A 286032-nucleotide genomic window follows, 5' to 3' on the forward strand; every position below is an offset into this window, starting at 1 on the left:
TCAGCAACCAGAGTCCTGAAGCTCTACTGATCACGGGTCCCCTAGTTGGGTGCCGGGGTGATTTAGACTAAGTCTCCCCCCACCCCACCCTGGAAGAGGTTGTTTCCAGAGAAGAGCTACCCATCTACCCAGAAAGGTGGTGCATTAGGTGCAGAAGTGATGCCAGTGACTTTCATGAGATAATAAAGTACAGCTAAGTCTGTGGCCTCATCAGGATACAGGGATCTCATCAATCTCTTCTCCTTGGCCTTTCCTCTCATCAGGCCCTGGCAGTCCCACCCAGGGGTGTTCTCCTCAGTCCCCCTCCACTCCATCCCCACTGCCACCCCTGCCCTCCTGCAGGACTGACCATCTGATGCCCAGACAACCCAGTCCTTTCTCCACACAGTCCTCTCCTTCACTCACAGCTCTGACCAGGGCCCATCCAGGCCCTAAAACCTCCTGGCTCTCTCTTGCATTCATCTCTCACCACTGTCTTTTTCAGCCATATTTCCTGTCACTCCTTCCAGCCCCAAAGTCCTGGAGTGCCAGCCAAGTAGGGCTCCTGGCCAGCCCCCAAATGCTTCCCATATTTTACCCACCCTATGCTCATGCCATTCCCTCTGCCAGAATGCCCTTTTGCACCATTTCCACCTGTTGAAATTCCAGCCACTTGTCAAGGCTCAGCTCAGATGTTGGTTCCTTTGGGAAGCCCCCCAGACTTACCCACGTGTTCCTTCTCCCTACTCAGAGCCCCCTAGCACTTGGTTCCAACCTCTCCCAGGAACCTTATCACATTCTACCCTGCTGTGTACCACTGAGATCCTCCCCAAGCCCAGAGACCATCTGTTATGTCTTTGTGTCTGAAATATAGACTCTGAGAGTACTTGCTTCTCAGTGATTACAAAACAAATGCGAAATGACTTTCTCCAAGAGGTCCATTTAATTCACAACAGCTCCATGGGGAAACTGAGGTACAGCTAGTAAGTGATGAAGCCGACATTGTACTAGGATGCCTCCTAATTACTATGGCAGTTCTTCTAACTGCTAAGCTTCCCCTGGGGAGGGGGGTCATTCAACTCAACAAAGGCTTCCTAAGCGGAGTCCCTCTCAGGTGCACAGTGAGGACAAGGAAATGAATAAGCCCCAGCCCTGCCCTCAGAGTCTAGTGACGGAGAAACACAGAAGAAATTCAGCCAGTGACAGGTGCTCTAACAGTTTGGGGGTGGGGGGTGGTGCTGGGCAGGAGAGGGTTGTTGATTAGGGAAGATTCCACTATGGAGATGGCACTTGAATCAGTCCTTGAAGAAGTCAAAGAGGTCAGCAGCCTAAGATGGGGCGATGAGGAGGGACCGAGGCCAGCAAAGACTTTGAGGCAGAAAAGTGTCAAACCTCAGAAGCTCGGGTTCTCAGGACTGAAAGGACCTCAGAGGTTTCCCAATCTAACTCCCATAACAAGGTGCTTCCTGACTCTGGAGCAGCTGGAGGGACGCCAGGAAGACAGAAGCTACCTCCCCCTAAGCTGGGACCCGTTCCCTGAGTCCAGAACTGCCAGCCGCTACTCCTCATACATGTTCCAGAGTTCCTCCAACATGCAGGTCACTCTTCTCTGGACAAGCCCCTTTGTCCTGTCCCTTGCACTTTGTAGTGCCAGAGATCCCATCAGTGAGGTATGTTTGAACTAGACGGTGGGAAAACTTTGCCACTTGGGAGAAGGATCTAGAAGGTGTGCCCTTATTTGTGACTACAGCACTAGGCAATCCAGGTGTGCTTCACTCTAAGAAATTTTTTGTAATCAACATGGCAATTTTCAAATCAATCAGTCAGCAAAATAGGAATATAATTATTTACATACCAAAGGCTTTTAAAAAATTTTTACCAAAGGAACACAAATTTATTTCCACAGAATTTCCCTAGTTTATTTTCCTAACTATTAAGACTTTAGTACATAAATGGGCAAAGGACCTGAATAATCAGTTCACAGTCAAAGAAACACAAATAAACTTTTTAAATGTCCAACCTTAACCATAATCAAGTACATGCAAAAATATTTTAAATTTGAAGCTTTTACCCCTTTTATTAGAAAGTGTAAATAAAATGCTAATGTCCTCTACTATCTAATTTATGGTGAAACTGCCACACTCTAAGTTTTGGCTGGCCTTATAAACTGCCACATTCTTTGTGGAAAACAGTTTAGCAATGTGTCTCAAGAGCTATTAAGTGTTTTTACTCTTTCACTTAGTAAATCCATTCCTGAGAATCAATCCCTTGAGAAATCTAAGAAAAATCCACAAAGACAAAGCCATCAGCACAAAGATATTCATTATAGGATTATCTATAATTTTTAAAATTAAAACAGAAACAGTCTAGATAATTACAAGGAAATGGTTATGTAATTTAGGGTAAATGAATTGAATGGAACACCACACAGCCCTCAAAAGTGATCATTGTGAACACTCTTTAGGGTCTCGGTGTCTATGGTTTAGTGTTCAGGAAAAAAATATCAAATTTAAAATGTTTTCTCTGCTATAACTTCTTGCTATACGTGAGCAGAGACTAGCAGGGAAACTACTTCCTCCCACAGTCTTCCCTCGCTCGATAAAATCCAGCTGCAATCTCCCAGTTGCTCAGACCACAAGACTTGAAGGTGAGCTCTATTTTCCAGATAGATCCAGAATTGGACACTTCTTCCCACCTCCACGGCTCCCATTCTGGTCCAAGCCAAAGTCATCTCTTGCCTGAATCAATGCAGTAGCCTCCAAACCCATCTCCCTGCTTCCACCCTTGCCTTCTTACAGTCCATCTCCTGCCTTAGGGATTCTGTTAAAACATAAGACAAATACATCCTCCACTGGCTCAAAATAGCCAGTGTTATCTCGTCTCCCTCCAAGTAAAAGCCGACACTCTGACAGTGGCCCACAAGGCCCTACACAGTCTGGTCTTACTACTGATGCCAACAACTCAGCCTCTGTTCACTGGTGCCCAATCGAATCTCAGAGACAGAGTTTTGGGTGAAGTAGAAAAGAATATCTTTATTGGTTTGCCAGGCAAAGGGCAACACAGCAGGTTCCTGCCCTTGAAAACTGTGTGTCGCCACCTGGGAAGATTTGGTGAGGAGTTTTATAGCAATGGTTCAAGGGTGGGGTTGCTGATAAGATTAGGGTGTGTGCAGGGCCTGCATTCCTTTAATCTGGTCTCAGGTAATTTTTTTTTTTTTTTTTTTTTTGGCCATGCAGCATGCGGGATCTTCGTTCCCCAACCAGGGATCAAACCCATGCCCCCTGCAGTGGAAGCCTGGAGTCTTAACCACTGGTCCACCAGAGAAGTCCCTCAGGTAATCTTTTGATGAGTTTCTCTGGCTCCTTTACTCTGGACTCAGGTGGTCTTCTCTGGTATGAAGAATGCTGACATCTTCCATTTGTTGTGTTTTAGTTCTATAAAGAGCTCAAAGCTGTTGTTATGTGTATCCTTTGAGGCAGAACCAGGACCCTGACCCAAGGCTGCACTATTGTTTCTTGGCTCCTCCTCCCTTGTCACTGCATCCCCTTCCTTCCCTGATTAGCAACTGTCTGAATCTGCCCTTTGGAACTCAGGGAAGGTCATAGAGGCTGGAGTTTGTTCCCTACAAACAAGCAACAGGGGACGCAGAAAGTCTCCCGTGCCCAGGAGTCCCACAGGGTCCTGCTCAGTTTCACTACCCCCTCTCTTTTCTCATCTCCCACCACTTTCCCCTTCATCACTCTCTTTTAGATATATGTGCCTCCTTGCTGTTCTTTGATCAGACCACACTTTGTCGCACCTCAGGGCCTTTGCACTTGCTGTTCCCAGTGCCTGGAATGCTCTTCCTCATGGCTTGCTCCCTTGGCTACTCCTGATCCCCCTACCACCCCAGACCCTGGTAACCACCAATCTACTTTATGTCTCTATGTCTTTGCCTACACTGGGCATTTCATATAAATGGAATCATATAATTTGTGCTCTCTTGTGATTGGCTTCTTTCACTTAGAAATTAAATAATGTTTTCAAGATTTATCCATGTGTATTGGAAAAACCTTGGTTCTTTTCCTCCTGTGTCTTTCCTAACTCTTACACTACTGCCACACTCACAACACTTCTGACACTTCCAGTCACCAAATGTGTGTGGGGGGGTGTTCCCCACCAAGCAATTCTCTGTGACACCAGCTGGGTGTCCTACAATTTAACTCAATTTTGACACTATATACCTCGAGACAGTGTCAGATCCCACAAGTTAAGGGCTCAGTCCTACAAGATTGCTCCCACCCCACTTCAGATGACAGTCACAAGTCCAGGTTGTCACCTGTGCTTCTGACCCATGGGCTTTAAATGTGAAGTTACTATGACCTTCTCCTCAGTTTTGATTAATTTGCTGGAGTGGCTTCACAGAACTCTGGAATATATTTACATTCATCTACTAGTTTATTAAAGGATATGATAAAGAATACAGATGAACAGCCAGATGAAGAGACACATAGGGTAAGGTCTGGGAGGGTCCCGAGCACAGGAGCTTCTGTCCCTGTGGATTTGGGGTGCATCATCCTCCCAGTACACAGATGTGTTCACCAACCTGGAAACTCTGTGAACACCACACTTTCAGGATTTGTATGGAGGCGTCATCACATAGGCATGATGGATCATTAATTCCATTTCCAGCCCTTCTCTCTTCCCAAGAGAATGGGGAGCAGGGCTGAAAATTCCAAGCTCTAATCATGGTGCCAAAATACAAAATTCAACTGAGGAAATTTGAAAATCTAATTGACTCTATTCAATGATTCATGAATCAGGCAGCATCCCATCTAGGAAATCCCATCTAGGAAATAGAAAGTATAGGTGTGTGTCTCCTCCACAAGAGGAGACACACACCTGTACTGTGAGCCTCTCAGCCCCTGCTGATCTGTCCATCCCACACAGAGCCACTCACAATGTTTACTGACCAAACAGATGAACTGACTGACACTCTGACTGTACTTCCCACTCTTCAGTGGCATTTGGAGAGCAGTTCTGCACAACCACTGCCCCTCAAAGTTCCAGGGCTCGCCAGGCTTCTACACTGAAAACTGAACTCATCACTCTCCCCACTAAACTGCCCTCCCTCCTCTGTTCCCCATCTCAGCCAAGGGGTCACCCTCAACCCCTTCATCATTCAGAAAAGATTCTCTGTGCAGGTACCGTATTCCTGGCCTGTGCTAGGCACAAGGGAGGAAGCGGTGGCACAGGGGAGGTGATGTCCCTGCCCTCTAAGGCTTTAGCGTGGTTCTCAACACTGCCAGCTAGGATCCCCCCACGCCCTTTAATAAATATTTTGAATATCCTCCGCTTTAAATTCATGGATATTATAACCTACTTATACATGTAATGAAAAGACAAAATCAATATAATATAACGAATATAAAAGGGAAATAAAAGGAGCATTAGAATAAAATGTGTTTCAATCTGTAAATGCTTAGGCCTAATACACCAGAGATGTAATAAAGCAGTCACGTACTTGCACCTACTTAGGACAAAGAAATCTGGATTTAAGGGAGGTAAGACGATATTCAGGCAGTACTTTATTTTTGGCATTTGAAAGTAAGAGCTTAAAAAGTAGAGTTTTATATACCATGAAACACGGCGACCATGACATCAACAAATGCAGACGGATCCAGGCTTGTCGTATGGGGACTCATCCCATGGTCAAGCAAAATCCTCAAACAATTAGATTTGCCAGCAGGTATCTGGGTGAATTTCTTCTTTCTCTATCATGAGTCATGTTGCCATCACAGGTGTAATTTTCCAAAATGGTGATAAGTCCTTGCTAAAGCTCTTGAGCAAAGCAAAACTTGGTCTTCCCTTGATTTACACAGTAGTTGCATTCCTGGAAAAGTCAGCATATGTTAAAACCATGCCAAACAAAATTGAGTTTATTTGTAAAATTACTAGTTTCCAAGCTCGCTTAATTACAGGGTGTGTTACCTATAGGAGCGTCTGGTTGGACTTCTGTTTTTTGTGTGTGTGTGGTACGCGGGCCTCTCACTGTTGTGGCCTCTCCCATTGCGGAGCACAGGCTCCGGACGCGCAGGGTCAGCGGCCATGGCTCATGGGCCCAGCTGCTCTGCGGCATGTGGGATCTTCCCGTTCCGGGGCACGAACCCGTGTCCCCTGCATTGGCAGGCGGACTCCCAACCACTGCGCCACCAGGGAAGCCCTGGTTGGACTTCTTAAAGTCCTGTGAGACAAGAAACATTCTCCGCTGGGCAGGACTGTCGCTACATTGCAGGACAGCCAGCGTCCCCAGCCCCCTGTCCACCACATGGAAATAGCACCCTCCTGTCACTGCGTCCACTGAAATATCCCATGCAGTTCAAAGCATTCCTTGGGAAGCGTTATCCCTTCCATGAAGAACATTGGTCTAGAGGGTCAATATTCAAACAGTTGATCCCAACCCAGTGTAACGTGCGGCAATACAGATTCCAGGGTCTGTGGGTGCTCCAAACCTGGGGTATCTCAGGAACTGGGGGTTCAAAGTGGACAGATTACTATAAGCAGACAAGACCTAAGGGAGGCCAATTTTGCAGACAGGAAGAAGGGAAGGCAAAGGGGTGCCAGGCAGAAGGGACAGCATAAGCCAAGGCCTGGAGATGAATGACAATCCATGAGGGAAATGCAAGGGTTAGAGCCCAAAGGGCCAGGTGGTGAGAGGCTGGAGGAAGAGGCAGGGTCCAGACCCTCTCACGCCTATTACAGGAAGCAGCATGGACTCTGTCCTGGGAGGTAATGGGGAGCCATCTCACATACGATGCATTTACTCGTAAGTGCATTATTTTTTTAAGGGACTCTGCTCAAAAGATTTGTCCCCCTGAGGACTGTTTTGGGAGTAGTATCTTACTTCTCCAGAAGTAAAGCCTGGAAAGCAAACCAGGGATGTTGATCGAATCAAATTGACCTGATCTATTCCTATTTGCTTAGACTGTGGGGCCTGGCTGTGCTCGATCTGCCTGAGTCTATAGGTTAAGTTCAGAGAAGCTACATAAACAGTGACAAGCCTTCCCTGAAAGCAGATCATGACTCCCAGCACAGCCCTTCCCCTAGAGAAATCCAGCCTGTGGGCTGCGCAGTTAATGGCATGGGCTTTTGAAAGCCAATTCCCACAGTCCCCACAGTGGACAGAGGGGCTGAAAGGAACAATCCCCAGGCAAACCTGGTCCCCAGTCTCACCCCACAGAGGGTTCTGAAGATTTTATGATTAATATGACACCTTATAACATCTTTAAAAATGCTTGAGCAAGCAGAAGCTAACATATTGGCAAAACACCTGTTGAATCCCCCATTCTTCTGGATTAATCAAAAAGATGCAGGGAAATGAACGAAATCAGAATCTTCCCTACACAGACTTCCAAATAATCCTCCAAACACAGAAATGAATATTCAATAATTCAGGGCCTGCCTTTGAGGAATGCACACGCAGCTGGGGAGCTATACAGATAGTTCTAGGAGACAGTTTGTGTTAGGGTGATGGGGCTTGTCGGGGGGTGAGGTGTTCCCAAACAGATTCCTTTGTTCTTTTTGTGTAAATCATGATCCCAGGGCCTCTTTACGGTCACAAAAACCCCCAGCTCACCAGGGCTCTCCAAGAGGTCTTCCAGAACCATCTTTCTGTGTGATTTAACCCTCCTCCCAGTGACGGTGAAAGCCACCTGACTTTAAAAAGTATGGAATCTAAGGCATTTGAGCATCATTTTTACCCCACAGGCAACACCCTCGCCTCCCTCTCTGATGCTGAAAACTTGGAGGGACCATAAAGTTTATTTCACTGCTGAAAAAATTGATGCTCGGAGAGGGACAATGACTTGCCCAAGGTCACAGTGAGCAAGCAGGGATTGGAAACCCAAGCCCAGGCTTACCACTTACATGCAAGACCTCATGTAAATATGTTTATGAAAGTCCTCCTCCCCAGGGCAGTGACTAATCAAACCGTCTCTAAGAGGGAGTTGTTCATACACTCACAAAATGAATGTTCTAGGCCCACGTTCAGTGCTGAAGCCACTGACCATGTGTGGCTATTAAGCACTTGAAATGTGGCAAGTTCAAACTGAGAAGGGTGTTAAGTGTGAAATGCACACCTGATTCCAAAGGCTTAGACTGAACAAAAGAATGTAAAATATCTCCTTAGTAATTTGTTATATTGATTACTTGTCGAAATAACAATGTTTTAGATATATCTGGTTAAATAAAAATATTATTAAAATGAACTTCATCTGTTTCCTCCTTCTTTTTTCACTTTTTTTGGCTACTAGAAAGTTTAACATTACTTGGATCGCACTCTGTTTCCATTGGACAGAGCTTTTACAGGCATTGAGGATATGGCAGAGCACAGAACAGACAAAAATCGTGCCCTCCTGGAGTTTATCCCCTGAGGGAGGAGAGAGACAAGAAATAAACAAATAAGTGAAATAAGTGCTATAGAAAAATAAAGCAGGGAAGTGGGGGAGGGGGGTAGAGAAGGGAGGACGGGTTGACATTTAAAATAGGATGGGGCTTCCCTGGTGGCACAGTGGTTGAGAGTCCGCCTGCTGATGTAGGGGACACGGGTTCGTGCCCCGGTCCGGGAAGATCCCACATGCCGCGGAGCGGCTGGGCCCGTGAGCCATGGCCGCTGAGCCTGCGCGTCCGGAGCCTGTGCTCCGCAACGGGAGAGGCCACAACAGTGAGAGGCCCACGTACGGCAAAAAACAAAACAAAACAAAAAACTATTATAAAAAAAAGAAAACAAAGACTTCACTGAGAAGTGATATTTGAGCAGACATTTGAGTGAATTAATTGGCTATTTGGGGGAAGGACATTCCAGGCAGAGGAAACAGCAAGTGCAAAGGCCCTGAGGAAAGAGCAGGCTTTTTCAAGGAACAGGCTAGAGCAGAATGAGAGGGAGAGAAGAAGGAGTTGAGTCAGAGGGATGGGGCAGCAGATCATGTAGGGCCTTCCAAGCCATGGGAAGGACTTTGGCTTCTCTGCTGAATAAGATAAGTCACTGGTGGCTTTAGAGCAAAGAGGCATCAGTGTGGCTGCTGTGTTGAGAATAGCCTTCAGGGGTCATGTGCAGAAACAATGAGAAAGCTGTTATATTGTCTGAACGTTTCAGTTGAACTAACATGATGTATATGCGTGTGTTATTGGTTTGAACCCCCTAGAACAGGGAGGGATTGGCAAATTGCAACCCGGGGGTCAAATCTGGCCCACCATCTATTTTTGGACAGCCTGTGAACTAAGAATTGCTTTTACATTTTTTTAAAATCAGAAGAATAATACTTTGTGAGACATGAAAATCATATGAAATTCAAATTTCAGTGTCCATAAGTAAAGTTTTACTGGAACACTTCCAGGCCCATTTGTGTGTATGGATGCTCTCACAGCAGAGGTGAGTAGATGCAACAGGGACAAGAGACTGCATGGCTCACAAAGCCTAAAATACTTCCCATTTGGCTTTCAACAGAATAAGTTTGCTGAACCATGGAACAATTCCCAAACATTTTGGTCTCAGGACTATTTTTCACCTTAAAAACTGAGGATCTCAGGCTTCCCTGGTGGCACAGTGGTTGAGAGTCTGCCTGCCAATGCAGGGGACACGGGGTCGTGCCTGGGTCTGGGAAGATCCCATATGCCATGGAGCGGCTGGGCCCGTGAGCCATGGCCGCTGAGCCTGCACGTCCAGAGCCTGTGCTCTGCAACGGGAGAGGCCACAACAGTGAGAGGCCCGCGTACTGCAAAGAAAAAAAAACAAAAAATACTGAGGATCCCAGATTTTGTTAATAGAGATTATTAATATTCACCATTTAGGAATTAGAAGTGCATGTGACCCTGTGAAAGTATTTTTAAAATATGTGTTAAATAATTAAAAAAAATAATAAATCCACTACGTATGTTAGCTTGGTCAACAGTTTTATGAAAAATGATATATATTTTAAAAATAAATTTATTTATTTATTTATTATTTATTTTTGGCTGCATTGGGTCTTTGTTGCTGCACAGGGGCTTTCTGTAGTTGCAGTGAGCAGGGGATACTCTTCGTTGCGGTGCACGGGTTTCTCATTGCGGTGGCTTCTCTTGTTGCAGAGCACGGGCTCTAGACATGCAGGCTTCAGTAGTTGAAGCATGCGGACTCAGGACTTGTGGCTCACGGGCTCTAGAGTGCAGGCTCAGTAGTTGTGGCACATAGGCTTAGTTGCTCCAGGGCATGTGGGATCTTCCCGGACCAGGGATCAAACCCGTGTCCCTGCATTGGCAGGCGGATTCTTAACCACTTCGCCACCAGGGAAGTCCTGAAAAATGATATATTTGAAAACAAAAAATATTTAGTGAGAAGAGTGGCATTCTTTTACAGTCAGCCCTCCTCTGCAGAACCCGTGGATATGGAGGGCCGACTATGGGACTCAGATTTTGGTATGAGGGCAGGTCCTGGAAGCAATCTTCTGCAGATCCTGAGAAGCCACTGTACATGTTTGTAAGTATCTTTAAAGTCTAGCTTGGACTTCCCTGGTGGTGCAGTGGTTAAGAATCCGCCTGCCAATGCAGGGGACATGGGTTCGAGCCCTGCTCTGGGAAGATCCCACATGCCACAGAGCAACTAAGCCTGTGCGCCACAACTACTGAGCCTGTGCTCTAGAGCCCGTGAGCTACAACTACTGAGCCCATGTGCCACAACTACTGAAGCCCGCGCGCCTAGAGCCTGTGCTCCGCAACAAGAGAAGCCGTCTCAAAGAGAAGCCTGCGCACCGCAATGAAGAGTAGCCCCCGCTCCCTGCAACTGGAGAGAACCCGTGCGCAGCAACCAGGACCCAATGCAGCCAAAAAATTAATTAATTAATTAATTAAAAAAGAAAAGTTACTTATAAGTATTTTTTTAAAAAGTCTGGCTTAATAGAAGACAGCTGCATTCTCATATCTGATTCTTCCTTCAACCTGTGGCAATACTACACATGTAACTTCTGGAAAACTCTCCTCTGTGCTTGGGAGAAAATGAGAGTGAAAAATGAAAATAATGTCCTAGTATTATTATGAAAACAATAATAGTGCTGACCTCACAGACCCTCTGAAAAGGTCCCAGGGACCACATTTTGAGAGCCGCTCCCGTGGAGGCATCAGGGACTTTACCCAGAAGCCACACTCCAGAGGCACTTCCACAAGTGCTTCAATTGTCTTAATGCCATTTCAGCAGAGGGTCTGTTCATTAGCAAACTGATGGCCAAAATAATTGTCCATTAGTCAAACAGGCAGTGTTCCAGATGTGCGATGTGCTGTCCATGTGCCTCTGCTCTTGCACCACAAGGCATAAGAATCTAGTGAGCTCCAATGGGCTCTAGGTCTTAGGAATCCGTCTGGTCTGGGGTTCAAGCTACTGAGTAAGGATGCCATCGCCTGACCCTGAATTGAAGCTTGTTCCTCAAATATTGTTGCTTCTGCCTTGGACTTAATCTTTTCAAGAAGGAAGTTTTTTGGAACACCCAGGACGTATATCTGGGCCTTCACTGAGCTCACAGAGGAGGTCATATAACTCGAGGACATGCTTGCTAATCAGTGATGGTCCATGGCACAGAATTCAGGCTAAAACTGGCTTGCATTGCCTCAGCGCCCCCTGCTAGTAGCAAGGTACGCTCATCTACCACTCATTACTGGAGATTACTGAGATCTACAGCAACACTGAACCCAGTTGCAATGAACTGGCTTAGTCGTGTCATGATGTAGTCTACCACAGTAATCCAGGAGAGAGGTAAGGGGGACTTGGACCACAAGATAGTGATAGAGTGCTACAGAGTGGTTGGATTCTAGACATAACAGGCTGTGCTAATGAACCAAGTGTGGAGTGTGAGGAAAAGAGGGCAATCGGGGATGCCTCCAAGGATTTTAAAGGCACTTGAAAGGATGGATGGGGCAGCCTGCAGGACAAACAGGTTTGTGGGGGAGACTGACCCCTCCCTCCCTCAACAGGACAGTCACCATCAGGTTGGGGTCTCATTCTAGGCCGTCCGGGAACTTCCCACATCCAGAGTAGCTTCTGGGGAAGGGTCTAGAACAGGTCAAAAGAGGTGGTTCATGAAGGGAGAAGGTGGGTTCATTCTGTTTGCTCTGTATGAAAGGGCTTGGTCAGAAATTCCCTGGTGGTCCAGTGGTTAGGACTCTGTGCTTCCACTGCAGGGGGGAACAGGTTCAATCCCTGGTCCAGGAACTAAGAGCCTGCATGCCGTGCAATGCGGCCACAAAAAAAAAGAAGAAAGGGCTTGGTCACTCAGTCCTCCAGGAGGAAAATCTATTCCAAGTCAGAACATTTGGAGAGCTACTTGAATCAATGTGTAAACAGGTCCAGAAAATGTATTCTTTTAAAGAATGTTGATTCAATATTTACTAAGACCTTGTCATAGAGCCTGGGGATAGAACCAAATAAAACGTGGTGCCAGCCCTCCTGAATCTTAGTATTCAAGAGGAAATAATTTCCCTCCTTCACAAAAGATAGCCCCAGGCTATGTATTCGGGCTTCCCTGGTGGCACAGTGGTTGATAGTCTGCCTGCCAATGCAGGGGACGCGGGTTCGTGCCCCGGTCTGGGAAGATCCCACATGCCGTGGAGTGGCTGGGCCCGTGAGCCATGGCCGCTGAGCCTGTGCTCCACAGGGGAGAGGCCACAACAGTGAGAGGCCTGAGTAACGCAAAAAAAAAAAAAAAAAAAAAAGATAGCCCCAGGCTATGTATTCATTCATCCACCAAATATTCATGAAGAATCTACTATAGTAAAGTGCTGGAGATACAGAAAAGTTACAAGACAAGCTGTTCAGTGCTAGAATATAGGCCAGATTTAAAAAGGGGTTGTGAGGTGTCTTGTGTGTATGAGATGAGGTTGACCAAGGTACAGCTCACAGAATATAAACAGCAGCTATGTCAGGGGAGCGGCCTATATAAGTGCTCTCTAAGCAAAGATAAGACTTCAGGAGGAATGAGGTTTAAATTGCCCCTAAGATAGAGAAGACTCAGATGAGCCAAGATAGCTAGCAGGTCCTACTAGGAGGTGGTGTGAAGCTGATATAAAGTTAGAGGTAGGTTAGCAAAAGATTTGAGTGTAGGACAAGAGAGTGACTCACTGGGCACATGGGGCTGCTAGAAGGAAGATTTACTATAGATGTTCCCGCCCAGGCCTTGGGCCCAGAGCACCTTATCTCTGCCATCAAGATCCATTTAGATTCTAAGTCCTAGACTAACAACTTGCACATCAGTGACATTTCAACACAAGGAATAGCTAGTCAATGAGGAAGGACCTTGAAAAGAAGGAAAGAAATCAATGTTTTATTATATTTACTGACCCTTTATCTCCTATCAAGTTTACTCCTTGGGCATTTTGTAGTATTTATCCCCCCTGTTTTTCTTCCAAATTTTGCAAAGTGCCAGGAATCCCCAAACTACCCCTTGTTGCTACCTTCTGATGTTACATCATTTACAAAGACTGCAACTGCCTAGGAGTTGGCCCCCTTTAAACAGCAGTAACCGTATGTTCCCCTGCCCCTAGACAGTGTGATCAAGACAGCCAGGACCCAGATTTAAGTCACCAGCTGCATGCCCTTGGGCAAGTCACCTTTTCTGAGATTATTTCTTCATCTGTGAAATGGGATAATAACGCCAAACTCTACAGACTTAAGAGGTGTTCATGGAATAATCATATTCAGTAAATGTAAAGCAACCAACAATCCTGGGCGCAGAGTAGGTAATCAATGCTTCTTTCTTCTCCCTCGGTCCACTCTCCCCTCAACAAACACATACTCTTGTCTTTTTCACACCCAACAGCTGGAAGCAGCAGAAGCACGATTTGGAATCAGAGAAGGAGGTGAGAGTCACGCTTTGCCCCTTCCCAGCTGGATGGCATTGGACAGGTCACTTTGCATCTCTGAGCTGGGAATTTCTTATCTGTAACTTGTAAATTGTATGCCATGCCCCTCCTCACAGCATTGTTGTAATAGCTCAAGAGAGAGAGGGCCTCACTTAAGGCAATGGCAATAGCTATCACAAAGGATTTGTTAAGGGAATACTCTAGCCAGGTTGGTTGCTTCTATTTATCACCTGTGAGAGGAGGGACTCCCAGAACTGAAAATACGGTGCTCTTTGTAGAAGTTCTGGCTTTTCTGCCAGGAATACCTGGCATGCAAATGAGTAGCATGTTAGCAACCGTAAAGGAATGTAACAGAGCAAGATATGAGTACACAGAATTCTGGCCAATTCATGGGCAATGGGGAATCTAAGATGTTTGTTAATAGTGATTGTGTGGTTTGGAGAAGGTTTCAGTTTCCCCAACTCTAATAATGGGAGAAAGACGAATTGCAGATGGAAAGAATCTTATAAAGGCCTGTCTCTGCTCTAAAATTCCACATTCTCTGAATCTGCTTCCTTTCCCACAGCTGTCCGCTATAAATGTCCAATATAAATGAAGGATGGTGAGGCGGTCTCTGAAGGCTTGTCAGCAATCCCCTGGGCTTCTGAATTGTTTCCTGCCCGTCTGATAGCAATTGATTATGCCTCTGATGACTCTTGCAATATCATCAGGGAGACTTGTCTGTTTAGCTGATGGCTGCTATTCTCACCAGAGGGTGGCAAAATAATGTTGGAAAACCCCAACCAGGAACCTCAGGTATAAAAGGAAAATGTAAAAACACCAGGGATCATCTGCCAAACTTGGACCCCTGCTCCTCTTGGAACCCCTAACCTTCAGCCGAAGCAACGATTCTCAAAGCATGGTCCTGGGGCCAGCAGCATCAGCATCACCTGGGAACCTGTTGGCCCCCCACATTCTTGGCCACCCAGACTTAAACCGGAAGCTCTGGAGGTGGAGGCTACCAAGTGATTCTGATGCACTGCTCTCAGTGGTTAAAGAAACAAATCACCTATTTTAAAGCATAAAGTCTTGGTCTCCTCATCAGAGTCCAGGTGTGAGCTGAGCCAGTGCTGGAGTCCAGCTCAGGTTCTGCTACCTCCCAGCTATGGAACCCCGGGCAAGTTACTAAACCACTCTCAGTCTCAGTTTCTTTACCTGTAAAATGGAGATAATACCTATAGCATCAGCGGTCCTGGGGTGAGAAATAACAAAGGTGTGAGCTGGACCCTTCAAAGGTAGTTAGCAGTGGCTCCATTTGCTGCAATGGATGGCATCTGTTTAAAAGCCCCGCGAAACCTCCTGGCATTTGTCACAGTAAGTCTCTGGACACAGTAAGTCTTTTAAATCCTCTCAAGCCTCACGTATCCAAGGGCTCAAAGAAAGGCAAGCAAGTCCCGTCCTCCTCCCCGAGGGACCCAGAGGGTCTGAGATACTCTGACCAGACCGTGGTTAAAGGCCAGATCAGCCTCGCCGGGCCTGGCCCGGGAGGGGCCTTAGAGGGCATCTCGATTGACCCCCTGCTTTTCCGCGGAGGAACGGGGCCCAAGGTCGCGCGGTGAGACGCTGGCGGAGCTGGGCCCCAGGCTGGATCCCCGCACTCACAGTTCAGGGCTCTCCCCCTGCTCCTCACTGACGCCCAGCGCCCCAGCTCAAGGGGAGCCAAGATCACCCAGTCGCCCCCACTGCACCCCTCGAATGGATCTGCCCAGGCCCCGCACCCTCAGCCCCGCGCCATCTGGGCTCCCGGCGACCGGAAGTTCCTGGGTCCGCCCAGCCGACGCGGTCGCGGGCGCCAGACGGGCCAGACAGCGCCTCCCGCGGCCAGGCCGCCCCCTGGCGGGCCCGGGGCGCTCGGCAGCTGGGAGCCGGGTGCCCGCCCTCTCCCCGCCGCGGGGCGGAGTCGCCACGCTTGGGGTCCGCTCCCCTCCTCCCAGGCTCCCGCCCCGCCCCCGCCGGGTGGGCTGCGGGGCGCGTCGCCTTGAGGCCGGGCGGCGGGTCCGGCGGCCGTCGGAAGCTGCCCGCCGAGGGGCTGAAGAGGGCCGCGGGCGTGGGGCTCCGGCGCCCGCTGATGGGAGGCGGCCTCCGGGAGAGCAAGCGACGGCGCCGCAGCCACCATGGGGAACAAGCAGACCATCTTCACCGAAGAGCAGCTGGACAACTACCAGGTGAGCCCGCCGCCCGGCCCCCGAAGCGTCGCCCCTCAGCTCCTCCCTTCTTTTTCCCGTCGCTTGCCGCGGCCTCCCGACAGCCGTTTCACCGGGTTCAAACCTTGCCTCTGCTTTCAGCTCGACGCTTGACCTTGGGCTGGTGACTTCTCCGAGCCTCAGTTTACCTACCCGAGGAATGAGAGCGCTTTCCACTTAAAAGATTCTCGCAGGCGTCCCTCGTTCCAGCTTCCCCCCTCCTCTCTCTCTCATTCAGACTTCTTGCTCTTGGCCCCAGGCTGGACCCGAACCCTTCCCCGACTACTCCTCCCATCGCCCACCTTGGCTCAGAGATGGAGTCCTTAAACGTAGGCTGGAGGGAGGACCCTCCCCCCCCCAAAACCTGGGAAGCAGCCCAGGAGAGTGAGTCTTTGTAAAGTAGAAATTAGCTGTTAGCTGGGTAGGGAGTGAAGTGCATCAGCACCCAAATGCCATTCTAGGTTGGGGTCTCTCCGTATGGCCCCAGTATGGAAATAATTGGAGCAAAAAGGCAAGTCAGGTACCAGTCTTACGTGGTCACCTCTCCAAGCTCCTTCAGGCCCCCAGCAGCCGCCCCCTTAGACCCTCCTGAGTCCCTCTGCCTCCAGAGTCAGGGAGCTGTCCAGATCAGATCCCAATACCCTCCCACTCATGTACAAACTTTTCTGTGGTTGCAGGATGGAGGAGCCCAGCCTCCTGGCTTGCCCAGAGCCCTGGCCAGCCTGCCCAGGCCCCTTCCCTGCCTTGCGCACTGCAGCTGCGCCAGAACTATCCGCGTTCCCTTGACACGCCGAGCTCTTTCCTCCCTCTCTTTGCCCGTGCTCAGGGATGCCGCTCCCTGGTCTCCAAATGATTTCACTTACCCTCCCAGGCCCAGCTCTGATGCTTCTTTCCTGACTCTGCCAGGCAGAGGGGGCTGGACTGTGTTGTGGCCTGTGTGGAGTGTGCTTGGGGGAGATGAACACCAGCAGGGTCTCCACAGCTGCCTGTTGCCTTCGTGAATATTTATTTTGGAATCGAGCTTGAAGTGTGGGTCCTCTGATGTGGGCGCAAGTAAAATAAAGGCCCTTTTCCCCCTGGAAGTGCTGGTTGTCAATAACACTGCTTTCTCAGGGCCTCACGTGGAGGCGCCTTCTGTGTACCCAGCGCTATAATGGAGGCTCTCTATGCATCAACTCATCTGATCATCACAGGGAGGTGGGTTATTTAGCCCCATTTTACAGTAGAGTAAACAAAGGCTGAAGAGGCATTCGGTACTCTGCACAGTGAAGGTCCACACAAGAATTTGAACTGTGAATCCAAGGCTCACTCCTTTTGTTGGGGCTGGGGGCTGTGTGTGCTCTATGTCCTCAAGGCCCTCACTGTCTGCAGAGACAGCCCCTCGCCTCCAGTGAGAGGCAGGCAGTGAGTGTGCTCTAGGGGAGGGCACTAGGGGGCAGTGGGAGACCTGGAGGGAAGGGGGTCTTTGCTTCGACTGGTAGGTTCAGAAATAATGCAGCGCTTGCAGACCCTTGAAAGATCAGTAGGATTTTGCCCATCAGGGCCCTGAAGGAGGCATTCCAGGCAGAGGGGACAGCTTGGGTAAAGACTTGGAGGTGGGTCCAGGCAAGCAGGTAGACCACGCTGAGAAGAGTAGCCTCGTGGGCATGGGGAGCCTGGGTTCCCACTCAGTCCGGCCTGGCATTGAGTTACCGTTCGGAGTCAGGCCCAGTGCTGGGTTCTGATCCTTTGCCAGAGGCTGGGCCTGGTGGGAGAAACGAGAGCTGTGAAACCTGAGAGCCCCACGTCTCCCTCCCTGAGACTCTCCAGCTGGCCAGGGCCAGCGAAGGCCAGCTGGGGGTGACCCCGAGTAACAGCCACCCCCTCCCCCAACTGATCTCCAGGGTTGCCTGCCCTCTTCCCCAGTCCCCAGGTGCCAGTGATTCCCAAAGTTCAGATTTCTTCCCAGACCACTTCTCTGCCTTCCAGATCCAGCCCCTAGACCCCTCAAACAACCGAGAGCTCACCGCCTTCCCCAGGACCCTCCACTGCTCTTTGCTCTACTGTGGCCTATGTTTTCAGTCAAGAACAAGTCCTGTAACTCTCATCCTCTTTGGGGGCTCACCTGGGGATCCCATCCTCGATGTCCATAGCCAGGGCCCTGGGCGAGGCCTCTCAGTGTCATGTAACGGAAAATGTAAGTGCTGCCTCCCCACGCCACCCCGTTCTGCACCCTCCAGCCCCCCGCGTGCTGCAACCACAACCTCTCAGTTTCTCACTCCATCCCCTTCTCACTCCTTCCCGTTTTCTTTCAACAGACACAATGTGCGTCACCAATGTAAAACAATTTTTTCTTTAAAAAGAATCTCTGGACCAAGAGTTGCATCGTATGCATATTAACTAATCCCCCACTGTGGTGGGAGACCCTAGGGAGTTGTCCATATATAGGTCACGAATGCCTGGAGCAGAAGTACAGAGTCAAAGATGTGAAGGATCTTTCTAAAACATGGGTGTGACCCTCTCCTCTCCCAGGAATTCCACAGTGTCTTGGGATAATAGCCTGAGCGGAGTGCAGAGCAGACCTCACCCTGGCCTGGTCTGAGCTCAGCCAGCCTCCAGCCTCATTTTTAGCCCCTCCCCTGGCACCCCAAGTTCCAGGCACACTGAAGGGCTTCTAGCCAAGCATGGCCTCACCTCTGGCCTTGTTCTCCTGGCGCCCTCCCCTCACTTCTTCATCAGCGCCGTCTGGCCTATCTTTCTGTCTGTGCCAGGCCTCACCTCTTTTGGACAGGCCCCCTGATGCCCTCCCCCAATCCTTCTTGTGGCCACAGAATGGTTTATACCCAGTCATCACTGTCTGTTTCCCCTCCATCCCACTTCCTGTGTGTCCCCTGCTCAGGCACAGAAGAGGCAGTGGAGAATGTTGTCTGAATGAATGAATACCTGTTAAAGCACGGCTCTAAGGAGGGGAAAGGACTCCAGGGATTCTGAAGTCCTGGGTTCAAGTCATGCCTGGGCCATAGATGCTGTAGGCCTTAGTAAGCCATTGTCCTCTTCTGGGTCTCAGTGTCCCCACCTCTAAAATGGGAATGATCACTAGCCCTGCTGTGCTCATGTCACAGGGCTCTTGCAGGGATCAGCTGAGCTGTGTGATGGTCAGCTGGACGGTGCTGAGGCTTGAGCTGGCAGAGCTGGATGGAGAGTCCACTCCAGCTGGGACTGGCTATGGCTCGGCTCAGGACCACTGGCACAGGCAGACCAGGCATGTGGGAGATGGGAGGCAGGGAGGCTACCTGGACAAAGTACCCTTGAGTTGAGGTTTGGAGCATGGAAAGGATTGGACAAGCTGGACAAGGTGGGGAAGGCACTCCAGGTGGGAGAACAGGATGAATATAAGCTTAGAGGAGGAACTGTAGCCTTAACTGGCATAACATCTGAGCTTCTGCTATAAAAGCCCAGCCTGCCCTGTCTTCTGCTGCCAGAGTCCTGAGGGCCCATCTCTCCTGGGCTAGGCCCCCTCCCTCCCTCCCACCCCTCATGACCCTAACTTGAGCTGGGACTCTTTCCTGAAGACCTATCCCTGTGAACTCTCAGGGACCAAGCAGTGACCGGACATTTGTTCTCAGTGGAGTATAGGGAAGAGTTCTTGCAGGCCTATGGCTGTAGCTCCCTGGGCAGCTGAGTAGATGGAGGGGGGCAGGGTTTTTGTTTGGTGTCTTCAGGGTGGGAACAGACACAGAGCTGCGGGCTCTGAAGGGATGCCTTTGGGACATGGGGTACTGGGTGGAGCTGTTGCACAGAACAGGGTAAGCTGTGGCCTATAGGCTTCCTGCATCTTATCTCATTTGCTCCTCTCACTGCCCCTTTCCAAGAGGCAGTATCCCCATCTTACGGATGTGGAAACTGAGGTTCCAACAGGAGACTGAACTTGCCTAAGGGTGCAAAGCAAGACCAGAATTTGCATCTGACTACTAAACCTTTTCCTCTGCCACGCTGCCAGGCTACTCAGAGCCCTGAGAAGCTTTTAAGGCACCTGCCATGTTCCTCCCCTATGAGCTGCCTCCCTGGGTTGAGTTGCAGGGAAGTAAGTCAGCAGAAGGAAAAGCAAAACATCAGTCGACGAGCAGGTTCATGGTAGCTTTATTGGTAATGTTGAAAACCTAGAAATGGCTGTGGCTAAATGTTCAGAAAGATGAGAAAGTTTAGGTTAAGCAGGGCCAATGCCTTCAGTGAGATATTCCCCAGCCAGTGAAATGATAATGTTAACTGCTGTGGAAGGTTTATATGGAAAAGTCTGACCATTCATTCCACCAGTCTCTATTGAGCATGCACCATGTACCAGATATGGGAATACACAGTGGAAGCAGGACGTGGGGTAGTCGGTGTACGATGGTGCTGGGTGGACTGTGGCTCTGTTTCCACTCAGTGGGCAGTGGTCAAGAAGCACATAGGGGGCTTCCCTGGTGGCGCAGTGGTTAAGAATCTGCCTGCCAATGCAGCGGACACGGGTTCAAGCCCTGACCCAGGAAGATCCCACATGCTGCGGAGCAACGAAGCCCATGCGCCACAACTACTGAGCCTGCGCTCTAGAGCTCATGTGCCACAACTACTGAGCCCACGTGCCACAACTACTGAAGCCCACGCACCTAGAGCCCGTGCTTCGCAACAAGAGAAGCCACTGCAGTGAGAAGCCCGCGCACCGCAACAAAGAGTAGCCCCCACATGCCGCAACCAGAGAAAGCCCCTGCACAGCAACGAAGACCCAATGCAGCCAAAAATAAAATTAATTAATTAATTAATTTTTTTAAAAAAAGCACATAGGCCTTAGTTCCAGCCGAGCCCAGATCTGCGTGTGCAGTTTAGGGCAAGCTGTTCAACTTTGTTGAACCTTGGTTTCCCCATCTATAAAATGGGGAGGTAATGCCTGCCCCCCACCCCCGCCCCCGCCCATAGGCTAGTGATGAGGATTAAACAAAATTGGATATTCAGAGCCCCCACGGACCAGCCCATGGTAATTATGGACTGGTTGTGGTGTGGTTCTCAGGCTGGGCTGCACATTGCAATCACCTGATGGCTCTGAAAACTGCTGATGCCTGGATCCACCCTCAGGGATTCTGATGTAATTGATCTGGGGTCCATTGGTGGTGATGGGAGGGGACACAGGGAGTTTAAACAGCTCCCCAGGTGATTCTGCTCTAGAGCAGAGGCCCTCACACTTTAGCAAGCATCAGCATCTCTAGAAGGACTTTTTAAAATGCAGATTCTGGGCCTCATCCCCAGGGTTTCTGATTGTAGTTCTGGAGAGAAGCCTGAGAATCTAAAGTTCCACTAAGTCCCCAGGTGATGGCGATGCTGCTGGTCCAGGAACCACACCTTGAGGACCATTGATGTGGACAGATGTAAGTAGTTGTGATAAGGGACTGGAGTCATGTGAGAAGCTTTCACATTTAATGCCAATAAAACCCTCAGGTCAGGACCCATATACTTCCTTTCCAACCCAGGGGATAGGAGAGAGGAGAGAAGAGAGGGGAGGGGGAAGAGGATAGGCCAGGGGGAAAGAGAGCAGAAGCCAGGACCTCTCCCCATCCCGTTATGCCGACACCCCCACCATGCTGGTTGGAAGCGCTCTCGCCCTCTCGCTGGCAGCTTCAGGCTGTGGAACCAGCTGTGGGACTGAGAGAGGTCTGTGCCTGGAAGGCCCGCTGGGCGGCCTTTGCTGCCTGCTCCAGGTTTCTGGGGTTTGCTGAGAAATCAGCCCACACGGTCTTCAGCCCGTCTGAGTCTTAGGCCTGTGGGGCATGGAGTTCTTTGCCCATTCTGGGTGGGGAGGGGGCACTGCTTCCCCAGCCTGAGCCTCTCCGGCCCCCTACAGAGGAGCTATCACCGAAAGCAAAGTCTAGCCCCCCAGGAGAAGCCCCTCTGTTTCCAAGAAGGGCCAGACTATGCGGGTCCTTAGTCTAACTCCCACCGAGCAGCAGGTAGCTCAGGACAGACTTGTGGGGCTAACTGGGGCCTGGAAATTGCCACCAACTCTCCCCTCTTCGGCTCTCCTTTAGGTGCCCACTGGAAACCCTAGATATGCATCCTGTGGGCCTGCTTTCTTGGGTCCTCCTCAATGTGCAGTGCAATTGCCCCGGGGCCAGGGGCTCCAGGTCTCATCCAGTGCGAGCCGGGCTGTCTGCAAGCCTGTACCGTGGCCATTAGTCCCTCGTCGGAGCCAGCTCTGGTCAGCATACCTCCCCAGGAGGCCCCACCAGCTCTGGGCTCTGGGCTCCCTCGTGCTTCAACAGTAGGCCAAGGTGGAGGGGCCAAACGGCAGGGGAGGAGCACAAAAGCCCTTTACGGTTGGACATTTTATGAAGTGCTGGGTCCTTTTCACCCCCATACTTCCCACAAGGCCTGGCATAGTAGCATCATCACCAGGCAGGCAGAGCTGTGGACAGAGGCGTGACTGTAGGAGGTGGGTTATCCAGACAAAGTCAGGATCCCCAAGATGAGTTTATAATCTGGGTGAACTCAGGATCCGAGTGCTGCCCCAACCCTGAGTCATGCCTACCTGGGGGTCCCCAGCAGCCTCCACCCTGGCTTCTGTCCAGATGCTGCCAGTTCCTCCCTGCCCACCTTCCTCCCCCCCTCTCCTCCTCGGCCCCTTCATTCCCCGCACCCCAGCCTCTTCACTGCCTTCTCCAACCTCATCTATTCCTGTGGCTTCAGATACCAGTTAGATGCTGGTGCTTCCCCAGTCTGTGTGCCTGGAACTCTCAGCCTCTGACCATGGGGCTGCTGCCTGCGACCACTCAGGACACACACCACCCATGACTCCATGAGGCGCCATTCTTAGGGGCTGCAGCATGGACCGTGCCCCCTGCCGCTGGGCAATGTGGTGACCCTGTCAGTCCTCACTCTTGTTTTGTCTCCCGAGTTGTCTCCCACCCACTTCCCCCCGGGTGTCCCACAGGGTATCTCCTAGCCCCTCAAATCAATGGCATCCATCTCTGAACTCTCCATCTGCCTCCCAAATGCCCTCCCCTACGCATGCCTCCCAGCCCCCCACACCACGCACTCACTTCCCTGGCTCAGGTCAAAAGCTTCAGAAGGCAGCTTCTGGACCCACTAGACTGCTCCCCACAATGGGCTGGGGCAGGGAGGGGTGGTAGTGACTCTGCTGCCCCCAGTCCAGGGCTGGCTGTTCCTGTGTGGCTCCGAGGGAGGAAGGACAACCAACTAAATGTGCGTTTTCCTTCCACAGGACTGCACCTTCTTCAATAAGAAGGACATCCTCAAGTAAGTGTGGCTCTTGTTCACCCCTCTGGAGCTGGGGCAGGGGCAGGGGTGGGGCCGGGGACCCCGGGGGGAGGCAGGGTGTTGGGGGGTGCTGCACCAGCTGAGGACTAGCTTTTCCACCCCCATCAGCCTCCGAGCGCAGGCTGCTGTGGGAACTCGAGACGTCCCACCCCCGGCTCACATCCTTCTGCCAAGAATCGAACGTCTGCTTACTGCATGCCAGGCTCCGTGGTGGGCGGTTTCAGAAACATTCTCATTTAATCCTCACTGTGCCCTTGTAACAGGAGAATCCTTTTATCCTCACTTTACAGGTGGGGCTTAGCAGCTTGGCCAAAGTCGCCCAGCCAGAGACTGAAGACTTGGCCTCTGACTCCAGGGTCCTCGTTATTTCATTGCACCCTGGGACCTGTCAGACTAAGGGGGGACCCTGTCTGTTAGACTAGGGATCCCTAAGAGCCTTCTGGCTCTGATGTCCTGCCACTCCTGGGAGGTCCTAAAGGCAGGGGCATGGCAGGCAGTGCCACCACCGCCCCTGAGCTGTCCACCAGGGGTCTCTTCCCTTTCTTTGGGGGTGGGGTGGGCCTAGACCGGAGAAATGAAGGGGGTTGGCAGACTCAGAGCCCCAGGACCAGATGGTGGGCAGGACTCACAGAATGCCAGGAAACCTGGCCCCACAGGCCTTGCCAGGCCCCCCTCTCTGGGCTATCAGGTGGCACTAAAAGCCAGCAAGGTCTCAGGATCACTTTCACTGGAGGTCGATGGGCAGGCTGGGGCTAGAGCCTGTTACACTTCCCAAGGGAGCTATGGTCTGTCACTGCCATGACCACTCTGCTCAGGTGGTGTCCCTCAGTCCTTCCTTTCTGCCCAGGCTGCTCTTCCAGCCTGTCTCCTGGGTGGGCAGGGATGCCCACTCCTACCACCTAGGAGAAGCAGGGTGAGGGGCAAAGCCCCCAGGCCTTGGCATCAGCAGACCTGGTCTCTACTTCCCGGCTCTGACCTTGGACAAGCTTTGAGCCTCGCTGAGCCTCTGTTTCTTTTATAAAACGGGGATAATGATACCTCCCCCGTTGCTGAGGCAGGAACGCCAGGGTGTGGTGTTTGATAAATTGAATTTGGTCTGTAGCTTGAGTGAGGTGTGGGGTGCGCTTCGCATTTGGACAGATGGTCCTCAGAACTGTAATAACACAGCGGTCACCCCGGCATGCCCGAGGCACCTCTTACCTTTCAGAGTTCTTGGCCCAAATCCTCGTTGAAGCCTCACCACATTTGGCCTCTGTAACAGGGAGCTCCCGCCACCCTGACTTCCCACCTTTGTAGACGCCGGGCCCAGACTGCTTGTCCTGGGAGGCCCACCACCATTTCTGTTCTGGCAGCAAAAGCTTGTCCCCAGGCCTTGGCACTGGATGCCCCGCTGCCTTTCTCATCTTCCCGCTGCATTCCTGCATGTCCTTCAAGACCCACTCCAGGGTCATCTACTCTGTGAGCCCCCAACTCCCTGTCCTCCAGCTCTCACACAGCCTCTTTTGCAGCCTTTTAGGGGGCTCTGTGGGCTCATGGCTCAGGTGCCCAGCTCCCTCCGGACTTGCAGTCAGGCAGGACACAGGCTCCCCATGCCTGGCACTGGGCACGGCACCAGTAAGCGCTTGAAGAGTGTGTGGGTGAAGGGTGGGTAGGGTTGGCCAAGGGGAGAACATTGCAGGCTAGGAGCAGTGGGGTCAAGGGCACAGACCTGCTTCACCCTGCCCCATCCCCAGTTGCTCATGGGGGAGGAGAGTGGTTCAAAGGCCAGGCCAGAAATTGGATTCAACCTGAGGGGCCTTTGAGGGTGACCCTAGTCTCTTGGCAAATGATCAGCCCCGGGCAGGTGGGTGGTCTGAGCAGGGGTAGGGGGTCTCCTGGCTCCCCACAGCCCTGGCCTGCCCAGCTCTGGATCCTTCAGTGCCGGCCTCTGTAGTTCATCCCAGGCCTGGAGTCCACAAAGGGGGGAAAGGACCCCTTCTGGCAGCTGGACACGCTTTCTGAGTCCCCCGCTGCCTGCTCTGTCACTGGTTCCTTCAGGCTCCACCTCTGTGTTAACACTCAGTGGGCACCAGAGCCGGTGCTTTTTCTGCAGAGTGGTCATGTGGGGAGGGGGAGGGGGTAAAGCCCCACTGGGAGCAGGAGCCCTGGGATCTGGTCCCCACTGTGTAGCACCTGCCATGTCTCAGTTGCCACCTCTGCAGCATGAGGATGACAGTGCCCCCTGGGGCTGTTTTTCCACAGACTTCAGTGGCTGGGAGGGCAGGGGTGACAGTGTTGTTCAGCACAACACAGGCTGCTTGGAGTTTTGTTGCCCACCCGCCCACCCTCAGGAAGGGTCGTGAGGCCAGGCCGCCTGTGGGATTACATGTCCCTGGGGGACCAGGCATGGCCTCGATGGCTCGACTCCAGTTTCAGCCCCCTCGATTTTCTCCAACCTTCTCTCTGGGCCCCAGCAAGAGCCAGTGTGACTGATCACCCCTGCCAGGGGAGCCCTCTCCACACTGTTCACATCTCAGGTCCAGGCGGGACGACCGAGGCCCTGAGCCCAGAGAGGTCCAGGAGCGAGGACCCAGCCGGCAACACAGAGCAGGTCAATGGCAGAGCTAGGCCCGAGGCCCAGGGCCCTCCTCCCAGGGGCCTTCCAGCACTGTTACCCCACCCCCACCCGGATGGTTTTCTGGGTGGGCTGCACCCTGAGAACTGACGAGATGGCGAGGAGGAAATGTGAGCAGCAGGTTCTTCTTTACAGCTTGGGGCCCAGCTCTCTGGTAGCCTTGGGTCAGTGATACTGAGTCACAGATACCCGTCTGGGCAGTTTTCCCCTCCCCTCCCCTGTTCCCCTCCTTCCTCTGTACTCACATACACACACACAAACCCGCGTGGATCCAGTTGCTCCCCAGGGCACAGCTCTTCCAGCCCGACGCTGAGCCTGAGTGGGCAGCCCCCCATTCAGCCACCTTCTTTGCTATAGGTAACTCCCCTGCCCCCAGTTAGCCTATGCTCCTAAGCACAGAGAGGCCCAGCTAGCACCCCGGGGTGTTTGCCTATTTGTTACTTTATCATCTATTTTATTTTCTCAACCATTTAAAAACTCTGTGTAATCTATTTTAATTACTTTTAATTTTTTATTTCACCTGTGATACATGATGACTGTAGAAAAATTAGAAAATAAAGCCAGTCAAAAGAGAAAAAAATTATCTGTAATCCTGCCACCCAGAAATAATGGCTATTAATCTTTCGGTATTTTTAACCTCTGGGTAAATAATGTTTAAATATTTTCCCTTTGTGTGTGTTTATCGGAAATTTGGATCAGGTTCTGTAATTTGCTTTAAATTGCTTTTCCTTAGGCAACTTGTAAAAATAGATAAGATAAAAAAATGATCTCACCACCTCTTCATTTGGTTGGACATTTAGATTTTCAGCTTTTCACCATTATAATTAGCACTGTAGTGCACATCCTTGGGACACCATGACGTATAGCCCACACGTCTGGGATTATTTCCTTAGAATACATTTCTAACAGAGATTTCTGGCCCAAAAGCCCTGGAAGTTTTTAAGGCTTTTGATTTTTATTGCTAAATTGCCCTCCAGCAGCCATGCATGAGTCTCCATTTCCCTACTTCCTCAATCACACTGGCTGTTACATCTCTTTTGTCTTCTGTCCCCAAATCGTTTATTGACTATCCCAAGGGTCTCAAACTCAGCTGTCTGTGGGGGCCAACATGCACTGCAAATAAATGAAGCCATGTAACCCTACGGGAATGTTTTAGGACAAGGATCTGCAGAAATTGCTGTTCCTGAGCCCCAACTGGTTGTGGCCTTGGGGAAATCCAGGTTTTTCATGTAAAATTGTTTAATTTGTAAATGTTGGCAGCTAAGTTTTAAATCATTATTTTACATGAAAGCTAGACATGAATGTGGACCACCAACCAGTCTGTGACTTCCAGAAGAATCCATCTTCTCCCCACTGATTTCAAATGCTGTTTGTCTTGGACTAATTCTCATTTATATTTGGGTCTGCCTCTTCTACACCAATGTCTATTCCATATGGTTTTACTTAAATAGCTTTAAACTACGTTTTAACATCTGACGGGACAAACGTCTCCCCGGTGACTCTTTTTTCAGGGTTTTTCCCCCACTCTCCAATGTTTATTCTTCCAAACAAACTTTTCAATCAGGTTGGCAAGATCTCAAATAAATCTTTTGCAGATTTCAATAAAGAGTGTATTCATTTTACAGGAAAATGAAGAGAAGATTGCCATCATTACAGTAGTAAGCCTTTCCAATCAGGAAGGTTATCTAACTCCCTAAATATTTTACATCCTTTGGTAAAACTTCATGGTTTTCTTTGTGCACATTTCATATTTATTTTATACTTAGTTGTTTGGGTGTTTTTGGAGGGGGATTTTGTGTTGTGAATTAGATCTTCTGTTACATAATATTTTTGAATAGGTGAATGCTGGTAGAAAAACTATTGTGTAGAAGAGCTACTGAGCTCTTTCTCATTCAAATAGTTTTGTTTTTTTTTTTACTAACTTTTTTTTTTGGCTGCGCTGCGTAGCATGTGGTATCCTAGTTCCCCAACCAGGGATCGAACCTGTGCCCCCTGCAGTGGAAGCACAGAGTCCAAACCACTGGACTGCCAGGGAAGTCCTCATTCAAATAGTTTTTAAACTGATTATTTTTGGTTGTCCAGCAAATAATAATTTGCATCCTCCTTTCCGATATTTAGATATACTATTTTATTTTTCTGACTAATTACATTGACTAGCACTCACGGGGGAAATGTTATACAATGATGGTGATGGTAGGAATCCCACTTTTATGGGAATGTCTGTAGTACTTTTATCATTTAAGTATAATGTTAGGTGTTGATTTCAGGTAGAGAGTATCCTTTTGTTTATGTTTGAATAAGGATTTTAAGTTTTTTTTTGAAAAAATTAATATATACCTTAAAAATACTTTTTATTTTTATTAATAAATACTCTAAAAACTCAGTTCAGAAGTAGGTAAAGTAATAAGTGAAAGTTGGCCTTCTCTTATCACTCCTCTCCACTCCTGCCTCACAGAGACCATCAGTGTAAACACGTGGTGTACACTTTTCAGATATTTTTCTGTGTACATACAACCATCTAGTCATAAGTGCAGCTATCAAGTTGATCAAAATATTTTTTGCTGCCTATTAATGTGATTTATAGTCACAGATTTCCAAACATTGATCCATCCATGCATTCCTGGAATAAATCCTACTTGGTCCCAATGATTTACTCTTTCAAATGCTGTTGGACCTGATTTACTAATATGTTATTTTATAAGATATTTGCATCTGTATGTGTAAGTGCCATTGGTCCATTTTGGATGCTACCTACTAGGTTCTGGTAGCAGGGTTCTTATTAACTTCCTAGAATAAACTGGGAGGCTTTCACTTTTTTGCCCCATGCTCTGGAACAGTTCAAGTAGCATAGGTGTTGTTTCTGCCCCTGGAACTTATGATAGGACTAATATGTACATCTTTGTGAATTCAGTAGTGCCCTTTATTGGGAGGAGGGGTACAGGAATGCAGTTCTGTGACAGTTTTTGGAGTTTTTCCCAAAGGAATTCATCTTTCCAAATTCTCCTTGAGTTTTCCTTAAAAAACAAATTACAGTATCACTATAGGCATAGAGTCAGAACACATCTCTGTCCCAGGGCAGAAGCTGGCCTTTGTACCCCAGAAGACACCTCCTCAATTCCACTAATATGCACAGGCCTTCTCCCAAATCCTCGCCCCTTGCAGGGAGCCCCTGACATGGCAGGCAAAACGCTAATAGCTACCAGTTGAGGCCAGGTGGTTTTAAATACTAACGCCATCCTTTTTAATCCTCACAAGTGTGAGGAGGGTAGGACAATCCTCATTTAACTGATAGGGAAATCTGTTCTCCAATGGGTTAACCCACTTGCCCAAGGCCAAGCAGCTAGTGAGAGGTGTAGGCGGGGCTCCAACCTCAGTCTGACTCACGTCCCTGCTGCAGCCACCCCACAAATCTTTGAAGGTGTAAACAAACACCTCAAACACCCCAACATCACATCCCAAATGTCAAGGTCAAGTGGGAAATGTAACCATTGCAAATACTATGGTCCTGTCAAAAGCGCATGAAACCAGATGCATAAAGTGTGATATATAGTCCAGGTTCCATGTTTGGGGACAATATAAAAAAAGGGCAAATTTTTCCTCAACGCTGAAAGTAAGAGCAAAGAAAGTCCTTGAATGCCCCCTCGTGGAGGGTCCCAGCTTGATCCTGTCACTCTGTTATCCACTGCCCCCCTTTGACCCAAAGGACAGGGTTTGGGTTTTCCCCTCCAGGTCTGTGTTTCCAAGCCTTGGAACTTCCTTGTGATTTCAGGCCGTTTTATAGGAGCATGTGACTGGCCAAGTGGGCTCATGGCATGTGCTTTGCGTTTACTGTACAGGTGCTCTGAACCAGGTGCTGATATGCTGGCCTGGGTGGCCTGACTTACAGGGAGGGCCTGGACCCACCGCTGTTGGCTCTGGAAGCTGGGGCAGACACTTAACCCCTTAGCCTCAGCTTCCTCACCAGAAAAACAGGGGTGGGGGGTACTAATAGCTACCTCTTGGGGTGATTAGGGATTAAATTGAGTAAAGCAGTGCACACGGAGTTAACCCAAAGCCCAGCACAGAGTGAGCATTTGCTAAACAGTGGCTGACATTTTGTGTGTGAGCTGGGCAAGCAGTGACCTGCTCCACTGGAGAGGGCTGGGCGGCAGGGCGACAAGAGTTGGGTGGACCCTGATGGATTGGGTGGCTATGCTGAAGGGCCTGCTAAGGATGGGCCTCGGAGCATGTCACTGGGCCAGGCCACTTAGCAGAAGACCAGGGTTGATCCGGCCTTGGGGGTAGCAGGGAAGGTGGGCCCCGGAGATGTGGGGTCACCCCTCCATCCAGGCCCCAGCAGCCCTGGGCCTCACCACAGCCCCCCGTCAATACCCCTGACACCTGTCCCCCTGTCTGGCAGCACTTCCTGGACACAATTTCATCTGAACCTAATTTGTACCTGCCTGGGGTTAGGAGGGGAGGGCTGTTCTTCGGGATATCAGAGACCTGGACAACAGGACACAGGGCCGCAGAGGAATAATGGAGGAGGGGCTTGCAACTGAGACAGGGTCAGGATGTCTCACATCCTTGAGGGTCCATGCAGCATGTAGGTGGGCTTGTGTCCCAGGGCGCACCCGAGCAAGGTGGGAGGGTGAGAGGGAGCTGGGGACCTGGCGTGTCAGCGAGGAGTGCCAGGCCCAGGGCTGTGGGCTCCATCCCGACCGCCCCCAGCTGGAGAGAGGTTGTGGATGGCAGTTCTCAGGGGCTTCACAGGATGTGAGGGCTTCTGGAAGCTCTTCCAGAGACCCAACCCTCAGGGCCTAGCCTGGGGGCAGGGGTAGCAAACTGGGCCAGGACTTCAGCGAGGTCAGGAGTGGGGAGCGGCAGGGGCAGCATGGGGAAGAGGGCTTAAGAGCCTCTGCTCTGGATTTCCAGTCCCGGGTTCCAGCCATGGTCCCTGAGACTTCCTAGTTGTGTGGTGTTAGACAAATCACTCTTTTAACCTCTTCAGGCCTCAGTTTGCTGAGCTGTAAGAGGTGACATGCCTGGCACATAGAAGATTCTTAAGAGAGTCCAAAGAGGAAAAAAATAAGATCAGATGGCAAGCCCTTTTGGGTGGGGGGATGGGCAGTGGCAGCAGTGGCCGTGGTGTTGGTGGTCATGGGAATGGCCAGGACGCAATCTAGTCATCAGCATAGGGGTCTGGGCAGAACTTGCCTCCCTTACAAATCCCCCATCCTGTGGGCAGAGCAGATGGTCTCCCCAGGGCCCTGGCCGAAGTGGGTCTCCAGCGTGAGGGGCCAGGGCGCAGGCAGGGTGGCGCTGGGCCTCTGAGGGCCCAGGGACTGCATCCCCTCCAGCACTTTTTCTCTGCTTCCCTCGCAGGCTCCATGCGCGCTTCTATGAGCTGGCCCCCAACCTCGTCCCGATGGACTACAGGAAGAGCCCCATCGTCCACGTGCCCATGAGCCTCATCATCCAGATGCCGGAGCTCCGGGTACGTGAGAGGCTGCTGCTTGGCAGAGCCGGGGGGATCAGCTAGAGGAGGCCGGGCAGGGGGGCCGGGAGTTTGGGGAATATGCCCCTCTGGATGGGCAGGGCAGGAGGGGCACCCAGACCTGAGTTGAACCCCAGCTGTGCCTCAGTTTCCTCATCTGCACCCTGTGAATAAATGAGCTACGTGTGTAAGTAAATGAGCTTACTCGGTAAGGGTGCCGTGATTGGTGCTGCCCTGTGGTCTGCAGGGCTGTCGACCTGTGCTCACCTGCTTGCCCCTGTGTTAAGTGGCCTGTCTGCTGTCCTTGGCAGATCTTGTTTGTGTCTTCTTTTTTTTTTTTTTTGCGGTACGTGGGCCTCTCACTGTTGTGGCCTCTCCCGTTGTGGAGCACAGGCTCCGGACACGCAGGCTCAGCGGCCATGGCTCAAAGGCCCAGCCGCTCCGCGGCATGTGGGATCTTCCCGGACCAGGGCACAAACCCGTGTCCCCTGCATTGGTTTCTTTTACCTCTCACCACTGCGCCACCAGGGAAGCCCCTTGGCAGATCTTGTTTGTGTCTTCTTTTTAAGGTAATTTTTTTAGCCTCGTCCTCGCATGGCTGTTTTCTCACAGCAGGGCCATCCATAGCATCTCCTCTCAGATTTTAACGTGCGCAGGAATCACCTAGGGATCTTGTCAAAATGCCGATTCAGGTTCAGCAGGTCTGGGGGTGGGTCCAAGATTCTAACAGGCTCCCAGGTGAGGCTGATGCTGCTAGGCCTCAAACCATATATATCCTCGACATAAGAGTTTCATTTCCCGAGTTCCTCACACATAAAATACTCCAGCGGTAAGAAAGCATTTGGGTTTTTAGGGCACATTGCTGTGGGTCTTTGCAAAGAGCCCCTTGCCAGACCTCAGGTGTGTGACTCTGGCGTCAGGGTGTCCACTTGGGGTCCACATGGCATCCACTTGGGGCCTGTATCCTGGTTATGACCTCAGTCCTGGGGGACAGTGAGCCAGAGGCTCAGCCCTGACAAGCGTCCAGCCTGGCCTAGAGAGGGGCTTGATTCCAGGCTCAGAGGATCACTAGAGGGTATGAAGCCCTTCGGCAGGAACCATGGGATTGTCTCTCAGCCCCCCGTGCTGGCCTGGGCTGGGCACAGAGTGGAGTGGCCCAGTGCTGGCCCAGCTGGGGCGGAGGACTCCAGGAGAGGTGGGCCCTGAGTGAGTTGGGGTCAGAGGAAGGAGTCATTGGTATAATTCCCCACCTACCTGTGGGCTGGTCCCGGCCCAGTTCTCCCACTTCTGGGGCCCCACTTCTGCCCCCTGTGATCTTGGTCTGAGCTGAGAGCTGCCCAGGCCCTGGGCTCTTGTTGTAATAGGGAAGAACCTTTTGTATTCTATTCCAAGTTAATCACTAAAGGGATGTTTCCTCTAAGCTTAAATTATACATAATGGCCCATCTCTGGGAACCCTGCCTCCCAGGTAATGAGCGTTAAGCTAAAATACCTCTGTTTAGCTCACAGGAAACATCCTGACCAGGCCCACCTGTGAATGACTACAGGGAGGAAGAAATTAACACCTCCCCTCCGGAGGCTGATGGGAAACAGGAAGTGTTTGACTTTACTCCCTCCCCTTTTAGTACAGAAGAAACCTGAATTCTAACTCAGGCAAGATGGTTCTTTGGGGCAGGAGCCCACCATCTTCTCGGTTAGCTGGCTTTCCAAATAACATCACTATTCCTTGCCCAAACAACTCGTTTCTCTATGTTTTGGCCTCTCGTGTGGTGAGCAGTACGAACGTGGACTCAGTAACATTGTCTTCCCTTGCATGTCAAGGCAGGAGCCTCCATGTACTCCCTGGGCAATGGGACTAATCCCTGCTCCTGCCTCAGAAGAGGTGACGCCTCCGGTGGGCACACCTTGGTTCTGCTGGGCCCTCCGTGCTGATCTGGACAATATAACAAGACATGATGCTGGCAGAGCTCTCACTGGTGCCAGGCTTTGTACCAACACCTTACATACTTTAACTTATTCAACCATCTCACAACCCAAGTAAGTAGGTGCAATTATTATCCCCATTTTACAGATGGGGAAACTGGGGCCCAGGGGGATTAGGTCACTCGTTCAAGGTCACATAGGCCATAGCTGTCGGGCTCTGGGTTCCTCCCAGTGAACCTTCACCCATGGTGACTGCTGTGGTTGTTTTCTTCAGGAGAATCCCTTCAAGGAAAGGATTGTGGAGGCTTTTTCTGAGGATGGCGAGGGGAACCTCACCTTCAACGACTTTGTCGACATGTTTTCTGTGCTTTGTGAGTCGGCTCCTCGTGACCTCAAGGCAAACTACGCCTTCAAGATCTACGGTAACAAGGGCCTGGAGGAGGGGCTGTGATGCTGGGTGTGGGTGGTGGCATTCCATAGGCCATCTATTTACTGCTGGTTCCCACCGTGGGGATGCTGGGGACACCAAGAACACTCTGAAGAGTGCATGTCCAGCAGAGTGGCCAGTGGGGACAACTAGTGCATAAGAGACATCTGCAGGGTCCTGAGAGCAGAGGAGGGAGGGACCCACTCCACCTAGGGCGGGTGGTTAGCGTGAGGAGAATTCACATGTGGTGACATTTCAGCATGGCCTTGGAGGACAAGAGGAGATTTGTCAACAGGAGAATGGGGGTGGGCATACCTGGTAGAGGGAGCACCACAAAGCACAGGGCGTGGTGAGAAGATGGGGAGACGAATGTGGTGGGATGAGGGCGGTGTGATTCTGGAGAGCTCACTGGGGCTGGGCTGTGAGGAGCCAGCCAAGGAGTTTGGGGGCCACTGCAGGGTTTCAGGTGAGGCCAGGAAGCCCTGTGTTCTAGAAAGATCACTCGGCATCCTGGAGGAGCTAGACTGGCAGACGCCAGGGTTCTGGAGAGGAGGCCTCTGCTAGGTGGTGAGGCTGGGCTGAGAAGTAGGCTCCTAGGTACCCCCTCCCACCTCTGCAATTGCTGCCAGGGGTAGGGTGGCCTCATTTCACCCCAGCCCAGCCCAGGACCCACTGTCCCACTGGCCACCAGAGGGCGCCAAGTACCTGCGAAGCTTTTGGTTTCTCCTGTGGCGATAGGAGAGAACTTCACGCTGCAGAGCTCATAGGCTCTGAGCCTGACAGCAGCTGGGGCTGGTGTCAAACCCTCAGACAGTGCTCAGATGGGAACTTTGAGGCCCAGGGAAGGTCCGTCCTGGACCAGAGGAGCCACAGACAAACCTCCTGTGCCCAGCATCTTTCATCAGCCAGGGGATCCCAAGGCAATGGGGCCCATTGGGCTGTTTTGTCATTTTGTAGTTGTCACGTTTATTTCAGGGGACTTTGGTCTACATATATCTCTGCACCCACATTGTGTTTGCACGTCAGAGGCATGGTACCAGCCTTGTCTACCCTTAACAAACTGTGCCCACAAGGTTCAAGTAAAAAGCCTCTCGAATTCCAACCATGATCCCCCTAATGTTGGACCCCATGGCATGGCTTCTGGGAAGGCTGTAGTCTGCCAGAGAGGGGAAGTGCAGGGCACACAGCCAAGCAGGTGTGGGGACAAGTGAAGGGAGAACCAGGGCTCCCCTACCACCCTGGACTGGCGGGTGGAATGGAGAAAGGCAACTGGGACCTGGGGTTTGGTGCTGGGGGTAACTGGGGCCTGACCTCTAGCAAGGATCACCCACTTCCTTGACCTTAGTTTCCCTGAAGAATGAATGGAGTCTGCTGGACAGATAAATGGGAAGGGCGCTCCAGACAGAAGAAATAGCACTTGCAAAGATCTGATAGGTTGCAAGGCAGTCAGAAGGGTGTTCGAGTTCCCTGTGATGAGCCTGTGTGTGTCTCGGCCCTCTGAGCATCTTGCTGAGCTGTGGACAGTGGTAGTGCCTTTTGCCGAGTAGACTCAAACCATGTTCCCTGCTCTTTCTTCACAAAAGCCAACCACAGGGCCTCTCTCTGGGGGGGCTTCTGAGTCTTCTGACCTCCATGTCTGGCTTGGGACCAGAGGCAACATGGTGCAATTTAGAAAACATGGGTCTTAGCGTCGAACAGGCCCCGGTCAGCATCCCAGCTTCCCCTCCAACAGCCATCTGACCTTGATTCAGTCACTCAGCCTTGCCAGGTCTTGGTTTCCTTAGCTTTAGAGGGAACACAGGGTCCACCATGGGGCAAGGCCAGGAGAGCCGTTTAGCCTGGGCCCAAAGTTCCCAGGAGGCCTCAGATTTGGACGTTCGAAGTGTCTCAGACCAAGGCTGGGCTTGCCGTCATGGTGGGGTTTTGTGCAGATTGTGAATGCGGATTTGTTGAATGTGGTGTTAAGAGGTGCCTCGTGAGTGAGACCCCCTGGTCCCTGTCGGCTGAGGACAAGGATCCAGTGTCCCCAGAGTGTGCCCAGAGGGGCCAGGGAGGTATCTGGTGTGACCAGCTCAGAGGAGAGTGGCCTGAGCGTCCCTGACACCACCCCACAGACTTCAACACCGACAACTTCATCTGCAAGGAGGACCTGGAGATGACGCTGGCCCGGCTCACCAAGTCAGAGCTGGACGAGGATGAGGTGGTGCTCGTGTGTGACAAGGTCATTGAGGAGGCCGATCTGGACGGCGATGGCAAGCTGGGCTTCTCCGACTTTGAGGACATGATCGCCAAGGCCCCCGACTTCCTCAGGTGCCTTCCCGAGGGGCTGGCATGGGCAGGGCGGGCCTGAATGGGGGCCGCAGCCAGGAGACCCCGCGGGGCTGAGGCACTGTCACTGCCCCTGAGAGCAGTGGTCCCGGCAGGCCCTGTGTGGGCCGGGAGGCAGGTCACGTTCCAGGCCCAGCTGCCCTCAGGGTGTGACTGGGGAGTCCTCTGTCCCCAGCAGGGCCAGTCTCTGGTGAAGGATAGAGACTGGGGGCCCTTTGGTTATGTCGGGGGTTGGATGCCCTGGGCACAGCTGGTCCTCCAGGCCTTCCTTCCCTCATGCAGATTGTTTGCATCCTCCGCACCCTTCTGGAGGAACTGTCCAGGGTTAGGTGCGGGGCCTGGTTGGCTTTCTGCTGAGGACCTTTACCCACCCAGTCCAGAGCCTCTCAGCCCCTCTTGCTCTTTCTCTTTCCAGCACTTTCCACATCCGGATCTGAGGACAGTGCCGAGGTTGCAGGGGCAAGAAGCCGACCATCCAGCTCTGCTGCCTACACGAGTGTGACCTCCAGGCTCCTCAGGAGAGGAGCTGTGGCCTCTGGGGTTTACACCCATGCACATTTCCTTGGCCCTTTCAGCAAAAAATCCTTAACCAGGGAAGGGGGTATGTGAGGGGCAGGGCCTTTCCCAGCCCCCCTGTGGCCCCTCCACGGGCCTTCCCTCTCTCCCCCCAACCTTCCCCACACCCTGGTCCTCTCCCCATCAGAAATGGCCCTACTGGGAGGGGAAGACAGAACCCCTGACAGGGCAGGGGTGCTGACTTGTCCAAGTGCTGGGCAGGCACCCTGGTTGCCCAGGGCAAAGTGAAAAAAAAAGGACAAGGTTTAACGAGCTATGCAATCTTTCTCCAAAACCCACAGCTGGGCTACACCCGACCCCGCCTGTTCCTTCTCCCCTGACCCTTCCCAATGTGAAGCTGTGTGAACAGTGGGTCCAAGGGCTCTGTCCCTGTCTCTGTCCAGGACCTGAGCACCACCCCATCTTCTCTCCCCAATGACGTGGAATCCTCACTGGTGTGTGCTGTCCACAGATCTGTGAACTCCTGGTACAGTAAAACACTTTCATGTCCCCGTGTTCTCTGTGTCTGCCAAGGTTAAGAAATGTTCACTGGTCCCTTTTCTCCTTGAAATTCCACCATTAGCAATTCACGTCTCTAAGCATTGCCTTCCCACTTTAGGCACCAACTTTTATTTCAGTGCTTTAAGTCCTTGAGGGGAAGACACATCTGTGCCCCAAAGCTTCGAGTGACCACCATGAAGAGATGTTGGGTGAAAACCGTTTCCATTTCCCTCATAGTGATAGTCATTCCGGTGAAGATTTATGGAGTACGAACCATGTATCAGGTACAGGGTGACCAGATCACATAGGGATGGCCAGCAAGCGCCCACTGGCTGGCTCCAAAAACTGCCCAGCAGCGCCCAGGCTGACCCAGGCGGCCAGCCAGACTTGGGCCTGCCTTAGGAGGGGTGACCAACTGTACAGTCTTGAGCAGGCTGCTGATTTACTGTCAATCCCTACAACCCCCCTGGGAGGTAGGGACTCTTAGAGCCCCATTTCTCAGAGGGAGACGCTGCATAGCCAAGAGGCCGCTGTGGGTAGGTTTTCCCCACAAATGTGAACTGAGCCAACTCTGCCCAGGGAGGGGGCCCGAGGGGGGCTGCGGTGTTCTCTCTGTTGAGGGTTAGTTGCCTGGGGGCAGTGGGCAGGGGGCAGCAGCCCACTTGCTCACCCTTATGGAGGTGGGGACGCATGGGTATGAGGGGGAGTGGGATCCCAAGGGAAGGGGACAGAGGAGCCAGGCTGACCTGAGAGAATGGCTGTAGTGAGAGGCCTGAGGGCCCCGTGTGGAGAGCTGATGCCTGGGCAAGGCCTAAGGGCCACCAGGTGGGGTCTGGGTCTCATGGGAGGAGTCTGAGAGCCACCCCTAAAGGCCAAGGCTCTCTGGAGGCAGAGGGCAGATGAGGGTGACCTGGTCAGATAGGGACGCCAGCAAGTACCCACTGGCTGGCTCCAGAAACGGACCAGCAATGCCCAGGCTGACTGACTGGCAGGTGGCTGCTCCTCTCCAGATCTCCATCTCCCCGATCTGCAGCAAAAAGGGTCAGACTAGGGTCTGCCCATCTTGCATTATGAGGCTGGGATGAAGGTGGGGGCAGAGAGGGGCTGAGGGGATGGTCCCTGGGAGCCCAGGTGCCCCAGGGTCAGAACCATCACCTCCGAGAATGGGGCTTTGCTGCTACTTCCTTGGTTTCTTGCCCCAACCCCCCTGGGGCAGGAGCAGGGATGTGGCCCTGGGCCCTCCCTCCTTTCTGCTGATGGAGCCACGAGGAGGGGGACTGGTTTTGGTCTCAAGAGCAACTGAATGACATCACTCAGCCAGTTAGGAAAATGCCAGCGCTGCCACAGGGCCTGCCCTACGCTCAGTAAGTGTTCAGTGGTGGGAGGTCAGCACGGTCAATCCGTCCAGGCCCAGCCTGCTCATCTTGGAAATGCGGGTGGCCTTTGGCCAGTCCCCACTCCTCTCGGGCCTTGATTTCCTCTGGATGGGTGGGAGGCACTGGGGAAGCAGGGCACAGCCCTGAGCTGCAGGCAGCTGGAAGGTCCCCTCCCATCCTGTCCCCTAGGCTGTCTCGGAGCCTTGTTCCAGAGCAGGCTGGTTCGATCTGAGGGTGCAAGGGGTGCCTTCAAGCAAGCTGAGAGCTTTCCAGTAAGCCCTGGCATAGCCCAGATACCGGGAAACCCGCTGGTGAGCTTCAGAAAGCCAGGCCTCCTCAGGATTTGTGCTCCTTGTCTGTGAAGAAGAGCCTCCGGAGCTTGTCAGGCTGCAAGGAGGGAGAAGATGCTAGAGCCTGGGTCCCTGGACGGGGAGGGGAGAGCCAGGCTCAGAGCATCCCTTGGCAGCAACTGGGGGCTGGGGCTCAAGGCCGGAGAAAGGCCAGGGTGGAATACTGATAGTTGCTCCACCACCCCTTGCAGTGCCAGAAATTCCACTCCAGCCCTCTGGTTTGGATGAAGGATTCGCCCTCTCTGGCTAAGAAGGCTAGGGGAAAGGAGAGAAGAAACGCCAAGTCCCCCCTTCCCTCACTGGGTCCCCTGGGGTCCCCAACCCCAGCGCTGTCTGCCCCAGCCATGCCCTAGGTAGAATGGGGGTGGGGATGTGTACATGGTGCCACCAGGGACCGGAAGGACTTTGCAGCTAGAGGAAGAGCAGACATGGGTGTGGCTTCTGTGGTTCTTAGAAGGGCTGTCTGTAGGTAGGATCTGTGGTCCCGGGCATCAGGACCTCAGAGGCAGCCTTGCACCAGGCGAGCTCCCTGTCCTGGGGTGTGTGGGCACAGCCCTGCCCTGCGGGAGGAGCTGGCAGAGATTCTGGTGAAGGCCTTTCAGCTGGGAGCTCGGGGTTTTGCTGTTAAGCGGAAGAGGAGGTCTGCACGTGCCCGAGGCCTGAGGCTGTGCCCTCGGGGAGTGGGCTCTCCCAGCTCATCGGCTCCAGGCGTAGACAAATACACTGAGGCTGAGGGCCCAGGAGGGTTCCTCTGCCTCCCTGGGAATCCTGACCACCTCCCTCTGCCCTCCTGATCCCTGCTTCCCCTTTTCTCCTTATCAGAAATCCCCAGGAATAACAGCTGCTCACTGACAGCCATCTCTGGGCTGTGTCCTGAGCACATAAGGATGTCTAGCTTCACCTCCTGGGCAGCTGCCCCTGGACACAGCCACAGGACCAGCCCATTTTACAGATGAGGAAATGGAAATCCTGGGTAGATGCTAAATAAGAATACAGGATGCCCGCTTAAATTTGAACTTCAGATAAATGAGGAATAATTGCACTATTGGGGACATAGTTATGCTTAAAAAAATTACTCATTGTTTATCTGAAATTCAAATTAACTGGGCATCTTGTATTTTATCTTGCTAAACCTGGCAATCTTAGTTGCCGGGGAAACTATCTTGCCCAAAGCCATGTGGCTAGGGAGTGGCTGAGCCATGAAAAGGGCCAAGGCAAGTCAGACCTGGAGCCAGGGCACTTTTCCACCTCTCTGAGGCTCTGAGACGCTTGCAGTGGCCAAGAGGGAGGGACAGGAGTCCTAGTCTGCCACGGAGAAAGACATCAGAAGGGCCTGGAAGCCTCCATCTTACATCCAAACCTAACATCTGCCTCTCCCACCATCTCTAAGCAGAAGTTAGGGCTGGAAAGTTCTGGGCAGTGGCAGTGACCTGCCCTGCCCATGCCTGAGGGCCACAGGTCCCTCCTACCACCCCACCCATGGAGCCCACCTTATGTGTCCATCCAGTCTCCTTGCTCCTGGCTGCCGGGATTTGTTCATAGGTGTTCCTGGGCTCTGGGAGCTCCGGGGCCCCCAGTATCCTCTCATAGCCACAGTCTGTGGACCCTGAAAGCTTGCTATATGTGGGACTTGCTCCAGGATAGGGGGGCCTGGCTGGGCCACCCCAGCAGACTGTGATCTGCTCGGAGGTACTGCTGCCTTCTTGGTCTGGCACATCCCTGGCCTCCTCTAGGAGGTCTTCTGCCCGGATGAGCTCATAGATGTCTGCAGAACGGCTCAGTTTTGGAGACCCCTGATCCCAGGTAGCAGCTGAGGATCCTAGAGCCTCAGAACTGGGGGGCAGGAGAAGGCCCCAAGAAGTGGGAGACACTCTAGGGCCCTGGTCTGGGCTCACCCCAGAGAGGGCAGGTCCCGGGCCATCAGGCTTGTTCTGGCTTCCATCTGAGAGTCTCCTCAGGGCCTCCTTGCCTGGGGAGAAGGCCTGGCTGCTGGCTGGAACTGGCTCCTGCCTGCCAGACACATCTGTGCCCGTCTAGCCGTGCCTGGTTCATCTTTCTCAGGTCTGCATAGATGATGTTGTTGGGGCCTTCAAAAGACTTGTCCAGAAGGGAAGCACTCCTCTCCGGGAGGGGAGGCACCTTGACAGGGGCCTGGGGAGAGAACGACAGAACCTCTTAGAGGTTACCCTGTCACTAAGTTGCCTTCTGGTAAACTGCAGGTCTCTCAGAGAAGCTGAGGCCCCTTGTCTTGGGCTCAGTTTACCTGACTGTTACGTGCAGGGGTTGGTTGACATTCGGGGTCCCTGCCAGCTTCATGCTCTAGGACTCTGAGTATGGTCCTTATGTTGGCATTCAAGGCCAGGGGTCACGAAATCTACCTCCCACCCAAGATCATCCTGCCCTGCTTCTCTGCCCTCCAGAGTGGTGGTCCCTCAGAGCCCCCTGAGCCCACCCACTCACTGCTCCCTTCCCCTTCAGAAGGGTCCACCCCCAAGTCCATCAACTGTGTATTGATTCAACAAATATTTAGTAAGCACTGTGTAGACACCGTCCTGGGTGCCAAGGGCTCAATGATGAGCAAGACCACCTCTTGGGAGTTTACATTCTAACCTGGAGATGGGCAACATACTGCTCTGTTGTACAGTTCAATGTGGTTGACGTAATATATGATACAATGATGTATCACAAGATAATTACTGTCACAGCTCATGATCAGTACTATGAAGAAGAACAAAGCAGAGTCATGGGATAGGGGGAATGGCTGGTAGGAGAGGGGGTGTTTTCTATAGTTTAGGGGGTCCTCTCTGAGGAAATGACATTTAAGCAGAGCATGGAATGCAGTGAGAGTAGAAGCCATGCAGATGTCTGGTGGGGAGAGCATTCCAGGCAGTGGGTACAGCAAGAGCAAGGGCCCTGAGGTGGGAACGAGGTTGATGTGTTCAAGGGAGACCCAAAGGCCAATGAGGTTAGAGAAAAGTGAAGAAGGGGGACAGGTGGCAGGGCACCTGGTGAGGCTCTCGTGGACCCTGGCGAAGATTTCAGATTTTATTTTAAACGTGAGAGGAAGCCCTCGCTGTGATCTGATACATATTAAGAAAAATCTCCATGAGTCCCTCTTGTGAGTTGCTGTGGAGGAAAATAAAGTATTGATTCACAGGCATCCCACTCTACAGTTTACAAAGGGATTTTTCTGACATTTCATATCCATTCCCTCATTCAAGCGTCACAGGAACCTCAAGATTGGTCAACTGAGGCTCAGAGAGGTTATGTGACTTGTCCAAAGTCACTCAGCTAGAAAGGCCAAGCCAAGGTTTGAACCAAATCCACCGGTCAGAGGCAGGCCACAGCATGGGCGAACCACTGGGTAATTCCAAGCTGGGCCGCTCCTCTCTGGGCCTGGCACTCACCCTCCGCAGCCTGAGGGGATGGCCAGTGTGGCCTCTCCAGGCCTGATGGTGGACGTGGCACCCACATTCCTGGTCTAGCGACCCTGACTCTGGGTAGCCCAGAATCCTCCTCACCTCCATGCTTTCTTCCTTGGGGAGGTTCCAGGGTCTTGCATCCGGGCTCTTCTTTTTGTAGAGGAAGGAGACCTGGGGCTTTGGAGAGGGGCAGGGGCTGGCATCCTTGTCTGGGACCACCGTGGGGGACACTGCAGCAGGCGGGTTTTCCAGGCCCAGATTGGTCTGATGGAGGCCCAGGGTGATGGCGTCATATAGATCACTGTTCTCTAGCTGGAGGTGGTGGGGACACAGCAGGTGTGTGGTCATACACCCCTGGCCAGCCTCTAGCCTGCTGCCCGAGACTGCTGGCCAGAGATTGAAACATTCCCACCAGGTCCCTGACCTCAGGTAGAATGCTTCCTCCATCTCCCCTTCTCAAATAAGGACCATGACCCTGCACTGAGTGCCCCTGGGTGGCAGGAAATAGGGAAGGCAAGGAAAGGCATGTGGTCGAGTGGTGGACACCCCTGGCCTGGGCACCCTGCCCCACACCCCAGGGAAGAGAGGTACCTACCCGGGGGCAGGCAGCAGCCAGGGTCTCCCCGAAGGGCTCAAACTGCACCTCCTGGTAATGGCGCACGAGCTCGGCCAGGGTGCCGTGGCTCTGGGTGTCCCCTGAGATGAGGTAGCGCCGGTTTTGGAGCTGGTTGATGACAAAATGCCGGCAGCGGTCGCTGCCCCTGCAACACAAGCACTTGTGGCCTGGGGCTGCTGACAACCGGCAGCCCTGCCTTGGCCCAGGGCTGGAGCTGACCCGGGGCCATGCTACCCACTTGGGCCTTGACGTGTTCCTCTATAAACTGGAACTTGACATCCAGCAAACACAGCCTTGCAGGTGATAGGGAGCGGTTTTTCAACGCGCACCCGCCCCTGCCCCCCCACGTCAGTCAGGGAGGAAAGGGCCAGGGCCGGGGTTAAGGGGGAGTGAGGCACTCAGCTTGGAGCATGGATGCAAATTTAAAGGGAAGCCACAAAACTCAGTAATCAAGATAACTCATAATGCAATATTTTAGAAAATCAAAATTAGTACCAAAATATCCATGATGAGCAAAATATCTAAGGCTTAAAAGATGAGTTCCGAGCCCACACTTGCACAACTCAGCCTTACTCATCTCACCCAAACCCCGGCCAGGCCGAAAAGATGGAGTTCCAGCTCCCATCTCCACTCCAGCCTGTAAAGTCCCACCCTCTTCATTTTCCTTTTTTATGGAAGAGTAATGTAAACACAGTGAAGTGCACACGTCCTAAGTGTGCAGGTCGATGAACTTCCACATATGAACGTTCCCAGGTAACCACCGCTTAGAGCAGAACAAAACATTTTCCTGCTCCCCAGAAGACTCCCTCGTGGCCCCTTCCAGTCAAATGTAGCCACCACTCTGACCCCCATCACCATAGATCAGTTTTGCTTGTTATGGAATTTCACCTAAATGGAATCATACAGTATTTCTTTTTTGTGTCTGGCTTCTTTCACGCAACATATCTTTGAGATTGATTCATGTCCGTGTAGAATTAGCTTCTTTTTTCCCCCCCATTGATAGGTAGTATTCCATTTAATTAAATCCACAATTTATCCATTCTGCTGATGGACATTTAGATTATTTCCACATCTGGGCAATTATAAATAAAGCTGCTCTGAACATTCTTGTACATGGCTTTTGCTGAATATATGTATTCATTGCTATTGAGAATATCCCAGGAAGGAGAATTGGGTGAGGGATACACACGTATGTTTAGCTTTAGTAGATTATGCCGAATTGTTTTCTAAAATCATTGCCAAGTATGAGAGTTACAGTTGCTCTGAATCTTCATCAACTATTAGGTAGCCTCTGTCTTTCCACTGTAGCCATTCATTGTGGTTTTAGTTTCTATTTCCCTGATTGCTAAAGCTGCTGAACACCAGTATGCTCACTGTCCTTTTGGACCCCCTTTTAGGATGTGCCTTTATTTTGCCTGTGTCATCTTTGTCTTATTGATTTGCAGGAGTTCTTCATATAGTCTGGATATGAGTCTTTTTATTAGGTGTATGTATTACAATACAAAACCTCTCCAGCACTGCAGCTTGTCCTTTTATTCACTGAATGGCATCTTCTGATTAACAAAAGTTCTTAATTTTAAAGAAATCCAATTTGTTAACCTTCTCTTTTATGGTCAGTACTCTTGTGTCTCGTTTAAGAAATCTTTGCCTGTCTCAAAGTCATGAAGAATATTTCCTATGTTTTCTTTTCCTATGTTTTCTTTTGCTTTTCTCACTTGGGTCTGTGAACCATCTAGAATTAATTTTTGTGTATGGTGTGAGGTGGGGGTCATTTTTTTCCATTTGGATATCCAATTGCTCCTGTACCACTTATTGAAAACACCAGCCTCCCCATACTCCTCCCCGTCCCGCGACCCCCCCCCTCCCCCCCCCGCTGAATTGCACTGGCGCCTCTGTTGCAAATCAGGTAACCAAATGTGGGGGACTGTTTCTGGATTCCACTGGGCTATTTGTATATCTTTGTGAAGCCCCACTTTGATCTCTTTAATAAGCTGGCACTCCACCTAAGATCATGTTTGAAAAAAAAAAGCCCTGATGCTGAAAATACATTTGAAAACTGCTGAGTTTGTATATTTCAAAGTGCTGAGGACCATACCTGGCACATAGAATAACAATAACTATTTTAATAATGACTAACATTTATTTATTTACTATGTTCTGGACACTGTACCAAGCCGTTTTAAAGGTATAAACTCATCAAACCCATTCAACAATCCTATGCAATATTCCCATTTTACAGATGAGGAAATGTAGGTGCGGAGAGGCAAAGTGACTTGCTCAAGATCAGAATTTGGACTGGGACAATCTGAACAGATGATAATTTTGAATCTGAATCTGAGGACTTTGAGATTTGCCATGGAGCCCCAGCCTCCCTCCCTCCCTAACTAGGGGTGGGGGAGGGAACTTCTTCCTTTTTCTGCCTTCCCCCACCCAACCTACCCTTGGGACAGGCTCTGACGTCACCACCTCTGACTTCATCCTGGCCATCTTGTCTCCTCTTCTCCATGCCCACTGCCTTACCCTAGCCCAAGCTTCCTCATCTAGCCCAGACCTCACCCCTCAGTGGTCCCCACTGCCCCCACACCTCCAGCACCTGTCTTGAGTCCTCCTTCCATAGGCTGCCTGAAGTAGCCTTGCAAAACTTAAGTCTGACCAGATGACCCTTCATTGTCTACAGACATAGCCAGGCATCCAAGGCCATCCTGAGCTTCCCTCGGCCTTCCTCTCCAGGCATTGTTCCACTGGTACCATGTGTCCTTCTGCACCCAGCAACTTGTGGCTCCCAACACCTTAGTCTGCCCTGTCTCTGTTCTTTTGCATATGCAGTTCAATCTATTGGAAATGCCTTCCTAAACCCCAATCACACCTCCTTTTCTGCCCAGCAAGTTGCTATTCTTCCTTCTATCCTGTGCTCAAAATCCACCTCTGTGAAGCCTTCCCCAGCCTCCCATCAGGAGGAGGTTCTCCGCTGCCCCCCACCAACTCACCCCCTTGAAGGTGGGTGCTTCATCCTAGTATATGGCTGGTGCTGTTCAGAAAATGTCTGATGGACATGGACGGATGACTGAGGGAGTGAGGGAGTCAGGGCCCAGGGAAAGCCCAGCAGTGTGGGCTGGTGGAGATTCCAAGCTTATCTGCAAGTCTGGCTTGTGGAGCCAGAGCCTGCCTGCCCTTTGCAGAGGGCTTCCTTTCTTACCTGTAGGACAGGATGTAGCCGGTGGCCCGGTCGCTGAGGCGGATGAGGAAGGAGCCAAGAGCTTTGTCCCTGAGCAGCTGCTCTGTCTGCCTGGGCAGAGGACATGCCATTAGCTGAGGTTGCGTCCCCACAACAGCAGGAGCAGCCTGACTTAGACCTGCCAGCCATGCCCCAGACCCAGTGCACAGATCTCCAACCCTTTATAGAGAACTCCCTCAGACTTTCGTCTGGTTCTGTGGTCAGTCTGGGTTCAGACAAGCAAATTCAAGACTCAGTCTGGGGCTGGCTGGGTTGGAATCCTGAGGTCACACACACACACACACACACACACACACACACACACACACACACACCCCACCACACTACTGCCTCACCAGCAGGCACAATAGCCACTGACCCTCTCCACCTGAATGTCCCTGCAGCAAGAAGGAATCCATATAGCTGGAGATTTTTAAGTTTGTGGGATCCTTGCCACAGGACTGCTGTGTACAGTTGTGCAGGATGTGTACTACACAGTAGTTTCCGCAGGGAGAAGGTGTTGGTATGTCTGGAGCCTGACCACAATGGCAACTCATAGGTTCTCATCCCCTTCCCTTGCATGTCCCCTTCAGCCTCAGGCAGCTACGGATAATTCTAAATGATGCCAAGGAGTTTGGAGGCATGGTGGAAATTCCAGCTGTCTTCTGGTTTGGCAGTACATAGACCAGATATTTCCTCACCCACTTATTCACCAAATACTTTCTGAGTGCCTGCTCTATGCGGGACCAGCTACAAATTTTGCAGGGGTCAGTACTAAATAAAAACCTGGAGCCCCTTACTCAAAAAGTAAGAATTTCAACAGAGCAGAGGGCCCTGTGTTACAGCACACGTCAATGCCTGTGAAGCTGTGCCTGCTTCAATGCCAGGTGCTGGGCCAGGAGGACCTAATGAGTGGCTGCATTTGTCATTCCTTCAGCTAGTGCTTTGGCAGCTTGGAGATCCAGCCCAATCAGAAAGCCAGCCTCCACATCTTGGCCCTTATTCCTAGAGTAACAGTATATCCAGGTTCACCTGGGAGAGTCCCCACTTAGAACAGTTCTCCTAGTTAAGTCCTCTTACTAACAGTGCTCTGGTTTGGATGATGAATGAAACAGTCCCCCTAGTAATTCATCAGGTTATCCGGAGCTGTTCTGAACACATACTGCTCCGGCCTGCCCCTCTCTGTTTCTCTGGCAGCCTGACAGCCCCAGCCATCCCAGCCCTACACTCAGAGCCGGGGCCAGTGCCTTCGCCCACCTTGCCCACAGAAGCGGCTGTCAGAGAACTCGGCATTCCTCAGTCTGTTCCCCCACCCACTGCTTGCTGGGGTCCCCGCCTAGCCCAGGGAAAGGGGCTAGCCCCTCGGCCCTAGGGGGCTAGGGGCCACGCTGGGCACGTGGACAGGGGCAGCCTTACTTGCGGGTGATGAATCCGTGAAACCAGGGGGGCAGGGCTCCATTCTTCAGAATGAGGGGGGCCTGCGTCTCTGTGAACCACATCAGGGACAGCTCCTGCAGCTTAGCCAGGGCCTGGCTGTCCCCGGCCCCCTCGGGCCCCCTGACCAGGTTAAGCTGCCTCAGGTGGCCCTCCATTCTGGCGAGCACTGATGTGGAAGCAGAGCCCAGACCACCCGTACGCCTCTATATCTGTGGGCACCCCGGCTCATTTGCCTGAGCCCATGCCCTCTCCAACCACCCGCCGCACACAGGAGCTCTATTGTCAGCTCTGACAACATGCGGCTGGTTCTCTTCTCTGATGCTCTGAGGCGGGGCACCTTGGCTGTCTGGGGACATTGGGGGAGGGTCACATTAGCAGTCAGAGAGGGGCAGGAGAGGGATCCCTGACTTCCTGGCTAGCAGATGAGCTGCCCCACTGGGTTTGGCCCCTTCACCCAACCTCCGGTCTTTGTCTCAGCTAAAGACCAGACTCTGGCTAAAGTCCAGGCACTGCCACTGTTAGCAAAGTGGTGAATTTAAATTCTACTTATCCTTCCTTCATGGCGGCCACTTGTATCTTGGTGAAGTTCCGTGCTGATGAATTCCTCTTTCCACTCAAGATTTATTGTCTACTGTGTGCCACGTACATCTGGGCCTTGGGAAAAAAGCAGCAACCAAAACAGCATTTTGCCTCATGGCACGTATATTCTAGTGGAAGGAAACAGATAATAAACAAATACGTATATAGAATATGGGGTCAAGTGTAATAAGCACTCCAAGAAAAAGGGAGAGGAAGAAGAGGGCATGGATTGTGTTATTTAGATAGGGGGTCAGATAGGGTGTCAGGGTTGGGGGAAGCCTTGCCCAGGAGGTGCCACTGGAACAGTGAAAGAGAATGCCAGGCAGGTACCTGGGGGAAGAGATGCTGCTCCCAGTAGAGGGAAGAGCAAGTACAAAGACTGTGAGGTGGGACTCTGCTGGAGATCCTGAAAAACAACCTAGAAGCTCATGGGGCTGGAGGAAGAGCCCTTTGGAGTAGACGGGTCCCCTAGAAGGGCTGCCGTAAGGCTTTTGAGAGGAAGCACTGCACCAGTTAGGGCCCAGGATATTTGTTCACGCAAACATCCCTGAATCTCTAATGTGTTTCTGAGCTTCACAGCAGAAATCCAGGCTCGGGTGACAGTGAGGCAGGGGATGTTGCAAACAGTCAACCCCAAGGATCTGGGTTAGAACTGTGCTTCCATCACGCTGACACAGGCCTCAAGGCAGTTTCTAAGTGGTTGCAGATAGCTCAATTTCTTCATCTGTAGAATGGGAATAATTTTTAAAAAGCTACTTTCTAGACTCTAGGGTCATTATGACAAATAAACGAGATAGCATAATGGTTAAGAATGAGGGAACATATATATAAATTCCAAAACAGGCAGAACTGACCAATACCAATAAAAGTTAGGATAGTGTTTACCTTGGGGAGTGTATGACCAGGAAAGGGTGAGGAGCGGCTAGGTGCTGACCATGTTCTATTTCCTGATCTGGGTGGTGTGTTAGATGAGTGTGTTCACTTTGTGAAAATTCATTGAACTCTGTGCTCATGATCTATGCATTTTTCTATGTATATGTTCTACTTCAACAAAACAGCTCATTTGTAAAAAATGAGGGTGCTACAGCCATAGTTCTTTGGTTCCAGTTCCAGCTCACCAGCTGTGGGACCTTGAGCAAATGACTTCATTTTTCTGGTCTTCAGTGTCATCATCTTTGAAACAAGGAGGAAGAACATGACCTGTTTTTTGAAAGGTAAAATGCGTTAAGTCTTCAGAACAGAGTTTGGAATGTAAGCTATCAGCATTAGCTATCACTCATGGTAATGATGATGATGATGATGATGATGATGATGATGATGATGATGTAATGACTGAAATACAGTGGGTCCTCCCCTATTGGTAACTATTTTTGTTATTACTATTATTATTATAATTTCATCATGGTCATTCTCAAATCAAAATAAAAATACCAGTGGCAAGTGTGTGATACATATGATTTAGAGGAAAGGTCAGGGCATGACCTCAACCTGGACAGCTCATTCCCTGTTTTTGAGATTCATTTTCCACCTCTGTAAAAAGGGTTGCAGGGCAACCTTGCCTCACTTGTCGATGGAGTGAAATACTGCAGGTCATGCTCTTCACACAGGGACAGGCCCACGGGCACATGGCAAGTGTTCCCGAGGGTCAGCTACTGGGAACATCACTTTTATAAACAATTTCCGGCCTTGACAGAGAGGAATCAACTCCAGCCAGGGGACACTGAGAGGGATTCACATACTTGCGAAATGGTGTTCCTGTCACAGACGTAAGCCAGGGATACACTGGGGTCATAATGGAAATCCCAGGGCCAAACTAGAAAGGACTGGAATTTCCCAATATGGGATGGGGGAGGCGTAGGAGTGGATTACATCTTTATCTTCCCCAATCTCTAACTGAAATTCAGCATTTCCTTCCATGGGGAGTGCAGAGAACAAATCCTTTTTTTTTTTTTTTTACATCTTTATTGGAGTATAATTGCTTAACAATGGTGTGTTAGTTTCTGCTTTATAACAAAGTGAATCAGTTATACATATACATATGTTCCCATATCCCCTCCCTCTTGCATCTCCCTCCCACCCTCCCTATCCCACCCCTCCAGGCGGTCACAAAGCACCGAGGTGATCTCCCTGTGCTATGCGGCTGCTTCCCACTAGCTATCTACCTTACGTTTGGTAGTGTATATATGTCCATGCCTCTCTTTCGCTTTGTCACAGCTTACCCTTCCCCCTCCTCATATCCTCAAGTCCATTCTCTAGTAGGTCTGTGTCTTTATTCCTGTCTTACCCCTAGGAGAACAAATCTTATTAGTGTTCGTAACACCTGTGACTTTGTCACCAAAGGAAATCACAGATATTTTCATATCACATTACAGCTGCTGCAGACATCCTGAGATATTGATTTTGCTCATTACCCCAAAATTATAATAATTAGACCCAAAGCTGGATCTTGATATTTAACATGCTAATAAAGAAGCACATGGTATTACTACATCACAGATATTTAGATAACCTTATTTCAATATGATTGATTTCCACTGTAATTCTGTGTGTTTTATTTCGTGCATTTAAAAATATTATTCTGAGAAAAAGTTCATGAGCTTTACCAGATACCAAAGAGGTCCATGGCCCAAAAAAGGCCAAGGAAGCTGGGGTCTGACCCAGAGTTGGTTTGCTGCCAACATGAGGTCTTGGAGGTATTCAAATACAAAGAAATGTGTTTCTATAATTTTCCATGAGGTGTTCTCTCTCCACCTCCTGTTTAGGTGGGGCACTTTTATGAGCAGAACCTGGCCATTTGCATAAGAAGACAAAGGCTTTGTATACTGGAAGGGGGAGCCAAGGATGGTTGCAGGACAGATGTGAAGATTCCAAGGTCAGGCAAATAAAGGAGAGTCTATTTTTATACTCAGAGGAAATGGGCTTGAGGAGGGGTTGAAGCCAGGTTTGCAGGCATCAAGAGAGCTCTGTGAAAGACTGGGGATGGGTTTTCTCTGACAGTGTTCCACATCCCACTGTTCAGTTCATCACCTGTGCTCACCTACTAAGGGCTGGGTCCTGGGACAGGGAGAGGACCCTGGAGCAGCCCCGTCCTCCTTCTCCAGCCCTGGGTGCCCAGAGGTGTCCAGAGAGGACCTAAGAGGTTTCAGGCTCTGCAGTCAGACTAAGCGACTTAAGTAAGAATCCTGGTTCCCCCTTTGCCGGCTTTGTGAGTTTGGAGGAGGTACTTCATTTTGCTGTGTCTCAGTTTCTCATCTGTATAAATGAAAGGGAGAAAAAGTACACACCTGGTAGGGTTTGGGGATTCAGTGAGCTGACCTGATGCAAGGGAGTGGTGGGGAAGCACATGCAATAAACATCAGACCCAGCTCCAAGTCAATCCCCTTGCTGGTAAGTCCCCAGAATTCGAAGTCTCTGTCTGTCTCATCGAAACTTCCTTGTCCTAGGTTCTCCATCAAGGTCATGCTTCTCCTGTAGGACCAAGAGATGGTAATGGATTATCCATTAAATTACTCTCTCCCGAGGATGCTCAGTCTGGCATGCCTTCTCAGGAGGAGAGTGCTCAGATTTCTCCAGAAAGATGCTCAGGGTCAATGTCTTTCCAGCTGTTTTGATGGAAACCCACTGAGTATGGCCAGAACCCCAGCACTAACGCTGCCACTCCTTCTTTCTTGAGCCTGTGCAGTGGGAACATAGTACGTGGCCAAGTGCTGATGGCAGCCAGCCTCCTGGGTAGAATGACAAAGTGGGCTTTTCAGTAAATTCTAGTCATATGTTCATTTTAGTTTATGAACACTGCATTTTCGTGCCCCTTAGTTAGTTATTCCATTAGAATTTGTTCCACAATAGTAGTGAGTGGAGAATGAATGATCCTATTTCTTTTTTCTCAGGTTGTCTGCCTTATTCTCCACTGTATTCTGTCCCTAGAATAGTGCTTGGCACAGTTAAATGCTCAATAGGTATATTTTATTTTATTTTATTTTTTGATGTGGACCATTTTTGTTAGTCTTTATTGAATTTGTTGCAATATTGCTTCTGTTTTATGTTTTGATTTTTTGGTCGTGAGGCATGTGGGATCTTAGCTCCCCGACCAGGGATCGAACCGGTACCCCCCTGCACTGGAAGGTGGAGTTCTAACCACTGGACCACCAGGGAAGTCCTGGTATATTTTAAATTATTCAAATTCGTGATACATCCACATGGTTTTTAAAAATAAAAAGTGTAAAAAAGGTATCAGTAAAAATGTTCTCCTTCTAGGCATTAACCCCCATCTACCAAGTTCCATCTCATTCCCACAAGGAACTGCTGTTATTCATTTCTTGAATGTTCTTCCTGGGTTTCTTTATGCATATTCAAGTAAATATGTATATTCTTATTTTCCTCCCTTTGTTATATAAGGGTAGAATCTTATGCAGTGTTCTGTACCTTGCTTTGTAAAACTATTTAGTAATATATCTTAGAGTTCCTTTCATAAGAGTACATAGAGGGATGTCATTCTTTTTGTTACAGCTGCATGGCTGCACCATAATTTTTGTAACCGGTCCCCTACTGACGATCATTTGGGTTGTTTCCAGTGTTTTTATATTTCCAACAATGCAGCAGTGGATGACCTTATACAGATTTGATTAAACATAAGAGTGAGTACATCCATGGAACACATTCCCAGAAGAGAGACTGCTCAGTCAAAAGGGTATTTGCATTTGTCATTTTGATAGATGTTACCAAATTGCGTTCTTTAGGGGTTGTAGTCATTTACGCTCAGAAAATATTGAATGAACAGATAGACGAATAAATAATATATCCAAGCTCAGACATTTGGGGCCCCCCAGCTTGCAAGAGGGGGCTGATGCTGACTCAGAGAGGTCACCTATTTTATCGTGACTCTTTCGGCCCCTTGCTGTCACTGAGCAAGCTCATCTTTTCACCTATAGATCATGGCTGTTGGGGTAGGAGGGCAGTACCCAGAGATGCTCCCTACAGACATCTTCCCACCAAACAGGCAGCTCTGTTTCATTCACAGGACAATGGCCAGGTACTGAGAACTTTATAAGGGCTGATTAAAATGCCTGAGACCTAGGGCTTCCCTGGTGGCACAGTGGTTGAGAGTCCGCCTGCCGATGCAGGGGACGCGGGTTCATGCCCCGGTCTGGGAAGATCCCACATGCTGCGGAGCGGCTGGGCCCGTGAGCCATGGCCACTGAGCCTGAGCGTCCGGAGCCTGTGCTCCACAACAGGAGAGGCCACAATGGTGAGAGGCCCACGTGCCACAAAAATAAATAAATAAAATGCCTGAGACCTGAAAAACAACAACAAAACAACTCTACCACTATTGGCTCCAAAGTCCAAATGGAGAAAACTGCAAAATCACAACAAATGCATAATAAATGTCTATACAATATATTGTTGCATCAGCTTCATTTAGTATTCATAAAAGTTTCATCATATCTGAAAATGGTTTGGAGGTCAGATTGTCTGACCTCACAAGAATCCCCAAGTGTTCAGGAAAACTACCAACAGATTGTTACCAACTGTCAATTAAATGAATTCTCAGAGCCAAATCATTCCAAAGGAAAATCATAGAAGTTATCATTTCTAAAAAGTTCAAAGTAAAGAAAAATTATATATAGTATTATACATAAGACATCTAGAATGTTATGTCATATATAATATACATATGTAATGTTAATTAATACTATAATTATATATAATATTAATTAATATTATATTGTATATAATTTTAAAGTTTCAAATGTGGATGTGTCATTAAATTTATTCATTTATTTATTTGCTACATAGTGAGATGCAGACTCCAAAAGCAAGAGTGCCTTGGACCTACCAAGGTCTTAAGAACACTGCCAGTCCCACCTACTCCACAGAATACCCCTGCTCTGGGACTGTGGGGTCCTGACAACCCCAGAGGAAAGGGAACCCACCCCTCAGATCAGAGGCGCTCCCTCGTCTGGTGTACCTCTCAGTTTTAGCAGCAAGAACAAGACGTAAATTTATTTCTCTATAGATTATCTGGCCTCACCAGTGAGGAGTTCTGAGTCCCATGCAAAAATGAAAATCTACAGAATTGCATGCTGTCTGAACTAAAGGAGGGACGGGTATGTAGGGATCAGTTTAGGGCCCATTGGGAAGATCAGGGGCCAAGGACCATATGTTGGAACTCTTGTTCTATAGTTTCTTGGAGGCCAGATGGCCGCCATGGGTCCTGGCACACCTGACAGCTTGGACAGCTGCGGCTGCCCCTCCCTTAGTCCTGTCCCCGTCTCCCCTCCCCTCACTTCACAGCTGTGAAATGGAGGCCCACAGTAGATCTGTTACGATGTTGAGTCCCTATCATGTGCCAAACACTTCAAATACATACATATGATTACCTTTCCTCTTTATAACAGGTAGACGAGGTAGCATTACTGTCTCCATTTGTCCCCATTGTAAAGATGGGAAACTGAGACTCAGGACTGGAAATGGCCTGCTTGAGACAAAGAGTAAGTCAGTGGCAGGGCTGGGACCAGAACCTGGGTGTCCCACCCCGGTTCCTAGTAAATATGCTGCATCTGCCTTCCATGCCTTTGCTCTTGACATCTCCCTAGCCTGGGGCTCCTTTCCTTGCTACTCAAATTCTATAAGTACCTAAAAAATGCTCTGAATCAAAATTAATAAATATTTTGTCAATATATTCAAACTTCAAAATACAAAACAAATCTTAAAACATTCTCCTCTTCACTCCAAAATCGGCTCTTTCTTGATTTCCTCACTGTCCCTTATCACATCCTGACTGCCTTCTGGGACCTTCCCTCCAAGGTCTTGTCTCCTTATTGCTTTGCTTGCATGAGCACCTTTTAAACTCCTTTGGAAACCCCTTTACCCAACCAGGATGATGTCTAAACTTCTATCATTAGAACAGCATCTCTTTAAGACTTCAATGAAAATGCTCCCACCTCCCAGGCTGGGCCTCACAGTGGAGGCTGCAGTCCTAGCGCTTGTGTGAGCAGAGGAAGGATCTGAGCTCAAGTTTGGCTGAGGGATGGGGATCCTGGGAAGGGGACGGCAAGAGGGCCCCTGGGAAAGGTGAGTGGGGAAGGCAGAAGGGCTTACAGTGTCCTGGGCACAGTGCCAGGCCCAGAAACAGGACAGTGACCAGAAAGGACAGGGCCTCTGCAGCTACAGCCCCATTGCCTCCCCTGGGGTCCAGTTCTCACCTGCTTCCTGGGCAATGTGGCTTTCCCTAACTCTTATGTGGGCCTCACACGCAGCCCCTGCAAGCCTTCCACCCCCAATCAGCTCCCAGGGGCACCTAAGCCTCTACCTATCTGAGCCCTGGCTACCTGGTCCTGGGGCTGGGAGCTTGCCCAGCACCCCAGATGCCTTCCCTCCAGGAAAGAGAACCACAGGTGTGTAGATTTGTCTGCCAATTTGGTAGGGAAATGAGGCCTCCTGGAAGCTGGAGACGAGAGGGTTCCCTTGGGGGGCTCCCCTGTCTGAAGCTCCCCCACCTGCCTAGACCAGGAGCTTCCTGCAGCAGGGGCCAGGCCCACTCCTTTTCGGAGTTTCAGCGTCACTCAACACCGGGTGGAGGCAAAGAGGAGGGGCTGGGGATGTTTGCTAAATGAATCAGCTACCATTCTGAGGCCTTACCACCCATCAGGGGCTGTGTCAAATGCTTGGCATTTGTTATCTCGTTTAAGCCTCGCAACAGCTCTAGGAGGTAAATGCTATTATTATGCCCCATTCTATAGATGAGGAAACTGAGGCGACGGGAGGCTGGGTGATCCACCTAATGTCACACAGCCCCTCCTTTATTTGGGAAACCGTCCCCCCCAGCTGCCAGAGGGCAGGCAGCGTGGTGCAGGGCTGTGTGGAAGCACATGGACAGCCCTCTCCCTGGTGGTGGTGGGGTCTCCCTGTGGGAGCTGTTCACCCTGGTCAGTGCAGCCTCTGCTCTGAAGATGGTCTGGCTCTCCCTGTTCCCTCTGCCACCCTCCAGTGCTCCGCCCATTCACAGCTCCAGTACACCAGCCTTGCCCCATGAACTCTAGTTCCCTCCCCATCCAGGCCAACTTCCTCCAGATGTGCTCTGGGTTAAGCAAGGCCCCACCAAGGTTGCACTGTGTCCCCCCCATCCCCCCAAAACGGAGCCAGCTCTGCCAGTACTCTCTGCCTCAGGCACAGAAGGCCTCCATTGGTGCCATCTGTGTGTGGCAGGATGGTTAAGGCAGCTTCTCCAGCAGGGCCGGGGATGATGCAAAGTGGTAATGCTTGCACTGACCAGAGTGGGCTGCCAGGCCTGCAGGATGACTTAGCACTCTGAAGGGAAGGGTTAGGTCGGTTGTAATGGCTGGAAGAATCAAGAGACCTTTGAGCATGGAGGCTCAAAAAAACAGAGCCTCTGCTGGCCTGGGGAGCTATAGGGAGAATGACCACAGACCCTCACAGCTGTGCCTCATGCCACTGATCCATTTCAGAGCAGGTGGGGCAGGGCTCTTGGAGATCACCTTGCCATGCATTCCCTTGTGGAATAGGTGGGAAACTGCAGCCCAGAGAGGGCACAGACACATGGAAGGACACACAGCATACCAGGTGGTAAGGTCTACGTTCCTCTCTGGGCTCCCCATGGGACTGTGGGCTCCTCCTGTGGCAGGTTGGTGTCTTAGCTAGTTCTGTCCCATGGGGTCTGAGAGATGCAAAGGCAATGTGGCTGGGTGCTTCCTCAGAGGCCTCTTACCCTGTCCGTCTCTGGGGAAACTGGAATAGGATGAGTCACTGGCTCTGTGTTCCCTGGGGTTCGCCCAGAGGCTGGCCATGTGGGACCAAGTTCACTGCTCAAATTTCCTCTTTTTAGTAAACAGCAGCCACTTCCTCCTGGGTTGGCCATTTCCTTCTGGTCGCTGGTTCCTGAGAGGCTCAAGGGGGCAGGGGCTCACATGGGCAGGCAAGGCAGACCCTCTGGCACCAAGCTCACCCATACTGGACACGGGGGAAGCATGCAGGCTGTGTAAAGCTGGTGTCTGACCACAGGACATTGACCTTTAATCTAAGAGACTTTAGAAACTGCAAAATGTCAATAAGCCATCAAAGAAGGGTGCCAAGGAATTAGGAACCACCAGGGGCAGGCCCAGAAGGTCCATGTAGGAGGGCCTGAATGGGGGTGATCTGGTTAGAAAAGGGTGGAAACTGAAGCTGCATTTGTTTAGCATTTTACACAAAATATAAAAATTTATCAAAAATAAAGTTGGAGAGAGGTGTTAAGAGAGATGAGATGAAGGTTCACTGTCCAGCCCCCTTCAGCTTGTAGCTTTAGGAATGGGGGGTGACACAATGCAGGATTTGCTCATGAAACAACCAGCATCCCAGAGTGGCTAGGAGAGAACTGGCAGGGCAGGGGGGCCTGGGAGAAGTCTGGAGGATCCAGAGGGTGCTGGGGTCTGTCCTGGAGCCTTGGGCCTCTTCTGCTTGGCTCTGCAGAGATGTGGGGCCCTCCAGAGGCCTCTGCTGAGATGTTGCCACCGGCTTTGAGGCCTCCACACTTTGCCTTTCTCATTGGGGTCTCTGGGCTTTTGGCTGAGCAGCCTCCTCAGAATGCCACATTCTGGGCCTGGCCAGAGCCTGGCAAAGGGCCAGGAGAGTTTAGATATAGAGTTTTTATCAACAGATAGTGTAGGTCCAGGACCCGGGTCTGCCAGCTTTCAAGGGGCCTAGGAAATGTTTGTAGCCTAAGAAAAGGATATTGGCTGCAAAACCCAAGAAAAAGAGGAAAATCAAAATTAATAAATATTTCATTAAATGTCTACAAAGTGTAACATTATGTCAACTTCATAGTTATCATAAAAATGTCACTCCCTTTGAAAACAATTTATAGGTTGGGTCTTTTCTTACTCAGCCAGGATTCCCAATAGACATGATGACTGCCAAGATATGGTAGCCAAATGTAAATTAAAATGAATTCCTCGTAGTCAGATACTATCCAGAGCATAATTCTAGAAATTCCTTCAAATATTTTTAGAGCAAAAATTATGTTTATTAGGGGATGTGGAGCATTTTAATATGTTTGATATGATATGGGGTGTGGCCTCCATAAGGAAGAGGGCAGGGCCTGCAAGCATGTTAAAATGACAGGGAGAGAGTGGAAGTTCAAGTGCAGGAGGGTCAGGCTTGAGGCCAGCTTGCCCACTGAGAAGCACACACACCAGCTCTGGGAGGGACGGCAAAGGTCTCTTGTCTAGTACCATCTGCCCAGACCCGGCCAGCCAGGCCAAACTCTTGCCCAGGGTGGGGGGCTCACTCTTGCCACCCGTGAAGGATGCCTTCCTCCTGCCTAGCAGGTATCTGCCTCTACCAGATACTCTACAGGGCTTAGTTCTGTCCTCTCAGTCGACAGTCTCCAGTCACCCCTACTTTTGCACAACTCACTGACAGAGCTGAGGGCGGAGGTGGGCTGTACCCGACTCCCACCCTGCGGCCTCCCGTATACCTCCTGTGTGTAGCTGTGTACGGCAGTCTCAGTTCTCCCGGCTCTTCCCCTTTCCATAGGATTTCCCGGTCACATCCCACCCTGGCTGCCTTCCCCACAAGCCAACTAATCACAGCCCCTCTTGCCCATGGCAAGGCCCAAATTAAACATGGTTCCCTCACTCCTGAGGGTGGCCCATCCCATCCCTGCAGTGCATTCTCTGGCCTCCCATGTGTTGGGGCTGCTAGAGCCCCCTCTCCGAACCTGCTGATTTCAAAGGACATCAATGCTAACTGTGTAATAATAATAATTGATATACTGAGTGCTTACTATGTAAGCACTTTTACATGATCTCGTAATCCTTACAAGAACAATGGTATGAAGTAGCTACTTATACTGTCCCCATTTTATAGATGAAGAGACTGAGGCTCAGAGAGGTAAAATAACTTGCCCAGAGTCACACCTCTGGTTAGTGGCAGAGCTAAGAGACAAATTCCATCAGTCTGCACTCAAAGAGAACCAAAGGACACTAAGGTAGAGGTGTCCTTGCTGTGGCCAGCCAGCCAGATTCTTGACGGACCCTGGGGAAAGGGGTGGTCATGTGGCAGCTAACATAGAGCCCGTAGCTGGTTGGCTGGTGGGGTAAGCTCACTCTTGCTACCTTACTCCAAGTAAGCAGTCTAATTTGGTATCCCTGTCCATTTCAGAAAGCTCGATTTTTCACCTGCGTCTCTTAGTGCGTCTGTGTAAAAACATGCAAAACGAAGATGAGATATTGTTTTGATTTGGCCCTTTCACAAACATAGCTATGACCTTCCTTTTTTCTTCAAGTAAAGTGAACTTTTGTATTTGCTTCTCCCCCACATCTTTCCATGGCTCATTCCCTCACATCATCCAGGTCTCTGCTCCATGTCACCTCCTCAGAGGGGCCTCCCTGACCCTCTGGAACGTAGCCTGCCACTCCTGCCCTACATCCCCCCATCCTCTTACTTTGCTTTTTTGTGAAACAATGGCACTTGCCTCTTGAAGTTATTGTGAGAATTCAAATAAGTTAATATATAAAGCACTGGTAAGTAATACATGCTATTTAAGTGGTAGTCCTTTTTAAAATTTCATCACAGCGTGTATACAACACAGTATATATTTATCTGTCTTCTTTATGTAGTTTGTATTATCTCTCTCCCTTACTAGACTATTATCTCCATGAGGGCAGAAAAACGATTGGCTTGTTCACTGCTGTGTCCTCCATTGTCTGGAACTGTACCTGGCACACAGAAGGCGTTCAGTAAATATTTGTTGAAATCGGTGAACGAACTGAGGTCTGGAGAGGTGGGAAGTGCTTTGGCTTTCATTCACGCATTCTATAAACATTTACTGAGCACCCACTCAGCGCCAAGCAATAGGCTCTCTCATTTTTGTAATACTAGCCTGTGAACCTGGCAGGGCAAAGATTTAAAAATAAAGTTTTGTAGTGAGGTATAATTTACATAGAGTGAAATGTACAGTTTTAAGGGGACCCCTGATGAATTTTGAGAAATGCGTGTTCAAAGTAACCCACACTCCCATAAAGAAATAGAACAATGTTTCAGCCCGGCAGCACGAGGTTTTGAGCCCCAGGTTACACAAAGGAACAGAGGGCAGGGGTGATTCTTCCGGACCAGCCTCTGGGGCCCCTGCGGGACCGCCCCGGGTGCGGGCCGGCGCTCCCGGGGGCGGGCGGGGGCGGGACTACAAGTCCCAGGCTGCTTTGCGCGCCCGCCAGCCGTGCGGAGCGGCGGGGTTGAAGGGAGGGGGCTCAGCGGCGGCGCCGAGGCGCTGGGGGCCGCGGCGCTGGCGGTTGGAGCGCGGGCTGGCGATGTTGGGGCCCGGGGCCCGGGCGGAGGAGGGTAGCACTGGCGAGGGCGCGGCCCCGGGGGCCGCGGCGGAGCCTGGGGCAGGGCCGGGGCGGGAGCCAGCGCGGCTGTGCGGCTACCTGCAGAAGCTGTCGGGCAAGGGCCCGCTGCGCGGCTACCGCAGCCGCTGGTTCGTGTTCGACGCGCGCCGCTGCTACCTCTACTATTTCAAGAACCCGCAGGACGCGCAGCCCCTCGGCCACCTGGACATCGCGGACGCCTGCTTCAGCTACACGGGCCCCGACGAGGCGGCCGAGCCCGGCGCGGAGCCGCCCGCTCACTTCCAGGTGCACAGCGCGGGATCCGTCACGGTGCTCAAGGTGGGACAGCGCGCCCCGCAGCCCCGCACCTGCCTCCCGGGAACCCGCCCACACGCCCTTCCCCTGCTCCCCCTGCCTAGCCTCTGGGGCTGCCCCCGATGCCCAGCTCAGCCTAGCTTCTCTGACCATCGAACTTTTTGCATACCCTCCTTTCTCTAAAGCCCTTCTGCCTTTCTTTCCCCACTTCTTCCTCAGACTCTGTCCCCGTCCCCATCTCAAGCCCTTTACCTGGGTTTAGGCCAGAGTGGCTGGGGGCTACTCAGTCCCTTGACCCGTTATCTCCCTCTGTGCCTTGCCTTGGGCCCTTCTCTGTCCATCTCCCTTCCCCTCCCCACCCCTCTCCTGTGGATGTCCTGTGTAACCCTCCCAGGCATTCATTACTGTAGACTTCCTCCCCTTGGGTAAGTTATTACCCTCTTCAGCTGCCTCTTCTGTAAAATGAGGATAGCAGTAGTATCTACTTCGTGGGGGTGTTGGAATTACATGAAATATACTCTAACCTCTCCTAAGTGTTACTGCATTCAGGGCTATAGACCGAGAGAGTCACAGTTGGCAGGGCCCTTAAAGATAATCCACTGCAGTCTCCTCCAGAGTGGACAGAGACACTCCAGCTAAGGTCACACAGACAGTAAGTAGCAGAGACTGTTTGCTTGCTCCGTATTTTGGCTGGGAGAGGAGGGGAACATTTGCTTCAACCAGTTCTGCCTTGCCCATTTGAGGCTTCCGTAATCTTTTTTCTACACAGTGTGTAGAAGCATGGGACTAGAGTCAGAAGTCCTGATTCTGGTGCTGAGAAACCTTCCCTGTCCTTGGGGGGTCCCATCATCTCCTAGGGGCCCTCCTGCTTCCAGCACCTGGGCGTCTGGGCCCTGGCCTGGAGTTGGGTCTCTCTCCCAGCCTCCTTCCCTGCCTGGTTCCTGTGAGCCTCCACCCTCACTCCTCTCTCTTTTGCTTCTCTTCCGTATTACAAGCTGGGCTTTCTCCAGAGCAGCAGGGCTGGGCTGGGATGTATGAAAACTCTCTGCAAAGCTGGCCAAGTGGAGAGCAGAGTGGGCTGAGCCTGACGCCCTTGGCCTTGTGAGTACAGGGCTGTTCCCAGGATCTCCGAAACCAGCAACAGTTGGAGCTGCTCCCCAGGTCGTTTTTAGAGCTTTGTCAGCTCAGTTCTTGCTGCTTCAGGCAGAGTCTGATTACTGTGTTCTTTTAGGCTCTTCCATCCCTTCTTTAAGTGGGTGCAGACAGCCTTTTTCTGCAAAGGAAGCCAAGCAGAGTTGCAGTTCAACTCGGGCTTACTTAGAAAGCATTTGTATAAACCTGGGAGTGATCTGAGCGAGTACACAGGGACTTTTGCCAAAGAAAGGCTTGTCCTCACTGTATATATGGACTGTCCCTGTGTACAGCTGAATTTCTGGTGGAATTGTTTGTTAAAACAGAAAATAGAGCATCCTGTTTCAGATTTTCACAAATGACTTTGGAGCCCTCCATCAGGTTTTTCATTAAAATCTTTTGAATGATGGAGGTATCTACCTAAGTGGGGCTGCAAGATGCAGTGTCAGGAGTGTGACTCTAGACTTGGATTGACTTGAACTTGTGGCCTGAATCTGCCACTCACAGGTGTTGAGCAAACTATACCACCTCTCTGTCCCAGTTTCCTCTTCACTCTAGTGGGAATCTTACCTTCCTCATTGGTTAGTTTTGAGAATTCTGGAAAATAGCTGGCACAGAGTAGGCACTACATGGCAGCCATATGAAACAATAAGTAGTGTCTTTGGCCAATTATGTAGTACATTCATATAATGGAATATTATGCAGCCGTGAACATAAAGGAATGGGAGCTATAGGTGTCAACATGGATGACTCATAAACATAAAATTGAGAAAGAAAAACAAAGTTACAGATTGATTGCATACAGAGGTACCATTTATGTAAAGACTAAGAAGATCATGCAAAGACATATGCTGCATGGGGATTGGGACAGCTGTGTGGGCGTGATGAGCCCTGGATTCAGGATGGTGGTTCCCACTTGGGAAGAGAGGGGAACGTGAGTGGGAATGGGTGTTCAGGGGGGTTCTAGTGTCTTTGCAGTGTTTTATTTCTAGTACTGGGTGGTGTTTGTTATATTATTCTATCTATCTTTTTGTATGTTCAGAATATTTCTTTAAAAAAAAGGAAATTGATTTTCATGTAGGTTACTGACTGTGGAATATTTTGGTATGTAAAGTTGAATTAGTCACAGAATAAGACAGCATGCCCGAGACAAAGTGTTTGCTTTATAAAAACAATGGAAATGGAAACACAGGCAAGCCTTTTCAAAGGAAGGGAGCAGTCAAAATGTAAGGTTTCAGAGTAGGGGTGTGTTTTAAGAAGGATTTTTTAAATTTTAATTTAAATTTTTTAATTTCTAAAAAATTAATTTTATTTATTTTATTTTTGGCTGCGTTGTGTCTTCACTGTTGCATGGGGGCTTTCTCTAGTTGCGGCGAGCGGGGGATACTCTTTGTTGCGGTGCGTGGGCTTCTCATTGTGGTGGCTTCTCTTGTCGCGGAGCATGGGCTCTAGGTGCGCGGGCTTCAGTAGTTGTGGTGTGTGGGCTCAGTAGTAGTGGCTTGCGGCCTCTAGAGCGCAGGCTCAGTAGTTGTGGCACACAGGCTTAGTTGCTCCGTGGCATGTGGAATCTTCCCAGACCAGGGCTCGAACCCGTGTCCCCTGCATTGGCAGGCAGATTCTTAACCACTGCTCCACCAGGGAAGCCCGAAGAAGGATGAATTTTATTGTACAGTAATTCCTTCTGAATTGTGGGAGTAAAAATTTTATGGTGGTAAAAGTGGAAATTAGCAATTTATCTTCCTTTTCACCTTTCAGATCTAAGAACTGACTCCCGTAAGCTTTAATGCTTCCCTTTAGGGCTGCTCAGCGGTAGGGCAGACCCTGATTTCTAAGGGGGATTGTAGGTTAGTGAGGATTAAACCCTGCTCAAGCTTCAGCTAGTTGTATATAATTTTATAGATACCATTTCTTTTGACGGGTTAAAAAGAAAAAAAAATCAGCAGTTTGCTTATTGTATTATCATATGGTTCTTATTTTAAAGTGACTTTCTGCCTTCTCTGGAGGAGCTGTGGTTTTGTTGAAGTTTTCCAAAATGTTTTACCGCTTGAGTCTTAATGAAAGCTGATACTGGAATTTCTTGGTAGACTTTTCTATTCATAAACTCAGGGATGTGGGCCTTATTTTACAGATGAGGGAATGGAGACCTGAGAGGGAATGTGATTTGTCTGAGATCTTGAAGATAGACTCAGATGTTCTTGGCTAGTAGAGACTCTGAGAACAGTGAGTGTCCAAAATGCCAAGTATCTAATTCTATTATCAGTTTTGACAAGTCTCCCTTTTTTTTTGTTTGCTTTGGATTTCAGTGGTTTGGGATTAGATAAGCTGTAGTGGTTTTTCCCTTACTGCATTTGATTTCTGTCCTTTTCATGCAGAATGAAAGCACCAGGAACATTTTACCTACCGATTCTTTACCAGGATGTATGGTACCTGTTACTAGACATTTGGAAACTGCTACAACAGACAGAAACTGATGCTTCCTCTGTGTGTGTGTGTGTGTAGAGGTGCTGGAGGCTTCTCACTGAGCTTTCCTGGATTCTGAGGCACAGGAGACCGTTCTGGAGTGAGCTGGCACTTAGGGAAGAGAGAGCATGTGACTGACTGGGGGTAAAGCTTGAATGACCCTGCTCTGCCAGATCTCCACAGTCCCTGGAGCAAGGAGCATCATCAGACTGTCAGCAGATGCACTCCGCTCCCTCTCCTCCCTTTTCTTGAAGGCATATGGTGCACAAATGGACATGTGTGTTGGTTTCTGAGTCGCACGTAATGGAACAATCATGCATCCCTCTTCTTAACGCACTTTTGTGGGAAGGATGCACATTCTCTGGTGTTGAAACTGCTCTCAGCTTAATGACAAACATTTGCTAGCTTGGGTAATCATAGTGTGTGCAGTACAAAATAGATGTGGTGAACCAGCCTTCTTGGCTAAATGGTTCTGCTAAGCTATTCTTCCCTGGGGTGTCCGCTCAGGGGTCTTGAAATGTTATTTAAATCTTTTATCGAGACCTGACTTCCCATGGATTTTTCATGGCTTCCCAATGAGTAAGTTCCTTAAAGGCAGGTATAGTCTCACAGGTGTGATGTCGCAGTGGCTTTCTGTCTCCCACTGTCTGTCACACAGGCCTCATGGTAGTGTGGCCTCCACACTGTTTCCTGCTCAGGAGGCCCCAAGCACTGCTGTTTGCATCCTTGCCCTCCCAGAACAGCACCTGCACAAAGTAGGTGCCCAGGCAGACGTTTGTTGAACGAATGAGTAGAAGGTCGTCACCCAGTAAGCGCTGATTTTGGTGTGAGCTCCAACCCTTTAGAAGTGATCAGCCAGAATTCACAAATGTATTAAATGACATTCTCACCACATGTCATGGAGGTGCCTGCCATTCAAGGAATGCCCAGTAAATATGACAGGCATCAGGGGTTCAAAAGACGGATTACCCTCGGTCCTTAATTTTCAGGTCTCTTGTATTTCATGCCCACAGTCTTGACTCTGAGGACACTGTTGTAGCAGTGGGTGAATGTTTTACGTAAAAGGCCATGTAGTAAATATTTTAGGTCTTGCATCAGTGCCATCTCTGTGACTACTCTGCTCTGCTGTTATAGCACAGAAACAACTGTAGAATGAGTGTAGCTGTGTTCCCATAATTTTTGTTTATGGATTCTGGAATTTGAATTTCATGTAATTTTCACACGTCACAAAATACTGTTCTTTTGGGTTTTTTTTTTTTCCATCATCTGAAAATATAGAGACCATTCTTGGCTTGTAGCTGTGTAAAAATAGGCAGTAGGCTGGATCTGGCCCTCAGCCTGTAGTTCACTGGCTCTGGTGTTTTAGAAAGGCCTGGACACTTCTCATTCATTCTGTCACTTACCCATTCTGTGTGCTTAGGCACTGGGTGTATAGACTGAACAAGGTGAACACAGTTCCTGTCCTTGGGGAGCTTTCTGTGTAGCCCAGAGACAGACGTTAATAAAAACAAAAGTAACACCAACCAGTGCTGTGAAGTTTAAAAGGAAAGAGATGGGATGCATGTATAATAGGGGGTCCTAATTTAGTTTGGAAGGAGGAGGGCTAGGGAAGACTTCCTGAGGAAGTGACATTTGAGCTGAGGCTGAAGGGCACATTGGTGTTGACTGGAGAAATGGAGAGGGGAGTAGAATGTTCTAGGGAGAGGAAATGGCAGGAGCAGAGCCCCTTAGGTGTGTAGGGGACTCAAGGAATGCCCGATGGCAGCTGGGGTGGAGGGGAGGGCCTTGGGGCCCGAGTTGTAGGAATCAGCAAAGAATTTTCAGCAGGGCTTAACAAATAATTGGCGTTTTATGTTTCCTCCCCAACTGATGATTGGGTTATATCCAGTATTTTCATCTAATTATGTTGGAGGATTGTCTTGTGTTTTAAGAGTTGAAATATTAATATGTTACCCACTGGAAAACAGGTTTTAAAGTTGATAAATGCAGAGTTGAAGATCTCGTGGTCCATTGCCTCTTAAGCACCATTGTTTCTGAGCAGGGGTTGCTGGCTCGGGGGCTGTGTGGCTACAGCCTGCCCCACCCCTCTCGGTGGACTGCCTTTCCCAAAGCATTCCTCATGGCCACCTTCCCTGACTTCTCTCATGTCCCACTTGCTTTGCTCATATGCGTGTTACCAGTTTCCTTCCCCTTTGGAGGAAACCGTTGCTTGAGAAATGGAGGGAGGGGTCACATGCATTCAGGGTTGAGATGTGAACACAGCTCTCGCATCTCACTGAGGCTTCTGAGGGGTGGACGGCTCTCCTTGTTCAGGTGCCTGCATCCATCATCAGCCTTCCCATCCCTGGGCAGAACAAAATATAGATAATAACCCTCCTTCCAAAGAAAGAAAAGAACCCCGTTATTGTAGAAATGACTCTCCGGTTGGTGGAGTGGAAGGGGTTTTGATTAGGAATTTTCAGTTCTTTAAGAGATTTATGTAGTAGGGTCTTAATGACATTTGAGTGGGTGTTTAGCTACATCCTGGCAGGCCCAGTCCTAAGTGGATTTTGTTCACTTTCACAGAGTGAATGCAATGTGGAATGTGAATTAGGAAGTAGTGATGCTTCTAACCAGCGTCCTGCTAAATACTCTTCTTGGTGAAGTGAATGTGCCGGGTGCGTGGATGTGTGAGGCCTTCAGGGGTGGGAGGCCGAGGTGGTCCCCGGAGAGGCTGCAGGTGTCATGATCACGCAATGAACAGTAGCTCACCAAGCTGCACAGGAAACCCCGAATGGACAGATTCAGGGTGGTGGTGCTCCCTGAAATGGGTCTAGTCCTGTCCTGGTTTTTGAGCATCTGATGCCGTGTCCTACTAGAGCCCAACTCCCTGAGGGCAGAGTTTTGTCCCTGGTTCACCGCTTCAGCCTTAATGCTGAGCAGAGTGTCAGGCACGGATTATATGCTCTGTATATACTATGTAGCCGAATGAATACTTCATACCCTCATGTCATCTTGGGGTGGGTGTGTGGTATGCTCTTGTTGCACGGTCAGAAGGAGATCTGCAGTGTCCATTTCTTCCTTTAGCAAATAGTTTTGAGCATCCACCATGTTGTAAGCATTATGCTTTTTCTGCATATACAGCAGTGAAATTTTTCCATTCATTTCAGAAACTACAGTGTCAAGACTTTAAAAATAGATTAGCACCTGATAGCTTTGAAAAAAACTTTGGAGAGAAACCATTTTTGTCTGTAGTATTCAGAGTTGGGAGTAAATATCAAATGTCTGCAAGTTTTTTGATCCTGAGGGAGGTTTGGCATCTTTCCATAGTAAATAAAGAGGGGGGCAGGGAATCCTGAATGTAAAGTACTGATTTGGATATCACCCAGAGCCAGAAATCTGTGGTTTGTACGATAATTTCTATGGGCATTGTGGAATTGGGGAGATCTGTGTGATTGATCACCAAGAAGAGCTCCCTGGAGAAGTGGGCTGGGGAGTTGGTTAGGTTTTGGTATAATTGTATAGCTGTTCAAAGGTTTAGTTCCTTTTGGATCAACAAGAAGTGTTCCCAGTCTGATGGGAATCAGCATCTTTTCATGAGTTTGCATGCTTGGCCAGTGCTTAACTTCTTCTGACTGATTGTGTGGGAAAACTGGAATCTGGGGGAGAAGGGGGCACTCAGGAGCTAAGATCCTTTGGCCTCCTCTCTGGCCCTTTCCGGGGCCAGCCGTCCTGTAAAGAGCAGACTTCCTCTGAGCAGTCTGCCCTCAGGTGAGAACTTGTCTGGGCGTCGGATGGCAGGCCTGGCGGTGGACTGGAGGCGGACAGGCCAGTGTTATCAGAGATGTTGATCTTGGATTATAGGAATTATTTCTAGGCAGCGAGCCCAGTTTTCATTTCCCTTTCCAGCTCTGTGATGTCCAGGGGAGACTGTGCTTGCAGAGAAGGAGCCTGTGTTTGGAAATCTGATGCAGCCAGCCAGCCATTCACCTAACAGTCTTGGTGGGGCAGGGCCGTGATGGACATCTAGCGGGAGTCAGGTGTTGCCTCTGGCCTCTCGGAGCTGTCCTGTTCTGGGGTTTCATTAGGGCATTGTCATCAAGTGGCTCTGTGAGGTGGAGGAAGTCATTTGGTGTTTTTGTTCCAAGGGTCATTATCCCTGAGTCAGAACTGACGAGACCCTCAGATGAGCCCGCCCTGCCCCTCGTGTGATAGAGTGAGAAACAGAGTCCCACAGCTAGTTAGCAGCAGCTCTGGCACTAAAACCTCCCCCAGACGCCTGAGTGATGTTTAGCCATTTTAAACCCAGCAGTTTGATGCTATTTGCCGTCTTACTCCCTTAGTAGGAAATTAGGCTTATTCTGTTTTTAGTTGTTGTACACAGATTCTGAAATTGGACATTTACCTCTTTGGTGCTGCAGCATAGATGTAAGATGTTCAAGTCACATGAAGATTGGAAATTAACAGTATAGATGATAAGCTTCCAGTGGGGGTTGATTGATTATAGACATTAGTGATGTTTCCCTGGCAGGGACTAGACCTGCACATCCCTGTTCAGGAGCCTTCTCTTTGGAGGTGTGCAGAGGAAAACTGACCCTTGGTGTGATTTCTCTTGCTGCTCTGTAAGCCATGCCCTCTAGCTTCAGAAGTGAACCAGTTTTGGGGCTTCCCTGGTGGCGCAGTGGTTAAGAATCCGCCTGCCAATGCAGGGGACACGGGTTTGAGCCCTGGTCCTGGAAGATCCCGTGTGCCGCGGAGCAGCTAAGCCCATGCGCCACAACTACTGAGCCTGTGCTCTAGAGCCTGCGAGCCACAACTGCTGAAGCCCGTGTGCCTAGAGCCTGTGCTGTGCAACAAGAGAAGCCACCGCAATGAGAAGCCCGTGTACCACAACGAAGAATAGCCCCCGCTTGCCACAACTAGAGAAAAGCCCGCACGCAGCAACGAAGACCCAACGCAGCCAAAAATAAATAAATAAAATAAATAAATTAAAAAAAAAAAGAAGTGAACCAGTTTTTTAAGCTTCACAGTTTACACAGCTCTCTCACATATACTATCCCAGAGGTAACATAATGATAAGGCTATCTTTCATTTCTGTCCTTTAAAGGGAAGCATCTCCTTGAGAATTGTGGTTCTCAGATTGGTGTGGGGAAGGAGCCTCCTGGGATCCTGTTAACATGCAGGTTGTGGGGTTCCCCCCTAGAGATTCTGGTTCGGTTGGTAGGCCAGGTTGGACCTCAGGAATCTGCATCTTTATCCATTGTGCCGACCCTTCTGCTGCAGACCTTTGTGGTCCTCTCTTTGAGAAACATCACTCTCCGCCAGATCATGAATTACTGCTCTCTTTGACTGTGAAGTAAAGACTGGCCCTATTTGAGGATGGTTTTGTAAGCAGACTAGAAATAACTAAACTGCGTGGGTGGAGACCAGTGAAGTGTGAGCCATTTATCCTTAGGTTGACACTCTGTGGTTTATATCTGCTACCTTCTTTGCATTCTGAGTTTCTGTGCTCCAGAGCAATGGTTTGGGCCTGTGACTCCCTCCTCCCAATGGCCCTGAAGTTTCTGTCTCCTGAGCTGATCACTCAGTCACTGGCACAGCACCACATGCCAGTGTTCCTCCAGGGCCATTCAGAGGGAAGCTCCTGGAGGGCGACAGTGTTCGCTTGCCATCCTTAGGGTGATTCTGGGAGAGTGAGTTTTGATGATTACCACCACCAAAGAGCTGATAAGGACTTTCAGAGCCCCCAGCTTTTCACCCAGAGGGGTGAATAACCGATTGATATAGGAGAACCATCTGGTACTTTCTGGAGGTACCAGCTCTATCTTAAAAGACTGTTAGAAATCAACATGCTTCCCAAACACTCTTGTAAATTCACTGAAAGCTTAGGCAGATTTCTGGTCCAGGCTCCCATGTTCCTCCTCATCTCTGATGGGCGGTGCCTGGGAATCTGCCCCTCCCAAACCCCAGTTCATAAAACTTCCTATTAAGTCAGTCATTCCTGTGTCCTACTTTTAAGTTAAAAACCATCAAGCCAAAACACTGTAGTGTTGCATGGTGTGTGGAAACCATCACAGACAGAGGTGACGTGGGGCTCTCCACCAGTCTGCTGGCTGTTGCTGCAGGAGTTTTTATTTATCCTGAGCTCATAAAACCCCGGCGCTCTCTTATTGTGCAATGGCAGAGCTGATAGGCAGCCATAGGAATGTAGCCCTGTGGTCACTCGGAGGCCGCGTGCTCCCCTTCCCTCTGAAACAGAAAGCGTTTTGACAGGCTTCCACACTTCCTGCAGGGAAGAGCAGGCCCAGAGACTGGCCTTGTCCTTGCCCTTGCCTTGGTGAAATCTGTCATCTAGGCCAGGCCCCTCGCAAGCCCAGTTATCTTTATTGTCCTCTTTTCTAGAACACGCATTTGCTTGTCTTTGTTCTGTTTGTAGTCTTCTCCTAGTTTGTATATCTTCATTAAATTGTTAGAGGTGGGTTTAAGGAGTGGCTGGTCTCTCAAGGTGTTTGCTTTTTAAAAGAAGATGCTTGAATATCAGAGATGGCAAAACTCCTCAGATTGCTGCCTCCCAGAATGTGGGTGAGAATTGGGGCGCCTTCCCGAGGAGAGGCTGCCCCCCACTGCCACATGTCCAGGGAAAGTGATGGCGGGGGAGGTCTAGGTTCTTGCTCAGCCTTTGAAAAGTATTTAGATTAGAATTCATGTAATTATTTTGCCAAATAAGTTATATGAAAATGCTGACTTCAGGATAGCCATTTAAAAAGACAAAAAAATAAGAACTTATCGTGTTAGAGGAACGGAGGTCTGTACAATTGCACTCCATTTTCCGAGGCGCCAGGAGATCCAGCATTATTTCCCTTCTCAGCATCTGTCACTGGGCTGAAACAGAAGATTTCAAAACTTTCCCAAGGAAAAACTACTTTTTTTTTTTCATTGGTACTGGGCCAGATCCCTTGAGATTGTTTCCAGGCCCATGGTTTTGAAATGTTCAGAAGAATATTTGGAACCTAAAGTTATTTATCAGATATGGGGCTGTAGTCTGTTTTTCATCTGAGTTTTGTTTTGTATTATCAGGCTGTTTACAATGTTCTTGTGCTATTTATTGCTTATGGAAGAATTACCTTGGAAATCCAGATATGCTTCTTTCTTTCTTTGTTTGGCCACGCCTTGGGGCTTGTGGTGTCTTACTTCCCTGACCAGGAATTGAACCCAGGCTACAGCAGTGAAAGCACCGAGTCGTAACCACTGAACTGCCAGGGGATCCCCCAGATATCCTTCTTTAGATTTAAGAAATGAAAATTCCTTCATTATGAACAGGCATTGCATCCTTTTAAGATATGACTGAGTCAAACTATGCATGCAGTTTAAATTGCTTTCTGTGACGTGTGCAAACTTAGCCCATCTGTATTCTCTTCTCGTGGCTCTCCCGTGACCGTTGGTTATTCTGTTCTTCTGGCTTATAAACATGGTAGGCACCGACACTTTGGGGAGGAGCCCAGAGTTCACACCCTAAGTGGGTGACTGAAGTGCTCTCTCCTCACCATATAGCACGATTGGTTCTGTAAGGGATGTCGGATGGCCTCATAGATGGGGTGTTTGAACTGGGTCTTGAGGGGTGAGTAGGCGTTTGCAAATGGGTTTAATTAGTGCAGTAGGAGGAGGGGTCGTTGAAGCTGAGCTGGCTTCTGTGTGCCTGTTGTGTGAGCAAAAGGCTATGGTCCTGTGGAGTGTGGGGCAGTGTAGGCCAGGTGACCATGCCAAATTGCCCAGCACTTAGAAGCCACCAGAGAGTTTTAAGCATGGGATAAATATGGCTTAGGTGGCTATGTGTAAGAAGGGGGTTTGGGGAGGGGCGAGAGGACAGCAAGACCAGTTAGGACGCTCTTGCAAAGGCCTGAGGTTGATGAACCAGGACAGTGTCAGGGAGCGGGAATCTGAGAGACTGATAAAGGGATTCTTTGGACTTGGAGACCTGGTGGTCCTATTATGCTGGAGAACGGTTCCTCTCTTCTCTACATCTGTTTATGTGTGGTCTTATTATTGCTCACTGCAGTCTATTTTTAAAGAAATGTCTTTAGAGAAGAATTGTGGCTCAGAGCAGCCGGTGGGAGCACCTTATAGCCGATTGATGGTCATGCTCTCTCCAGCCCGGTGAAGCTGTGCTGAGCCCCCTTCGATGTCCTGAGGACCTTCTGTACTGTCAAAAAGACCAGCCTCTGATGTGGGAGTTGTCCTTGCCCATGAAGCCAACACACTTTAAATTGAACTTGGCTGTTGGTTGGGGTCATCAACATTTCAGTATCTGAGAAAGACCATAGAGGAACTTCTGATTCCTGCTGACATGCTGAGGGGATGGATTTTGTCTTGGACGTGCACTTCTCCGTCTTCCCATTAATAGCAAGGAACACAGACCCAGGTTTGAATTTTGATGTGCCAGCTGGCTGTGAGATCATGATAGTATGGATGGTTGACGCCTAATGAGTGTGCCAGGCACTGTTTTGAGCTTAACACGCATTAACTCATTTAATCCTCATAACCACGTCACATGAAGTAGGTTCCTGTTATTCACATTTTGCCAATGAGAAGTCCGAGACACATTAAGTAACTTGCCTAATACAGCTAGCAAATGGCAGAGCTGGGATTTGAACTCAGTTAGGCTCCTGAGTCCAAGTAGGTAATACTTTGGGAAAGTGGATGATACTATCTTGTGAGATTGTTATGAGCTTTAAATGATAGCGTGTATAAAGTGTTTAGCACAATGTTTGGCACATAGTAATTGTTTACATAATGGTATTTAATATTATTACTAATATGCACGTATACATTATGAAATAGTCTATATAATTTTATTCCATTTTTGTAAAGAAAATTGCTACATGTATTTATGGATAGAAAAGTATCTGAAAGGATGTACTCCAAAGTGCTGATTGAAGTTATTACTGGGGATGTGGTTATGTTCATTTTATTTTCTTCTTTGTTTTTCTGCATTTTTCAGATTTTCCACAGCAAACATGGGTTATTATTATTATTGAAATAGAAGTCTAAAATATGTTGTTGGGTTTTGTTTTTGTTTATTTTTTTAAAGCTGAATAGGAGCTCCCAGGCAAACAGGAGCTCCCTAAGTGCTGGCAGAGTGAGGTGCCTCTGCAAAGCTATGGAACTCCACACTATGTTTAGTGACTTAGAATTTGTTTGGTCTTTTTCTCAGTTTGTCTTTTAATTTTGTATGGTGGTTTTGGACACACATCCAGATATTTTTCTCTGCTGTCTTTCTTTTTGGGTTTAGACAGGCTTTTACATTCCAAGAGAATAGAAGTGTTACAGCAGAGACTTTTTTCCGTGTTGCTGGGGTAAATAATCAACGCAGTGAAAAATCAATGCCTCCCTGCCCCTCCTCAGCGTGGAGTCAGCCCCCTAGGGTTGCCCGTGCGAGAAGCAGCTCTGTGGATTACAGTCTGAAGATCTGCCCTTCGAGCCTTCAATCTGGAGCTCAGTCCTGAAAGAGCGTTGGTTTTCCTTGTCCACAGTGTCAGGACGCACAGGGCATTTGTTGTCACAGGGCATTCGTCGTGGCCGTTGATTGCACTTCAGCGTGAACTGTTCAGGAGATCTCTGCACAGACCTTCCGTGTGAAGTGCTGCTATGCTGATGGTTGGATGTAAAGTCAGATCATCCCCTGTGTACGTTTAAAATTTGGCAGAAATCTACGCAACTGTTGTTACAAGATGCAGAGACAGAAACTTAATTTTAATTTACATAGGCATCTTCTACTAATTTAAATGGTTTTTATCTTACATTCAAATCTTGAATCAATTTTGAATTTATTTTCTTTTATATTGTGACCTAGATTTCACACCTAGGTCGTAATTCATAATACTTTTATTTCTTTCCAAATTTTTAGCCAGTTGTCCTAATGTCATTGTTTAATAATTAATGATTTTCCCACTGATTTGATTTGAAATGCCACATAAGTATTTTGTATCTATTTAGCCCTGTATTTTTTTTTTTTTTTTTTTTGGCGGTACGCGGGCCTCTCACTGTTGCGGCCTCTCCCGTTGCGGAGCACAGGCTCCGGACGCGCAGGTTCAGCGGCCATGGCTCACGGGCCCAGCCGCTCCGCGGCATGTGGGCTCTTCCTGGACCGGGGCACGAACCCGTGTCCCCTGCATCGGCAGGCGGACCCTCAACCACTGCGCCACCAGGGAAGCCCGTTTAGCCCTGTATTTTGATCCTCTGGTAGTAGAGTGCTGGTTTAATTATTGTGGCTTCATAATATGCTTACTTATTTGGTAGGGCAAAGCCTCATGCCTCATTTACTTTTTCAGAATTCTCAAAGGTTAAACTTCAGATGAATTTTATAATTTCTTTGCCATGCTTTGAAGAACTTTTTAGAATTTTGGCTGGATTTTTTTGTTTCTATAATGCATACAGATTTCTTAAATGTATAACTATGCATTTTGTGTTTTATTTGTAATTGTGAACATGTTTCTAACTGTCTGTTGCTGGTATAAAGGAAACGTTTGCTCACTGGGAGGGTCTGAGAGCTGAAAATTGACCAGGTCTCACCCAGTTCTGTACCCCTAGTGTTGACTGCTGCATTGGCCTAAGTCAGGCTCTTAATAAATATTTGCCAAGTGAATGAACAAACATTTCTATGTATATGGTGTTCCTCCTTTTTCTTCTTTTGGATTACTTTAGATAGATTCCCAGGAATGGAGTTTTTGGTTAAAGGAAATGAGCATTATTATAGCTTCTAAAATGTGCTGAGTCTTTTTAGATGGAGATTCTTTACCAAAGGGCTGGAGACCCAGGGAATAAGAGTGCTTGGGTCAGTTGGTGGTATAGTGAGAATGTAGTTAGGAGATGAGGCCTGACTCCCTGTGTGTGCTGCAAGATTGTGGCTCCAGCCCCCATCCCCAGTAATGCACTTGCCTGCAAGAGTGGGCCCTTAATAAATGTGTGTTGAGATGAATTAACTTTACTGTGGGACTTTTCTGAGCACCAAGGAAAGAGCTGGTGTTGGAGAGAGGGAAGTCCCTGGGACCCAAGAGGAGGGACAGGTGTCTGGGGCCCATTTCCCCAAGAGTGGACTTGTTTTGGGCTACTAGAGGTCTGGGTGCAAAGGCTTGTGGGAACAGCTGGAGTATCGCATGGTTCTTCTCAGCCAGCTTTCAGGGACTGAATTCCACCTCAAGCTGGATGAGGCACGGCCTGGTTTCCATTCTTTGAACTGGCACCCCACGTCATGGTGCCTAAATGCAGCAGACGTCTGTCATATCAGGACTGTGCCCACCCAGTCCTTGTCTGCCCCCAGCTCCCCAGGGCATTCATGCAGCTGTGTAGGGGACAACCAGAATGGCTTTCCAAGATGTTTGGCATGGTCTCTCATGTTGGGATTTGGTGCCGTATTTGAACTACAATTTTAGCAGTTTTGAGGCAGCAGCAGTAGCTGAACATAGGAAAGAATGAGTCAGATATATGAATGCTTAACTGCATTCCAGTCACTGTGCTGTGCATCTTGGGCCATATTGAGGCCAGCAGGTTTTGCCTTTGTCTTGAAAGAACACACCTGCTGTGGGAAGCTGTCCTGGGCTACATGGTGTTATGAGTTCCCCATTCCGAGGATGGAAAGAGCATGCAGGTCAGGAAAACCTTATTTGGGTTTTGAAGGATGAGTAGGAGTTGGAGAGAATGGTGTCATGGGAGACTCAGGATATGGTCCCATTGAGACTTCAGACAGTAGATGCTGACACTGACCTGTTGGATGCCTGCCTGGCATCGGCTCTTACTGTCTGCTGAGCTGTGAAGCTTTGCCTTGTCTTTGCTCCTTCCAGCATGATTGGAATGTCTGTCTGGCTTTCCGGAATGTGGGACTAAAGCATTTAAAATGGTGATTTGGGGTAGGGTGGGGCAGATATTGATTCTCTCCAGGTTATGCTGGTGGTGGTGATAAGCTTCAGCCCTGACTGGCTCATTTGTCACCAGCTGGGCTGCAGCTCAGTGGAGCGAGCTCCGGTGATAGACTCCTTGAGGTGCTGTCTGTGAAGCCAGGTCACTCGAGGGTCCTTGCCTTCCTTTGGGAGGGGGCAGTGAAGACACTGAAACTGTGAGCCATCAGCCAGACCAGCCAGACCCATTCTTTGGGGTCCCCAAATAATGTTGGCATCTCCATGGACATTAACAGAGCATGGGGTGGTTGGAGATATGGAGGTACCTAGTTAAAGAAGAAAGTTATTTGAGTCATAAAGTCCTTTGGGAGGTGAATAATGTTGGCTGCCCCACACTCTCAAGAACCCCATGCCCTTGGTCATCCCCAAGGCCATTTCCCACCCGCTGGGCTTCCCACCTAGCCAGATCTCCCACCAACCTTGGCTCTCAAAATGGAATTTGTTTGCCATCATGATCTAGACCAGCACTGTGCAATAAAGACAGTGTGAATCAGTTATATACTTTAAAAAAAAATTATTTATTTATTTTTGGCTGCGTTGGGTCTTCGTTGCTGCACGCGGACTTTCTCTAGTTGCGGTGAGCGGGGGCTACTCTTCATTGCGGTGCGTGGGCTTCGCATTGCGGTGGCTTCTGTTGTTGCAGAGCACAGGCTCTAGGGTGCACGGGCTTCAGTAGTTGTGGCACGCAGCCTCAGTAGTTGTGGCATGTGGGCTCGGTAGTTGTGGCTCGTGGGCTTAGTTGCTCCGCGGCATGTGGGATCTTCCCGGACCAGGGCTCAAACCTGTGTCCCCTGCACTGGCAGACGGATTCTTAACCACTGCGCCACCAGGGAAGTCCTGCCAGTTATATACTTTTAAGTTTTCAGATACCCACATTAAACAGGTGAAATTAGTTTTAATAAATATATTTTATTTAACCCAATGTGTCTATAATATTTCATCATGTGGTAGTAGCCGTACTTCACGTGCTCACGAGCCATGTGTGGCTAGCGGCTACTGTGTTTGGATGGGGCAGATCTAGACTAACTTTACCTGACTAACCAGGACTGGGGCAATGAAGACACTAGTTTGTGATTCTACAGCTAATTAGGACTGAACAAGACCAAATCTCAGTTCAGTCTCTGTTTAAAAGATATCAAATGGGAAACACAGAGGCTTTGTGGATCGATGCTGATTGTGCTGTTCTACTTTTTTTTTTTTTTTTTTTTTTTTGCGTTACGCGGGCCTCTCACTGTTGTGGCCTCTCCCGTTGGGGAGCACAGGCTCCAGACGCGCAGGCTCAGTGGCCATGGCTCACGGGCCCAGCCTCTCCGCGGCGTGTGGGATCCTCCCGGACCGGGGCACGAACCCGTGTCCCCTGCATCGGCAGGCGGACTCTCAACCACTGCGCCACCAGGGAAGCCCCCTGTGCTGTTCTACTTTTAATCCTGCCCTGTCTCATGGGTCTCAGCTCCCTGAGGGAAGGGCCTCTGGGGGCTTTTCCGCCTCCTTGATCATAGCACATGCCCTGGAGCCATGTGCCCCCAACAGCCTTTCACAGCTGCTTGGGGATTGAATTCGAGATGCTTTTAGTGGTTGCTAGATTTTTTTTTTTTTTAAGGAAATGAACCCCAGTTAATCATTGTCTCGAGGTAGTTTTGCCTGCCTTATTGACCAGATTTCTGTAACATGAATAATATGTCAGACATTGAGAGCATGTGATCTAAAAGTTTTTTTGCCCGAGGAATTTAGTGAGAGATGATTAAGAAGTTACTAACTGTTCCTCAGTCAGAATTTAACACTCAGAGATTTAAAGGGAAAAGGTTTTCTTGTAACAAACAGCTTTCTCATGGTGTTTGCATTTCAGGAAACAGCTAGAGAGGTTAGTGATGGATCTGACACAGTATGGTCTTCTCCCTGGGATGGGGACGGGGGCCAGGCAGGGGAGCTGGTGGGAGGACCAGAACACACGCACACATGTGCACACACATGCACCCACTGTCAAAACACACACTTTCCCCTAAGCTGGGGGTCGGGAGACTAGGGGCTCAGTATGGATCCTGTGAAAGGAGGAAGGAGGAGGGATTCGGTGGGCTTTGGGTTCTTATTTGGCTGTCTCCCAGCCCCTTACTCTTCCAGCCACTCTCTCCCCTCCTCTGGGAATGCTGGGGTCTCTTGTCCTGCCTCGGAGCCAGACTGAGCCCCCAGTGTCCACCCTGCAACCAAACTGCCACTCAGACGCCAGCTGTGCTTTAGGGCTCCTGGGCCTGAGCAAATCTCCTCTTCTACCTGAATCCTGCTTCCCCCCACCCTCCCACTTTCCAAGAGCAATGACTTTGTCTCATCTCATCATTGCCCTGCCAAGAATCCAGGAGGGCACTCGAGTCCCTTTGGGCATGGTCCCTGCTTATCCCAGCTCCATCCCTCCTCCACCCCGCTGCCAGCCTCCCCTTGCCTGTGCTCTCTTGCCTCTGGGCCTTTGCATATACTCTTGTCTCTGCCTGGAGCTTCTTTTTTGTCTTGTCCTTCTGGCCACCACCTGCTTCCCCTTTAAGACCAAGCTCCTGCATCATTTTATGATTACTTGTTCATTCATTTCTTCACTTATTTATTCAGCCAATATGTATCTGGCACTGAGCTGGATGTTAGAAAAATGGACACATCTCAGAGTTTATGTTTATTGGAGAAGAGAGACATTAAGCCAATACTGTGAACGTTTTGAATCCACAGGTAGCAGTTTTCCTAAACTTTCAGTACCTGACCCTTGCCCCATCTCCTCTGCACCCTCCAGTCACACCAGCCCCACTTCACCCACTCTGACCTCTGTCATAGCACTTAACACACTCTTGAAACTACTGATTTATTTTTCCTATCTTTCTCACAAGCCCTGATTCCAGGTTCCTGATAGATAAATATTAATAGTAAATGTTGGTTGAATGTATGGATGAAATGATGGCTTGGCTGATAGCTGGAGGGCTTTTCTGTAAGATACCCAGAGATCATGTAGTGAATGGTTTTCCTTACCAGGGCTGTGCCTGCAAGTGTCACTAAAAAGACTCCAGGTTGTAGCAAGAGCACTTTGCTTGTGGACAGTAGAGGTTTGGTCTCTGGCTTGTCACTTGCTGTCGGGCCTACAAAGCAGTTTTCCAGATTGCCTCTGACTCTGGGGTAGAATTTATAGGTGCTGAAACCACTGTGTCTGATGTCTGTACACCTTACTGGATGCCACTGGTTCCCATAATCATGCCATGGCATCCTTCTCCTTGGGACTCCTTTTTGGGGGCAGGCTGGAGACCTGTGACCCACACCTGCCATCTAGTTTGTTTGTTTATAGCTAGGTTCATTGTTTTGGGCTCCCTCTGTATCTTGGTTGATTTTTTTTTTTTTAATGTTTATAGTGAAATTCACTCTTTGTGGTATATAGTTCTTTGAGTTTGGACAGATGCGTAGAATCATGTATCTACCCCCACAGTCATGGTGCAGAATAGGTTGATTACCCAAAAATCCGCTTGTGCTGCCCCTTTGTAGTCAGTCACTCCCTTCACCCAAGCCCTGGAAACCACAGATTTGTCTTCTGTCCCTGTAATTTTGCCTTTTTAAGAATGTCACATAAATGGTATTGTACAGTATGTAGCCTTTTGGGACTGGCTTCCTTCACATATGCATGTAATATTCATCCATGTTGTGTGAATCAATCGTTGGCTCCTTTTTATTGCTGAATAGTATTTCATGGTACGGATGTGCCACAGTTTATCTGTTCACCAGATGAAGGACATTTGGCTTGTTTTCACTTTTTGGCGATTATGAATAAAGCCTCTGAACACTTGCATGCAGGTTTTTGTGTGAATGTATATTTTTATTCCTCTTCATTAAATACCTAGGAGTGGGGTTGCTGGGTCACTTGGTAAGTGTATGTTTATAAGGAACTGCCAAACTGTTTTCCAAAGAGCTGCACCATTTTACATTCCCACCAGCAATGAATGAACGTTCCAGTTGCTCTGTATCCTTTCCAGCCTTTGGTATTATCAATTTAAAAAAATTTTAGCCATTGTAATAGATGTCCTCTCTAGTTTTTATTTTATTTTTTTAATTTATTTTATTTTATTTTATTTTATTTTATTTTTGCAGTACGTGGGCCTCTCACTGTTGTGGCCTCTCCCGTTGCGGAGCACAGGCTTCGGACGCGCAGGCTCAGCGGCCATGGCTCACGGGCCCAGCCGCTCCGCGGCATGTGGGATCCTCCCGGACCAGGGCATGAGCCCGCGTCGCCTGCATCGGCAGGCGGACCCTCAACCACTGCGCCACCAGGGAAGCCTCCTCTCTAGTTTTTAATCTGCAGTTTTCTTTGCTCACTCTCCCAGTTGCTGACAGGATCTATATACCATTATTTGATTTGATTTGGCAGGGATGTTATCCATACCCATGTGAGATTTGACTTCTTAAGAGAATTTATAGGTGCTCAGAGTGAAAGGGCACTGGGGATATCAAGCCTTCCTAAAACCTTTTGAGGAAAATGTTATATTGTATCGTTCTGTAATTTTAGAATTTAAAAAGATTTCTTATTATTAGGGTTAAATTCTTTATGTAAAAATTGCTATTTTCATGACCAATTGTAGTGAACAAAAGTTACTAATCTTGAAATTGAAATTTCTTTGACCTGTTCTTCTTACCTCTCCCTTTCATGTGGCAAGGTGTTCAGTCTGTCCTCACAAAACATAATTATTTTTTTAAGCTCTCTATGTTATTGGTGGCCATAACACTTTTTCCCCTTCCTTCTTTTTAGGCCCCTAATCGTCAACTCATGACTTACTGGTTACAAGAGCTTCAGCAGAAGAGATGGGAATATTGCAACAGTCTCGACATGGTAAAGTGGGACAGCAGGACCTCCCCGACTCCAGGGGATTTTTCTAAGGGTCTTGTGGCCAGAGATAACACAGGTAGGTCAGAAAGGGAGGGCACCTGTGTCAGTGCTTTGTGTATCACCGTTTGACGTAGCAAGTCAGCTTAGCAGAGGAATTGAGAATGAAAATAATGGTGATGATCCCTTATAAATGGGCTGCATCCTATAGTTATTGAGGGCTTCTGTCTCCATGTACAGAATTGTATTCAAGCCCAATGACAACCTCAGGAGTAAGGCAAGGCTGGTGCTAAGCATCCTAAAGAGATGGTACGGCTGAGAGCAGTGGGTAGTGAGTTGTGGTGCTGAAGTCCAGTCTGACTCCAGGGCCAGCCTGCTCTCTACCCTGTCTGAAGGTGAAGCACCCACACCCGCAGCCCTGTGCACAGATATGTGTGCACACTGGGAAGATGTTCTCAAAGCACTCAATGTGATTCAGTGATGCTTCTTGGGAAGATTTTAACTATCAGACGCTAATTCCATTTTATCCTGGATCTGTGGTATTTCCATAACTCATGCTAATCCCTGGCTGATTGCAGTGTGGAGATGATGTGGTTTTATATTTGAATATCAAAAATTAAAACCCTGTGATCTTCTCATGACTGTCTGGTGGTGCTGAGCCTTGTTAACTGAAAGAACAGGACTATGGTTATACACAGACCATCCCCCGACCCGGCGCCTGCAGGGGCTACTGAGGTGGGGCTGTATTTGTGGTCCCTCTCTTCACACAGGGAGAAGAGCAGGCCCAGAAAAACCTGACCCCTGGGCCTTGAAGTAAGGCATGAAAAGGCCAGGCCATCACACCAGCATTTCTTAAGGATTGAAGGAGTGCATATTGGAATTTAGCCAGCATGGGCTAGTTCTCATGCCTATTGGTCCAAGCTTTGTAACGCCTGCGGGACCTTTGCTCAGGAGAACACAGGCTACAGTCAAGCTCCCTGTAAATGAACGGTGGCATTGGCACGTGTGCAGCCAACTTGTTTTTGGAAACAAACGCCTTCTTGGACTTCTTAAATTATTTCTTCCCTCCAAATCCCGGTTTTCCTGCCAGCCTTGTTTTTACCAATCAGCAGGTTAACCCTCTGGTCAGTGAGAAATGACTATGTGTGCTTCATTCCTCTTCCTATGCCGTGCTGTGAGAGTTCTCAGGTCATTTTCATGGATGTCTTAACACGAATGACAGCAGGAGCTGAGAGGATGCCAGAACCCCCTCTATGTTTAGTTTGTACTTCTGCTCATTGATGACGGAGTTATTTAAAAAAACACTGTTATAGTGCTTTTGATCAAAAGAAGCTCTATAACTCAGTATCAGTCACTTGGAACGGTTGGAAACCCTGCAGGGAAACCAGCAGTATTCATGGTGGTAGCTAGTGCCTTTGGCACAGATGATACTCACTTTGCCCCTGTTCCTTCTTTCTGAGGACACCAAGCACTTCTCTCTAAGGGAGACTCAGGCATTAGACAGAGAGGAGGACCAAAGGAATGAAGCCCTGTGGTCTCTTTATAACACGCATCCTTCCTTCTTTTAAGCCAAAGTGCCGAGGCTAGGGTGCCGGCAAAAGCACCTGCAGCCTGCATTTGGTTCTCTGCATTTGGTTTTGGGACTCTAGCATGGGAATTTGGAGCTGGCACCCTCTGGTGTTTACTCATTCATTGAGCAAGTAGATGCCTGTGATGGGCTTGGATCTCTCCCCTCACAGAGTTTCTAGTCAAGCAGGGTGAAGAAAAAGCGAGATCACATGAGAGGGAAGGTACAGGGTACCAAGAGCCATGAATGGGTTGAGCACAGCTTTGGGGTGGGTGGTTTCTGTCTCTGAGATCTGAGGATGACCCGGAGTCAGGCCGGGTAAGAGGAGCGCAGCGCCCTCCAGGAGCTGGAAGGAGGGTGTGGCCAGAGGGGGCCGGCAGTGAGCTGAGCCTCAAGGCACACCCAGGGCCAGGGTGGGAAGGGCCTGGACCTCTGGGCTTGGGGTTTTGGACTCTCCTAAGAACAGTGGAATGCCCTTGAAGATTTTATGTGCAGAACCGACTAATTTTGAACTTCTGCCGATTTTTATGTAGCTTCTAAGAACAAATAATGAAACTGTGGACAACCAGGCAATTTGCAAGACTATAACTATTCAGGAAGTCAGATAGTCTAAAGGGGGAAGACAAGAAGAAAAGGCTAGATTTTAGTCACTCTCCTTTTTTTATCATCATTTTAGATAAAAATTGGTTAAAAGATAAAATGAGTTAAGGTATGTGGTGGTGCTCTGTTGTGTTTCTGAAGCCATGCCTGTAGTTATCTGCTCAGCTTATCCTAAATTGTGCGAACTCTAGCTAGGATTGAAGACAAATGTTTTTATTACTCTGATTTACATTAAAAAATAAAACTTTTCCTACTGGCCTCTCCTTGTTACCCAGTTTTTGGTAACATTTTCATTTGTTGTCTAATGGGTGTCACCCATCAGTACCCTCCTAGCCCCGAAATTCAACATGGGAAAAGATATAGGGAATTAACGTTTGACAGGCAGTTGTATCTTGGAAGGCAGCTCTGTCTGATGGAAGGATCCCTGTGGGCCTGGGTTTGAGTCTTGGCTCTGTTATTTACTATTTGTCAGACTCTGAGTGAGTCATTTTCTCTCTAGTAAAGGGTAGCAAACTGCAGCCTGTGGGAATGAAGTTTTATCAGAATAAAGTGCCACTCATTTATTTGCATATTGTCTGTGGCTGCTTTTGCACACCAGTGGTAGAGATGAATAGTTGTCACAGAGACCATTTGGCTCACCAGTCTAAAATATCTACTACTATCTGGGCCTTTAAGAAGAAGTTTGCTGACCCTTGCTGTGATGTCTTGAGCGTACCTCTCTTTTTGAGCCTCAGTTTCTTTATCAGTAAAATAGACATTGTTCATTCAGTCTTTCACTCCAGGCATTCTTGTATTCTAGGCATTGTGCCAGTGCCTGGGATGTAAAGACAAATAAGTCATGGGTCATGTTCTCAAGGAGTGTGTGGTCTAGTGAGGGACCCAGACAGGTAAAGAGGCCTGCACAATGCAGTCTGGTAAGCACAGGGCCAGAGGTGAGCACAGGAAGCTTACCTGCGTGTGGGTGTTGGAGGGTAGGGTGTTGGTGGTGTCTGAGAAGGCTTCCTGGACTAGGAGAGGGCTGAACTGAGTCCTGAAGAGCTGGCCTTGTGAAGCAGGCAAAGGAAAGGCCTGGAGACCCTAGAGACCAGGGCCTGACTTGAAGGTAGAGAGTGTGGACAGGAGTGACAAAGAGAAAGTTGGATGGATGATCAGGGACCAGACCTGGAAGGGCTTATGCATTTGAGATGATTAGCCGAGTGGGAGAGAATGGATTCCTTGGCAAGACAAGAGAAAGAGAGACCAGTTAGAAGGCTGGTTGAGCTTAGAAATCATAGTGTCCTTGAGTAGGGTTGCATCAGAGAAGATGGAAAAAAGTGGGCAGAGTTGGGAGATTGTATGGTGGGAGAACTGGTGGATTAAAAGGTGGGATTAGCTTTGAGGGAGAGGGAAGGCAGACTGTGCCGTCCAGGTCCCAGGCCCAGGCAGTTGGCTGGATGGGATTGGAAGGAATACTAACAACAACTTTGTCCCCCACCCGTCCCCATCCCGCCAGTATTTCTGTTTTGAGGATCAGATGGGAAACTGCATTGTTAAGTGTAAAGTGTCAAGGGTATTATATATACACATGTATACATACATATATGATATTACCATTTTGAATCGGTTAGGATTATGTTCAGCCGCAATTAACAGGAAACCTGATAGGGACTTACAAATAGAGATTTATTTGTCTCATGATGGCAGTTCATAGCTGGCGAACCTCCTCCCCAGTGCCACTGAGGGACCCATTCTGTTCTCCAGCCTTAGAGTATTAGCTTCCCTCCTCATGCAAGCTGCCTTTGGGAGCGGCACCTATATCAAAAAGGAGAAAACTTTCCCAGAAACCTTTGCTTTATGCCTGATTAACTAGAACTGTGTTGTGGAGACTCTGGAATGGAGTTTGAGGAGGCCAGTGTTTTAGCTGAGCATGTGGCCACCATCAAAACCAGGGTCTGTAAGGAAGAGCTAGAATGGGTATCAGATAGGCAGCTGGCAGTGTCACATAATTGCCTACATTAAATTTGTTTTCAAGAGTTCATGTTTCTAGAGTAAGAATCTGTTCATCTGTGTGACTGAAATTTGCAGCTTTATATTAGTCAATCAAGTGTTAGAAAGTGAGATGAGTTTGTTTTATCTGATCTGTCTGCCTTCCATCTGCAGCCTGGCCTCTGAAAGTATGCCACGCCTCAGACACCACTCTGCTTGTCTTCCGTGTTTGGATAGATAAAGACTTAGTTTCAACACAAAGGAATAATTTGCAAAGATAAAATCAAGAGTCTGCAGACCTTCATAGCTGTTGGGAATGAGGCAGCCAGAACCCAAAGGAGGCTTGTAGCGAGCTAATAGCCTCATTACAAGCTGTGTGTCCAGCACATTCTGTTTACTTCATTTCCCATGTAAACTAATAGGCAAACAAGTCAGGGATAACAAGACTTTGTTTTTTTAAGACTTCCTGAGAGTTCAGGAGTACAAAAGCCCTCACCATCACAGGAGGAAAATGGTACAGTGAAGATGGTTTGAGGGATGACCACACCTTTCCTTCTCTGAAGCAGCCTCGAGAGTAACTGCTGCCCTCTCGGCTTGTGTGGGAGCAGGGGGAGGGGAAGGGAAGTGGCTGCTTGTTCCAGTCCTCCCCCAGTATGAGCCGCTGCTCTCTGTGCAAGTGCTGGAACTGGTGGGAGGGAAACCGTCGGGTGGGACGCAGACCCCACATTAGCAAAGCCACAGGAATTCCATGGAATCATTTCATGTCACAGTTCCCTAAAGTCATCAAAGAAGCTGTGCTTTTATGTTATCCTGTTTGTAAAATACTACAAAATGCCATGTGTTGTTTTAAAGTGTAAGTCATGGTGATTATCAGCCCTGTAGCTGAGGGGCAGCCTGATCCAGTGCAGAAAGCCGATGGAATGAAGGGCACACACCGTCTCCCCCTCTGGGAGCAAGATGCCGCCTCTGATTCCTTCTGGATGGAAGAAGGTTCTGTGATTCCTAACGTCAGGCTGTGGAAGGGGGGGAGCCGATGAGCAGGGTCAGATTCCAGCTGTGTCTCTGGGGGAGCCTGGGGGAGCCTCCTGAAGAAGGTCCGGAGGAGACGGTCCGTGGTGGGCTGGAGTGTGGTGCCTGTGGAGGCAGGCTGGGCCTGGCTCTGGGTGCGATGTGGCGCAGTGAACGTGGTGGGGGGCGGGGGTGGTGATGTGCTGGGGTGCTGAGCCGCTGCCGGAGTGCAGGGCGGTGGGAGAGGGGAACAGAGGGAAGCCCTGGAGTCAGGTGTGCTCCCCACCCCTAATGCAGGGGGTCTGAGAGGCGAGGTGGCAGGAGAGGGGCAGCCAGGAGGGCTGATGGGTGTCGTTCCTTAGAGAACTACAGGGGCTTGCTGCCTCCTGCCTGATTTCCTCAGCCTCCAGAAGGCCCTCCCTGCCGCACCACGGCAGTCATTTAGTCATTCCTTCAACCATCTTACCAGCATTTATTGAGTCCCTCCCCTGTGGCTGCTGTTGGCTACGCAGCTGTTAGCAAATCAGGCTGGGGTCCAGGTCTCACAAGATGTACGTCCTTGGTGAGGCATGGGAGAGAGCAGACAGATGCGTCATTAACCAGACACGTGGACTGGCCCGCTGGGGACGCTCAGACCCGGTGGCTTGCTGCCTCTTCCTTTTGGGCTTAGATGCACACTGTGCCCTTACTTGGAAGTTAACTGTACCGCTCCTGACCACGCCTTCACAATCTGGGTTAAACTCACTTTGTTAAAGGGAAAAAAAGCTTTTTCAGGTTAACCCTGCTCTGAGTGTCCTCCACCAGCTCCCACTGGGGACTTGCAGGCTCTCTTTTGCGGTATCTTTGACACCATGGCAATGGCCTTTTCCCAGTGCTTTTCCCTCCTTTCTTGGAGGATGCTGCATCTTGGGCACTCTGTTCTGCCCTCTGCGAGGTTGCTCGTGGTGGAGCTGGAGCTGGAGAGGAGGGCAGACTCACGGAGGTGTCCAGATGTGAGCAGGAGCCTCCCTCTGTGGGTCCCACAGGGCCCCTGGTGTTAGAATGTGTTCAGTGGAAAGGACTCCTGGAGATCTGGGAATGGCCACGCCAGAATGATAGAGGTCGTGCTGGAATCAGAACCCAGGAAATCTGTAGTCTAAAAGTCGCTCAGAGGTGTCATTTAGGCATTGGGAAATGTTCAGAAATAACAGAGAAGGTCTGAACACCAAAACTCTTCAAGCACAGACTTTCTCTCCCCACTGCAGCTGCAAGATAAAGCACATGTTCGTGAATCCAATCCATCCTCTTAAGGATTTCAAGGAAATACTGCCCTGTCCTAGTTTGTGTCCTTCTTGAGGCGGTTCCCTGAATGCTAATGTTAGGACATGTATTGAGGGGAAGCCAGCAGCTTCGCTTTTAATTAAGGAAATCTCACGTGGTCTATTAACAACAAAAAACCAGACAAAACAATCTAGCTAAAACTGGGAAATGGCTTATTTTTCACGTCAAATGATGACTTTTAGAAACGGTTTGTTTTGCCAACATCCTCCCTGGCCTCCGGTCCCTTTTCTGCACCCCACCCCCAGGGCCTGAGTTCCTCAGGAACCGTTTCCAGTGTGGGCCCAGGGCTGCTGCCAGGCCTGGGCGTCCTGGTAACAGGTGCTTGGCTATGCGAGAGCACTTGACAGTCTCACCCGCAGAGGGGCCGCTCCTCACCTTGCTGCCAGCCCACACAGGAAGAAGGGGCTGGACTCTGCTCGAAACAGAAACAGGTGCAGTGCACTGTGTTTATTTCCTGGTTTGGTTTAGAGTTGTAATGCTTTGCCTGTGAGGGGTCTGCGGAAGACTAGCCTCCGGGAAGCCTGGGTGTCGGCTTTACCTTTGTCTGAAATAGAGGCGGTGCACCCGTGTGCCCAATGACCGACACACACTCACAGATGTCGGGTGCCTGCCTCTACCCGGTACAGTCACTGCACCCGCCATGAGGCTGTTGTCACTGCAGGAGCAGGTGACTGCCTTCTAGCCCCAGCTCAGGGCTTCTGTGTCAAATAAAGTAGGTAGAGGAAACTGGACCCGGTTAGTGGTGTTTGAACTTGTTTTTTGTTTGTTTATTGGAACTCTTTTTTTCCAAATGAAATCTCAAGAGGAACTCCAAGATATAAAAGAGTGAAAAGAGGAACCACCCTGGTTGAAGCTGAGAGTGGGACCCCTTCCTTCTCTCCCTCTGAAAATCCCCAAGGCATCTCCTGGACCCTAAGGCTCAGAGAAAAGTCTGGATACCAGGCACTCGATGCATTCGGTGGTGACTTGGAGCTTAACATTTTATTATTTTATATCTTTCTCCTAGATGTGTTCTCCTTTAGGACAAGAACTCTCTTATTTTTTGTTGTACCCTGAGCACCTAGTGCTTCATACACAGTGGTAGCTTGAACCAAGAATCAGGAACCAGTGGTGGTTTGTAATTTCTGGCCTTCTTGACTTAATCTTATAATCCATTGCCAAGCCTATAGTTCTTCTGTCTCCCAACACACCCTCTTGCCTTTTCTACTTAGAACGCTACTATGAGCCAGGTGTTGACTCTCCTGGGCAGCCACCAGTTCCCCTCATGGATACACAGCAGTCATTTCGTGTCACAGCCAGCATACTTTTCCCAGTGTGTTCCCGGAGCCCTTGCCCTGCTGACTGTGGTCAAGTTAGTGACCTGCCAACAAAGTGTGAGCATGTCATAAGGTGTTCGCGTTTGGAACATCAATTTTCAAGGGCCCCTGAGTCCAGGATTCCCTGTGCTCTGCTTTCTCTACGAGTGCTCGATGACCTTCACAGTGACCTGTTCTAAGTGAACTCAGGTTGTGTGCTCATCTGATAAGAAAGTAATTTTTTTCTTGGTTATCAGTGTTCAGCGTTCCATTCTGATTCTGTTTCCACTGAAGGAGTGATGGTTGATATTGCCAATGTAGGGATGCTTTATTCAAGGGGAGTATAGATCAAAGTGATTATTGTAAAACAATGTTAAATTCTGTTTACAAACATACATATTCTCAGAGAGATTATATCATTTGGAAGAATACAAAGTATTTATTGTTGGATACATTTTATCAAAACTTTAGAAAAGTAAGTTTTTATTATGGGTCTTATGGGAAATTTTAAGCTATGCAAAGAGAGAATAACATAATATTACCCACATGTTTATTAGGTAGTTTCAACAATTAGTCTTTCATGACCCATCTTGTTTCATTGATATATTTACCCACTTAATTTTGTTATTTGGAAGCAAATAACATGTTATTTGAGGCAAATATTATTTATTTGTTAAATAACAAAATGTTATCTTTTTTCTTTTTTTGAATTTTATTTTTTTATACAGCAGGTTCTTATTATCCACTTTATACATATTAATGTATATATGTCAATCCCTATCTAAAAATACAGAACGCTTCATGAATTTGCGTGTCATCCTTGTGCAGGGGCCATGCTAATCTTCTCTGTATCGTTCTAGTTTTAGTATATGTGCTGCTGAAGCGAGCACCAAAATGTTATCTTGAAGCAAATTCTGGGCATCATATCATTGCAACCTTAAATATTTCAAACATTTACATTTTATTTTAAGATGTTTTTGATGTGGACCATTTTTAAAGTCTTTATCGAATTCGTTGCAGTATTGCTTCTGTTTTTTTATGTTTTTTGGTTTTTTGGCCACGAGGCATGTGGGATATTAGCTCCCCGACCAGGGATCGAACCCACACACCCCCTGCATTGGAAGGCAAAGTCTTAACCACTGGACCCCCAGGGAAGTCCCTCAACCACTTACATTTTAAAGATACATTCTGGCTTCCCTGGTGGCGCAGTGGTTGAGAATCTGCCTGCTAATGCAGGAGACACAGGTTCGAGCCCTGGTCTGGGAAGATCCCACATGCCGCGGAGCAGCTAGGCCCGTGAGCCACAACTGCTGAGCCTGCGCGTCTGGAGCTTGTGCTTCACAACAAGAGAGGCCGCGATAGTGAGAGGCCCGCGCACCGCGATGAAGAGTGGCCCCCGCTTGCCAGAACTAGAGAAAGCCCTCGCACAGAAACGATGACCCAACACAGCAAAAATAAATAAATTAATTAATAAACTCCTATCCCCAACATCTTCTTTAAAAAAAAAAAAATAAATAAAGATACATTCTGAAATTTGACCATGCTTTAGCATCAATGCATTTGTCTATGAATTTACTGAACTGCTATCCTTTATATGCAAACTTATTTTTTCAGTGTCACTATTTGCGATCAGCAAGTATATATATATATATATATTCTATTCCTCTCACTTTCTTACAGAAAAGGGCATTAATGTAATCTGGTCTGCACTTTGCTTTTTTCACCTAACAGTTTATCCTGGAAATTGTTCCTTATCAGTATAGGTGAGTGGACCATGATCACAGCTTTATACCAGGTTTACTGATCTACAAGACAGCAGAGAAGAGCCCTAGCTTCTTCTTTCCCTGGGCCGATGCTGTTAACTTTGTGGTTTGAAGCATGTACCACCTTCCTTTGAGGACCATGGGTCTACTTTAGATGAAAATGGTTGCAGAACACGCTAGCCACCTACAGATTGTGTTTTCATGTAGTACACATTAAAAATATACTATAATATATACTATATAGATTTTTTTTTTTTTTTTTTTTGCGGTACGTGGGCCTCTCACTGTTGTGGCCTCTCCTGTTGTGGAGCACAGGCTCCGGACGCGCAGGCTCAGTGGCCATGGCTCACGGGCCCAGCCGCTCCGCGGCATGTGGGATCTTCCCGGACCGGGGCACGAACCTGTGTCCCCTGCATCGGCAGGCGGACTCCCAACCACTGCGCCACCAGCGAAGCCCTATATAGATTTTTATATAGTATATCAAGACAGTGAACTATGTAGGATATCAAGTTCCCTGTGGAAACTTTGAATAACTGACACTTGTTTGCCTTTCTTTCAGATTTAATTAACCCGCACCCAAATGCTTCTGCAGAAAAAGCCAGAAATGTCCTAGCTGTGGAAACTGCCCCTGGAGAGCTGGTGGGAGAGCAAGCTGCAAATCAGCCCGCCCCAGGGCATCCAAATTCCATTAACTTCTCTTTGAAACAGTGGGGCACTGAGCTCAAGTGAGTCTTTGGAAAGCAGCATGTGAAACTGAAAACGGCTTATTTCTGATAATGTATGTTATAATTTTATATACAAAATTATAAAACCACCTGACATTTGTGAAGGCATTTATCACAAGGTACTTTTGCATATTTCGTTATTTTTTTAGCTTGTATGGAATGCCTATTATGTGCCTGTTGCTGTGAAACACTTTCACACTCATGGTTTAATTGCTTGACTCTGTGAGGTAGGTCATATGGTTGACATTTTACAGAGAGAGCAGTTGGCTCAGGAAGAGTCCTTGTCTAAGGTCACAAGTCTCCCAGGCTGCAGAGTTGAATGAGCATCACCACAATCAATTTGAGAACATTTTCATTACCCCAAAAAGAAACCCCAGTACCCGTTAGCAGTCCCTTCCCCTTTCCCCCAAACCTCTTCCTATCCGGCCCTTGGTAACCACTAATCTACTTTTTGTGTCAATGGATTTGCCTGTTTGGATATTTCATATAAATGACATCATACGGTATGTGGTCCTCTGTGTCTTGCTTCTTTTACCGAGCGTAATGTTTTTAAGGTTCATCCATGTTGTAGTACATATTAGTACTTCATTTCTTTTTTTGTTGTTATAAATTTATTTTCTTTATTTTTAGCTGCATTGGGTCTTCGTTGCTGCACGCGGGCTTCCTCTAGTTGTGGCGAGTGGAGGCTACTCTTCGTTGCAGTGCGTGGGCTTTTCATTGTGTTGGCTTCTCTTGTTGCGGAGCATGGGCTCTAGGCACATGGGCTTCAGTAGTTGTGGATCGTGGGCTCTAGAGCGTAGGCTCAGTAGTTGTGGCGCATAGGCTTAGTTGCTCCATGGCATGTGGGATCTTCCCAGACCAGGGCTCCAACTCGTGTCCTCTGCTTTGGCAGGTGGATTCTTAACCACTGCGCCACCAGGGAAGTCCCCATTTCTTTTTACTGAACAATAAGATTCCATTATGCAGGTATACCACATTTTGTTTATCCATTCTTCAGTTAAGGGAAATTTGGGTTCTTTCCACTTTTTGGCTACTATGAATACAGCTGCTATAAATATCTGTGTGCAGGTTTTATGTGGACATAATTTTTCAACTTCTTTGAGTAAATACCAAGGAACACGATTGCTGCTGGATCATATGGTAAGAGTATATTTAGTTTTGTAAGAAACTGGCAGTCTTCTGAAATGTACCACTTTGCCTTCATTTCTACCAGCGATGAATGAGAGTTCCTGTTGCTCCACATCCTTGCCAGAATTTCGTGTTGTCAGGTTTTTGTCATATCATGACATATGATGTGATGCATTTTTCATGTGCTTATTTGCCACCTCTGTATCTTCTTTGGTGGAGTGTCTGTTAAGGTCTTTGGCCATTTTTTAATTGGGTTGTTTGTTTTCTTATTATTGAGTTTTAAGAGTTCTTTGTATATTTTGGGTAGCAGTCCTTTATCAGATGTGTTTTCTGTAAATATATTTTCATAGTCTGTGGCTGTCGTTTAATTCTCTTATATTGCCTTTCACAGAGCAGACGTTTTTAATTTTAATCAAGTCCAGCTTACCAATTATTTCTTTCAAGATTGTGTCTTTGGTATTGTATCTAATACCTTCACCATATGCAAGGTTGTGTAGGTTTTCTTCTGTGCTAACTTGTAGGAGTTCTATAATTTTGAGTTTTACATTTATGTCTATGATCCATTTTGAGTGAATTTTTGTGACGTGTGTAAGGTTTGTGTCTAGATTCTTTATTTTGCGTGTCGATGTCTAGTTGTTCCAGCACTGTTTCTTGAAGAGGTTATCTTTGCTCCATTGTATTGTCTTTGCCTTTTTGTCAAAGATCAGTTGACTGTATTTATATGATTCTATTTCTTGATTCTCTGTTATGTTCCTTTAAGATATTTGTCTATTCTTTTGCCAATACCACACTGGCTTGATTACCATAGCTTTATAGTAAGCCTCGAAGTAGAGTAGTGTCAGTCTTCCAGCTTTGTTATTCTTCAGTATTGTGTTGGATATTTTGGGTCTTTCCCCTCTCCATGTAAACTTTAGAATCAGTTTGTCAATAGCCACAAAATAACTTGCTAGGATTTTGATTGGGGTTGCATTGAATCTATAGATAAAATTGGGACGAACTGACAATGTTGAGTCTTTCTATTCATGAGTGTGGAATATCTCTCCATTTATTCTGTTCTTCTTTGATTTCATTCATCAGAGTTTTGTGGTTTTCCTCAAACAGATCATATATATATATATATATATATATATATATATATATATATGTATACTTAGATTTATACTTAAGTACTTTACTTTCTTGGGTGCTATTGTAAATGATATGGTGTTTTTAATTTCAAATTCCACTTGTTCATTGTTGGTATATAGGAAAACAGTTGAATTTTGTATATTAATCTTAGATTGTGCAACCTTGCTGTAATCACTTATTATTTCCAAGAGTTTTTTGATTAATTCTTTCAGATTTTCTACATAGATGGTTGTGTCATCTATGAACAATTTTATGTCTTCCTTCCCAATATTTTTAATTTCTTTTCTTTGCCTTATTGCGTTAGCAAGGACTTCCAGTACGGAGTTGAAAAGGAGTGGTGAGAAGGTACATCGTTGCCTTGTACCTGATCTTAGTGGAAATGCTTCAGGTTTTTACCATTAAGTATGATGTTAGCTGTAGGCTTTTTGTAGATAGTCTTTATCAAGTTGAGAAAGTTCCCTCTATTCCTAGTTTACTGAGAGTTTTTATCATGAATGGGTGTTGGATTTTGTCAGATGCATTTTCTGCGTTTGTTGATACGATTATATGATTTTCCTTTTCTAGTCTGTGATGTGATGGATTACAATAATTGCTTCTATTTTTAATTTTTTTAATTTATTTATTATTTTTGGCTGTGTTGGGTCTTTGTTGCTGCACACGGGCTTTCTTTAGTTGCAGCGAGTGGGGGCTACTCTTCGTTGTGGTGCATGGGCTTCTCATTGTGGTGGCTTCTCTTGTTGCGGAGCACAGGCTCTAGAGCGCGGGGGCTTGAGTAGATGCGGCGCATAGGCTCAGTAGTTGTGGCTTGTGGGCTCTAGAGCGCAGGCTCAGTAGTTGTGGCACACAGGCTTAGTTGCTTCGCGGCATGTGGGATCTTCCTGGACCAGGGCTCAAACCCGTGTCCCCTGCATTGGCAGGCGGACTCTTAACCACTGCGCCACCAGGGAAGCCCCCAATAATTGATTTTAGAATGTTGAATGAGTCTTGCATACCTTGGATAAATCTCACTTCATTGTGAAGTATAGTTTTTTTATACATTTTTGAATTTGATTTGCTAATATTTTGTTGAGGATTTTTGTGTCTGTGTTCATAAGACACATTGGTCTGTAGTTTCTTTTTTTGGTTTGCCATTAGGGGAATGCTGCTCTCATAGAATGAGTTAGCAAGTATTCTCTCTGTTTTCTGAAAGAGATTGTAGATAATTAATATAACTTCCTGGGACTTCCCTGGTGGTCCAGTGGTTAAGACTCTGCGCTCCCAGTGCAGGGGCCCCGGTTCGATCCCTGGTCAGGGAACGAGATCCTGCATGCCACAACTAAAGATTTCACATGCCACAACTAAAGGTGCCGTATGTGGCAACAAAGATCTCATGTGCTACAACTAGGACCTGGTGCAGCCAAATAAATAAATAAATATTTTAAAAATTAGTATAATTTTTTTCTTTAATGTTTGGTAGAATTCATCAATGAACCCATTTGGGCCTGTACTTTCTGTTTTGGAAGGTTATTATTGATTCCATTTTAAAAATAGATATAGGCCTATTCAGATCTTTTATTTCTTCTTGTGTGAGTTTTGGCAGATTGTGTCCATTTCATCTAAGTTATCAAATTTATGGGCATAGAGTTCGTTGTATTTCTTGTGTATCCTTTTAATTTCCATGGAATCTGTAGTGATTTTCCCTCTTTAATCTCCGATATTAGTAATTAGTGTCATTTCTTTTTTCCTTAGTTAGTCTGGCTAGAGGCTTACCACACTGATTGATCTTTTCAAAGAACCAGCTTTGGTTTCATGTTTTTTTTTTTTAACATTTATTTAATTTATTTTTTGGCTGCATTGTGTCTTAGTTGCGGGACTAGGGATCTTTCGTTGTGGTGCACGGGCTCTTCGTTGTGGTGTGCGGGCTTCTCTCTAGTTGTGGCATGCAGGCTTCTCTCTAGTTGTGGCCTGCGGACTCCAGAGCATGTGGACTCTGTATTTGCGGCACGTGGGCTCTTTAGTTGTGGCGTGTGGGCTCAGTAGTTGTGGCACGCAGGCTTCTCTCTAGTTGTGGCCTGCGGGCTCCAGAGCATGTGGGCTTTGTAGTTGTGGCACGTGGGCTCTTTAGTTGTGGCGTGTGGGCTCAGTCGTTGTGGCACATGGGCTCAGTAGTTGAGGTGCACGGGCTTAGTTGCCCCACGGCATGTGGGATCTTAGTTCCCTGACCAGGGATTGAACAGGCATCCCCTGCATTGCAAGACGGATTCTTAAGCACTGGACCACCAGATAAGTCTCTGGTTTCATTTTTTCTGTATTGATTTCCTGTTTTCAATTTTATTGATTTCTGCTTTACTTCTTATTATTTATTTTCTTCTGCTTACTTTGGATTTAATTTGCTCTTCTTTTTCTAGTATCCTATGGTAGAAACTTGGATTATTAATTTTAGATCTTTTTTCTTTTCTATTATATGCATTCAATGCTATAAATTTCCCTCTAAGCTCTACTTTTGCTGCATCCCACAGATTTTGATAATTTATGTTTTCATGTAGTTCAGAATATTTTAAAATTTCTCTTGAGATGTCTTCTTTGACTCCTGTTAGTTGGAAATGTGTTGTTTAATCTCTGCATACTTGAGGATTTTCCTATTACCTTCTGTTACTGATTTCTGGTTTAATTCCACTGTTGTCTGAAAGCAGATGTTAATTCCACTGTGGTCTGAAAGAAGATGTTGTATGATTTCTGTTCTTTAAATTTGTTAAGGTGTGTTTTATGGCCCAGAATGTGTTTTGTCTTGATGAACGGTCCATGTGAGGAAAATGTATATTCTGCTCTTGTTGGATGAAGTAATTTATAGATATCATTTACATGAAGTTGATTGATGGTGTTGAGTTTGACTGTGTCCTTATTGATTTTTTGCCTGCTGGATTTGTCTGTTTTGGTGAGAGGGGTGTTGAAGTCTCCATCTATGATAGTGGATTCATCTATTTCTCCTTTCAGTTCTATCAGTTTTTGCCTCACATAGTTTGATGCTCTGTTGTTAGGCACATACACATTAAGAATCATTATGTCTTCTTGGAGGATTGACTGCTTTATCATTATGTCATGCCCTTCTTTATCCCTGATAACTTCCCTTACTTTGAAGTCTACTCTATATGAATTTAATATAGCTCTGCTGCTTTCTTTTGATTAGTGTTATTTAGTACAATATGTTTTTCTCTATTTACTTTAGTCTATTTGTGTCTTTATTTAAAAGTGGGTTTCTTGTAGACAACATATAGTTGTGTGCTGATTTTTGATCCATTCTGACAATTTCTGTATTTTAATTGGTACATTTACACCATTGACATTCAAAGTGGTTATTGATATAGTTGGATTAATATATACTGTATTTGTTACTGTTTTCTATTTGTTGTCCTTTTTCTTTATTGCTATTTTTGTCTTCCACTCTCTTAACTGCCTTTTGTGGTTTTAACTGAGCATTTTATATGATTCCATTTTCCCTCCTTTCTTGGCATATCAGTTATACTTTTTTTTCTTTTACTTTTTTAGTGGTTGCCCTAGAGTTTCCAATATGCATTTACGACTAATCCAAGTCCACTTTGAAATAACGCTATCCACTTCACAGGTTGTGTGTGTACCTTATAACAACAAAATAATCCCAATATCCACCTCTAGACCCTTATATCATTGCTGTTATTCATTTCACTTATGTATAAAGCATATATAGCACATATATACATAATATGTATACATAAGCATACATAATATATGCATAATATAAGCTTGCACATATATAAAATGTACATCAGTATACCATACATAACATGTATACATAAGCATACATTGTTGGTATTATTATTTTGAACAAACTGTTACCTATTAGATCAATTAGAATAAGAAAAATAAAAGTTTTCATTTTACTTTCACTTATTCCTTCTTCAATAATCTTCCTTTCTTTATGTTAGATCTGAGTTTCTGACCTATATTATTTTTCTTCTCTCTAAAGAACTTAATACTTCTTGCAAGGCAAATCTACTAGCAACAGATTCCCTCAATTTTTTTTTTTTTTTGGTCTGAGAAAGTCTTTATTTTTTTTATTCTCCTTTACATTTGAAGGATAATTTCACAGTTTACAGAATTCTAAGTTGGTGGGATTTTTTTTCTCTCAACACTTTACATATTTCAGTCTACTATTATTTGCATGGTTTCTGAGGAGAGGTCAGATGTAATTATCTTTGTTCCTCTATAGGTAAGGTAGTTTTTTTCCTCTGACTTCTTTCAGAATTTTTTATCTTTGATTTTCTGTAATTTGAAAATGGTATGCCAAGGTATGGACTTTTTGGCATTTATCCTGCTTGGTGTTCTATGAGCTTCCTGGAGCTGTGGTTTGGTATCTGAGGTTAATTTGGGAAATAATCCATCATTATTGTTTCAAATATTTCTTCTTTTCCCCTCTTTTTCTTCTACTTCTGATATTCCCTTTATGCATATGTTACACCTTTTGTGGTTGTCCCATAGACCTCAGATATTCTGTTTTTTGTTCTCTCCTTTTTTTTTTTTTTTTCCCAGTCTTTGTTCTCTTTGCCTTTTAGTTTTGGAGGATTCTATTGAGATATCTGTATGCTCAGAGATACTTTCCTCAGCTGTGTCCAGTCTACTAATAAGCCCGTCAAAGGCATCCTTCATTTTTTCTGCAGTGTTTTTTTAATCTCTGGCATTTCTTTTTGGTTCTTTCTTAGAATTTCCATCTCTGCTTACACTTCCCATCTGTTCTTGCATGCGGTCTACTTAATCCATCAGGACCCTGAGCATATTAATCATAGATGTTTTAAATTTCCCGCTTGATACTTCCAACATCCCTGCCATGTCTGGTTCTGATGGTTGCTTGTCTCTTCAAACTGTGGAGGTTTTTGCCTTTTGGTATGCCTTGTAATTTTTTGCTGGTAGCTGAACATGATGTTCTAAGTGAAAGGTAACTGCTGTAAATAGGCTTTTAGTAATATGGTGATGAGGTGTGGGAGGTGAGGAGGTGTTGTATAGTCCTATGATGAGGGCTCAGTCTTTTTTTTTTTTTGCGTTACGCCAGCCTCTCACTGCTGTGGCCTCTCCTGCTGCGGAGCACAGGCTCTGGACATGCAGGCCCAGCGGCCATGGCTCACGGGCCCAGCCACTCCGCAGCATGCGGGATCTTCCCAGACCGGGGCACGAACCCACGTCCCCTGCATCGGCAGGCGGACTCTCAACCACTGCGCCACCAGGGAAGCCCAGGGCTCAGTCTTTTAGTGAGCTTGTGCCTCTGGAGTTTGAACTTCACAAGTGTTTGTCCGTGTTTTTATTCCTCCCTTAGGTGGGGCAGGATGGCTAGAATGGGCTGGAGTTGAGTATTCCCCTTCCCACAGGTCAGTTAGGCTCTGATAATACACAGGTTAGGCTCTGGTTAATAGTTTTCCTGGAAGGCAGGCCTTGTTAAGAACAGAGTACTCTGGAGTATTTAAAAATTATTCCTTTCCCCCTCTCCCTGCCAGAAGTCAGAGGGAATTTTTCTCTGGTATTCACTGTGGGAACCTGATCAAGCTCCTGGAGGTAACTCTCACAATATTGTGGGGACCCCTATGACAGGCCCCCTGGAGTTTTTAACTCACAGTTGTCTGTACTGAGCCTCCAGCGAGTCATCAGTTATGGTGAGTTTTCCTACCCTGGCACTGGTTCCTTAGGTGATCCTCCGCTATAGGAAGCTGCGACTCCCTGTATTGGCCTGTCCTTCCAGTATTGGGGATAGCAGTTTGCCCTGTGTCCTCCCCTCTCTTATGGATCCAGGAAGTGGCTTGTTCCTTAGGTCACCATTTCCCCATATTCTCACTCCCTGAGCTGCCGTGTTCCGGCCATTCCGTACCTTGCTCCTCACCCAGGACCTTCACTCATGGTGTGTCCTTCTGCTCGGGGTGCCCCATGTCATCTGATTCAGTCCTTTGCCAGCCAGTGCCGAAGGTAAGGTGGGAGGGAGGAGGCAAGGTGGGGCTGTCTCCCTGGGTGCCTGCAACTGGAGCAGCACTGCTTTCATTGATTTCAACCTGTTGGACTTCTCCTTAAAGAAAGGGTTCTATGCTCCTAAAAATGTTGGAGAGCCACCAAGAGGTTATCCCTTTCTTTTACAGGTTAAGAAGCTGAGGCTTAAGAGAGGTAATGAAACCACAAAAATGCATCTTGGTGTGGGGCTCTGAGGAGCTCCTGTTCTTTATGTCTCAGCACAGGAAGAATTCTGTGAGAGGCAAAGTGATAGATAAGAAGTGGTTTATTAGAATAGGACACTTGTGAGGTTTACAAGCGGGTGGGCAAGAGGGTGCCTCCCCAAGAACTTAGTGGGCTACAGTTTTATAATCAAAGGAAAAGAGGGGAGGGGGAAAAGACCACCTTATTCCTCACTCTTTGAGCCTTCCATCGTTAACTCCTCTGACATGTTGGGAGAGGGAGTTTTTGACCCTATATGGCCCGTCCAGGACTGTCACGGTGCTATGGAAAAATTATTTCAGGTCTCAGTATAATGAGGGTCTTTCACTTTGAAATGTCACCTTTCCCAAATTATTATTTTTTATGTGTACAGAGCACGTCCTAGGGGTCATTAACTTACTGACCTCACAGGGCAGGATGTGGGTCTCATTCCACCATTGTTTTGTTTTGGGACACGTCTCATGCTTCTGTTGCATGGTTTTGTTGCTAAGCAAGCCTGCTTGGCTTTGTTGCTAGGGAGGCCTGCTTTCTTGAGTGATCATTAACTTACAGGGGTCTCCCATACTTTTTTCTTTACTTACGATCCTTTAGTGGAATTAACTCTTTAATCACCTACTTTGTCCCTTTACTCTGTCCCTATCAGTAAAGTGACTTGCTCAAGACACATAGCAGGTGTATGGCAGATCTGAAAGGCACCTTGGGTGCCTCAATTGGAGCCCAGTGTTCCTTCCACCTCTCATTGTAAGAACATATTCGGGAAACTGTTGATTTGCCAGATTTTCACGCCTAACTAGCCTCATCTGCCCTCAAAGTTAGATAATGGAAAGGGGGGGAGACAGACCTGTAACACTGGAGGCTTTCTGATTATGGAGTGTGTCCAACCTAGGAAAGTGAGCACGTGTCACCTTTGCTTGTAACAACTGACTGTTCACTTTCAGGGTTAAAGGTCACTTGGAGATAGCTTCTGTCAGCTGTGCCTTCCCACTGTAGCCCAGTAATTAAGAGCCAGACAGCTGGTTCAATTACCAGATCTACAACTTAAAAGCTGGATAGCTCAGGCAGATTACTTAAGTTTCATTTGTAAAATGGGGGTAATAATCACACATACTTGGGGAGATCAACATGATGATGACAACTTAAGCTGACCCTCACTAAGTACTAGATGAGGGCTAGTTGTTGCCATTTTTGGGGGAGACACAGCTCATGGCAAAGCCATTCTCCATGGAGGTCCAGGGGGCCAATTCCTGTAGAAACCCTGATGTTTATTGATTGGCATATGGATCTTAGGTGTTTATGATTTTTGTTTTCTTTTTTTTACTTATGGCGTGCTTAACGAAGGTTTAAATAAGATGCTTTAGGTACGTAGAGAGATTTTAATGACCATAGAAGTATTAAAACAATATTTCTATATTATAAATTCATGGCTCAAAAATTACATATATTTTATATAAATTTAAAATGGTGTTTTAATTAAAGTGTAGTCATGGATTAAGGGATAATTTTTTGTTTAAGTTTTTTTTTTAAATTTATTTAATTTATTTTATTTTTGGCTGCATTGGGTCTTCGCTGTTGCCCACGGGCTACTCTAGTTGCGGCGAGTGGGCTTCTCATTGCAGTGGCTTCTCTTGTTGCGGAGCACGGGCTCTAGGTGCGTCGGCTCAGTAGTTGTGGCACACGGGCTCAGTAGTTGTGGCTCATGGGCTCTAGAGAGCAGGCTCCATAGTTGTGGCGCATGGGCTTAGCTGCTCCGTGGCACGTGGGATCTTCTTGGACCAGGGCTCAAACCCGTGTCCCCTGCATTGGCAGGCGGATTCTTAACCACTGTGCCTCCAGGGAAGCCCCTTAAGGGGTAATTGAATGCTTGTCTGCTGTGCTTTTATTGTGTTTATCAATGCAGTTGAAACTCTCTTAACCAGATTCCATTCCACCAGCTCCCCTATTTAACTGACATTCTAAATTCCCTCTATAGAGCTGTGGTCTGCAATGACCGCAGGAGACTAAGGCACACTGTGCCTCTGCTCCCACCAGCCACCTGCAAACTTAGCAATAATCGGCTGGCTTTGTTCCTAACTAGTTGTACTTGTTCTTGTAATTACATAATTCAGTGAAATACTTAGTAAACCCATAACATATTAACATGAAACGTTTTTTCTGTGAAAAGTAAGTTGAACGCTTGGGGGAAATTTGATAAAGGTGAGTCACTAAAAAATTGCCAGGATGTGGGTGGCACAGTTGTGAAAGATAGGAGAAAAAAAATTGTTCAAAACCTATAAAGATTCTATACTTAGATTGTTTCACAACTGTAAGTCCCCATTCTACTTTTTAAAAAGAAGCAAAACAAATTTGGAAAAGTTAGATGACGTCTTATGGGTGTGATTTATCCAAAAAAGATACCAGGGAACTGTGGTCAGTAGCCTCAGACTCAAGGAGAAGCCTTGGCTGGCCTACATCAGGAGGCTGGCACACCAGCGCATACTTACTTGTGCCTTTGTAGGTACATGTGTTTGTTTTAAGTTACTGTTAAATGGTTTCCTGCTTTAACCAACGTTTTCATTAATCTACTAACAGTCCAGATCACTTCAGATAAAAGAATTCAGGTAAAAGCTCTCATGTGCAGTTCTGGCTGGTCCATGTGTGAGTGTGCATGCTTGGGGGTGGGAGTGGGAGTGTGTACCCTGGAGGCCGTGCAGAGTTTGAACAAGATGGGTAGGCGTGGGAGGTGTGCTTAGGCTGCAGCAGTGCTGCAGGTTGTGTGATGGCAGTGAGCATTGCCCTGTGGTTCTGTGGGCCTGGACTGCGAGTCCATTGCCAGGTGCTCAGCCATGCCTGACGTGTGGCTGGCAGCTCCCAGGGTCTAGCTCTACCTCTGCTCAGGAGTGGGGTCACGCCGTGGCTAGTGCTCTTTGTAGTCAGCCTGGGTTTTGGAATCACAGTCCTGCTACTCATTAGCTGTGTGATGTTGAGCCAGTAACTTAACTTCTCTGAGCTTTATATTCTCCATTAGTAAATTGGCGTGTGTGTGTGTGTGTGTGTGTGTGTGTGTGTGAATACCCTTCCTCAGTGGGTGGGTGTGTTAAGGTTATAAATAAGAACTGCCTCGCTCAGTGTCTAACTCATTGTAAGTGCTCAGTAAAAAGTGGTCACACGATCCAGTTGCTGCCACTGTTGTTACCCTGCCTCCGTTGAGCCAGTAAGTGAAGTGGATCTTTACTTTATTATCCATAAATAAAGTAGAGGGTGCTTTTCTGGAGGATGGGTGTGAAGACTGGGGTGACTGGGAAGGTGTGCTTATCCTTCTGGGCTTGCCTCTGATAGGTCTTCTGCTAGCCGCTAACCTGCTCTGACTCTTTGTTTTTTGCTTCCCTCTTGACCCCTCAGGCCAGGTATAGTTATTTGTGTGCATGGCTGGTGTTCTCAGGAGACTGTTCTGGTTTTGCTGGCTAGGACCATGCCTGGTGGCTCATCCCCAGTTTGTAGCAGAGGGTGCGGCCCAGACCAAAGCAGGCAGATAGTTGGTGAATTGGGGGAAGTCGTTCATGCCCAGTAACTGTAACATGGTATTTATTTGTGGTTTTCCTTGTAAGGCACAGCTCTGTCTATACCAAGACAGAATTTAGTCACCATTGCTACTGCCCCACGCTGATGTTTTAAAGCCAAGCCTCCTGGAGAGGGAAGCATGAAGGAAGGTGACCGGCTTCCTGGCTGGCAGAGTTTCAGTGATTGCGGGAGTTGGCTGGGCTTTCTGCAGCTTGCTGCATTAGCGCCCAGTCCTCTCTGACAGCTCCTTGGGGAGCAAGGGTCATGCTCAGCAGCTCTGTCCCAGCAGTCCTCTCCATCTCCACTGGCCACACACTTCTGGGGGCCCACGAATCAGAAGGGCCACGGTTGCGTGACACCGCTCCATGAAAACTGCTGCAGTGGTGAGAGGAGCGATGGCCATGGCTTATAACCCTGGCTGGGACGTGTGGTCATCCTAGTCAGCATGGGAAACAGGCTCAGAGAACTTTGGTGCCTTGTTCAGGGCCACCGAGGGCGAGAGTAGTTGGCCCACGTCTGCCATTGTATTTAGAGTTGGGGGCTGGGAAGGGGAAGCTGCCTGCACCCTGTACTGTCTGCCGGTCCTGGGCCCACCTTTGGCAGGGGCCCTATTCTCTCAGTGACCCGAATCAGCTCTTGCCACTAGTTCAAGCCTTTCGGGAGGCGTCTCATTGCCTTAGGCCGCAGGCTGCGCTGCTGAACGTGGCATTAAAGGGCCAGTGTGCTCATCTCCCCTATCTCAGGCCTGCTTGGCCTCTTTCAGTTCTTCAAACGCACTGTCTTCCCTATAGGCCCTGGTCAGGCTGACCTTTGCTGGGAGGGCTCTCTCCTCCTGGTGACTCCCGGTCACCCTTCAGGGGAGCCTCGTTCCGCCCACCCCTGTGCTTTTCCTTCACAGCCCTTACTACCACTTGGAATTATTCTGTTTCTTTGCATCCTTGTCTGTGGTCCACCTCCCTGGTGGGGCTGGGGGCTCCATGGGGGGGTAGGGACCCTGTCTGTCCTGGCTGGGTGTGTCCCCAGCACCTCACTTGGTACTTGGCATGTGGTGGGTGTCTGGAGCCTGCTTGAGGAAGGAATGATGAGCGAAGGGCTCGGTACCCCTCCCAGGGCAGAAGCACTCTGTTCCTGCTCCTCGGGGTTTGTCTGTCCTCACCCTGTGCACACGTGCGGGTGGCACTGTCCACACCCTCCTGCCAGGGCCTGCAGTTCCGTGGGTGCTGTCTTTGCTCTTTGGCCTCCTGGGAAGGGGTTTCCTTCTCATGAAGTGTTGTTCACCTTCTTGACTGGGAATCCACAGCAAATAATATACATTCACACATAAATGTATACTGTTTGTAAGCACACAAAACTGAAACAGAAATTTCATACAATTTTAACTGTTATATCTAGTAAAGCTGAGTACTAATTTCTCTTCCAGTGTATTAAAAAAATTCCCATCATGACCCTCGAAATTGATTTCATGGCTCTTTAATTCTATCTCCTGGCCCGCTAATGGGTTGCCACCCATAGTTTGAGAAGCACTGCTTGGAAGGCTGCCTCTGGTTGTGTAGCCTGGCTACCCCCCACCCCAGTCATCTTTGCATCTTCCTCTCCCCCCTCCTCTGTGGCCTGGGTGCTCCATTGGATAAGAGGTAGTCTTTCCCTGCCTTTGAGGTACTTAAAGTCCTCAGGGGAGACAGGCAGGTAAGGAGTCCTGTCATAAGGCACTGTAGGGTGCAGTTGAGGGCTGAACCCAGCATGTCATGCCTCCCCGGGTGCACTGAGGGGGTGGTCGGGGAGAAGGTCGGGGAGGGCAGGCTGTGCCATGGAAGATGAGGTGGGACCTGCCAAAGGGAAAGGTAAGTACAGAGACTTACTTGTGCAAAGGTGTGGAAGTCAGAACAGGGTTTCATGAGTTCACAGATTCATGTGCTGGGAACTTAGGGTGCTGGGTGGAGGTGATGATCAAACAGTTGCTGAAGAGGCCGGGAGGCCCAGGGTGAAGGGATGGGGTAGTGTCTGTCCTTTGGGCAACAGGAAGCTAGTAGAGCTGTACCCGCCTGGAAATTCTATGATGAGATTAGTTTTACTTTGATTCTTTTTTTTTCTTTTGAGGCAATGCACATTTTGTTAGATGTGTGTTCTTTAGAACAGGTGGACTCATTATCCACATTAAATGTATAGGATATGGGCTTCCCTGGTGGCGCAGTGGTTGAGAGTCCACCTGCCGATGCAGGGGACACGGGTTCGTGCCCCGGTCCGGGAGGATCCCACATGCCGCGGAGAGGCTGGGCCCGTGAGCCATGGCCGCTGAGCCTGCGCGTCCGGAGCCTGTGCTCCGCAGCGGGAGAGGCCACAGCAGTGAGAGGCCTGCGTACCGCAAAAAAAAAAAAAAAAAAAAAAAAAAAAAATGTATAGGATATTTTGGAAAGGGCCTTTCTTTTAAAAAAATTATTTATTTATTTATTTATTAAGGCTGCCCGGGTCTTAGTTGTGGCACACGGGATCTTCGTTGTGGCATGAGGGATCTTTAGTTATGGCATGAGGACTTCTTAGTTGTGGCATGCATGTAGGCTCTAGTTCCCCAACCAGGGATCGAACCTGAGCCCCTTGCGTTGGGAGTGCAGAGTCTTAACCCATTGGACCACGAGGGAAGTCCCTGGAAAGGGCCTTCCTGATGACACTTCTTTCCCATTATGTCAACAATAAATATATTTTAACTTTAGATATAATGCTCCAAGCTTGAATGCCTGTTGAAATACGGACTGTAACAAAAAGTAGTCTTGCAAAGCCCATGGTTCGAAGGGCAGTAGCTTATTGGAGAGTGGTTGTGTTCATTTTCTCTGGCTGCTGTAACAAATTACCATAAACTTGGTGGGTTAAAACAACATAAATTCATTCTGTTAGAGTTCTGGAGGCCAGAAGTCCAAATCAGTCTCACTGGGCTAAAGTCAAGGTGTCAGCTGGGCTGGTTCCTTCTGGAGGCTCCAGGTGGGAACCCGTCCCTGGCCTCTTCCAGCTCCTGGTGGCTGCCAGCATTCCTCGGCCTGTGGCCGCATCACTCTAATCTGCCTCCCCAGTTATGTCACTTGCTTCCCTTCTTATAGTGATAGCTTCCTCTGCCTCTCTCTTATAAGGACACTCGTGGTGACATTTAGGGCCCTCTCAGATCATCCAGGGTCATCTCCCCATCTCAAGATCTTAATATAATCACATCTGCAAGTCCTTTTTGGTTATTTTTCCTTTTTTTTTTAAAAAATCATTTCAGATAACATTGTCCTGGTATCCCTGTACATACGTCTCCATGTCCTTGTGAGAATCTATCTGAAGAATTGATATGTGCGAGAAGAGATACTGCATCATCTTTATTAGGATAGCTATTGCCAATCAGAGCCCCCCCGCCCCCACTTTTTGTTTCTCTTGCCAGGGCTTGTAGTTAGGAGGGACGGAGCCGATTGGCCGCCCTGGGGGTAGCCTGCTCTCCTTCTGCCCCTGTCTTCCTGACACGTACAAGGTAGTAGCAGAGGCCAAAACTTGGCTGGGCAGGGTGTTTGTAGAGCTGTGAGCTCTTGAAGGATTTAATGGGGCATTTTCCAGCCGTTCTGTCAACTTCTAAAATTCTAGCTGATTATCAGAGTTGAAATGAATGTTGAAAAAATTATTACTGTTTTAGGTGGACATTTTAAACTGTATGAGAACGGCCTCGAGCATCAGCCAGCAGAACCCCGTTTACACTGGCAGTGAATTCTAATTAGTGCACAGGCAGGACACCTGGTCAGTGCAGAGGCCTCTGCTGACTGGAGTGGACAGGACGAGTGGTTTGAGAAGCATATACTTTACTGACCCCCATGTTGCACAGTCACAGAATTGGGTTTTACCACTAAGATCTAAAGCAGGAATTGGCTCTATAGTGTTTCAGCTTAAAGAGGTTTTCGCTTTGAGCCTGATCTGGTTTCTTCATCACCTAAGGCTTGGCAGGTGGTACCTCCCCCAACCGAGGCTCAGTCCCTCAGCCACAGGTGAGAGCATGGCATTTGTGCAGGTGGGCCTCGTGACAAGGCAGGGATGGCAAGACCATGTTGGGGAGAAGGAGGGCGTGTGGAAGTTCTGAGTCATTTAAGTTGCTGCTCTCTCTCCCCAGGCATGTTCTGTTCTTCCCTGTTCTCTCATTCCTCCCTCCTGTATCCACTGTTTAAGGACCAGGGCTGAGTAGCACAGTTTGAAGGCTCTGGCAAATGGCAAGGAGAATTTAACTCCTCAAATCGATGGTGATGGTAATAACATGCCACATGTGAGTGAAGGCTGCTGTGAGACCCTGGCCATAAGTGGGGCAACTGAAATTTTATAGTGTAGTGGGTCCAGTGTACTCAGCTAATTGTATCAAAGAAATGAGCAAAAGTATATGGAGCATTTGTGAAAGTTTCTTTTTTTTCCTGAGCAACTATTTTGAAATAGCTTTCTCCACAGTTTTGTAATTTTTATAAAATCAGACTTTACTTCAACATTGCTCATTGGGTTATAGTGGGGATTTTACTAGCATTCCTCTATGCAGTTCTCTGGGAAGATGTGTAGCACGGTTGCCAGGCACTAGAAGAGACTTAGGAAATAAACAGTACATGTAACAAGCTCTACATTGTTTGTTTGCCAGTTCACTCTTGGTCCCAGTAAATAAACCATAAGAAAACTTTTATCAGGTGTAAACATATAAGCAGGTATAATTGCCAGGTTCCTGGTGACTCCTTGTTAAAACAGAGTGATGGGAACATAAATAAATGTTTTAGGTAATTTCTCTGCATTCTTCTAAATTCTTAAAGCACTTTTTTTTTTTTTTTTGTGGTATGCGAGCCTCTCACTGTTGCGGCCTCTCCCGTCACGGAGCACAGGCTCCAGATGCGCAGGCTCAGCGGCCATGGCTCACGGGCCCAGCCACTCCACGGCATGTGGGATCTTCCCGGACTGGGGCACGAACCCGCGTCCCCTGCATTGGCAGGTGGACTCTCAACCACTGTGCCACCAGGGAAGCCCCCTAGGTTATTTTTAATTGAAGTATAGTTGATTTACAATGTTATGTTAGTTTCAGGTATACAGCAGAGTGCTTCAGTTATATATTCTTTTTCAGATTCTTTTCTATCATAGGTTATTACAAGATATTGAATATAGTTCCCTGTGCTATATAGTAGGTCCTCATTGTTTATTTTATATATAGTAGTGTGTATATGTTAATCCCAAACTCCTAATTTAGCCCTCCCCATCCCCTTCCCCCTTTGTAACCATAAATTTACTTACCATAAGTTTGCTTTCTATGTCTGTGAGTCTGTTTCTATTTCATAGGTAAGTTCATTTGTGTCAGTTTCTTCAATTCCACATATAAATGATATCATATGATATTTGTCTTTCTCTGCCTGACTTACTTCAGTTAGTATGATAATCTCTAGGTCCAAACATGTTGCTGCTAATGGCAGTGTTTCATTCTTTTTTATGGCTGAGTAATATTCCATTGTATATATGTACCACCTCTTCTTTAACCACCCATCTGTTGACAGGCAGTTAGGTTGCTTCCATGTCTTGGCTATTGTAAATAGTGCTGCAGTGAACATTGAGGTGCATGTATCTTTTCAAATTAGAGTTTTCGTCTTTTCTGGGTATATGCCCAGGAGGGGGATTGCTGGGTCATATGGTAACTCTATTTTTAGTCTTTGAAGGAACCTGCATACTGTTCCCCATAGTGGCTGTACCAATTTACATTCCCATCAGCAGTGCAAGAGGGTTCCCTTTTCTCCACACCCTCTCCAGCATTTATTGGTTTTAGACTTTTTGTCGATGGCCATTCTGACTGGTGTGAGGTGATACCTCATTGTAGTTTTGATTTGCCTTGCTCTAATAATTAGCAATGTTGAGCATCTTTTCACATGCCTGTTGGCCATCTGTATGTCTTCTTTGTAGAAATGTCTTATTTAGGTCTTCTGCCCATTTTTTTGATTGTGTGGGTTTTTTTTGTTTTTTGTTTTTAAATATTGAGCTGTGTAAGCTGTTTGTATATTTTGGAAGTTAATCTCTTGTTGGTTGTGTCGTTTGCAAATATTTTCTCCCATTCTGTAAGTTGTCTTTTCATTTTGTTTCTGGTTTCCTTTGCTGTGTAAAAGCTTTTAAGTTTAATTAGGTTCCATTTGTTTATTTTTGCCTTTGTTTCCATTACTCTAAAAAATATTGCTGTGATTTATGTCAAAGAATGTTCTGCCTGTGTTTTCCTCTATCTCTAGAAGTTTTGATTTGGATCTTTTTCTCACATCTTCCATATCTCTATTTAACATGTTCAGTCTTTATTCTAGCTTCTCAAACATGGCGAAACAGTTATAGTAACTTTTAAAATCCTTGTTTACTAATTTTATTATTTGTCATTTCTGAGTCTGTTTCTGTTTAGTGATTTTTCTCCTTAGAATGAGTTGTATTTTCCTACTTCTTTGCATGCCTGATAATTTTTTATTGCATGCCCGATATTATGAGTTTTACCTTTCTGGGTGCTAGATTTTTGTGTGTGTTCCTGTACATATATTCTTAAGCTTTGTTCTGGAATGTAGTTTAATTACTCAGAAACAGTTTGATACTTTTGAAGTTCACTTTTAAGCTTTTTTAGGTAGTATGAGAGCAGGCTTTAGTCTAGGGATAATGTCAGTAGCCTTTTTCCAAGTACCAGTCTACCGTACTCCATGACGTGTGAGGTTTTCCACTCTGGCCGGTGGGACTAGACACTATTGTGTGAGCAGAGGGATGGTTCCCTCTGCTCCTCTCAGGGGGTTCTTTCCCCATTCTTGGATAGCTTTCTTACACACAAGCCTGATAGTACTCTTCTGGAGACTTGGGAACCCTCTGATGTTTCTGCAGCCCTCCATACAGCTCTCTTCTCTCCAGTACTGTGCCCTGTGAACTCCACCTGCCTTGGAATTCCCAGCTCTGTCTTATCAGTTCATGGGAGAGCTCCACCTGGGTTCCCCCTGCCTGCACCGTGGCCTGGAAAGTGTCTAGGCAGTAAGCTTGGGCAGGGGTGGGGCTTACCTCATTTGTTTTCCACCTCTCAGGGATCACTGCCCGGTGTAGCCTGATGTCCAATATCTGAAAGTCATTGTTTCCTGTATTTTGTTCAGTTTTTCAGTTGTTTCAGATGACTGTAAATCCAGTCCCTCTTAGTCTGTCTTCACTGGAAGTAGAAATCCCAACCTAGTTTTTAAAAGTTTTAATGAAATAATTTTAGCACACAGGCAAGTGTAAAGTATAGTAAATTGATTACCTGGGTAACCGCTACTAAAGTGCATAATTTTGTCATATTTCTGCTGCACTTTTTTTTTTTTTTTTTTTTTTTGCGGTATGCAGGCCTCTCACTGTTGTGGCCTCTCCCATTGCGGAGCACAGGCTCCGGACGCTCAGGCTCAGCAGCCATGGTTCATGGGCCCAGCCGCTCCGTGACATGTGGGATCTTCCCGGACCGGGGCACGAACCTGTGTCCCCTGCATTGGCAGGCGGACTCTCAACCACTGTGCCACCAGGGAAGCCCTGCTGCACTTTTTAAAACACAAACTAAAACATTACAGATATGGTTCAAATCCTTTCTTGTCTCCATGATGCCATTCTTTTCTTGCCCTTCACAGGAGTAACCAGTGTTCTGTATTTGGTAATTACCATTCTTGTGTGGGTTTTTAAGTTTTACTACATATGTATGTATCTATAAGTGATATCTATTAATAGTATTATCTTGAAGATTTAAAAAAATATCATGTTGTACATGTCATTCTTCAGTTTTCTTTCTTTTCTTATTCAGCATTTAAAAAATATTTGTCAGGCTTCCCTGGTGGCACAGTGGTTGAGAGTCCGCTTGCTAATGCAGGGGACACGGGTTCGTGCCCCGGTCCGGGAAGATCCCACATGCCGCGGAGCGGCTGGGCCCATGAGCCATGGCCTCTGAGCCTGCGCGTCCGGAGCCTGTGCTCCGCAATGGGAGAGGCCACAACAGTGAGAGGCCCACATAGTGCGCAAAAAAAAAAAAAGAAAAAAAAATTTGTCCATATGATCCATGTAGCTTTAGATAGAATGTACATTCCACAAGGACAGGAATATTTGTTCACTAGCATATCCCAAACATTTAGAACAGTGCCTGGCACATTGTAGGCACTTAATTAATATTTGTTGAATGAATGAATTCACTTTAAGTGATGTATAGTATTTGATCGTATGAATATGCTACAGTTTATTTATCTGTTCTCTTGTCAATAGATGTTTAGGTTGTTGGGGTTTTTTGCTAATATGAATAGTGCTGCAGTGGATGTTCTTGTTTGTGTCTCCTTGTGCAAATGTTGAAGAATCTAAGAAATGCTGGGTCACTGGGTCTTAGGGCAAAAACTTCTTCACCTTATCTGTATGTTGCTGAATTGTTCTCCATGGTAATAGTTCCAATTTATACTCCCACCAGCAGTGTATGAGAGTTCTCATTTCTCCATATCCTCACCAACATTTGCTATTATCAGATTTTAGTTTTTGCCAAGCGTATGTATGTGACATTACGTTTCACGTTACCATTTTTTAAAAAAATAAAACATTTCATTTTTCCCAATAGAAATTCAATGTCTTCTTTTCGTCCTGGAAGAGGGCATAACGACAGTCGGAGGAGTGTGTTTTACACCAATGAAGAGTGGGAGCTTTTAGAGCCAAGCCCTAAGGACCTGGAGGAGTCCATGGTACAGGAAGAAAGGAAGAAGCAGATCCCTGAAGGAAACAAAGGTATGGATGTGGTTCCTGCTGTCTTTCATTCTCTCCGCTGCCATCTGTTAACCACTGGTGATGTGGGAGACCCTTTGGTAGCAGGTATCACGGGGAGCATGAGACCCAACGGGAGTTGTGTTCTCTTTGTGGGAAATAAAACATAAAGGCTTGAAAATGAAATGTCACAAGAAATAAATAACTGTCCAATCCTGTGGTTCTGAAACTTTTTCAGGAGATAGAAGATCTGGAAGTCATGGTGCTCTTTACAGAAATACTGATTTAAAAAACACTAAAACTTTTTATTTATAGAAATTTGTTAATGCACACACAAGTAGAAGCTGTAGTGTCACATTCCACAGTTTTGAACTTATGGCCTCTCTTTTTTTTTTTTTTTTTTTAATTTTTTTCCAAGGATGGGGCCTTTTTTTTTTTTTTTTTTTAATTAATTAATTTATTTATTTATTTTTGCTGTGTTGGGTCTTCGTTTCTGTGCTAGGGCTTTCTCTAGTTGTGGCAAGCGGGGGCCACTCTTCATCGCAGTGCGCGGGCCTCTCACTATCGCGGCCTCTCTTGTTGCGGAGCACAGGCTCCAGACGCGCAGGCTCAGTCGTTGTGGCTCACGGGCCCAGTTGCTCCGTGGCATGTGGGATCCTCCCAGCCCAGGGCTCGAACCCGTGTCCCCTGCATTAGCAGGCAGATTCTCAACCACTGCACCACCAGGGAAGCCCCCATGGCCTCTCTTTTTTCCTCTGTATCTCCTCTGAGCTCCTGCCCCTCCTGGCACCCACCACCAGCTGGGTTATTTTAAAGGAAGTTCTAGATATTAATCCTTTGCATCTGTAAACATTTTAGTAGGTATCTCCAAGAGATGACTCTTTAAAAGAACCACAGCTTCATAGTTATACCTAAACACTTACAGTAAATCCTTCTTGTCTGCTTCCCCAGTTGTTCCATAAATGTCTGCGTGCAGTTGGCATGAGCAAATGAGGGGCTAACAGGCCCCCAAGTGTGTTTAGTTGTGTGTCTTCTTGGGTCTCTTTCAGTCTGAACAGCTCTGTGTTTGTTTTTTGTCTTCCATTTCCCTTGCCACGCCTGTTGAAGAAACAGGGTCTACATGTCAAGGAATTGCCCACATTCTGGATTTTGTTAATTATATTTTTGCGGGGTCACAGTATATGCTCCTCCATCCCTGTATTTCCTATACACTTGTCGCTAGAGTAGAGGCCTGCCCAGATTCAGGGTTGACTTTTAATTATGACAAGAATATTTTGGGGTGGGGTGGGGGCTAGGGATGCTGTGTATTTCTTGTTGCATCATATCTGGAACCACATCATATCTGGTTTTCCCTCTTTTTGTGATATTAAGGTCAATCAGGATTTAGGGTGTCGGCCTGACGTGTTCATACATCTCTCCATTGGCATTTTGCCTAATGCGTTAAGCAGCCCTTCATGATCCTACATCCATTGATCCACTGAGGGAATATTGATGTTTGAAATGTAAAATAACAATAAATAATTTTGAAATTCTGCCTTATGCTTCATTCTGGCTCGAGCTGGCAGGATTAGGAGGCAGGATTTTAGGAAGTCTTTACTGAGAGCACATACTTACTGAAGGTAATATTTTTTTCTGTCCCCTGGGAAAGGACCACATGACTTGCTTTAGTGGGGGGTTTACTTGTGATCCCCAGGATGGTCGCATGGAACCCTAAGGTCCAGTGTGACGTGGTGAAGATGTGGGTCACGTGCCTCGTGACCCAGCACTTGGCACAGCCAGCGGGGCACCCAGGAGAGGGGCTCATTGTCAACTGGGAAGGCCTTCTGAGGAACAGGGATTTGTGTTGGGGATTTGGATTGTTGAAGGTAAACATTGTTGGCTCTGACTTCCCCATAGAGACTCTAGGAATGAAATGGAAGGGTGAATGGTAGCAAGATTGGGAAGGAAGAATCAGTAAGGCTTAGTGACTCGGATGGGGCAAGAAACTCCCAGCACCCCTGGACAGCAGCTTCTTGTCTGGGAGCAGCCTTCTCAGCCTCTGCCCAGCCCCTGATCCCTTTGAGAGGGAGCCTGTGTGGAAGACATGGAGGGACGAGGATGTCTCTGGATTTTTATCTTGATGATTCATGGATATTTCCTGTAATGGCTCCAAGAATCAGTCTGCTAGCTTCTTGTCCATGTCATTCATGGGAAGTAAGCTAATCTTCATACACACAGAAAAGTCCCCCAATCAGAAATGTATAGCTCAATGGATTTTCACAAAGTGAACATATCCATGTAGCCAGCACTTACTTGAAGAAACAGGATAGTACCAGGAGTCACAGCCTCTATCCCCAAACCCCTTCCAGTCACTGCCTCACCTCCCACCCCTGCCCCCGAAACCACTGTCCTGACTCCTAACATCATAGATTTATTTTGCCTGTTTTCTAAAGTTATATAAATGGAATCTATATAGTATGTACTCTCCTCTTTATATTTTTAATATATATTTGAATCCATTTATACTAAAATTTATTTGGATCCCTCAATATTTTTAAATACTCGTTTTTAAGGAAGAGAATAAAATGTGTTTACAATTAAGAAAACATAAACTCGGGGTTTTTTTGGCTTGTTTTTTTAGTAAGGACAGATTAGCTAAAAATAAGCAGCCGGGGATCCCTAGTGTATCTCTAAGTCCTACCCACTAACTTTATAGATGCAGGCCCTGTCCTTACTAAGGTGCCCGGTGGAAGGGACACCTTGTGTTTAGGATGCTGTAGGAACTTGGAGCAACCATGTTCTTCCCTGGTCTGTGTCTCTGTTCTCTTTGGTCCTCAAAGTACCTGAAATAGGAAAATAATGATATGAACACATAGGCTTAGAACTGATCTTTTGGAAAATAAACTTAACATTACAAAAGAAGCTTGAGAGAGTTTAGTACAGTTTTGTCATAAATTCCTCATTAGTACTAATGTATAGTCTGACTTTTTTTCGTCTGTCTTAATGCAAAAATTGAGCAAATAGAGAAAGTTTTCTTTAAAAGTGATCACATGAAATATCATCTTTGATTTTAAGCTTGGTTATTATCAAGAATGAGGTAGGAGCAGAGAGTGACGCATGCAGAACTCCTTAGAGGATGATGAATGGAATGTTAATGTATTTTACTGGAATTTCCAAAAGGAAAATTTGACCTGAACTTAAACAAGTTTTGTTTTTATGTAGGAGTAACTGGCTCAGGATTTCCCTTTGATTTTGGACGTATTCCCTACAAAGGAAAACGCCCTTTGAAAGACATGATTGGATCGTATAAAAATCGCCACAGTAGTGGTGACCCTTCAGCCGAGGGGCCATCGGGCAGTGGTAGCACCAGCAAGTTGGCCTCCGAGATGCAGCTGCAGGTCCAGAACCAGCAGGAAGAGCTGGAGAGGTTAAGGAAAGACTTAGCCAGTCAGAAGGTAATTCTTCTTCCTCACATTTCTATCTCATCTCATGTCAGCAGGCCAAGGACCAGAGGAGCAGAACCCGGCTTTCATGTTTCTCTGACTCCATTATTTCCCAGAAGGTGCTTTTCCCCTAAGAGCTGTATGTTGCCACGGCCACCGACCTAGGCACTGCTGTTGTGCTTGGTCATTTGTTCATAGACATTTGAAATTCCGAAGAGAGTGAAGACCCCTCAGAGTGGGTCGGGGAGGGTGTTGTTTGCACCTTGCCCACGCCTGCTCTGACGTCAGATCTCTCTGAGCATAGCTTCAGCCCAAGGCCCATGAACAGTTGTTAAAAGAGTTTCCACATCCTGTTAAAACAGCAGCTTCCTTTTGAGCTGATCACACCTAATTATACTTAATTCCTCAGCAGGTCAGTGAACTTAGACCTCAGATTTTTTAATACGGATGAACGTTTACTGGGAGCCATTGCTAATTGCAGTCTGCCTGTCCACTATTTCCTGTTTCCTACTATTGTTCTCTACAGACAGCCTTTATGGAATAAATATTTTTCCTTCTCTATTTTTGAGATCCTTTAAGAGGAAGTTGGTTATTAAAATATTTCCAGTAAAGTTTCTGCATTTGCTCAAATACCAATGGTTGCTCCATGCAGGGTTGCCATGATTTCTGCTTTTTCTCCCGCCCCTGCTCCCCACTCCATCCTCCCCTGGCTCCCAGGAGCTCGTGCGGCTCCTGCAGCAGACGGTGCGGTCCTCCCAGTACGACAAGTACTTCACGAGCAGCCGCCTCTGTGAGGGGGTCCTGCAGGACACGCTGGGGCTTCTGCACCAGAAGGACGACCAGATTCTGGGCCTCACTAGCCAGCTGGAGAGGTTCAACCAGGAGAAAGAGAGTCTTCAGCAGGAAGTACAGACGCTGAAGAACAAAGTGGGCGAGCTCAGTGAGCAGCTGGGGATGCTGATGGAGACCATCCAGGCCAAGGACGAGGTCATTATGAAGCTCTCCCGGCAGCTCAGCGAGTGCGAGGCCAGCGCATCCTCTCCCACCTCCATGCCCAGCTCTCCTGTGGCCCTCCCCACAGCCAGGGACCAGCTGGAACTGGACCGACTGAAAGTAAGAGCAGGGCGTGGGCCCCTGTTATTGGGACAAGAAATCCAAAACCCACTAACAGCCTGTCTGTTGATGTCACTGTAGAGCTGCCAGCCTCAGTGAGCGAATTTGATTTGGCGTGACAGCAGGGCAGCTGTGCCTTTTTTTAAAAGACAAGTGTCACAGGACTTCCAGTCAGATAATTACTAGGTTTCTAAGAAGCTTCCTTAGAAAATGAAAGTCTCAGCCCGTCAGTGTCGCCCTAGCCCAGAACAGTTTCAGACCTTTCCCCTCCCTTGCTTTCAGGCAGCTGCGACTTCTCTTTCTGTTTATACACCCTTAGAACTTCATTATTCCATGTAACCTACAGAGGCTGTTTCTTGCCCCCTCTGTGCGTGGATGCACACACCATCATTTGCATAGCCCGCCTCAGGACATAATGGAGGCCAGGTGAGGGAACACTGTTCCCAACAGCTAGTGTAGGGTCAGGTGGGAAAGCAGACCCTGGCTCCCAAGCACGCCGGGGAAGAGGGCCTACCCAGAGTCAGTGCCCCCCATGCCTAAGGCAGGAGGGTCCTGGCACTCAGAAGGGAGGGCAGAGCTCTCTTCCCAGTGTCCCTTTCTGGCTGGCCCTGGGGATGGGAGGCTGGTTCCTAAATGGAGGTGACTCTCCCCATCATACCCGGGGTTGTGGCCAGCTGATGAGGTAGGAAGAGCGTTACTGGGGGCATGGGCAGTCTGACTCTGTGCCCGCGGAGAAGCGTGCTGGTCCCGAGGGGAGAGCTGAATGGCCTTGGGCCGCTGTCACTCAGGCCACAGCGAGGGTCCCAAAAGTTTTGCTGCCACCAGTTCTCGATTTGGAGAAGTTTCAGGTGGAGAAGTGTCTCCTAGGACATGAGGCATTGGGTGTAGCCCAGACCCCAGCTGACCCCACACAGTTCTGCAGCTGTCAGTCCCACCTGGCTGCAAAGTCTTCCTCACCTGGCTACCCACTTTTTGCAAATAATGTGGCACCGAGGATGTTTTGCCCCCCAAATGCAGTTTATCCTTGAAGGGCAAAGGTTTGCCACTTTTGAGGTTGTTACTGAGCCTGCTTCCTGACTAGTAGTACCTGTCATGCAGTGTCAGTAGATTGGATGCCTGATGGACATGCCTGAGCCTTAAAGATAATTCCAAAATGGAAATTAAAACACTGGAATAATGGCAACTTTGTCGGAATACATATGTGGTCTCCCATGGTGACAACTTCTCAGTGACAGCACCCAGTAGATAGATGAGGCCAGAAGGATTTATTGGTGAGAAGGACCAAAAGGGCAAAAACACCACCAAAACCCTCAATCTCATTACTTTATAATTATATCTACTACAAAAATAGCCGTGTTTAAAAAAAAAAAGGTCTTGGTTAGTGTTGCCAGTAAAAGTTGGTTTTGTTTATATATGCAACCTAGAGTGTATGGACCCTAAATATACATCCCATCAGTGATACACGTTTTAAGACCACTTATTTAAGGTCAACTGAATTTTATATTTTGCAAGCACGTCTGTCTTTGTAGTGTTTGGAGAATGACACCAGGGCGTTCGCTTTCCAGATCCCAGTGCTCGGCAGTGGGGGACGCGTGCGGAGCATGTTTTCCCGGGGAGCTGAGCCAGGGTGTGGAGGGGAGTGTGTGGCTTTGTTGTTGTGGCTCCACACAGCTCCTTTTGGAGACGACTGATGGAGCTGATCACAACTAGACTTCTTGACCTTTTCTTTTTGCAGGGTAGCGGGTGACATTTTTTTCTTTCTCCAACATTTCTCAGCTTAATTTATAAAGTCTGTGGCTTCAGAATTCCACAAGAGTGAGGTTAAGTGGTGACGTAGCTTATGGAGAGGCAGAAAGGTTGTTAAGGGACTTCCCTGTGACCTGTGCGTTCTGAGTGAGTCCTGCCCGGCTTGGTGACCTGATGTTTTCTGACATTGCTCTGCCTGGGCCGGATATTGCCAGGGCATCCCCTGTGCCATGCAGAAGACTGTCACATTCATGCCTCCTCTGTGGTGGCACTGGGAGAATTGGAGTGAAGAATCTCATTGTCCTTCACTTTTAGATACCACATGGTTTCTATATTGATTTCTTCGTTTGACCCCAAATTTAAAATGTCTAGGTGGGGAAAAAAATTTTGTGTGTGTTTTGGTGGGGGGAAGGTATCTTTTTTTGTTGTTGTTACTGTTACTATTCAGTGTCTTGCTTTATAGTCAGTGTTTGTGCCTGTAAAGATTTCTGCTTTTTAGAGTATGCTAACATTTCTTTTTTTGGTCTCATATGTGGTCACTTTCTGTTCCTGTAGTATTTTGAGGCAGGAGCACATATTGGTCTTAGGATTTTACCACCCTAGTGATTTAAATATTTTTCCCACACTTCCTTCCAGGCCTTTTCCATGTTTACATAATTGTTCCATTTCCTGGAGTAGATAGACTTTTGTTTCATTCAGGCTTAGAACCCAGGCACTTTCTGTATTGCTATCATTAATGATTCCAGATTGTCCATCTTTTGACTCTGTCATCATTTACTTAATCAGCCTCTGTCTTCTTTCCTGTGATTTGTTATTTTATGAATATCTTCATGCATACAGCTTTTCCTTCTTGGGACTCTTTCATTCATTCATTCAGTCAGTCAGTCAGCCATGTGCTGGGCTTTGTACTCCACACAAAGTATACAGTCTCTGTCCTGGAGCTCAGAGTTTAGTTTATAAAGCACAAAAACAAAAAAGCTGAATCACAACTGTAATAAACATCAATGAGGAAGGGGATGTGTCCCAGTATGGGGTGGCAGTTTAGACTGAGCATGGGCTCTGGAGTCAGACCTGGCTGGGTTCAAACCCGGCTTTGCCACTCATGACCTCTGACCTTGGGCAGGCTGGTTCACCTCTCTGCCTCAGTGTTCATCTGTGAAATGGCACTTACCTCATAGGGTCTTGTAAGGGTTAAAAGAGGTATTCCATGTAAAGTCCTCACAGGGCACCTGGCACCTCATAGAGTCTTAACTTGCTGTGATCATCATTCTAGAGAAAGAATCCTTTTTTAAAAAAATTTTTGAATTTTATTATATTTATTTTTTTATACAGCAGGTTCTTATTAGTCACCTATTTTATACACATCAGTGTATACATGTCAGTCCCAATCACGCAGTTCATCACACACACCCCCCACCAACCGCTTTCCCCCCATCTGTGTCTCAACTTCTGCCCTGCAAACCGGTTCATCTGTACCATTCTTCTAGGCTCCACATACATGCGTTAATATACGATATTTCTTTTTCTGTTTCTGACTTACTTCACTCTGTATGACAGTCTCTAGATCCATCCACTTCTCTACAAATGACCCAATTTCATTCCTTTTTATGGCTGAGTAATATTCCATTGTATATATGTACCACATCTTCTTTATCCATTCGTCTGTCGATGGGCATTTAGGTTGCTTCCATGTCCAGGCTATTGTAAATAGTGCTGCAGTGAACATTGGGGTGCATGTATCTTTTTGAATTATGGTTTTCTCTGGGTATATGCCCAGTAGTGGGATTGCTGGATCATATGGTAATTCTATTTTTAGTTTTTTAAGGAACCTCCATACTGTTCTCCATAGTGGCTGTATCAATTTACATTCCCACCAACAGTGCAAGAGGGTTCCCTTTTTAGAGAAAGAATCCTTGAGATACATTATCAGGACTTCCTTAGACTGTAATGCAAAGTTTTACTCAAAGACACAGATGACACACTGTGGTGTCCTGCTCCCTCAATCCACCCTGCTCAGTCTCTGTCCGTCATGGCCCAGTGTATTCTTTAGTTGCCCTCTAGCTCACCTTCCTTCAATCAGCCTGCCTTTTAGTAACATGTTTGTTCATTGTTTCCAAATATGAGAGCTTCAAGACGCCAGGAGAAAGGAGAACATCATGATTCCGATCAGAAAAGGAAGTCCGTGGACCTCCTTTGGGGTTTGACAGCACCTGTCTTCAATGCTTGTCATGACGTGCGGTCTTGCTGAGACTGAGAAGGTGTGATGCGTATCAGAGCTTAGATGGGCGTCAGGGGCCAAGCACCTGGGCCAAGAGCGCAGCAGGCCTGGCTCCCAGCCCGACACTTAGTAGTTGTGCAGCCTCCCTGTGGCTCAGCCCCTCACCTAGGAAATGGAGATGACGAGAGTGGCTGCTGAAGAGTTGTGAGGTTTAAATGGGATCGAGGACCTCATGTGCCTAGCACAGGGCACCTGTAACCCATAGCAAGTGCTCCGTAGGTGTCAGCAATTAAAGGGACTGTTGGAACATTTTCAGTTCTTCTGTATGTTCAGGGGAAATTGTGTACCGCCATGGTGGTTTCTAGTTTGGAGACTGGGGCACGTCTCTGGACACATCTCTGGGGAGGGGCCATGGTCTCTGTCCTGGGACAGCACAGGAGTCAGTGCCTTTGTTGACCACCCCTGACCTGCTCTTGGAGCTGTTGTGAACAGTTTCTCCTGTGATTGAGGGATCAGAAATTCCTTGAAAACTTCAAACAGAGTAGGGGAAAAAGACATTTGTAAAAGACTGAATTTGGTAGGGAGCATTTAGAAATCAGTGCCCCAGTTGTCTCAAAGGTTTCCTTTCGCTTGCCTTGCTCAGAGTTTCGAGGGCTGAAGGTCACGTATGGCACCCTCTTCTGCCAGGGCTGAACTTTTAGTTGGACTTGGCAGAACGTGTCACCAGCTTGTGATGTTCTCTTAAAAACAGAAAGTAGATGTGGCAAAAGTTAACAATTGGCAAATTTAGGTGAAGGGTATATTGTGTTTATTGTACTTTTCTTTCAATGTTTTCATAAGTTTGAAATTTTTTAATGTAAAAAAGTTGAGGAACATGTTCTCTTATGTGCCTTGTACATTGTAGGTTATATGTATTCATTATTAAGTGTAATTCTTTAAGTAAGGGCATTGTGTATGTGTGTAGCCTCTTCCACATAAACTGGATAAGTAAAAATGAGAATCTACAGAAAATTTGTTCAGTTTCTCTAGTTAAAAAACAAAATGAATGTAAGGCATTACCTTTTGTACCCAATAAATGTGGGTAGATAAAATATTTGCATAGATTTAGGACATAAGTCCTACTTACTTTTCCTAAGGACAGATGAGAAAAATCACCACCATTAAATAAATTTATTTCCCCATCTCCTTCATTACAGCAGTGGTCCCTGCCTACCTTCTACTGCCAAGGGTAACCGCAAAGTTCAGTCAGAAAGTGTCTAGTAATCAGCTTTCATTTCCTTAGAACTTGTTCTAACTTAGCAGGGCTATTTGATTGGTGAGGCAGCAAAATATTAATTATATTGAACAGGGGTCCCCAATCCCTGGGCCACGGACTGGTATCGGTCCATGGCCTGTTAGGAACCAGGCCGCATAGCAGGAGGTGAGCAGTGGGCGAGCGAGTGAAGCTTCATCTGTATTTATAGCTGCTCCCCATCGCTCACACTACCGCCTGAGCTGCACCTCCTGTCAGCATTACGGTGAGTTGTGTAATTATTTCATTATATATTGCAATGTAATAATAATAGAAATAAAGTACACAATAAATGTACAGCACTTGAATCGTCCCAAAGCCATCCTCCCACCCCCCGGTCTGTGGAAAAATTGTCCTCCATGAAACTGGTCCCTGGTGCCAAAAAGGTTGGGGACCGCTGATATAGAATAATTAATCAACATTCAACCAATGTGAATTGATGGACCTTTTTTTTGCAACAGGATAATCTACAGGGGTACAAAACGCAAAATAAATTTCTGAATAAGGAAATCTTGGAACTCTCAGCTCTACGGAGAAATGCAGAAAGAAGCGCGAGGGATCTGATGGCAAAGGTGGGTCAGGATGGTTATATTCTATCATCTGGGGGGAGGTATGATTCAGAAGCCATTTAAAAATGGACATGCTTTAAAATCAGTTCAACCCCCATGCTTGGAGGGTGTGGTTATTGATAACAAATTATATTTAAAGTATATGAAGTGCATAGCCCTGTGTTTAGTTTCACTTCGTGATGAAGACAAATAGAAATGTCCTGAGAGGGGGCTTTTATTCACACATATAATGAAGCTTACAGAAAAAAAATTAAATACAATTCTAAGGTTCCCCCAAATTAAGGTTATCTGGATTTTGATTTCTGCTACTGAGTTGTGTGAATCAGTTTCTTATCTATAAATGGGGATGGGGAGGGTGATGCCCCCTCTGTGAACCTGATAGGGTTGGTTTGAGAGTTAGATGTGACTGTGGTGGAAAAGGGCTTTGCAGGGTGTAGAGACATCACAGACTTTCCAGTTACAATCAAATGAAGCTCAGTGACACTGTGTCAGCAGCTGTTGTATGCCTCATATACCTTTTGAGCAGTCCTCAGAATATCTTCCCAAACCTTGTTCCTGCACGTTTTCCAGGGGTGTATTGATTTGTCTGATAAGGTAGCAGATGAGAGCTAGTTCTGGGTCACAGCATCCTAGGAAAGGATTGATGTTGCGTGGGATGGCTGCTTGGGGCTCGTGTCCAGGCGGCACTCAGCTTGACCTCAGTAATGGGTGTGTGGCCTGGTTTCTGCTGCTCACCTCAACCCTGTCCAGAAGTGATATGTGTGTTGATGTGCAGAGGCCTTATTACCAGTACTTCTGTGTCATACCCCCTAGAAGGAAGACGGGGCCCATGTGGGCCATTTAAATAAGACAGGTGGCCTGTGGCATAAATTCATCTCTTGTCTTTGATACAGTCTCTTTCTGGCTCACTTGCTAGTGGTTCTTGGCTTGTCATTCTTTGATTGCTTGAGGTACTTGAGGATTGCTCTTCCTGTGTCTCTGTCTGATTGGAGGTAACTACCACATTCTCTGTAGTATTCTAGCCTGGAAGCCAAGCTCTGCCAGATAGAAAGCAAATACTTGATCCTGCTCCAAGAAATGAAGACACCAGTTTGCTCAGAAGAACAGGGGCCTTCTCGGGATGTCATAGCCCAGCTGCTGGAGGATGCTCTGCAGGTTGAGAGCCCGGAGCAAGCATTCGTTAAACCTCATCTTGTCAGGTAAAGGTGCTAGTGACCGTTGAGGAGAGTGGGACCCATTTCTCAAGTCCCTCTTTCAACAGCAGTAGCCATTCATTGAGAACTTTACACAATTCTCCGTGTCTCATTTGATGCTCATGACAAGGACCTTCCAGTCATTAGAACAGATAATGTCATCAGTCTTGCTGTAATAATCAAGTAACAGAGCTGGGGTTCAGCCTAAGTTTTCATTCCAAGACCTTTCTCCCATGTACCATGCCAACGTGGGTGGTAGCCAGTCCTGCTGCAAGAGGAGCCTGTCTTCCTATGAGTAGAACCCTCTCCAGAGACCTGGCTGCACCCGTGGGTGGTTTGAAAGCCAAGGGGGACCCTAAGTGGAAAATTAGGTCTTCTCTGTAAGGGAAGGACACTTGGGTAACCTGATTCAGTGGTTCAGAACTCATTGAGGGTCTGATACAAGCCGTGGACACCCTTGGCCCCAAAATGCAGTTGGACACACACACGATATTGCATCTATTTTGCAGAAAACCATGGAGTGTGGAAGCCTGTGATGGGTCTTGGATTAAGAACCTTCATATCCTAGTTTCTTAAAACTGAGATTCATGAAATACTGGCTCAAGGAGAAATCTGCAAATCCTCTCAGTCCAGTCTCCTCCTGTCTCCGCCCCCTTGCCCCTCTGGCAGCCCTGTGTCTAGGCCCTGCTTGCTGCTGTGGCTCAGCTTCTCCAGCCCCACCCCTGGCCCAGGGGAAGCCTGGCTTCAGCTTGAACCACTCTTTCCCTTCTCTGTGCTTACAACACTGGCCTGCCTTGTCCATGTTACTCAGATGACAGGTAAAACTATGCTGTCAGAATGCGACCAATGCCATTGTTACAAAACTCTTACGGAGCCCTGTGTGCTGGGAGCCGTTCCAAGGTCCTTACATGCAGGCTTGTATTTAACGCAGCTCAGCCAGGCGGATGTTTTTATCCTTGCTCAGCAAATGCGGAAGCTGAGGTTAGGGAGGTGATGTAACTTGCCCAGGTCACACAGATGGTGAGTGGCAAGGACGTGGCCCCAGACTGGGCAGCCCCATTCCCAGGCCAGGAGCGCTGTCTCCATGCTGTGCGCTCCTGCTGCGTCCGCAGTGGCTGGGGGACTCCCGTGAGGGCGGCCTAGCAGTCTGCCCTGAGGGCACCACGTCTTCCTCCCACTTGTGTTTTGGGCTCTTACTATTCATGTTGTATCTTTTCAAACTTCATGTATAACTAGAACAATAGCTGTGTATATTGATTTACTTTTAACTTTTCATTATGGAAAATTTCAAACATACAAAGTAGTAGACGGAATCATATGACAACCCCCATATGCAACTGTTACCCAATAATTTAGCAATTATTAACATTTTGGTAATCCTGTTTCTTCGTACCCTTCCCCTCCAAAGTTTTTTTTTTTTTTTTCCTGGAATATTTTAAAGCAAGTACCAGACATGTCATTTCAGCTTTAAACACTTCAATATGTACCTCTAATTGAAGACACGTTTTAGTATGCTAATCCTACCATATTCATACCTTTTTGCAACTTATTTCTTTCAACATTGTTTTCTGAAATTATACAGGTTGATACATGTAGCTCCTGAGAATTTTTTTTTACCTGCCTCACAACTTCACATTTTTTATTCCTTCTCTCATGGTGAACACTTAGAATGGTTCAATTTTTCCTTGTTACAAACTGTGGTGCAGGAAACATCGTGGTACATGTATCCATGTGTCTGTGTGTCTGCGTGAGAGAGTTTCTCCAGGGTGTAGGCTAGAAGTGGAATTCCTGACCTATAGGGAATGCATATCTTCAGCTCTGCTAGATCTGATTTCCAAAGTGCTTGTACAGGCTTACACACTCAGCACCAGTGTGTGAAAGGCCTTTGTATTGGTTTTCTATGACTGCCATAACAAATTATTGTTTTAAGCCAATAAGTTTGTGATACATATTTATTATGCAACAGTTCTGTTGGTCAAGCAGCCCAGCATGGACTCACTGGATGAAAGTAAGGGTATTAGCAGTGCTGCGTTCCTTTCTGGAGGTTCTAGGAGACAGTTTGTGTCCTTTCTTATTCAAGATGTTGGCAGAATACACTTCCTTCTGGTTGTAGGACTAGGTCTTTGTTTCCTTGCTGCCTGTCAGGTGTGGCCATTCCCAGCTTCTGGAGGCCACCTGCATTCCTTGGCTTGTGGCCGCCTTCTTCCATCTTCAAAGTCAGCAACCATGGGTCCAGGCCCTCTCCCAATTCACATCCTTCCTGCCTCTTCTTACATTGTTGCACCTCTGGTCCACTCTTCTGCCTTCCTCTTCCACTTTAAGGGCTCCTGTGTTTACTGTGGTCCCACCCGGCTAACCCAGGATAATCTCCCTGCCTTAAGTTCTGTAACTGTAATTCCACATGCAGTAACGTGACATATTCACAGGTTCCAGGAACATTTTGGGGGACCATTATTCTACCTACCACAGCAGAATAATTCTTTTTCTTTTTAAGAATTAAAAAGAATTCTTAATTCTTTGTCATCCCTAATGTCTTACAAATGTTTTCTCCCTTGTCTTTTCACTTTTTAAAACATTTTTCGAGCATAAGTGTTATGGATGTGTATATGTAGGCTATATAAACATACATGCACATGTATATTAATGTAGCCAAATTTATCAGCCTTGTATTTGCAGTATTGCTTGTATTTTCTTCTGTGCTTTTCACATTTAGCACCTCAGCCATCTAGAATTGATTTTTTTCCTGTATAGTATCAAGGAAAGATCTAATGTAATTTTTTCCCATATAGATAGCCAGTTATTCTCACCCTGTTTATTGAGAAGTTTATTATTTCCTCACTGAGTTGAAATGCCTGGTCATATATCAAAGTGCCATTTACACACGGGTAGATTTCTAGGTTCTCTTTTCTGTTTCATTGACCTTTTTGCCAGATTGCATCCTTTAATTTTTCCTTTTGTTTTTCTCAACAGTGAATATGACATTTATGGGTTTAGGACTGTCCCAGAGGATGACGAGGAAGAGAAGTTGGTCGCCAAAGTCCGGGCATTGGACCTGAAGACTCTCTACCTCACAGAAAACCAGGAGGTTTCCACTGGCGTCAAGTGGGAAAACTATTTTGCGAGCACAGTGAACAGGGAGATGATGTGCTCTCCAGAATTAAAGAACCTGATCCGTGCGGGCATTCCACATGAGCACCGTTCCAAGGTGTGGAAGTGGTGTGTAGACCTTCACACCAGGAAATTCAAGGACAGCACTAAGCCTGGTTACTTCCAGACCTTGCTTCAGAAGGCTCTGGAGAAACAGAACCCGGCCTCCAAGCAGATCGAGCTGGACCTGCTGCGGACTCTGCCCAACAACAAACATTACTCGTGCCCCACCTCGGAAGGTATACAGAAGCTGCGCAACGTCCTGCTCGCCTTCTCCTGGCGGAATCCAGACATTGGCTACTGCCAAGGTCTAAACAGGTGGGTGCCTGGCCCACAGGGGACTCCTCTTTGCCGGTAAGATAACTTGTAGCTCCAGGTGCTGCCTGACAGCCCCCTCCCCTCCTGATGAGCCAAGAAAAACCAGTCTTTTAAGGGAAATAAATATCAATAGCTGCAGTAAGCTAGTTTTAATTATGCAGTATCCCCAATTCTAGAATAATTGAAAGAAACAGACATGCTTTTGGAAAGTATTGGGTTGGTCAAAAAAGTTCGTTCAGGTTTTCTTTTTTTCTTTTTTTTTTGTGCGGTATGCAGGCCTCTCACTGTTGTGGCCTCTCCCACTGTGGAGCACAGGCTCCGGACACGCAGGCTCAGCAGCCGTGGCTCATGGGCCCAGCCGCTCCGTGGCATGCGGGATCTTCCCGGACCGGGGCACAAACCTGTGTCCCCTGCATCGGCAGGCGGACTCTCAACCACTACTGCGCCACCAGGGAAGCCCCGTTCGGGTTTTCTGAATGAACTTTTTGGCCAATCCAATATTAAGAACACCAAAGTCAAACTATTTGGAACAACTAGGTTTCTCATTTTGATTCCTTGTTGTTCTCATCACACTCAGGTTTCGATCAGAAGTTTGCTTTCATTCATTTATAGTGCTTGATGTGAAAACAGGGCCAGTCCTTGTTTATACAGGATCTTTGTCAATCAAGAGGTTGCCCCAAACAATTTTTCAGCTGGTTAAACCTAGCCCTTGAAGAGCCCAAACTTGTTTTCTTTTGTATGAGAGCCTTCTGCAGGTCTGGCTTACTTCCCTGCTTCCATAGGCAGAGGACACTGAAAAGCCTCTCACCTTCTCTAAATGATCCAGGCTCCTCATTCTGAGCTGAGCTGCACCGGGATGAGGCCACGGGAGGTACTGAGGTCTTTTCTCCATGAAGCTGCTCCCCATCACTGGACTTTGAGTGCTTGTGGCTGCTTTTTACCTCCTGTCTGTCTCTTACCTCGCTGGTGCACTTCTGCTGCTGTCATTAGAGGCCTTTTATATTCCTCTGTGTAATCAAAGTAGGTAACCAAGCTTGCTAGAAACATGGACAAAGAATGAAGAAGCTCCGTGTGCCATCTTTAGCAATTCTCCTTAAGTCAAGTGCATGCATTGAGTTTTGAATGCTGACGTTTATTCTGGCAGCTCTTGGGCCTTTTTAATCCTCATCTGTGCTGGATACTGACCTCCAGATAAGGGCTATCTATTTGCATCTGAAATGAGAGTATTGCAGGAAGAAAAGCTTTTAAACTGGAATGTTAGTTGGTTAAGACCTGAAACCAATGGTTTCCAGGAAGTCATTGCCTCTGTGGTGGTCAGGACAGGGTGCCCTCTCTGGGCCCTGAAAGTAAAAGGGACTGTGGCTGCTCCTCGATGGTCCCCATTTAAAAAAAAACGCCTGTAAATGAGTTATTGCCTAACAAAGCAGCCTTGTTTTGCATAAATGCACAGTTCACATTGTATACTCAGTCTAAAAATTCCTGGAAGCTAAAAACCTCTGAAACTTAAGGGATCTTGGCGAGGACTTGAGCATGCCTGGGTGCAGTAACACCCCATTTATCTGACATTGTCATGAATCAGCTGTTCCACACATAAGGAGACTTTCCAGAAAATTAAATCTTTCTCCGTGCCATCACCATTAGGACCTCTAAATTTTAACCATTTTACTGGATTTTTTTTTCTCCACATTATTTTGTACATGAGAACAGAACTGTGAACCCAGAACTTCAGCAGAAGAATGCTAGCCTTTCCTCAGTGATTCAGGCCTGTCATCTGGAACATCATTTAACTAAAAGTGATGTCGTCAAAGGCTCTGCTCATTTCAGTCTCTCTACCCTTTCTCCTGGCTTCCGCAGGTGCTGTGCATGTCCTGTATTTCTCTCCTTGTCCATCTCTACCTGTTATAACCTTTCTACTCTCCATCCCATTCATGCCTACTCAAGGCATCCCCTTCCCAGTTCTTTTTTTTTTAACCTTTTAATTTGAGATTTCATTATAATTTTATCCAAGGAAGAAAACAAAAACAGATTCTGAGAAGTGACTATAGGGTTTTCCGTAAGTGATGCACAGAACCTTCATGTCGCGAGCAGAGGTTCTTGGATATATAGAGGGGGGCTTTTCTCTTGCCTCTTCCTTTTTAGCCTTCTGCCCTGAATGCCCGCTCAGAGCCAAACCTGGGGTTACTGGATGAGTAACCTCTCAGTGGTGACCATGTAAATAGCCAGACCCAAGCTTCCATTGTGAGTGACATAACAGGTGATACATATGGTCCCCTTTCCCACCCCACGTGTGTGCTGTGGATGCAGTTCTTTGAGAAAGCCCCACCGCAGTGATTCATTTGTCTGAAGCCCCGTTTCAAGTAGACTGGTATCAAGAAAGTTGTTTTTAAACCATCATGTGTTCTTTTCCCCTTATATTCACCCCTGGATTTTTTGTGCATAAAAGGATTAGTTGGAACTTCTTGAACAAAAAACTCGAAGAATTAGCTGCATTAGCAAAAATCTTATCATGAAAACGTTTTAAAAAAAGGAGGCTGGCTGCTCATTGGGAAACAGTTCCATCATCTTTAAACAAAAACCAAATGAAGGGGAGGGTGGATGTAGCTTTGCTTCTCAAACTAGGAAATGCCACCCTCGCCAAGGAACACTCATTTAGTGTTCTTTCTTGGAGAACTAGAAGTTGCTGTGGCCGTGAGAGAGTGCAGCATACTGCAGAGGCCTCTGTGAAGACGGGCCGTGCTGCCCGGGTCTGGGCTAGGAGGCTGGCGCTCACTTTGTTCTCCGTTTGCTTGTAGATTGGTGGCAGTGGCCCTCCTATACTTGGAACAAGAAGACGCTTTCTGGTGTCTAGTCACCATAGTGGAAGTTTTCATGCCTCGAGACTATTACACAAAGACTCTTTTAGGATCCCAGGTACTTCTAAAAGTATTGTGCTTCAGTCAAAAACCTGTAGAATTAGAGCTGAAATGTGACCTGAATTAAGCCTTGGTGGGGGAGGCTCCATGTACGTGGACCCCTGAACAAGGTGCACACGGAGGCTGGGCCTGCCCTGGAGACTGGGCCGGGCTGCTTGGGAGCAAGTACCAGGTTAGGCTCACTTAGTGCCCTGGAAGCCAGCAGGGTGATTGCTACATCCAGAGAGAAACAGACCAGGCCTGCAGACCCGCTCTGTGGTCACTGCTTAGCACTGTCTACCCTGGGCTTGGCCTGCCTGGCCAGCTAAGCCACAATCCAGGGGTGCCTGGGGAGCTTGGCGTGTTAGCTTGGGTTCTCCAAGAGGCAGAGACCAAGGCAGAAGCAGATGTGCCAGAGATTCTGAGGGAAAAGACCTGTGAAGGATCTAGGGGAGGGACTGGGGAAGGCCCGGTGAACCCCTAGACCAGGGGAAGGAAGGAGGTTTGGGTAGGTGGGAAAGATCCCAGCCTATTGTGAAGTTCTGAGAAAGTTTTGGCCAGGCCTGTGTGGCGTCCTCAAGCCAACGTCACCTGTTAAAGGTGCACACATCTCGGTGGGAACGGGCTGCAATAGTGCTCTCCCTGCTCACTCACTGGCTGGAAGCAGCGGGGGCGACATGGCTTCTGTAAACAAATGTGGTGATGGATCCAGAGGGGCAGTGCTGGGGCTGTCAGTACTGCCCACAGCAGGAGATCTAACCAGCACAATTCATGCCCACCACGCCTGGAGTCTGAAGCCAGGGGGCGGGTAGGATGATGTGGGCTGGGAGAGTCCAGGGGTTCTGTCTGCACTTGGGACAGTCCCGACTCTATACCAGACCCTTGGCTGTTGCAGCCCAGGGCATCTCTTCCCTTTGCTGGGCTGGGGGTGCTGCCGTCACTGGCTTCTGTAATGGCCTTTCCCTGCTTCCCTATTGGCAACCCTCCTCCTGTGTCTGACATTTGGTCCAGTCCTGCCCAAGAGCCTTTTTTTCTCTTGCCCGCAGCTGCGCCCGTGTCTGCGCTCATTGCATCCTCTTCTCCAGGCTTGTGCTGGTGCTCGGCCTGCCTGCCCACAGCCACTCCTCGCCCTCACTGCTGTACTCCCGGCCTGACAGCTGGCCCGCAGGCTGTCTCCCAGCTCCTGTGTCGGCCAGCGGAGGAGGGCGCGGCAGCTGAAGGCAGTTTTCTCCCTCTCCGTCCGGGGTACTGCCTCTGCCAGTGACTGCCTCCTCCGTGGTGCCAGCTCCTGTCTGGCGGGTTCTTCATGCCAGCGGGGACCTCCCTGCTCCAGCCTGGGGGTGGCTTCCTGCCCTGGCCTCTGGGCTGCCTCACCATCAAGTGTTTGGTTTCTCAGCTTTTCCATCACCAGTGTGACCGTTGCCCTGGGTAAATCCCTGTTATAAATGTTTAGTGTGACCTCTGTTTGCCTAGTTGAGCCCTGAATTTTACTTTCTATTTGCATTTCTGCCTCTGGAGGGATCCTCATTACTGCCCTCTGTTACCACCTATACTGCCTCCTCACCCACTGGTTCCCCAGGCCAGGAACCCGAGTCAGCCTGCAGCACTCCTTCCTCTCTCTCTGTGTCCCTGGAGTTGCTGTTTCTGATCACTGCCACCTGCCTGGCGGCTCTCAGATCGGTTCTCTCATTCGCTTCTCACTGTTAGGTCACCATCCCCTGTCCTGCATCACTGCAGTAGCCTCATCTCCTCTCTTCCTGCCTTCACTCACCCAGCCCTTCTATCCGCCTCACTCACAGATTCAGCCATGTCCTCACCACCCCCTGCCCCGCGCCCCCACTTCCAGGCAGAGCCCAGCCTCCTTCCACACCCTGACCTGCCTGCTTGCTGGGCTGCTGGGAGCGCAGCATGCCCTGTGATGGAGCCCTTGTCCTCTGGTGGTACGCCATTCTCTGTGTACTTTTGTACACAGTTCCACTATCTAGACCCCATTGCCCCGCTTACCTCCCTAGAAAGCTGCTGCTCAGCCTGAGCTCATGTGCCCCTTCCTCTGTGATACTTTCCCGCCTTCCCAAAGCTGACTTCAGGGCCCGCTCCCGTTCCCACTGCTCTGGCCCAGGCCTCGGTGGCAGTGGTTATCGTCCTGGGTCGTCCTGCGTGCTTGCTTGTCTTCCAGCTTAAGGGCTGCAGCCCTGTCTTTCATTTTAGTGTCTCTCGCACCCAGAAGTGAGTGTCTGAATTCACGTGAACTCTTTGCCCAGGGAAAGGGAGCCCCAGCCCATTGCTAGCAGCCACACAGCTGCACAAAGCCATGTGAGTGGAGGTATGGTTATCCCCATTTTACTTGGGAGAAATCTGAGGATCAGATCCACTAAGCATCTTGCCTGAGGTGCCGCCACGGAGAGCCCAAGCTGGGGTTTGGCCTCAGACATCTGTGGCTCTGGGCCCAAGCTCTCCCCCTGCCCCGCCACTGCCTCTTGGAGTGCTGTGGGAGGACGGCAGGAGGGTGAGCTTTGCCCTTCCTACAGAGCGGGCTTTCCTTTGGGTTCCTGTCCCAGCTTCATGGATGTCACCTGATCCCGGAGAAGCCCGTCTGGTCTCCCTGTGATTGCTTCCCTTTGCTAATTAAACTAGAGATTCGTTTTTGTTAAAATAGTGGGTAAACTAGTAGGAAATGAACAGCAGTGGGAAGAGGCAGCTGGCACAGTCAGGTGCGAATAAAGAGGCCAGTAAAGAAAGTTTTATGTGTTCATGGACACCTGGAAGCTAGTAGCTTCAAAATTTCAGATGACTCAGTGTTTCTGAATGAGAAAAATGAAGCACTGATCTTTCTTAGTTCCGCTGAGGGTGTGGTTGAGCACATCAGTGCTTGGTGTGCTCAGTGTGCTTGGGCTTGGGGTTACATGGCCGGGTTGGAAGACAGGCCCTGTCCTGGAGCTGTGGAGCTTGGCCACATCACTTAACATCTCTGTGCCTCAGTTTCCCTGTCTGTAAGATGAGTGTCATATTCTCTTATAGAGTGTCTGAGGTTGAATTCAGATGATGCATTAAAAGAGTTTAATATGCTTAGAACACTGTAAAAACTCAATAAAATTATTATTAATAGTGTTATTACAGGCAGAAGGGGAAGACCTATTTTAAGTATGTGAATTTAAGATAAAATTTGCCTCACATTGTCACATCAACATATATGTAAACTCTAAAGAGACATTTTCCCCGACTTTAAGGGTTTTTAAAAAAAATTTTTGGTTGCATTGGGTCTTCGTTGCTGTGTGTGGGCTTTCTCTAGTTGTGACGAGCGGGGGCTACTCTTGGTTGTGGTGCGAGGGCTTCGCATTGCAGTGGCTTCTCTTGTTGTGGAGCACAGGCTCTAGGTGCACGGGCTTCAGTAGTTGTGGCGTGTGGGCTTCAGTAGTTGTGGCTTGTGGGCTCTAGAGCGCAGGCTCAGTAGTTGTGGCGCACAGGCTTAGTTGCTCCGTGGCATGTGGGATCTTCCCGGACCAGGGATCGAGCCCGTGTCCCCTGCATTGGCAGGTGGATTCTTTCTTTCTTTTTTTTTTTGCGTTACGTGGGCCTCTCACTGTTGTGGCCTCTCCCGTTGTGGAGCACAGGCTCCGGATGCGCAGGCTCAGCGGCCATGGCTCACAGGCCCAGCCGCTCCGCGGCATGTGGGATCTTCCCGGACCGGGGCATGAACCCGTGTCCCCTGCATCGGCAGGCAGACTGTCAACCACTGCGCCACCAGGGAAGCCCGGCAGGTGGATTCTTAACCACTGTGCCACCAGGGAAGTCCCTCCCCCTGACTTTAAAAGTAACAGATGCTCTCTGAAGTTAGGTAATACAGAAATATATATTAAGAAAATGAAAAATCACCTGTTATCCTACCAGCTTGAGAATCACAGTTAGCATTTTGACATGTTTCCTTTTTACTTTTTCCCAATACATTTAGGTATCCAGATTGAGAGACTGATTATCTTGGCTGGTTCACATGACAGCATGAGCATTTTCTCATACAGTATATAGTTTTTAACCATCATATTTGGTGGCTGTAATATTCCATTGGGTGAATGGACTTGAGGTGTTTAACCATTCTCCTATGATGGACATTGCATAAGGCCACTCTTAAAATACGGATGGCTTTGTGTGTGCAGGCAGCCCCCAGCGCTGTACTTTGCAAATCGCTGTCAGCTGCCTCCTGCCAGAGCCCAGTGCCTGAGCCCCTTAACGCTGCGCTGCAGTCCAGATGCTCAGCAGCTTCTCCGTCAGTTCAGTGCCCATTGTGCACCAGGACCTCGCTGGGCGCTGAGGACACAGAGATGAATACAGTCATTCCACGTCCTCTTGAGCTGAGAGGGGCTGAACAGAGGCCCGAGCAAGTGTCCCTGGCAGCCTGCCCCACGCCAGCCGTCTGCCAAGCACCCGGCAGCCTCGAGAACAAGACACCATCTGCCACCTACCTGGGAGGAGAGGTGTATGCCTCGTTCTTCTCCCACTTCAAGGCCAGCTGACTGGTCCCTTCCTCTCAGGCACTTTCAGCCCAGTCCCTCTGGGCAGAGTATATCACATCGCCATCTTTTGGTCCAGTGGTCAACTGTCTGTGTCCCTTGCCCGTTTATAACCCCTTAAAAGTAGCACCTTGTCCTGTTGTCTCTTGTCCCCAGCACTGGCCAGTGCCAAGCATGAAGTGTGTGCAAATATGTAGTCGTTGTTTAAATGCTGAGGGATGAAATAGCACCAGCAGAAAAGAAGGCCCATCACCAGTGGGTGATGCTGACCCTGCCCAGTGGGAAGAGCTGGGCTTCCAGGGAAGCTGACTGAAGAAGACGTCCAGGAGTGGCCCGTCATCGTGGCTACCGCACATGCACGCGTTGGGATGCTTTTACAACTTGCCTTTCAGTTGTTGGTCCACCTATCAGAATTTTACAGAGGTGGGGAGTGGATGTGGGTGAGAAGGTGAGAGACTGATACTTTTTGCACACTACGGGATGGTTTTATAACTTAAAAAAAAATAAATTTATTTATTTATTTTTGGCTGCACTGGGTCTTCGTTGCTGCACGTGGGCTTTCTCTAGTTTCGGCGAGTGGGGGCTACTCTTCGTTGCGGTGCACGGGCTTCTCATTGTGTTGGCTTCTCTTGTTGCAGAGCACGGGCTCTAGGCACGCGGGCTCAGTAGTTGTGGCGCACGGGCTCTAGAGCGCAGGCTCAGTAGTTGTGGCGCACAGGCTTAGTTGCTCCGTGGCATGTGGCATCTTCCCAGACCAGGGCTCGAAGCTGTGTCCCCTGCATCAGCAGGTGGATTCTTTTTTTTCTTTTTTTTCTTTTTGCGGTATGCGGGCCTCTCACTGTTGTGGCCTCTCCCGTTGCGGAGCACAGGCTCCGGATGCGCAGGCCCAGCGGCCATGGCTCACGGGCCCAGCCGCTCCGCGGCATATGGGATCCTCCCAGACCGGGGCACGAACCCGTATCCCCTGCATCGGCAGGCGGACTCTCAACCACTGCGCCACCGGGGAGGCCCCAGCAGGTGGATTCTTAATCACTGCGCCACCAGGGAAGTCCTATAACTTCTTATATACTTTTGTTTTTTAAGTCTTCTAAGAAAACTTAATTATAATTCATTTCAGCAAATTTAGATCTTCAAAATTTTGTCTCTTCCAGTCAGAAAGCAAACTGGACAAAAATGTATGTTTCCAACCATGATTCCTGTATTTTTATCCTCTGTGCACCCTAGGGTGACTTTACAATGCTTTGGAATCATTTCTGTAAAAAATAATGTTTTTTAGTTTTTTAAGTTACTTTGCCTTTTAAAATTTTAAATTTCAACCAATGATACCTACTTGAACCTATATAACATTCTTTAAAAAAATTTTTTTTGACTATAATGGCTTCTATATTTTTTTAAAAAAGCAAACCTTCCCAAAAGGATAAACAATTGAGATTTTCAAAGTTTTGGATTGTCCTAAAAAAAAAGGACATTTTAAAATGTCATTTTAACATTTATCTAGATTGTTTTTAGTTATTTTAGTATTCCAGTAATCCCAAGAATTATCACATCTTCTATCTTATCTTGACTGATATGCAGGTGAAAGTTTGGCAGGTTTTTCTGGGATCCATTCCTAGGAGTAGCCTTGCTGTAGGGTGAGGCTTCCTGTTTCCTGGGTGTTGCCGGATTGCTCTCCTAAATGGTTGTACCGGTTCACACTCCCCTCAGCATTCAGGGAACGCTAATGAGGTGATACACTTCCCGTGCAGCTGGCTCTTCCTCACTGTGCTCTCGTTCCTGGACGGCCTGCCTTTGGCCCATTGTGCATCTGTGGATTGCTTTCCTCTGCTGGTCTCTTTCTTTCTCACGGTTCCACCACTCACCTGAGGTGACCTCACTCCACCCAGGCCCTGGAGCCTCAGCCTCTGGTCTCTGGTGGGCTGCAGTTCTCCTGCTGCAGATGCCCCTCGGGCACCAGCATGTCCCAGTCTCCCCCAGCCCAGCCCTCATTCCTATGATCCGGCGTCAGGGGACCACACTCTGCCCTCTCCATGCCCCTGTGGGAAGCCTGTGTATTCTGAGCACCCCTCTTCCTGACCTCTGACAGCAGAGGGGTCTGTAGGTTCATACAGACTTTACCTCTACACAGTTCTGATTCAGGTGCCCCTCTCCTCCCACCACCTTTCCTTGGTTCAGATTTTCATCACCTCTGCCCCGGGTGTGGTGGGGCCTCCATGGGGCCTTGCTTCCCCTTCAGCTTGGCCCCCTGTTTTAGGTGGAGAGATGGATCAAATCCAACCACATCACTCTCCTGCTTAAAGCCTCTTAACGCTTCTCCTTCATTGCCTGCTGCATTTTTCAAACATGAGTAATCGGTATTGGCACTAGCTTTTTTTTGTATTTTTCATCAAATTAAGTTGAATAGAGTAGAACTGAGGCATCAAAGTGTGTCCTGCTTTGTGAGGTTAAGTACTGTTTGTGAGTTTGTTTCTCTTCTGTGCACACAGACTAGGTGATGGCTGATGTATATTTTCTTCTGGGTCACAGACAAAGTCTGGAAAAGCCCCTGGCCTGTAGGTGAGGTCCGCCCCTCAGGGACCTGGTGCTTCTGCCGGGCTGAGCTGTGTCCTTCTCACCCCTTGTGCCCAGAATCCTGTGCTCCCACCGCAGGGCTGTTCTCCTCCAGGCTTGGCTGGGACCCGTCCGGGGCTCTGTAATGCTCTGTAAATGCATCTTTACCAAGCCCTGGTGGCCACAGCTATCGTAACAGTCCGTACATCTGGCTTCCCCCCTCGTCTTTTAGCTCCTAGAGGTCAGGGCTGAACCTGATTCATCTCTCTGCCCAGCACTGGCCCCTGCTTGGCACAGCATGGAGGGGTAACAGCCACCTGTTTTGATATGTGTTTACCTAAGTCTCATGTGATCTTCACAATAGCCCTGGGAGAGAGAGATCATTAACTGTTTTCCAGATGAGGCACAGAGCTGTCTAGAACATAATCTGCCCAAGGCCACCCACCTAGAAAGTGGTAGAGCTGAGAGCCAAACTCAGGTCCAGCTGACTCTGGAGTCCTTGCTACCTCACTGCCCCACACAGCCCAGTAAATATTTGGTGAATGGATGTGGTGATATCACACTTCCTCTTTGGCCCGGGACTCGGGTATATGGCCCTTTGCAGCAGCACCCTCTGTATTTCCACGTGGATTAGCAAGACCGACTACGCCACCGGCTCTGCAGCAGCCCATTTTCATGGGGCATTTTGAGTACAGGAGTGGCTTTCAGGCCACAGAACCCACCCCCATACCCTGTGGAAAGGATGACAGTCAGGGGGCACTTGGTGAGCACCTGCAGTGTGCAAGGTCAGCTGCTTCTCGGGCTCACCCCAGAGTGGGTGCAGAGCCGTCCACTCTGGGGTGAGCCCGCCACGCATTTGGAACAGCTGCGCTGCTGCGTGTTGTGATGGGCCTGCAGCCCCTTCGGGGCCCCGGATGGCCTGCTCAGTACAGTGGCAGCCCCCATACACTTCTCCCCTTTGCTCCCTCTCCAGGTGGACCAGCGGGTGTTCAGAGACCTCATGAGTGAGAAGCTGCCTCGACTGCATGCCCACTTTGAACAGTACAAAGTCGACTACACCCTCATCACGTTCAACTGGTTTCTGGTGGTGTTTGTGGATAGCGTCGTTAGTGACATCCTCTTTAAAATATGGGACTCTTTCCTTTATGAGGGACCAAAGGTGGGTCTGCTTGCTGCGTGACTCCATGGGCAGTGGCAGTGGCAGCAGAGTGGCCGGCTTAGCTGGGACGCATGAAGGGTGCCGAGGGGCAGAGTGATCCCAGCACCAGGTGCTGCTGGAGGTTGGTCTGGGGTCACAGGAAACTGCAGTCATTTGCACATTTATCAGAAACATTGAGTCTCTGCCAAACCCTGTGCCAGGCATGGGGGCTTTGATGGTTTGCAGTCTGAGCCTCAACGTCTGTCAAACAGATGGCGGTATTATCCCCACTGTACGGATGAGGAGGTAGAGGCCCAGAGTAAACAGAGGACCAGGGGCGGACTCAGGGGGCCAACTTCAGAGCCCTACCGCCCACAAGCCTCCCACCCAGTCTGTTTTATGTTTTAAAAAAATCAGTTTGTGAGTAACACATGATAAACTCAAATCATATAACTAAGGGTGTGCAGTAGAAAAGAGATCCCCAGTCTCCTAGCCGTTCTTCTCAATGTACTGTGTCTTTTTTTCAAGGTATTTTATGTATATCTAAAATATGTTTTTTTAATTTATTATTTATTGGTGATAGTTTCATATCAGGGCATATAGATCTGGCTCTTTTTTTTTTTAAACTCTGTATAGTATCTCCTTCTACAGATGAACCAGAAATTTACAAAACAGTCCCCTGATGATGGACACTTACATTGTTTCCAGTCTCTTGCCACTTCAAACTGTGCTGCCATGACTCCTTATAATTGTCTTCCTATAGGTGCAAGTGCATCTATAGGTTTAGTCCTAGAAGTGGAAGTGCTAGGTCCAGGGTAAATCCAGAATCAAAGGACCCTGTAGTTTTCATCGAGAATGCCAAATTGCCCTGCAGAAGGGCCTTACCAATTTCTGCTCCCACCGGCAAAGTTTGAGTGTGTATATTACCCCACACTCTGTCCAGTACAGTACATTATCAACTTTTTAATCTAGTCTGTCATTATTGAAAAGAATTCTCAACCAGGGCTTAAACAGTGTTCCCTATTGGGCCACAGGTAGGGATGTTAAGAGAAAAATAATCTATTTAAACTCTGTAAATATTGTTTTCTAAATAAGAAAAAGTTCAGGTTGGTGCAAGCCAGCCAGTGCCCTTACATGTGGGCGAAGCAGTTTGTTCCAAAGCTGCTTGAACTTGCAGGACCACCAGGAGTCCATTCCCTCTGGCCTCAACTCAGTGACCCAGAAACAAATCAGTAGAAAAAAAAAGAAAAAAAAAAAAAGAAAAATGTATTTTATTTCACCATATTCAGAAGTCAGAAATTCAGACCCTAGTTTCAGTAGGTGAGATAAAAACTACTTCTGGAGGTGGAGCTTTCTAAGAGTTTCAGAATCAGAGGACCCTGGTTTTGATTTAATTTAAAAATTATTTCTAGTTCTATATAGCTTACTGACTAGAAATGTGAGCTAAATGTGGAAGGATTCCACAAAGATTCTACTCCTTAAGGAAATTTTTGGTTTGGGCTGAAGTGTTGCTGAAAACCACCAAAGAGTTGAAAACTTTTTTCTATTAAGAAAGGCACTGGTGGGGCTTCCCTGGTGGCGCAGTGGTTGAGAGTCCGCCTGCCGATGCAGGGGACACCGGTTTGTGCCCCGGTCTGGGAGGATCCCACATGCCGCGGAGCGGCTGGGTCCGTGAGCCATGGCCGCTGAGCCTGCGCGTCCGGAGCCTGTGCTCCGCAACTGGAGAGGCCACAACAGTGAGAGGCCCGTGTACTGCAAAAAAAAAAAACAAAAAAAACCAAAAAGGCACTGGTGGAAATTGCACCTCAGATCAAGTGTCTGCCCCAGCGCAGGCCGTGCAGGCTGCTCCCAGGGCCCAGGGAGGCTTTTCATCCCTGGAGCCAGTGCCTGGAGCCACGGTGCTTCTTTACTCATAGATTTCCCTGTCCTTTCCGCAGGTTATCTTCCGCTTTGCCCTGGCACTTTTTAAATACAAGGAAGAGGAGATCCTGAAATTGCAAGATTCAATGTCCATATTCAAGTATCTCCGTTACTTCACTCGCACTATCCTTGATGCTAGGTGAGTCCTTGGGGGAATCCCCAGACGTCCAGGCGGGCAGGGATCCTGACCTCTGCTTCCTTGAGAACAGACTGTCCCGGCCATCTCAAACCCAGAGCTTTCCCAGGTGTGCAGTGGTGAGAGAGGGCGCTTCCTCCCAGGGAAAAGGGGGAAAGGAGTGGGAACACCCAGCGGCCTCCAGAGACTAGGGAGGAACTAAGATGAAAGATGCTTTTATCCTTTATTCAACAAACATAAATCCCAGCAACCAAAGCACATTATTTGTCTAGTGAGCACTTGCTGAGTATCAACCACATGCAAGCCCTCTGCCAGGCATTGAGGATGGTAGATGAGGAACAGGCCCTGTCCTTGAAGAACTTGTGGGGAAGTGTTACGGCATGGTTTGCTAAGAGCTGTGGTGGAGGAAGCCCAGCGATGGGGCAAGTGCCGGGGGAAGGCCGGGTGACCTGGGCCAGGCAGGGGTGGTGGGGAGTGGGCAGCCCGGGCAGAGGGACTCAGGAGCCATGCGCTCGCAGGGCTGTGGGCGCACAGCGTGTTTGGGGGAACTGCTGCAGTGGCTCGGCCAGGGTGGGGCTGGCGTGGCAGGGATCGAGGCTGGGCGGGAGCAGAGCTGGGCTGTTAAGGCCCTTGTAGACTCTGCCGAGGACCTTGTGCTTCATCCTGAGTGTTGGGAAGTCCCTGCAGGGTTAGACACCAAAAGGGCACGTCAGGTTGGAGCAGGACTGGCAGCACGAGACCGGGGGTCCCGGTGAGAGAGGTGGTAGCCTGCAGTGAGGTGCCCCCAGAGATAGAAAAGAGGGGGCAGATTGAAGGGGGTGGAGGAGGAATTTGAACTTTGAAGTCCCCTGGCTTTCTGGCCTGGGCAGCTGAGCGTTCAGGAATCTCTTCACCCCCTCGCTCCCCAGCCACACACTTTTTGCCTGTTCTGAGCCACCCTCGTTGTCCACGTGTCCCCTGAACTACAGTTGGCAGCTGCTCTGGCCCTGATGACCAAGGCTGGGTTCTCCAGGGGATTTCTGTGGACCTGCTGCTGATTGGGCAAGTGAGGGTGCACGTCCCTGCGAACCACTGAGGCGGCGCTAACGTTCGCTGTGCCGAGGTGCTGGGAGCTGCCCATACTGCACGGGAATGGATCCCTGCAGCAGACTTGTGGCCTCTTGAAAACCACAGGAGTCCTTTTACCGAGAAACATTTGGAGCTTATTAATGTTTTTCAAACTCTGTTGACTGCCACCCATAATAAGAACATTTTATCTCACAACCTAGGACACACATACTGGAGTGTATATAACTGAAACAAAAGAATTTGTTGAAATATTCCCAGTGCTTGCCAAAGACCTGTGCTGTACCCTCTGATATATTTTCTAAATACACTGTTTATTGCATATTTAAGATGCTCGTCATGACTCAATTGATTCCTTGATCCACTGATGGGTGACAACCTACTTGACAAACACCAGTTGCCCCCCCATGATGCTCACCTGACGGGGAGGGAAGGCTTCTCTCCTTGGCTGATGTAGGGAGAGGCGGTTGGGCAGCGTCCAGGCCTCTGGTCAGCCAGGAGGAGGGGCTGAGGGCTCTGGTGCTGCAGGAGTCTTGTGGCAGGAGAGTGTGTGGGGCCGGAGAGGGGGGAAGGAGGACCATCCCCCTGTGGTTCTCTTGAGTGAGGCCAAGGGACCAGGGAGGTGGACGCTGGGAGAAGGTGCTGGCTGAGGCCATACCTGGCTTCCTTGGATGTCACCACTATCGTTAGGATCTTTTACTTGGGAAGTGGATTTTTAAGATGTTTTCAGGCTTATTGCTATATCAACAATAATAGGATATCCAAGAATAATGTTTGCCTGTGAAAGATTGATGCTGAGTCCTGGAGTGAACCTTGAGAGCATTTGTTAATCTCACATCGGGTCAAGATGACAAGAGTGGCGTTCAGTGAACTTCACTCCAACAGCTAATGCATGTGGAGGGCATCCTGCTCAGCCCCTAACAGTTTTGTGTGGGTTGTCAGTGCTGCCGCGTGGCAGAGACGCAAGCGGTGGTGGGCCTGGCGGTAGTCCCTCTACTGTTGCAGGCAGAGCTGGGATAAGGTCCGTCCTGCGCACTCCTGCAGCGCCACCTGGTGAGTGGCTTTCGTGCAGTTTCCCGTCAGTTTGCCACAGGAAGTCTGTGTCCACTGGACCCAGAGTTCCCTGTGCGGCGGGATCACCTGTGGGTATTGTTAGGACTGCAGATGCCCTGGCCCCACCCCTGGACTGGGGCCCCAGTATTTTAATAAGCTCCCCAGACTAGCGGTTCCAAGGAGCGTCATCCTGCAGCGCCCTGATTGGTTCTGTGAGGAGGAGGCAGGTGACTGAGTGAGATGTGGTCAGGGGTGCGGTGCAACAAGATTAGACCCATCTCTGAATCAGGACCTTCCGGGGCCTGTCACGCGCCAGGCGTTGTCTTCTGAACATAGCTGACACAGGGCACTTTCTCATCTCTTGACAGCACCTTCCAGGCCCGAGGGAGAGCGGTGTGCAGTTCCCCGTGCTGCCCCAGCCTGCGCCGATGGCGGCTGCCTGACGGAGGCAGCGGACAGTATCAATCTAATTCAGTGCTTTCTGTAGCAAGGAAGGGCCTGGACACTTGGATTTCAGGTGTATGGAGCCTGTGACTAATAGCTGTTGGAGAAAAGGGGCTGGTCCTACAGGCCTGGTTCCCAGTCCCCAGCCAGCATTTTGTTTCACAGAGACCCACACTGAGCAGGCCTTTCCTGCTCATGAGTTCTAGAACATGCTCTGGGGAGCTCGGCTCTTAAAGCCAGCCTTTCTGACCCTTTACCTCCTTGCAGGAGCATCCTCTGGCTTGGAGTTAAGCATGTCTAAGGTGTGAGTGTTTAAAAATATAAGAGGGAGGGACTTCCCTGGTGGTCCAGTGGCTAAGACTCCGTGTTCCCAGTGCAGGGGGCCCAGGTTCGATCCCCGGTCAGGGAACTAGATCCCGCCTGCCACAGCTAAGACCCGGTGCAGCCAAATAAAAAAAATAAATAAATAGAATTTGAAAATGTATGTAAGAGAGAGGGATGCTAAGGGTATGTACACGTGATGGGGGAGCGGCAGGAGCGAACGGTTTGTTTTCTGACAGGCGGGGAGGAAGTCCTGTGACACCGCTGACTCATCACAGCCTCTCCTGGGTTTGCAAGAGCATCAGGCCTTAGATCCCTGCTGCTGGGGCCAGCAGAAGGGAGGCGGGGGCTTAGTGTGCGAGGAACCGGCTTCTGTGACACCACCAGACGGCTGTGGCTGCCGTGATTAGTGCTGGAAGCCCTTAGCCAGGCCTTGGGCACTTTCTAGTCCTGTTTTTATTAAACTGCTGGCCAGTGGTTAGGGGCAAGTTACCGTGATTTTAAAATATTTACTGTAGATGGGTGCCTCGACCTGGGGATAGTACGAAACCCACAAACTGCACGTCTCTCCGTAGACTGCGTCTTGACGCCTGTCACACCACTGAGTCTGACAGTTATCCCCAGGTTTGCTCGGGCATCCGTGCATCTATTCACTCCCCGTCAGTCCGTCCAGTGACAGAGCCTTTCTGAGCACACCCTGCACCAGGCCTCATGCTGGTTCCGAGGACTCAGAGGCACGCGGCCCCCACCATCGCTGAGCAAGTGCCAGACCCCGTCCTTGTGCTCACGGGCGGCACAACTCGAGTAACCCCCTGCCCAGGAGGCAGCACCGCTCTTACCTGAATGTACAGATGAGGAATGGGGGGCTGGAAAGGGGGGTCACTTTCCCTGTTCTGCGTCCCACGGGGAGTGCGTGGTGGAGCTGGCGTCTGGATCCAGGCCGGCGTTCGGGGGCTGCCCCTGCAGCCTCTGCATGAGTGCTGGCCTCTGAGTGACATATCTACATCAGGGCCTCAGCGTGGTGTCCGGGGTCCGCCTCCCCACACCCCCAGGCCTCCAGGCCGGGCTGAAATGAGTGCTGTGTGAGCTCTCGCCTGAGCCCCCCTAATGCTCTGTCTCTGTGCTGTGTCCTGTCAGGAAGCTGACCGGTATCTCCTTTGGGGACCTGAACCCATTCCCCCTGCGCCAGATCCGGAACCGGCGCACCTACCACTTGGAGAAGGTCCGGCTGGAGCTGACGGAGCTGGAGGCCATCCGGGAGGACTTCCTGCGTGACCGGGATACCAGCCCTGACAAGGGCGAGCTGGTCAGTGACGAGGAGGAGGACTCCTGAGTGCCACCCCACTCCCAGCCCGTGTCGCTGCTCTTCCTGCCTTCACAACCAAAGTGTGCCAAAAGGGTGAACTGCAGAGATGTTTCTGCTCGTTTCAAAGCCAGAATGTAACATCCGTGGTCTCTGGAAGTCTGCTGGGCAGATGTCCAAAGCCACACTGCACTTCCTCATTTCCACTCGGGGTGGGGGTCTAATCTGTTTACAGCCACCTTCATGCCGTGGCACGTGGTTACTCGTATCCCGTCATGCTTTCTGTCTGATCAGTGCATCACTAGGCTTATAGCTGGCAGTTTTCAAGAGCCTATTTACAGCATCTGTCAGCTTTGTTGGTGACTCTGCGCTTAGAAAACCTTACGTGGGCCATCTCCCCTTGTGGTACCTCCTGTATGTAGTGGGCCGTCGTGGGCAATGTTTCAAACAGTCGCTGTGGAGGGTGCCCACTGCACTTCACACACTCCTGGGCCAGAGTCTGACTGCTTTGGGTGGCGTAACGTTGGTGTGAATAAAGGGACTTCCTTAGGAAAGCAAGCACATCCCTTTTTCAGAAACAGCCTGTAGAAAGCCCACAGACCTTCTGCTGGTGGCTTCAAGGTGCTGGCCATGCCCCACTTCTGGGATAGCTTTTGCCCTTCCATGCACAGCCTTTCAAATAGTAACTCCCAACCTGCTGGGGGAGGGCCTGGATCTCCAGACACCACACGCTCACTGTCCGCATGGCTCCACGAGGTTCTGTGCAAACCTCTTCTTTCCATCTGAGAGTTGACCCTTGGTTCATTCTACACATGTGGATGGGATTCCAAGGAAACTGTGGATCATCATCCTACAAAGCAGGCCCACTCTTGGTTGAAGGGATGGAGGAAGCTTTTCTGGGGGTGCTTTGCAGGGCAACGGTGTAGCTGCAGAGTGAATGCTGTTGGGCAGCTGGAAACTGTGGCTTCCTCGGGAACAGCCAGTGTGTCTGGCTGGGATGGCAGGAGGCTGGCTGCGAGGGCCTGGGCTGGGAAGCCCTCACTTGAGATCAAAGCTTTGGTGAGCCCTCCCAGATGCGTCCCCTCCCCACTGCTACTCGGAGGCATCCTTGTTCTCAGCAGCTGTCCTCCCCTGTGGGGTCACCATTGCTCCCAGTATGTGAGGCTGCCTAGGTAATTCTGGGACTTAGAGCACTACCTTTTTGAAGGCCTGGGAAGAGGCTGTGTGCAAGGAAGGTTATTTTTGCTTAATCACTCTGTGGACCATCCCTGACGTGTAGATATGAGAGAATGTTTCCTGGACAGTATTACTCAAATAGGAAAGAAAATTTTAAATGGATTTTTTTACACTACCTGGAAAAAATTGGAAATAATCCTTAGTTGATACAAAACACAGACTATTGAAGCAGTGTAATTTGAAGCAGCACTTTTTTCATAAGCATTTTTTTTTTTTTTCCTGTCAACCTTCTAGCAGTATCATAGCTAGGATGGCATTTCAGCATACTAGACTAAGCTCAACTTTTCTGTCTTTGGTTAGGCTGGTTAATTTGACTTCTCACTGTGTACAGGGAGCTGGCCTCTGTATGTAGCCAAAAGCCTTTGTCTGTTTTCAGGTGTCAACACCGTATTTTATCGTTTTGGTCTTTGGGAGCAGCTGTTTGAGGCCTGCCGTTTTCAGGAAGTTGCCTTGTGAGTTGGGCTGCAGCCTTGCCACACTCTGCACAGACCCCTGCAGGACCACTGGGGCTGCTGGAGACCGCCTCCCGGCCCCCGCCTCCCACACCTGCTGTCAGCCTAGCGGCCAGCAGCCCAGGAGGTGCAGTAGGAATGGGGTTGGGGCCCCACAGGTCAGCTCCAGCTTCCTTGAGACTTTAGTTTCTAAGCTGATTTCCCCCTGGAAGTGCTGTGTCCTGTGGGCTAAAATGCTGCCTTTAGGAATAAGCTTGGTTTGTCTGTTCTGCCTTGAAAAGACTCATCTTAAAAGCACCTGAATCGGGCCCAGGGACCAGCTGTGTGTGGCTGGTGTCAGCCATGCCCTGAGTGGTGGTGGCATGTTAGTATTTCCAGGCTGTTAGCATCAGTGGTCAGGCAGTGGGCATGGGAGAGCAGAGAGAGAGATCGTGGAGGACCAGGAACCCTTGCTAGGAGGTTCTCCTCTCTGCAATAAAGCACTAGGTGTCTAGAGGGTGGGAGAGGGAATGCTTGGCCCGATTCCAGACTGGGGACAGGATGGAGCTGATTCCTTCCTCCAGAACTGTAGGGTTTGGTCCCACTATTTTGAGCCAACGCTTCCCTTCTCCTTGTGCTGTTGAGGAAAGAGCTGCTCTATACCCTCCAGTGCCTCCCTCGCTGGTCCCATGGGGAGGGCCCTTCTGACAGGTGCTAGCCTGGGGGTGGGGCGGCCTCCAGCCTGCTTCCCAGGCGCACACACCATGGCCAAGGGGAGCCGTGCTCATCACACCAGGTGGGAACTGCCAGCTTTCATGTTGGTGAGTTGTTTTGTGTGGGTTGAACATTTGTTAATACTTTTGTATATTTTCACTACAGTTTATATTTTTATAGGCTATTTTTATCAAGGTTTTCTAGATTACGTACATCTATTTTATATAACAAGTTCTTCTGCGTGCACGACTCCTTTGTGCGTATTTATGTAAACCTGAGCCTCCGGAATCGCTCTGCACCTCTGTGCCATCTCTGACCTCTAGCCTTGACGATCACTGACTTCTCCTTACGTATGCATGGGCCCATTTCTTACCCCAGGTAGCCTCGGGGCTACTTGCAGTCATGCCTGACAGCTATCCGACAGCAGCCAAGACTGTTGAGTGCTGGGAACAATTCTGGTTTCTACATTATATCGATATAGGAAGTACTCTAGGCAAATAGCCAGTCTTTTTTTTTGTTGTTTTGTTTTAAACTAAGTGTATTACTGCACAAATCCCTACTCCTCACTTTGCACGGTGTTGCCTTTCTGCCTGTGTTCTGGGCAGCTGGGCATGCCTGGGGCCGTCCTTGCAGGCAGGAGGCTGGATGCCAGCAGTGGAGGGCTCGGGGCATTGCCAAGTGACTCTTTCCTTTTATGTCACAGCAGCTTCTGTGCTTATCTTCAAGTTAAATTTTGGAATTGTCGTACTAAAAGGCAAAATAAACAACTAATTTGTATAACCTTCTGGTTTGAAATGCAGTTACAGTCACTTGTGATGGGACTCAGCCCCAAGGGCTCGAAGGTGCCTCAGGGCTTATGGGGGGGCGGCGGGGGGTGGGGGATGCTCTCCACCTTCCAGCTGGGTGTTTCTGCATCCGTCTTTGGTTTGCTCTGGCCAGGTGGGACAGAATGCCTGGGAGGCCCTTGAAGCCATGGCCAAGCTGCAAGTGAGGGCTGGGGGCACTGGGTTGAGCTGAGAGCCAGGAGCTGGAGTTCCCTGTGTCCGGAGCAACCCCCAGCCACAGGGTGGCAGGCACCCCTCCTTCCACCAGCTGTGACGTGCCCTGCCTGAGTCATGGGTTGTTTGCCTCCTGCCTAGGCTGACAGCTCAGGCCCAGCTGCCACCTGGGACACCACTCCCCGCACCCCCCATCATCGGAAAAACACGAAGATGATTAAGACCAAATGTCTTTCTACAGTGTGATGGCGGCGGGGTGGGGGAGGCGGGGCCGGGGGGGGGGAGCTCCAGTGAGGATTCCCAGAGCAGGCTGGTGAGTCTGTATTCTTCTGGGACACGGATTCAGTGAGGCTGGGGGTTCCTGAGGTCACAGCACACAGCAGTGGCACAGCTGTGACTGGGACCCGAGTGCTAGCCCCGGCTCAGTGTGTGGGTCAGGGGCCTGCAAGTAGAGGCCCTGCTCCCTGTCCCTTGTAAGGGGTTGCTCTTGTGACAGTGCAAATCCCTAGGAAGCTATTACTCACAGCATGGGTCTCCAGGGCCTCCTCTGGCCAGCTGGGCTGCTGCAGACAGACAGGAAGCAAGCCTGACACCCCTCCACTCTCGGACAGTGCGGTGACACTTGGACTCACGCAAGCCCCAGACTGCTCTCTGTGCAAAGCTACCGTGGGGCCTGCTCAGGCCATCTTCCTACCTGGTCAGAGGGGTCAGCTGCTGGAGGTGGCCCAGAGCTCAGAGCAGGAGATGATGGGAGCTTGAGGCCTGTGTAGTCAGGGCATATGCCCTTGTGCCAGTCACCTCCCTCTCAGAGCCTTGGGCTTCTCATCTGAAAATGGGGTACTCACTCCAGCCCCATGGAGTGTGTTGATGATTAAATAGGGTGTGACGTGTGATCAGAGAATGGGAGATAGGAGAGCTGGGCACTCCAGCACCCTTCTAACCCTTGGAGGGGCCAGCCCTGGGACAGACACTTGCTGACTGCTTCAGCCTCTGATACCGTTTCTTGGTCTCAATCCCCAAGGAGTGATTTTCATTCCCCCCTCCCCGCCCCCAGCACACACACCCAAGCTGTGAGTAGCCACCACACGCAGAGCTCCAGAACCGCCATTCACATCACAGGCTGTGAACGGCGGACGCCGTAGAATAGAATGAGAGTGGTGGTCCCCCATTTGGAGAAAAGGGATAAACCCCTTCCAGGAGTAGGACTTGTGAGCAGATTGTAAAACGGTCCAGTCATGGCCAGCTCATGGCCAGAGGTAAGGGCTGGCGCCTGCACGGGTCACTTCCTGGAGACAGTGTCTAGCCTTCTCCGGCCTCCTCACCCCTCACCAGGGCCCAGGACACCTTCAAAGCACCTCACACGCATCTGCTCCCTGGTGTGCTCACCGCCGTCTGACTCCATGGAACTAAGTGTGGCAGGCAGGGAAGGGCTGGCGTGGCAGGTGCCGGGGAGCCGGACCACACGTCAGCGTAGCAAGAGCCCAGCGCCTGGGATTGTCAGTGAGGAAGAAGCCACCATACGTCCTGGCCTCAACCGGCCCAGCCCCACCGCTGAGTACAGAGAAGATGAAAGAAAGGGCCAAGTGGGGGCCAAGCCAGACTGCCCCTCCCTCCACCCCTTTGGTGCAGATAAAGAGTTAAGAGTTAACAGATGAAGCAGAGGGGGCCGGGATGTGTCCACAGGGTTCACTCCAGGGGGCAGTCCCTGCTGGTGACCAGACGGGCCTTGCTCCTCTAAGGGCGTGTGGCTCAATCCCTGTGAAACACAAGTCTCTGGTGAAGATCGCAGAGTGGGGACATGGGGGAAAGGGCTTGGGGGGCCTGGGCAGGGGGCATGAAGTGGAGGTGTGGAAGGATTGTGAGCAGGGACCAGCACCCCCGGGCCTCTGCCCGGCTGCGCCTGCCGCCGCCTGAAGCCCTGCACACGCCGCCTCTGGGAAGCCCTCCGCTCTGCTCCCTCAGGCCTTCCTGCCCCACGGGCTCCGCTCCCTCCTCCCCTGTGGGCCTCCCAGAGGGGCAGATGGAAAGATGCTGTCTGCTGCAGCACAGGTGTAGTTTCTGACTGGAAATTCCCCCAATCCAAGAGGAAGCCAAGCTGTACTTCGAAACGGCAGATGCCTGTTTATGTATAACAATAACAATAATAATAATAATAAATGTTAGGCAAACTGTTAGAATAAAAAAATACCTTTTCTGAGGGGGGAAGGGTCCCCAGCCTGCCACTGTCGGGGGGCCAGGTTAGCACCATTAGGGCGCGAGGGGCGGGGCTCCACCGCAGCCCGTGCTGGGCACTGAGGTCCTGCTGGGCGCTGAGGTCCGTGCATCGGTCGGTCTGTGCATCCTGGCCGCGGGGGGCCGGGGTGTGGGTCAGCGGCGGGCGACCCGCTGACGGCCGCGGGAGGGGGCGCCACGGCCGGGTGGGGGACAGGAGCGGCAGCACTGGGTGCGGACGGTGGGCAGCTGGCAGCGACCCAGCAGGCGCAGCGTCTCGCAGAAACCGAAGGACAGGCGATCGCGCTCGCAGCCTAGGGCTGGAGGGGGCGGATCAGGACCAGCAGGTGGGCACCGGAACCGCCCCCCTCCTCCCACCTGCACCCAGGGTGGAGGGGCCTCCCTGAGATTTTAGCTGGGCCGTCTCCCTGCCCCCCAAGAGCCTTAAGGAGACCTGCAGCCACCCCCAGAGCATCGGCCTCCTGTTTCTGGAGGGGCTCCCCTAGGCCTGAGTTACAGATCTCCAGCTGTAGTCCTGTCCCACCTGCCCTTGGCCTAGGCCCCCATCTCCAGGACTGGAGAACTGGCCCTGCTGGGCTCAGGTTTCCAGAGGAAAGGCCCCGAGACCGCAGTCCTGACGGCCTCCGGTGCTCACGAGCAGCCAAAGAGCCTGCCACCCCTCTCGGTCCCTGACCCTGCGAGACCTGACAGCACCTGGCCAGCCTACAGTGGCCTCTGCCCCACACCCGCTGCCCAAATGCACCTGTCCTGCCAGACCTCCCTGCCCCCTGCAGCCATGGGCCATACTCAGCTTCAGCTTCCGGGTCACACACCGGAACAGTCCCATCAGCCAGGCCAGGCACCGAGGCCCTGAGAGAGCAGGTGTGGCCTGGGCCATCAGCCCGTCAGCAGAACCCAGGCCTCTTGAGGAGGGACAAAGGGAAGCTGCCTGCCCGGGGCTGAGGCCTGGTGGGCCCTCCTGCCCTGTGCTTATCAGAGCTATTTTGGGAAGTGGCTTGCTTCCAGCCTCCTGGCCTTGCCCCCGCTGCCTGTGACAGCACCCAGCTGCCGCCTGGCCCTCTCACTTCAGCAGACCTCCCAGGGGAGGAGAAGCGGGAAGGCAACTGGCAGCCCTGTCCCTGGGACATCCCTGGGGCCCAGCAGAAGGCATGAGGCAGCGGGCAGCCTCCTCCACCCTGGCTCTCAGCTCTAACCTACGCGTCTACAGACCCGCATCCTGTTCCCACTGTGTGACCTCAGGCAAGTTTCTTAACTTCTCAAGGGGCCCCAGTTCCCTCCTCTGCCAGTAACCCCACCTCCACAGGCAAACGGATGTGGCCGTGCTATGTCAGCTGCCTCACCGTGATGACCAAGTTTCCAGGCTTTCCAAACGTCCTGCCACGCAGCCCCACAGATCATCAAAACATCCTGGGGACTCCAGGGTCTCGGCATACAATCACTTCCTTGGCTGGCCTCTACCTTTAAACTCCTCGCCTGGGTGCCAGCAGCTACCTTGGGCCTGTGTGCAGGAGGCTCGGAGGTGCTTGCTGGATGAATGCTGAGGGCTGGGTGCTTGGGGTGGGTGGAATTTCTGCTGGGCCTTGAGGTAATGGGATTTGGGGCAGGAAGCCTATCCCTCCCAGTGGTATGGCCAGCAAGGCATGGCAGTGGCTAGTCCGGGCTTGCCCAAGGGCTACCAAGGAGCCAGTCACTGGTACAGAATGCAGACTGGGGCAGGTGCCTGGAGGCCCTGGATGCCAGCTGAGGACCAAGGACTCTGTCCTAGGGCGGCTCTTCCCTAGGGGCAGGAGTCAGACAGCTGATAGGCATGGGAGCTGCTGGATTCTCTTGACTGACAAAGGCAGCCTTAGGCATTCTTCCTGACCTCATGATGGGGGATGACAGTGTCCACGAGGGAGAGGAAGAAGCCAGCCTTCCCTGAGCACTTCCTGGGCTCTTCACCCCAAGGCCTCATTTACGAGGATGGGGGTTGTCTGCCCCTTTATGCGTAAGACAGGGAAGTGGAGCCCAAGACCACAGAGCTGGTGAGGGGAGGCCAGGTGTGACTCCAGGGCCAGTTTCCTGTGCTCGGCACTGCTGGGGGTGGCTGGGCTGCAGGAAGGAAGCGTGTGTGTGCGTGTGTGTGTGCATGCACGTGCGTGTGTGTGTGTGCGTGTACATGTGTGCGCGTGCGTGTGTGTGCGCGTATGCGTGTGTCTATGTCCAGAGCCACCTCTGCCACAAGCTCTTCCTCTAGGACCCAGCTGGCCAGGAAGCCACCAGCTGCTGGGAGCTAGCAGGACCCTAGGCGGGAGGCCCCTTCATGCGGTTACAGTGCTCCCTCTGGGCAGCCCTCCTCTGGCCAGGAGATGGACGGGCCAGAGCTGGGGATGGGGGCTCACCCAGGCCTGAGCTCCACACAGTCTCAGGAACATCCCTGGCCTCACTCTGGGAATGGGGGGGTAACTGAGACCCAGAGGGAGAAAGAGTTTGCCCGAGGTCACACAGCAGCCTGGGGACCAAGGCTGCTGCGTCCACTCCTCCCCTGAGCTAAAGAAAGCTGCCTGAGGGGCTGGACTCCCCTTGGCTCTGACCCCAGCACAGCCCCAGCCTCTGCGTGGCTCCCTGTCAGTCAGCCAGTGCTGTAGGGGGACGGTTCCATGACTCTCCATCTCCCCACCATCCACCCTGCCCACCCCCCGCCCAGCAGACAGCCGACTGGGGCACTCACGTGGAGGCTCAGTGAGCTCACAGTCCTGGGTGCCGCAAGGCCGGGAGCTCTCGGGCCAGGCCTCGTGGCCACACTGGTCACTGTCTTCCTCAGGCAGCCCAGTCTGGGTGTTGACGCACTTGACCAGGCGCCGCTGGACGCCGCCGCCGCAGGGGGCTGAGCACTGTGGCGAGCACAGGAGGGGTGAGCATCCTCTTACCAGCCCTGCAGGGGGGCATCCCAGGGGCGTCCCCAGGGCAGCTGCTGCCTTCTCCAGGAAGCCTAGCTCATGGTTCCCAGCCCCATCTCTCCAGCCTCCTCGGAGGGTCGGTCCTGTCCCCAGAGGCCACTAGGTGTTCGCTTGCAGGAACTGCACCTGCAGAGCGGAGGGGAAAGATGCCAGCCCCTCACACAGGATGGGACATGCCTGAGAGGCCTGGGCAGTGGCTCCGGGGCTGGAGGACCTGCTGCAGCCCATGGGCAGTGGAAGGAAGGGAGAGAAAGTTTCTCAAACAGGGCCCACCATCCCAAGTCAGGCTTTGTTCTTATCAGTTGGGGTCTGATGTTTTTAAAAAGCCGTAAAAATAAATTTAACCTGTGCCAACGTCGTGCCAGGCCCTGTGCTAAGTGCCTCACTGTGTGACTTCATCTAATGCTCACAACCCCACTTTACAGATGAGAAGACAGAGGCCTGGCGAGGTAAAGCAACCTGCCCAGGGTCCTTCAGCAGCCAGTGGGACGAGGACTGAGATTCCCAAACAGGCCTGGCAGGAAGAGTCCTGCCCAGCTGAGGCCTCACTGGCCACTCCCGTACCCCCTCCGCCAGTCTGGTCTTTGCTTAGTCTCCTGAGCACCCTGTGTCTCTGTGTCTGTCACTCCTGCCCCAGGACTTTGCATTTGCTGCTCCCCGTATGCCTCTCCTTCACATCACAAACCCCTCCAGTCTCACTCTGAAGTCCCCTCCCCAGGCCTTCCCTGACATCACAGCGCACGTCCCTTTTTTTTTAAGTCTGTCTCCCTGGCGGGCTGTAAGCTTCAGCAGGGCAGGGACCTCATCTGACCACCACTGTATCCGCAGGGACCACAGAGAGCCTGGCATACAGGACACACTCAACATCTCCCTGCGTGAACAAAGGTCTGATGGACGCCTGCTGACACGAGACCTCCCTCCGCATGTCCTCCCCGCACGAAACCCCGCGCCTGCTCACCTGGCCCCAGGGCCCCACCACCCACTGCGTACAGGGGTGGGTGTTGCAAGGCCGCGTGCTGTTGGGTCTCAGCGCCTCCTCACAGAGGCCCGGCTCTGGGCACGTCACCAGACGCTGCTGCTCACCGCCGCCGCAGGCCTCGGAGCACTAGGAGGGCAGGGGAAGGGGTCTGGGCACTGCTGGGCTCTGAGGACACCCCCGCTCCCATCCCAGTCCCCCAGGCCTCACCTCCCTCCAGGAAGAGATGTACCAGCTGAGGCAGGGCTGGGCCCCGCAGGGCCGGCGGGCAGGCGGCTTGGCAGGCCCCGGCTGGCAGTGGAAGGGCCGCAGCGGCTGGAGGTCCCGTGTGTCCACACACTGCACGTCCCGCACGGAGGAACCCCCGCCACAGCTGCGGGAGCACTGGAGGCCGAGGGTCCCGCGTGTGGACACACCACCACCACGTGCATGCACACGAGGATGCGGTGAGGGCTGTGGCAGGGCGCGCGTTGGGCACTCTCACCCCCACCCGCGGCAAGTCCCTTAAGGGCCCCGGGGAGAAGCCATGGCTGACCAGCCTTGGGCGGCGGGTGGCGTGGCCAGGGGCTGCCCCGGAATGGGACAGATGGGAAAAAGTGGAAAAAAGAAGAAAGTGAAATCCCGAGGGTGACAGAAAGGAGAGAAAAGGATACAGCCAGTGAGAGAAGGCGAGTGACTCAGGCTGAACCACACACAGATGGAATGATCCCAGAAGCTAGAAATTAGAGTACAAAGATGTGCAGCACAGAGCCCCCCGCCCCCGCCCAGTGGCTATGGCTGACCCCAAACACAGGCCACGGGCCCCAGAGCTCCACTCCGTGCCCCGACGCTGCCCGCCTTCTCCCTCACGCACCTTACTCCAGCTGCCCATGTGCCAGGCAGCGCAGGGCCGCAGGTGGCAGCGGCGGGCAGGCTGGGGCCGGGCTGCGGGAGTGCAGTCCTCCTCTCGGCCGGAGCTGCAGCGCACGGGCCTCCAGACGGCACCCAGACCGCAGGTGGTGGAGCACTGGGGGCAGGGACGCAGTGCCCATGAGGGCCGGGCAGATCCCTGCACCCTCCAGCCCCCCAGCCAGGTGAGAGGGACCCGCCAGTGCCTCAGTTAACTCGTCTGCAAAATGGGCTCCTCCACCCACCTCCCAAGGAGACCATGAAGATGAAAAGTCAAATCCCCTGGCAACCAACTGTCCCTGCTACAGGAGACACGTGTGAGGTGGCCCGGCTGTGCTGACAAGGCTCAATGCTTCCCAGAATCACTTGGGAAGGAAGTCTGGGTTCCTCACTGGGCCTCAACCTGTCCCTCCCACACCAAAACTAGGGATCTGAACAGAAGCAGCTCACTTCCCCTACAGTGACAACCTGGGGACGTTGGGGTGGGGGTGGGGGTGGGGGACACAGGACAGCTTCTTGCCATGCAGTTCAGACCCTCACAGGCCCGACCAAGCAGGTGGAGCCCTGAGGGGAGAACCAGGTGGCAAGGAACTGCGCTACACCTGGAGGAACCAGGCTGAGCCCCGCTGGGCCTGGGGACCATGGGAGGAGGCTTCCCCACTGACACAGCTGCCTGGGGTGAGCTCCCTGTCCCTGGAAGCATGCAAGCCAGAGTATGAGAGGGCCGTTCCCCCTGGCTGCCCCTCATTTGTGCCTGCCCTGCCCTCCCAGCGGCCCCCTGTGCTACTCAGGAATGAGCCTCTGGGGACCCCAGGGATACAGGCTCCCTTGCCCCACCGTACTGTTCAGAAGAGAAACTGAGGCCCAATGGGGCAGGCCAGCCCCAGGGGCACATGGAGGGCAGTATGACTGAGCTGGGGCAAAGTTCCTCCCACCTCACAGAGCCTCCACCCACCACAGGCTGTCAGTTCCCTAATCCCCACCCACCCAGGAGGCTGGGCAGACAAGGCTTATACCCTGCTCTGCTCACTTTCAGATGAAGAGACCAAGTTAGTGAGGTCCTGCTCAACCCCCCGGCCCACCCCGACCCCTGCACCACTTGCCTCACTCCAGTTCCCCACTTGCCAGCTGGCATTCCTGACGGGTGGGAGGTCTACGGGGGGCCCCTCCTCTGCTGGGCTGGGGTCCAGAGGCCCAGGGGCTCGGCTGCCGTTGGCCAGACTGTCCTGAGCTGGTATGGACAGCAGCACAGGGCTTGGGGGCGTCTCAGGGCTGGGGGACTCAGGCTGGCCCAAGGGCCCCAGGCTCAGGGCAGTCACCCAAGGCGCGTGCCCTAGGCCGGTCGGAGCCTTCAGAAGGAAGGTTCCCGGCATCGCCAGGGTCTGCAGGTCCCGTAGAGCCAGGCCTGGGGTTGGAAGGGTTGGAGTCCCGGGCTCCAGGGCGCTGCCTGTACCCTGAGTGTCTGGCAGATTGGCGGTGGGAGGAGCGCCCCCAACGGTGGGCCACAGCTCACTGTCCACAGGCCCCGGGCCACCCTCCAGTGCTGGTTCCCAGGCCAAGGTACCACTCGTCCACAGCTCTACTGTGTCGGGACTAGGAGAGGAGTGGGAGGTGCTGATGGGGGACGAGGGGGGCAGCGTGGGGCTGGGTCTTTGGGGCGCTCTGCGGCCCAAGGCTTCCTCGCTGTCCTCGGAAACCTCATTGGTGCTCTCCCACCAGGGAGGCGGCAGCTGGCTGTGGCTGTCCTCCCCTCCCAGGAGTTTGTTCTGGCTCCCAGGGGCGGCAGGCGTCTCCACGCTGACTGAAGTCGGGGGCCAAGGCAAGCTGGGGAGCCCAAGGTCTGGGGCTCCAATGGGGACATCTTCCTCAAATAAGAAATTGACCAAGGAGTTCCCAGGGGTCTGCTCCGGGGGTGGGGGTGGGGAATGGCCAGCCTGGCTGGGCCAAGGAGGAGGGGACCAATCTCCCAGTGCCCCCTCATCCTCAGGCCCAGAAGGCTCTGTGGTAGGCATGGGGGTGCCCACAGGAGGCTCAGCAGGACTGCTGAGGGGTGGGGGCATCCAATCCCCTGTGCCTGCCAGGTCTGCGTCAGGCTCCTCGAAGGGCCCGTAGGACAGGTTCTCATGGAAGTTAATGAAATTGTAGTCGTAGTAGAAGTCGTCAACGAACACGGGCCCCGGCGGGCCCAGCTCAGGGTCCTCCTCCCCGATGGCATTGCCCATGCCAGCCGGCTTGGGTGATGAGGGGGACGGAGGGCGTGGGGCTGGGCGGTGAGGAATGAAGTCGACCTCATTGAAGAGCTCGCGGCTGGAGGAGCCGCTGCCTGAGCCTTCGGGGCCCAGCACGTCCAGGGCCCTCGGGCAGGGCGGCAGAAGGCAGGTGGCCTCGCTTGCTGGCTGCTGGTCCTCGGCGCAGGGGACACCCGTGTCATTGGTGCAGAGGATGCTTCGGTGCTGAGTGCCTGGGCCGCATGTCACAGAGCACTAAAGAGAAGGCCAGGGTGAGGGGCTCAGGGCCAGGGGAAGCTGGGGCCTGGCAAGGTACCCTGCTCACTGCTCAATGTCAGTTTACAGGGCCCCAGCCAGCTCTCTCTCGCCCTGACCAGCTCGAGACCATGACTTGTGGCCATGGCTGGCCAGGGCATCCCAGCCCCTGAGGCTTTGGGGATGGGGCCGGACCCGGAATGCCCCAGACCCCTCCCACCACGGTGCCCGGCAGTAAGGGCTCCCCAAAGGTTGTCTCTGCTTCCCTGTAGCCCAAGACCGACGGCAGAGCTGGGGGCGGGCCCCCCTGGGGCGCTCCCCCCCATCATGCTGCTCACCTCAGACCAGTTGCCCACAGCCCAGGTGGCCGGACAGGGCACATCGTGGTTGCAAGGGGTTTCGGCAGGGGGCCGGGGCAGGTGTTCACAGGCAGGTGGCTCCAGGGCGCTCTGCTCATCCAGCCCCACGCTGTGGATGCAGAGCACGGCGCGGCGGGAGAGCCCCCCAGGCCCGCAGGAGCTGGAGCATAGCTGCCACTCACCTGCCCACCACCTGTGGGGGGCACAAGGGCAGCATCAGCGTGCAGCCACCTGGACTCCCAGGCATTCGGGGTTCAGGGAGGGTCGGGCCTAAGCCCAGGGGACGATTCCCCAGAGCCCCAAGCCTGGGATGGCCCACTGGACCCCAAAGCCCAGTGACAGGGCACAGTCCCCTTTGCTCCTGCCACCTTCACCCCTGGGGGACCTGGGCAAGACCCAAGGCCCGTGTCCACATCCAGGGACCCAAGCGCGAGCGATCAGGCATGTCCCTGGCTGATGCTGGCTATTGAGGGGGAACCCAGGCCCAGGCTGAGGTCGCGGGCAACCAGGGGCCGGGGCTTCAGCCTTGGGAAGGAAGGCTAAGAGCCCAGCTCCCTCTGCTCCTCCCAGGGGCGCCCTGATGAGGGACACCTGGGAGTCAGGCGCCTGGTGGGCTCACCGGGCGGGGCAGGGCTCCTCGCTGCACTTCCTCTGACGGTCATCGGGCCGGCCCAGGGGCTCACAGTGCCTCTCGTCCACGGGCCCCGCCTGCCGCTCCATGCAGCGCACGCTCTGCCTCTGCATCCCTGGGAGGCCATGGGGGCTCAGCCTGGGCCCGGCGCTCAGGGCGCCCCCTGCCTGAGCCACGCTGCACCCAGAGACACAGCTATACCCCACTCTGCTCAGATCCCTTCCAGAACAGGGCCTCACTGCCTGTGTCAGGATGAAGGCGGGCCCCCACTGCCCCCTCCTCACTGTCCTCCTGGCCTTCACCCCCACCCCTGGGGAGGCAGCAGAGTGTGCAGGCTCAGTGGGCGGGGCTGTAGCCCCACCGCTTCCCAGCTGGGGGGCCTGGGCAGCTCACTCGGCCTCTCTGAACCTCGCTGTCTTCATCTGTTAGTGGGAGTAACGATAATACCTGCCTTGAAGGCCAGGTGTGAGGATAACGTGCTCACGGACGTGCAGGCTCAGCCCATGCCTGGCACATGGCAAGAGCGCATCCAGTGCCAAATCCAACCGCGGCCTAGCACCACCTCCAGTGTCTACACTCCTCCCAACAGGATCAGTGCCCAGACATTCTGGAGAAGAAATCGGTCAGACCTCCCAGTCAGGCATTCCTCTCCAGCCTCACAGCCCTCCCCACGCCCTGCCCGGCACTCGCTTTGTCGCTGTTCCTGTCCTTCACTCCCCCTGCCATTGCCTGTCTCTGCGCCCTCGCAGAGCCGTGCTCTTCCCTTTCCACGCGCACCCCACACCGCCTGCTGAGGCCCAGCGGCAGGACCGACTCCAACAGGCTCTGCCTTCACCCTGCTCCCCCTATGGCACAGAAGGGGGGCTCACCCCTGCCCTGAGCCTCCAGTCTCCCCTCCACCCGCCTCCTTCCTTCCTAATAGAATGCAGGGCTCGTTCAAGGTAACAATGGGACCTGCTGAAAACACTCCCCACTGTAGTTCCTGTGCAGCTAGGGGGTCTGGGACACAGTCGTGCCAGGGAGAAGAAGACACAAGTCCTTCCCGAGAGTCAGCCCTTTGCCCCTTCTTCTTGCCAGCAAGAAGCCTGGGCAAAGGGTGCCATCTTGTGACGCACATGAGGGGAAGGTGGGGCTGAGAGTGGTCCCTGAAAACATGGCAGGCCATGCAGCCAGCTTGGACCATGCACCCTCTCTGGGGGTTCTTACTGCCGAAGACGAGTAAACCCTTATCTGCTCCAGCTACCACTCATCAGGGTCCTGTCACTTGCCACTCAACACATGCCTATTCTGTCCACGTGGGAAGCCACCGATTTGCTGAGAGACAATTCCCCAGTGTCTGGTTCATCAAATGTATTTGTTTTCACATTTGTAAATTTAACTCATAACCGGGTAGGATGCTTTTAATAGCTTTTGAAGATTCCTGTCCAGCTTTAGTGGGTCAGTGTTCATTTGTCATCAAAATAGCAGTTCAAGGAATGTTCAAATGTCTCTGTCCCAGATTCCTGATACTGAGACCCTGGACACTGAGGGGGAGGGGGAGGGGAAGGGAGACTGAAGAAGCCACAGGGAGGGGAGAGTGAGAGTTAGTCAAATTGTTACATGTTTTATAGAGTTTAAAGGAATAAGTAAATGTGGTGACTAGGCCATTGGGCTACGAGGCTCAGAGTCTGGGTGGGGAGATCCTTGTCACGTCCCAGCTCCCTCCTCCCTGCCCCTGTCCTACTCCATCCTCCTCCCTCCGCTTCTTTCTCTCCCTTCCCCCTCCCCCTTCTCACTGGGGAAGCCCTCCTGGGCCAGCAGCCCAGGAGTGCCAGGCTCTGGCCTCCCAGGAAGGGTGGGAGGGCACCGAGGAGGAGGGGGGCCCGGGGAAGCCTGTCTGTGGCAGGAGCTAGAGGAGAGGAAGGAGCTTATCCTGACGGAGACGGAGGTAAGGCTCTGGGAGGATGAAGGGGTCAGATCCCAGGTACGGGGCAGAACCACGGGCACAGGACCTGCCAGAGCTGAGCAGTGAGAAGAGGGAGAGGCAGCTGGTGCCTCTCTGGGGGAGACACACTGAGCGCTCGCCAAGTGCCACGTGCTGTGCCTGCCTCACCTTGTTTACTCTCCCAGTGGACCTATGAGATGGGGCCATTGCTAGCCCCATTATACAGATGGGGGAACTGAGGCCCAGAAGCAGCATTCCAAGTTCATAGCAGCCCAGCAAATAAGCAATGAGCCAGAGGCTAAAGCCAGGCATCGGTGCCCAGAGACAAAGGCCCTGCTGGGCAGTAGCTGTGCCCACTGCTCTCCTCACCTGTGCCACAGGTGACTGTGCACTTGGTCCAGGGCCCATAGTGCCAGGAGAACTCAGGCGGCTGGATCTGGCTATGGCCATCCGCCTCCCTGTGGATGATGTACTCGTAGCGCACCCCAGGGTTGCTCTCCTGGAACAGGAGCTGGGGCAGGCAGACGGGGGGACCCCGTGAGCATGAGGTGTCCTTTCCCTCTGCCCAGACCTGCCACCCATCTTAAAGGAGCCAACCTCAGCCACCTCTGGGACCTGGGGCTATACCATGGAGCCATTCTAGAGATGGGGAAACCAAGGCAGAGGCCCCAGCAGTAGGGCCAGGCCCGGAGCTGGGCTCTGTGACTGTCCCAGGGCTCACTCCTGCCATGCGGCTGGGAGCCACGGATTCCACCTCTGCTCCTCCCCAGCCTGGGCCCCAGGAGGCAGTCACCTGGATCCAGATAGGCTCGTCGGTGGGACCAGGGGACGTGAGGTTCTCCCAGTTGCCTGTGCGTGCATACGTGAAGGTGGTCCCCGCCACCTGGTAGTCCCCGTTCCACTGGATGATCCACCCACCGTTGAGGAAGTACTTATCCGGGTCCTCACTGCGTAGGGCCAGGAAGTTGGCGGCCTCGGCCACCTCCTCGATGCGGATCTCGCGAGCACCGGCTGGGATCAGCCCCACGTCCACATATCCTGTTGGCCAGGGATTGTGCACAGGTTGTGAAAAGAGGTAAGAGGATTAGCTGTTGCCCGCCCTCACCTCTCTTTCCACTTGCCCCTGCCTGCCGATGCCAAAGATTCCATCGTTAACTTAAGATTCTGGGTTCCCCACTTAGATCTGTCCCAGATCACCAAAGCCTCAGAAGGGCTCAAATCCTACCCCGACTCATGCCTCACCACCCTTCTCTGGGAAACTTTAGCTGGTCTCCCTGTCACAAGGCTGGGCCTATCCCCTATACCTGGGGCCAGCATGACCTTTCTAAAAACCTCAATTGACTGGGCCTTTCCCCTGGGATATCCCCCTCATACCTATACAGCCTGTTTTTGTTCTTTCACTAAGTAGTACCCATGATGTGCCTGGCATTACCCTGAGGACTCTACAGGTGTAACAACCCTATGACATAGGTACTACTGTTATCCCCATTTTACACATGAGGACACTGAGGCACAGAGAGGTTACATAACCTGCACCAGGGTTCTGCTGGGATGTGAATCAAGCTCTGAGGTCTGAGCTTTAACCACCACGCTGGACTGCATCTCTGGGGCTGAAATCTAAGCTTCTTGGCCTAGCATTCAAAGCCTTATGGCATCCCCGCCTTTTTTACAGATAGGTCCCCAGACAGAGCGTGCTCTTTCTTGCCTCCAGGCTTTGTTGGGCACAAGCTCTTTCCTCCATGTGTAATGCTTTCCCCATCTCGTCTGAGTCTTTTATGATTCAGCTCAACTTCCACTTCCTACAGGAAGTCTTCCCTGACCTCTCCATGTCAGGACCTTCTTCCTCAGGGCTCTCACAGCCCTCTGGGCCTCCTTCCACTGCATCTGTCACACTAAAAGGTGAGACTGTAAGCTCTTCACCTCTTTGTCTCCCTCACCTAGCACACAGTTGGCACTTAAGCAATGTATGCAAAACAGGCCCTGAGGTGAGTGAGTGGAGCTGGGGGGGGTGGGTCTCTAGCTTCATAAGGCCACTCATAAGCCTGATAAGCCCAGGCTGGGTTCCCTGGGGCAGGAGGACTCCCTGTGAAGGAAGGTCTCTGTACTTGGGCCTGGGTGCCCTGACTCCTGCCAGGATCCTAGACCCAGCAAGGCAGCTTGCCTGCTTCCCATCTCTGGCCATGGGGGCTGTGGGCAGGGCTCAAGGGAGACAAGGAAGGGTCACCAGGTCAAGAGCGCCCTGCCCCCCACCAATGGTCCCACCCATACCCAGGCCCTCAGCCTCCTCGAAGGTCCCGCTCACGGTGTGACAGGTGGAGCCGTTGCCGTGGCACACGCCGCAGCGGTCCTCGATGGCACCCGAGTCAATCTCGAAGTCGCAGCCCACATTCTGCAACACATGGGGAGGGGAGACCCCTGGTGCTGGGCCACTGGCGGCGAGCCCTCTCTGGCACCAGCCTCAGGGGCCTGCCAGGGTGGGGAGGAGAGAGCTCGGAGCAGGGAGCGGGGGCCCCACCACAGCTGTGCCCTCTGACCCCAGGTAAACCCCTCGACCTCTCTGAGCCTCAGCTTCCTCAGATGTGAAACAGGGAGAACCACCTGCACCGTGAAGGTGTGCTGTGAGATTGCCTGAGACAAGAGACGGGAGAAGCTTTGTAAAAGGCCACAGCAGGCAGGGGGAGCTGGCACACTCGTGCTCCTGACCAGCGTGGACAGGAATTCCCCCGAAACAGGAATCAGTGTTCCCTGCTGGTCCTCCCCAGAGCCCAGGCCTCTACGCCCAGGGGCTTCCCTTCCCAGGAGCAGGGGAAAGAAAGTGCTGAGGACATGGGCAGGGGGAGTGGCACTGATACTGCTGGAAATAAGTCTAAGTATTGTCAGCAAACACTGACACTTTCTCTGCCAGGCCCTGAGGCCTGCATGGCCCTGTAATGCCCTGTTAAATGACTGCATTTAACCCTGTGACGTGGCTACATGGACGGACAGTCCCCTTTCTACTATCGCAGAGGAAACCACTGCTGGGGGTCATCCAGCCAGCAGGAGGTCGAGCTACCACCTGAGCTCTGGTTTCCGGGCCGGGGCTGGGCCGGTACAGAAGCCAGCATTCAGAAGCCATGGCGGGCAGGCCGTGGTGCCGAGGCAGAGCCTGGGGGTGAGGCCCGATGATATGGGGGCTCCAGTTCCAGGAGGAGCGGGGAGGCTTTGCTGAGAGGCGATGGCAGACCATCAGAGGGCTTCACTGGCAGAGCGGGGAAGCCCAATGGTACAGCCTGGGGAGGGTGGCCAGAGGGAAGCAGGAGGAAGCCAGAGGAGACCTGTCAGGGGGTTGGGGAGGGCAGTGCTGGAGACTCTCTTCCTAGCTGGGCACACCTTGCAGATGCCGTTGATGCAGAGGTCACGGCTGGCCTGGTCCTGGTAGCAGGGGGTGCCATCGACCACAGCGTCCCGCAGCTTCTCAGCAAAGTACTCATTCGAGGGCCGGCAGTGCAGCTCGCAGGGGTTTACTGGGGGCCCAAGCAGAGGAGCCATGAGGGACAGCCAGGGCAGGAGTCACGGAGGCCACCGGGAAGACTGCCTCCACGACACCCATCAGTGGCGGGCTGGGGGCTCCACTGGGCTGGTAGTATCTGCAAGGCTGTCCACGGGAGCCAGGAGGGAGCAGCGGCCCCAGCAGACAGTGCCTGTATCACTGGGCAACCTCGGCCCTTGGATCTCTGCCCTTCCAGGCCTCAGTGTCCCTGTGGGCAATAGGACTCACCGTCATTGACCACGGGCACCCACGTGTGCAGCTGGCCCTTGTAGAGCATAGCGTCAAAGTGGCTGCACTGGACTTGGCGGAAAGAGGGGCGGCCGGCGGGGCAGGCCTGCAGGTTGCACAGGCGAAAGCGCTTCCGTTCACCCACGCAGTATTTGCCCTTGTATTTGGGCCTGTGGGGAGAGTGGGGTGGGGGGCAGTGAGTGCCAACTGCACACCTGGATCCAGAAGTGGGCCCGCGGAGCGAGCAGCTCCTCCTGCACCCCTAACACCCAGAGATTCCCGCCGTCCACCTCCGTTCACGCTGCTCTCCCTGTGGGTCGCCCACACTCTGCTCCAGACACAGGCTCCCTGTTTGAAAGCATCTCAGGGGAGGTGGCAGCAGGAAGCCTGGGCTCTGCCCCTAACCTGCTGTGTGACCTTGGCCAAGTCTCTGGACCCCTCTGGGCCTCAGTATCCTCATCTATAAAATGGGACTGGGGCTGCCTCTGCAGAGGGTTGTTCAGAGGCTGGGCCAAGCTGCAGACATGACTGGCACTAGCTGAAGGGGCTACTCCAAGTCTCCAGCCCGTGGGACCCAGAGTCCTGACGGCCCATGTGTCAGCAGACGTGTTCCTGGTGGTAGCACCCCAGCCCAGGTCAGAAGGAAGCCCCCTTGGCCCTGGCCCAGCTGAGAGGCATGCCCCCAGCATAGAGCCTGAACCCTAACCCCACCCTGTCTGCCCCCAACTAAGCTCAGACCTAGAGGCCTGGAGGCAGGGCGGGGTATAAGCACGGGGCCCTAGAAGGACCTGGCTCTGAATCCCACGCCCACCCTGGGGCAGCCTAGTGAAATGGGCTCATCCAAAGGCGCCGGGTAGCCCCTCCGTCTACAGTACAGCTGGCCTCTCTGCATCTCCCTGATCTTCACCTCACCACCCTTAGATGGGGAAACTGAGGCCCAGAGAGATGAAGTTACTCACCCCAGGTCACAAAGCACCCCTCCCAGGCTGACCAATTCTCCCAGCTGTCCCCAGTCTCATCTTGGACCCACTTGTACCTCAAATGCCACTAAGTGGGTCTATTCACTGAGCGCTTACTACGAGCTAGCTGCAGGGCTTTACCTGCATTTATCCTCTACCAGATGGGCACTGCTGCTGCCCATCACATACTTTCTCTGGAAACTGAGGCCCAGAGAAGGGGTGGAGAGGGAATTTGAGCCCTGATCCGTCTAAGGTTCAGGGTCTAAGCTCTTAGCCTGTCCTCCCTGCTTCCCTCCCGCCAGCTGCTGCTTTGTTGTGTGGCCTCCGATGAGTCCCTCCAGTCTCTGGGCCTTGGTGTTTCCCTCTCTGCAATGGGGTCAGCAGTGGCGACTCAATCAGCCTCCAGGGCACCCCTAGAAGCGACCCGAGGTGGCTCTGGACACTCCAGGCTTGGCCTCCATGGGGATACTTCTGCGAGTGGGAGGCTGGGACAGAGCCAGTGTCCCTGCAATCACCGACTCTGCTCGGGGTGCCCCATCCCACCTGCCCCGGGAGCCCCGGCCCCGCACTCACGCAGGCTGTGTGCACTGCCGCTCGGCACTCTGCACGCCCACGCCACAGCTCCGGGAGCAGACGGACCAGGCGCTCCAGCCAGACCAGCCACCGTCCACGGCCTCGGGCCGGAAGCCCATGGGAACGCACTCCCCATTCAGACACCACTACCGAGACAGACAGAGGTAGAGCCAGCCCACGCCAAGCTCCTCACCCTCGTGGAAACAAGGTGGGTGGAAGGCCCAGAAAGGCCCAGAGGGGAAGGACCTAAGGGCTGGGGGAGGCCCCCTTCCAGTCGCCCAACACCTGGGCCCCATGGTGGAGCTGAGCAAGGAATAAAATAAGAGTCCACATGCTGACTCTTCTGAGCTGAAGACACTTTGGAGAATTGCCCAGTCAAGCTCTGCCCCAAAGCCTCCACTCTGCAGCTGGGGACTTGGGCCAGAGAGGGCTGGGGTTCTGCTAAGGGCATGAGCAAGTCTGTGAGCCAAGGCCGACCCCAGAGCACGGACACAGCAGGGAGTCTCACCTCTCACCCCCTCCGCAGATGGACTGGCAAACCCCTACCTTGCTCTCCCCACAACTGGTACCATCCACAGCTGCATCCAGCTTGGAGTGACAGGTGGTCCCCACGGAGCACCAGAGCATGTGGCAGACATTCTGCAAGGAGGAGGGCAAGGGCCATACCCTCACCTCCTCCTCGGTGCCACCACCTGCCCTGCCCCCTTACCACCCCCATGAGTCCCCTGGGAATCCCTCCTTGGGGCTGGCACATGGTGGGGGTCTACAGCTGGAACCCCCTCTTGTCTTGCCGGACCACGTGGTGTGGGGGGCCCTGGGCTGGGGCCCCAGGCTCGGGTTTGTGGCTCAGGGCAGTCCCCAGCTCGCCCACACCTCTCCCAGCCCCAGCCTACCCCTCTGGAAACACCCTGGTTAGAAGCTGCAGGGTCTCTGACACGCCCATGGCCATCACTTCAGGCGATCTTCCCCAGGACCCCGCAGGAGACGTTTTATTTTACCTCTTATGATCCAGCTCCAGCAGGTGAGGGCCTTGCCCAAAGTCCCGTGGTTGGTAAATGGTCCACCCAGAATGCAGACCTGGGTCTATGGCCGCCCAACCCTAGGCCTCTCCCACAGGCCACTTTATGTCTCGTGGGCATCACGTGTGGGCCGAGCCCAGGCTGGGTGGGGTCTGCAGGCTGCTGAGGGCTGCCCTCCTCCCCCGCGTCCACACAGGCCCCACACTCACGTCCATGTCATCGCAGAAGGCAGAGTAGGCCCCATACTGGAGGCGACACTGGTGGCCCACGTCATAGAGGACGCCAGGTGGTATCGAAGGGAAGTCAATGACATCCTTGGTGGGAGAGTCATCCAGGCAGAGGCCCCACCCACGGCTGCAGAGATGGGACAGGAGTATGAAGTGAGGGGCCACCTGTCCTCTGGGGCAGAGGGGGCAGCCTGAGAGACCCATCAGGGAGGCCGCACCAGATCAGTTGTGCAGGGAAGGTGGGAAGGGGCTTAAAGCCCTAAGCTTGCAGGAAAACTCCAGCCTCCTTGCTCACGCATCCTATTCTTTGACCTAAGCTAGCATGAAAGACCCTCCCAGCCTCTCCCATCCATCTCCAGGGCACTCCAGCTGGCTAAACAACTCATCCCCGCTCCCCAGTGCCAGGCCTCTCCACAAACTATTCCCTCCACCCACGACACTCTCCCCATTCCTCCACTGGTGAAGCCTCTCTCCCCAAGATCCAGCCGAAAGGCCCTTCCCTCTGAAGCCTCCTGGACCACTAAGCCCTCATGTGACCCTGCTCGGAGCTCCTGCAGCCTCCACCCCTCAGTCCATGATCTGGAGAGCAACACATCACAGCTGATACAATAGCAGGCCTCTGATGGCCCCGCCCTGGGCTGAGACCTAGTGTCATCTGTGGGAGGACCAAGGCCTGAAGGCTGCCCCCTGTCCGGCCACCAACCTGGGAGAGAACCCAGTGCCTGGCAGCCTGTGTCATTCCCTTATTTACTCCTGTCCATCTCCTGCCAGGACTCCCTGGCAGCGGCAGGAGGGAGGCAGGACCTGTGGGACTTGGGGTCCCAGGCTAAGCAGGGTAGGGGGAGGCAGAAACCCCCCAGTTTTCCAGTCTGGGAGGCTTGAGGGTGGCTGGTGCCAGGTCGGGGAGCCAGGATGAGCAAAGGGTCCTGGTTAGGACTGAGGGAGGCACAGGAAAGAAAGGCAGAGGTGATGGATGCTGGGGTCTGGCCGGGAGGGAAGGAGGAGACACCACGGGCCACGGAGAGGCCGAGAAATAGGCCAATTTGTAGGCCCGTGTGAGGAAAGGCTGGGGGCAGTCAGCCACTGGGATCTGGGAGTCCAAATTTCAGAGGCAGAGGTCTGGGAGCTGCGAGCCTAGGCCAGGGTGGGTGGTCCATGTGGTCTCCCAAGTCCCCTGGCTGGTGGCAGGGCCCGGGCTCCACCAGAGCTTCAGGGAACAAAGCCTCAGTGACCAGACGCCTGCTGAAGACCCTGTGGGCCCCTCCCCACCCAGAATCACCTGGCCCACCTGTGTTAGCTAGAAACGGACCCTGTAAAATGGGCATTGGGCGAATGAGCAGGTGTGGGACCCAGCCGTCTGTCCCGGATCGCCGCAGGCCAGGCTGGCCCTGGGTGCTGAGAGGGCGCTCTCTCATCTGCTGCTCACAACCCCTCAAACAGAAAACTCTACCACCATCTCCTTCCACTTTCAGGGCCCAGGGCAGTGCGTCACTTGCCCTGGGTCATGTGGGAGAGCAGTGATGGTCAGGCTGTGATGCCAGGCCAGGCTGCCAGCACCCACGTGTCCACTTGCTAGGCTGCCCTTGGTGCAGAGCTCCTCCCATCCGATCGTGAGCCTGCCTCAAACACTTCACCCCAAACAGAAGTTCTAAATCATGGCAGCTGAGGCCTGGCAGGGAGAAAGGAGTCTTCTGACTGCTGGCTTAAGCCTGGGGGCTCCCTGGGCCTGCACCCTGGGGCAGAGCATTGGCTGAGATGGGGAGGAAGCGGGTGAAGGGTCAATCTGGCCCCAGGGCTCCTCCTTTTTGCCTGGCAGGACACAACTCAAGATGTAGCTGGGGGGTTCACCCACTCCGCTGACTCAGACCCAGCCAGGGAGCTCCTCTGACTGGGGTCCAATGTGCCTCAGCCCCACACCAAGAGATCCCAGGCCACATCCAGCCCTTCAGTTTTCCGGCCAGGACCCGGTGCTGACGTGCCACGAATCAAGCTTCTGTGGCCTGCTGCTGGGCAGCCAGAGCAACAACAACCTCTCAGGGCCATCCTAGATGTGTGTGAGAGGTTGGGGGCCCTGAAGGGTCCTCGTAGGGCCCACCACCAGAATCAGAGCCACATTCAGGCCCAGATGCTGACTGGAAACCCAAATTCTGCCCCGTTACAGATGCTGTGTGGCCTTGAGCCATCCCTTACCCTCTCTGGGCCTTCACATCCTCATCTACAAGAGGCTGAGGCAGCCTATGTGACCCCAAGCAACAGAGGTATAAATAGCAGTATCTACTTGGGAAAAGTCACACGGGCGGCCGGCAGCTGGCCCTTCCTTCCTCTGGTCGGCTGACTGCCAGGCTCCCCATGCTGCTGACATACGTCAGCCCTTCCCCTCAGGGCCCCTCCTCGCTCTAATTATAGTGGGCTGGGCAACCCCACATGGGGTCAGAGCAGACAGCGGGTGGCTCTAGGCGGAAGTGTCACTCCCACCTCAAGGACTGCGAAGAGCTGCCCATCACCTGGGAGAGGCCTGTGTGCCCCGTCCCCTCGCCACCCCTGGGGGCCTAGTCATGGAGTCACCAGATGGTGGGGGCAAGGGCCCGACACACGATCAGGCCCGCCTCTCTCCTTGCAGAAATCCTGGCTGCGAAGGCACGAGAGAACAGGGCCTTCCCTCCCTGGCCCCAGGTCCAAGTAGTAGCTGAAGAAACGAGAGGTCCCTTATGAAACAGCAGGGTCCCTTAAAGCAGCTCTCAGCCCAGAAAGGCTCTTCAAGTTCTTCAGGCTGACGTCTTGGACTGGCCAATGACCGCAGGCTCCAGAAGCTTTCCTCTAGCCCCACCACCACCTCTTGAAGATTCTCCATCCCACCCCATGCTCCCGCACTGCCAGCCCTGGACCACGCTGTGCACCCCACCTAGAGCATCCTTCTTCCTCAGGGCGCTGCATCAGTCCTTAGAGGGCAGCTCCGCGGCTCCTTCTCAGAGGTGATGTCCCTGCCCCTCTTCTCCAGATTCCTACAAACCCCACAGGCCTGTCTGCCACAGTGCTAATTACCCAGAATTGTCACATGTCTGTGCCCCCCAGATGGTGAGGGTCTTGAGGACAGGGACACTACCTCCTCTACCACTGTCCCCCTGAGCACAGTTTGAGACCAAGTGCGATTCGTCAATGTCTGGGTCTGTGTGGCCTAATAAACATCTACTTGCAGGGAGCCGAGGAGTGTCGTATCCAGTGGGGAATGGGGGGTGGTCTGAGTGCCTCTAAGACACCCTCAAGCCCTGGAAGCACTGCCTGACTCCACCTGGCGCCTTCCTTCTGTGAATCTTGCTCATTCTAGCCTCCATCCTGTCTAGGTGGGACTTGTCCTGTCTTCTGTCCCACCCCCAGCAAGGAGACGGAGGGCGGAGGGGCTAGAGGACAGGTTGGTACCACATTCTCCGTCTGAGCACCGCCCACCCACCCCGCCCCCGCACCTGTCCTGGGCCTTGTGATCTCCTCCTGCCTGACCCTCCAGGATGGAGAGGGGAGAGTGCGACCACCTTTGGGGAGATGAACTTCTCCTGCCTCCCCAGCTCCCCTCCATCTGCCGCGCCTGTATCTCTCCTTCCGCCTCCTTCCAGCTCTTCTTGGTGCCAAGGCTCCGGGAGGCCCTGGCTGGCTCAGGGTTTCGCCCTCTCCTCCCACCCTCACCCCAGGCCCCAAGCCAAGTCCCTCACGCATTCCAGCAGCTGAATGAAGACAGAGACGCATCTGTCTGTCTGTCTGTCCTGACAGAAGTCAGGCTGGGCGGCACCCTGGGTGGGGGCAGCTGGGAAAAGCCCTCAGGGTACTGCAGGGGCGGCTACTCTTCTGATTTCCCAGCCCTTCTCTCACTCTTGACTCCCATGTCGGGAAGGTGACAGACCATTGGGATAGGTTTCTACCCAGCTCTCCCTGCCCGGGCCACTTCTCTGCTCCAGCTCCTCATCACTTATCACTTGGTAGCAGTGATAACAGTCACCAGGCACTGAACGCTAACCATGTGGCCAGCGTTGTGTTACACACTTCACATGTGTGCTCACTGAATCCTCAGAGCAACCCAGGCGGCTGTCCCATCATTATCCCCAGTCTTTGAAGCTTAAGGCTAATGTAACTTGTCTGCCAACACGGGTAGAAACCTGGTCCAGTGTCCAGGATCTTAACATCAAACTCAACTCTTCTCTGCTTCTAGTCCCACTCTCCACCCAGTAATCCCTCTTCTATCAGAGGCCAGAGCCCTTGCTCTCACATCCATAATGAACCTGGCCCCAGTGAATGGACTTCTAGAAAAATATGGCTCATTGAACAGACACAGATTTATTTCCACTCCCTTCCAGAGCCCCACTAAGATGATAGGAAAGGAATAAACAAGGCATAAATCCACAAGGACAAAGGGCAAGAGAGAGGTGATGATGGCAGATGAAAGATGTCAGCAAAAATTCTAAAAGCTGGAAAGCAGATGATCGAGTAGCAGCTGACTTACCACAACAGTGAATGCTGAGAGCCAGTCCTGCAGGGAGAAACTACCCAGAAGTGGGACACTGGAAGGGCTCAGGAATCAGGGTCCCAGGGACCCCTGGAGGCCTGTGCGCCAGGAAGACTGAGGACAAGAGCCTGGCTGAAAGTCTGTAAGACCCACTAGATCCCCTTCCCAACCCTATGTAGCCAGGCAATGGCCACCTCCCTGCCTGGCAGAGGGCTGCGGTCACTCTCGGGGTGATCCGGGAGATCTGGTCCAGGAATACCAGGCACAGTGGAAGGCCTGAGGGCAGAGGGACCTACAGATAAAAGTCTACTTGAGGAAGGCAGAGATAACCGCCAAGCTCCTTCCTCATTTGGATGCCAGAACACTGTAGCCAGACTTACACCTTCCCAGGAAAAGACTAGAAAATGCCTCTCTGGGGCAACAATCACTCAGAAAAATGACCCTAGATACTGACATTTAAAGATCTCCCAAAGAAACAGCCCCATCCCCACCAGTCCCTCAGCGGTGATGTGGAAAAGTGCGGCCCAGTCCACAGACCTCCCAACTGCCAGCCCAGTGCCTCCTTCCACGGAGGGAATACAGCCATGCCATCTTAAGAAAACCTATAACATGACAGAAAGATTTAAAAAAATAACTCAAAGGAAAGAAAGATATTGCAGGGAGCAAAAGAAAAAAAATCCACATAAATAATAACCTCAGAAAGATAAGATACTCTACCCATGGAACTAGAACAGGATAATAAAAAGGAGTATAAGAAAGTTCAGGAAAGTAGGACAATAGGAAAAAATTTTTTAAATGTAATAGAAGGGTTATAAGTAAAGATAAGGATGTCTTCCAGTAAACAGAAAGAGATGAAAAAAGTAAAAAAATGTAAAAATAAGAAAGGGAGAGAACAGCTGAATATGAAGGGTTCCAGAAGGAGAAAATAAAAGCAAGATGACTATCAAATAAATAATATAAGAACATTTCCAAGAACTGAAGGACATGAATTTTTAGATTAAAAGGGACTACCAAGTGTCCTCCCAAAATAAAAGTAGACCAAGGCACATAATTGCAAAAGTTCAAATCACCAAGAGAAAAAAAGAGAGAGGGAGACACAGACAGAATGTTCTCTATATTAAGAGAGAGACAGAAAAAATCCTAAAAGTTTCCAGACTTTTTGAAAGGTCACATACAAAGGTTTGGGAATTAGACTGGTATGAGACTTGTCAACAGCAGTGTTGGAAGCTAGAAGACAAAGGAAAGACACCTTTGAAATTCTGAGGGAGAAAGACTTCTAACTTAGAAGTTGCTATCAAATGATCAGTCAGGTATGAGGGAAGAATAAAGACAAGCAAACATTTTAAGACAAGCAAACCATTCACCTCCATATACCCCTTCTCAGAAGGCTACTTGAGAATATGCTCCACCAAAAAAAAGAAGTAAACTCCTCTAAAAAAGGTAAGCAAGAGATCCAGGAAACAGAAAGACCATGCATGACAACTTTAGGGGAGAAACAGAAAGCATCCAGTTTAGACTGGAGCAGAAGGACAAAGGGAAGTTTGGGGGGATGTCCAGGAAAGAAGGAAACTGTTAGACGATGGGGCAGGGATTGCCTTCTGGAAAACTGGATTAAGAGACATTTAGTAGAACTGTTGGAGGATACGGAAGACTTAGAGAAGCAAAGAAAACTAGGCAAATAACAAAGTGGTTCTTAAAAAGAGGACATCATTTTGTTACAACACTTGGTTCGGCATTATCTATACAACCCTAATAATGAAAACACTAAACGTCGATTTAATCAAGATATGCTAACAGGGGCTTCCCTGGTGGTGCAGTGGTTGAGAGTCCGCCTGCCGATGCAGGGGACATGGGTTCGTGCCCCGGTCCGGGAAGATCCCACATGCCGTGGAACGGCTGGGCCTGTGAGCCATGGCCGCTGAGCCTGCGTGTCCAGAGCCTGTGCTCTGCGACGGGAGAGGCCACAACAGTGAGAGGCCCGCGTACCACAAAAAGAAAAAAAAAATGCTAACGCGATATTGGGATGTGATGGCAGGGGCAAATGTGTGCAGGAAGTGACACAAGGGGTTAAATCCCAACCTTCCATTGTACAAGTCATCTGATAATATCTAAATTGAAAAATGAAGAAACAGCACTCTAGGAAGGCTTTTTGGAAATATGCAAGTAAATAAGGTAAGAAAAAGCTAAAAAGGATGAAAGGTGAAAGTGGCTGCCCAAAGAATGGAGGGTGGGGAAGAGTGCAGCAGGTGATTTAAAGCTCTGCTACTGCCATCTTGAACTCTTAATATTTTTGAACTTGTGTTCTGTTAAGCGAGTTCTGATGGAACAAGAAGCATGTGTGTGAGCAGGGGAGATACGCGATGTCTGTGTCCTCTGCTCCTCGCCACCCCATGAGCACAGCATCCCAGCAGACCCATGATGTGGAGGAATTCAGTGAGACTCTAAGCAAATGGAAGATAAGCATGCTATGTCTAGGACAGCCCCAGAGGCCATACTTTGCACTAGAACCAGAACTTGCTTCAAATGCAGAAAGAAGGCAATGATGTTTTAAGAAACAGAAATGACCAGGGAACTCTATAATCCTTTGTTATTTGTGTTACTTCCTTGTATCAGCCAACTACTGCACTGAAAATGATGGGCTGGAAGGAAATGTAAAGATAGCTCCATTTCCTGTCAGTTCTTCCTCACTCATCAGTAAGTCAAGGCAGAGAGTATTGGGAGAATGTGTGCATGTTATGAAGTGAAATAAAACCAGTCAAATTAGTTTTGTGCAGTATGTCCACCGTTCTGGTAAATATGAGCTATGAAATATGAATTGCATCATTTTGGTGATTCCACATATGAGTTCAATGTGCCTATATTTGCATTTAAAAATTGGCACTGCATAAAGATGAATGGTAAAATTTACGCTAATCATTTAGAAATAAAGACTAAAAAAAATAGAAAAAAAAAACAATAAAAAAGATCAATAAGAGCTGGACCCTCACCCCATATAAGGAACAAGCTCGCTGCCCCCCTCAGGGAGTGAGCAAGCAAGGGAACCTTTTGTTTGTTCATGCTCCCCCCTGCTGCAGCAGGGGCCCCCATAAAGCCTTGCCTGAAAAAAAAAAAAACAAAAAGAAAAGATAAACAAAATTGATAAACCTTTAGCCAGGCTCATCAAGAAAAAAAGAGAGGGCCAAAATCAGAAATGAAAAACAAGTTACAATGGATATTATGGAAGTACAAAGGAACATAAGAGACCACTACAAACAACTATATGCCAATAAAATGAACAATCTAGAAGAAATAGACAAATTCCTAGAAATATATAATTTCCCAAGACTAAACCAGGAAGAAACAGAAAATAGGAACAGACCAATTACCAGGAATGACATTGAAGTAATTAAAAAATAGAAACAAACAAAAAAACTCCCAACAAACAGAAGTCCAGGACCAGATGGCTTCACAGGTGAATTCCACCAAATATTTAGAGAAGAGTTAACACCTATTCTCTCAAACTATTCCAAAAATTTCAGAGGAAAGAACACTTCCAAACTCATTCTATGAAGCATCACCCTGATACCAAAACCAGACAAAGATATCACAAAAAAAGAAAATTACACACCAATATCACTGATGAACATAGATGCAAAAATCTTCAACAAAAGATTCGCAAACGGAATCCAACCATGATGAATACACCAAACAGAATACACCATGATGTGGTGGGATTTATCCCAGGGATGCAAGGATGATTCAATATCTGCAAATCAATCAATGTGATACACCATATTAACAAACTGAAGAATAAAAACCATATGATCACCTCAATAGATGCAGAAAAAGCTTTTGGCAAAATTCAACATCTATATATGACAAAAACCCTCCAGAAAGTGGGAATAGAAGGAACATACCTCAACATAATAAAGGCCATATATGACAAACCCACTGCTAACATCACACACAATGGTGAAAAAACATCATACACAATGGTGAAAAGCTGAATGCATTCCCTCCAGGATCAGGAACGAGACAAGGATGCCCATTCTCACCACTTTTATTCAACATAGTATTGGAAGTCCTAGACACAGCAATCAGACAAGAAAAGAAATCCAAATTGAAAAGGAAGAAGTAAAACTGTCACTGTTTTCAGATGACATGACACTATACATAGAAAAATCCTGAAGATGCCACCAAAAAACCACTAGAACTCATCAACGAGTTCGGTAAAGTTGCAAGATACAAAATTTTTTTTTAATGAATTTATTTATTTATTTTTGGCTGCGTTGGGTCTTCGTTGCTGTGCACAGGCTTTCTCTAGTTGTGGCGAGTGGGGGCTACTCTTTGTTGCAGTGTGTGGGCTTCTCACTGCAGTAGTTTCTCTTGTTGCAGAGCACAGGTTCTAGGCGCGTGGGCTTCAGTAGTTGTGGCACGTGGGCTCTAGAGCACAGACTCACTAGTTGTGGTGCACGGGCTTAGTTGCTCCACGGCATGTGGGATCTTCCCAGAGCAGGGCTCAAACCTTTGTCCCCTGCATTGCCAGGCAGATTCTTAACCACTGCGCCACCAAGGAAGTCCCGCAAGATACAAAATTAACATACAGAAATCTGCTGCATTTCTATACACTAACAGTGAATTATCAGAAAGAAAATTAAGGAAACAATCCAATTGACCATCGCATTGAAAAGAATAAAATACCTAGGAATGAACCTACCTAAGGAGGTAAAAGACCTGTACCCAGAAAACTGTAAGACACTGATGAAAGAAATTGAAGATGACATAAACAGATGGAAAGACACACCATGTTCATGGATTGGAAGAATCAATATTGTTAAAATGACCATACTACCCAAGGCAATCTACAGATTCAATGCAATCCCTACCAAAATACCAATGGCATTTTTCACAGAACTAGAATAATTTTAGAATTTGTATGGAAACACAAAGACCTCGAATAGCCAAAATAATCTTGAGAAAGAACAGAGCTGGAGATTTCATGCTCCCTAACTTCAGACTATGCTACAAAGTTACAATAATCAAAACAGTATGGTACTGGGAGAGAATCAAGATGGCAGAGTAGAAGGATGTAAAACTCACCTCCTCCCCCAAATACATCAAAAATACATCTACAAATGGAATAATTCTCACAGAATACCTACTAAACACTAGCAGAAGACCTCAAACACCTGAAAGGACAGGAAAGACCTTCGCATAACTTGGCAGGATGAAAGAGGTGGGGGGAAGGAAGCAGGATGGGACCTGCGCCCCTGGGAGGGAGAGGTAAAAGAGGAAAGGTTCCTGCACGTTGGGAAGCCCCCTCACTGGGAGATCAACTGGGACAGACAGGGAGCTACAGAGGCTTAGAGAAGAGCAAAACAACTGGTTTGTGGCAGGCAAAACAGAGAGAGACCTGCACAGACAGTCCACACCACCACCCTGCGTGCCACAGCCTGAGACAAGAATCTGCTGGTATAGGAGGGGTCTCAGTGCTGAAACTTGGGGTTTAGAGGAGACCTGGAGAGAGAACTGGTGTTGCCTGTGTGGAGACAGCCTGAAGGGGCTGGAATGTGGTATGGCTGCAACCAGGGCTGTTTACAGAAGCCCGGGCCTGCCACAGAAGTGATGTACCATTGTTGAGTGGTGAGCAAAGGGAGGGGTGGGGCCACCATAGCAGCCTCTTTCTCCATGTCCCAGCTGCCGCCTGGGTGGGCCCACACACCCCAGTCACGGCCTTGGTGGGCTCCCATGCCAGCCACTGCCTTGGCAGGCTCCAGGAGCAGGTGCCAGTGGGTTGCCCATGTGCAGAGGTGGGGCTGAAATCACAACTGAGCCCCAGTGACCGCATGACTTATGAAGCAGGGCTGAAATCTTTCCCCAGCTGTGTGAGCTGCGGATTTACACCTCTGCTGCCAGCTTTGTAAATTCAGCACCTGTGGGACATCCGAGCAGACAATGGGTGCTCCTGCGGCTGGGATGGGTCTGGCCTTAGGAGCTGTGGGCTTTGTGGGCACTTGCATGCAGGGGCTGGGCCAGGCCAGGATCTGAGCTGCCTCACTCCCACAGCAAGTCCAGGTGCATGACTACTGCAGTCCTAGGACCTGACTTCAGTGGATCTGCGCTGGTGGCCTTGTGAAAACAATGCCTGAAAAACACCAGGGTTTACTGACATCATTCCCACGGTTGAGGCGGGGCCAAGAGCAGTGACAACAACAGTGGACTTTGTGATCCCACACAATGGGTGACAGGTGACACAACAGAGCACACACACCAGTGGATGACTCTGGCGGATGAATACTGAGTGGCTCCTCTCCCAGTGGGAATGCTCCAGTCCTGCCTACCTTACACCTCAGCTCAGAAACAGATCTGGGGGCTTCTATTCCAACAACTAGGGAACAGTTGGACAAGGCAGTGACAACCACAGAGCAAAAATGAAGGCCCTGCTCAACATCCAGTGCAGACTCTAGTCACACCTACTATCAAGGGGATAATGGCCAGCATACACTGAAGAAAGAGGTGGTGGGCATTCATACTAAAAACAGCCCTTGCACCAAAAACTTATTAAACCCACACAGGCTACACAGGGCCTCTCCCCCACAAAAACAGCCCTCCAAGACCACAGTAGATAATTGTTTCTCCTAAACTGAGAGCAAGAGAAATATAAGTAAAATAAAGAAGCAGAGGAACTGCTTCCAATTAAAAGATCAAGAGAATTGCCCTGAAAGAACAATGAAACAGATCTCTTCAGTCTAACAGACACCAAGTTCTGAAAATAAGAGACCTATGGGATAATGCCAATCTACATATAATATGGCTCCCAGAAGGAGAAGAAAGAGAAAAAGGGATTGAAAATGTATTAAGAAATTATGGCTGAAAACTTCTCAAACCTAAAGAAGGAAATAGATATCCAGGTACAGAAAGCACAGAGGGTTCCAAACAAGATAAACCCAAACAGACCCACACCAAGACATATTATAATTAAAATGGCAAAAGTTAAAGAGAGGATTCTAAAAGCATCAAGAGAAAGAGTTGGGGAGGGGGAAGGGTAAGCTGGGATGAAGTGAGAGAGTGGCATGGACATATATACACTCCCAAATGTAAAAACGATAGCTAGTGGGAAGCAGCCGCATAGCACAGGGAGATCAGCTCGGTGCTTTGTGACCACCTAGAGGGGTGGGATAGGGAGGGTGGGAGGGAGGGAGATGCAAGAGGGAAGAGATATGGGGATATATGTATATGTATAGCTGATTCACTTTGTTAGTTTCTGTTAAGCAGAAACTAACACACCATTGTAAAGCAATTATACTCCAATAAAGATGTTAAAAAAAAAAAGAGAAAAAGAGTTAATTACAAAAGAACCCCCATAAGGCTTTCAGCTGATTTCTCTACAGAAACACTGCAGGCCAGAAGAGAGTGGCAAGATATATTCGAAGTCCTGAAAGGGAAAAATCTGCAACCTAGCATACTCTACCCAGCAAAATTATCATTTTTAAAATTTTCAATTATCACAAGCAAAAACTAGAAGAATATAGCAATACTAAACCTATCATAAAGAAAATATTGAAAGGTCTTCTCTAAATAGAAAGAAGACTCCTAAGAAAGAGAAAATCACAATTGGAAAGTAAATCACTTAAATAAGTCAGTACATAGATTTAAAAAAATATCAAAAAATTTCTGTGAAAGAGATGATAACCACAATGAACAATAAAAGGATGAACATGAAGATGCAAAAGAGGATATCAAAATCATAAAATGTGGGTGAGGAGAGTAAGAAAATGTAGGGTTTTTTCCCTAGAATGTATTTGAGTCTATATGACTACCAGTCTAAAACAAGTAGATATAGGAAGGGATAACATACTTGAAGAACAGGGTGACCACAAATCAAAAACATACAATAGATTCACAAAAACCAAAAAGAAGAGAACCAAAAAGAAGTATAATACAAAAGAAAATCATCAAACCACAAAAGGAAAAACAAAAAGCAGAAGAAAGGGGCAAAGAAGAAATATAAAATCAATGGAAAAATAAGGTTTAAAATGGCAATAAATACAAATCTGTCAATAATTACCTTAAATGTCAATGGACTAAATGCTCCAACCAAAAGACACAGAGCAGCAGACTGGATTATAAAACAAGAGCCTACAATATGCTGCCTACAAGAGACCCACTTTAGGGCAAAGGACACACATAGATTGAAAGTGAGGGGATGGACAAAGATATTCCTTTATGCAAAAGGAAATGTCAAGAAAGTACGGGTCACAACACTCATATCAGACAAAATAGACTTTAAAACAAGGGCTATAAACAAGACACGGAAGCAACCTAAATGTCCATTGACAGATGAATGGATAAAGAAGATGTGGGGTGTGTGTGTGTGTGTGTGTGTGTGTGGTGTGTGTGTGTGTGTGTGTGTGTGTATCTGAATCACTTTGCTGTACACCTGAACTAACACATTGTAAATCAACTATACTTCATTAAAAAAATAAACATTAAAAAAACACAAAGGCTATAAAGAAAGATAAAGAAGAACACTATATAATGATAAAAGGATTAATACAAGGAGGGGATATTACACTTGTCAACATATATGCACCCAATATAGGAGTACCCAAATACATAAAACAAATACTAACAGACATAAAGGAAGAAACTGATGGGAACACAAGAATAGTGGGAGATCTTAACACCCCACTCACATCAATGGACAGATCTTCAAGATGGAAAATCAGTAAGGCAACAGAGATTCTAAATGATACAATAGAACAGTTAGACTTAATTCATATTTTCAGGACATTACATCAAAAAAAAGCAGAATACACATTCTTTTCAAGTGCATATAGAACATTCTCTAGGACTGACCACATACTAGGGCACAAAACAAATGTCAAAAAATTTAAGAGTATAGAAATTATTTCAAGCATCTTTTCTGACCACAATGGCATAAAACTAGAAATCAACCACAGAAAAAGAAACAAGAGAAAACAATTACAAAGGGCTTCCCTGGTGGCACAGTGGTTAAGAATCCACCTGCCAAAGCAGGGAACACGGGTTCGAGCCCTGCTCCAGGAAGATCCCACATGTTGCGGAGCAACTAAGCCCATGTGCCACAACTACTAAGCCTGCACTCTAGAGCCTGCGAGCCACAACTACTGAAGTCCGCGTGCCTAGAGCCTGTGCTCTGCAACAGAGAAGCCACTGCAATGACAAGCTTGCGCTGCGCAACAAAGAGTAACCTCGGCTCACCGCAACAAGAGAAAGCCCAGTGAAGCAATGAAGACCCAACACAACCAAAAATAAATAAACTAATTAATTTTTTAAAAACACAATTACCTGGAGAATAAACAACATACTACTAAAAAACCAATGGGTCAACAATGAAATCAAAGAAGAAATCAAAAAATACTTGAGGCAAATGACAATGAGAACACAACCATACAAAAATCTATGGGATGCAGCCAAAGCAATCCTTAGAGGGAAGTTCATAGCGATACAGGTCTTTTTTTATGAAACAAGAAAAATCTCAAATAAACAACTTAACCATCTAAAAGAATTAGGAAAAGAAGAACAAACAAAATCTAAAGTCAGCAGAAGGAAGGAAATAATAAAGATCAGAGAGGAAATAAATAAAACAATTTAAAAAACAATAGAAAAAAATCAATAAAACCAAGATCTGGTTCTTTGAAAGGGCAAACAAAATTGACAAACCTCTGGCCAGGCTCACCGAGAAGAAAAGAGAGAAGACCCAAATAAACAGAATAAGAAATGAAACAGGAGAAATCACAACTGATACTGCAGAGATATAAAAAACCATGAGAGAATATGATGAACTATTATATGCCAACAAATTCGACAACCTAGAAGAAATGGACAACTTTCTAGAAACATACAGCCCACCAAAACTAAATCAAGAAGAAATAGATAACTTGAACAGACCAATCACTAGAAGTGAAATAGCATCTCTAATCTGGAATAAAAAAAACAAAAAACAAACAAAAAAACCTCCCTACAAACAAAAGCCCAGGACCAGATGGTTTCACAGGCAAATTCTACCAAACTCACAAAGAAGAACTTACACCGATCCTTCTCAAACTCTTCCAAGAGACTGAAGAGGAAGAAAAACTCCCAAAGACATTCTATGAAGCCACATCATCCTGATACCAAAACCAGACAAACACACTGCCAAAAAAGAAAATTACAGGCCAGTATCTTTGATGAATATAGATGCAAAAATTCTCAACAAAATATTAGCAAACCGAAACCAACAACACATAAAAAACGCCATACACCAGGACCAAGTTGGATTCAACCCAGGGTCACAGTGATGTTTCAACATACGCAAATCAACCAATGTGATACACCACATCAACAAAAGACAAAAACCACATGATCATCTCAATAGATGCAGAAAAAGCATTTGATAAAATTCAACATCCATTCATGATAAAAAAAAAAAAACCTTGCAAAAGTGGGCTTAGAAGGAACATATCTCGATGTAATAAAAGCTATTTATTACAAACCCACAGCCAATATAATACTCAACGGTGAAAAGGTGAAAGCCTTCCCACTAAAATCTGGAACAAGACAAGGATATCTACTCTCACCACTTCTATTCAATATAGTACTGGAAGTCTTAGTCACAGCAATCAGACAAGAAAAATAAATAAAAGGTACTCAAATTCAGAGGGAAGAGGTAAATCTGTCATTATCTGCAGATTATATGATATTATATATAGAAAACCGAAAAGACTTCACACAAACACTACTAGAACTGATAAACGAATTCAGCAAGGTAGCAGGATACAAGACTAACATACAGAAATTGGTTGCATTTCTTTACACTAACAATGAAATATCAAAAAGGGAATGTAAACAAACAATTCCTTTTAAAACCACATCAAGGGACTTCCCTGGTGGCGCAGTGGTTGAGAATCTGCCTGCCAATGCAGGGACACAGGTTCGAGCCCTGGTCTGGGAAGATCCCATATGCTGCGGAGCAACTGGGCCCATGAGCCACAATTACTGAGCCTGCGCGTCTGGAGCCTGTGCTCCGCAACAGAGACCGATAGTGAGAGGCCTGCACACCGCGATGAAGAGTGGCCCCCGCTTGCCACAACTAGAGAAAGCCCACACACAGAAATGAAGACCCAACGCAGCCATAAATAAATAAATAAATAAATTTAAAACCACATCAAAAAAATAAAATACTTAAGAATAAACCTCACCAAGGAGGTGAAAGACTTATATGCTGAAAACTACAAAACATTAGTAAAGGAAATTGAAGATGATTCAAAGAAATGGAAAGACAGCCCATGCTCTTGGATTGGAAGAATATTGTTAAAATGGCCAGTCTAATACCCAAAGCAATCTACAGATTTAATGTGATACTTATCAAATTACCCATGACATTCTTCACAGAACTAGAACAAAAAATCCCAAAACTGATGTGGAACCATAAAAGACCCAAAATTGCCAAAGTAATACTGAGGAAAAAGAACAAAGCTGAAGGGACTTCCCTTGTGGTCCAGTGGTTAAGACTTCACCTTCCAATGCAGGGGGTGCAGGTGGGGAGCTAAGATCCCACATGCCTCACGGCCAAAAAACCAGAACATAAAACAGAAGCAATACTGTAACAAATTCAATAAAGACTTTAAAAGTGGTCCACATAAAAAAAAAAATCTTAAAAAAAAAAAAGAACAAAGTTGGAAGCATAACCCTCCCAGGCTCCAGACAATACTACAAAGCTACAGTAATCAAAACAGCATGGTATTGACACAAAAACAGACATATGGATCAATGGAACAGAGAGCCCAGAAATAAACCCACACACCTAAGTTCAGTTAATCTTCAACAAAGGAGGCAAGAATATACAATGGGGAAAAGACAGTCTCTTCAGCAAGTGCTGTTGGAAAAGTTGGACAGCCACATGCAAATCAATGAAATTAGAACGCACCTTCTCCCCATACATAAAAATAAACTCAAAATGGCTTAAATACTGAAATATAAGACATGACACCATAAAACTCCTAGAAGAGAACATAGGCAAAACATTCTCTGACATAAATTATACCAATGTTTTCTTAGGTCAGTCTCCAAGGTAATAGAAATAAAAGGAAAAATAAACAAATGAATGAAATAATGCCATTTGTAGCAACATGGACGTACCTAGAGATTATTATACTAAGCAAAGTAAGTCAGGAAAAGAAAGACAAATACCATATGATACCACTTATATGTGGAATCTAAAATACAACACAAATGAACATATCTACAAAACAGAAACAAACTCACAGACATGGAGAACAGACTTGTGATTGCCAAGGGGGAGGGGGCATGGGGAGGGAAAGATTGGGAGTTTGGGATTAGCAGATGCAAACTATTACATATAAAATGGATAAACAACAAGGTCCTATTGTATAGCACAGGGAACTATGTTCAATATCCTATGATAAACCATAAGGGAAAAGAATATGAAAAAGAATATATATATGTATAACTGAATCACTTTGCTGTACAGCAGAAATGAACACACTTTAAATCAACTATACTTTAATAACATTAAAAAAACCAGTATGGTACTGGCACAAAAACAGACACACAGAGCAATGGAACAGAATAGAGAGCCTAGAAATAAACCCACACACTTACGGTCAATTAATCTATGACAAAGGAGGCAAGAATATACAATGGAAAAAAGACAGTCTCTTCAATAAGTGGTGCTGGGAAAACTGGACAGCTACATGTAAAAAAATGAAATTAGAATATTTTTCTCAAGCCATATACAAAAAATAAACTCAAAATGGATTAAGGACCTAAACATAATACCGGAAACCATAAAACTCCCAGAAGAAAACATAGGCAGAACACTCTTTGACATAAATTGTAGCATATTTTTTGGATCCATCTCCTAAAGCAAAGGAAATAAAAATAAACAAATGGGACCTAATTAGATTTAAAAGCTTTTGCACAGTGAAGGAAACTACCAACAAAATGAAGAGACAACCTACTGAATGGGAGAAAATATTTGCAAGATATGACTGACAAGGAGTTAATATCCAAAGTATTTAAACAGCTCATACAACTCAACATCAAAAAAAAAATAACCGGATTAAAAAATGGGCCAAAGACCTGAACAGACATTTTTCCAAAGAAGACATACAGATGCCCAACAGGCACATGAAAAGATGCTGAACATCATTAATCATCATAGAAATGCAAATCAAAACTATGAGATATCACCTCCCACATGTCAGAATGTCTATCATCAAAAAGAACACAAGTAACAAGTGTTGGTATAGACATGGAGAAAAGAGAACCCTTGTACAGTGTTGGTGGGAATGTAAATTGGTGCAGCCACTGTGGAAAACAGTATGGCTCAAAAAAAGAAAAACAGAACTACTATGTGACCCAGCAATTCCACTCCTGGGTATATATGAGAAAAAAATGAAAACACTAATTTGAAAAGATACATGCAAACCAATGTTCACAGCAGCACTGTTTACAACAGCCAAGATACAGAAACAACCTAACTGTCCATCAATAGATGAATGGATAAAGAAAATGCAGTATATATATACAATGGAATACTACTCAGCCACAAAAATGAATGAAATAATGTCATTTGCAGCAACATGGATGGACTTGAAGAATATAATGCTTAGAGAAATAAGTCAGACAAAGAAAGACAAATACTGTATGATATCACTCATATGTGGAATCTAAAAAATAAAACAAACTAGTGAATACAACAAAAAAGAATCAGACTCACAGATACAGAGAACAAACTAGTGGTTACCAATGGGAAGAGGGAAGGGAGGAGGGGCAAGATAGGGACAGGGGATTAAGAAGTACAAACTACTATGTACAAAATAAATAAACTACAAGGATATATTGCACAGCACAGGAAATACAGCCAATATTTTATAACTATAAATGGAATATAACTTTAAAAATTGTGAATCACTGTTGTACACCTGAAACATATAATACGGTACCATCAGCTACATCTCAATTAAAAAGAAAAAAACTTGTGCTAATCATTTAAATTTTTAAGTTTGTCTTTACTTAGAACATTAACTAGCAAATAGAAAAATAACATAGCAAATCAAGAGGACAAGAAAGAAAGGAAAAGCTTTATATTTTGGTGCCTTTAAGGGCACTTGCTTCCCTGCTTTTCACTGGACCCTTCCAGTCACATGGCCAGCCCTCCTCCAGCTTCCTTTGCTATTCTGCTTTGGCTCCTGTAGCATCACTTAATATCCTGCCGTTCCCTGAAAATCATCCCACACTCCTCATGTCCTCGTGCCTTTGCCCATGCCTCCTCTACCAGGAATACCACTCTTCTCCCTCTATACATCTGTGAACTCCTGCTCATCCTCCAAGGTGCTGTCTGCATCTCCCCGGTCACACCCTGACCTCAGGGGATCAGACAAGGCCCAGGGCTGGGGGAGGGACTTACTCAAGGAACCTGGTGATGTACTCGCGGCTGCAGCGGGACCAGGTGAGAGGCGCAGCGTCGTACAGGAGCTGTGGAGACATGATGAAAGGCCGTTTCCCAACGGGCTCACAGTCATTGCCGCTTCCGTCATGCTGAATGCCAAAACTGTGTGAGAGCACAGGCCCCAGGGGCGAGTGAGCCGGTGGGAAGCCACCAGGCCGCCCCTCCCTCGGAGGTCTGCAAGGTGCTGGATCCTGGCTCCCAGGGCTGGCTCTGCCACCAAACCACTGTGTGGCCTGAGGAAAGTCATATCCCGCCTCTGAGACTCAGTTTCCTTAAGGTAAAACGTGAGTGTGCTAACTAGTGTCCCACAGGGCCCTCTGCCAGGTGCACCAGCCTGAGCCTGAACTAAGCACCAGGGACGTGGAGCAGCCTGGCTCCTGCAATAAGCTGGCAAACAACGGCAAGCCAGGTGGCATGCGTGGGGCCCACTGTGGCCCTCACAACCTCATTGGTGCCAAGAACAGTCTGACAGGGTTCCTGCCACCCCTCAGGTCCTGTCCCAAAGCTGTGCAGTGGAGTGAGGGAGTCTGAGCTCCTGCGCCACAGTTAAAGTCTCAAGACCATCCTTGGGAAAGACATGAGAAAAATTACCTTTGCTGAGCACTTACTATGTGCCAGGCACCATACTAAGCACTTTGAGAAACACTATCTCTCTCAGCCCTCAGGGATGACCCAACACCTCGGACCAACAGAGCTCTCTGTGAGCCTGCCCTCACTGGCTCCCAGACATCTAAGACTGCCATATTCACAGCTAAACAGTCTGGGCACAGAGGGCCAAGGGCACGGGCCATGCCTAGGCATAATAGCCTCATGTGGAGATGTCCAACAGAGGGAGCCTTGGACATCACTGAATCCAACCCCCTCAATCAACAGGGAAGACACAGAGGCCCAGAGAGGGCAGGGAACTTGCCTAGGGTCACAGAGCAATTAGGAACAGGGGGCTGGCAGGGACTAAGATTAAGAAATGCAAAGCACTGAGGGCAACAGGGAGTGACAAAGACCTATGGTGACTTTCTGGCCCATCTCAACCCCACTTCAAATAAGACTCACCCCTCTCCTAACAGGGAAGCGGCCTGTCTATGGGGTGGGGACAGTGCCAGGGATAGCATGTGGCCAGGATGGGCTCATTCCTCAAGGCAGGGCTCCCTTCCCTGGGATTCTGTGGGCCATTGGCTTGTGCCCACAGGTTGGGAGGTGAGGTCGGGTTCTTAGTGTGGCAGTGGGGTTGGCGGGGTACCTGTGCCCGAGCTCGTGGGCCACAGTGAAGGCCAGGGGCAGGCCCGTGTCCTCGTTGATGCTGCAGCTGCGGTGAGGCTGACACATGCCCGCCACGTGGGACAGGCCCAGGGTCTCGCAGGGCTGGTTCATGGCGGCACACAGGTCCTTCCTGCACAGGCAGAGAGAAGGGGCCCTCAGGCTGACTTGGCCCGGAGCCAGGCCCACCCAAGCTGACCCTGAGGGAGGTTGGGAGTGAAAAGGATGCCCCTGCCATCGCTCCGAGACCCGCGCAGGAGCCATTTGGGAAGCAGGTGCCTTCATTCACCCAGGACACCTATCTGGGCCTGGGGAGTAGACCCATGCACAGACAATTTAGGTTACTACCCCAGCGAGGATGCTGACAGAAGCTGCCAGAGCTCAGCAAAGGGAAATAACTCCACTTCAAGTTCAAAAACACTGCCTCTGAACAGATAAAGAGTTGTCAGAGGTTGGGGTCATGTTGAAGGGGGGTGGCGTGTGAGTAAGATTTTCTGGTTATAAAAGAGTTGCACAAGAGATCCTTCTAATAGAACCATTCTATATCTAGACTGTGGCAGTGGATACAGGAACTTACACATGTGAGAAAATTGCATAGGACTTAATAGACACACACACACACACACACACACAAAGAAGTAAGTGCATGTAAAACTAATGAAACCTGAATAAGTCTGTGGATCATATCAGCGTCAGTTTCCTGGTTGGGATATAACTACAGTTATGCCAAATGTTACCACTGTGGGGAACTGGATGAAGTATAAATGGTACTTCCCTGTATTATTTCTGACAACTGCATGGAATCCACAATTATTCCAAAATAAAAAGATCTCCCCCAGTACTGCTAGAATCCAGTCTTGGGTCAAAGGTGAGCAAACCCTCCTCAAAATGAGGCTCCCTCCCCCGCTGAGGGTCAGGTAGCACCTCCCGCCCATGCAAGCTCTACCGGCCGCACCCACGGTCCAGCCCCTCACAGTGGCGGTACCTGGTGAGCAGGATGGCGGTGTCGTGGTGCAGCGGGTGGGCGTCCCTTTTCATGTTGATATTTTTCTGCCACTTGCAGAAGCTCCTCAGGGTGTTGTCTGCGTGGTGAGTGATCTTTAGGTCCTCCTGGGGGCAGAGAGCGTGGCCACTCAAGCCTCTCCCTGAGCTCTGAAGGGTCAGGCCAAATTCTCCTTCACATGAAGGCGGGAGACAGAGGCCCAGAGGTGGCAGTGGGCAGACAAGCAGGCAGGCCCCCAGTCCAGCCTCCAGTCTGACAACCCCGCCCACAGGCACATGCCAGATGGGACCTAAGAGAGGGTCAGCCAGGGACTGGGGGTGACAGATGACACTGCTTGGGCCAAGGAGGCCCTCGCTGTGCCCTTCCACATGAGGCAGCTCAGGTAAGTGGCAGGAGGGCCCTGGCAGACGATGCCCATCCCAGGGGGCAGTGTGGGGCCACGTGACTTCTCACCTCCTCATCTTCCAGCAGGACCAAGCGCACGACGGTGATGTGGATGGGGTTCCCGATGCTGGGGTCATGAAACAGGCCGGCCACCTGCCCAAGAGATAAGGGTCAGGCTGTCACCTTGGATACAGGATATGGGCAGCCTCTGCCCACCTCAAGGGATGCACACCCAAGTTCACACAATGGGGAGCTCACCAGTGCGTGCATCCCATACATGAACGTGCTCACACCTGTACACACACTTCCCCAACCAGCAACAGCAGAACCTGGGGAGGACGAGAGGGCATCCCAGCACCCGGCCATTCCTGAGCACCAGTTTGGGATCCTATTCCCCAGCTAACACCTCCAAATGCTGGCTTGTTGGCCCATCTCAGGGCCCTAAGCTGCCCTGGCTAGGACAGCCCTGCAGCCCCCTCCTGCCCTGAGGACGCCAGGACCAGCATCCCAGGAGAGAGCCCTCCCATGAGGCATGACCTGGACACGGCCTGGGAGAGGGGTGGAGGCAGGCAGAGGCCCATCTTCCCTGGGGCTGAGAGCCATGGGGCCAAGAGGGCAGGTGTGTGTGCCTCTCAGAGGCCCCCGTAGCTAAAAGGGCGGCTCCACATTCAGCCCCAAGGTGCTGGGAAATGGGGGTTAAAGCTATCTGCTCTTTTAAAGCTCCCTCAGAACAAGAAAGGGGCCAGCCCACAGCTGGGGACAGTTGTCAAGGTCCCAGCAGGCAGAGATGTCAGGACACACCAGTTGTGTGTTGGCTTCTAGCAATTCCATCAAGAAAAATAATATTCAAATAGGAATGGACAAAACACACACTGTTAAGAGGGCAGAAAGCCCCTGATAATGGGGATGAATTACACCGTCAGAGCCCAAGGTCAGGAATGGTGAAGACAGTGATGCAACGTGTCTCTGTGCCCTCCATGCACATGCTGGAGATGGGAGCACCTCTGCACTGCCTTCTTCCACCACATCAGCCAGTTCTGCCTCCTAAATTTTGTCCTCTAGCCCACCTGCAGCCTCGCACCCCAGTCATCTGTCTCTGAAATGCAAACCCAATCACCCTATGCCCTTGCTTAAAGCAATGAGTGGGTCTTCACTACCCACACATAAGGAAAAAGTCCTAGACCTGGCATACAGGCCTGTGTGGTCTGGCCCCTGCCCACCTCTACGGCCTCACTCCGCTCCTCAAACCCCCTCACTCCTGGCTCCAACCACTCTGGCTTTCTCTCAGAATCCCATGATCCTTCCTACCACAGGGCCTTTGCAGATGCTGTGCCCTCAGCCTGGAACACCTTCCCAAGTTATCTCTCACCCTCTCTGAGCTCTCACCCCTCCATCATGTCTTTTGGGGAGCCTTTCTTCTACCCGACACTCCCAAACCACTATGAACTTGTCCTTCCTAGTACCCCCTCCATCACACCTTCATATTCATCAGGGTGACGGCTTCATTAACGTCTCTCTCCCATTCCAGACCATAAGCTGCATGAGGGCAACGTCTGTGCGGACTCCCTCTTATAGCCCCAGTGATCTGTCCAGTACCTGGCACATGATGGACTCAAGAAACAGTTGCTGAATGAATGAATCTTGAGCACTTGCTAAGTTTTTCCAACGCGTTATTTCATTTAAAAAAAAAACAGTGAAAAATGAAAAGAGTACCCGGAGAAAGATTAAAAGAACAAGTCTTTCCTAGTCGACATGCAGGTGAACTCAGCAGCAGCATCCAACTAAATGGCTCCAAAGGAGCCCCTGAGGGTCTGCTAAGACCTGCCCCAACAACTAGCCCACCCCATATCCTGAGTTAGCGCTGGGATAGCTTCCTGTCACCACAAAGCCCCACCCCCAGCGGATATAACACCTCTCACTGTCCCCCAAGAAGTATGGAGGTGAAACAGACGCTGGGAGGGACTGGAGGGTGGCAGAGTCATTACTTGTTGACCAGATCAACCAATGAGTGTCTGTTTATGGCCTGAGGTCAGTGTGGTTGTCTGCATAAAACGATACCCAGGGAAGACGAGTCCTGCTCTGGTGCAGGCCTGGAGAGCAATCCAGGGTGGGCAGTATTCATGAGAGTAAGATCTGGGGGTTACAGGTGACCACAAGCTCCCAGTGAGCTGACGGTATGACATGAGCCACTCAAAAAGGGCCTGTGACCTCAGAGGACATGAATAGAACTGAGGGCGCAAAATTGGGTGGGGGGATCTCTCTTGCTATGCTTGGAAGAGACCCACCTGAGCTCCCGGGCTCAGACCTGGGTCTGGCACAGAGAGGACACTGACGGAATGGAACCTGCAGGAGGCCCTGGTAAAGAGGAGTGAGCTGTCCTGAAGGTGGCTGTGGGGCCAAAGGGCAGATGCTAAAGCAGCCACAACAGCAGCAGTAACACTGACCGAGCCTAGCACACACAGTCCTCATGCTGGGAGCGACACATGCCTTATCTCACTTAACCTTCTTACTTCTCAGGCAGGCATGACCATCCCCACCTTACAGATGGAGTAACGGGGCTCAAAGAGAGGCTGAATAGGGGATCAGAACCCAGGTCTGACTGCATCAAAGTTTCTGCTCTTACTTCTTAAGTTTGGAAAGTGCTGCCTGCCTCCTCTCTGAGGGATTCTCAATGCCTATAGCTTTGGAGTCTCTGAGAAGTCCTGCAGTAAAGTCTGTGTTCCTTTTTTTTGAACCCTGTGTTGCCAAACTTTTTCAACAGTGCCATCTTTCTTCACAGAACACTTAGTAGCATCACTTGGAACAAGTACTCCCTGGAATATTCTTTGAGAAATGCTACAATGAGGTACAGCTTCCCCAGCATGGGATCCTATTCTTATGCATCCATCACCTCATCCTTGGTACAGAGCTGGCACTCATCACATCAGCGTTACAGAACTGCTCCAGAGGGAAAAGAGGGTAAGTTCTCCCCATCCCCACCACCCTGTTCCCCCATCCTTCCAGCATACTCTGGCCACCACAGCGACCCAGCTGTGGGCAGGCTGAGGGGCAGAGAGGACAGAGTGGGACTTTGGAAGCAGATAAATCTGACCTCTGGTCCCAGCTCTGCCACTCACTAGCCATGTGACCTTGAGCAAACCCCTTGGCCTCGCTGAACCTTTGTTCCTTCAACTATGTAATGGGGCTGAGGCTTAGATGAGGCAGTGAGTGTGGAGCACTGGACAAGCAGCAGGTGTTCAGAAGACTCCAGCCCTAACACACGGTCCAGCCCTCCTCGGAGGCTGGCTGCATGCCACCCCATGCCCCTGCCATCTGCTGGAGTCTCCCTATCAGGTATCCAGCACTGTTAGGCTCATAGGTGCCCCGACTCTGTCCCCACCAATGCTGGACTCGACAGCTTGGGAAAACCTGATACTGTCCAGAGCAGGTGACTGTGAGAGCCAGACCCTCACTCCTCCAGGGTGGGGCTCACAATGTAAATGTGTGCGTCCTGTGAGCCTGGACAGGGAGGCAAGAAGGGGCCCCGCTTTGGGGCCGGATCCTTGACAGGGGATGTCACGGGGGAGCCTGGAGGGCTCAGTACCTGCCCACATGGAACACTCAGAAAAAATGAGGCAAATAAACCCAGCTAACCATTGGTGGCTCCAGCCAAGCTCCTGGGCCTCCTTCAGGCTGAGGCCCTGAGTGGAGGATCTCATGGCCTGGGAACCTGACCTTGCCCACCCCGAGTCCAGAAGCCAGGCCCCGCTGTCCAGCAATGGTCCCTCCTGAACCCTGGCCTTTAGTGGTTTTCTCCCTGGGCAGACAAGGCTAAATAGAAGCTTGGCTGGGTCTTAGAGCCCTCAAGTGCCAGGCAGAAGGCTATGACCTTTATTCCATAAGGAGGAGGGAGCCAACATGGGTGGCCAAGTCGGGCAGGAACCGGCCCAGAGCTGAGCTTGCCAATGCAGACTGAAGTAGTGGGGGCATGGTGGCCACAGATGGCACCCCTTTCTTTCTCTGACCCCAGGCTTCATGGTAATAAAAGGGGTGGCCAGACCTTCGATGATCCGGAGTGCACTTCCTTTAGTGTTGCAGGGGGTGTAAGGCTGGCACGGGCGGAAGTCACAGCACATGACACTGGCCACATCAGCTGCAGAGCACACACCCCCCGCCCTGTTCTCAGTCACCCAGCCCAAGAGGAAAACAGTGTTGTTCAGTGGGTGGCCTGCTAAGAATGCCACAGGCAGAGATCTTTTCTCCCAGGGGCCGAAGGAAGCAGCTTGGCTGCCTGAGGCCCCCCACCTGCACACCCAGGGCAGCAGCAGGGAGGGACTGGCTGTCACTATAGGAGCAGGAATCACCAGCTCCAACCTGCCACAGTGCCCCAGGTGGGACCTGGGAGACCTGGGCTCCTGTTTGGCTCTGTCTTGCCTCGCTTGTGACCTGGGCAAGTCACTCACCCTCCTGGGGCCTAGTTATCTCAACTGTCCCGCGGCGTCAAGAGCAGTATGACAATGCTGTAAGGTACTATTGTCATCCCGTTCATAGGTGAGCAAGCTGAGGCTAAGGTAGGTAATGTGGCTTGCCCAAGGTCACCAGCTAGTAGAACACAGAACTGTACAGATCCTTCTAACTCTGCTGCGTGCTGATGTCTCAGGCAGGGGCTGGTCTGATCGGTCATTTCCGTGTCCCCAGCGACCAGCACAGGTCCTGGCACAGAGGAGGGAGGTTTGTTCAGAGTTGTGTGGATGGGTCAACCAGTCTACGAGCTCCCTCAGCCTCCCCTCCCCCAGCTCTGGGCCTGGCAGCGGGTGGAGGCTGCTGAGCCAATGGGGTGGAACGACACTCAGTGGTGTCCTCACAGCAGCCCCAAAGGCCCCACCTCTGCCCAGGCTCTCTCCTAGTGACTCCCTGCAGGGCCTCCCATCCCCTCCTGGACTTAGGAGCTGGAAGCTTGTACCTCCTGCTTGGGGCCTGGGGTACACCCACCCTTTGTACCTCAACACCACCACCCCCTGGCAGCCCTCACCACCCCCCACGCACCGCCCGCAGCAGCCTCACCATGTTCATGATGGTCAGCACGTAGCTCTCGACATTTGGCTGCCCATGGTACTCCACCATTTTAGCATCGGCTACCACAAGGGTCTCCACCCACTTCTCTTTGCTGACCGAGCGCTGGTGTAGACGCCTCGGCCGCTGCCGCCGCCACTGCTGTCGCTGCTCCCAACGCTCCCGCCGGGGCTCCAGCTCTGGGGACTCTGTGGGCCCCAGATGGGCTGTGGGTTAGCTGCCAGTAGATTGGCCCAGGGCACACGTCTCAAGGGCCTTTCCCCAGTGAGCTCTCTCTGGGTCAGTGGGAACAGTGCTGGGATCAGAGGCAAAAGGCCTGGACTCCCATCATGGCTTTGCCCCAGACCTGTGCTGTGTGACCCTGACCTGGTCACTTCCCTTCTCTGATCCTGGGGGATGCCTGACTATAAATAGATAAGTTGATCAGCCTCACAGAGTGACTTCGGGGGGCTAATGAAATGGTGGATGTGAACACAATAAAGCACTGTGTCCGTGAGGCGAGCTCCTAAGCCCCTACCTCCCCACGCTGATCCCTCCCTCACTGGGGGGTAAGTACATCCCAACACATGCAGATCCCCCGGCCTAACCCCCAGCCTGGGGAGGCTGACCAAGACCCCAACCAGCTGACCCCACTGGGGACCTGCCCCACTGACCCAGGCTGCCCCCAGATCAGAAGAGGAAGCACATCTATGAAGCTGGGGAAACTGAGGGCGAGAAGCATGCCTCTTTGGATATCTGTTCCAGCAAAGAGAGTCCCTGAGCTGTGGGCAGCTTGTGAAGTTGGAGCAGTCCCCAAACCCCAGCAGCCCTTAGCAGGCAGCTCCTTACAGAGACTGGCCAGCACTTACTGTGGTCACTCTGCAGAAGAGGTGCTGGGTGCCACACTTTAGGTCTCCAAAATGGAAGTTAGTTATCCTGGGGTGGGACCAGAGTGGGGAGGGGAGGGAGGTTCCTGGCTAGCTGTCCTGCTGGGGTTGGGTATGGCCCGGCCTCGCCTGGACACTCGAAGAATAGTTGGCACAGCTGGAGGTGCCCCAGGCAGTGAGTGGGGAGGGGCAGGGAGAGATGGAGACGGAGCCCTGAGGTGGGGAGATGGATGAGCTGACAGAAGCCAGTCCAGGGCATGAGTGGGGGCAGGCCTGACAGGCAGAGGCCTCAGGCCCGTGGCACATTTGGAGGGCACAGGCTTTGATGATGTGCCTGTCGGTCTGTGTCCCTTTGGTCTAACAGGAGCTGGGCATGGAGGTGTTGACAGAGGTTTCTAGAAGGCCCCTCCATGCCCCCAGACCCATCCCCTACCCCAGAGCTGGTAGCAGAGAAGCATACCTTTCACCCCACAGGTGCCTGGAGCCCTGGGGTCCCCCGGCTCTGCCCACCTCTCAGGGGCTTGGCGCTTGTATACCACGTGCGGCTGGGCACGGCCAGGGCGGGCTGGGACACCCTCCAGGGGCTCAATGAAGTAGTCCTCGTTGGAGAGCTGGAACACACCTTTCTGGGAAAGAAGCACCAGGGTCACTTGGGGAAGACTGGCACTCAGCTGCTCTTCCCACCCATCCCAGAGGCCTGTCCTGCCCAGCGGAGCCCACCATCCCAACTGACCCCGACACACTGTGCTTTCCTCCCTCTGGGCCTTTGTTCGCTTTGTACCCTCTGCCTGGAATGTCCTTCCTTACAGCTTCACCCAGCCAAAGGCTTCTAGGCTAAGCTCAGAAGCCACCAGCCTAGCAAGCTGCTCCATACACCCTCCCTACCCCTGAGCCCATAAGAAGCAAGAAGTGGGTCTGCATCTCCTGCATCCCCAAAGAAAAGCAGGAATTACAATTAAAAGCTTAACATCAAGAAGAAAAAAAAAAAGGCCTGGGGATGTAATGTACAGCATGGTGACTATAGTTAATAATGCTGTATTGTGTATTTGGAAGTTGCTAAGAAAGATCTTAAAAGTTCTCATCACAAGAAAAAAAACTATATGTACATAAATTTGTAACTAGACTTATTGTGATCATTTCACAACACATAGGTGTCAAATTGTTGTCTGAAACAGTGCATTATCAGCTCTAGGGGCTGGAGGCCTGGGTTGAATGCAGACTCCACCACTGGATAACTGGGTGACCTTGGGCAAGTTCTTCTCTGAGCCTGCTCCTCATTTGTAAAATGGGAATGATGCACCTGTCGCTCAGGCTCAACAAGATTAATTAACTATACGGAAAGGGAGGAGCACAGGCTGCGTAAATGAGAGACTTTCAAAGGCCCAGATACCCTAGAGCCTGTGAGGTGGGCTGTATTAGGCCCTGCCCTGCCAAAGCCCATGGCTTTTCCTGAGCAATCTGAGCTGAGGCTCCCCCCACCAACAGTGGATGGCTGAGAATGTGCAACCCCCCAACTCCTCCCACACTCCACGCTTGGGAGCTGGGAGCAGAAAGGGGCCCTATCCTGCTTGGAGTGGAGCTGCTCTAACTGGGCACTCAAGCAGAGGGAGGCAATTAGGGCTGCAGGCAGTAGCCAGCATTACCTCAACCCAGAAAAACCTGGAGGTTGAGGCCTGCTCTCCAGCGAGGCTGCCTCATCACCCCCTGAGGCGAGGTAAAGGTGAGGAAGCCTGTCCTGGAGAAGAGCAGCCTAAAGGAGGGGGGGCACGGAGGGAAACAAACTCATAACTGATCCCCCAAAGAAGAGGGATTCAGCTGCTTTCTAAGTTAGTCTACACACACCACAAACAGTGGTTCTCAAAGTGGGGTGTCTGGACCTGCAGCTTCAACACTATCTGAGAAATTGCCAGAAATTCAGACTTTGCTACCCGCGCCCCCCACCCCCCCACCATGGTACACTGGGTTTTCAACAAGGCCTGGGTGACTCTGGCTCGCATTAAAGTTTGAGAATCGCTAGAGAACAATGAGGCCTGCGTTGTCCACCCCATTTTACAGGTGTGAATACTGAGGCTGGGAGAGGAAAAGCCAACAGGCTGAAGTTAGCAGGCAGGTCCGTGGCCAGGCCGGGGGCAGCCCTGCGTCCCGCCAGCGCACCCTGTGCACACTCACCAGGCCGTCGCAGGCGCTGATGGCTGCCAGGCCGCCCTCGAGCTCAGGGTCCTGCACCTCGCCGAGCAGGTGGCAGGCGGGGGCGCGGGCCCGGATGTGCGCCCGGCCCAGGCCGCCGCGCCGCCGAGTCTCGCTCACGAAGCCGGGTGCCAGCAGGTGCGAATTGGCTGTCAGGTTGAAGCGCAGCTCGCGGCCGCGGTACTGCAGCTCGTAGAAGGCGGGTGCGGCGGGGCGCGTGGACACGTCCCTCTTACGCAGCGTGCGCGGCCACAGCTCGTAGGACAGGAAGGAGCCCCCCGCGTCCACGCGCACCGGGTGCACGATGTCCAACGCTGCCCGGCCCTCGGCGGCGTGCTCTGCAGAGAGAAGAGCCGGACTGGAGTGGGGAGCGGCCGAGAGGGCAGCTGAAGTCTCAGTGTCGGGACTCATACACCCACCACCTGTGCTATTTCACCTCTCCTTGCCTCGATGGCTCCATCTAGGTTATCGGGATAACCTCTTAACAGGTTTCCCTGCTTCCGCGATTGCCCGTGTGGCATCTCTCTCCCCTAGTCTTCTTTCAGCGTAGCAGTCACAGGGATTCGTTCCAAATCAGTCAGATCGCATGGCCCTCCTCCGCTCCAAACCCTGCCGTGGCTTCCAGCTCGCACACAGCAGGAGATAGAGTTATGGCGATGGCCTGTGAGGCTTTAGGCAAGGTTACCGCTCCAATCTCATCTCTGCTACACTTCCCGAGTTCCCTCCACTCGGCCACTGGCCTCCTTGCTCTTCCTCAAAGTCAGACATGCTCCTGCCTCAGGATTTCGCTTTGCTATTCCCTCCACCGGGAACACGCTTCCCTCAGTGTTCCACCTGACTAAACCCCTCACTTCTTTTCAAGTCCTTCCTCAAAGCTCTCCTCGCTTTATTTTAAAATTGCAACTCCCTGGCTCTCCCTATTCCCCCTTCTCTGCTTTATTTTTCCCCAGAGCACTTCTGACATACTGTATCACTTAACATCTTCATTCTTTTTCCTATTTTTCTTTCTCCATCTCCTCCCAGTGTGAACTCTAGGAGGGCAAGAATCTTCATAGTCTTTGCTGAAGAGTTTAAGTGCCAGAGTATCTGGAAACTAGTAGTTTCTCAGTAAACGTTTGTGTAAAATCTGTAGAATGGGGATAATTGCTTACACTTTGGGAGCTGTGGATTAAATGAACTGAACTGCTCCACATATAGCAGTGCCTGGCCCACTGACTGAACATGATGGCAAGTATTATTAGTATGACTATTAGCCTAATGGATTTTTTTTTAAGTGCCTGAGGGTTCTGCACACATCTCCAGGTCTCCTGAGATGGGGAGTCAGAGAAGGACCACCCAGATAGGGCTCCCTAGCCCCTCATCACTACCACTTCAGCGGAGCAGCTCTAGTTTATTTCTTTCACATTTAAGAGTTTGAATGAAAATGTTCCAGGGCTGCAAAACTTCTGCAGACTTCTGCTCAGGCCCTTGCCATTTGCAGAATCCTCTCCTAGTCATTCTGTCTGCTTGGATTTCCCAGTAAGCTTCATTCTTGACCTTTTTTTGCCATGGACTCCTTCTCAGAAAAATGTTTTTAAATGTATAAGATTAAATATACCAAGGAATACCAAGGAAATTGATCATATTGAAATACAGTTGTCAAAATAATTTAAAAAGTAGATGTGAAATTATGTGCTACTTTACTAATGCACTAAACAAGATCTAATGGCAAATTTAACAACTATGGTGATTTAGAAGTAGTGATAAATGTCAACCTTATTTCAAGATACCTGCAACTGTATTGAGATAAAATATTTTGCTTTTCCTATTGGTAGTAAAATCACAGATACTGCCAACACTATTGTGATTTGTTGCTAATATTTATAATTGAAGGAAATGCTACATTTCACTTCAAGGTTACAAAAATTAAAGATGTAATATATTCCCATCCAAGGTCATGAATCCTCTGAATTCTACCCAGGTCTCTATGGCTGCAGATCCAGGTTAGAACACCTGCCGTAGAGTCCCCAGATTGCTTCTGGAGAAAGCAAAGAGACATTCAGAGAAGTGCAGAGACTTGCTTAAAGCCACACAGTGAGAGTAATAAAATCTCCCAAATGGCTTCAATCTCTCAGTAACATGGTTCTACATTCAGCAGTCCGTCCCTTGCTGGGCCTCAGTTTCCCCTTCGCCAACATAAGGAGTTGGACCAGATCAAGTTTTTCAAACTATTTTGGCCACCAGACCTAGTCTTCAAAAGAAATCTCATGTGGACACATACACACATAAGAGCACCACTGCTGGGGGTGGGCAGGAACCCCAGGGCTCATGCTCTTGTTCCCCCTTTTCCTTCTCTGCAGTTCCCAGGCTCTGAGGTACAGGTAGGAAACTGGCCCATGTGAGGTGTCTCCCAGCTTCAGGTCCTGCCCAGATCAACTGGCTTTATGCTCAGCTCCTGGGATCCTGGCTGCTCGTGACAATAACCTCTCGAGGCCACAAGGATGCCTGAGTGCCCTGCAGCTGTCCCACAGGGCTCTCTGTGTGGCCACTGCTGGGGCTGGAAGGGAAGCCAAGCCCAGCCTGAAGCTGCATCCAGGCCAGGCCGCAGAAACCCAAACTGCCCTCCTGTCAAACCACGTGTAAAGTGCCCTGCACACGCCAGTGGTGTGCCCCCCTGCCCATAACTGCCCCAGCAGGCCAGCCATCAGGGCATGGTCCTCTAAGAGCATGCTCCGAGCGAGGCAGTGTGGGCTGGGGTGACTTGCCGTGTGGCTCTGGACAAATTTTCCCTGTCTCTGAGTTTCAGGAGGGCACCAGTGCAAGGATTTTCCAGACATCTCAGATGAGAATTTGTTAAAAACAAATTCCCAGGCCCTGCCCAGACCCCCTGAATCAGCATCTCCAGGAAACAGGACTGGGAAGCTGTGGGGTATTTTTAAAATTTATTTTAACATATTTATTGGAGTATAATTGCTTTACATGGTTGTGTTAGTTTCTGATGTATAATAAAGTGAATCAGCTATACGTATACATATATCCCCATATCTCCTCCCTCTTGCGTCTCCCTCCCACCCTCCCTATCCCACCCCTCTAGGTGGTCACAAAGCACGGAGCTGATCTCCCTGTGCCATGCGGCTGCTTCCCACTAGCTATCTATTTTACATTTGGTAGTGTATATAAGTCCATGCCACTCTCTCACTTCGTCCCAGCTTCCCCTTCCCCCTCCCTGTGTCCTCAAGTCCAATGGAAGCTCTGTTTTTACCAAGAGCCTCAGGGGACTGTGATCATCAGGGAAGCTAGGAAATTCCTCACTGGAAGTGAACCTGGCTGAATGAACATCAGCACTACCTGGAGAGCTCTGAAAAACTGCAGCTGTCCAGGACCCAGCCCAGAGATTCTGATTCCATAGATCCAGGGCTCTGAGGCCCCAGAATCTGTATTTTTTTAAACCTTCTGGGGATTCTGTTGTAACCATTTCAGGGCTGGCATTTGAAAGCCACTGGGCTGGATAATTGAAGGAGACTTCTTGCTCTGACATCCTAATAAAGGCATTTGGGATGGCAACTCCACAACCACAGCCGGCAGACTTGTTTTTTGTTTGTCAGTGTATTGATTTGCGGGGGTGGCGTGGTTTGTTGGGCTAGCAAAAATGTTGGAAAGTATTTAATCAGTTGCTAGTGTTTAAAAAAATCACATAATTTTGTATAAAAATCTCCATTTTCAGCTTAAAGTCTCATCATCCATCCATGTCAGGCCTAAATTCACACTTGTCAAAAGTGGCCCTTTAGAGAGGGCCTGTGCTCCCCCATCTGCCTCAGTCTCTACCACTCCCTATGGTGTTCTCAACACTGTAGCTACATATAGGTTGCCCTCAGCTTCATACCTGTATTGTCTTTCATTCAGTAAAGAACTGAATCTCTAACAAAAATGGGAAAACAAGAGATGGGCCAAGAAGCCCCATGTTTCGAGAAAAATGTCTTCCCACCAGCCTTGTTATGTTACCTGCCTGGTCCATCCCTCAGAATGGAGAAATGGGTGCAGGGCACTCGTGATGCTTACCCCTGGCACAGTGCCGAGGAGGTCCAAGAGAGGGGAGGGGATACCCCACAGATGGACGGGGATGAAGAAAATCTTCATTAAAGGGGCACATGTGAAATGTCCCTTGACATACAGGTACGTATTTAAGCGTGAAGATAAGGAGGGCATCTTGGTTGTGGACACCATGTGGTAGACCCCCAGAGAAGTAGGAAAAAGCCAGGGGTGAGAGGAACAAGCAGTAAGAAGCTTGGCCCAGGTGTGTGTTTTGTGAAATGAGAGACAATGGAGTGACAAAATAATGCACTGTCAAAAGTATGGGCTTTAAACATAGGAAGACCCAGGTTCAGGTGCCAACTTGGCCGCTTAATAGTTGTGTGGCCTAGACAGTCACTTAATCTTGCTAAGCCTCAGTTTCCTCATCTGCTCAGAGAATCCAGGTCAGAAAATTTAATGAGGGTCACAGGGCAAATAGACGGAGAATAAGACAACAGCCACACCCCAAGGCTTTGTTTTAAATGAGTATTAAGAGCAGTTCCCAGGGCATGAACCATCACAGCCAAGGCTGCTAAAGACAAGCTCAAGGTCTGGGGGTGCTGACGCTAACCAGCCATGAAGTGCTCAGTATACCAGAAAAACGAATTCTACATGGCATACTTCTAGGCAACAGCAGTGTCCTCAAACGTGTGTGGGTGGGAGAGGGTAGGATGTATGTGGCTAGGGAATTGGAACCACTGGAGAGAAATGGCTCCAAGAGCTCAACAGTGTCCCTGGGGAGGGAGCCATGACCTCGGGGTTATGCGGTCCTGTTGACAATCCCTGCTCTAGACCTTGGGAAATTATTGCAAGACAGAAATTCAAGTGGGTTATAAAGAAGCATCCTCTTAAGTTCAAAAATGTAATGGGACTAAGTAGAAATATGCTGCAGGTGAAAGGCGTTAGAATTAATGTGCTCTAGAGACAGAGTGCCTGGGTTTGAATTTGCAGCTCTGCCACCTACAGCTGTGAGGCCATGGGTAAATTACTCAGCCACACAGTCTCCGTCCTTCCATCTGTAAAATGGGTATGATAATAATCGTACCTTAGGTTGTGTAAGAATTCAATGAGTTAATACGTAAGTGCTTAGTACAGTAGATAACATATAGCAAATGTGAACTAAGTTATGATTGAGAAGTTCTAAAGTATACTTAGCTATTTCTTTTTTTTTATTTTATTTTATTATTTTTTTTATTTTTTGCGTTATGCGGGCCTCTCACTGTTGTGGCCTCTCCCCTTGCGGAGCGCAGCCTCCGGACGCACAGGCTCAGCGGCCATGGCTCACGGGCCTAGCCGCTCTGCGGCATGTGGGATCTTCCCGGACCGGGGCACGAACCCGTGTCCCCTGCATCGGCAGGCGGACTCTCAACCACTGCGCCACCAGGGAAGCCCTTAGCTATTTCTTTAAAAACCTGTTTTATCTCTTTGCCTAATGGTGTAATAAAATATTTTTTAATCAAAAATTTAAAAATACTTACAGGATGTTACCACTTTTACTGCAATAAATTTCATCTTCTTGTTTTGTTCTGCATTCATTTTCAATAGTCAATTTGTATTGTTTTGCCATTAAAATATTTTTAAATGAGGACAGAGTGAGTTAAAAAATAAACAACTCTGGGGCTTCCTTGGTGGCGCAGTGGTTGAGAGTCCGCCTGCCGATGCGGGGGACACGGGTTCGTGCCCCGGTCTGGGAGGATCCCACATGCGGCGGAGCGGCTGGGCCCGTGAGCCATGGCTGCTGAGCCTGCGCGTCTGGAGCCTGTGCTCCACAACGGGAGAGGCTACAACAGTGAGAGGCCCGCGTGCCGCAAAAAAAACAAAAAACACAAAACAAACAAACAAACAAACAAAGACTCTTTCAACGTCTCCGATAGCTGACCCCTGGAAGAGACAGTGGTGGCTGAACCTACCACCACCCAGTGCCAGCAAAGGGTAATTTCAGGTTCCAGTCTCTGGTTTGTGGGTGCATCAGAGCTGAGCTAGCAGAGCTAAAGCTACAGCAGGATGGGAGCAGGGACTACTAGTGGTTTATGTCTGAGACTGTCCCACCAGGGTGTGATTGGACTGAGTTCCTGCCACAATGGGTGTTGAATACTTTGAATATCACCCCTAGGTGACAGAACTGTCACTTTGGAGCTTTTTCCAAAGAAATGCCAACATGGTGTTTATCCTCACCTCCTTATCGAGTACCTGAGTTACAATCCAGCCCTTCAAACGACCCACAGTTCATGCCAAAGAGAAAAAATAACCAGTGTGTGTGTGTGTGTGTGTGTGTGACACACACACCCTCCTCCTTGAGTCTGTCCTCACTTGCCTGCAAGCACATGTGTGCACACACACATAGAGCTCACATGTGTGATACAGTGTTTTGATGGCCCCTGCTCCAGTCCCAGCAATCCCAACAAGACCTTAGTTTGTCACATTTTCCTAAAAGTGAGCCCAAGATAAGTTCTCTGGCCTGAAAGAAGGTAGCATTCAGTGGGCAGGGGCCCCGGTCTACATCCCCCAGGCAAGTCCAAAGAAAATGACAGAGCTCAGCAGCCTCAGGATCAGGGATCCTGAGCTGGAGCAGACTGGGGAGAGCCCCATGCTACGTATCAATGGGAGTACTAGAGACAGACACTCCCCTTGAAGGGGGACCCAGATTAGATAGGAGGGGTGCCTGCCTCAGCTCCACCCCAAATGGCAGGTTCAAGTTATAGGACACACCAAGGACTCCCTGATCTTACTGGGTCTGCCTGGCAGATTAATAAAAATCATGGCCACCACGTGGTAGGCTCTCTGCTCTGTGCAAAACAATTACATTTAGCATCTCACTTAATTCTCACAAAAACCCTTGGAGGTAGATACCATCATCCCCATTTAACAAAATGGGCAAGCTCATACATGTGTCTGGTCTGCAGTAGAAGTAAAGGGGACCCTGACCTCAGGGGACTCCCTCCCCCACGTTTCTCCCACAGCTGCCAGGGGGCCTGGACCCAAGTTCAGGCTCAGGGGCAGTTCCTTGGGGTAACCACTTTCCTGCTCCCTCATCCCCATCACCTGGTTCTTCCTCATGGGTCCCCAGCTCTGGACAGAAGGAAAACACAGGCTTCACCCAAGTAGCCCAGGAGTCCAAACCAGCGGGTCCCTCTCCTCTCTGAACCTCTTCCCTCATTTATAGAAGGACTTTCCATCACACACCTTACAAGGCTGTTGTGGAGCTGATGAGAAATAAGAACTAGGGAGGCTGGCACATGGTATTTCTCATTAGATGTTTGCTCTATGCCCTACACATTGCTGCTAGATAGGGAGCCTCCTCCCTAAAACACTGCCTTTATCAGCTGCTCCCCTCAACGGCTCCCCCAACCTCTAAGATCTGGTTTAAATGTCCCCTACGTTCCGGCCCATATGCTTTTCTGGCCTCACAACCACAATCCCTCTGCTGGGAAGGCAGGTCTCCCCCAGGCCCAGCACGCAGGCCTAATCTAGCCACCCTCCTCCACCAAGCCCGGCCGGGATGCGCCCCCACCCCCCACACGCACCCTTCCAGCCCATCCAAAGTTCATCCATCCTTCCAGTCCCTCCAAGCTCAGGCTCCTCCTCTCCTACAAAGCCTTCCCGTCTGCCTCGCCAGAACGTCTCTCCCCACTACTCGACCCGCCCCCATCAGACCAGGAGCTCCCTGAGGGGCAGGCCAGGGGTCCTCTACACCCTCTGTTCCTAAATTCCGAGGCCGGCTACTCCGGACGCTCCAGGAGCTCCGCGGCCCGGCGGTCGGCGGCGGACGGCGGCGGAGCAAGATTCTGGACACGGGCCAGAGGCTCGTCGGAGGCCAGCCGGCCGGGGCGGGGAGAGCCAAGCCCAGGGCTGGGGAAAGAAGCTCCTTCTCCCCGCTCCACTCCAGGCGCCTTCACACTTGGGGGAGGGGGAGGCAGGAAGCGCAAGGACCGCGCGAGACCCGGCCCGGGGAGCCGCCGAGGGCCGGCAGGCACCTAGAGGCGGTGGGTAGGGGCCGGGGCGGGAGCGCGGCGGGGGACCGCGTAGACCTGCGACCCCGAGCCCTCGTCCGCAGCGCCCTGGCCAGCCTGCTTTTCAGACGAGGCGCACTGAGGAGGGCGAGAAGCTGAATCCATCGCGTGTAAGCCACGCTCCGTCCAGTTCCTTCGACGAGAGATCCCCAGGAGAGACAGACGCGCTCTGCGGTACCCGAGGTGGGGAAGCTGGAGCCCGAAGAGCGTCTAAGAGGCTCTTTCCGGCTACAGGCAAGGTGGGTAGCGGAGTCGGGGTCTAGGGAAGGCTCCCTGGAGGCGCGGTTTCGCGGCCCCAACCCCACCCCTGTCCCTAACACCAGGGGGCGCGACAGCTCCAGGCAGAGCCTGGCGGGCACAGGGTCTAGCAGAGATGAGAAGGGGCTAAACCGAGGCTGGGGAAGCGGGGAGGGGTGGCAGGGCCGGCCGGCCGGGGCGGGGCGGCCACCCACCTGGTGCAAATCCGTGGGCGCCGGGCGCCAGAGCGCAGAGGAACAGGAGGAGTGGGCGCAGCAGCGGCGCGGGGCTGCGGGGATTCGGGCCGCCGGGCATGGCCGGTGCCGGGCGGCCGCCGGGCGATCCCGCGCGCACACTCTCGTCTCGTCCGCTCGCTGCCCGGTCCCGGGTCCGGCTCAGGACATGCCCGATCCGCGTGCAGCTCCCGGCGTCCCGGGCCCGGACTCCGGCCCGGCGGGCGGCTACGCTCGGTCCGCTGGCAACAAAGGCTGCAGAGCCCGCCCCCTCGGCCGGCAGCGGAGGCAAAGAAAAGACCGGAGAGTGAGAAAGAGAGAAAGAAAGAAAGGGAGGGAGGGAGAGAAGTCGCCGGCCCCCGCCCCGCCCCTCGGGCTCCTTCCTCCGCCCCCGGCCCGCCCCCCAGCCCCGGCTCGGCCTCGCCCCGCCCTGGCCCCGCCCTCGCGGGCTACTCGGGGCCGGTGCCGGCGGCCCACCGCTCTAGGGCGGAGCTGGGGCAGGGAGCTAGTAGCGCCCCCAGACGGCCGCTTGGCCGCCCACCGGGCCGAGGGCGCCCTCTGGCGGTGGAGCCGAGTAGGCCCCTCCCGACCTGAGCCCCCCAAGGCCCCCCAAAGAATCTGGAATTTCTGGAATTTCTTCCTTGTCCCTAAACTGTGCTTGAGGAGGCGCCCTTCGGTGTGCTCCCTGGGCTAGGCAGGCCTGCCCTTCTAAGGAAAAGGGACACGGAGGCCTCCCGAGGGTCCAGGGTCTCCAAAGCCAGGTGGGGAGAGAGGCCCAGACTCTTCCCAAGTGGGCAGCTGTTTCCCACGCGGGGCGGAGTCCCTCAATTCCTCATGTCCAGACTCCTTTCCAAGTGTGTTTGCCTGGAGGGAAGCAAAGCATTCGGCCCAAGGGCTGGAGCCCACAGACTCTCAGCAGGGGCCCCCTGGGAGCTTGGAGGCCAGCCAACCCCAGCCTCACATCCTCCGTTGCAAACACAGGCCATCTGTCCTTCCGTGGCCGCAGCCCTGATTCTGGCTTCCTGCTCCCTCCCCCGATGCTCCCAGGAGCCCCCGCCCCTGTCAAGGAGCACTCCCACCCTCCACCTCCTGCTTCACTAAACCTGGTCGACCTCTTGTTCCTCAGGACAGTGGTGGTCTGCTTTCTTCCCCTGGCCAGCCTTTGTGTAGCTATCCCCCTGCCTTCTGCTGCCCACATACCTCCTCCCTGTTCAATCTCACATGCACTTTCCCTCATTCCTGGAAGCTCCCTTCTGGCTCCTTCACCCCAAGCCCTGCTGCCCTCCTGGGGGACCCATGTAGCATGTGGCTACAGAGTTCCTTGACCTCCTCATCTCTAATGACCCTTCCCTGCACTTTAGCCACCAGCCCTCACTGCCACAGCCTAGGCTACGTCATCCCCAACTGCCCACTCTGAAATCTGAAGATCAGATGCCCCACTCTCACACCACACCCTGATGTCTTTCCCACCCTCCCTGAATGTTCACAATCACACTACGTATTTTCCTTACTCGACTCTTGTCACCTGCCTCTTCCCCCCACCTACCTGCCCCTCCTGGCCTTACCTACTTCCCCCCCTAGCTATACTCACTGCTCGACCCCCGGGCCCTACCCAACCACTTTCCATTTCTCCCCTGCTCCTAACAGCAGTTGGCCTTGCTGCCAGTGACAGGGACAGTTCAGACCACCACATCCTGTCCCCCACACCCCCATCCTGTGCACCAAGCATCTGTAACTGGCACCTATGCATTTCCCCTCCCTCTGAATGCAATGGAGCAGGCACCTTCCAACAGTCAGAGACAAAGGCTTCCACCAGGCCTCTGTGCTCCCCTTCTCTCTCCTTGTCCTCCTCACCTAGGACCTTGCTCTAGGTGTTCCCCTCTTTCCTTGGTCTCCATTGGTTCCTGACCCTTAGTCTAAAAACATTCTGGTCTCCCTCCTATTAAAGATAGTGATTATACCCGTCCATGGACAAGTGGTCCCTCTAGTTCCCACCGCACATCTCTGCTCCCTTTCTCAGTGTAACTTCTCCAGGACGTTATCTAGATTTCTCCTCCTCCCATCTGCACCTCAGACTCACCCCCTCCACCATCTTCCACCCTGGTGCCAGAGCCATAGGACCCTTTTCAGTCCTTGTCACCTTGACCTGCCCGATGCATTCTAGAGGTGCCCTCCCCCTCCCCACTCCTCAACTCTACCCTTGTCTGCCTGGCAAACCTCCTCTTCACCCCACAGGTGTTGGGTATTCATGGGGGCCACAGCAGTGAATGAGAGGGTCACGGTCTCTGGAACTCTCACTCTGGAGGAGAGCCACAGGCCACAAGCTAGTAGACAGAGGTATAAACAAGACCAGCTGCTGAGAGGGGCTATGAAGAAAATAAAACTGGGAGGCTAGAGGGTCTACTTTCCAAGGGGTCAGTCAAGGAGGGCCTTCCTGAAGAGGTGACATTTACCAGGCATGTGAAGGTAAAAGGGAAGAGATGGGCACACACTTGGTGCACCTGAGACCTGTCCTTTCAGGCTCAGCTTTTATGTCACCTCTCCCAGCAAGTCTTCCCCCACTCCCTTCTCAGGGTCCCCAGAGCACCCTTTGCCACCCCCATCATGGCACAAATCACACTGCACTGCTGTTGTCTGTTTATGTGTCTGTCCACCCCACCACACTGTGAGACTCTCAGGCCATGTCTTCTTTGTTTTGTGATCCCAGCCCCCAGCACAGTAAGCCCCAGAGATGGAGAGGATCTGGGGAGGGGACACACAGTCCTCCCCGGCCAGCACCACAACCTGCTGTCCTCGATCCTTTGGTGAGCCGCCAGGGCCAAACACAGATTAGAGGATTTTTCTGCAAGGCAGCCTAGAAGTTTGTGTTTTCAAACGCATCAGCTGACAACAGTCCTCACCTGTTTCCATTTGTGTCCCAGGTCCTGGCCTTTACTCTGTTCACACCCTGCTGGGCTGCCTTCATTTTAAGCCTCCTTGGGAGCCATGCTGGACACGACAGGATACAGAAGAATGCGAGGTTTAGTCCTGCCCTCATGACACAAATAACAATCCAACCGGAAAAATAAGGCCAGCCAACTCCAAATTTGGGGGGTAAAGTGTACATTTTGAACAAAGCAAGAGATTTGATATTTCAACATGTAGTTATCCAGAATGTCAGGTATCCAATTAGAGTTTCCCCCTGCCAAATCTTGTTAGAATTATTTTGTTTAATTTTTAAATGATTGTTATGCTACGTAGCTCAACATCTCCAGTAAGATTTAACTTAGCTAAAACACTCCAGAAACTGATCAAACTAAATTAGAAACTAAATTCATTCTACTTCTATATATCCACTTATGTATTAATAGATTGCTTAAAAAGAAACAAATACAGTAGAGCACAGTATATTTAAAATCATAAATGAATAGATAACAATGAAAAAATGAGGTATATAATTTTTTTTTTTTTTGGTACGCGGGCCTCTCACTGTTGTGGCCTCTCGCATTGCGGAGCACAGGCTCCGGACGCGCAGGCTCAGCGGCCATGGCTCACGGGCCCAGCCGCTCCACGGCATGTGGGATCTTCCCGGACCGGGGCACGAACCCGTGTCCCCTGCATCGGCAGGCGGACTCTCAACCACTGCGCCACCAGGGAAGCCCTATAATTTTTTTAAATACTATAAAACCTCTTTGGGCCTCAACTTTCTTATCTGTCTAATGGAGACAGTGATTCCTACTCCCCCATTTCACAGTTTTCTAGAGCAGTGGTTCTCAACCAGGGGTGATTTTGCCTCCACAGAATTTTGCAATGTCTGGAGGCATTTTTTTGGTTATCACATCTAGGGGAAGAGTGCTATTGGCAACGGGTGGGTAGAGGCCAGGGATGCTGCTAAACATCCTACAGTGGACAAGTCAGCTCTCCCCAACAACAAAGAATTATCCAGCCCTAAATGTCAATAGTGCCAAGGTTGAGAAACTCTGGTCTAGACGATTAAATAGTCTGAAGGCAGGCACTTGGCAGAGTAAAAGGCCTTTTGTTTTAGTATTTTATTTTGCGTTTTTTGGTAAGGCAAGCACGGGATAAACATTCAAACTTTATAAACAGTGAAAAGTAACTCTTCCCTCCCAAAGCTGACCCCTAGTCCCTCAGGGCTCCTTCCCAGGGGCCATCACTGTTTCTGTTTCTCCTGAATCCTTCTAGAAAAATTCTATGCAAACACAAAGTTACATTGTACACACATGGTGGCACATATACACTCTGTACCTGGCTTTTTTCATTTAACAGTATAGCTCAGAGATGGAAGCTGGGCCAGCATCCTTACTTATGGACCTGCTGCGGTCTTTTAATAGCATGTGGCACATCAACCAGAATGTAAGCTCCACGGGGACAGGAAATCTTTGTTTTGCTCACTAATATATCCTAGGCACTTAGAACAATAGCTGGCATATAATACACGTTCAGTAGATATTTTCAATTATTCATATAAATGTTGGATGGTTGACATTCCATTATGTGTATACGCCATTATACCCATCTCCTACTGGTGGGTATTTAGATTGTTTCTAATCTCTTGCTGTAACTATCCTCTGTGCATATGGGTGAGTACATCTGTAGGATAAAGTCCTGGAACTGGGATTGCTGTCAAGGGCATGTGCATTTGTAACTTTGATGGATAAGTATTGCCAGATTAAGAGCATTATTATTTTTTTTAATTTTTTTGTTTTTTGTGGTATGCGGGCCTCTCACTGTTGTGGCCTCTCCCGTTGCGGAGCACAGGCTCCAGATGCACAGTCTCAGCGGCCATGGCTCACGGGCCCAGCTGCTCCGCGGCATGTGGGATCTTCCCAGACCGGGGCACGAACCCGTGTTCCCTGCATCGGCAGGCGGACTCTCAACCACTGCGCCACCAGGGAAGCCCTAAGGGCATTATTTTTGATGGGTCCCTTCCACCCCGGCAAATTCCAAGAACTGCAAAAATAATTTTAAATGCTAAGTTAGGGTACAGATTGCTAAACAAGGATGCCCCCAAAAAAGCTCCCTCTGTGGGACAGGAACTGGGCTAAGAGCTGGCCTTGGAAATGCGTAAGATGATTGACTTGGAAGGGGATGATGAGCTGCCACCATGGGCCTGATTAGCCATTGTTCTGGAAGCCCTGGAGACATGGGTGTTCTCAATATTTTCCCATACTTTGAAACACTGCGGCCTTTGCCTGCCAACTACCCAGCCTTAGGAGGGGTGCCTGCCCCTACAGCGCCATGAGGGACAACACCACAGGAGTCATGGACATCATCCACATGGAGATTTCAGAGCTGTCAGTCAGCTCAGGGGATAAAGGTCCAAGATTGGCTTCCACTGTCTCACCAGTAGCCATCTGGGCAGTGAGAATGATGATTAGACAGAGGTGAATTGTGACATTGAATGAGCGCTGTATCCCATGTGTTCGCACTGTGCTTTACACGCAATGTCTCACGTAATCCTCCTCCCAACATAAAGTGGACACTATTATGATCTTCATTTTACAGGTGGAGAAACTGAAGAACGGAGAGGTTAGGTAGTTTGCTGAAGGTCCCAGCACCCAAGTCCCTGAGCACTACACACCTCTGGCTCCCACATTGCCAGTTTCAGCTTCTATGCATCAAAGGATCTGTTCCTTCCCGGCTCCTCCTTTGGGAGTTGTTTCTAAGTCTGTCGGACAGCTAGATGTGTGGGAAATGGGCCACTTCCCCTTCACTAGGGATTCACCATGGCTTTCATTTAGGAACACCTCCCAAGTGACAAGTGCCAAGAGCCATGCTGATTTCCAAAGGGACCCTTAAGAATGCCCATCACATTATTCCCTGCAGTCAAATCTTGTCTTCACATCTAGTCCACGAACTCCCGGAGGGCCAGGGTCCTAAGGGGCTGAAGACGAGTAGATCTCAGGGGAAGACTGTTGTGTGGGAGGCTGTGTCCCCAGCCTGACCCTGGCACAACCCTACCCATCCTTAGATCTCTTAATGCCCCATACTCGGTAGCCTGATGATTGCCTTGGTAGCTTGTTTAATATTTTTTAAATTTATTTTATTTTATGGCTGTGTTGGGTCTTCGTCGCTGCACACAGGCTTTCTCTAGTTGTGAGCAGGGGCTACTCTTCATTGCGGTGAGCGGGCTTCTCAGTTTGGTGGCTTCTCTTGTTGCGGAGCACGGGCTCTAGGCGTGTGGACTTCAGTAGTTGTGGCTCACGGCCTCTAGAGTTCAGGGTCCGTAGTTGTGGCGCACAACTGTGGGCTTAGTTGCTCCACGGCATGTGGGATCTTCGCGGACCAGGGCTCAAACCCATGTCCCCTGCATTGGCAGGTGGATTCTTAACCACTGAGCCACCAAGGAAGTCCACCCCCCCTTTTTTTTCTTTAATTGTGTTTTTTTTCTTCTTCATGCTCTTGTTTCAGCAATGAGTGTTCCATATCTTTGTGTCTGGAAATAATTTGAAAACTTTTTATGCTTTTCTACTGTATTTATTGAGTGTTTGGGAGCTCTTTCTGTTCATTATTTATCCTGTAACAATTTTTCCCACATATTTTTATTAACTTTTGTAAAGAAAATACTTGTTTCAACATCTAAAAATCAGAGTCTTTGCTGGTAATAAGATCCTGGATAAAATAAATTACATGGGTCATTTTTCTTTTTCTCTTTTTTAATCAATAAATCACTTCACTCCTTTATTTATCCAACAAATTCTCACTTGTGCTGCCTAAAGTGGAGTTTGAATGAATGAAAACAGCATGAAACTTATTCTGAAATTGCTATTGCCAACATTAAAAATGGAATTGGTTATATAATTTGGGGGTTGGGAAGGATATTTTAAAGATGAAATCAATAGCAAAATATGTAGGAAAAAAAGTTAATAGATGTGCCTACATGAAAAGCAAACGTTTCTCCATATTGTAAAATTCCCTAAATCCAACATCAAAAATTAAGAGACCTAGCGAGATCAGAGAAAATTATCAAATAAATGATACAAGAATCTTTCTCAGAACTGAAGCACATGAGTTTCTAGATTGAAAGAGTTTACTGGCATCCACCACAATGGATTAAAAAGACCCACACCAAGACACAACATCTTGACGTACCAGAACTTGTAGGAACTAGAGAAAATTGTTTCCAGAGTTTCCAGAGACAGGGAGAAAATGGTCACAAAGACTCTATAATCAGAATGGCACCAGAACTCTCTACAGCAACCCTATAAGCTAGAAGCCAACAGACCAATGCCTTCAAAATTCTGAGGAAAGTGGTTTCCAATATAGAACTCAATTCTCAGACTCTCAATCAAGTGTGAAGGTAGAAAAAGGTCATTTTAAGATATGGAAGGTCTCAAAACATTTACCTTCTATGCTGTTTTTCTCAGAAAGTTACTGGAGGATGTGCCCCACCAAAATGAGGAGGCAAGCTATAAGGAAGACCTGGGAACTAGGAAACAGGTGATCCAACACAAATGTAAGGTAAAGGGAGTCTCAAAAATAATAGCAGAGGAAAATTTCATAATCACAACTGTTTAGAAGGCCAAGAAAGCCACCAGTCCACAGTGGAAGTCAGAGATCCAGAAGGGAGGTCTCAAAAGAAATGAACAAAAACTGAAGAAATATAAGTTACCTGATGTATGTACAAGAACCCACAAAGGCCTAATTGCTAACTATCTGAATGACCGATTCCAACACTCAGTGGTAAAGATAAGACCCACAGGCTTGGCTAAGCTTAGCTACCACTCTGGGCTGCCTGGGTTCAGGATCTAGAGATGTTTTCAAGGTGAGCTGCACACAGTGATGGAGTGGGTGACAGACTCTGCAGTCGGCTTGGTTGGGTTTAAGTCCCAGCTCTGCCTAGAACTAGCTGCATGCCTTTGGGCAAATTGCTCGATCCTTCTGAGCTTTATAACCTTAGTAAATAAGAGATTTAAACAATGATCCATGATATTGTGAAGATTTATTAAGATGATACACGTGAAAGTGCTTTGTAAACTGGTATTCGTCACAGTGGAAGTTATCCAGCAACTGCTGCCAACCCAACTCACTAAAACTTTGCCATTGCTATGAATGTTTGTGTCCCTCCAAAATTCATGTTTTGAAATCCTAACCCCCAAAGGTGATGGTGTTAGGAGGTAGGGCCTTTGGGAGGTCATTAGGTCATGAAATTGGAGCCCTCATGAATGGGCTTCATAAAAGAGGTCCCAGAGAGCTCCCTCGCCCCTTCCACCACGTGAAGATACAATCACAATGGGAAGTCTGCCACCTGGAAGAAGGTTCTCACCTGACCATGTTAGCACCTTGATTTTAGGCTTCTAGCTTCCAGAGCTGTGAGAAATAAATTTCTGTTGTTTATAAGCCACCCAGTCTGTGATATTTTGTTTTAGCAGCTCCACTGGACAAAGACAGCCAATCTCCTGGGAAAATATACAGGCCACTGCCCAAGGCATGCTGATCTCTTGCTACTGGTAAAGTACAATTTCCCACCCTATATCAAGCGTGGTCCTTTGGACCAACAACACAGGCATCACCTGAGAGCTTGTGAGCAATGCAACGTCTCAGCCTGCCCGAAACCTGCTGAATCAGAATCTACGTTTTTCACCAAATCCCCAGGGAATGGGTGGGCACCTTAAACACTGGTCTAGCAGGCCCCAAACATTTCTCTTCCCACCAAATAAGCTGCAGGCTTCCCAAGAGCTACTTGGATTTTGTTCCCAAACCAGTTTATACCGTTGCTTCTGCTATTATATTATGAAACATAATTAAATAGGTAAACCCAAACCTGAGTACAAAGGGAGAGTTGTTGTTTCTATGACAACTAGGTTGGATGTTTTAGGAAGACATGATAAAGGTGAGTGGCCTAGAATTATAGTTCAGTACAGGAGGCTTCTGGGAAGGGTTTGATACCTGGAGCTATTGCTTGCCGGTGTACTGTACCTCAGGGGCCAGGCCTGAGGACAGCAAGTCCTCCCCGTTTACCCTGAGTCAGCCCTGTACCTCTCCCACTACCACCACCCCGGCATTATAGCTATTCCTATCCAATCCAAGCGTTCTTTATTCCTGAACTAACATTGGCGTACTTACGTGAGGGATGCTTTACGTGAATTTTCTATTAACCCTGGAGCCACCCTATGAGGGAAGCTATTACTATCCAATTTATAGGCAAGAAAAACGGGGATTAAGTCACTTGTGTGAGGTTACACAGTCACTGGCAGAGCAGGACTTGAAAGGAGGTCTGCCCTCAGGTGCCAGGTTCCAACCATGCCACTGTTCCTGGCAGCAGACACCAAGAGTTTAGGGAAAACACAGATAGAGCAGAAACATTTGAGAAATGTACATCCCTGCCAGTAATTAAAGGGATGTAGATCCAAGCAACTGCAGAGCACTTCTCACCTGTCAAATGTGCAAAGATTTTTGTTCTTTTACAATTTCATTTGCATTTATATCAGCGTAATACGTGTTCATGGTTTACAAGAGTCAAACGGTACTACAGCCATACACGCTGAAAAACAGCCACTCTGCGGGAGGAGGGGATGCAATTCCAAGAGGGCACTCCTGAGCCAGGCTAGTCCCGCCATGGCCTCCACCTTCTGTCCCCTGCTTTCCAACCTCCGCACTTCCTCTGGGCTCTCCAGGGCTTCCAGGAATGTTGCCCTGATGTTCCTGTGATCTTCCTAGCACAGCAAAGCAGGGGCTGAGTGGCCCAGACTGGGCGTGGAAATGGGAAACCAGAGGTGGGTACACAGCAAGAATCCAAAATGACCCACGCCCCTTGACATTGCCATCTGTAATCTCACTTGGTGGGGGGCGCGGGGGGAATCATCCCCAAAGGGAAAAACCAACATTGGCCATGTCATTTGTAGAAAACTCTCTGTGGAAGTGCTACTTTTTCATTGTAACAATAGTAAAGAGATTTTTTTTTTTTTTTTTTAGAAAAAGAAAATATATCCCCAACCTGTCACCCTCTTCCACCAATAACTACTTTCTTTTGGGTGGATCCCCAAACATGCAGGTTTTCTGAGAGTTGTCATTAGAGCACCACAGGGAAAAAGACAGGCTCTACAGAGGGAGGCTTGGGGTCAACTCCTGGTTCTGCTGTGGGACATAGGGCAAGCCCCCTCTCTGAGCTTCAGTTCCCTCCTGTGCGAATGAGGATCACACTTCCTGCCTCACAGAGGAGTCGGAGGATTCGAGAGATGATACTTGTAAAAAGTCTGGCACTGGGCCTGGCACATAGTAGCTGCTCAACAGAGGGGACGGCAGCTGCCTCCCAGAAAGCATTTCAGTGCCCTGGCCTCAGAGCTATCCCCTCCCCTGGCTCCAACTGCCCTCTCTGGAACACTCCCTGGGTCCCTGTCCTGGTGAATCCACTTTCTAGCACTTGTCACTCACTGCCCCTCTAGCTCTGGCCTTCCTCAAGGCCCAGACAAGGCCTCCCCATAACCAGAACCCTTCCTACAAGGTGTGCTCACAAGTGCTCATGGAATGAATCCTTACATCTCAGCTCAGAGCTCACAGTCCCCAACTCTCCCTGCCTGCCCCTGCAAGAGACTTCTGCCCCCAACACTGTCTCAGTGGCCCTCATTCAGCGCTGGCCCTCCCTGCCTGAATTCTCCTGTGACCTGTGAGCTCAGGGGTAGGACTGATGCTGGTCCAGCTCTGTCTCCATCACAATGCCCACCAAATGCCAAGCCAGCTGGGCAGTGTCCTGCAGGCCTTCATCCCATGGTTCTTTACTGACCTCCCACCATGTGGGATGAACATGACAAGGACAGTCCCTGCTTTCATGGAACTAACTTTCTGGTGGGGGCAGATTTTAAAAATGCCAACAAATACATAAATTCTGATTGTGACAAGTGCTGTGAATAACACAGGGTGATCATACAGCAGTGAGGATGAATGATCTACTGCTACACTCTGCAATATGAATGAACTTCACAGACCCACACAGCCAGACACTAAAGTGTATGCACATATGTTTCCATTCATATAAAATACAAAAACAGGCCAAACTAACCTGTGCTGTTAAAAAGGAGGATAGTGATTACCCTGGGAGGAAGCAGGGGGTCTAAAGAAACATGAGGGGGCTTCTAGGGATGCTGTTCATGTTCTTTTTCTTGAATGTGGGTGCTGGTTACATGGGTGTGTTTGGTATGTGAAAATACATGATACGTATTTGCTTATGATACGTGAGCATGTGCATATGGATATTACACTTCATTTAAAAGTTGATTTTTTTTAATTCTAAGGGGATGAGAGGGAGACTGGGGGTAGAGGTGGGACTTGGTGATATGGGTAGGATGGTCAGGGAGGACTTCTTGGAGGAGGTAACATTTGATCTGAGACCTATGGGTTAAGAGTCAGTCTTGAGAAAAGATAGTCTCTTCAATAAGTGGTGCTGGAAAAACTGGACAGCTGCATGTAAAAGAATGAAATTAGAACATTCCCTAACACCATATACAAAAATGAACTCAAAATGGGTTAAAGACCTAAATGTAAGGTCAGATACTATGAAATTCCTAGAGGAAAACAAAGGCAGAACACTCTTTGACATAAATCATAGCAATATTTTTTTTGGATTCACCTCCTAGAATAATGGAAACAAAAGCAAAAATAAACAAATGGGAACTAATTAAACTTAAAAGCTTTTGCACAGCAAAGGAAACCGTAAACAAAACGAAAAACAACCTATGGAATGGGAGAAAATATTTGCAAATTATGCTACCGACAAGGGATTAATTTCCAAAATATACAAACAGCTGGTACAGCTCAATAAAACAAACAAACAAACAGCAACTCAATCAAAAGATGGGCAGAAAGGACTTCCCTAGTGCTCCAGTGGTAAAGAATCTGCCTTCCAATTCAGGGGACGTGGGTTCAAGCCCTGATCGGGGAACTAAGATCCCACATGCCACAAGGCAACTAAGCCCACACACCACAACTACTGAGCTCACACGCCTCAATGAGAGAGCCTGCGTGCCGCAAACTACACAGCCCACATGCTCTGGAGCCCGAGGGCCACAACTAGAGAGAGAAAACCCTCAAGCCATGACTAGAGAAAAGCCCACACACTGCAACGAAAGATCCCACATGCCTCAACAACCTGACACAGCCAGAAAAAAAAAAAAAAAAGATGGGCAGAAGACCTAAGTAGAGATTTCTCCAAAGAAGACATATAAATGGCCAACAGGTTAATGAAAAGATGCTCAACATCGCTAATTATTAGAGAATGCAAATCAAAACTACAGTGAGGTATCACCTCACACCAGTGAGAATGGCCATCATCAAAAAGTCTACAAATAATAAATGCTAGAGAGGGTGTGGAGAAAAGGGAACCCTCCTATACTGTTGGTGGGAATGTAAATGGGTGCAGCCAGTACGGAGAACACTATAGAGGTTCCTTCAAAAGCTAAAAAAAGAGTTACCATATGATCCAGCAATCCCCCTCCTGGGCATATAACCAGAAAAGGTGAAAACTCTAACTCAGAAGGCTACATACATCTACCTCAGTTTTCATAGAAGTACTATTTACAATAGCCAAGGCATAGAAGCAACGTAAATGTCCATTGACAGATGAATGGATAAAGATATGGTGTATACACACACAATGGAATATTACTCAGCCATAAAAAAGAATGAAATAATGCTATTTGTAGCAATATGGATGGACCTAGAGATTACCATACTAAGTGAAATCAGACAGAAAGAGACAAATATCCTATGATATCACTTATATGTGGAATCTAAGAAATTGTTACAAATGAACTTATCTATGAAACAGAAACAGACTCACAGACATAGAAAGCAAACTTATGGTTGCCAAAGGGGAAAGGGAGTGGGGAGGGATAAATTAGGAGTTTGGGATTAACAGATACACACTACTATATACAAAATAGATAAACAACAAGGACCTACTGTATAGCACAGGGAACTATATTCAATATCTTGTAATATCCTATAATGGGAAAGAATCTGTAAAAGAAAATACACACACACACACACACACATATATATATATATATAAAACTGAATCACCTTGCTGTATACCTGAAACATTGTAAATCAACTATACTTCAATAAAAATACATTAATTAACTTTCAAAAATATAAATAAATAAAAGTCAGTCTTGGGACAAACTTGGGGAAAGCACCCCAAGCAGAGGGCTTGGCAAGTGCAAAGTCCCGGAGGCAGGAAAAAATTTGGCACCCTGGAGGGATAGCAGAGGCCAATGCAGGTGAAGCCCAGCACAGAGTGGGTTGGAGGGCTACTAGATGAGATCAGAGAGGTGACCTTGACACCAGATCAGGCAAGGCCTTATAGTCAGGGAAGGAGTGAGGATTTTATTCTAAATAAGATAATATGTTATGGAGGGTTTTATTCAGGGGCATGCTGTGATCTGACTCACCTTCTGACTGCTGAGGGGAGAAGAGATCCTGGGCTGTAGCGCCCCAAAAGTCATACATGAATGAATGAAAACAAGACATACATAGAGAACTCTTAGCATGTGAGAACCACAAGGGGACTTACCGACCATTTTACAGGTGAGAAAACTGAGGCCAGAGAGGCCAAGTCATTTTCCCCAAGTCACACAGCAAGCTAGTGGTCAGGGCACAGAGACTAGCAATCCAGGCTACCTGACGCTCAGTGATAACTCCCATCAGAGGAAGAAAAATTCCTAGGCCCCCAGGGCCCCCAGGGAAAGTATAACCTAATTTTGCAAACTTTCTATCAGATTACCAGTTCATCTGGGTTCTGGCCCAGACTAGAGCTGGGTAGTTGGGTTAATTTCCTCTTTTGTGACCACTGTGCAGAGAATCCCACTTGTGGCAGATTCTCTGTCTCCTGGGCAAGGGAGGCCTGGGAGTGAATCTGCCTTAGGTCACTGATCAAGGATAGGAGACATGGGGAAGACTTGCCCTCTGGGGACCACCTCCCAGCTCCTGGTCGCATTCTGTCCCAATGTTCCTGAGGAGGGTAGGAACGAAGGAAAGGGCTCTTGAGAATGGGAGCAACAGACTAAAACCAATGGGGGACTGGCCACCACAGAGAGGGCCTTCAGCAAAACAGGAGGTCGGCCAGGCCTCTCCATAAGAATAAGAACAAGAATGAGAAGGAGAATGAGAATGGGGTGGGGAGGGCTCCATAGCAGGTAGAGCTAAGAGCTTTCCCTCATTAGCTTGATTAATTCTCCCATGACCCTCATAAGAGGTTATCATTATCCTCCTTTACAGATGGGCAAGGTTAATCAATTAGCCCCAGGACACACAGCTGGTAAGTAACATAATGGGGACTATGGTCTCCTCCTTCCTGGGAACTCTCCCATCCTTAAACCCAACCCCCCTTCCTTGAGCCTCCTGCCCTAACACCCACTGAGTTATTACCCTGTTTTTGTTTTTGTTTTTTTTTAATTTGTTGCACTTTCCCCTGTATGAGTTCATCCCATTTTTTTGTCTTTATCCCCCAGCAGAAAATATGTTCCATGTGCATTGCTGCATCCCCAGTGCTTAGCAAGGTGCCTAGCACATAGAAGGTATGCAATAAATATTTTTGGAAGTACAGAAGGAGATGGTTGAGGGAAGGCTTTTCTGAGGAGGTGACATTTGAACCTAAGTGCTGAGAAAGAGCAAGCCATAAGAAAATCTGGCCATGGGAAGGAGGTCTCAGCCACTTAGAGAACAGAACAAAATGGGAGTGGGGATGAGGAGAACCCAGAGCTAAAGCACAGTTAGAGAAATGCCTTTATCAAGAGAATTCAGAGATTGGTTCAAGATGGCGGAGTAGAAGGACGTGCGCTCAATCCCTCTTTTGAGAACACCGGAATCACAACTAACTGCTGAACAATCATCGACAGGAAGACACTGAAACTCACCAAAAAAGATACCCCACATGCAAAGACAAAGGAGAAGCCGCAATGGGACAGTAGGAGGGGCGCTATCACAATAAAATCAAATCCCATAACTGCTGGGTGGGTGACTCACAAACTGGAGAACACTTAGACCACAGAAGTCCACCCACTGGAGTGAAGGTTCTGAGCCCCATGTCAGGCTTCCGAACCTGGGGGTCCGGCAACAGGAGGAGGAATTCCTAGAGAATCAGACTTTGAAGGCTAGCAGGATTTGATTGCAGCACTTCGACAAGACTGGGGGAAACAGAGACTCCACTCTTGGAGGGCACACACAAAGTAGTGTGCATGTTGGGGCCCAGTGGAAGGAGCAGTGACCCCTAGGAGACTGAACCAGACCCATCTGCTGGTGTTGGGGGGTCTCCTGCAGAGGCGGGGGGCAGCTGTGGCTCACCAAGGGACAAGAACACTGGCAGCGGAACTTTTGGGAAGTACTCCTTGGCGTGAGCCCTCCCAGAGTCTGCCATTAGCCCCACCAAAGAGCCCAGTAGGCTCCAGTGTTGGGTCGCCTCAGGCCAAACAACCAGCAGGGAGGGGACCCAGGCCCACCCATCAGCAGCCAAGCGGATTAAAGTTTTACTGAGCTCTGCCCACCAGAGCAAGAGCCACCAGTCCCTCCCATCAGGAAACTTGCACAAGCTTCTTAGACTCATCCACCAGAGGGCAGACAGCAGAAGCAAGAAGAAATACAATCCTGTAGCCTGTGGAACAAAAACCACATTCACAGAAGATAGACAAGATGAAAAGGCAGAGGGCTATGTACCAGATGAAGGAACAAGATAAAACCCCAGAAAAATAACTAAATGAAATGGAGATAGGCAATCTTCCAGAAAAAGAATTCAGAAAAATGATAGTGAAGATGATCCAGGACCTCGGAAAAACAATGGAGGCAAAGATGGAGAAGATGCAAGAAATGTTTAACAAAGATCTACAAGAACTAAAGAACAAACAAACAGAGATAACCAATACAATAACTGAAATGAAAAAATACACTAGAAGGAATGAATAGCAGAATAACTGAGGTAGAAGAAGGATAAGTGATCTGGAAGACAGAATAGTGGAATTCACTGCTGTGGAACAGAATAAAGAAAAAAGAATGAAAAGAAATGAAAACAGCCTAAGAGACCTCTGGGACAACATTAAAAGCAACAACATTTGAATTATAGGGGTCCCAGAAGGAGAAGAGAGAGAGAAAGGATCCGAGAAAATATTTGAAGAGATTACAGTAGAAAACTTCCCTAACATGGGAAAGGAAATAGCCACCCACGTCCAGGAAGCGCAGCGAGTCCCATACAGGATAAACTCAAGGAGAAACACGCCGAGACACATAGTAATCAAATTGGAAAGAATTAAAGACAAAGAAAAATTATTGAAAGCAGCAAGGGAAAAATGACAAATAACATACAAGGGAACTCCCTTAAGGTTAACAGCTGATTTCTCAGCAGAAACTCTACATGCCAGAGGGGAGTGGCATGATATACTTAAAGTGATGAAAGGGAAGAACCTACAACCAAGATTACTCTACCTGGCAAGGATCTCATTCAGATTCGATGGATAACTCAAAAGCTTTACAGACAAGCAAAAGCTAAGAGAATTCAGCACCACCAAACCAGCTCTACAACAAATGCTAAAGGAATTTCTCTAAGTGGGAAACACAAGAGAAGAAAAGGACCTACAAAAACAAACACAAAACAATTAAGAAAATGGTCATAGGAACATACATATCAATAATTACCTTAAACATGAATGGATGAAACGCTCCAACCAAAAGACACAGGCTTGCTGAATGGATACAAAAACAAGACCCATATATATGCTGTCTACAAGAGACCCACTTCAGACCTAAAGACACATAAAGACTGAAAGTGATGGGATGGCAAAACATATTCCATGCAAATGGAAATCAAAAGAAAGCTGGAGTAGCAATACTCATATCAGATAAAATAGACTTTAAAATAAAGAATGTTACAAGAGACAAGGAAGGACATTATGTAATGATCAAGAGTTCACTCCAAGAAGAAAATATAACAATTATAAATATATATGCACCCAACATAGCAGCACCTCAATACATAAGGCAACTACTAACAACTCTAAAAGAGGAAATCGACAGTAACACAATCATAGTGGGGGACTTTAACACCTCACTTACACCAGTGGACAGATCATCCAAACAGGAAATGAATAAGAAAACACAAGCTTTAAATGACACAATAGACCAGATAGATTTAATCGATATTTATAGGACATTCCATCCAAAAACAGCAGATTACACTTTCTTCTCAAGTGTGCATGGAACATTCTCCAGGATAGATCACATCTTGGGTCACAAATCAAGCCTCAGTAAATTTAAGAGAATTGAAATCATATCAAGCGCCTTTTCTGACCACAACTCTATGAGATTAGAAATCAATTACAGGGAAAAAAACCTAAAAAACACAAACACTTGGAGGCTAAACAATACATTACTAAATAACCAAAAGATCACTGAAGAAATCAAAGAGGAAATCAAAAAATACCTAGAGACAAATGACAATGAAAACACGATGATCCAAAATCTATGGGATGCAGCAAAAGCAGTTCTAAGAGGGAAGTTTATAGCTATACAAGCCTACCTCAAGAAACAAGAAAAATCTCAAATAAACAATCTAACGTTACACCTAAAGGAACTAGAGAAAGAAGAACAAACAAAACCCAAAGTAAGCAGAAGGAAAGAAATCATAAATATCAGAGCAGAAATAAATGAAATAGAAACAAAGAAAACAGTAGCAAAGATCAATAAAACTAAAAGCTGGTTCTTTGAGAAGATAAACAAAATTGATAAACCATTAGCCAGACTCATCAAGAAAAAGAGGGAGAGGACTCAAATCAATAAAATTAGAAACGAAAAAGGAGAAGTTACAACAGACACTGCAGAAATACAAAGCATCCTAAGAGACTACTACAAGCAACTGTATGCCAATATAATGGGCAACCTGGAAGAAATGGACAAATTCTTAGAAAGGGATAACCTTCCAAGATTGAACCAGGAAGAAATAGAAAATATGAAGAGACCAATCACAAGTAATGAAATTGAAACTGTGATTAAAAATCTTCCAACAGGGCTTCCCTGGTGGCTCAGTGGTTGAGAGGCCACCTGCCAATGCAGGGGACATGGGTTTGTGCCCCAGTCCAGGAAGATCCCACATGTCACAGAGCACCTGGGCCTGTAAGCCATGGCCGTTGAGCCTGCGCATCCGAAGCCTGTGCTCTGCAACAGGAGAGGCCACAACAGTGAGAGGCCCACATACCACAAAAAAAAAAAAAAAAAAAAAAAAATTCTTCCAACAAACAAAAGTCCAGGACCAGACGGCTTCACAGGTGAATTCTACCAAACACTTAGGAAGAGCTAACACCCATCCTTCTCAAACTCTTCCAAAAAATTGCAGAGGAAGGAAAACTTTCAAACTCATTCTATGAGGCCACCATCACCCTGATACCAAAACCAGACAAAGATACTACAAAAAAAGAAAATTACACACCAATATCACTGATGAATATAGATGCAAAAGTCCTCAACAAAATACTAGCAAACAGAATCCAACAACGCATTAAAAGGATCATACACCATGACCAAGTGGGATTTATCCCAGAGATGCAAGGATTTTTCAATATATGCAAATCAATCAATATGATACACCATATTAACAAATTGAAGAATAAAAACCATATGATCATCTCAATAGATGCAGAGAAAGCTTTTGACCAAATTCAACACCGATTTATGATAAAAAAACTCTCCAGAAAGTGGGCATACAGGGAACCTACTTCAACATAATAAAGGCCATATATGACAAATCCACAGCAAACATCATTCTCAATGGTGAAAACCTGAAATGATTTCCTCTAAGATCAGGAACAAAACAAGGATGTCCACTCTCACCACTATTATTCAACATAGATTTGGAAGTTCTAGCCATGGCAGTCAGAGAAGAGAAAGAAATAAAAGGAATACAAATTGGAAAAGAAGTAAAACTGTCACTGTTTGCAGATGACATGATACTATACATAGAGAATCCTAAAGATGCCACCATAAAGCTACTAGAGCTAATCAATGAATTTGGTAAAGTTGCAGAATACAAAATTAATGCACAGAAATCTCTTGCAATCCTATACACTAATGATGAAAAATCTGAAAGAGAAATTAAGGAAACACTCCCATTTACCATTGCAATAAAAAGAATAAAACACCTAGGAATAAACCTACCTAGGGAGACAAGAGACCTGTATGCAGAAAACTATAAGACACTGATTAAATAAATTAAAGATGATACCAATAGATGGAGAGATATACCATGTTCTTGAATTGGAAGAGTCAATATTGTAAAAATGACTATACTACCCAAAGCAATGTACAGATTCAGTGAAACCCCTATCAAATTACCAATGGCACTTTTTACAGAACTGGAACAAAAAATCTTAAAATTTGTATGGAGACACAAAACACCCCAAATAGCCAAAGCAGTCTTGAGTCTAAAAAACAGAGCTGGAGGAATCAGACTCCCTGACTTCAGACTACACTATAAAGCTACAGTAATCAAGACAATATGGTACTGGAACAAAAACAGAAACATAGATCAATGGAACAGGATAGAAAGCCCAGAGATAAACCCACACACCTATGGTCAACTAATCTATGACAAAGGAGGCAAGGATATACCATGGAGAAAAGACAGTCTCTTCAATAAGTGGTGCTGGGAAAATTGGACAGCTACATGTAAAAGAATGAAATTAGAACACTCCCTAACACCATACACAAAAATAAACTCAAAATGGATTAGAGACCTAAATGTAAGACATGGCACTATAAAACTCTTAGAGGAAAACATGGGAAGAACACTCTTTGACATAAATCACAACAAGATCTTTTTTGATCCACCTCCTAGAGTAATGGAAATAAAAACAAAAATAAACAAATGGGACCTAATGAAACTTAAAAGCTTTTTCACAGCAAAGGAAACCATAAACAAGACGAAAAGACAACCCTCAGAATGGGAGAAAATATTTGTAAATGAATCTTCGGACAAAGGATTAATCTCCAAAATATATAAACAGCTCATGAAGCTCAATATTAAAAAAACAAACAACCCAATCCAAAAATGGGCAGAAAACCTAAATAGACATTTCTTCAAAGAAGACATACAGATGGCCAAGAAGCACATGAAAAGCTGCTCAACATCACTAATTATTAGAGAAATGCAAATCAAAACTACAATGAGGTATCACTTCACACCAGTTCAAATGGGCATCATCAGAAAATCTACAGACAACAAATGTTGGAGAGGGTGTGGAGAAAAGGGAACCCTCTTTAGTGGGAATGTAAATTGATACAGCCACTCTGGAGAACAGTATGGAGGTTCCTTAAAAAACTAAAAATAGAATTACCATATGACCCAGCAATCCCACTACTGGGCATATACCCAGAGAAAGCCATAATTCAAAAAGACATATGCACCCCAATGTTCATTGCAGCACTATTTACAATAGCCAGGTCATGGAAGCAACCTAAATGCCCATCGACAGAGGAATGGATAAAGAAGATGTGGTACATATATACAATGGAATATTACTCAGCCATAAAAAGGAACGAACTTGGGTCATTTGTAGAGACGTGGATGGATCTAGAGACTGTCATACAGAGTGAAGTAAGTCAGAAAGAGAAAAACAAATCTCGTATATTAACGCATATATGTGGAACCTAGAAAATGGTACAGATGAACTGGTTTGCAGAGCAGAAATTGAGACACAGAAGTAGAGAACAAACGTATGGACACCAAGGGGGGAAACCGGTGGGGTGGGGGTGGGGTGGGGGTGGGATGAATTGGGAGATTGGGATTGACATGTATACACTGATGTGTATAAAATGGATGACTAATAAAAATAAACAAATAAATAAACATTAAAAAAAGAATTCGGAGGGGGGAGGGATAGTTAGGGAGTTTGGGATTGACATGTACACACTGCTATATTTAAAATGGATAACCAACAAGGACCTACTGTATAGCACAGGGAACTCTGCTCAATATTATGTAACAACTTAAATGGGAAAAGAATTTGAAAAAGAATACATACATATATATGTATAACTGAATCACTTTGCTGTACACCTGAAACTAACATAACATTGTTAATCACCTTTACTCCAATATAAAATAAAAACTTTAAAAAGGAGGGGAAGAGGGGGAGGTGGGAGAGGGAGAGGGAGAGGGAATTCCCTGGCGGTCCAGTGGCTGGGAATCTGCGCTTCCACTGCTGGGGCTCCAGGTTCCATCCCCGGTCGGTCGGGGAACCCGCAACCCGCAAGATCCTGCAAGCCGCATGGCGCTGCCAAAAAAAAAAAAAAAAAAAAAAAAGTCGGGCGTTGGGGGACCGTTCAGAGGATCAGGGCTGGAGGGCAGATGGGCTGCCATGCCCTGCTGTCTGGTCTTGAGCAACCCTCCGCGGTCTCCCGTTGAATATCTCCAGACCCGCACACGCTGAAGGTGAAGGGGTATGCTGCCTCCCGAGGCGAAATTTGTCTGAAACCGTCTCCTTCAGTCCCGAGTGTCGGAACCGCTGCGGGAGAAGCTCTGTTGCTGGCGTTGCGTCTTCACGCAGCGACCCAAGCCGCGATCCTGCGCCCAAGTGAATCGCAGAAGCCATTTCCCCGGTCCTGACTTGCCGGTCCCCAGGTCGCAGTTCCCGTCCTCCACCCAGGCGGCGTGTCCGCAGTTCCTGAGGAAATTGAAGGTGAAAAAGTAGCCAATAGAAATACAGCTTGGAAGCTCTTAGGGAGGGGCACGGGTGCAACTGGCCAATCGGGGCTGCCTTCATCCCTTTAAAAGTTCTGCGGCGCGCTACGGAACACAGGTACTTCTCGAAGCCCGGCCGCTGTTCTCTGAGGGGACCTGAGCGGACCCCTGCGCGCCACCAACGGTGATGGCGTCAGCCAGAGGCAGCTTGTTGCATCGCCCGCGCCATCGGGGCCGTGCTCCCCCTGAACTGGCTTGGAGACGCATCGTCGGGGCAGCCCCCTAACAGTTCCGTGGGCAACGGATCTGAGAGCACTCGCCGGACCTGGGGTCCCCGCAGACCTGGACGGCCTGGAGGGTGTGGCGGAGGACGGCGCGGCGCTGGCGCTGCGCGCGCTGATCGCTGGCGCCTAGCTGGCCCTGTGCACTTTCGGGCTGGTGGGCAACGTTCTGGTGCTGGTCCTGGTGCGGTCCCAGCAACGGCGCCGCCGCTCGCTGCTCAACTGCTTCCTCCTCAACCTTGCAGCCACCGACCTGCAGTTCGTGCCGACACTGCCCTTCTGGGCCGTTGACCTGGTGCGTGACTTCAGCTGGCCCTTCGGGAATGCCATGTGCAAGGTGGTGTTCACGGTGCTTAACATGTAAGCCAGCAGCCTCTTCCTCAGCGCCATCAGCGTGGCGCGCTACTGCGCGGTGGCGAGCGCACTGCGCCCCAGCAGGCCTGGCACCCCATGGGCTGTCTGCGTGTGCTGCTTGCTCTGGGCCATTGCAGTCCTGGCCACTGCGCCCACCTCCCTGTTCGCCACAGTGGCCAGCGTCGGGGGCAAACGCTAGTGCCTGCTGTGTTTCCCCGACGGCGGTCCCGACTGGCTGGCCTTCTACCATCTGCAAAAGATTGCCGTGGCCTTTGTGCTGCGGCTGGCCACGCTGGGCACCTGCTCGCTGCTGTTCCTGCCTTTCCTGCGTCGGCGGCGGGCATGCTGGCCACCTGGGGTCCGACTCCGACGACGCTCCCGGGTTACCCGCGCGCTGGCCTGCGTGCTGCTGGCCTTCGTGCTCTGCTGGCTGCCCAACCAAGCGCTTACGCTCTGGGGGGTGCTAGTCAAGCTGAACGTCGTGCCCTGGGACCGCGCCTACTTCCTGGCTCAGGCCTACCTCTTCCCCCTGTGCATCTGCCTGGCGCACTCCAACAACTGCCTCAATCCGATGCTCTACTGCCTGCTGCGCTGCGACTTCCTCCAGGGCCTGCGAGAGCTCTGCGGCTGGGCCAAGCACCCCGTGGACCTCCGACCGTTCTCCGACTGCCCTGCCCCAGCTACCGCGCTCTCTGATTAGGCCTGAACCCGCAGAACCACACCTCTCAGTAAGGACCACCCGCCGCCCCGTCGGTACCAAGAGTGATGCGGCAGATTATGCCACTTGGGTTTGGAGTGATGATGTCAAGGAGCAGTGGCTGATTTTAGGGCCCGTGTTCCGGGTTCCAATGGAGAAGCAGGCCCTTTGGCCGGGGAGATTACTTAAGACCGGGAGTTCACCACTAACCTTCTGTGTGACCCAGGGTGAGTCCCTTCCTCCCTGGCCTCAGTTCCCTCATCCGTACAAGGAGAGGTAAGGATTAGATGAACCCTGGGGACTCTGCCACGTCTAGCCCTTTGAGCCTCCTGGCACAACCCCTGCAAACAGTGTGAGCTCCATTCATCGCCCTCTAAGGCACTTAATCTGACTCCTGCTTTATGTTCCCTTTTGTTGTTATAAGGGAGCTGTGAGAGAGGCATGTGGGCTGTTTTTGGAAACCTAGAGTGGAGGGACTTCAGGGATGTCAGGCAGCCCTTGATGGCTCAAGATTTATGAGCTTTCATCTGCAAGGCCTGCCTGCTACTTGTCCTCCCTGGATCCTGGGGGCTTGGCTGACCCCACCATCACTCATCCAGCAGTATGCTATGACCCTGAGCATGCTAGCTGTTGCATGAAAGGTGACTACAAGGAGCAGCCAGAAGGCCTGGAGCCATGCAGCTTGGGGTGGGGGGAGCAGTGAGGGAGAGTAGCAGTGATCTGAGTGGCTCACATAGGACAGAAGTGGGACCTGTGGGAGAGAAGTCATGGGAAGCAGGTTTCCATCCCTCGTTAGGGCAGACCTTTCCCATTTTTGAGCACCTGAGCTTCATGATGTAGTGAGCCCCCTGTCCTTGGAGTTATTACAACAGAGACTGTTGGAGACAGAACTGATGCATCAGATGGGGGTGTGCAGTTGCTAGATGATTTCGGCAATTCCTTTGAGCCTGGAGGCCTGTAACTGATATGGGACAGGTGGGAGTGTTTGCATGATATAGGTCTTAACAACAATCTCCTCCCCCTGCTCTCCAAATGCACCACTGAAGGTAACTCAAAAGGCAACTGATTTAAATCCCTTCTCTGGTGGACAGCACTTGATCCTCATATTGATGCAGAGCCACCATAAAGCATTCTCAGCACAGTTGAGGAGATTAAGTCATCAGAGGTCAGAATTTGTATTTGCATCCTTGAAAATACTTGCTCATAAGTTTCATGCCTGATACTTCTGACAGAGGAAGACTTGATGCTTGAAGGAAGAGGAAAAAACCTATTACCCACTGCCTGGTGTCCGAGTCAGGAGCCCAGGAAGGACCTTGGGTCAACTCAAATGTCTACAGATTTGTCATCCCAGAGCAGCTGGAGGGCGGGGGGAGGTGAGGCCCACAGCTAGCCCTTGATGGAATGAGAGTCCCTGTGCCTCATGGTGTGGGTGATACCATTGTTCCTCTAAAGTACCACAGTACAGAAGAATCTGTATTCCTTGGAGTACTTGTCCGCTTAAAAAGAAAATAATGTTTTACAAAGTAAAGAACTGTAGTGATTCACTGGTAGCTCCAAGCTTTGATTATTTTTCTCAGTGTTATTTTAAAAATGGGCCTCTTGCAGCTCATTTCTCCCTCATGTGCAAAGAAATGTGCTTTGTGGAAGCAACAGGAGGGATAAGGAGCCACTACTGCAGTTCTCACCTGTCTTCCTGCAGCCCATTCCCTGTTGTCCATGGGACCAGCCATAAGAACTAAAAGGGTGGGATATGGGGTGCTCTCCCAAGAGAACATGAGACCTGCCTCTTCAGGTCTTGGGAGCTGCAAGTGCTCTAAATAAGAAATAATAGCTTATTAAATAAAACCTGAGGGCAGTGATCATTTCTAAAATCATTCTGTTTAAAGAATATTGTAGAAAGTTACACTAATGACTCCATAAATACCATATAGTGGGCCCTAGGGTATGGGAGGCAAAGACATTCAACTTGGAGCCAGTCTGATCAGAAGCCCTTGCTCCGCCATGATTTGTACCTTAAGCAAGTCACTCTGCCTGTCTGAGCCTCGGTTTCTTATCTATAAAATGAGTGAGTTGATAATTCCCTGTAATAATTTCCAGATAAATGATTAATTTTTTACCCCCTCTGTGTTCTTTTCTAATCACTCTTTACTTGCAAACTGGTTTTAGGGTCATTTCTCACCACAACGCTGTTCATTTAACTCTTAGTTCTTGTGAACTGTTTCCTTTATCAAGGTCAGGGTGAACTTTTACTGACTCATATCATAAAAGCATCATGTTGCCCAGAAGAGGACTATGGCTCCTGTGGAAGGTCAGATCAAATACCTGTATTGGTAGTCTCAAACTGTGGGCCCAGCTCTGAGCCAGCACTCTTGAGGCTTCCCTTGCAACTGCCTTGTGTGTGGAAATAGGACCCAGGTGTGCCCCAGAAGGACAGCCCCCAGTCAGGGGTACACTCAGCATGGTCCTGACCCCAGCACTGAGGGGATAGTGAGGAGGAAGGCACGGGGGACGGGGCACTCTGAGAAGACTGTCTGGAAAGGTGAGCTAGAAGAGTGCATCGTCACTAGATGTTAAGAGGGGCATGAGGGAAATGCACATGCAGAAGTGCAGAATAAATGAGATTTCTGAGGGAAAGAACAAACACCAAAACTTGTTGAGCAAGAAGAGCAGCGAGCTGGCATTTGTTGAGCACTGGGCAATGAGGCAGGCACAGGGCTTGTGTATGCTTGGTCCTCGAAAAGGATTTTGAGGTGTGCAGTATTATTCACATTGTAAGGAGGAAAGGAAGGCTCAGAGAAGTTAGGGAATTGCCCAAGGTCACACAGCTTGTGAGGCGGCATAGCAAGCATTTCAAACTGCAGCTCCCTGATTCCAAAGCCCAAACTCTCTCTTTTTTTTTTTTTTGCAGTACGCGGGCCTCTCACTGTTGTGGCCTCTCCCGTTGTGGAGCACAGGCTCCAAACGCGCAGGCTCAGCGGCCATGGCTCACGGGCCCAGCCGCTCTGCGGCATGTGGGATCTTCCCGGACTGGGACACGAACCTGTGTCCCCTGCATCGGCAGGCGGACTCTCAACCACTGCACCACCAGGGAAGCCCCCAAAGCCCAAACTCTTAATCGCTTTTGGCTCATCTGCCAGATGCCAAGAATGGGGGTAAAATGCTCAAAGAGGCCAAAGGACAACTTGTGTCCCGGGCATAGAGGCAACAAAGGAGCCAGGTGCCTGCAAAAGAATAGGTGCTCTGAATGAGTGAATGGACCCTAGTTCGGCTGTGGTGTCAGGTGCTGCAGAGGAGGGGAGAAGAGTGGGGAGTGATAGCCTGAATGAATCGCAAGGACATCTTATATTGTCATTAACCCAGCACATCCCAACCTCCTCAGTGGCATGTAGGGGAGAGGCATGAGGGGATGCTCAGACTTCTGAAGCCCCTCCAAGTGGGCGGAGGTATAGAGCCGTGGACCCTGTGCCAGGAGGTGCATGGGTGGCTGGCTTAAAGACATCTTCAGCTTGCAGAGATGACCCCCTGGCCCCTTGTAGCAGCCAGGCCCCAGTGCCTCAGCCTTGGCAAGCTTACTCTGCTGAATTCTTCCCTGAAGAGGACAGGACGCGTCCCTGCACCCCTACCCTGAGTCACACAGCCCGGGAGTCCCTCCCGACCCTGGCCACCTTTCTATTTTCCCTTCAGGACAGGGGCAGCTGAGCCTTTCTTTCTCTTCCAAGTCACCTCACTCCCAGGTCTTCCATTGAGCATTTCAAGTGTTGGAACCCCAGGCGGATGTTCTAGACCTTTCCTCAACCCCAGCCTGCTCTCTGTGAACATTTTTGGGGCCCTCGTGTCCTGCTTTGCACCCCTTCATTGTGTGCCTCGAGTCTTTTCTCTGTTTTGGCTCTTGGCTTTCCACTCTGCTGGCATCCATGCAGTTCCTCTGCCCACCTTGGAGGACAAGGGCAGGCACACAGGTCTTCTTGGTCCCCTGTGCAATGCTCTGCCTGTGAAGGATAGCAAACTGGATGCTGAGTATGTTTCCATTTCTTCTTCAGTTATAAACTGTAAATATCTGTGTCTGAGTCTTGCTTGTATTGCTTATACGGTAGGCTCTCAATAAATGTTTGATGAATGAGTGAACACTGCTCTGTATGTCCTCACTCTCCTGTTTGCCTGTGTATGATGTGGTCTTTCGTCTCTTTCCCCCTTCCCTCAGCCTGAGCAGGGTCTTCCAAAGCCTCCCCGGGGTTCCAGAAGACTGCTTCTAAAATCCAGGCTTCTGTGAACTGGGCCAGCTGGCCTGGACCTTCTCTGGAACCCACCTTCATTCAGCCTATTACATTCTCCAGACCTCCTTTATATCATCACCTCCATTCATCCTCATAGCATCCTTGGGAACCAGGTGGCATTATTCCCATTTCATGGAGGAGCAAACTGAGGCTCCAAGTACAGAAGTGGCATATAGGCAACTGGCAACAGCTGATACCATCCCAGGCCCGCCATCCTGCCTGCCTCTAATATGAGTTGTCAGAGTGGAGTTCATCAAGACAGAAATGATGTGAATGAATGTGGAGACGGCTCATGGCTCCCTACCTTCCACAGTTGTTTTAATTTAATAGGAGCTCAGAGGGTAAATGTTCCAGAGGCCCTTGCAGATGTGGGGGTTGCAAGAGGAGGGTGGCCTTGGGCTAAAGCAGAGACATCAAGACACTGTCTGATGTCTGGAGTCTGACCATTATACCTCCTGGGAAAAAATGGGAGAGGCTGGATGGGGAAAGTCAGATTCTAGCAGCTGGAGGACAGGAGGGGAGGGGAGAAGCTAGAGATTGCAAATGTAGACAGCTCTTTCAAAGTGGCCCGTGATGGAGGCGAGAGGGTGAGAGGTCACAAAGGGCTGTGAGGGAAGGTGGTGACCCTTTAGATGCTGGTGGGAAGGGGCAGAACGGTGGAGGTTGAACATTGAGGAGAGAGGGGGTGATGGAGGAGTGACAGCTTGTGGGGACGAGAAGATCCAGAGTCTCTGTGGGTTGGGGGTCAGTTATAGACAACATGATCCTCAGGTTGACAACTATATTTGAAAGCAGATGTTGCTATGAATTGAGTTGTGTCCTTCCAAAAGGTACACTGAAATCCAACCCCAGGTACCTGTTAAGATAAAGTAATAATGGATGAGGCTTGGCCCCAAATGCAATGACTGGTGTCCTTATAAGAAGGTCACATGAAGACAGACACACAGACAGGAGAGTGGTGTATGAAGATGGAAACAGAGACTGGAGCGATGCATCTACAAGCCAAGGATTGCCAGCAACCCACCGGAAGCTGGAAGTGGCAAGGAAGGATTCTTCCCTAGAGCCTTCCAAAGGAGCGTGGCCCTGCTGACACCTTGATCTCAGACTTCTAGCCTCCAGAGAACTGTGAGAGAATAAATTTCTGTTAAGCCACCCCATTTGTGCTAATTTGTTATGGCAGCCCTAGGGAACTAATGCAGACATGCTATGGGCTGAGCTTGCCTGTGGAGGAGGGTTGGGGAGGGGTGCTCACCTATGGCTGAAGTCTGTAGCTCCCACTCATTCCTTCCAGCCTCCCTGGTGACCAGCAGCCTGGGGAGGTTAGAAGCATGGACTCACCCCACGTGGTCTAACATGGAGCTGCAATAGAGGGTTTGGGCTCAGGGAGGCTGGCATTGAGTGGGGGAGGGTAGGCAGCACAAAGGCAAAGGGGGAGTGCTCACAGTAGAGGTAGTGGCCTTGGAGGAAAAAGCACAGGCCCTGAGGCGCTTCTGGGCTGTGTGACCCTTGAGCAGATCATCTGACCTCCCTGGACCTCAACCGCCCCCACTTGTAGTTGAGACCATGCTGTCTGCAGCATTGGCACTGGGCCTCCTGAATAGTACAGCCCCAATACATGATAGCACTCATGACCGTATGTTTTCATTCTAGCCATGGGGATCAATTTCACAGTCAGCAAACATTTCTTTTTTTAAAAAATTTATTTATTTATTTATTTAGTTAGTTAGTTAGTTTTGCCGTGTTGGGTCTTCATTTCTGTGCGAGGGCTTTCTTTAGTTGTGGCCAGCGGGGGCCACTCTTCATCACGGTGCACAGGCCTCTCACTATAGCCTGTTGCAGAGCACAGGCTCCAGACGCGCAGGCTCAGTAGTTGTGGCTTACGGGCCTAGTTGCTCCATGTGGGATCCTCCCAGACCAGGGCTCGAACCTGCGTCCCCTGCATTGGCAGGCAGATTCTCAACCACTGCACCACCAGGGAAGCCCCAGCAAACATTCTTGAAGGCTGACTGTGTGTCAGGCCGTGTGCTGGCTCCGGGGACAAGGACACACACACACGCACACCACACACACACAAGCAATTTATGGCCAGAGATTGTCAGACTGGATTTTTAAAAAAACCCATAATCCTACTTTATGCTCTTTACACAGACACACCTAAACATAAGGGCAAAAACAGATTGAAAGTAAAAAGGATGGAAAATGGGGCTTCCCTGGTGGCGCAGTGGTTGAGAGTCCGCCTGCCGATGCAGGGGACACGGGTTCGTGCCCCGGTCCAGAGGATCCCACATGCCGCGGAGCGGCTGGGCCCATGAGCCATGGCCGCTGAGACTGCGTGTCCGGAGCCTGTGCTCCGCAATGGGAGAGGCCACAGCGGTGAGAGGCCCGCGTACCGCAAAAAAAAAAAAAAAAAAAAGGATGGAAAATGGCACACCTAGCAAATACGAATCCAAGCAAATACAAATGGCGGTACTATTCCATTGGTATAGCACTGTTAACATCTATAACAATGCTGAAGGCATTAAAGCATTAAAAGCATTATTAAGGATAAAGAAGACCATTATATAATGATATAAAATAACAATTCTCCAGTAAGATATTTGAAAAAGTTTAGCTTATATTCATATAACAACAACTGGTAGAATTGCAAGGGAGAAATGGATAAATCCATGATCATGGTGGCGGATTTTTAACATACCTCTCTCAGTAACTGAGAGCTCGACAGGTTAAAAACAATTAGGGTATACAAAATTTCAACAACCCAATTAACAAGCTTGATCAAATGGATAAGTATAAAACCCTGCACCCAACAGTTAGAGAATATACGTTCTTTCCAGTGTTCATGAAATACTTAAAAAAAATTAACCACGAACTAGCCATAGAACAACTTTCAACAAAAACTAATAAATCCCTACTATACAGACATTCAGTTTCCAATCACAGTCCATTGAAGCTGGAAACCAATAACAACAAAATTAAGAAAACAAAATCCTATGTTTGAGAAAAAGCTTCTAAATGCAAAAACTAAATCATAATGGAAATTAGAAAACATTCGAAACTGAGTAATGAAAATGTGAAGAGGTAAAATTTATTGAGTGTTTGCTGAGTCAGGCCTGTTCCAAATGCCTTGTTGTTTATAGATCCCCATTTCCTACATGAGAAAAATGAGGCATGGAGTAGGTGAATAAATTGTGCAAGGTTCCACTGTAGCTAACTGGCAGAGCTGAGATTCAAATCTGGTCTGGAGTTCAAGTTCATAACTACATATCAAAACCCTGATGTATTCTTAGCTGATGTGTTCTTAGCTGGCGTGACTGTGTGGCCTTCTTAGAAAGGAAGTATAGGCCTTCCCTACACCCAGGACATGGCAATCAACTCCCAGCACCCCACTGTCCCAGGCTGTCATTCCAGCGTCAGCAGCCTCATGTGCCCCCCACCCAGGAACCCCTCCCAGCCCCATCTTTCCCTGTCGAAATCCCAGCCTACATCAAGGCCCAGCTCAAAGGACCCTTTTCTGTAGCCTTCCTACCCTCCTCTGACACTCCTGCAGGCCATAAACTGTAAAGCTGACCTTGCCAGTTCTCTGCTTTAAACCCTTCTCTGGGTGCCTGCTGCCTGGCAGTGCTCCCCCAGACTTCTCCACTGAAGTACTCTGAAAGGCTCTGCATTCAGCTGTGAGTGAAGTGTTCCTTAAAACCTTGAGTTTTATCTTCAAAATTTATCCAGTTTTCAGTCTGCTTCATACTATATCCATGTTTATTCCACTATAAAAATAATGTCCCCATCCTCAAGGGACTGATGCTCCAAATACACCCCGTGTTAGCACCATGGAGAACCCCAGTATGAAAAGCAGGAACTTACAAGGTGAAGCCCAGAATCCTGTGCCCGCAACATGGGCTCCCTCTCCAGCCTTCTCTGGACCCTGGACCCCGTGCAAATACACTCACTCTGTCCCCTCTACCTGGGGTGTCAAGCCTGCTAGATGGGACACTGGCCTGTGTCCCACATTCCCTGCTTATTTTGTGCTGTGCTGTGCTGCTCTGCTGGCCTGGCAGCTGCCCCCTCGCCTTCCAGCATCCTGAATCTGAATCCCCTTTCCTGCCCCTGCCCTCCCCACCTCTTAAAGCATTTTCAGCTATCTCTTTTAAAGCACTCAGGGACCACAAACAGTGGCTTGGGCCTGACTGAAAGAACGTTTCTGGCCTCCCAGTTATGGCAGGTTTGCACTGATAAAGTCATGCCCTCCAGCCACCGTTTGTTTGGGCTTCCCCCACTTCCTGGGGACCCTCAGGGCACCTGCCACAGGGCACCCCAGGTTCAGTCCCTATGAGTACAACCCCCTCCCTGGGCTGAGCAGGTGGTCCTCCAAGCCAGGGACCTTGCTTCTCCAATATGTTTGTCTGACCCTCACGATAGTCTCTGGGCTGATGTGGGTGCTGGAAGATTCCTTGCTGAAATGGAAATGTGTGTGGCCCTGACTCTTGACCCTTCCACTTAAAGTTTTTCTGCTCTTAGCTCGCTGATTAAAATGTCAAGTAAACAGGAATCTGTAAACCCACTTTCACTTCCCCAAAGGTGGAGTGGGCTCCATTTTAAATGCCCTTCTGTAGTTAGGATGAATAATCACCTCCTAATTGACACACTTAATGAATGGACAAAGGAAGGGTATGGGGGGCAGGACAGGGGAGGGGGCGTGGGGTACGAAGGGTCATTCCTGAAGGAATCCAGTTGTCACCTTGGATTATTGTAGAGGGAGATGGCAATATGGGGACAGAAAGATACCATTAATTTGGTCAGCAAGATATAGACGTATAAACCAAGGAATGTGTAAGCTAGAAGCACCCTCCTCAGAGGTCCTAGCCAAGCCCCTGTTTTAGAGATGAGGAAAGTGGGGTCCAGGAAGAGGAGGGCACTATCCAAGGTAACACAGGGAGCCCATGTCACAGCCTGGATTTCTCAGTTTGACAAGGTCCCAGGAGGAAAGCAGGCCACCCTGACACAGGGTGAGCAACCATTTGCCTGGGACTGGTTTCCAAGCAGCTGGAACTTTCAGTGTTAAGACTGGGCAAACCTGGATGGTGATCACCCTAACCCCTGTGGGTCATGGTTTCTCTCTCTTCTCTGTCTATATGTCTCCAAGAGAGGTTCTAGGAAAAATAGGAAAAAAGCAAAGATATCTGATGCAGCCAGTCACTTGGACCCATCAGGACAAATGGCTTAGCCTGGGAGCGGGGTGGGCATGGGGGGCCCAAAGTGGCTGGGACTCTTAACACTGCCCAGGCCCTGCTTGCTCTGAGCACTTCGCCTGAGTCTCCAGCTTGGCCAGTCTTTGACTTCTTTGCTCTATTGTACAAAGGACAATCTAAAAGCTCTCTCGGAGCTGTTTAACTTTGATCTCTTTAAACATTTCTTTGGGTATATATGCCAGGATCCACATGGCGTGTATTTTGAGAGACTGTTTAGCAATGTGTTGGCATGTCTTCTGTTGCTTTGTAGTTTGGGTGAGGATCTGGACAGCTCCGTCCCTAACTTTCCGTGTGACCTTGAGCAAATCTCCGTATCTTTCTGAGCCTTGATTTCCCCATATGTGGGAAATTCTTATCTGACTTGCTCTGAAATTTGACTAGAAATTATCTATCATATATATAGTAAGCACTCAATAAAAGGTTGCTCTTTTTACCTCCGGTCCCTGATGGCTCTGGGTCCAGTCTATCCCTTCCTCCAAGGTTTGGGGGAGTTAGCTAGGGGTCAGTGAAGACATTGGGATTCTCGGTGGATGAAAATTTAAGATTTCTCTCTCTTGGCCCCTGCCAGTCCAGAACTCAAATCTGCTGTTAAATATTTAACAGTTTCCACACAGAGGCTTTTCACCAGGGCATCTTTTCTCCTTAAATTATCAGAACAGAGTTGAAGTTCTGAAGGGTGCTCATGTTTTCCACATAGAGAGCTACAATTATATAACCAGGGAGGGATTTGGATGTGTCTGGGTGGAGGTGGAGTGGATGAAAGGGCTGGGGGCTGGTAGAAAGGGTACTGGCCTGGGCATCAGGAGACCTAGGACTCTGTCCCAAGTCTGCTCCTCATTTGCTTTTTGGCAAAAGCAAGGCCCTTTTCCCTCTGGGCCTCTCTGGCTCCCTATCCATGAGATAAGCAGATTAGAGTCAGTGATCTCCAAGGCTCTATCTAGCTCTTAATTTTTTGAGTTTAGTTTTTTGGACCTGATTGTGCTAGCTACACAGTAGGCATTAATAAATGTGGCATTTAATGAATGTTTGTTTAATGAATGAATATATGGGGGAGGGTACGGACACCGGTTGAGGACATTGACCCATGCCATTCTCTTCTGGGAGAAGGGCCTGGCCCCAGCGTGGTATTCACTGGTCTGCTGGTTAGCCCCCAGCAGCACAGTCCTGAGGAAAACAAGAAGGGTTGAGGGCCAGGATGTCTGTCTCCCTTCCTGGGGTCCTAACACTGACTTCTTCCTTCCACTGCAGCAAATTTCTCTTCCAATTCAACTCCTACCTGGAAGTAGCCAAAAGACCCAGCTCCGGGCTACCCTGGTAGCGCAGTGGTTGAGAGTCCGCCTGCCAATGCAGCGGACACAGGTTCGTGCCCCGGTCTGGGAAGATCCCACATGCCGTGGAGCGGCTGGGCCCGTGAGCCATGGCCGCTGAGCCTGAGTGTCTGGAGCCTGTGCTCCGCAACGGGAGAGGCCACAACAGTGGGAGGCCCACGTACTGCAAAAAAAAAAAAAAAAAAAAAAAAGACCCAGCTCCATATACCATTTATATGTGGAATCTAAAATATGACACAAATAAACCTATCTACAAAACAGAAACAGACTCACAGACATAGAGAACAGACTTGTGGTTGCCAAGGGGGAAAGGCAGTGGGAGAGTGAAGGATTGGGAATTTGGGATTAGCAGATGCAAACTATTATATATAGGATGGATAAACAAGGTCCTCCTGTATAGCACAGGGAACTATATTCAGTATCCTGTGATAAGCCATAATGGAGAAGAATATGAAAAAGAATATAGATATGTATAACTAAATCACTTTGCTGTACAGCAGAAATTAACATGACACTGTAAATCAACTATACTTCCATAAAATAAAATTTAAAAAAAAGAAAAGTGCATTTGCATGAGGGGGCTCTGAATTCTAGTCCTAGATCTGCCCAGTCCAACCTTCTGGGGGAAATGTGGGCAGTTTCCATCCCTTTTCCAGACCAGGGCCATTTTTTCCTTCAGATACAGTGTCAAGGGCTTGCAAGAATGCTTTTAAAAAAAGAAACTTATGAATGAATGCATGAGTACATAAATGTCTAAAGGCATAACACTACATCAATTCAACTCAGATAGGACTTTTGATAAACTTTTGTATTAAAGTATAACGTTAATATTTTAAAAAGCACAAATGTCATAAATGTTTAACTCAAATTTTCACAAAGTGAACACACTCAGGTAAACAGCACCCAAATCAAGAAAGAGACCATGACCAACATCCTTGGAGGCCCTCTCACACCCTCTTCTTCCATTACTACTTTCCCAAAATGTAACCACTCTTCTGTCTTCTGTCTCAGCTGCTTTTTGTATTTTATCCAGCTTTCCTAGTAGATCTTGGCAGGATAGTTGGTCTGCTACAAGCTAGTACAACATAGCCAGAAGCAGAAATCCTTGCCTTCCTCAACTCATACAGCTTTCTAAAATGTTAATATGTTTGATATGGTGTTTGGGTGGGGACTCCAATAATAAGTGTAACTGAGGGCTTCGGATATTTTTTATTGTGGTAAAATATAATATTTATAACCATTTGTAAGTATACAATTCAGTGGCAATAAATATATTCACAGTGTTGTATAACTATTATAACTGTCTATACCTGAAACTTTTTCATCATCCCCAACCAAAACTCCATACTCATTTCACAATACCTCTCCCTTCCTTGCTTTTCCCAGACCCTGGTAACCTCTATTCTACTTTCTGTCTCTATGAATTTGACTATTCTAGGTACCTCATATAAGTGGAACAATATTTACAGTGTTGCTTCTGTGCTTGGCTTACTTCACTTAGCATAATTTTTTAAGGTCCATCTATGTTGTAGCATATGTCAAAATTTCATTCCTTTTTATGACTGAATACTATTCCACTGTATGCATATACTATATTTTGTTTATCCACTGATCTGTTGCTAGGCAATTAAGTTGTTTCCATCTTTTGGCTATTATGAACATTGGTGTACAAATATCTGTTCAAGTCTGAGATTTTAAAATGGCCCTATGGGGACTTATTTCCTACTTTGTAAATGATCAATTGGGCAACTTCCAGCTCTAAGACTCCAGGCAATGAACTGGCTCCCAAATGGACTAAGACGGCTGGGAGGTCAAAGGTACATACATGCCAGTGACTTGCCCCTCCCCGGGAATGTAGAGGCTTCTCGTGTGCCCACTGTGTGTGGCAAGACTGAACAACGGGGGCTTCCCTGGTGGCGCAGTGGTTAAGAATCCGCCTGCCAATGCAGAGGACATGGGTTCAGGCCCTGGTCTGGGAAGACCCCACATGCTGTGGAGCAACTAAGCCTGTGCACCACAACTACTGAAGCCCCCTGTGGGCCTAGAGCCCATGCTCCCCAAGAGAAGCCACCGCAGTGAGAAGCCTATGCACCGTGACTAGAGGAAGTTCGTGTGCAGCAACGAAGACCCAATGCATCCAAAAATAAAATAAATTAATAAAAAAAAACGCTCTCTTTCCTTTCTCCTACAAAACTTGATAGTACTTTAAAAAAAAAAAAGACTGGACAACAGCATGGCTGGAGCAGCCCTTCCCTCCACAGCTGCAGTCCTAGGGAGACAGAGGAGAGTCTCCGGGTAAGAAGTGTTCAAATTGAGCCTGGCATCCTGGCCTGACCCGCCAGATCAGGTGTTAATTCCCTGAGGACTGGGGGTCTCAGGGTGGGGGGGTTCTGGCCCAGGAGGGGATGTCTTTGGTAGTGAGGCATGGGGCCTCTGCTCTAACCCTTGGTGGCAGGAGCCTCTCCCCATCATGTCTGAGATGGCAGGAGGGCAGGGAGGCCTGTCTCCACCACCGAACCAATCCTGGAAGGTTCAGGGACTGACTGACTCAGTTTATTCCAGAGGTGAAGACTGGCAGCCTGTAGGTTACAAGTGACCCATGGGTGGGTTTTGTTCAGCCAGCACATTTTGGCATTTAAAAAAAGTTAGTTGTCAACATTTGAAAATCAGGAATCTTTGCTTAAAATCCAGATTTCTGGTTCCTTTTAAAATAAAGTCAGAAGAGCTGGTGGTCCTGGGCCTGCCTGCCCGGCAGTGGCTGCCCCTTTAGATCAGACCTCTACTCTCACAGGCAGCCCTGGCCCCTTCACTCATCTGCCTAGCCCTGTAACACCAGAGCCCTTTTGACTATATTTTAATTCCTTTTCAACCAACCAAGAAATGCTTCATAAACCCCAGGAAATGAAAGGTCAGATTTAAGAATTTGTTAGCTGACTGGTGCATAATGACCAAAGCATGGGTGCTGGAGCCAGACTGCCTTATCCAAGTTCCAGCTCTAGTATTCGTTGCATTGTACCCAATAGGCCTGCAAGCCTTGTAATTGCCCAGCTGCAAGACCAAAGAAAAAGCACGTAGACAGTAACAGAGACATCAACAATATGGAATCTTACACATCTGAAGCAAAAGGTCCTGGAGCAACACCCCACAGTGTATGGCAGATAGGACATGGCAGCCATCTTCACTACTCGCGGGGAGAAGGAAGCTACCATATATAGGGGGAGGGGGGACTGACAATAGGTTGGGGCTCATCAGTTACCAGGGAAACCAGAAGCTGGGGCAGGGGGCAAGCACCTAGGTAGTTACTGATTAAGCCCTATGATTAAGGGGATTGGACAGTCCTATAAGTAAGCAGGGACTGGTCAAGCAGGGGATGTACGGAGAGCAAGAGAACAGCCATCTTGAGCAGCCTGACCATACAGATTCATTAGCTGTGTGTCCTTGAGCAAGTTACTTAACCACTCCATGTCTCAGTTTCCTTATCCTTATGATGACAGTAACAGCAACACTTTCCTCCTAGGATTGTTATGAGGCTGAAATGAATTAACACATATACAGTACAGTACTTTGGAAAGTGCCTGGGTCATGGAAAAGGAGAAGGGGTACAAGAAGTGGTTATGGCATTGGAGGCCTTGAGGGTGCCCCAGCACCAGCTTGACAGTGGTGTGTCAAGCCCAGCTCTGCTATCTGTTAGCTGTATAGTCTTGGACAAGTCATTTGATCCATCTGAAGGTCCTTTGAGAACATGGAGGCACTTCACAGAGTGGAAACTCCACAATTGGCAGCTATTAGTATTAAGTGCTTGCTGAATGCTCTTGGCTTGCTTCCACATGAGCCCTGCTGCCCACCACTTTCATGGCTGGGGAATGGATATTGACCTGGAAGACTGGGAGATTGAGCTGAAAAGAACAAAGAGCCTATGCTGGGTACAAAGGCACCATTGTGAGCATGTGGTCTCACAATTTCCTTTCTGTCCTTTCAACCTGCAGGGATGCCATTTGGGACCTGAGTGGGAAGGGCGTGGGAGCCCGTCCAGAGTTTACCAGCTGGTCTCAGGGAAGGTCAAAGAAGCACACGACGCCAGAGGAGAGACAGCCCTGCAAGGTCCTTGTGTGTCAGTCTCCTTGTTATGTCGGTGAAAAATCTGGGGACCAGAGTGGGAAAGAGCATCTGACATCACATTTCCTCTGACATCACAGAGCAAATCAAGGGTGGGAACCAGAGCCTCACACAGGGGACAGCAGGAAGTCCTACTGCTCCAGGTCTTCTATTCACAGGGGCATTTGAGGTATTGTTCAGACATTTGACCCTTTTTCCAAATGAAGTTGTATATTCTATCATTAAACACACTGAGAAGATGGCAAAAGTAAACACTTATCTTGCAACTTAAATATTGAGAAGTGCACTTGGCATCCTGCAAGCTGGAAAGTCCATGGCTTTGCTCTTTCTAGCCCAGTAGGGTTGGAGCATCTAGTATAGGTAGGGGTGGGTAATCGAAGCCAGAGAGGTAAGGTGATCTTGATCAGGCAAGACCAGACAGGCTTCATTAAGGAGTTTGTAATTTGGGCTTCATCCTGAGGCAGTGGATGACCTTGGAGAGATTTAAGGGAAATAGCAGAGAGATCGTGCTGGTTGCAAAGATCTCCCCAGACCACTGAGGAGTGTGGTTTAGCTTCAGTTGGTGCCCAGAGGGAGGAGGGAAAGAGACAGGAGTACCAGGGTCTTCACAGTGCTCATCTCAGCCGTCTCCATGGTGACACTGGAAGATGATACAGTTCCTTTCAAGGAAATTTCCTTAGTAAAGTTTCAAGTGTTTTTGTGTTTCAGGCTGGCCTAGACCCTGGCTTCATCCCCTTCTCTCTGAACACAAACAGGCAAACTGAGAAGTTGAGGGAGTAGAGATGAAATGCTGGGTTGAGATGGTATGGGGCAGACCGGTCCCAGCAGTGCCACCAGCCTGTGCAACCTTGGCCACCCATCCTCCATCCTCCACCTCTAGGCCTCCCCAGGCCCAACATCTAGTGGAAATCAAGTTGTGCCTCTTCCGAATAAGAAAAGCTTTTCTTCTTACACTCACTCAGTGAAACTCAAGGGAAACGACCAGCACTTCTGACCAGGGGTCTATGTGGTCATGAATTCATGAGCTCCTTAGAGACCTCCTTAAGCCATCCCTTTTCTTAGCCTTCCCTCTCTCACTCTCATCCCTTCTCTCCCCACCTCCCCATATTTTGTAGATGAAGAAACAGAGGCCCGCATTATGGAGGTGACTCACATAAAGGTTAAAATTCCAAAGGAACTTCCTCAAAAAATTACACATAGAATTACCATATGATCCAGCAATTCCATTTCTGGATATACACCCAAAAGAATTGAAAGCAGGGAATCGAACAGATATTTGTACACCAACACTCAGAGCAGAATTATTCACAATAGTCAAAAGGTGGAAGCAACCCAAATGCCCATCAACTGATGAATGGATAAACAAAATGTGGTATATTCATGAGATGGAATATTTATTCAGCCTTAACAAGAAAGGATATTCTGAGGTATGCTACAACATGGATGAACTTTGAAAACATTATGCTTAGTGGAATAAGCTAGACACAAAAAGATAAAATATTATATGATTCTACTTACATGAGGCACCTAGAGTATGGAGACAAAACATAGAATGGCAGTTGCCAGGGGCTGAGGGGAGAATAGGGAGTTGTTTAATGGGTACAGAGTTTCAATTTAGGAAGATGAAATAGTTCTGGAGTTGGATGGTGATGAGGGTTGCACAACAATGTGAATGTACTAATGCCACTGAACTGTACACTTAAAAATGGTTAAAGTAGTAAATTTTATGTTATGTTTATTTTACCATAATTAAAAAAAAAGAAACACATACACAATACAGAATGGTATCCAATCCAGGATCACCTATTGCATCTGATTATCATGGCCACTGTATCTCTTTTAATATAGCAAAAGTCATTTTTTTAAAATACAATACTTACTTGTTGAAGTATTGTCCTGCAGAATTTCCCACTTTCTGATTTTGTGCTATTGCTTCCTTGTGCTGTCATTTGTCTGGTTCCTCTCTTTATTTCCTGTAAACTGGAATTAATATCTAATGGTTGATAGATCTACATAAAGTATTTTTTGGCTAGAATAAATAATGACCCTTGATCTTGTGTACTTCAGATTATATCACCATTGAAGACACACAATCTCATTGAAGATTAGTAAACCACTAGCAAAACTCAGATTAATTTCTCACTTAGGGTGGTGACAGCTTGATTCCTCCATTGTACAGTTACTCTTGAATCTAGGAAGTAACCCGTGTAGTGTTGCTTTGAACCTGTGTGACCCTTAACAACTATTAACATAACGGTTTAACCTCGAAGGATAATCCTCGTTTACAAGGGTTTGCCGATTTACGCTTTTTCTAATCCTACATTTTTCCCCCACCCTATAAAGTAGAGCACGCCCTCATCAACTGGGACTATTTGGTTACCACCAGAAAAGCAGAATAAATCTTTAATTTTTTTCGTTCTAGTGGGGAGAGGTTTGAAATAATGGTCCCTTCCCATACAGAGGTGTTATCATACTGTATGATAAATGTCTTTACCTTTTAGTTCTGTGTGTGAGCAAACGCCACAATTAATTCAATTAATTTCTGAGACTGCGTTAGCTTTTTAATAATCTGCTATGTGAACAATGAGGCATGGCTTCGTTGAACCACTGTCATGTCGTAGAAAAATGCCAGATACCTCAAAGCCACACGGGGGCTCCCGAGAGGCCAGCCAGCTCTACACATGTGCTTTGGATTCTGATCTTCTTTAGAAGGTACGCAGGACGTTCCTCCAGATCCAGCTGTTGTGTCCGGCCACGCAGGTGTCGAGACCGTTCTTGGTCCCCGGAGCGGCAGGGGGTGAGCGCTCTCTCTGCGGGGATCTCGGGGATAAACAGGAGGCACCCCACGTTCACTTCCGTCCTCTCAGCGGGAGTTCAGGGGCGCCTGCATCAGCCCGCTTTACCGCTGACCACTAGAGGGCCATTTAAACATTTATTAAACAGTAAAAGTTTGTGTGCACAGAATCGGAAATGAAACACAATTTTGAGAGTAGTATAAAGCTTTACCAAAAAAAATTATGGGACAAAAATTTAAATACAAAATATAAGTCTTGGAACAAGTTAAAAGAGTCTTATTACTTTGAAAAGATTTAGGAAAAGAATGTTGCTCAACTGCCCGGCTAGCTCAGTCGGTAGAGCATGGGACTCTTAATCCCAGGGTCGTGGGTTCGAGCCCCACGTTGGGCGATTGCTTTTCTACGTATTTTCCAATTCGCTATTACTTCATATGGTCCATAATAATTGAACTCAATCTGGAGGATCTTACTTTCAAACAATTCAACACATTAAAAACTATTAAGACTGAACAAGTTAAAAAAAGGGAACAATAAAACTAGAAAACAATTTCATATTATAAATACACAGTTAAAGGTTATCTGTGTATAAAAATATTTGTTACTGAGTGGTCTATTTGAAGGTCAGTCGAATGCCAAAGGTTAGGAGATAGAAGACATGAAAAATTAATGAAATTGTAGGGTTCATAAATATTGCTGAAGTGATCTCTGTCAAAATGTTTGAAATGTGTAATTTTAACTTTATGCTCTGCGATACTGAAAATTAGTTTGGAGATCAGCTCTGATTCACAGGGTTTACTATGCACATTAATTTCATATCTTTGATTTCCTCTAAGTAATTCACTTTGTGCATTTGGGAAGGGCTAGTGATTATTATGGGCTGTTTAAACCACTGTAAGATTGTTTTAGTGAGGATAGCTATTGTGAACAGACATAGGAGTTTCGTAATCCTTTTTTTCTAAGTCAGTGATCCAAACTGAGCATTCTTACTGTAGCAATTTTGCAGTCTCAAAACATACTCAATATCCTGTGATAAACCATAATGGAAAGTAATATAAAAAAGAATGTGTATGTATGTGTGCACGTGTGTGTGTAACTGAATACTTTGCTGTACAACAGAAATTAACACAACATTGTAAATCAACTCTACCTCAATAAAAAAAACCATGTCTCAAAGCAAGTAATTATTTTTTCCTTCATATGTTTTCCTAAAAGAACTCAATTTCTTAGGGCAAAACTTTGCTTCTACGTTCACAGCTGAAAATTCTTTCCTTGCTTAAATATTTCCTGTCATTCCCAGCAATTCTCAAACATTCTCCACAATTACCATATGTTATTATCAATTCAAGATACTATTTCAGACTTTGGAAGAAACACATGGAAAATTTTGCAATCGAAAATGAAGACCCCTAAATACTTCTATTATTACAAAGGAATATTTAATCTCTAGGTGATGGGAGGTGAAGTAGAATTTTTAAAAAGGCAAACTCTGTCAGAGAAAAATCAAACTGGTAAATTGATGAGAAGTCAATGAAGATATATTTACTTTTAAATATATATCCATTTTAAATTGAAGGTCAGTGTTATGGGTTGAATTTGTGTCCCCCTGATATTCGTATGTTGGAGTTCTAACCCCTAGTACTTCAGAATGTGACCTTATTTGGAAATAGGGCTGTTGCAGATGTAATTAGTTAAGATGAGGTCATATCAGAGTAGAATGCAGGCTTAATCCAATATGACTTGTGTCTTTATAGAAGGGGGAAATATGGACACAGGCAGGCACCCAGAAATGCACATTTGGACACATGGGAAAATGCAACATGAAATAAAGGCAGAGATCAGAGTGATGTGTTTATAAGCCAAGGAATGCCAAAGATTGCCAGCAAACAACCAAAAGCTAGGTGAAAATCCTGGAACAGATTCTCCCTCAGGGCCCTCAGAAAAAACCAGCCTTACCAACACCTTGATCTTGGACTTCTAGCCTCCAGAATTGTGAGACAATACATTTGTTGTTTAAGCCATCCAGTTTGTGGTATTTTGTTATGGTAGCCCCAGGAAACTAATGCAATCAGTGTTCTATGGGGGAGGGTGATTTTAAATTTATTTTAGTATACGTTATATTAAGTAGTTGCCATCATCTTCATTTTATTTCAAACTTATATTAAATAGTTGTCATCATCTTCATTTCATTTCCTTTCAAACTTATATTAAGTAGTTGTCATCATCTTCATTTCCTTTCCTTTCATTTCCAAAGCTGTAGGAAAAGCAATGGTTTGTTTAGATGTGGACCTAAATTCAGCTCAAGTGAGGACGTTATGATCACAGCTCCTTCAGAAGTAACATTTAGAAATGAGTGCAATCTCAAACTATATTTTCTTATAGTTGGCTGGTGATTTATTATGTTGGCTAATGATTTATAATTGTTTGTACTAAAATAATATATTCAAAGATACACCAAGTTAAACACATTTTATTCTCCCATCGAACTCATATTTGGAGGCTTTATATTCAATTATTCAGTAAATAAATCACTTTAAGAAAGTGTGCTAATTCTCAGTGGTCCAGTTTCTTCGACAAGTAAATGGCAAGAAAAAGAGAGTGACAGAGTGAACTCAATCAAATGAAATACATGGACCATGTTTGGATCCTGATTTGAACCAACCAATCATAAGATTATAATGTGACATACACAATACAATCATTAGATTGTATTGGACAATCCTGGGAATTTGAACACTGACTGGATACTTGAAGATATTAAGGAAGCATTTATTTTTAAATGTAATAATGGTATTGTGTTTTTAAAAAGCCCTTATCATTTAGAGATATGTACTCACTTGTTTAGAAATGAAATAGACATATTTGGAATTTGTGTGTATTTATTTTGTTGGGGGAGGAATAATTGGATACCAACGGGGTAGTACCTTTGCTGGGGAAAGGGGCAGATGAGGGACTGAAGTAGGAAAGGGACTTTTCACTATCTTCATTTTTATATTAAAATTTTTTGAGTTATTGAATTTTGAATTATTTTGAAATATTTTGTATTCAAAACGTTAAAAAAAGAAGTGTACTTCAGGGTTTTGGTGTGGTGGTGTGGTCACAAAGAGACCCTTGCCCCTTCTTTTGATGCTCTAAGCAGTACACACCAGATGCTGTACAGACAATGGAGTGAGGGTTCTCTGGGGGTTTCTGTGGTCAAAGAAGGGGTTGTGTTAAGGGAAGACTGAAGGAGAAGTTGGTGTCAGATAAATGGAGAGGTGTCTGGAATTCATGGGGTGCATAGCATGTTGGGGGGGCGGGTTAGAAAAGGCACTGATGAGACAAGTATAAAGCCTGGAGGACGGCTGGGGACTGTTTGTGGAAGGACTTCAAATGCCAAGCTAAAGACTTTGGGATTTATCCTCCTTAATGTTTCTTAAGCACCAATTCACTGTTCAGCACCACATTAAGCCTTTCCATGCAATTCTTACAGTAAACCAATTGAAAGGTACTATTATTCTTCCCATTTTGCAGCTGAGCAAACTACACACTTTCTGAACAGGGGAACTGACATGAGGAAATTCATTTGTGTGTATATTCAGTAATAGCTCAAAGAAACTAGGTGATAAAAATTTGCACAAATAGGGCAGGTGCAGAACCCCGACCTCGGTATCGTAGGGTATTATCCACGTTGGCCTCTTTCGGAGGTGGGCTGAACTCCATTATCTCGAAAAGCCAGACTTCGACTCCCCCCAGCCTGCCTTGTGTCTCCCTCTCCGTCCTCATTTCCGCAGGACCGGGGCTGGAGAAGGGGAGGAGCAGGACCCGACAGATGGCCGTCAGTCCCACCAAATAAACTGGCAGTGAGCTTGCTAAACAACGAAAACTTCTAGACGCAGACTCCATTACCTACCCTCTTCCGGCCAGACTGCTGACCCTAAAGCTTTCCTAGGCAGATACTAGTCGAGATGCTATTGAAAGTAGGCTTCAGAGGTAGCCTTTTCTCTCAGGCCATTTCAAAGCCCACATCTTTGTGGTCCTATATTGCCTAAGGGCCTCCGAAACTGGGCCTTTCCCATTCTTATATTGCGGGTGAGACGCCGCCTCCCTTCCCATCGCCCGAACAACACACAAAATCAAATTTAAGCTTTAAAAATCCCAGGCATCCCGGGGGTGGGGGAGGGGAAGAAGCCGCCGCCCCTCCCCCACCTCGCGGCGCCTCAAGTGCCTTGGAGCTACCAATCCTGGCTTGCCCCGGGACGGCGCCGGCTTAGAGGCATGTGCGCAGCGGGCTGCCACTGGCTGGAGCAGCGGCTGCGCGGGTCGCGATGCTGTCGGCTCCGCGGGTGCTGGTAAATCCGGCCCAGGATGTAGAGATGGCGGTGCCTGACGGCGCGTCTGACGCGGAGTTGGGTGGGATAGAAAGTAGAGGGCAGTAGTCGGGGGAGGTAGGAGAAGGAGGAGGCGGCTGCGAATTGCTTACAGATGGCTCCGAAGCATGACCTGAAGCCTAAATTCCAGGAGGGTGAGTCTGAGCCCCTGGGGAAAAGGCGTCTAACTGCGTGTAAAGGGAGAGGGAGAAGAATTGTAATAGGGGAGGGGCAGACGCGAGTCCTAGCAGCCTCTCTGCTCCAGCAACCGCCGCTCAGCCATTGGCGGGCGCAGCAGCGGGCCCCTCCCCAAAGCGAGCAACTGTCAGTGAGCCACCGGTAAGTGGTCCCGCTCAGCCATTGGTGGGCGCCACAGTGGGCCTCGCCCCCTCCCTTCTTCTCTATAAAAAGAGCGGGAATTTGGATTGAGGTAAAATGGGGTTTTTTTTTTTGAGATGCTTGTCTGCCATGTTTTGGGTCGGCTGGCTTTCTGATTAAAATTGTTATTCCTTGTTCCAACAACTCAGCACCCGATTTATTGGCCTGTCTTGCGGCGAGCAGAACAAGGCTGGGCTCGGTAGCAGGCGCAGGAGAGGGAGGCAGGCGGGCTGGGGTGGTTGAGGTTCGGGGACCGGGGGCGGCAAGGGCTGCGTTGCGAGGAGGCAGCGGGCAGGTCTTTTTTGTGCGGGGAACGCGCATTGAGGCGGGTTATTTCGGTGCGTCATGCGGAGAAAATGCCTTGTGGAGCGAAAGCGTTAGGCAGGCGTTAGAGTGGCAGAGGGAGCCGTTGCCGCGTGGCAAAGCCTTAGTGCAGTGTTTGTTGTTCTGAGGAAGAAGGCCTGGAGAAAGTAGCCTATTGCAGGGAGGCGACGGGTGCGCCAAGGTGGCCGTTAGGGGAAGAGATGTGGCATGAGGGAGAGGAGGGAGCGGCGGCGGTTTCGGGCGCCGGTGCGGGGCCCTCCGGCTGCGGAGGGTGGCCAACGGCTGGTGCTCCGGGGGTGACCTCGAGCCCCGAGGTGGTCGCGCTCGGTGGAGCCTCCGGGCTGCGGCTGGGGGGGTGGGCTTCGCGCCTGGGGGCGGGTGAACTGCGTTGTAAAACGGCCGCTGCAAGATGGCCATCCCATCTTGGCTGCCAGCGCCTTGATCCCCCGGATCCCAGCCACAGACGCCGCTTTAGGGCAGATGCAGCGCCCCCTTCTTCCACCGCCACCCTTCGGGGACCGGTTCCCCGGTGCTTACCCCAAAGAGGTGGGTGGGGACAGGAGAGAAAAAGCGCGAGCGTCTGGGTCGGTTTTGTGTTGCCCGGAGGCATCCCTTTGCTTTCTGAAAAGCCGAATGCCAAGATCCTATGGGAATGTGAGTGCGCTCTTGCTGTGCAGTTGCTTGTAAAACAATAAATAAAAACTACCTTAATGGTATTCTGTTTCCATTTATAAGTCCCATGGCCTTGGTGTCATCTTTTAAGTACAGCAGTTGTTTGACTAATTGCAATAATATGTGATTAACAGTGATTCGAAAGTTGAGTTTTTATAGTCTTTGATCGACATGCCTTGGCTGACGGTAGAACTTGATTTCCAGTGGAAGGCAGCTCTTTAATTTTCACAATTAACGCATCTATTAATTTATATTAAAGTGGAGGCTTAATAGTAAACTAAAATGGAAGTAAAATTTTGTAAGGCAAGCAAGAACATTTTAAAATTCCCATTCATTATTATGGGTGTATGTGTTAGTTACAATGGATGTCGAGACGTCTGCAAAAAGTTGTTGTAGGGATTTGCAAACTTTAATGTGCGTTAGAATTACTTTGAGTCATGTACACAAAACACAATTATACTGTAACTTTATGGAATATTTAAGAGGTTTCCAAGGGTGTTTCTGCTATAACTGACTCTTAATACCTGCTTTCTCCCACCCTGAGAAGTGTGAGTTCTATGGATTGCTTTTTTTTTTTTTTTTTTAACTAGCTGTTTTACAGCAGGGATTCTTAATCTAGGGTCAGTGTTTATAATTCAGAAGATCCGTGAACTTGGACGGGAAAAAGTTTTTTTCTATTGTCTCGCTAAAATTTAGTGTTTCAGTTATGAATGTAGATTCCCTCCCCCACAAAAAAAGCAAAGAAAACCCGGGACTTCCCTGGTGGTCCAGTGGTAAAGAATCAGCTTTCCAGTGCAGGGGACGCTGGTTCCATCCCTGGTGGGGGAACTAAGATCCCACATTCCGCTGGGCAGCTAAGTCAGCGCGCCAGAACTACTGAGCTTGCGCTCCTCAACTACAGAGCCCACGTGCTCTGGAGCCCGCATGCATGCCACAACTAGAGAGAGAAAACCAGCATGCCACAACTAGAAAGGAGCCCGCGCACCACAATGAAGAGTGCGCGCCGCAACTAAGACCCAATGCAACCAAAAAAACAAAAAAATAAAATAAAATAAAATAAAATAAAAGTAAAAAAACAAAAAACCCCACAGTAGTATTAGCTGTATGTTTTCACATCCCAGCGTTACAGTTGTGGGAGATACATTCAGATGTAATGTATGCTCTTCATTACTTCAGAATTGTGGTAGTTATTGGATCAGCAGCTAAATGTTTACATCAGTTAAGGAGCTCATATGATACCATAGAACATATTTTAAATGTTTTGAAAACTATTTCAGTACAGTCGGTTTCCTCTGTAATACTGTTTTACGTGTTTGTAGAAAAATTCTGCGAAAAAGCCCAAAGGCTTAATCAGACTGAAGGGACCATGGCGCAAAAAATTAATCCCCACTGTAGGATATCAAAGGAGAATCACCCAGGTCTGGGACAGTTAAGGATGGCTTTCTGGAGGAAGTGCTTTAGTTCTAAACTAGAGGGATGGTAGAGTGAGAGGAGATAATAGTGAAGGAGAATCCATGTGCTGCTATAGTGGTGAATTAGACAAGAGTAGGAACCAATGTATCTGCAAGATTTAATTAATTTTTGGCTGCATCCGGTCTTTGTTGCTCCGTGTGGGCTTTCTCTAGTTGTGGTGTGCGGGCTTCTCACTGTGGTAGCTTCTCTTGTTGTGGACCACGGGCTCTAGGTGCATAGGCTTCAGTAGTTGTGGCACTCTGGCTCAGTAGTTGTGGAGCATGGGCTTAGTTGCTTTGCGGCATGTGGGATCTTCCTAGACCAGGGCTCGAACCCGTGTCCCCTGCATTGGCAGGCGGATTCTTAACCACTGTGCCACCAGGAAAGCCCCTCTGTAAGATTCTGAATCTACCCAAGAATCTGCAGTTACCATCACTTTCCAGACATGTTTTCTACTCGTGTCAAAGTTGTATAACCATCTTTAAGAAATTATAATTAGTTATTTATAAGACATTTTCAGAGAATATCTTGTAAGGAAAAAGGAATATTCTGTTGCAACTAAAAATTGTACTAAATCACTGCAGAAGAATTGAGCTTCTGTAATGGTGGGAATATGAATGATCAGAAATAGTTTTTTTTCATGATTCTTTTAAACTTGAAAGTTTTTCTTAATTTAATAATGATACAACATATGTTATAAGCAATTTTTTTTTTTTTTTTTTTTTTTTTTTTTTTTTTTTGCTGTACGCGGGCCTCTCACTGCTGTGGCCTCTCCCGTTGCGGAGCACAGGCTCCGGACACACAGGCTCCGCGGCCATGGCTCGCGGGCCCAGCCGCTCCGCGGCATGTGGGATCTTCCGGGATAGGGGCACGAACCCGTGTCCCCTGCATCGGCAGGCGGACTCTCAACCACTGCGCCACCAGGGAAGCCCTGTTATAAGCAATTTTTAAGCACAGTGACTGGTTTGCAGCAGACTTGGTCTTCCACTTGAAATGTTAAAGCATAAGGTAAAGAAGACTATTGGGCATCTAGCCCATTGTCGGGGGAAGACTCTTTTGGCTTGTCAGGAGACTGACTGATGCTGGACTTTGAGTAATGTTCCCAGTAAGCAAACCAGTGGGAGGGTGGGGAATTAGAATCTCATCACCCTTGAATTTGAGACCATTGGGCAAAATTACCTTTATAGTTTGATACTAGCAAGGATTAAGGTTTAAAAAAACATATCTGAGACAGTGGTTTGCTCCTTCCCCAATTAACAGTGTTTCCACTTCCGCGAAAAAATAGGCATTTGTTATCTTGGCTCATACTCCTCAACTTACTGTATATTTTTTCTACAGGATGTTAAGGCCAGGTAGCTAGAATGGAGGTCAAAGGGTCTTAGCCTCAGTGCAGTTGTCTTTGGCGGCAGCAGCCGAAAGGAGGGAGAGGGGAGTAAGGCCACTTTCAGGGTGCTTTAAAGAGTACCTGGAGAGTTAAATAAGGCACAGAGGTCTGATCTTTGGTGCTGCTGCTTAGGCCCTAAACTTATCTACATCCCCGTGGTCTCATTCTTGTCCACAGTATTCAGCAATGGCTCCAGCCCAGCTTTCTCTTGAGCTCCAGACATATATACTCAACTGCTTACTAGATGGCTCCAGTTTGGACATCCCGTAGCCACTGTAACTTATTCCAAAATTGATCTGAAACCCCCTCCCTCCATTTCCTTTTCTGATTAATGCTCCCACCACGCTGAAAGTCAGTTTAAACTGTTTCTGCTTTGGCTTAGCTGTCCTCACTGCGTTTGATTCATACCTATTTCTGTTCTATCCCTGTTGGGAAAAGTCTTTGGTCTCCCTGTTTTCAGTCTCCACTTTAAGTTCTGCATAGGCCTAGCAGCCTCAGGCCGTGGTTTCTCAGAGTGGACCACTGCACAAGAATTTATATCATGTTTCTTCTATGCTTTTGTACCAGTTGTTTTCCTCAGCTTGGGCCCTTCCCTGTGACCTTCCCAAGTAGCTTATCAGTCACTCTTCTTATCGTTTATGAAAACAGTTAAAATATGAAATCCAGTAAATCGTGTAAAACTATTTGGTTACATATCAGTGTCACCCATACTGCTCTATATTCTCTTCAGAATTGAGCTAGTAGGCTATTTTAATTTTAGAGCTAAAAGAGCTGTGTTGGCACTTCTGTTACCTCTGGGTCTGTTGAAACCAAGTGGACTGAAAATAATGTGAGAAATCTATTTCTTCTACAATCAAATGATATTTTGAGGTACTGCCAAGAATTGCCTGCCTGATTTGTCTGATGAGCCGGGATGTCTTCCAGATCTTATTCCAGTCCCTAACATTTTATTTAGTCTTGCAAGTCTTAATGGTAGGTTCAACATAGAGTGTAAGTTCCAAAGGTTAGAATTCTTGTCTGGTTTTTTTTTGTTGTTGTTGTTGTTGTTTATTGAAGCAGCCCAATACCCAAGCATCATTGACCACACTGAAGGCATGAACATAGTGGGACCTCTTTAAAAATAAATAGCTGTATCTGATGCACATTGAAGTTTTTATGTGTAGAATGTTTTTCTTAGTTTAATCAGTTTAAAAGAGTTGGAAGCAGAGAAAGAATAAGTAGAGCATAAGGTCTTAAAATTTCTTTAAATCCCAGATGTATATTGAAAAATAAACCAACCCTGCCAGTAGATAGCTATAGTAGATTTTATTTGCTTAGCAGGTGATACATGATTTGATGATTTAAATAGGTGGATATCCTAATTGTTTTTAGTCGTTTACATTAGATGCTAAGGTTTTTTTGTTATATTCAAGTTTGATCTGAAGTGTTGATGGATACATTTCCTTACTCACTTGCCTAATTTTTTTGAGAAATATCGTAATACAAGTGTGATGGCTCTCCCAGATGTGAGTATTCTTAAATATGAAGAGAAATCACAACTAACCCAGTACTTCTTTTTTCTTTTTTACTTTTACAGGTGAGAGAGTGCTGTGCTTTCATGGGCCTCTTCTTTATGAAACTTGGGTTAGCCAAAAAGTTCATTCGGTTTTCCTGTAAGCTGGCTCTAGTAGCACTTAGTTGTCTTTAACTTCATTCAAAACAATTTTGTTAGATTGTATTGTGACAGCTGTTATATCAGCATGCATTTAAAAAAACTTATCAAAATTGGTGAATTTTTGTGTGGCCATTTTAATATTGAAGATGGAAAAAAAAAGCAACATTTTCAGCATATTATGCTTTATTATTTCAAGAAAAGTAAAAATGCAACTGAAATGCAAAAAAAGATTTGTGCAGTGTGTGGAGAAGGTGCTGTGACTGATCGAACATGTCAAAGGTGGCTTGCGAAGTTTCATGCTGGAGATTTCTTGCTGGACGATGCTCCACAGTCTGGTAGACCAGTTGAAGTTGATAGCGATCAAATTGAGACATTCACTGAGAACCATCAACATTATACCACGCGGAGATAGCCGACATACTCAAAATACCCAGATCAAGCGTTGAAAATCATTTGTACCAGCTTGGTTATGTCAATCGCTTTGATGTTTGGGTTCCACGTAAGTTAAGCCAGCGGTCCCCAACCTTTTTGGCACCAGGGACCGGTTTCGTGGAAGACAATTATTTTGGTTTTTACAAAATTCTCTTAACAGAAAAAAATTTCAATTCCCGGGAAGACTGTAAAAGGCACCTGGAACAGTTCTTTGCTCAAAAAGATGAAAAGTTTTGGGAAGATGGAATTATGAGTTGCCTGAAAAATGGCACAAGGTAGTGGAACAAAATGGTAAATACGTTGTTCAATAAAATTCTCAGTGAAAATGAAAAATGTGTCTTTTATTTTTACTTAAAAACCAAAGGAACTTTTTAGTCGTTGGATAATACCAGATTTCAATGGTTGGTAGCTTTAGTGAGAGCTGCCTTTTTCATAGATTCATAGTTCCTCATCTTCTCTTTATGGGTGTCTTAACTGCTTGCTTAGTGGGTCACATAAAGCATTGCTATCTTGCCATTCATCTTACTGACCTGCTAAAGGTCCAGTAGTTGGAAAGAGCATTTGAGGGGAAAGATAGAAGATTGACTATTTATGGGAGCAAGATAAGCTTTGTGTAATTAATGACTTGTGAGAAAATACTACCAAAGTCAATTTTATTTGCAAATATAATATGCTGAGTAAGCACTGAGTAGTTATGTTAAAGGTAAAAGCTAACATTTAAAATGAGTACATTTAACTTCTGTTTGTTGGATTGTCTGGCAAAGTTTGAATCCTGGGGGTTCCCTTTCCCTTTTCTCTGTATTAATGTTGTGCTCAGGTAATAAAAACTAATTTTACATTTAGCTAAAGATAAATGGGATAATGCATTACCAAGTCAAAAATGGTTTTAGTATTTTGTTTCTGGTAACTTTTTTAGCACAAATATTTAAGATGCATCAACATTTTTTAACAGTTGTAGTTTTTAAAAAAATGAGCAGTACACTAAATAGAATAATATTTAGTTAAAGGCAATTTCTACATATGTTCTTGGTGAATAGTTTATGTCTGTGAAAATAGCCTTAATGATTGTAAAGTGTTGGGCTTCCTTGGTGGTGCAGTGGCTTAGAATCCTCTTGCCAATGCAGGGGACATGAGTTCAAGCCCTGGTCCGGGAAGATCCCACATGCCGTGGAGCAACTAAGCCGCCTGTGTGCCACTACTACTGAGCCGGTGCTCTAGAGCCTGAGAGCCACAACTACTGAAGCCCGCGCACAGCAACGAAGACCCACGAAGACCTAATGCAGCCAAAAATAAAATTAAATTAAAAAAAAAGACTGTAAAAGTGTTGGTGTGACTAGATAACCATTTTCAGTACTTTTTACTTTTTTTTTTCTTTTTTTTTTTTAGTCCACACTGCAAGGCATGCAGGATCTTCCCCGACTAGGGATCAAACCCATGCCCCCCTGCACTGGGAACATGGAGTCTTAACCACTGGACCACCAGGAAGTCCCTATTTTTTACTTGTTTTGAATACATAGATGTATGTTTTTAAAGTTCTAAAATGGCTGAAATTGGATTAATGGAGATGGTCAAGAACTTTATGTGTGTGTACATATATCTTAATGCTGTAATACCGATACAGTTTATAAGTCTATTTTAAGTCCTATTGATCATTTGTATCCTTGAATGTTATTTTTGTTGTATCAACTTCTGGCAAACTCTACCAGACTGGCAGATTTTTCTGCTCTGGCAGCAGAAACACTCTAGTGAACAATTTAAAATGGCTATTGGAATATCTTAAACTATTGTGGTTCTCTTGGTTTGCCTCTGATAAAAACTTTCTTTTTAAAGATTTTTTTGATGTGGACGATTTTTAAAGTTTTTACTGAATTTGTTACAACATTGCTTCTGTTCTATGTTTTGTTTTTTTTTTTTGGCTGTGAGGCATGTGGGATCTTAACTCTCCGACCAGGGATCAAACCCACACCCCCTGCACTGGAAGGCGAAGCCTTAACCACTGGACTGCCAGGGAAGTCCCCATGATAAAAGCTTTTAAATCCAAAACGAGATAGTCATCACTTTTTCATAGTTAATGATACTTCCTCTAATAATTCAGTCTAATTTGTTTGACTGCAACCCCTATGGAAAACTGTATGGCAGTTCCTCAAAACATTAAACATAGAATTACCATATACTCCAACAATCTCACTTCTGGATGTACATCCAAAAGAATTGAAAACAGGATCTCAAAGAGATATTTGTGCATCTTTGTTCACTGCAACATTATTCACAATATCCAAGTGTTGGAACTAACACAGTATTGTGAAGCAATTATACTCCAATAAAGAGCTATTAAAAAAAAGTCTGTCAACAGGAGTGGGTAAAGAAAACGTGGTCCATACATATAATAGAATACTTTTCAGTCTTAAAAAGGAAGGAAATTCTGACACATGCTACAACATGGATGAACCTTGAGGACATTATGCTAAGTGAAATAAGCCAGTCACAGAAAGACAAATACAGTATCATTCTACTTGTATCAATATAAGGGATCTAAAATAGTAAACTTGTGAGCAGAAGGTAGAATGCTGATTTCCAGGGGTTAATGGGAGGGGGAAGTGAGGAGCTGTATAGAATTGCCAGATGAGAAAATCCTAGAGACCCTTGTACAATAATGTGGGCAGAGTTAACAATACTATATGCTTAAAAATGTTTAAGATAGTAAACATTATGTTACATGTTTTTACCACAGTTTAAGAAAGTCAGCTTCCTTGGATATTTGTACAACATGCATAGGGATGAAAATGTAAAAATCTTTTTTAGATGTTAAGATATCTAAGTGTTTGGTAGAGTTAACTATGTTTTTGGATTGGAAGTCTCAGTATTTTCAATTCTCCATAAACTGATCTATAGATTTAATGTAACCTTAATCACAAAAGCAGCAGTTTTTGGTTTTTTTGGTGGAACTTGAGAAGCTGATTCTAAATTTTGTATGGAAATGGCAACGACCAAAAATAGCCAAGATAGTCTTAAAGAAGTATTAGAGGAAAGTGGGAAGTTTTCAAATTTACTATAAAACTAAAATAATACAATGTGTTACTGGCAAGACTGGCTGTGTAATTTTCAGGACCCAGTGTAAAATGAAAATGTGAGGCCTTTCAAGAATTCCAAGACATTAGTAGGCGAATATTAAATCAAGTGCTGGGCTCTTCTGAGCATGGGGCCCTGAGCAGCTGCATTGGTGGCAAGCCCATGAATTCGTCCTGATTATTGGCTCAAAAATATAAAATAAACCAATGGATCAAAATAAAAACCCAGAAACAGGCCCAGGCACATGAGCTCATTTGACTTACGACAAAAGGTGGCCCTGCAGGAGCAATGGGGAAAGGACAGTCTTTTCAGTATATACTGAGGAGAGAAAAATCCAAGTGCATAAAAGTGTAGGCTTGAAAAGATGAAAAAGTCCTTAAAAAAGGAAGGAAATTCTAACACATGCTATAACATGAATGAACCTTGAGGACATGATGCTATGTGAAATAAGACAGATGCAAAAGGACAAGTAGAGTATGATTGCACTTACACGAGGTACTTGGAGTAGTCAAATTCATAGAGACAGAAAGGAGAATGGCTTCTACCAGGGGCTGGGGGGAAGGGGGATGGTGAATTATTATTTTATGGGTACAGAGTTTCAGTTTGAGAATATGAAAAATTCTGGAAATGAGTGGTGCTGATGGTTGCAGAATAGTGTGAATGAACTTAATAATATGGTAAATACCATGTTATATATATCTTAACAATGAAAAAGAAAGATGAAAAGCAAATAATAAAGCTGTAGAAGAAAATATAGAAGAATAACTTCATGATCTTGGCCTAGAGAAAGGTCTTTTAAGCAAGATTCAAAAGACACTAATGATAAAGAAAATGTTTGATGGCTTTGATTCATTTAAATTAAGGAACTTTTCTTTATCAGTGATACCATTAAAAGAGAGAAACATTAAGTCACAGAGTGGAAGAAGATATTTGCAACACATGTAACCAGCAAGGGGCTCATATCCAGAATATATAAAGTACATCTAAAAATCAGTATGAAAAATATAGAACAGCAAGTAAAATGGAAAAATGGGCAGGTATTTCCAAAGAGAGGGCATCCAAATGGACAATAAACATATACATGTCCTTTAACCATGCAAGTTAAAATCACAACGAACTAGCTCCACACAACAAGACTGGCAACGGCAGGGGTTGGTAAGGGTGTGAAATCACAGGAACTCTTAACACTGCTGGTGCTGTAATCACTTTGGAGAATGGTGAGCCAGTGTCTTCTAAGCTGAAGATTTGCACACCCACGAGTTCCTCTAGGAGCTACTTACTTACTAGCATGTGTGTGTGTTGCAGCCAGACATACGCAAGTATGTTCTTAGCAATATGTCGATCATAGCCTCTGCCATGGACTGAATGTGTCCCCCAGATCCATACGTTGAAACTCAATCCCCAATGTGATGGTATTTGGAAGTGGGGCCTTTGGGAGGTCATGACGGTGGGGCCCTCATGTGGGATTAGTGACCTTATACAAGAGACACCAGCGTTTCTCTCTCTCTGCCATGTGAGATCACACGGGAAGACAGCCATCTTTAAATCACGAAGATGTCTAGATGGCTTTCACCAGAACCCGACCTCTGACCATGCAGTCTCCCTCATCTTGGACTTCCCACCTCCAGAGCTGTGCAAAATAAATGTTGTTTTAGCCACCCAGTCTATGGTATTTTTGTTATAGCAGTCCCCAAATGGAAACAATGCAAATGTCCATCCATAGTGTAATGGGCTAAAAAAGAAAGCATATTCATACACTGAATTCTATATAGCAGGAATAGAATGAACTACAGATGCATCCAGCAACGGTGTTAAATCTTCAAAGTACATAATATTGAGAGAAAGAAGGTTGATCTAAAGCTGTGCATACACTGCTTGATTCCATTGATAGACGTTACAGAGACACGCAGCTCTCACTATCATCGCTGGACGCAAGGACGCCTGGTCAACTATAAAACCATTTCAGGAAGGGCTTCCTGCGAATGCCTGGGGGCAGAAATCCAGGCAGGGGGCAGGGGGCAAGGAGGTACCGCTGGGATGCATTTGACAGGTGGTGACACGGGGGTTTGCTTGGCAATAATTTGCTTAGTTGAACACATATTTTAAACATTTTTTCTGGATGTATATTCACAATAAAGAGGAAAAATAGAAATTAGAGCAAGTATGAAAACCCTTTCATGTAGTATTACTGGAGGGGGATGTGGAACCAGACTTTTTTCCTGGTTCTTTCGTGTATTTGATGACCTCTTCCCTACCCCGCCCCCCTCGTCATCCTCCAGCATTAAGAGGAGCTCCTGTGCTAGGAGAGTGGACCCTCCTGACCTCTGCTCCCTCATCGCTGCTGCCCAGGCAGGCCCGGCCTTTGGCCCACAGAAGACGCTCTGTGCTGGCCAGCTGACCAGGCCCAGCTCTCTTCCTTAGGGATGTACTTTCTTGCTTCTTCGTAGGCAAGGTCATTCTTTTTTGTTTGTTTTTAATTTCTTCCCCTTGGTTTAAAAAAAAATTTTTATTTTTAATCTTAAAATTTTTTTTGACAAGTCCATTTTATTTGGATGCCAGGTGTTGTAGATTTTACCAGGTTGTAGGCTTGATATTTTTGTATTCTGAGAAATATTCTTGAGCTTTTTTCTGAGATGCAATAAAGTTACTTAGAAGTTGTTTGATCTTCTATGGTCTTACTTTTGTGATTTGTCAGGTGAGTTTGGAACTGTGCTCAGTCTAGATCTAAGAGTCTGGGTTAACCCCTGAGCACTCTTTCCCGATACCCAGTGAATCTGAGGTTCCAGTCTGGCCGGTGGAACCCCAAGTGGGCACAGGGTACTGGTCTCTCCCCACTTACGGCACTCTTCACAGGCACGTGTGAGTACTCTGCAGCTCGCCAGGGTTCTCTCTTGGCAGTTGTCTCTGTTTAGGTCCTCTGTCCTAAAACTCTAGCTTCCTTTATCTCCCTGGATGTCCAGCTCCATCTCCTGAACTTGGGGGGCCCTCTGTATTCATCCAGGAAGCCCCCGGTGTGCTCTGAAGCCCATAATCCTCTCAGGCAGGGAGCAGGGCTCACCCCATCCATTTCCCATCTCCCAGGGACCACCATCCTTCCTCACCCAATGTCCTGTTTTTCACTGAGCTTGTCTGGTTGTGTTGGTAGTTTGGGGAGGAAGGGTAAATCTGGTAAATCTGCAACTGCATCCTGGGTGCACCAATGGAGGTTGGGCTGTACCCCAGGTGGGACAGGAGAGAAGGTTCTGAGCACAGGGCTGGCAGGCAGAGGCCTCAGAATTTCTCTCTGCTGTCTCTTTTCTCAGGCAGGAGCTGGGGAGGGAGGAGGCCTGAGGAGAGAGGAGATTGCAGGGGAGAGTAGAGAGCTAGTGGATCAGGGGATCCTGTGGGATGTCTAGCAGCACGGAGGCCGAGAAGCCCCTCAATGGGATGGCGAGGCGAGCCCCAGCTGGCTCTGGCTTTCAAGCCCCGCGCTGTGGCTCACGCCTAGGTGGGGTGACCAGGTCCTCGCTTTTGATCATAAGGGAAACGTGATCCCCTGGGTTCACCCCACTGAGATTCCCCTCCATAACCTTTCTTTGAAAGGTGCCCTTCTTGGGCCCTGGTGCTGGGCCAATCCATCCAAGGCCAGCCTTGCTTGTCTGCGCAGGGCCTGGCACCCTCTTGGCCTTGGTCCTGCAGGCCTCTCTATTTCACAAGCCTGAGAATAGCCCATTTGTTTGGGAAGAGCCAGAAACCCTCAACAATTCTCTGTCCCGAAATTCTCAAGAACGACGTATTTGTTTTAACTTGAGGAACATGAGCCTCCGCCTGGAAAATCTAAGTGACCTCAGCAACTGTGCCCTCAACACCAGTAAAGATATTCAAATGAACTGAGCGGACCACCCCACCTTCACCTTTCTCAACTTCATCAGGATGTGCAGAAGCAGGAGACAGCCCCACAGGGGCGTCTGGCCTCTGCTGGTGGTGGCCTGGCTTCTTGTCCTCAGTACCTCCACGACATGGGACAGGGCCCAGCCCCTCCTCTCCCTGGACCAACTCGTCTGGCCACCCGTCTCCTTAGAACACACAGGAGGCCCAGTCACCCCGCTCCAGGCCAAGACAGCTGTCCTCTCGGGGTCTCCCTCTGCCTGAGCACGTGCAGGGCCCTGGAATGCCGCTTTTTGTCCTCCTTACTTCACCGGCCTCTGGAGGAGGAAGAGGGGCCTCCTCTGCCCATCGTCGGCCGCCCCGCAGGCACTGGGACTGTGACAGCCCAATGCCCTGGTCAGCTCTGGCCTCTGTGGGTGAGTGTGCTTGATTTCTTCCTGCCTCAGGTCAGGGGTGGGTATGCCCAGCCAGCCTGGGGGCTTGGATTCTAGAGGCTTCAAGGGCCCCAGGAAACGTCAACTCAAAGACACACCCACACTGGGCACTCAGCCTGCAAGATCTTCCCGAGCCCTTGGTCTGGACGTAGCCCGGCCCCTGCCTGGTTGGAGGAGGGCCAACACTGACCAATGTCTTGGGCGCTGGGCCGTGGACGTTGGCCCCAGGCCAGTCCCCGGCAGCCGAGGTGTGGCCACCCCAGCTGCTCCTGCCCCTTCCGCAGGGGCTGCTGTTTGCCACCCGCTGGCTCTTAGCTGTCCTCCACCGTGCAGGGTCCCCAGACAGCTAGGAGCCACATCCCCTCACCTTTCTTTTCTGATCACATGCTCTATGCAGGGAAGATTCTATAGGCACTAAGGGAAGATGGAGCCAGGACCAATAAGTCCTACTGCAGAGAGATTATGTCTGTCGGAGATGGAAGGCCAGTTATCATCATGACCGCTGGTGCTGACATTCATGGAGCCAGGGGTACCATGCACAGGCTCAGTGCCTTGCAGCCATGATCTTGCCTCAGCTGGCAACTTGATTATCCCCATCCTACAGATGCGGAATGTGGCTCAGAGAGTTCATCGTCTTGCTCAAGCTCACACAGCTAGACACACGGCTGCTGACATGGTAAAATGCCAGATCAGTCTCAGCAAGGGAGAGGAGGTGGCCTTGAGCTAGGCTCTGGGGATGGGGATGGGCTCTTAGACGGAGGACAGAGGAAAGGCAGTGAACAAACAGCACAGACAAATCGGGGTGCTGGCCACCCACTGAGCCTGGACCTGTTGGGTGGCAGCGGCAGGATGAGCTCAGAGCCGGGTCCTCCCAGGTTGCAGCAGTGTGGAAGGGATTCTACTAGGGAGTGACACCCTCCATAGGGCTGGATCTGCCAGGGCCTGAAGCTGGTTAATGACAAGAAATCAAAAACAGGTTTGTGGGTGAGTCAGCGGCTGGGAGCACATGGAGAAACAGGCTTCTTGGAGGTCTTCCCTCGGCCCTGCAGACTGTGCAGCTGCCCAGGCCTGCCTGCCGGCCCTGGACCACAGTGCTGGCCCGAGGACCAGCGGGAGCAAGTTTGCTTGGGCCCGCTGGGCACCTTCCTGCACCCATCCACCCTCGCTGTTGTGTCTAGAGTGCTGGCGGGGGTCGAGGAGGGGGCACTGGCCAAGGCTACATCTGAAACCTTGTTCCCAACCACAGACAGGGCAGTCCAGTCGGAAAATATTCCTCTCCTGAGACATCACAGCTCCGCCTCTTTGAATCACCCAGCCGCTTCCTTCCTGAGTGTATCTTACACACTCTGGCTGAGGGAGGGGATGGGTGTGTGGTGTTGTTGCTTGTTTTAATTTTTTGTCTATGTCTTTTTCCTTTGTGAGTTGCATGCTAGGAGGGTGAGGTTGGTTCTAAGAGGCCTTTGTCACTGTAAGGGACGTTGGGGATGACTTGGGTTTTCTTTGTAAGTTAAAAACCTCTGCTGGTGAGAATGAGAAGGAAGGAGGGTCTCCTTAGGGCCACACATAAGGACCTTCATGTGTACAGGTAAGGCAGGTGAGGAACGTGGAAGATCCGGGAAGCTGGGGTATTGGCCGTGGTCTTGGAGTCGAGGTTTCCTGCCTCCTAAGTCCAAGCGCTTTCCTGGACATCCACGGGCAATGTCAACATGCCCTCCAGTGCCTGTGGCGGCCAGCCACACCTCTCCTCAAACTTCAGAGCCTGCGCTAAAAACATCTGCTGCCTGTTTCCTGAAAAGCCAAGGGAACTTTGGCTTGTTAGTTTTTCTTTCTCTTTAGGTAAACAGAATAAAAGAGAGTTTCTCAAACTTTCTTGGCTGTGACTCACAGGAGATAATACAATTCACATAGCAACCCCATACACACACGAGTGTACACATGTATATATGCATGTGTGTATAATGTGTGTACATGTGTATACAAAATACAAACATTTAGCTATAATGGATACAATTTTCATAACAAACACTCTCTGTATGTGCCCCACATTCACCCTGCCTGTGATACATGCACATTTTCTGTATAGATGCATGTAAACATACATAAATGTGTATCTGTAACTGATGCAAATTTTAGGAAACAACATCAACTCACCCTAAGTGTGATATACTTGATGTGTGATCCAATCCATTTTCCGCTGGCCACCTCCCACTGATCTATGTCCACACATCAGTGGGTCACAGTCCATGCTTGGCAGGCAGTGAAAAGGAAGGAGTTGTGTGTGTGGGGCCCCACAGTCCCGCACCCAGTCCCCAGGCACCTGCGCTCCATGCAGTCAGGTGCATGTGTGTTTCGGACCTGAGGGCAGGAATGTTTGTCCCTGCCCATGGGGCAGGCCTGGGAGCGCTACCCCAGACTCGGGATTTCCTAGGGGGCCAAGTGTTCGGGGGGGTCCAGGTAGGAGGAACTTGAGGCCACACCTCCAAAGACAGGCACCCACGTGGCCACATGCGGCACTCGCTGCCCCTCCGAGCGAGCCCTGTTTCTTCTAAATGTGGGTGGTGGTGATAATGATCAAAGCGCAGCCAGCTCACCTCGTGTGGCAGGAGGTGCTCAGGGTGGAGGTGCTTCTTCCTAATCACGTGGGGATGAGAGGCCTGGTGGCCCTGCCCACCGCAGTGGGTGGGAGGAGTTGAAGGTGAGGGCAGTGTCAGTTCACCCAGGTGCGCCCTGTGTGTGTGTGTGGCGGGGGTGGGGGGAGGATGGGGGGACCCAAGAGGCTGTTCAGAGAGACTTTGTCCACGGTTGCTGTGAGCTCCACGTGGCTGTGGAGCCCCTTTATTCCACGCCAGATGACAATGATGCCCATCTGAGAAAGTGCCCACGGAGCCCTTTCTCATGGGCACTTTCTTGCAGGGCTCTGCGGCCAGCGATGGAACTAGGTATCCAGACACGACCTTCCCGCAACTCAGGTCCACCCGGGCTGCAGGGACCACAGATGCAAGCCTGCTGCAGGCCGGTCTCATGGGGGGTTAAGCAACCGTGGAGGGGGGCGGTGTGGGGGCTTCAGGGTGCAGGCTGCCCCCCCACCAGCTCAGCCAGACGTGTGGGCTCCAGCCCTGGTTCCCAGCCATCCATGGTGTACTGGTGTTCCCCTGGGACCTGACATTGAGTGTGGGCAAGGGTGAGAGGCAGTGAATGTTTATTATCTTTCCATGGAAAGACAGTCACTGGGCCAGATTAGAGATATACCCAACCGTTTAACGGCCCCCAGAGCTGCTGCGAGATTTTACACCATAATTGCCCAGAGTGACTTCATGCACGGAGAGGATCTGCTGGTCAGAGGGGCTTGGCAGGTGACCCTGGTGGGGAATGTGGGTGGGGCAGCTATCTTCCTTCATGCTGGGGTTTGCTCTGGGTGCCTCTGCAGCCATCTCCAGCTCCCCTTGTAAGGGAAGCTCCCCTTGCTTTAGAGCCCGAGTATCTGTGGGATGGGGTGCAGCCCAGAAAACAGAACTGGCAGGAGGCAAGCCTGGGGTCCTTTTTCTATGTCAGCCCTGCTCCCTGCTGGTGCTTCCTCCCACTACTGTTGCCACGTTTAGCAAATAAAAATACAAACTGTCCAGTTATATTTGAATTTGAAATAAACAATGAATACATTTTTAGTATCAGCATGGCCCCAATGTTGCATGGGTGTCCTGTATTTGTCAATTCTACCTCCTAGACCTTGGGCTCCATGGTTGGACCTTTGAACCCGAAGTCTGTAGGGGCTGGGGGCTGATACTGCAGGCCTGAGGCAGCCAGGACAGTCCACCAGACAGCAGAGACCTTGTGCAAAGGGCATGTGTGGAAAGAACGGGTCAGAGGAGTGAGATCCTGAAGGCCCTGAACAGAGCCTGAGAGACAGAAGCTGTGCGTGTTCCGAGCCCACGAGCCCTCATGTGGATGGCTGTGATCTCCACCCAAGCTCACTGGAAAGGGTCTCTGTTCCCCAAACCCTGTCCCTCACCAGCCCCTGACCTTGCAGTGGGGTATTGGTCCCCAGATGCTTCCCCTGGCGGAACAGAGAAGGCTTGCTCAGCTGGCCCCTGTGCCCCCTATATCTGAGGAGCTGGGGCTCTCTAGCAGTCCTGGGGGCACCCCATGTCCATCACGTCCTGACCCCTGGAACCACAGGACATGAGACTGAAGAGAAAAGGGAAGATTGGGTGTGAGAGGTATGTCCCAGGGATAAACACAGCCCCAGTAGAAAGGCCTGGGTCTTTCCTGCTCCCACACCCAGGCCAGGTAACTTGCTTTTCTTTCACTAACAGCTTAGCTGTAAAGAAAAGGAGGGCCCTAGAACCCTAGCTTCAGCTGGAGGAGGGATATTAGCAGTACAGCCCAGCTAAGAAGAATTCTGTATTAGGGTGTGGGGCCAAAGGCCGTTTAGTAATTGTATTACTCAGGAACTTTTTTTTTTTTTTGTAATTGCTTGAAGATACAGTTCAAATTAGCTTAAACAGAAAGAGGAAATTTATTGGCTGTGTAACAGGATTACTAGCTTCAGGCATAGTTGGATCCAGGAGCTCACATTGCATCCATAGTCAACATGTCAACCTCTCTGTACATAATTCTATTCTGTCCCCCATCCTCCTTTCGCTTCTTCCTGCAGCCAGCTCCCCCACATGGTCAGAGTGTCAAGCTGGCCATCAACAGCTCCATTTAGACAAGCTAGAGCCTCACAGCAGAGAACTCAAGTCCTTAAGGCCACGCTGATTGGTCCCCTTGGTTGTACGCCCAGCCCAGATGGACCCCTGTGCTAGGGAGGCAGAGCTTGGCCAGCCCAGGGTCATATGCCCACTCCTGTGAGGGCAAGAGGGAAGAGTAAGTTGGGCAGAGAGGGCAGTGTGTTCCCCTGCTAAATTCTCTGCTCACTGTCCTAGTGCTAGTGTTTCCAGCAGGGACCTCACCTGGAGAGGAGAGGGGTGGTCCGTATGAGAGTGGATTCAGCTAACCCTAGTCAGTTTACCCAAAACTTTGCTAATGTGACGTTTAACAAGCCAATCAGAAGGCTGTGCATTTATGTCGTTGACAGGTGACTCGGGCAGGGCCTGGGGAATGAGCCAGCCTCCTGCCAGAGCAGAGTGTAGGCAGAGTTGGTCCTTGGGGCTCAGGCCCTTTGGATGGAGACTTCTGTTGCCGAACATCTGTTCTCCCTCTGCTTCCAGTTTCTTGGGAGGTGACACTGCTAACTCCCTCACAGTCAAGGGTCATGTGACTGGTGGTGGCTGTGCACTGTGAGTGGAATGCTGTCTGTGACATCCAGGGCGAGGCATGATTCTCCAGGCCTTCTCCCTCTTCCATACACATTGACCAGATAGGAGGTCTTGAGGGGCGACAGAGCCACAGGGTGGGTGCAGCTTGGAGGGCCACCTGCCACTTGGTTAATCGCATCCCTGAGAGTGGCCCAGATCTGAAGTGTACTGTGTGTGAGAAATAAACGTACAGAAGTGAAATAAACCTTTGCTGTGCTCAGACTCTAAGATCTGGGGCTGTTTGTTGCTGCAGCATAGGGTGACCTCTCCTGACAAATACACCTTGACAGTCTTTTGGACAATTTGAGACCTTGCTTTGCTCTGAGATGGTCCCAGTCTGTTCATCCTTTCAGTCTCTCAGGATCTACACCCCTGCCTTCCTTCTTCTCTATCAAATATTCCTGGCTGGCTGATGGGGTGCTCATTTGAGCTAAGGTCTGAATGGCCTATGCGGGTTAATCTTGCCCATCCAACATTCTCTCAACCTTAAACTCTAACCAAACTGAGCATCCTCCGGAGTCCTCTCCCCGGGATCTTTGCTGTCCGGTGCCTTTCCCTCCTGTTCCTGCCATGGGGCCTCGCTGCCCGCTTGGATGGGTGCGGTCATACCAATCCCTTCATACCGGCTCATATCAGGCTCCTGGACGACCTTCCCCAGGAGGTCCATGCGGACCCCAGCCTGGACTCTCCTGCAGGCTGAGCTTGTGGCTTCATCTTGGAACCACGTCTGTGCTCGCCTGCCTCTCGACCTACTGGGGCTCCTGGAGGGGAGGCGGGGTCCAGCCTGGCCCCCGGCGCCCAGGGACTTTCACCTGCGCACGGACCTCACTTTAGCAGAACTGTCGATGCGAGTTAAGGGCACTAAGACGCCTCCTCCCGCCCAGCTCGCGGCTTCGTGACGGGGTGGGGGGTGGAGGTGCAGAACGCCTGGGGACACCCTGAACCCTGCCGCTCGCTCAGTCGCCCCTTCTGTGGCACTTGCTGCCGCCCACAGGCAAGGCAGCGGGTGACCCGTGCTAACCTCGCCGACATTTCCTGTCCCGGGAAACGCCCCGCGGAGAGAGCGGAAAGCGCAAGTCTGGGCGAGCGCGGCCGCCGAGGTCACGGTGACCTGCCAGGGAGGGCGGTACCTAAGGCCAGACGGGAAGACGCCCGCGGCCCCAGGCCCTCTGCCACCCCTGCGCCCCCTGCGCCCTCAGGCCCTCCGCCGCCCCCGCGTGCCCCTGCGCCCCCGCCACCGCGACCTTCCGCGACCCGGCGGCGCCGGCCCTGCTGCGCTGATCCCCTGCCCTAGCGCACCGCCAAACCGCGCACCCGGCCTCAGCTAAACCCAGAGCCTATTTTTAAACCTGGAAGCTGGCTGGAGAAGACCAGTTTGCAAAGACAAACCTTTAATAGAAAGAGGTCCATGAATGAAAGAAAAAGCAAGGCACGTCAGTGTGGGGACTAGTCAGTGGCCACAGAAAACCCTTGGTGGCTTTTCTGTGGTTCCAGCGACGGGGCAGCTAATTCCCACATAATACCATTTGCTGAACACTTGCCTGTACTGGGAGAGGCGCGGGTGATGATAGTGATGGCCGCTCCTGTTTACTGCTTGAGTACGTGCTGTGTGCCAGGCGCATCGTCAGCCACTTTATGTACATTGTCTCAGGGGTTATCCCAACAACTTTTTTTTACTGAAGCATAAATTCGTCAGTCCAAGGCACTTACATCTTTGCACAGCAGGGGATTCAGACTTACCCATCTTCAATTTCGACATCAATGCACTCTTCCCAGTCACTATGGTTGTGTGGCAAACCATCCCCAAACTTAGTGGCTTAACAATGACATTTATTTTGCTTATGAATCTGCAAAATAAATTCCCCTGGGGCTCAGCAGGGAGCGCTGTTTCGAAAACACCCTCCTGCCCCCAGGAGGCATTCTGCCAGGACAGAAATTTTTCTTTGGCCAGAGCCACCTAGGCTTGGCTGGAGGTGGGCAGGGGGGAGGGTGGGGGATGGAGGAGGGATGTCAGGGGCTGCCAGGGCCTGTGGAGCCGCTCTCTTCCTTCATTCTGTGCCCTTAGATTGGAGAGAACAGAGATCAGGAGGTGAGATCTACAAAGAACAAAGGATCCAGTCTGGTTATCCAGAGTTACTAGGCCGTTTAATTAGACAGGACGAATTTAATTAATTAGGCTGACTTAGAAAGGGGGACACATTGGTACCCAGGACTTCTTCACAACGTGGCTCACAGCCGGGTCTTCCATTGCCAGTGCCCTTGGCATCTCTCCTACAGGTCCCAGTCCAGGGTGTCGTGATTTAGGCTCAACCTCAATGACCCCAGCTGGCCTGGGGCAGATGCAGGAGGCCCAACTGGAGGCCCGCAGCTGGGAGGAGGATGCCAGTCCCTGGCCCCTGGCCTGCAAGGATGAGTCTCATCATAGAATAGGCCTTCGTTTTATTTATCAAGACTCGATATTTTTTTTTCTCTTCCAACTCATTTACTTTTGTTTTTATCCTTGTGCATGCCAAAAACACAGTCCTCACGTCTTATTTCTCTTTTTTGAAGACATCTCCTTTCTATTCATTCCTTCTTGCTTGATTATAGAGCAGGTGGTGGCCATGTCCTGGGAGTTGGGGCAGTTTTCTCATCATTCCTGTCTATATTAATTGCAGTTTCCATTTCTTCTGTCACACAACATTTATCTAGGAGAGTGTTTTTATTTTCAGTTTCCAGTGGGTAGATTTTTAGGGTTGAGGTATGATTTGCATTTTAAAAATTAAACAAGTTATTAACTTGTACATTTATTGCACTGAGGTTTTAGGACTTCCGCACACTTTCTGCCTTTTGGTATTTATTGAGATTTTCCTCTATGGCCCAATATGTAATCATTTTTTATAAATATTTCTTGACTGCTGGGAAGGAAAGTGGTCTTTTTAAAAATAAAATTTGATGTAGATATGGCTCACGGGTCACCAGCCTCTGACCACAAAGTAATAGGCAAGTCCTTCTTATACCTAAATTATACCCAAACTATGAAGACACAGTGCTCCCCCATGTCCCATTGCCAAGGACACAGACCTCTGCAGAAAATGGCCTGTCTTCCCATAACAGTGGAAAGATTGATGGGGTCCATCTGTTCTAAGCCACACTTTGTCACCTGGACCAAGCAGAACTCCCCTTGGGCCCCAGTCTGACCTCCAAGACTTTGTCCTCAAAGGTTAGGTGACCTCTGACTATAATCCCCTGGCTCAGACATTTTCCACATTGCCCCAGAAACTTCTATTCCTCAGCTCCTGCCCTCACTCTCAACACCAAGAGCTCAAACCCAGTCCAGGCACCTGGGAAGGGGCATCTGCCATGGTGTCCCCTCTACTCCATGCACTCACCAGTCCCCCCCAAAGGTTCCCGTTCCTGAAATAAACTCCTCCATTAAAAAAAGTGAAAAGTTCACGTGACCATGGATGTCTCTGAACAAAGCTTTATGGTGCTGAAAGGAGAGGTGGGCGTTGATTCCGAATCACTGCTGCTGATTTTGCAGCCTGTATCAATACTTTATTTTTTTTTTTTTTTGCGGTAGGCGGGCCTCTCACTGTTGTGGCCTCTCCCCTTGCAGAGCACAGGCTCCAGATGCGCAGGCTCAGCAGCCATGGCTCACGGGCCCAGCCGCTCCGCGGCATGTGGGATCCTCCCAGACCGGGGCACGAACCCGTGTCCCCTGCATCGGCAGGCGGACTCCCAACCACTGCGCCACCAGGGAAGCCCAATACTTTATTTTTATTGCCAATTAATATTCTGTTGTATAGATATACCAGATTTTATTTATCCACTCTTCAATTGATGGATATTTAGTTTGTTTGCCTATTATGAATAAGGCTGTTGTGAACATCAGTGTATAAGTATTTATGTCGGCATATGTTTTCATTTTTCTTGGGAATAGACCTAGGAGTGGAATTGATGGGCCATACAGGATCTCTATCCTTAACCATTTTAAAAACTGCCAGACCGTTTTCCAAAGTGGTGGCATGATTTTATCTTCATGCCAACAGTGTATGAGGGTTCTGAATTCTCCACATCCTTGCCAGCAATTGTTGTGATCTGACTTTCATTCTAGTCAGATCTAGTCTGGTAAGTGTGAAGTGATATCTAATTGTGGATTTGATTTGTATTTCCCTGATCGTTAATGATGTTGAGCATCTTTTATGTCTTGCTTGTTGAAATATCTGTTCGTTTTTAATTGGGTTATTTGTCCATTTTTAGTTGGGTTATTTGACTTTTTGTTGTTGAGATGTCATAGTTCTTTATGTATTCTAAATGCAAGTTCCTTATCAGATATATGATCTGCAATTTTTCCCCTCCCATTTTGTGGGTTGTCCTCTTACTTTTTTGTGTCCTTTGAAGCACAAAAGTATTTAATTTTGTGAAGTGCAATTTATCTATTTTTTTCTTTTGTTGTCTTTGCTTTTGGTGTCTTATCTAGCCTAACCCAAGGTAATGAAGATTTATTTCTATTTCCTACGTAAAGTTTTATAGTCTTAGGTGTTTCATTTAGCTCTATGATTCATTTTGAGTTAGTTTTTTGTATGGTGTGAAATCTCAACAACAAAAGGGCCTTCAGCTGATTGGATGAGTCCCATCCATATTATGGAGGGTAATCTGCTTTACTCAGGATCTACTGATTTAAATGTTAATCACATCTAAAAGATATATTTATACACATATACATATACAAATATATATATATATTTATAGATAGATAGATATAAATATCTATCTATCTATAGAGGGATATTTGTTGTAAGGTATTGACTCATGCAATTACAGAGGCTGAGAAGTTCCATGATCTCTCATCTACAAGTTAGAGACCCAGGAAAGTAGGTCACGTAGTTTGAAGGTCCAAGAGCTGAGAGCTCTAGTCCAGGGCTGAAGGCCTGGGGACCAGCAGCACTGAAGGCAAGAAAAGATCAATGCCCCAGCTCATGCAGTCAGGCAGAGAGCCAGTGCATCCTTCCTCTGCCTCTTTGTTCTATCATATCCTCGCCAGATTGGATGATGCCTACCCAAATTGGGGAGGATCATTTGCTTTGCTCGGGCTCCCAATTCAAATGCTAAAAATCTCTTCCAAAAACACCCTCGCAGATACACTCAGAAGTAACTTTTAGCCAGAGATAGGAGCATCCTGTTGATCTTGGATGGCCTCGGCCTGCAGTGGCTTGAAGAAGGATTTCAGTTCCCGGCCAGAGATCGAACTCACAGGCCGAGGCAGTGAGAGTGCTGAATCCTAGCCACTAGACCAGGGGCCAGTGGCAAGGCCCTGGCCTGTATGGCTTTGCAGAAAATGAATTTCCTCAAACAAACAGAAAGTAGTGAAACAGGTAAAGTGTTTTTTTGGGAGGAAAAAGAGTATGTGTGGATAGACAAATGGGAGGGCTCAGAGAGAGAGAGCTGAGCCCTCATGGTAGTTTGAATCACTTATATGGGGCATTTCTTCTGGGCTTCATGTGTCCAATCATCTTGCTTTGCCTCATTCTGAGTCCGTATTTGGTTTCTCTCAGGATCCTCGCATGTGTGCACGTGCATCACTTAGCCAAGATGGATTCTAGTGAAGAGGCCTATGGGTAAGTTGACATCACTCCCCTTTTGACCTCTAAGGAGCCTTTCTGCGCATGTATGGTTGGGAAGATCTCCTTGACCTGGAGAATGAGAAATATGTGGTTTCTATCTTTTATCTGGGCAAGGCTCAGCTCCTCTCTCACTCCTGCTATTTTGGAGTATCTGTCCACAGGGGACAAACTCCAGCTGCTCAGCATGGGACCCATCTATCTCCTGCCTCACTGTGGCCAAGTCAAGGTGACACATACAGTTAATCATCACAATTTTCATTCATTTCCATGTATTTTAAAATTTCCAGTGAGATTTCCTCTTTGATGCATGGATTTTTTAGAAGTGTGTTGTGTAACTTTCAGTGTTTATAGATTTTTCTCTTGTGTTTTTGGCATTGAGGTCTAGTCTGATTCCATCTTGGTCATAGGACATCCTCTGTACGACTGTCTGCAAGTTTTAAAAGAGCAGCTTGTTCATCTTACCAACTCCTCGTTCTTCAAATGTGACCAGAGACGCCTGTTCTATAGGAGGAGGTTTCAGGTCCACAGGGTGGGAAGCAGCATTGTCTTCATGAGGCCCAAGAGCTGTCATTGTGTCCTTTCTAAGTGGCCTCCAGATAGTGCTGGGTGAATGCAGAACCCTGGATGGTGGGGCCCAGGTGAAGGGTCTGATCATCCATGTGGGGCCTGAACCCACCGGTATCAGGACGGGGCTGCTATACCACATGGTGTATCAGACTCAGGCTTGGTCTGCGCCACCAGCCCACACTCAGCAGTGAATTCAGGAGTGGAGGGAGCTCAGCCTGAGTCACTGACCTGGGACCTGGGACCTGGGACCTGGGACCCTTTGCTGCAGTGCTTGCACCTGGACAAAAGTCTCCTCGAGCAACAGAATACCAAGAAACTATAAGGGACTAAAAATAACTGTGTGCATGTGCAGTTGGGGCAAATTATGGGCAACAAGATACAAAGAGACCAAAAAAACCCCCAACTGCCGCTTCTGAAGAGCCGGGAGCAAAAACAGGGTGTGGGGAGCAAAAGCAGAGTACTGCGCATGCCCCCTGCACACAGCACCACCAAGGGGGTGGGCAGATCACCTAAGCCACCCCTTCCGGCCCGACCCTGGACACACCCCTTCCCTCACCCCATATTAGGAATCAGCTCGCCCGTCCCCCAGCCCCAGCGAGGGAGCTAGCAAAGGAAACTGTTACTTGTTCTCGCTCGTCCCTGCTGCAACAGGGGCCCCAGTAAAGTCTTGCCTGAATTTCTTGTCTGACCTCTGATCAATTTCTATTGATTAAGGAGGCCAAGATCCCTGGTCGGTAACAATTGGATGGAACCCACCCACAGGCCCCCAGGCAGCAGAAGGCACTCTGGGTCCTGGCTGGAGGCCTCCGCTACCCTCTAGGTCTGCAGGTGGGTCCCAGACCCCGATGGCCTAGGAATCCCACTTGTGGCCGCCCCCAGTCCTGGGTGGCTTGGCCCAGACAGAGGTATGGAATGTGAGACACAGAAGACAGGCTTGGTTATGGGGCCAACTTTGGGAGGGATGAACCAGAGCTTGAGGGGATAAAGATGGAGGTTGAGGAATCACGCTTAAGCTGGGCCCCACATTGACTCTGCTTGTCTTCTAAGTGCAAGAAAATGCCGCTCTTCCCGCCAAATGCTCCTAGTCCAGGAGCAGCTTGCCCTCGCCAGCTGCCTCCCGCTCCTCTGGCCGGCGGGTCAGCAGGGAGATGGGACCCGGTGCTCCTCTCAGCCTGGTCCTGGGGGAGGCGAGCTCGGTGGGCATCAACACTGCCTCATCTGGTGCTGAGTGTCTCTCCAGCTCCCCCCAACCCCCGCCCCCAGGGTGGTGTGGGAACAGGCGGCACTTGTCACCTCCCTGGGGCACCCTGGCTCTGCTCCTTTGGCCCCCACTGGGGCATGTGTCTGAGGTTGGTGGCTGCATGGCTAGTGTCTGGCAACTCTTGGCTCTGCCTGCCTCCATGTGCTGTGACACCAGCAGTGTCACTCAACATGTGTTTGCACACAACTGACTCAGTGCTTCTGTCTGGAGGATTTTATCCTGCAAGGTACTCGAAATTGAGTGAAGACAAATGACAAAGTTGGGCTTGTGACCAAAGAAACACCTACTGCTCACTAAATGGCACAGTTTCAGTCTAGGATTGTCCACTCACACAGTGGCCCATGTCTGCTGCCGTAAGGCGGGATTCTGCTTTCGATGCTGACTTTGATGTGTGCACAGTCAGCTCCCACGGGTGTGGAAGCGCTTGCCCAGGCATCCTTCTCCAGGCTCACGCGGGCCTGGACACCCGGGCAGCATATGAGCTCTGCAGGCTACGGCTGTTGCCTTGGGGTATGGGTGTCAGACCCCAACTCCCTGCATCACTGTTTCCTTTACCTAAATCAGGATTCCATCCCCTTTTTTTTTTTTTTTTTTTTTGCGGTACGTGGGCCTCTCACTGTCGTGGCCTTTCCCGTTGCAGAGCACAGGCTCCAGACGCGCAGGCTCAGCGGCCATGGCTCACGGGCCCAGCCGCTCTGCGGCATTCGGGATCCTCCCAGACCGAGGCACGAACCCGTGTCCCCTGCATCAGCAGGCGGACTCTCAACCACTGTGCCACCAGGGAAGCCCCCATCCCTTTTAAGTCTGCTTTCCATGTCCTTCTATCATGCATGTTTAAAATCCATTCACAGTTTTATCAAAACATCTCTTTGGGAAAAAGTGAGCCTGGCATGAACTGCTTGGGAATTTCCTGTTTATTCACTGGGGCTTCCAGACATACCTGGACTCCTGTCCCACACGGCACGGCCAGCAGCCGCTTTGGGCTGAGGAGCCATCTGGACCAGAGCTAAGAGCGACTCACCTCAAACTTCCCACCCCAGCGGCCCCTGCCCATGGTGGACCCCAGGCTGCTGCAGAGGAAGGCACCAAGTGGTTCCAGGCCAGAAGGAAACCTCCACAGGATGCCTTCCAGCAGGAGAGGGGTACCTGCAGGATCTCAGCCTGCGACGAGCAGGCCTGTTTCCCCCTCTTAGCCTCCCTTGGGCAGAATTGGGGGGACAGCTGTGGAGGAAGAAGACCCCCCATGGTCACAGTGTGTGCACAGGAGGCGCACAGACCCACAGATACCTCACCTTTGCAGACATGCTGCCAGGCACAGACACACACACACACACACACACACACACACAGAGGCACTCACTCTGCTCAGCCAAGGCCTCCTGTACCCTCATCTCCTCTTCTGTGGAGGCTGCATCAGAGCCAGGCTTGCAGCTGCCCTTCCAGGGCCAAGACCAGGGAGTCTCTTCTCTCAGGGGCCAGCAAGGCTGTCAGATGCACCAGTTTCACACCCACGTCCACGCTGGGAGCAGGGAGAGGGTTGGCCCCTTCCCCACCTGCTGCTGCTCTCATTGCAGAGGCCTCCAGAGCTCTGTCTCAGACCCTGCTGTTCTGCTCTGCCCATTGGCCCATTTCTCAGACTCGGGTAAGTGAATTCCCACAGTCAGGAAGGAGTAGCCTCCGTGTTCCAGGGCTGCGGAGGTCTGAGCACTAGATGGTCCCTCCGAACATGGAGCTGAGGGGCCCTTCAGCCAGTGCATCTTGGGCCACCCAGCCCTCTTTCCTCCAGCCCCTCCAAGCCCAGTTGGCCAGCAGGTCTGTCACAAGGCCAAGCCCTCCAGTGATGGGTGACCAGGAGTGATGGGTGACCAGGAGTGATGGGTTCCCTGCTTTCCTTTCCTTTCTCACAGGTTTGCTTCCCCCTCAAGAGCAGGTCCACGACTCAGGGGAGTCAGACATGGGATCATGAATTCTGGTGATGGAGTTTTCATGATGGTTTAATGTCAGCATAAGTGTTGAGGGCCTTTCTCCCACCTCTGTGTCCAGATAGTTGAAGGGGACATCTGTCCCTCAGGAGTTGCTAGGCTGGGCTTGCCAGAGAAAATCCTTGATGCCCACATGCTGTGGACTCAAAGTTTATGTGGCAGCCCTGCTCCTCCTAATTCTTATGTTAAATCCTAATCTCCAACGTGATGGTATGAGGAGGTGGGGCCTTTGGGAGGTGATTAGGTCATGAGGGTGGGACCTTCATGAATGGGATTAGTGTTCTTATAAGAGACCTCAGAGAGCTCCCTTGTACCTCCTGCCAGATGAGGACCCAGGGAGACGTTGGCCATATACGAACCAGGAAGTGGGCTCTCACCACGCATGAACCTGCCAGCACCTTGACTTTGGACTCCCAGCCTCCAGAACTGTGAAAAATAAACATCTGTTGTTTATAAGCCACCCAGGCTATGGTATTCTGTTGTAGCAGCCCAAATGGACTCCTACACCAGTTGAATTTGAATGGAAAGTCAATGGAAAATTGTTTTTAGTGTATGTCCCAAATAGCGCATGGGACATACTTATACTAAAAATTGTATTCATCGTTTATCAGAAATTGAAATTTAACTGGGTATCCTATATTTTATGTTTTCTTTCTAAACCTGGCCACCCTGCCCAGACCCTTCTATCTGAGGCTCGCTTTCCCTTCACGAAGCAGCTGACTGGAGGGTGCCGTGCAGGCCTCTTCCTGCAGGACCAGCCCTGAGAGGAGGTGGCTCCTGGTGGGCCCTCTCCCAGTGTCAGTCCTCCCAGCCCTGCTGGGCTTCATCCTGCCCAGCTCGCCCTCCCCACTCTGTCCCGCCCTTGGCCTCCGGTGCTCTTGAAAGGTGCCCACCCCAGGCATTCCTCCTGCCCCTGCCGGGCCTCTGGTCCTTCACCCTCTCTGCGCTTCTCCCCCAGCAGAGGTTCACTGAGTACTTTCTCAGCTCCAGGCCAGGCAGAGGGGGAAGGGGGGAGGGGGGCGGGGGTAGCAGGACCACAGGGCCCTGCCCTCAGGAGCCTGAGTGCCAGGGTGGAGGCTAGGTACTGGGAAGCATTCCAGGGCTCTGCCCCTGGTGATGGGCTGCCAGCAGATATGTTTCCTGGTAAGGGCTTGCTTCTGCGTTTGCAGAAGGCCGTCTTCTTGCTGTGCCCTCCCTGGTTGGGGGGGGGGCGGTGCGGGGAGGGAGGAGAGAGAGGAAGAAGAAGCTCTCTGGCCTCTCCTTATAAAGACATTAATCCCATCACAAGGCTCCCCCTCATGACCTAATCACCTTCCACAGGTGCCACCTCCAAACACCATCATATTTCAACATATGAATTTTGAGGGGGACACAAATATTCTGTCTATAACCATCTATAACAGAAGGCAAAGACAGGGACTTCCCTGGTGGTCCAGTGAGTAAGACTCCGTGCTCGCAATGCAGGGGGCCTGGGTTCAATATCTGGTCGGGGGAACTATATCCCACATGCATGCCTCAACTAAGAGTTCACATGCGGCAACTAAGGAGCCCGCGTGCCACAACGAAGATCCCGCGTGCTGCAACTAAGATCCAGTGCAGCCAAAATAAATAAATAAATATTTTTAAAAAAGCATGGAGAAGGATGTCCATTTGCAGCATCCTATGCCAAAATAAAATTAAAAAAAAAGAAAGTAAAGACAAAGGAGCCTTATAACTATTACCAGACAGCTTTCGCAGGACGCGGGTCACGAGCAAGTGTTCCTCACAGCCAGGTTCTGCCCAGGGGCCCTCTGCCCTCTCCTTACTCACTGTTTTTTCTGTCTACTCTTCAGCATCTGGGAGCTCAGCACACCTGCAGGAGTGGGTACCCAACGGGTTTCATCCATGACCACAAAGCATCTGCAATATGGACACCAGAATAACAACACCTGTGGCAGTGGATAATCACAAGCATTAACCAAATGGGAAAGATCCCTAGCATTTTTGGGGGGTTATTGTTGGTGGAGAGGTGCCTTAAAAATACTCAATGGGATGGCCATCATCAAAAAATCTAGAAACAATAAATGCTGGAGAGGTTGTGGAGAAAAGGGAATACTCTTGCACTGCTGGTGGGAATGTGAATTGGTACAGCCACTATGGAGAACAGTATGGAAGTTCCTTAAAAAACTACAAATAGAACTACCATATGACCCAGCAATCCTACTACTGGGCATATACCCTGAGAAAACCATAATTCAAAAAGAGTCATGTACCAAAATGTTCATTGCAGCTCTATTTACAATAGCCAGGAGATGGAAACAACCTAAGTGTTCATCATCGGATGAATGGATAAAGAAGATGTGGCACATATATACAATGGAATATTACTCAGCCATACAAAGAGACGAAATTGAGCTATTTGTAATGAGGTGGATAGACCTAGAGTCTGTCATACAGAGTGAAGTAAGTCAGAAAGAGAAAGACAAATACCGTATGCTAACACATATATATGGAATTTAAGAAAAAAAATGTCATGAAGAACCTAGGGGTAAAACAGGAATAAAGACACAGACCTACTTGAGAATGGACTTGAGGATATGGGGAGGGGGAAGGGTAAGCTGTGACAAAGCGAGAGAGAGGCATGGACATATATACACTACCAAATATAAGGTAGGTAGCTAGTGGGAAGCAGCGCATAGCACAGGGAGATCAGCTCAGTGCTTTGTGACCGCCTGGAGGGGTGGGATAGGGAGGGTGGGAGGGAGGGAGACGCAAGAGGGAAGGGATATGGGAACAGATGTATATGTATAACTGATTCACTTTGATATAAAGCTGAAACTAATAAAAAAATATTCAGTGGGGTCCTAACCTTGAGACCATTAAAACCACTTTTGAAGCATTTTCCTCTGGAGGCAGTGGTTTGTGATTATATCTATTGCATCTCTCTTTGAGGCATCCAGAAAAGGATTTTTTAACACATGGTGTCAAAAAATCTAACTGATGGAATTGATTATCTTTAAATAAAAAGTTGTTTTTGAAGTGGATGTTTTTTGGTATCATTATTCATTTCTATTTCCCAGCAGGGAAATGGATGGATTGGACATTTCCCCAATCACTTGTCGGTGGCAAAGAGACTGGGCTTTTTTTTATCATAAACAAAATGTTGTGTTGAGTCCAAACTTCTGATTTAGTTACTGTTGGGTGCACCATAGTTATTGTCGGGTGTGATCACAGATCACAAACTGCAGCAAAATCTAGAACTACAGAATCAACCGGTCTTGGATTTGAAAGGAGAAGTAAGTGGTGGGTTTGCTAAAGGCAATTTGCAGAGTATTTTGTCCCCTCTGAGTAAAGGAAACAACACGATGAAAACCCTGTTGTGGGTTTCCTGGCCCTCCTGACATCTCAGGAGAGGAGAGCTTGGGAGACCATCCTTCGCAGCCTCCCCAGAGCCTCAGGCCCTGCGTGGAGGCCCCGACAACCAGGGGGCAGCGCTGGGCTGCTTGTGGCTCCAATGCCCCTGCTCGGTCTGTCTGCCGGCGGGGCGCGGCGCGGCGGGGCGCGGCTGCCGCAGGCAGGCTGGTTCCCTTCCCTCTGCCCCAGAAGCAAATACAAAAGTCACCCGTAGTCTCCAGCTGGATTGGGTGTGAAGGGCAGAATTAATACATTTACTACTGTTGAAGTTTAAAATGATTAATCAACAGATTTAGAATTAGTCCCAGATCCAAAGGGCACGTGAGTCCGCCATTTGGGTCAGTGTAGTTTACGCTGCCCAGGACGTATAGCCTTCTTCCTTTTATGGCTTCAAATCTATCTACAGAAAACAAAAAGCAGCTAAAAGCCTTCCAAGACTGAGTCGAAGGAAAAAAATTTACTCCCTGCACTTTCTTATCATCATATGGGTCTCTGTTTACAACTTAAATGCAGCTTTGCACACCGTAAGGACAAAGCCAAAAGTCCTGCGAATGCAGCAAAGCCTTTTTTTTAGAAGCACAGGAGCCACCAACCACTCATCCAAAGACATCTCCAGATGCAGTTTCGTTGACGTTAGTATTTGTTGTGCCCAGAACGTGTGGCCTCCTCTGGCTCTGACATCCCCTTAGTAACACTGCTGTTGGCCCGTCTCACAGGGTGGACACAGTGACTGGACAGGTGTCACGGTCATCACAGGACAGCAGACCTCCTTTGATTGCACTGCACTTTACTGTATTTTTTACAAATTGAAGGTTGGTGGCAATCCTGTGTTGAGGAAGTCTATACGCACCATTTTCCCAACAGCATTTCTCGCTTCGTGTCTCTGTCAAAGTTTGGTAATTCTGGCAATATTTCAAACTTTTTCATTATTATTATATTGTTATGATGATCTGTGATCAGGGATCTTTGATGTTGCCTTCTGAGGGTTCAGATGATGGTTAGTAGTTTTTAGAAATAAAGTATTTTAAAATTAATGTATGTATATTGTTTTTTAAAAGACATATGCTATTGCACACTTAATAGATTACAGTATACTGGGAACATAACTTTTATTTTTTAATGATTTTTAAATTGAAGTACAGTAAATTTACAACATTGTGTTAGTTTCAGGTGTACAGCAAAGTGATTCAGTTATATATATCTATATATATATCTATATATATATATATATATATTCCCTCAAATTCTTTTCCATTATAGGTTATTACAAGATGTTGAGTATAGTTCCCTGTGCTATACTGTAGGACCTTGTTGTTTATCTATAGTAGTGTGTATCTGCTAATCCCAAACTCCAGTTTAATCCCTTCCCACCCCTTTCCCCTTTGTTAAGCATAAGTTTGTTTTCTACGTCTGTGAGTGTATTTCTGTTTTGTAAATAAGTTCATTTGTATAATATTTTAAATTCCACATATAAGTGGTATCATATGATATTTGTCTTTGTCTGACTTACTTCACTTAGTATGATAATCTCCAGGTCCATCCATGTCCCTGCAAATGGCATTATTTTGTTCTTTTTTATGGCTGAGTAATATTCCATTGTATATATGTACCACCTCTTCTTTATCCATTCATCTGTAGATGGACATTTTGCTGCTTCCATGTCTTGGCTATTGTAAACTGTGCTGCAATGAACATTGGGGTGCATGTATCTTTTCCAATTACAGTTTTCTCTGGATATATACCCAGGAGTGGGATTGCTGGATCATATGGTAGCTCTATTTTTATTTTTTTAAGGAACCTCCATACTGTTCTCCCTAGTGGCTGCACCAACTTATATTCCCACCAACAGTGTAGGAGGGTTCCCTTTTCTCCATACCTTCTCCAGCATGGGAACATAAGTTTTATATGCATTGGGAAACCAAAAAAATAGTGCAACTCTCTTTACTGTGGTCAGGAAATGGCCCTGCAGATCTCCGAGGTCTGCCTTAGACAGAAGGTTCCAGGTGGAGAAGGGAGAAACAGTGGGGGGACTCAAGAGCCAGCCATGGGTGACAGACCTCAGCTGAGTGCTGCTCCTCAGGGCGCCAGCCTCCTCATCCACATTCTCTTGTCCAGACAACATCCTCTTGGGTCCAGCACCAAGATTTCTCCTTCCTCACGAATCCAAAAACCTCTGGAGCCGGCCAGTTCCTGCTGTGTGTCCATCCTGGGAGGGTCCAGAACTCACTCTGGCATCGTGGCCAGCTATTTTCCAAGATCCTTGGGCTGACAGGCAAGAAGCAGTTTGACCCCTTGTTTGTTCGCACCCCTGCCATCCTCTGAGTTGCTTGCTTGTCCTTGGGGCTCACCGTCCTCTCCTCCCAGGCCCCTTCCTCAGGCTGCCGGGCTTTCCAGAGGCAGAGGGCACGAGGCACGGGCGCTCCCAACCCAGGTCCCATGGTGAGTGCTCATTCCAGCAACTGCTGCTTTTACTGAGATCTGGAGGTTCAAACATTCAGACCACACATTTGGACCTGATGGATGTCAGGGCTCTGCCAGGGTAGAGGGGGCCCCAGGAAGGCAGGACTGTCCCCACTTCTCTGCCAGGGGGCCTTGGCCACCACCTCAGGGCTCCTTCTAAGGCACCCGTCCTGACAGAATGAGCGTGGGTGCTGACCTTTGGTTGAAAGTTCAGACAGTGCTGTGCACATCGTGTGTGTTCTGCTCAGACAGGCAGGGGAGAGAAGGCAGGGATAGCTGAGTGCAGTGCAGGGAGGGCTGTGCTGTCTTCCTGGGGACAGCCTGGGCTGGGGTGGGGACTTGCCTTTGGGGCCCCTGTGTGGCGTGTGTGATTGACAGGGGGAGGTGAAGAGGCCAGAGAGGATGGTCTTCTTGGCCCCCTGCCTCTAGTCCTGGCCAGCGCCACCAGCTGCTGGACACACGGTGTTCCTGAAACCCTCAGCTTCCCCTGTCTCTGCAAGCACGTCCAGGACAAGCACGAACCTTGGGGCCAATGGTGCTGTCTGCAGCCCATCCGCTGCTTCTTTGCTGTGGGACCTGGGGAGGAGGCTGTTACTCTCTGGGCCATGGTTTCTTGGTCCATAAGCTTCAATGGTGATCTTCCCTGTTGGTGGGAGAGTGGCCAGGCTGTGCCAGGATGGCCCCAAGTCCCCTGCAGGGGCTCCCCAAAGCCTTCTCCAGTCCTGGGACCCAGGGCTGAAGTGGCCACGGCCAAGGGGCCACTGTCCCTGTCCATCCTCTTCCCAGCAGCCTCTACACTAACCGGTTGCTGCCCCCTTTCTGCCTTCTCCCCTCCCCACCCCCCAGCCCCCGGGGCGGGGGGAGGAAGCTGGCCTGTCATATTCATGGGCGGGTCCCCAGCACTTGTGAGCGCAGCACAAAGCAGGCTCCTGATCAGTGTTTGTGTAAGGAGTGTTCACTCTGCCTGCTGGACAGCCGTTTATCCCCTTCTTTGTCTGATTCAACTCTCAGCTCTCTGAGAAGTCTTCCTTACCTGGCGATCCCTGCTTAGAGCCGAGCTCAGCCCCCGTGCCCCACTCCCAGCTGCTACCTGGCAAATGCAGAGCAGGTAGTCGCCCCCATTCCCTGGGCGGCTGCTTGCTGGGCTCACCTGGGCATACAGGGGAGGGCTCCTCTTCTGCACGGAGGGAAAATGTGCTGGTCACACCCATGGTCTGGGCCCCCTGGGCATTGGGGAAATCAGACAACAGTTCCGAAGTTCAGGAGCCAAACACCCAAGCAAGGAGATGCATGCATGTGAGTTTGGCCAGGGCAGAGGGCAGACAGAGCTCAGCCTCCCAGAGAAAGGCGTGTAAAAGCCTGTGTGTGCCGAGAGCCCACATCCACCCAGGCTGCTCCAGGGAGGGGGGTTGTTGGAAGGCCTTGGGGGCTACTGCATGGGCGCCAGAAAAGAAGAACAGGGTATGTTCATGTCTCAGGTAACCAAAACCATTTGCTGGTGGGATTGGAAAACCATACGACCTACTTGGAACACTGTTTGGAAATTTCTAATAAAGTGAAATATACACTCATTTTGTGAGCCAGCAATTTTGCTTCATTTGTATTTATCCAGAAGAAATGAAACTTTATGTCCACAAAACATTCATGAAGGCTCATAGT

General features: G+C 48.9%; 4 protein-coding genes and 1 pseudogene across 8 annotated transcripts; 3 read left to right on the forward strand and 2 right to left on the reverse strand.

The window, feature by feature from the left end:
• Positions 1 to 15780: 15780 nt before the first annotated feature.
• On the forward strand, positions 15781 to 37176 carry CIB2 (calcium and integrin binding family member 2). Of its 2 annotated transcripts, XM_081228064.1 has the most exons (6): positions 15786 to 16043; positions 23290 to 23324; positions 31324 to 31435; positions 33632 to 33779; positions 35899 to 36094; positions 36528 to 37176. In XM_081228064.1, exons 1-6 carry the CDS (start codon positions 15993 to 15995, stop codon positions 36547 to 36549), a joined length of 564 nt encoding a protein of 187 aa, XP_081084190.1. In that variant the 5' UTR covers positions 15786 to 15992; the 3' UTR covers positions 36550 to 37176. The 2 variants fall into 2 exon arrangements, with proteins under 2 accessions (XP_081084189.1, XP_081084190.1); XM_081228063.1 differs by having other exon boundaries at positions 15781 to 16043; positions 35899 to 37176.
• Positions 37177 to 38880: 1704 nt separating this feature from the next.
• SH2D7 (SH2 domain containing 7) lies at positions 38881 to 47923 on the reverse strand (the record flags this gene model as incomplete). Its single annotated transcript, XM_081227863.1, is given in 7 exon segments — positions 38881 to 38931; positions 40385 to 40928; positions 40930 to 41045; positions 42416 to 42628; positions 42912 to 43077; positions 46129 to 46218; positions 47563 to 47923. Coding segments are annotated over 7 exon segments (1356 nt in total). The 5' UTR covers positions 47739 to 47923.
• Positions 47924 to 60369: 12446 nt separating this feature from the next.
• TBC1D2B (TBC1 domain family member 2B) lies at positions 60370 to 148049 on the forward strand. 3 transcript variants are annotated; one of them, XM_081230158.1, is made up of 13 exons: positions 60370 to 60824; positions 81084 to 81237; positions 91236 to 91401; positions 111986 to 112149; positions 115327 to 115559; positions 116265 to 116660; positions 122377 to 122487; positions 123499 to 123683; positions 126648 to 127142; positions 129935 to 130052; positions 138059 to 138244; positions 140161 to 140282; positions 144300 to 148049. In XM_081230158.1, the coding sequence occupies exons 1-13, from the start codon at positions 60468 to 60470 to the stop codon at positions 144493 to 144495; spliced, it is 2883 nt and encodes a 960-aa protein (XP_081086284.1). In that variant the 5' UTR covers positions 60370 to 60467; the 3' UTR covers positions 144496 to 148049. The 3 variants fall into 3 exon arrangements, with proteins under 3 accessions (XP_081086284.1, XP_081086285.1, XP_081086286.1); XM_081230159.1 differs by lacking the exon at positions 144300 to 148049 and adding an exon at positions 141248 to 144275; XM_081230160.1 differs by having other exon boundaries at positions 60736 to 60824; positions 81084 to 81164.
• Positions 148050 to 150109: 2060 nt separating this feature from the next.
• ADAMTS7 (ADAM metallopeptidase with thrombospondin type 1 motif 7) lies at positions 150110 to 205381 on the reverse strand. The gene is made up of 24 exons (XM_081229389.1): positions 205038 to 205381; positions 196508 to 196863; positions 194799 to 194964; positions 193464 to 193660; positions 188490 to 188573; positions 188019 to 188143; positions 187017 to 187166; positions 185738 to 185881; positions 166794 to 166938; positions 166112 to 166204; positions 165566 to 165711; positions 164034 to 164203; positions 163646 to 163779; positions 162545 to 162665; positions 161070 to 161314; positions 160646 to 160787; positions 158341 to 158467; positions 157701 to 157914; positions 155983 to 157362; positions 154845 to 154997; positions 154202 to 154375; positions 153974 to 154120; positions 152787 to 152949; positions 150110 to 150375 (listed from the first exon to the last, which is right to left on the reverse strand). Exons 1-24 carry the CDS (start codon positions 205135 to 205137, stop codon positions 150212 to 150214), a joined length of 5040 nt encoding a protein of 1679 aa, XP_081085515.1. The 5' UTR covers positions 205138 to 205381; the 3' UTR covers positions 150110 to 150211.
• Positions 205382 to 226897: 21516 nt separating this feature from the next.
• Positions 226898 to 231967, forward strand: LOC308614626 (relaxin-3 receptor 2-like; annotated as a pseudogene). Its single transcript has one exon. The product of its transcript is annotated as a relaxin-3 receptor 2-like (transcript).
• Positions 231968 to 286032: the final 54065 nt, after the last annotated feature.

The sequence above is a fragment of the Mesoplodon bidens genome, assembly GCF_964165515.1.
Source record: "Mesoplodon bidens genome assembly, chromosome: 3".
NCBI classification, from domain to species: Eukaryota; Metazoa; Chordata; class Mammalia; order Artiodactyla; family Ziphiidae; genus Mesoplodon; species Mesoplodon bidens.

Excerpts from the sequence above, each read along its gene's own strand:
- CIB2 (XM_081228063.1), top strand. The coding sequence starts at position 15,993 with ATGGGGAACAAGCAGACCATCTTCACCGAAGAGCAGCTGGACAACTAC. Across the intron at positions 31,436-33,631 it reads TCCAGATGCCGGAGCTCCGG|GAGAATCCCTTCAAGGAAAG; the intron begins GTACGTGAGAGG and ends TGTTTTCTTCAG. Across the intron at positions 33,780-35,898 it reads CTACGCCTTCAAGATCTACG|ACTTCAACACCGACAACTTC; the intron begins GTAACAAGGGCC and ends ACCACCCCACAG.
- TBC1D2B (XM_081230158.1), top strand. The coding sequence starts at position 60,468 with ATGTTGGGGCCCGGGGCCCGGGCGGAGGAGGGTAGCACTGGCGAGGGC. Across the intron at positions 127,143-129,934 it reads TACTGCCAAGGTCTAAACAG|ATTGGTGGCAGTGGCCCTCC; the intron begins GTGGGTGCCTGG and ends GTTTGCTTGTAG. Across the intron at positions 140,283-144,299 it reads CGCACTATCCTTGATGCTAG|GAAGCTGACCGGTATCTCCT; the intron begins GTGAGTCCTTGG and ends GTGTCCTGTCAG.
- ADAMTS7 (XM_081229389.1), bottom strand. The coding sequence starts at position 205,137 with ATGCCCGGCGGCCCGAATCCCCGCAGCCCCGCGCCGCTGCTGCGCCCA. Across the intron at positions 188,574-193,463 it reads TGCTGACCATCATGAACATG|GTGGCCGGCCTGTTTCATGA; the intron begins GTGAGGCTGCTG and ends TCTCTTGGGCAG. Across the intron at positions 154,121-154,201 it reads ACATCTCTTCCTGGAGGGAG|TGCTCCGAGGCCTGCGGCGG; the intron begins GTGAGGCCTGGG and ends CTGCCCTCCTAG.